General features: G+C 42.8%; 16 protein-coding genes across 19 annotated transcripts in view; 8 read left to right on the forward strand and 8 right to left on the reverse strand.

The window, feature by feature from the left end:
* The first annotated feature begins 49,433 nt into the window (after positions 1-49,433).
* LOC121605024 (pre-B-cell leukemia transcription factor 1) lies at positions 49,434-106,876 on the forward strand. Of its 2 annotated transcripts, XM_041934746.1 has the most exons (9): positions 49,434-49,819; positions 50,688-50,761; positions 92,089-92,333; positions 93,870-94,060; positions 97,104-97,239; positions 98,637-98,796; positions 100,750-100,862; positions 101,769-101,858; positions 104,025-106,876. In XM_041934746.1, the coding sequence occupies exons 1-9, from the start codon at positions 49,632-49,634 to the stop codon at positions 104,115-104,117; spliced, it is 1,290 nt and encodes a 429-aa protein (XP_041790680.1). In that variant the 5' UTR covers positions 49,434-49,631; the 3' UTR covers positions 104,118-106,876. The 2 variants fall into 2 exon arrangements, with proteins under 2 accessions (XP_041790680.1, XP_041790679.1); XM_041934745.1 differs by lacking the exon at positions 100,750-100,862.
* A 7,211-nt stretch (positions 106,877-114,087) lies between these two features.
* med8 (mediator complex subunit 8) lies at positions 114,088-116,993 on the reverse strand. Of its 2 annotated transcripts, none has more exons than XM_041935846.1 (7): positions 116,927-116,993; positions 116,515-116,636; positions 115,887-116,031; positions 115,658-115,798; positions 115,403-115,490; positions 115,079-115,318; positions 114,088-114,509 (listed from the first exon to the last, which is right to left on the reverse strand). In XM_041935846.1, exons 1-7 carry the CDS (start codon positions 116,930-116,932, stop codon positions 114,439-114,441), a joined length of 813 nt encoding a protein of 270 aa, XP_041791780.1. In that variant the 5' UTR covers positions 116,933-116,993; the 3' UTR covers positions 114,088-114,438. The 2 variants fall into 2 exon arrangements, with proteins under 2 accessions (XP_041791780.1, XP_041791779.1); XM_041935845.1 differs by having other exon boundaries at positions 115,058-115,318.
* Positions 116,994-117,723: 730 nt separating this feature from the next.
* Positions 117,724-122,278, reverse strand: aldh9a1a.1 (aldehyde dehydrogenase 9 family, member A1a, tandem duplicate 1). Its single transcript, XM_041935408.1, has 12 exons — positions 122,194-122,278; positions 121,839-122,016; positions 121,221-121,366; positions 120,732-120,861; positions 120,511-120,645; positions 120,176-120,372; positions 119,537-119,677; positions 119,262-119,450; positions 118,975-119,062; positions 118,703-118,844; positions 118,310-118,422; positions 117,724-118,215 (listed from the first exon to the last, which is right to left on the reverse strand). The coding sequence occupies exons 2-12, from the start codon at positions 121,978-121,980 to the stop codon at positions 118,121-118,123; spliced, it is 1,518 nt and encodes a 505-aa protein (XP_041791342.1). The 5' UTR covers positions 121,981-122,016; positions 122,194-122,278; the 3' UTR covers positions 117,724-118,120.
* Positions 122,279-123,101: 823 nt separating this feature from the next.
* Positions 123,102-126,394, reverse strand: tmco1 (transmembrane and coiled-coil domains 1). The gene is made up of 7 exons (XM_041935435.1): positions 126,199-126,394; positions 125,680-125,757; positions 125,538-125,597; positions 125,360-125,406; positions 125,150-125,217; positions 124,771-124,915; positions 123,102-123,570 (listed from the first exon to the last, which is right to left on the reverse strand). Exons 1-7 carry the CDS (start codon positions 126,266-126,268, stop codon positions 123,472-123,474), a joined length of 567 nt encoding a protein of 188 aa, XP_041791369.1. The 5' UTR covers positions 126,269-126,394; the 3' UTR covers positions 123,102-123,471.
* A 724-nt stretch (positions 126,395-127,118) lies between these two features.
* Positions 127,119-131,563, forward strand: uck2a (uridine-cytidine kinase 2a). Its single transcript, XM_041935847.1, has 7 exons — positions 127,119-127,223; positions 128,609-128,768; positions 128,944-129,040; positions 129,578-129,720; positions 130,095-130,192; positions 130,299-130,347; positions 131,427-131,563. Exons 1-7 carry the CDS (start codon positions 127,119-127,121, stop codon positions 131,561-131,563), a joined length of 789 nt encoding a protein of 262 aa, XP_041791781.1.
* Positions 131,564-132,342: 779 nt separating this feature from the next.
* Positions 132,343-135,293, reverse strand: aatf (apoptosis antagonizing transcription factor). The gene has a single exon (XM_041935647.1). It carries the CDS (start codon positions 135,250-135,252, stop codon positions 133,612-133,614), a length of 1,641 nt encoding a protein of 546 aa, XP_041791581.1. The 5' UTR covers positions 135,253-135,293; the 3' UTR covers positions 132,343-133,611.
* A 292-nt stretch (positions 135,294-135,585) lies between these two features.
* magoh (mago homolog, exon junction complex subunit) lies at positions 135,586-137,611 on the forward strand. Its single transcript, XM_041934905.1, has 5 exons — positions 135,586-135,757; positions 136,112-136,170; positions 136,783-136,893; positions 137,217-137,299; positions 137,391-137,611. Exons 1-5 carry the CDS (start codon positions 135,667-135,669, stop codon positions 137,488-137,490), a joined length of 444 nt encoding a protein of 147 aa, XP_041790839.1. The 5' UTR covers positions 135,586-135,666; the 3' UTR covers positions 137,491-137,611.
* A 196-nt stretch (positions 137,612-137,807) lies between these two features.
* Positions 137,808-142,132, reverse strand: cpt2 (carnitine palmitoyltransferase 2). Its single transcript, XM_041934903.1, has 5 exons — positions 141,596-142,132; positions 141,221-141,301; positions 141,005-141,111; positions 139,611-140,918; positions 137,808-138,813 (listed from the first exon to the last, which is right to left on the reverse strand). The coding sequence occupies exons 1-5, from the start codon at positions 141,775-141,777 to the stop codon at positions 138,485-138,487; spliced, it is 2,007 nt and encodes a 668-aa protein (XP_041790837.1). The 5' UTR covers positions 141,778-142,132; the 3' UTR covers positions 137,808-138,484.
* A 2,106-nt stretch (positions 142,133-144,238) lies between these two features.
* Positions 144,239-151,258, forward strand: scp2b (sterol carrier protein 2b). Its single transcript, XM_041935715.1, has 5 exons — positions 144,239-144,366; positions 145,122-145,212; positions 146,997-147,126; positions 147,306-147,385; positions 150,564-151,258. Exons 1-5 carry the CDS (start codon positions 144,344-144,346, stop codon positions 150,657-150,659), a joined length of 420 nt encoding a protein of 139 aa, XP_041791649.1. The 5' UTR covers positions 144,239-144,343; the 3' UTR covers positions 150,660-151,258.
* A 4,999-nt stretch (positions 151,259-156,257) lies between these two features.
* podn (podocan) lies at positions 156,258-171,935 on the forward strand. Its single transcript, XM_041935160.1, has 12 exons — positions 156,258-156,378; positions 157,532-157,618; positions 161,030-161,311; positions 161,435-161,528; positions 162,765-162,829; positions 165,326-165,435; positions 165,516-165,672; positions 165,788-165,903; positions 166,115-166,328; positions 166,487-166,930; positions 168,190-168,338; positions 170,254-171,935. The coding sequence occupies exons 3-12, from the start codon at positions 161,048-161,050 to the stop codon at positions 170,396-170,398; spliced, it is 1,758 nt and encodes a 585-aa protein (XP_041791094.1). The 5' UTR covers positions 156,258-156,378; positions 157,532-157,618; positions 161,030-161,047; the 3' UTR covers positions 170,399-171,935.
* A 2,596-nt stretch (positions 171,936-174,531) lies between these two features.
* Positions 174,532-202,977, reverse strand: slc1a7b (solute carrier family 1 member 7b). The gene is made up of 11 exons (XM_041934941.1): positions 202,689-202,977; positions 191,485-191,564; positions 187,572-187,787; positions 181,294-181,336; positions 180,963-181,194; positions 180,762-180,861; positions 180,373-180,606; positions 179,403-179,597; positions 176,534-176,668; positions 176,260-176,359; positions 174,532-174,792 (listed from the first exon to the last, which is right to left on the reverse strand). Exons 1-11 carry the CDS (start codon positions 202,827-202,829, stop codon positions 174,532-174,534), a joined length of 1,737 nt encoding a protein of 578 aa, XP_041790875.1. The 5' UTR covers positions 202,830-202,977.
* Positions 202,978-226,394: 23,417 nt separating this feature from the next.
* On the forward strand, positions 226,395-231,417 carry LOC121605991 (protein shisa-like-2A). The gene is made up of 3 exons (XM_041936141.1): positions 226,395-226,603; positions 228,692-228,828; positions 231,182-231,417. The coding sequence occupies exons 1-3, from the start codon at positions 226,422-226,424 to the stop codon at positions 231,367-231,369; spliced, it is 507 nt and encodes a 168-aa protein (XP_041792075.1). The 5' UTR covers positions 226,395-226,421; the 3' UTR covers positions 231,370-231,417.
* Positions 231,418-258,650: 27,233 nt separating this feature from the next.
* LOC121605716 (phospholipase A2 inhibitor and Ly6/PLAUR domain-containing protein-like) lies at positions 258,651-261,923 on the forward strand. Its single transcript, XM_041935760.1, has 5 exons — positions 258,651-258,752; positions 259,080-259,175; positions 259,283-259,450; positions 260,567-260,686; positions 260,806-261,923. Exons 1-5 carry the CDS (start codon positions 258,707-258,709, stop codon positions 261,021-261,023), a joined length of 648 nt encoding a protein of 215 aa, XP_041791694.1. The 5' UTR covers positions 258,651-258,706; the 3' UTR covers positions 261,024-261,923.
* A 937-nt stretch (positions 261,924-262,860) lies between these two features.
* On the reverse strand, positions 262,861-267,276 carry LOC121605391 (interferon-induced protein with tetratricopeptide repeats 1-like). The gene is made up of 2 exons (XM_041935283.1): positions 267,263-267,276; positions 262,861-264,157 (listed from the first exon to the last, which is right to left on the reverse strand). Exons 1-2 carry the CDS (start codon positions 267,271-267,273, stop codon positions 262,861-262,863), a joined length of 1,308 nt encoding a protein of 435 aa, XP_041791217.1. The 5' UTR covers positions 267,274-267,276.
* Positions 265,999-280,623, forward strand: pomgnt1 (protein O-linked mannose N-acetylglucosaminyltransferase 1 (beta 1,2-)). The gene is made up of 22 exons (XM_041935282.1): positions 265,999-266,091; positions 266,298-266,541; positions 267,221-267,323; positions 267,847-267,962; positions 269,062-269,127; positions 269,417-269,530; positions 269,639-269,756; positions 270,219-270,317; positions 270,457-270,584; positions 270,962-271,032; positions 271,541-271,616; positions 271,896-271,979; positions 272,204-272,245; positions 272,406-272,464; positions 273,399-273,471; positions 274,342-274,470; positions 274,896-275,021; positions 275,119-275,183; positions 275,297-275,341; positions 275,444-275,579; positions 275,838-275,947; positions 277,370-280,623. Exons 2-22 carry the CDS (start codon positions 266,422-266,424, stop codon positions 277,449-277,451), a joined length of 1,962 nt encoding a protein of 653 aa, XP_041791216.1. The 5' UTR covers positions 265,999-266,091; positions 266,298-266,421; the 3' UTR covers positions 277,452-280,623.
* A 3,504-nt stretch (positions 280,624-284,127) lies between these two features.
* LOC121605935 (tetraspanin-1) overlaps positions 284,128-286,759 on the reverse strand; it is a 16,928-nt gene continuing 14,296 nt past the window's right edge. For both annotated transcript variants that reach the window (XM_041936066.1, XM_041936064.1), the window contains 3 exons: positions 285,434-285,577; positions 284,593-284,676; positions 284,128-284,351 (listed from right to left, as the gene is read on the reverse strand). In XM_041936066.1, the coding sequence (XP_041792000.1) occupies positions 284,292-284,351; positions 284,593-284,676; positions 285,434-285,577 (288 nt within the window). In that variant the 3' untranslated portion in view covers positions 284,128-284,291. The remainder of the gene's footprint in view (positions 284,352-284,592; positions 284,677-285,433; positions 285,578-286,759) is intronic.

Below are 286,759 nucleotides of genomic sequence, written 5' to 3' on the forward strand. Positions count from 1 at the left end.
GAATATGCCACTGGATTACAGTAGCCATGCTGATATAATTAAAGATTTTATGCTGTCAAATCTCCTCTTTTCAGTTTGTATCCGAGGCTACTGTATTTGACAGCGAGCGTGGACGAAAATGTTTTAATGAGATGACAAAGACGGTTTGTGTAGGACGAGTGTGACTTCCTCAAAAACTTAAAAAAGAATAAGATTTGGATGTGCTCTAGAAACGCAGCAATCCTGATGGTGTAAACAGAGACTGAAGCTGGAGCCGTCCTGCCGAGTTGGTGGCTGCTGCTAAAATTCAGCCTATTTGGGGCGAATCATTGCAGCTGCCCTAAGTCGTGCCTCAGCCCGTCTGAAATCTGTTCTGACGCAGGGAACAAAAGCGGTTTCGGGGACTTCCTCCTCCTCCAGATGTTGAACTTGATTCGAAAAGAAAAGGTGATTTTGAGGGGGCTGGGAAAAAAGGGGGGAGGGAGCACGACGGCAGCTGCTGTAGGAAAGGGAGCGTTACAGTGCAACGCTGAAAGGTGAGAGAAAAACACAAAAACATTGGAGGGCGGCGGCGTTGGCGAGGTCTGCGCTGTGTTTGTCAGATGTTGTTGTGGTTGATGGATTCTTGTTTTTCTCTCGCTGCGTCCTCACGTGCAGGCCAGCCCACTCAAACCATCATCAGGAGAGATCGCTGCTTATTGTCTGATGTTGAAATACCAGCTTGTTGATGAATTAATAGGTGATTAAAAAGAAAAAAAATATTTCTATTCAATTCATTCTTACACTCTTCCACACCTGCCCCCCTCACCTGCGGCGTCCCTCAAGGATCAATTTTAGGTCCTTGTTTTTTTCCATTTACATGCCGCCACTGGACCACACACTTCACAAACAGGACATTAAGTTTCACGTATATGCTGATGATACACAACTGTGCAACTTCCTTGAAGTGTGCTCACAACTTGGCTGTTTATTTGACAACCATCTATCCAGGATGGTTCAGGCACCATTCTTTCAGCTGTGGACACGATTTTAGACCATTTCTAAACAGTTGCAGAGCTCGAGAAGTTGGAGAGTCTTCAATTTTAACTTTCTTTAACTGTTTTTAACCTGATCTGTTTTTTAAACTTTTAAATGATCATCATTGTTTTACTGTTTCTTCTTTTTTTTCTTCTTGCTTCAGGTCTGCTCTGTTAGCTCCCCTTCATTTATTTGAGACCTATAAACTCTAAATTTGTGACAAACCTACAACGGTATTAGTGCATAAATATATTATAATGTAACTGGAGATTTACTGTAACATCCCTATTTTACTACAATTAATGATTTCATGACAAGTTTGATGTGAATATTATTTTGTCAGATATCAGTTTGCCAAAGGCGCAAATATTCTGAAAGTGTAAAGTGCCAAAAAATGAACACAGTTTGAGAAGCAGAGTGTCCTATATATATCTCATATAGTTTAATTAAATGACATCCAGTGATTGAAAAAGATATAGTTTCAATTAAGGAGCTTTAATTGAAAAAGGTCATTTCAAAAACTAAATGTTCTATTAGAAATTCAATTACCTCGCTCAGAAAAGGAATATAATATAATTCTTCATAATGGACTCTGGAATGTAATAAGTCGGCCAATTAACTATTTTTTATTTGATTTAGGTAGATTTTATGATCTTTGTTCACAATATCAATTACATGGAGAGCTTTGTGTAGGCAATGTTCATAATGGCTGCAAATGGCAGAGGAGGAAAGAACCCTTGACTAATTAATGCATCCCTAACCAGCTTTCAATTATAACACAAATCATGCACTAACACACATCTAGGTCAGGATTCTCAGCCTTTGTTCAACATTTTTTCAACAGAAAACTTGTCTTTTGCCAAACGAAAGCTGGCGTTTATGTAGAAATAGAAACACTAGAACAAAATGTATTAGAAGTTATAAGGCTGCATGTGTGCTGGTGCTGCGTTGAGTTGGTTTTCAGGGGTTGCAGCGCTGCTTTCAGGCATCGTCAGGTGAAGCTTTGCTCCGTCTGGCTGCTCGTACACTTCTGACAGATATCAATCAATCCGACAGATGAGGTCAGCTGTTTTAATTTGCTCACGCTGCGTCCTGGGAAATGAATATTCAGCACTTTGATGATAAAGCTTCGCTGTTTATGCACACTGAAGACATTAATTTGCTGCCACTGTTACTTTTTTCTCCTCAGCACATTTGCTGCAACATTCTGTACAGGCGAAGCTGAGAAATGTTTTAAAAGGCAGAAAATGTGGAAGCTTTGTGATGTCCTCAGAATGATCCTGGGATGGTCTGCTCTTCTTCAGGAATGCTCTGTTTCAGACTCTTCAGCCCTCATGAATACGTCACATTCAGGAAGATAAAATCTGAAAACTGCTAATCGCTAATACGAAAACTAACTTATGACACCAATAACCTGCACATGTAATGTTACAGACCAACAAATGGCCAGAAATACCTGAGTACATACAGAAGACATTTGCTGAAACTATCAAATAGTTTGTCACTGCGGTGGAATGGAACTAAGTACATTTACTCAAGTAAATATACTACTTTATATTTCTACTCCACTGTTTTTTAAAATTCAAACAAATATCTTGTACTTTTCATTTAACAGCTATAGTTACTGGCTACTTTTCAGAATAAATGAATTAAATTTTTTATTATTGTCTCATGCACACAACCAGGCCCATCCTGCATGGGTTTACAAGACACCACACAGTCATCTAAAACTGCACCAGTTAAATTTAGCACATAACTCAACTTTAACTGACAATGCATATGTGACAGTAATCCAAAAACGTAATATATGAAATAGTCAGAAGTCCCCTCAGAGCACCTCCAAGGTGCTGTTCATGTTTTTAATTATTCAGATGTCTTATATTGTTTCTATTAAGTTCAAATTATTTCCCAACTCTGAGGTCTAAATGCAGTATCTATTGAGGGCATCATGACCTCAGTGTTCTCGGTGCTATCTACAGCCACTTTCCTGCATGAGTACTTTTACTTTTGATATATTTAGCTTATAATTACTTTGATTTAAGCAAAGTAAATGATCAGCTTCCACCACAGGTTTGACGTGACAAAAAGCCATTTTCACCGTTAGAAAACAGCCGTCCTTTGTGACTGAGCTGGTAAATGTGACATACGAGCGATTAGCAGGATTTGTTTCAAGGCAACAGCTTTTTAACGCAATTAATCACAAGGATGACAGATAAAAATATTTCAAAATCTTAGAATTTGATCAGAAACTCATTTCTCATTTGACCTTGTGCCTCCTCAGTTCAATCTTCACTAAAACCAGCCACTTGCACAAAGTTATTTAACAGTAACCTGCTCGATTATAATCAGACTATGAACTGACCAGTCGATGGCGGAAAATTAATCTCCAACTATTTTGATAATCAGTTTAGTTGAAGTAATTTTTGTTGCTAAAATGTAAAATAAAATGCTCATTCCAGCTTCTGAAGTGTAAAGATTTACTGCTCTCCTCTGTTTTTATGATTATAAATTCTGGGTTTCGGGCTGTTGGCTGACAAAAACCAGTAACTTGCAGACATCACTTGGACTCTGGGAAATGGTGATCACCAGTTTTCACTTTTTTCTGACATTTTTTGGACTTGACAATTAGTCAGTTAATCAATAAAAGAACTGTCAGAAAGCATCACTTTCACTCTGTTTGCTGGAGGTGAAACTACAGTATAGTAGCTTCAGAGCCAAAAGATGGCAACATCAGTTGTTTTCCAGCAGGGGGCAATATTAACCAGGGAGGAAGGGGGCTCAGGGACTCTCCTACAAAACCAAAACAGTGGAATAAAATTTTATGTTGCATGATATCAATTAAACTGTATTCCAGCAACAGAGAGAGATAAACTATAATGTGGTGAGTTGAAAAATGGCAAAGCTATCCCTGATTCCAACATGCAAAAATGATGCACAGAGCACAATAAAGTGCCTCAGTGCTGAGGATCCACCTCAGACGTACGACTGCTGCTGCAGAGTGAAGAGAGCTTTAAATGATCAGATCTTCTCTGTGAGACGCACAAAGTAAACAAACACCTGCTTCACAGAAAAGAGGCACTTTGATAAACCACATAAACTCATTGATGCTGCACACAAACCAACTTTATTACACGTTTAGTCTCAAATCCCTGATGTGAACATTTGTGTTGTTTGAAAGACACACACACACAAGCAAGCACACACATGCGCACACACGCAGTGTAACACTACAAGATGCATAATTTCATCGCGCTTCCTGAGGCAACGAGGAGTGAGACTACCACATGAGCAGTGGATTATTATCACTGCATAATGCATTTTCACCTTCGTAGGTGCAGTGAAAGTGTCATGAAATTATTCAGAAGTATAACCAAAAACAGAGCAGGAATCCAAAATATGACCTGTGATGGAGATGAAGGGGCTGATGCAGCCTGTCAACACTGAAGAAACAGCATTTTACTCACATTTCTTATTGTTCTGGTCTTTACTTTCGCTTCGGATATACCTGCCTTTTGGAAAGTAACTAACTCTATTTACTCAAGTACTGTGCTGTGCTGTGCTATTTTGTGCTGTTTTATACTTCAACTACACTACATTTCAGAGGGAAATATTGCAGTTTTTTATTTGAGATCTACTCTTATGTATAAAATATGATGCATTTTTTTGGGAGGAAAATGCACAACACTATATTAGCTAAGTTTAGCTCCAGTTTTATCAGCTACAAATTAAAATGATGCATATTAATGCATTAATAATAATAATAATACAATAATAGCTCATATATATAGCAAACGACTCATCTGAAAGGGAGTATTCTGCATACAGAGTATGAGTATGCTTGAATACTTCATATTTAAATTGTGGTAATGCTGCTTTTACTTATGTAAAGGATGAGTGTACTTGCTTCTTACCTATTCAGAGTGATAATTTGATAAAGTGCTAAATACAAATATGAAAAAAATTATAAAACACCAATTGGACAACATGTTCAAAAATGATTAATGAAATGAGGGAATGCTAACAATTAATGGTAAAACTGGCCGTTTTACTCGAAGTGTGTATTTTATTGTTTCTTCTTTGTTCAGCCTCTGTGTCTCAGCCGGCCACGAGGCGTCTATCAGAGTTAAGTTGTGGAGGGAGATTAAGCTCCTGTGTGTGTGTGTGTGTGTGTGTGTGTGTGTGTGTGTGTGTGTGTGTGTGTGAGTGAAGGGTTGGGGCGGCAGCTGGCCGGGCTTTTTTTTTCAGTGCACCCGCCTTGGGGAGCCCCCACTCCAGCTGTGATTGATGCGCTCCTGTTGCTGACCGTGCAGAGGCCAGAGCACAGGGACCCGCTGAGGCTGATGTTTATTTGTGGTCAGAAACCGCCTCGGTCAGGGGGCCCTGGTCGTCAAACATCTTAATCCTCACAAACACAGCTCTGGGTCTGATTTTCTCCACTGAAAGGACACATCAAGTTCTCTTCTTGCTGTCGACTGGAGCACACGGAGCTAAATCTCTGCTAACTGTAGCCTCAGCTGTTGTTTTTCAGCATTAGGTGAAATGGGAAATATCTCTAAGACTTGTAATAAGGCTCAGAACATTAGTACAATATTCTTGGTATTTGTAGTTTGGAAAAGGAAATAGTCTGTATTTAATATTCCCTTCACAAGAGAAAAGATCTGTTTTGAGAAACCTTGTGTGTTTTTCTCTGACACGGCCAAATATAGCAGTAGACAGTGGAGTCTAAACACTCAGGACTTATGTTTCTGTGGGAGAGTGGGAGAGTGCCAAATACACTCATGTCTCTTTGATCACAGTGGACGCTGGGGTCTCGGCGCTGAATGAAGAATGCTTTTTGTATGTGACATTCTGGAGCACTTAAAGGAAATGATCGGTCAAAGTGCAATCAACAGGCGAAGCCAGAGCTTCATAACTCCCCGCGGGGCCATCGAGGTAAAACCAGCAGGTCCCAGTTCAGCGGGGGAGTCGAGCTCCGAGGCTTGTTTTTCTTCAAGTCAAGTTGTGTTCAGGCGGACTGAAGAGTCTTTACAAATACTGGTGTGTTAGCACAGAGCTGCTACGTCGTGTAATTATTCAGCTGATAGCAGAGGCTCGAAATGCAAATCGTATTATCTCAAATAATGAGATGACAGACATTGTTATAGTTACTCTAAACACACAGCTTGTTGGTCTTTAAGCTAATAATAAAAACAAATAATTTAGAATAATATATAGAAATAAATACAAAAAGTAAGTAAGTGTTATGTAGATGTACTTAAAGTATCAAAAGTAAAAGTACTCTTAATACAGAAAAATGCCCTTGTGAGTGTTTGATTAATATTACTGCTGCATTAATGTGTAAGCAGCATTTTACTGCTGTAGCCGGCCGACCCGGTGCTCATTTTAAATATTTTATACACTGTTGAGTCGTTTAATCCATAACAGCGTGCCATATTTTATAAGATCATCATATGTTTTATAATTTTAATATGTGAAGAAACTGGTTAATAAAGCCGTCAAATAAATGTAGTGACGTAGAAATATGAAGCATCAGAAAATGAAAATACTCAAGTGCAGGTAGCTCAAATATGTACTTCAGTCTACTCAGGTAAATGTAATGTTACATTCAAACACTGCAGATTCAATTTGTTCAGTTAATTATATGTACAATCTATGACCATCTTATGATATGAGATGTATTGTTAGAGATTAAAGTACCAGCAGTACAGCTACAGCGTTTAAATGCTTCATATACTTTAAGGCACCAGTAATAATTAAATAATAATTGGAGTATTTCTACTCTCCACCACTGCTTTATGTATGTGGGTCTCCTGGTTGCACATCTGCATGAGTGTTTGTCTTTAACGAGACCTGCCTGACAGCCCCTCGCTCATTCCACATTACACTGCAGGTTAACGGTTGACTTTTAAAATTAACGACCCCTAAAGATATACAAGCTCCAGAGGTTAAAGGCACGATGTATAATTTCATGTCTTCATTACTGTTGGCCCCAATTTTCAATCTAATCTGGCAGCAAAGAGAAAAACCTTTTTTTTTCTGTTTGTTCGTTTGTGGTATCGTGCAGCACAGAGATGATAATTATTGTGCACGTTTTGTGGTTGAAAGCTGAGAGAAGCATCAGCTCGCTTCTTGCCTCTGATTCCCACAACTGTTATCTACATTGAGTGAACCCTTTGGAAATAAGGGGTCGGTGTGATGGCTAAAATAAATGCAAAGTGATTTCAGCAGTGTTTTATTGATTGAGATCACACCGAGCCTCAATGCTGCACGGAGACAACAGATGCTATACATCCTTCCAGGTTCAAATTAAGCTTCCTCCACTTGGCATGCCAGAGTGTGACAGTGATGCCCTCGCTACACTGTCTAAAACATTCAGTGGATTACCAGGAATAATAAAACCAGCACCCTGCACTTTAAACTGGATGTGCCTATCTGATGCAAGGGGGGAGATTGATCTCCCATAATGCTTTGTCTTGATGAGACAATGAAAAATGGCCCTAGCCGGCGACATGTCAATATCAGGGCTGGAGATGCACCGACGGCCCTAGGTTCTTATTTAATCCGGTTTTCTTTAAGATGATAGCTCTTGTTACATTTTCACTGCCTGTCTGTCAGCTTGACATCGCAATATTCCCCCTCTCCTCACTTTCCTGCTCGGTTTCATTTATTTTAAAACGCCATTTCACACACGGCTGACTTTAACAAGGCATTATACAGCGCTGAGGGAAGGTCTGGGAGATAGAATTGTGACAGATACAACGTTTTTTATGGTGAAAAGACAGAATATTGTAAACAGCAGAGTGTATAAATGTGGCAGAGTTCACAGAGGGAAGCTATTCATGTATGTATAGATGTCATTCAGCCTCCTCTTCCTCGTGGAAATGATGTCCGCTGTCAATACCCCATTTTTTTTCTCCTTTAGGGTTCGTAAGCAACAGCTGCAGTTGTTCAGGCTTCATTCATTAAAATGCAAACATTATAATTCAGACATCAATGATTACCAACTATTGATTATGTGCCATTTAGCTACATGGTGTTATGGGAAAAACATAAACTATGTCACACAGGCAAATACATGCAAATAGACAATTTCACCAGCAAATACTCTATGACATGCAGTATTTTTTTTCCTGCCAAAATGCCGCCCATCCTCAAGAAACACACTGAGAATAGGTGCAAACATGCAATACTCAAAGTATTTTATATTGTATGTGCCATTAAAACAGTTGACCCGGCTAAGACTAAGAGGCAAAACACATAATATTAATGTTAGTAAATAATATCATGGCAATAATGCAGCCGGTCATAACAGATTTTTTCATGAAATCCTCAGGAAGAAGCTCCTCCTAACAGTATTTCTCCCTGCCTGGTCTGGATGTAACCACTATGGCGTTTTACTGTGAGAGTGCAGTGACAGTAGGGGTGTAGTTGCTCCCTGCACCCTCCACGATGCAGCTGCGGGTGAAACATGCCGTGGCTGACATATCAGTGATGTTTATTAAGAGACGAGTCTATCAGGTCTCATAAGCCAGTTCTCGCAGGCGGCAGATCTTTTGTTTCTTCCGGAGGGTGTCATCAATCTTGCGTGGCTGCGCTCTCCTGAGCGCTTGATGGGAGATCACGGATTCCTCCCTCCCATTGCAGTGGGTTCAGTAGTGGAGGCAGGTAGAGAGCACACACACACATTCACACACAGTGAAGCCTACATGCTCTGCAGAGCACCTCCATTCTGGGATGGAAAACACTGAGGGAGGCTCCATTGTAGACCTGACACTGTAATTCTCTCTGTGCTGCTAAGGGGAATAACCTTGCCAATAACAAACGCTAAAAAAAATTGCAGTACTTCCGTGTTTGTTTTGATACACCGTGAGGACGTTGCTTTCAATATCAGCTCTTACATATTCAAGAGGCATTCAGTATATGTTTCATTTTCAGTGCTGTAACCGATACTGGAGGTTTCATACTTAATATATGACTTTCATTTCTTTGGCTGCTGTCTATCTGCAGGATTTTCCTTCCTTACGAGACTCCTAGAATTTTTTTTTTTTATAGCTGCCAGTTTCGGCATCTTCAACTGATCTTGATCCCTCAAGACTTGTCAAAATGAGTAATAACTGTAGGAGCTTTATTAGGTCTTGCTGAAATGTCGTAGTGCTAGTGACACTGTTGTAGTGGCCTTAACAACTCAGCGTCTAAGACAATGTTTAAAATGCAGCACCAATGATGTTGAACATGCTGGACTGTCCTTATTAAGAAACTAAAGGAGGACAATACTGTTTCAACATTCATGCTCAACCTTTGAAGCTTTACTCAATAACATCCATTTAGTAGCTGAACTGGAGCTTTTGACCACTTGGCATGTTCTTCATCAGCAGATGTTTTCCCAGCTGTCGACTTAACTTCCTCTTTGGTGTAAGTTTAGTTTAAGTTTATAATTTCCTTGACAGCTGGGCAAACTCCACCTGCTGATGAAGATCATGGGATAAATGAGAGGTGAGATTTAACGAACCAGCTTAATGGAGATTTTATCAAGCTGTTTTCGAATTTAAAAAAAAATGTGAATTGAAAACAAAGCTTCAAACAGGAAGAATCACTCTCTACAACCTTGACAATGTCCACATGTACAACCTATCAATGATTGCAGAGATCTGGAAGAAACATAAACTACAAGTATGAAAGACATGAGCTCACTATGTAAAGTAAAAAATAACCTCTGTAATGCTGTGCCGCTCAAATGAGCTGTCACCTGACATTTTGTCACAAGTGTGCACAAGTGTAGTTTGTGATTTGAACGTATATCAGTCATACTTTGCCTCCTGTTTTAAAAGAAAAGTACTTAAACTGGGACACGCTGCACGACTGAGGAATGAGGTGAAAAATGATTTACTGATAAAGGTTTCGGTGCAGACTCGCACTGCACCTGCAGCCCTCCTGATCCGGTGCTGGATCAGATCCTGACATCTGTAACGTTTTTTGAACCAATCCTAAAGAACTGCATCTTAATTAGAACATTAGCAGCTCCAATAATTATCAGTGGTTTTATATATTTAAGAAATCAAGTCTAACAGCTCTTTTGCAGAAATCAACAGAATGAAGCCGAAAGCAGAGAACTTAATATGTGATAATATATAAATGTGACATACTATTCTGAGAATATTACACAAATGGGAATTGAGCTACAGCACATTAATAGGTGCACAGAATATGTTAAAATAAGAAATATAATGTTTAAGTGCTAGTAAAATAGAGGTACATCCAACTAAGGTAAGTACCCATTGAAATGTTTTTATGGTGTGGCCCTGCAGCGAGTGTCTCTTGGCTGTAATATGAAATTGATATACTTGGCATGTAGAGACTTGGATAAAAAGTGCCCTCTGCACCAGCTAAAACCAAATGAAAGTAGATAACAGCATCGACTCGGAGCCTTCTGCAGTGTCATAACTTGTATGTAAATCTCTGTGGCCGGGATCGTAGACCTTCATTAAGTGCGCTTTAGTAGATTTATGAAGTGATCTGTGCAGAAGTCGTTTGTAGACGCTGTTCGCTTTAGACCTGGACATGATGAATATACTCCAGTTGGCGCTGGCTGGACTGCTGAATCTGAAATTGGTGCTGTCCAGAGAACGCGGCTTGTTTCCAGAGCTGGATGGAGCACTCCTGTTTATTCTCTGACTCTACCGTGTTGACCTTTAACAAAATATGCCACCACTCTTGCAAAGGGCATTCATTCCTTTAAGTATTTTTTGCCATTATGGTTCTTTTACAGTCTCTGCTGCTACAACATGGTTACCTTTGTCAGAATATTAACTGTGTAACATTAAGCAGCTCTTAGTGCTCCAGTTCTTACTACAAATGGTATTCAAACCACATAGAAAGGTTAGCGTGTTTGCCCAGATTCCTCATCCTCTCCCAATAGTAATGAATTGAAGGGATCATTTCATACTAATTGCTTTTTCAGGATGATAATCCAAGCAATAAACTGCAAGGAGGCGTTGCTCGTCTGCAGGGAAATACGCCCAAATGAAATAAACACCCGTTTGCTTTTGATTCGAATCTGTTCAGCCTCAGAACAGAAGACACGCCGGCGCCTGGACAGAGGGAAGGCGAGCAAGTTTGAATCAATATTTCCTATTAGAGACGCTGATGCTTAAACCAACAATGACCCGTGCTGAATGAGGTCCAAAGCATTGTGAGTTCAGGTGTGTAGAGTAATTGAATTCTCTGTTGAAAAGGCTCCTCTGATTAAACTGAAGAATAAAAGGAAAATGCAATCAAAGAGACGGTTGCTTGGGACAAAGACTTACCTTCAAAGTTTGTCATCTAAGTTATTTTGATTAATGTGAGACTCGGTTCCTCCAGCGCAGCTATGAGAGGAACATATTGGAACATATTATTTTTGCAGGCATGGCCGTTTGTGACTTTTTCTATACTCAACCATTCTTTTTATTTTTTGGAAGTTTTTTCCTGAAGTGTATTTTGCACAGTATGCATGCATGCACGGTGCTCTTGTTCATGTGTGTTTATAGCTACCAGGTGGTGTATTGTGTTAATAGACGGATAAAAATCAGCGAGGAAATGGCCCTCCCAGCGCTGACCCTTCCACCACCCCGGCTCTATCTGTCAAGCTGTCCTCCCTCTGACTTTTCACCCTCTGATCCCCATCTCCTGCTTTGGAGTAAGAGAAAACAGACCAGCGCTCCCAGAGCACTTTGAAAGCCAGTTAAGAATTCTGCAGAAATGCCTTGAAACGCAGGCCCACTTTGGTTAACAGTGGTCAGGAAAACCCAATAATATTCTCATTCACAAGCATTTTAGAGCAAACTGAAATATCCAATAAGCTGTATGGTGCATTGGAATAAAAGTGGTTTTGGATTAAAGAATCAAAATGCTCCTCACTTTTTGTGACAGGAAATATTCACTGTAGTAATACTGCAGCTATGGTGTATATTTTTCCATCTTTCAAAATAAGGCAAACGCATGGAGATGTTTGTGGAGAATGTGTGGAAAATTCAAGCGTCTTGGGTGGGTGTTTCCCACAGCAGTGACTGACTGACATTTGAGAGCTGGCGTTGCTGGGGGACACGCTGTCAAGCACCATGCTGCGGAGTGGAGAGCGTCACAGTCCTGTAGAGCCCACAAACGTTAATACAAGACATTGTCCCCCTTTTTAAAGAAGCACACATAGTGTTGGTTAGCGTTGCTAATTTAGGCTCACTGCAAGCTAGTTAGCAATCTGAGCTAAAAAATTTCCACTTGGAAAGAGGGAGCTGGTTGAGATGATGGCAGCTGACCTGTAACCTCAGCATTTCATACATACATCCGGTGATTCGGATGAACTTCCTCTGTGACCGTTGTAATTGGTATGAGATTACTAAATTGATATTATTACTAATTTAGTGCCCTCCCACACAGATATTGCACAGCTCAAATTAGTACTTGGTGAGTTTCCATCCACTTAATGTCAGTAATCATTTGCATTTTCAATTTGTGCAAAAAACCCTGGATGGAAATGATGATAATTAACAAAAAAAAAAGATAAAATATACCAAAACAGTTCTTACATTGGAGCGAAGTGGAAACGTTGGCGTATCAATGAAATGAAAATGCGGCAAACTTTAATGGAAACAGACTCAGTGAATAAATGATGTGCATGAATCATGTAACTTAAACATCCACTGAAGCTTTGGCCAAACTGATGAAAAATGTTGGCAGATGAAAACATCAGATCTGTGTGAAAAGTGATGAAGAGGGTGGAAACTTCCTCAAAAGAATACATGAAACAATGAAATGCTACATTTACATTTGTTTTTCCATCATTAGAGGTTTGACTGGCACTTAAACACGTCATTTCGGTGCACCCTCTTGTTCTATGGTGGTATTTTGGCACCTGACTGCAGCCTTAGCACCACCTACTGGTGATCTCAATGAAATCATTATAATATTTGCATAATAGTAGTGGATAGAAACAAATAAATTGCATGAATTTTCATTATCTTTTCTTGATTTTCTGAAAATTTGAAGATTTGCGCTGCATCTGGATGTTAACCTGACTGCTGCCAGCTGGAAGCAAGAATTCCCGCCTGCTGGAGAACACTTACATGGTGGAGCTGCACAGCAGAAAAATGAATAAAACTAATTTCAGCTTGACTTTAGATGCACTGCACTGTTGGAATTGGACTCTGAGGAATAAATACCCAACAGTATGTAGCATGCAGTTGTTATTCATCTGGTGCATGATGTGTTGGTAAAATCTGATTTGATCCTGGCTGTATATTTTCGGTAATCTCTCCCTATGTCCTCAGCTCCTTGGATATCTCTGTATCAGTTGTAGATAAAATTTGCTGTGATAAAATGCTGTGCAGGAAAAAAGTAAGAATTGGCTGCTGTGCTGATTGCTTTCTCCTGCCTGAGTGTCAGATAGTGGTCAGCAAGAAACTCTTTAGTGTGCTTCATCCCGTCTCCACCTGCCCATTGCTGTCCGTCTGTCTGCAGCTGCTCATTCTGTTGGCCTGGCAGAGCAGAGAGGAGAGGAGCAGGACTGAATGGATGTCTTGAAGGGTGAGGGAGACCTCTCTTTTTAAACTCCCATCTGATAGGACAGGAACAAAGGAGCCAATCGCGGTTCTGCTGAAGTCGGTATATTGGAGACACATACATTACAAGGTTAGCAGGCGAGAGAAAGTGAAGGTGAGAAACAGAGGAATCAGACAGGTTGCCTTGTAACCCTTTCTGGCGATTTTGCTTCTGTAGTCCCTGTAAACTCAAACTGAAAGGCAGTTTTGATTATTTTCTTCCTCTCAGCTTCTGCTCCTGGTGAAGCAATGACAGCGATTAACAACTTGGAGTCTCTTTGCCCTGATGAAAGACTACTGACGTCTTCATTCATGGCCTCACAGTTTCTTTTTGTGATATTGTTAGTTCATGTCTGACCTTGTCTGTTCCATGTTACAGACGGTTGCCTCTGGTGGCTCATGGGGAATACTGTGGGAGTGTCTGAGATACAGGTGAAGCAACTGTTACAGCAGTACTTATTTAAATCTTCTTCTTAATATCACAACCAACCTCTTATTAAGAGAAATACATCAGTTCATCATATATGTTTAAGCGTGTTTGTGTCTGTGTCTGTGTCTGTGTGTGTGTATACATACAAATATACACACATACACACATATATTTGCACGTTTATACTGTGTAGTTAGATAGATGGATAGATACTCTTTTTAAATCTTAAAAATCAATAGTGCTTTTGGCTTGTGAATCAGGATTTGTATTATGTGAATACCTTAATAGCTCCTGACTTCCATTCCATGTCTGTGGCCAAGTTAATACTGAATTTGTAAATCTAATTAAGAAATGTCTATAATTGCATAATTTAGGTTTAAAAAAAAGTCTCAGTAATTTTTGAAACAGCTACACACTGTAGTGTTTAGTGTCTTTACTGTAAGAGGAGTAAATTTCATTTTTTGAGCACTATTTTCAGAGGTGGATTAATACACATTTGATGCTTTAGTGTGTATTTATGAAAGCAGGACAGTGTATGTGGGATTGATTAGAAATAAACAACAGTGCCCACGTTCGTCATAATAGAGGAACATGTCACCCAGTACAACAATGTGGCTCAATGCTGTGTTTTTAATAATTTTCTGACTACAATAGAGCTCCATGGAACAGAGGAAGATAATATATCAGGCTTTGAACACACAGAGATCACTTCTTAGCCAGATTAATTCTTCATTTGGTATTTTAACTGGATTTGTTGATAATAAGATGAATAAATATAGAATATCACCTGATTTATTCCAGAATTCAATGAGCAGCCAAAGTCTAGAAATCAAGAAATGCAGACGGTGAAACAGGAATAATATGCTGCTTTTAATTTACAGCTCATTGTAATTTCCTATAGACGCAGTGAACACTGTACAGTATATTATTAAATGTATTGCTTAAGGGTTATTCATAGTAAGGGTGAAATTGTTTTAATATGCATTTTTACTACTGTGAGCAGCACAAATAAAATTTCATTGACCTTCATTTTACTGGGATGGAGAAAAACATTTCACACACAGGTGGCGCGAGGGAGCGGGTTCAGGTTGCTGTAGCAACCCGTTGGCTAGCCACAGCAACCCAGCAAAGAAATGTATGTGGTAGTGGCAGTTATTTAGATTTTTTTTATTTCAATGTGTGGATGTTACTGACGGTTCATAATTTCAGAAATGAGTGAACAAATGAATAAAGAAATAAATTATCGGATTAAAAACACGAAGAAAACACAGGTGACCTGATTCGACCAATGGGCATAGCGCGCGTTGAACTTTTGACCTTACGTCCACTTCCTGTTAGCCGAGGCGCGATTTTTTGATGACGCGTTCGTGGCGAAGTGGATATGGCGGACTAACGGATCGGATTTTAATATATTAACGTTCACTTGTGGAAACTCAGGCAAAACCTGGAATCTATGGTGATGGAGAACTTAACAGGCCCCCTACACCGCTAGTTTTCACGGACCAAGACCAAAAGAGAAACAGGGACACCACCGCTAGCTCTTCGGAGTTCCTGTCCCATATGAGGACGTATGAAGATGCATTCACAGACTTGTCAAACTTCACCTCAGTTAGCTGTGTGCCCAGGTTTTTGTTGTTTGCGTCGTTTTGAAAGACTACTTGCGGAACAGCAGGGAGGGAACCAGGGCCCTGGACGGCGACACTGCTGATGCCTTCGCACTCAAGCACAGCAACAGGCGCAATGTTTTATAATAAAGACATTAAATGGTGAGTGCATGAGTTTAGTTTTTCCCTTCTGTTACCTGTTATGAATTTAACGCAACCGGTGGTTGGGTCACAAACTCCGCACTTCTTGTATGAGTCTATGAATGCTGTTGAGTCGTTAGTGGGGGCGTTGGTGACATTAGTTTGCGATGATCATTGTGTTAGATTTTAGATTCAGGGGTGTTATTGTAGACAGGCTTGTGTATCTTGGCTTTGGCTTTCACGTGAAACCACATTGTAACTGCCGCGGAGTGTGTACGTACGTGCGCGCGCGTTTTGCGGGTGCCGGTGTTCCGGTTTAAGTGGTGTTTGAATGATATCCCCGTGCATTAGCCGCACGTGTCATAGGCGGGCTTTTAAGGATCCCTTGTCCTCTAAACCAGGAAATAAACATTACGATTACTTCGCTGCTCTTGCACAATAATATGAAACAGACATTTCAATAGAAACACGTTGCTTGTACATTAATGTTGGTGTGAAAAAAACATACGAATGTCATTATGAAAATATAATTTGCTGTCTGGTCACATCTAAACAACAAGACTTTAACCAGTGACTGTATTTCTAAGTGCTTTACAATGACAGCTGGACTTGCTCGAGGTCCAGACACGCTGAGCTTCAGCTGATGTCCTCCCAAATATGCCACAGAGACACTGAAGAAAGAGTGGAGTCGCATTGGTAAACGCATCACAGCTGTCAAACATGTATATGAGTGAATTGTGGTACATTGCAGCCACACAATAGAAAGCTTTAGAATATTTTGTACAAACACTGCCTTACTTGCCACTTTGCATCCCGAGACCCACCAAAATCAAACACAGACAACCTGCAACACCGTTTCTATTGAAATGTTTCAGAAGACACATTAGACAAACTATTGAGCCAGAGCAGCTAAGTAATCCAAATGTTTATTTCCTGGTTTAGTGGACAAGGGATCCTCATAAGCTCCGCCTATGACACACCTGGCGAATGCGTGGGAGTATCACCAGTTAATTCAGCTACCACTCAAACTGGAACACTGGTTATATGGTGACAGGGTGAAAATGAAATGAAGCTGTGGAGAAATTAAACTAAAAAGTCCAGCAACCGCACCGGCAAGAGAAAATCTCTATATATATCAAAGTCTGGGTAAATAAAACCATAACTATCTGCATGGACATGCCACAAGAGCTACATTAGAAAATGTTTTTATTTTTTTTTTTTTGGTGGCCTGACCCTTTAATCACCACATATATTTTTTAATTAGTTGTGGTATAAATGTACAGTCTCAGTAGCATTAGTAATGATAATAGCTGGCTACTATATGCAATGTAGAAATGGTAGTACTGTCTTTTTTCGATACAGCTGTAACATTTTAAAATTGTAGTTTCAACATATATAAAAATGCATCTGAGTCTCCAGCACATTGTCATGACTGAATCCTTCAACAGACAGTCGGCCGGCGTTCACTCCCAGCCTCATCCGCGCTGCCTCTGAGAGGAAATATTAGGCCGAAGCATCTCAGGCGTGATGTGCCTATTAGATTATTCCAGAGACCAAACAACAGAGCTGGGAGAGGAGGCAGCGGAGAGGGTGGCAGACTGGGAGCAAAGCCTCTCTGAGCGCTGGCAATCAGGTGGTATTAGGCTCTACCAGTTAGAGGCATCAGTGAGGCAGACACAGCTCGGTGTTAGCCGTACATGTGTACATACTCTCAGCCATCATCCCAGACACAATAATGGAAAACCAGATACCTTATCAAGCTCAGCTGTCAGGCTTGAGGCCGAGCCGGAGAGATTAAGTGTGGGATATGTGTGACGGTGCGATGCATGTGGTCGGGAGTTGGGGTGGGAGGAAGCGTATGTGCATGTGAGTGAGGGGATAGAGGGGTTACTTGTAACTTCCTGAGGTTTGGTTGCAGAAGAGTCCCAACTGTATTATGTCGGCTTTGTTACGGAGACAGTGCTGCATGGTTTTGTTCTCTTTATCCTACTGGGAGATCCTTAGAGTGTTTCTTGATTGACGCTGGAGATCCACCCACTCTGGGTTGCTAATGAGAAAAGCCCCGAGGACACAGAAATTCAGCAGACATTACTCCCTGACCTTTGTGAGGTTTGTTGGGGACGCCGCGGCAAGGCGTTCATGCAGCCGCGGCGTCGTACGCGTGTCAGGCTCCTCGGGGCTCCGCTCGGGGACGGGGAGTAACACTAGGGAGCCTCGTTATGTGCGCAACATCAAAACGAATCAGGCTCCGTCCGCCACCCCTCATCTCAGGCCCCCACTGCGGGCTGCGGGGTGAGTGTGTGGAGGTAATGAGACCATGGTGCTCCTCGGCCCCCACCGCCACCTCCACTACGAGACACTAACAACTACTGGTGCCCCGGGGATGTCCGTGAGATAGGCAGTGAGAAAAAGAAAGAGTGAAATGTGGGGAAAAAAAAAAGAGTGTGAGGGAGAAAGAGAGAGACCAAGCAGTCCACCTAACCAGCTGAAGTGGAAGTTATCCTTATGAAGTAAGTGTGTGTGTGTGTGTGTGTGTGTGTGTGTGTGTGTGTGTGTGTGTGTGTGTGTGTGACTCATGCACTGCCAGGGGTTTTCAGAGGTCTTGTAGGAGCTGTGCCAAGTTGTGTGGAAGTTTCTCTTGTTGCCAACAGGCGCTGAGCAGTCAAGCCTTCTCCCTACAGTCACACAGAAAGCTTTTATGAATCTTTGTTAATTATTAATTCATGTGCACATTTAATCATTGACTTTACTCTATTTTTGCTTTGATCTATTGGAATTGTAAACATCCTCTTGAATGCCATCGGCTTTGTCACGTCAATGTCTGCAACAGACGTGTAGCTTATTGGAACACAGGCCCAGAAAGACAATCAGCACAGAAACCTCCAAAAACCTCAAGCCCCAAGTCTGGCCTAGTCCAGAACAGACAATGCATGTTTGTGCCAGTAACAGGCTTGATTACTTCAAGGCTTTTCTCTCTGGTCTAATCAAGACAGCCTTGGATAACCTGCAGATCAGCCAAAATGCAGCAGCTTGTTTGCCAACCAAGACCAGAAAGAGAACATCACATTACTGCAGAGTATCCTCAGTTGGCGGACTGGCAGCAGTACATGCTTTGAAGACAGACTGTTGTTTGTTTTATGTAGGATGAAGGACACGTTTTAAGGTCTGTGTCTGTACTGTGCCTGTTTAGTTTATGTTCATATGGAAATTACACAATTACAGTTTTCCAAATTGTAAATATTAATAATTGAGCAGAAATTACACGTATGACCCAGTTTTTCTGAAATTTTCAACATGCCTAACTCAGCTTAGCCAGAGCCATTTCTTGAGGCATTAACTGCATCCTTCATGCTTTTTAAATCATGTTGACCAAAACCCTGCATTATGTTCATTTTACATCTAATGTCACTGATTTTAAAAGTCTCACTTTGGTTTGTGAAGATCATGGTTTTGCTTAAAACAGCTGTTTTTGAGGTTTGGGTTAAAAAACACACATCGTGGTCATGCTTAAGAAAAGCCAACGCTGACTGTCAGGTTCCCGTCTTAAAGTCTGATGTTTTGTTGTCCCATCCATCTGCTCCCTATGTGAAGTTTATCACTGTATAAACATGTCACCTGACTTCCTCTTTCGCTCCCGTCACAGCCACGATAACTTTGTCACTGGATCATAAACGTTTGGATTTGGACATTTTTGGACTGAACCGGCTGATGCTGTCGTTCTTTTTGGGAGGACAGTTTTGACAAACTCTGCTTATCATATAACTGTAGCTCGTCCACTGAGTGAGCAAATAACACTGGCAGTCACTATCTTTAGTTGCTCAATAACATGAGTCACAACTGTGGGAACCTTTTCTGTTGCTAACTGCCATCCCACATGAAGTGAATGCAGTGTTGGCATTCACATAATTAAAAGGTTGGTTCACCCAAGTTGCAAAAAAACAGATTTTCTCACTGCACCATGCAGTTTGGGTGTTTTCGGATATCTGTCTCTGAAATTTCTACCTAAACCCCCGAAAACCCAGAAATGGTGCCATAGTTACTCTGCATAATGCAAAGAGGCTCCAGAACTGTTGGCAGCAAATTCATGTGCTAATTAGTGATGTGAAGTGAAGCCTTCAGGTGAACGATGGGAGTCATTTTATTTTATTTTTTTTTATTTTTGTAAATTAATACAAGACATAAGTAGTAATGGGATGATCTTTTCGCCACACTTCTCAGCCATGCACACGCTATGCACTGGCTGAACGTTGCGTTGCTGTGCATGGGCCACCAATCACATGTGACGATAGACAGAGATCATACCATCACGTTCAGAGCAGGCAGGGGGGCTGATGGCCTACAGTTCTGAGCGACTGTAGCTGCCCTGTGTTGTTTTCTCTTCGATTTACCCATTTCATTTAGCATGTTTAAAACTGGCCCGACACTCTAGGCCAATCAGCTTGCTAAGCCAAGCATGGTGGTACTTTTTGATGTTGTGCCGGCCCTCAAGCACGTAATTGTGCATGTCTAGCCGTGAGGCACTAGACAAACGATAAACAGAGAGGAAGAACGGCAGAAAACAGGGTGAGTCCACGCATGCAAAATCAAATTATATTGGTTTGCATTTGATCCAAATCCTACCCTATCATTATCCTAGTGACTATTTCTCAGATAAACCTTGTAACCCTCCTAAAAAAGAAGATCTGGCGGATTATGGCTCCGTTCTCAGAAAGGAACAGAGCCATAAGATCTGGCTCCCTTCAAAGAGCCGTAATTACAACCACTAGTGCCAATCAGGCTATTACTGTGAAGGTCATAAAGTTTGATTTGTTTGGATCCCTTTTTTCTTCTTCTTCCTTATTGTTGCTCTTTTCAGAGAGCAAAAGCCAGTCTCGCCCGTGGTGAGTAAGTCTTGGCAAACTGTACAACTGGAGCTTTTATTTGTGTCATAATTAATGGGCAACTGTCTGAGAGGCAGAGATGGCACTGAAAGGCATCTTTTGGAAAATCTTCCCACACATGGTATGTCATGTGTTTTCGTAGGATACGCCTCTGCTCATCTGACAAGTCATTAGAGATACAAACAGTCTAATGCGATTTATTTATACAGCAGCATTCAGGCTGTATCGTTTTAGTGTATTCATTACCGTCAAATGGCCCTCTGTCTACCGGACATTGTGTGTTATGACTATCACGTGAGAGGAAGACACACGCTGTCCAAAACACACAAGCTGTCGGGCTAGTAGACATTGCCTTTTTGCAAACCTTTCTGAATATATTCAGCAACTTGAAACAATGCATTTTTGAATTTTGAGTAAGTTTTAGAGTAATTTGCGATGTTTTGTTGTACTCTCAGTACACCTTCTTTACAGCAGACATTTGACAATTCATAACAGAGGAACCACAGGTGTACTAGTAACATTAATAATGAGGGAATTCAATTCAGATTTACCCATTTCATGGCCCTGGTATTGTGCATGGCTTGGCAGTATTGTTTACTGGGGCGACTAAACAGAACCATCATTAATATTATTAGCAACACCTGTGCCTTACCTGGTGAGACAAATTGAAATGTCTGCCTGGAAAAATGTCTATTTCATCAGCCTGTTCAGTTGGTTTCCACTATTCTTGCTTGAGCTGTAATTTTGAGGTCTTCCCAAGCACAGCTCCATAAGATTCACCTTAAGCCAGCAAATTCATCATTGATAATAAACGTTCACATGTGAATCGGTTGTGGGACACATGCAGAAGCAGTGGTGAGTGTCTGACCTGAGGCAGTGCTGTTTGACTGACCTGAATCTGGCCTCTGGTAAACACATCTCGCTGAGCTGTGAAACAATAACCTGCATCCTTCAGAAGTTTATTCTAGGTCTATTGTTCAGTTTGCATAGCGGCAGTTTCATCATAGCCTCTGAACGGAGCTCTTGTCGCCATAAGCAGTGGGGACAGTGACAGCTCTTTATTGCTGTACTGTGGGACATAAGAGGTCACCACAGTTCTCACATTTCCACTTCTGTATGTTGAAGTGCTGAAATAAAATCAGCCACGAAACTACCACTGAAACGTAAGGTGATAGAAAGTGTTAAACTTATAGCATATATGTGACCAGTCTGTAAATGAAGTCCAAGTCACCTTCAGCCAAACATTATTGTTGAGACACTGGTGGGCTCAAGTGGAATAAAACCACAATGTTGCCAAGCAACAAAGTTTGATGCACCAATCAGATTTTAAGGTGGGTTTTACAGGCACAAGTCAAGCTAGGCTGTAATAAAGCTGTCTAGTCAAAGTCTGTTTTTCACCCCCAGTGGAAATAACCGTTGTGGTGATGGCACCCACACCATTTAATTACTTATTTCATACTGATTCAAATATAAAAAAAATGCTGTCACGTTCACATATTCATAGCCACTATATCTGTTTCTTATGGGGAAGGATACATTAAAATTTCACTAAAATGCATCACAAAAAAGGACAATTCCACTCCAAGTGTTTGCTTCTGTGCAGATTCAAACATCCTGAGTCATGTTTTCTATCCATCCGATTCTTGTATATGTTGTATACAATAATACAGACATACACTAATAATGCCTAATGCAGTTTTTTGAACCTGAAAGGGTTAACGACTGTTACTTTGAGTTCGGTCACTCTTTTTCAACCTGGTAGATTTTGGCTGTTCTCTAATTTCAGCACAAATTAAACTGGTGAACAGGAGGAAGTGTCTCCAGCAGCATGTGGCACAGCAGCTCAAGCTGTTAGCAGCTGAACAGGCGCAGCTGAGGAGCAGTCTCCCCGGGTCTCAGGGGGCTACTGCAGCAGTCTGTCTGTCCTTACCTATTTCACTTCTTCTCTGCTCTCTTTGGGGACTTCTCCTGTTAGCGTAGTGTTTGCTGTAAGAGACGCGTCTGCCTTTCCATCTGTGCCCAGTTTGAGAGTGAGCTAAACTGCAGTCAATGTCACACAAGAAGTTGCTGAATTATTAAGAGTTCCAGATTTGCTGTGCACTGCACATCTTTGATCCATCTGTTGGAGGAGTATTCATATATGGCAAAGTGTACCTGCTGCAGTTGCTGGCAATCTGTCGCGGATCAAAATTTGATGGTTCATACGTTTGTTGTCACCAGAAAGAAGTTTGGCTCTCATGGTGTTTGACTCCATGTTAACCAGCTAGTTGTGCTCCCATTTTCACCGTTCCATGATGGCATTGTAGGTAAAATCCTCCTTAACTCTGAATATTTTAAAGTAAGCCACCTGAAAGACCATTATCCCACCTTAGCCAGCACTTATTAAGAATTTGTTTCCTGGAGGAGAAAGAGATAATAAGACAGAAGAGAGGGAAGCAGAAGAGTAAAAATAGCATCCTACTAACACCTTCCTAATCATCTGGCCCATTTCCTCAAGGTGATATGGTATCAAGGTCTGTGCTATATGTCCCTCACTGAGAGCAAAGGGACATTGTATCACCTCTGGTTTAATCATTATGGCTTTAATCAACAGATTTTTGTTAAGTGAACAGCATAGTGCAGTACAGGAGATGGACTGTCTGTTATAAGGCTGAAAATGTTAGCATGAAAAATCCTTCATATTATACTGGCTGCTATTTCTGTCAATTGCTTTTTTTTCAGATAATAAGAGACCAGTCATATGTCATAAAAACTGTACTGGAAACAAAAACATTTCATACAATTAATCGATTAAATAATTATGTCAATGGAACAACCACGACCGTATTACAACAAGCAATTCTTGGTCATCTGTTATAAATTAAACTGCATGGGAACATTTTTTTTATCTCTGTTCTATTTTGGATCACAGATTTCCTCGACTTGAACACTGAAGTCCTTTTTTGTCTTTGGGATGAATATATGTGACAGAGTAATTGCAACTCAGGTCTACTTACAAGTTGTCTCATGAGATCCAGGTGAAAGCTCAGGAAAAAGCTAACAAGCTGACCTTTATATTTTGTCAGCAGACGTAACGACAAATCTCCTGGTCCAACCCTATTTATATATTGCTAATTTGCAACAACGAATACATTTTGAAAGAAACAACAACACTTTTTTTCAATCAACAGCGCGGAAATGTTTTTAATCAAAACAAAGCCATAAAATGTACAGACTGAATGTGTATGCAAAATGTGAAAACCTTTTCTTGGCTGTTTGAAACACGAGACAGGACGTGTTTTCTCTCGTAGCATTTGACTGATTGTCGCCTAAGCCGAAACATACATGGAGCCCAGGACACACACCTCGGTCTGCGGCGTCAGAGTCTTGTACTTTGTCTGTTCACCCCGACCACCTCCCTTAAACTTGGTTGCAGAGTCCCTCCCTCACTGGAAGGCTTTGATGGTGAGCTTAGTGATTATATTTTCCATCAAAACACAACTGGTGAAACAAATTAGTAGCATATAAATGCAATTTCTGGAAGACAGGACTGTCCCATGATATACAGCGTAAAACACAATGGATAAACCCTTTAAACAGGGTGTGTTAGTAGCCAAATGGTTACGGTGTCTGTCGCATAACCACATTGTCCCTGGTTAGTTTCCAGCCAGTGGCCATTGGTGCATATCTAAGCCCTCTCTTAATTATCCTTTATCACACACTTCTGTTTTGCAGTTTTCCTGCCCTCCTCTGCTCCTCACTGTTTATTTGTGCACAATAAAAGGACGTGGACATCCTTTGCATACAGAGACATATTTGGCTTCACTGTAATCCCGCTTCACAAAAACATCAATATCATTTGTTATCAGGACAAAAAGAATTGAGATAATTATTCCTGTAGCTCTACTATTGCCAGTTCTGTTGTGGTCTTTGTGCTTTAGTGTTTTGCGGTCGGTGCTTTTCAGCATGGAGGCTCTTCACTGTGTTCTGTGGCAGACTTTGTACTTGACATTTCCATGATTCATGCCTGGTGTGATGGCTGGCCTGGAGGCTCACAGAACCTTTACTGAGACAGAACCAGGCTGCGTTTTTCTTTTTTTTTTTTTGCATGGCCAGAGAGCATTGTCAAACCATGGTATACTGTGTGCATGCAGATAATACTGTGACCATACTTAAATATCTGGATTTGGATACTTATCAATGTTTATAACATGATTTGTTTTCATCCAGCGTGTAAACCATATTATTTACTTTAATTTCTAGCTTTATTCTGGCGTGCTGTTGCTGTTGCAGTTGGAGTTCAGCACATACAGTTCATAGTGAACTTTTTTCTTTCCAGAACTTGTGTTCAGAGTGCTACTCACTACTTTTGAGAAACCCACACAGCGTATGCTCTCTTTTCATGTTTTAGAGAAATCATGAAGTCAGCTCCGCATGCATATGTTTCAGCGCTTTGGGGAAATGATAGTGGCTATGAATAACAAATAGATGTGAGTCAGTGCAGTTGAAAAGCCTTGGCTTTGTTGCCGTTATTAAAGCCGTGGTAGCTGGAGAAATGGATCCAAAGTATGCTGTTGATCTTTCTGCGAACAGATATCAAAGCCTGGACAGCAAACGAGTGGTAAGTACTGGGGGACAGGGGTGATCCCTGGAGCAAACTGAGGGTAAAGATGAAGGGATGTGGAGGAGATGAAAGAGGGAGAAGAGAGAGAGAGAGAGAGGCAGCGAGAAAACTGAGGAATAGAGGGAGAGAGTGCCTTCGTGCCTTTGTGTGTCTGTATACCAGTGTCTGCTGGAGGAAGGACTTCAAAGACCCGGCAGAGCAAAGGCTGCTTCGCTTTTTCACGTTTTTTTTTCACCAAAGCTCCTCTCGCTGTGGATCCCCCTCCTCTCCTTTCTGATTATTCATCTGTCTCTCCTCAAAGGCAGCCAGGCCTATTGGATTCTGTAGGGCACTACTGACATGAATATTTCTGCTGCATCAGAGACATTGGCTGTCGTTGCCTCACAGTGCTTCAACTGTAATTGAGCGCGTGATCCCTGAAGCTTCCCGCAAAGTTTATTGACTGCGATATTGGCTGCATTATGGACTGCAATGCTGCTGTGAGATATGGCTATTAAAAGTGGAGCCTCAGTGCTAAAAATGTTTTTTTTTTTGTTGTTGTTGTTGGAAGTATTGTATTTTCGCACAGGTTTTACCAAATCACAGTCATTTGTGAAAAAATGAGAAGGAGTTCTTATCAATAAGTCAATGAGCAAACATAGGGTTTGAGCCACTGTGATGAAGACCCCTTTTAGACATTATGGGCCAGATTTACTTTTGCTGCATTGTCTACATGAAATATCTCTCTCCTCAGTGCACATGCATTTATCCCACGAATAGCAAATAACTTTTTACTTTGTGTGCATTTGGCTGCATTCACCTCAGTGTTAGCATCCATATCAACATCATCTCCACCTGCACCTGCACCAACGGCCTCCCTCTCCCTACTCAAGAGATTACTATTGTTTTTTTTGGCTGGTGAATGAAGCAAATCTACCAGCCACCTGAATATTTTACAAGCATTTGGCTTGTGGGTGGTGCTAATTTTGTGCCCTACCAAATTGTGATTTATTTTCTGAGCTTAGTGATATAATAGAAATTCCACCTCTGAACAGTATGAGCTTTCCGTCACTGGCAGAATGCCTCTGGAGGGCTGTACCAGGATCAGTCCAGGAGCTGACTGCCTAATGAGCTGCTGCCTTAAATCCACCGCTGAATTCACACAGATTGTAGCTGCAAAATCAATGAAAACTGCAGCGCATTGTTGCCCATTTGTGCGGCACCATTTCCTTAGTAAATCTGGCCTTAAATGTCCCATCATTAAAACCTCTCTGTGCCTCGTTGTCCCTGTGAAATCAAGGCTAGGATCAATGCTGTTAGGCTTCTCATTTTAATGTTTTACAAGCTGTATCAACATTTATTTTGTAGCTTACGCTAGCCTGGCTCAAGCATTACATATAAGGCATATATATTATTTAAACCATTTTCTTTCATATTCAGCTTTTAACAAACAAGTGTTCATTGGAAGTATCTCTATGTTCAGTCAGTACAAAGATACTTCCTGAAAAGGAGATGAAAAACAAGCTAGAACAGGTGACATCCCAGCCTGAATAACAGGACAGAATGCGTTTAAAGTTTTTAGGGGCTTACAGCCCTGCTGTGGGTGTTGACATGCCTTTTTCCAAGTGTGTCAGTCTTCAACTATGTGACTGATTTACTCTCCCCAGTCATGGAGAGAGTCTTTCAGATGGCATAATGCTGATCATGTTGCTCTTTGAAGAAGAAGAAGCTTCCCCGGAGGTACAGATGGCTACGCGCCTTCTCAGATTGTGTTAGGGGAGACGAGGGGCGGCGGGGTGGAGTGTGTTGTCGTCGTCGTGGTTCGCATAGAGGGAAGGGGGGTTTACTTTTTGGGGAATTTGAGAAAATCAAAGCTTTGTTTGTGCTTAGAGGCATAGGTGAGTGGGTACAACTGTGCCTGCTGCTGTCATATAAGGATAGGCTGTCAGGGCTCTGATGGAGCTCATGGTTGTCTAATTTTGACTGGTTCTCCTTTGCGACACACTCAAGAAGTATTTGTGTCTCCTTGTCTCAAAGCTTGGTGTAATTTTTTATGTCTCCTTACTCGAGAGTCAAAAGGGTCCACAAACCAGAAAAGTCACAATGTAAGTGGGACTTGAAAGGGTGTCGTAACCAATTAACTTTCCAAAATGTTGAATTCATGTGTATGGGCGTTCAAAGTATCTTTATTTGGCACGCTTGGTGCATTTTGGGCGGAATTCTAAAGAAAGACGCAGTTCGATTTTATGGAATTATCAGTTATTTTCAAATGATTTCATGGCTGGAGCATTGGCTTAACAATGCTCGTTTAGTAATACGCTTGCGTCAAAAGTCAGGTTGTGCAGCAACAGTCACGCTTCCTACAGCTTCTGTCAGCCCTCCCAAGATGCAAAGCGCAGACGATATATCAGGGTGCCTCTCGGGTGTCTCAGTACTGCCCTTGTTCAAACAGTCTGACAGATAGATCTTCACCCATAAGTTTTTAGAGCACTCAAAGGACTTGATTGACTTGTGAGTGCAGTATATTGGCCCTATGAATTTACTTTAAGACACCGGTTGTCAAGGTGAAACACTTACAGCTCATCACGTCGTACACGCTCAGATTGTTATTATATTGCAAACCCAAGAAGATGGGGCTCATCACTGCGGTGGATCAACAAAGAGGACGGACCATATACCATGAGTGCACAGTTGTTAACATTTAGAGGGGGTGAAATACTTACGAGCATATAAAATTTGATTGCACCCTTTAGAGAACTTAGCAGCAAGTGTAAAGTTTGCACTCTGTGGGATCAATGGCCCCCTTTTTCTATTGTACACTATATCTCAATATCCGTCTGGTACTTCTCTCTGGTGGGTTGTAGATCTGAGTTCATGTTGAAGTAATAGCTCCCTCTCTCAGAAATACTGTCTTTTGATGCTGCATGCTTTAGATCCACTGTGTATTTATTATGGTGAGGATGCTGTAAAACATATATTCTGGGAGCAGGGAAGACCTCTTCTTTGTTTCTAATATCAGTTCAAGGCAAAACCTTAATATCAGTGTGTGAAATAACCATAATTCCCTCTCATTGTCTATAAAGTGATATCTATCGTTTTTATGGCATGTACGTGCCACAGGCGTGAAGTACATCATTGCAGGATTGACAGATGTGGCCCTGGGGCTTTGTAAAGCACACTACCACGTACCCAGCCTGGGTTTGCCCGATTCCACACTGTGTGTACATGTTTCCTTCCCATGTCGGGCTTGTAAAGTTTTTATTTGGGAAGGTATGACTGTAATTAGGAGTGAACACAAAGGCAGTTTGAGAAGGGGGGCGACGTGTTAATGGGTTGATGTGTGAAGAGCTAATCACCACTCGGCCGTTAACCACACGCCGGCACCACTGGGCTCATTCCAGGGGTTAACTAAACTGAGCCGTGACACATGGCTGGGCTTTATGGGGTCCAAGCAGTGAGAGGAGGCCCACGGATGACGCTAAAGAGCCCATAATAATGACAGCAATTACCACAATCCGCTTAAACAAATGGGAGCGCGCAGAAACCTCATCATACTCTGATCAGATTGGCCCTAATGAGATAAAGATGCCAATTAATCCTGTGTTAATTGCTGTGGCGCGTTCTCAGAAAACACTGAAATATGCACATGCAAATGCAAGACAGGGCCTGCTGTGCCGTCCAGGATCCAAACTGCTAAATGTTGAGAGCATATTTACATAATGATTATGATGATGATGGTCGTGTGGATAATGATGATGATGATGATGATGATGATGCAGATGAGTATTCATATCTGGGCTGTATTTGCTGTAGATTTTGAATGATGACCTTCCCTAACTGATCACTAGCTGTTCTTGCTCTAATCTGAGTGTCTCAGAGCGATGAGCTATCACAAGACAGAGACATGCCCAAAGTCAGACTGACATGTGCATTAAGGTAATGTTTGGTGAGTGATGCCGCCTTCTAATGATTCAGAATGCCGGGTCGGGTAACCTCTCTCAACACTGTGTCTGAACCCCAAAGTGCTGAGATGACACTGTACAGTTGGTGACCTCATTATCGCTATTACTGCAGTCAGGAAATTTATAACATACATGTCTGTGATGACAAATTCTATAAATCATTGCATTACCTCCTGCTCAGAAGTCCTTTGCTGTAACATTCTCCTCAGCGCTGATGCCACCACGATCCATTTTCTTTCATGTTCTCTAATTGCCGTCCTCATAGTTTTGCTCTTTTTCTTGCCTGTGTTGACGTGCCGTAATAGTCAGTCCATCCAAAGTGGCTGCGTTGTCGCTTCTGCCATTATACGGGCCATTTTCATTTCATCTGCAGAGGTCCTGGCTCCTCACCACAGTGACAGCATCCCCCTAAATCATCCTCATGTGTAATTGCTCCCTACTTACCCAAATGGCTATGGCCTTCTCTATTTGCCTAAGAGCATTTACTCAGGCTTCTCAGGAATTCATGCTCCTGGTTCAAACCTTTTTGACTAGTCCTCTATGCCGAACTCAGTGTCAGTTGCTTCATTACCATCATTCATTGCAATGTCAACCTTAATGTGCTGTTTTGCATATTGTGACTGTTGAGGGAAAACCTTGAAATTTTCATGTTTTACCCTGAGGGATTACAAGGTCCTCAATGGGTAAGATGTTTCTTCACTGATGCGTTTATGGAGTCTTTCCGATAACCACCAAAACTATAATCCTTTATGGAAAGCTATGGTTTATTACAACTTTTGGTTTCATGTTTACAGCTACAGCAATCAGTTCACTTTACATGAAACAGTTCTCACCAGAGTAATTGCTGAGGTCTCGGAACACAACATCACTAAAAATAATTCCAGCGTGGCAACAAGCACAAGCTATAATGTCGCTAATAATGCATTACTGCACAGGAAAACCGTGAGCTGTAATGGATGTTTACAATGGACAGGTTTTACATTCCATGTAGCTTAATCTTTGAGATACATTTGACATACCTGTGGAATTGTTTTCAGCCTGGCAGTTCCTATTTTTAGTGATGTCTCCAAAATCCAAGCTGTTGTGTACTTCTCCTTATTATACTATGATGTTACTTAGGTTAGGTCAGTCCTTGATAATTTTGTGACCCCTCTGGTGGTAGCAACAGCAAATACATTTTAGTAGTGCTGGTCCCAGAGCTCTGTTTAAAATGACTTGTGTGTTAAACCCTGGGGGCAGCAAATACACATTGAGTGGATACTCTGTTCGAAATGCCACAGAACAAAAACAGAAACTTCTAGATTTTTCAGCACACCCAAAGAAAACCATTGGATCGAAGGATTCATAATCTCTGTTTTTAATTAAAAAAAAGGCGGAAGAACAACATCCTCTAACGATCAAATATCTTCTCCCACATGCAGTAAATGCACGTATGCATCAGCATCAGTCCTTCACATCACGTCCAGTATGTGCATGCATCACTTCATGTGGATACTTTGAGTGTTGCCATCCAAATTAATCCCTCATGGCAAAGGTGGACAGCAAGATAGAGAGGAAGTCCTCCAAACTAAAAGAAAAAATGCTTTAATTTTACATCAGCTCATAAGTGTTTTGTGATCTGACATCTGCATTGATTTCAAGAAGTGTTACCAATCATTAGCTGGGTTTCCATCAAATGTATCGCAAATTTTACTCAAATTTTTAGAAGATCACCAAAAGTAAACCTGAATGAATGCTTGTTTGCTCTTATGCGATTATTAGGAGTTAGTTTATTTGGATAAGCAGTAGGTGGCACCAATTGTCCAATCAGAAAACCATTAAACCATTGCAAAAGAAGAGGGTGCAGCAAGATGATGCATTCAAAAGAGCGCCGGCCAAACCTGAAATGGTGATTGGTCACATGACTTAAATGTTTGACGTCAGAACTTATTCAAAGACGATGTTTCTCCCATTAAGGGCGTTAAGGCTTTTTGAAAGGACCACTTCACGTGAGTGTCTTTTCTAATGGGATATTTTAAAATGTGCCTATAAATATGTTCATGGAAACATGGCTGCTGTTACAAAATGATCCATATGAATGTTTTCTTATGCTGCTGTAGTCGAGGCTTGGTTTCAAGCACGTCCACACTCACGGAGCGATTGGTCAGGTGTTTAAGATCTAAACCTCTCTCTCAAGCTCTTATATTCTGTTTTTCGCACAATTAGTTCTGTCACTTTCTGTGTGTACAACCAAGTGCAACAAAATCAATGTCTTCAAGGAAAAATTGTCCAAAAGTAAGTGCCACTTGATGATAGGGTCTCTCTATTCTCAGTGACTACAGGCTTTTCAACCCGCTTTCGAGTGCGGCCATTTAGAAGAGCTAGAAACATTTTTACCTAACTTGTTCATTTTGAGTATGCTGATCCCTCCCTTAGGCTCATACTACTTCCAGTAATTCTCATGGCCTGTTGTCCTTTTTCCTGGGAGTGCAGTAGCACAGGTAACAACAGAATGCCAACAATACACTGAATGGCTATTGCTGAGAAAATGCCAACGATAAATATTATCAAAGATCGGATTTTCTGTAGTGAAAATCATAAGGATTATAACTTGAAATTAACTGACACTTCCTGTCAAGTTGACATTTTGGAGATTTTCGGATGACAGCTGTGACATTTGTCTTGCATTTGTATTTATTCATTAGATAAAAGGTGACGCGAGGGACGAGACAAAGATGGCCCTAACACACGCACACACACACACACACAAACACAGCAGCTGGCAGATTGTGGCTATCCCATTACAATGATAATAGCTATGTCCATTGTGATGTCCCACTTTTTAATTTTGATTTCGGGAGGTGAGTGAAGTCATTATGTTGCAGCCCTGGCTGGGTCTTATGAACAATCCAATGCCCTGGAGACTTTCTCCTCTACACACAAACAAACAGCCACACATGGACAATAGACAAGCACACACATTCATCCACTCTAACACACACACGCACACATCACACCGAGTCAGTCCCTTTCCCCCCAGTGATTTGCCCTGCCATTAGGCCCACGGGTTCCAGAGGGCTGCTGAGCGAATGGGGTGTCCCAGACCCACACAGCGTCAGAAACACATCACTTAACCCTAACGCTCTTGCTCGCCTTCGCTCGGCATGAAAAGCCAAAAGCCTTTTCCAGTTAGGCCCTGCCTGTCTTGCCTCTATCGATTTTGTGACAATGGGAAAGTCCAGCGTCAAATCAAGTAGCAAATCATTGAGAGAAAGTTTCAATTAGGTTTTTTTTTTTTCCCTTTCCTTTCTTGAAATTAAAGGCTACAGCGGATTCTGCTCTGTCCTCCTCTGCCCTGTCCTGTCACGGGTAATGGGCTGATGGCAGAGGCTACACAGGAAGAAGAAGAGGTAACAAGCCCACAGGCCAAAACCTCGCGGAAAACATGCTTGAATAGCTCTGGTGTTCGAAACCGTTCACAGCAATCAGAACATTCATCAGTGAAGCATGTAGCCAACAGTAATTTGCACAGAATCATAATTAGAGACCAGCTCAGTGTAATCTGTCACAAGCGAAAGAACCTGAAAATAAAACCAGTGTGAATTCATGGCAATGCTTATGAAGGAACAATCCAAGTAAAATATAGCTAGTGAAGATAGGATGTGGCTGCGATTCTGAATCTATTTGTGCACACACAGTTGCATTTGATTATTTGTCATCCTCACATGTAACGGCGCATAATGAGGAGTGTGGGTTCAGCAGTGATTGGATTAGTTGAGGTTCCACGTCTTTTGACTTCTACGTACTTCTAATGGAGATGGAACTGGCTCTAAAGTGATTACTGTCTTATTTAATCATTTCAGGAAAAATTTGTTCTAATCAACTCTGCGAGTGTGCAGCCAGATGTTTGGAGTTTCTATAATTGAGTTATTTCAGTCAGACAAACAGAGACGTGTTTGGTCTAATTAGACTCCGTTGTCAGGGAAATCAAAAATTCTTCAAGCGGGAGCTGAATGCTTTTAATACGCCATTGAGTGATGTATCATTTTTAGAATTAATTTCTGATGCAATAAAAACTTGTCTGATCTTTGGATGTTCCTGTTCATCAAGAGCTGTCAGTTATTTCTGTCATAATTCTCTCAGAACAAACTGTTTAGAAAGTACATTGTTTGTCTGTGTTTGATCTTCCCAGAGCAATCAGGCGGTCACAGATATTTATAGCACTCTTCCTCAATCTTGGATGGAATTAATATTCGTACAAATGAATGGGCTCTCTGCTTCTGTCAGCGCATGTTGGGATGGAGATGATTTGTGTTGTTGTGATGTTAAAGCGTATCTGAGCATCTTATGGCGTTCTCTCAGTTTATCCGTCCATACTGTAAGTACAAAGCTTTGAAGGGAAACCATCTTTATTTGGATTGGAATAACGAGCTGATTTTCTTCCTGGCAGCTCTTAGACTGTGTGACTTCATTACCCCCGTCAGGCCCGCCAAGCACATTGGCTAATTACTCAGTCAGTCCAGCATTGGCAGGTAGTTGCACACATATTGATCAAAGTGCTTAAGGCTGGACTCTCAAGCAGAAATTAATCAGGCATTATTTTTGCTGAGGGAAAATATTAAATCTCAAACTGTTCCATGTTTGATGTGATGTGGATGATGTGGTGTTTTCAAAGCATTTTTTTTTTTTTTTTTTTTACTGGATTAATGCCCGAACATAAGATGACATCAGGGAATATGAATCACTGTGCAATGACGAGGAGACATGCAGGGTAGAGGAGTCGCTCTAATCACAGTCCAGTCAGGAAGTCAAAGGCTGCATTCAGAGCCGCCTACTACAAACTAACAACCAACGCAGTTTGCAGAATGTACCACATACTGCATACTGTTTCTCATAGCAGTATGCAGTGTGATGCTGTTCAGTTTATTTATTTTTCAGTATGCCAGGCCAGGCTTAGCTGGTTTGCGTTTTTGGAAAGGTAATGGCAAACGATCACTAATGTACAGCATCCCCTTTAATTTCTCAAAAAAAAAAAGAGAGAGAAATTATAAATGTGGATTTTCAGGAGTTTTCAGGATGAACACTTACCTGAGAGATGTGTGACAGATTCAGCAGCGTTTTGTCACATTACTTCACTGGAAATGTAATGCGAGCTGGAACTTGCCCTCCCCGTATTTCTGTTGCTTTGGAAGCCGAACATTATCCTTGTTCAAACTGGGCGCCTTTTCATAAAATTTGTTAACTGGGTTGCTAGCTACCTCCACAGCCCCTTATGTAGCTTCTTAACTCGTTAACGTTGCAGCACTGTTTGATTTCGTCATTAATTTTCGTAAAACTGCCTATTTTCAAAATCCACTCAGTTGACTTCTCGCCTCAAAAGCTGTCAGAAGTGAATTTAGTGATGAAATAACAATGCTACATTTTGGCCAAGTGAGTACATACTGTTAATATAATAGGCAGTTTCGAATACAGCTTTCTGGAAATCTACTAACTGGGTCTGAAATCACCACAAACCTCTGCCACTGATAATACAATCGAGCTCATGCATATTTGGGCCACTGAAAACGGACCAAAATTATATTGGGATTTTAACACAATAATTCATCTTAAAAAATTTAACACAGTGTGTCTTCCTTCGTCCTGCCAGACAGATGCACTGTGGGTGAAAAAGGCCTGAGGGGTCAGACTGTGACCACTCTTCAAACCTGATTAAATCTCCTCAAACCCCAAACGAGGGTTGAGGCTTTTGCTATGGCATGATGCTGATTAGGTCTTAGGTCTAGGTCTAAGCATCAATGAAGACAATCTCTAAAATTTCTGCCATTGTTGTGATTTGCCCAGTCTGTTCATGTGTTAGATCACACCACTATGCATTGCGTCACATTTTGTGGATGCAAAAATATCAGTTATGCAAAGCCTGATTTATGAATGTCCACAATCTCAGTTTACTGCTCACTGTAGTAAATGACTGAATGTTTATTATGAAGGAATTGGTGATGGAGTAAGCAAGGGATCAATTTGGGACACAGACTAAGCGCTGCATGTGTATAAATGCTTTAAGACACTACGGACCAGTATATTGCTCAAGTGCTTCTTTGTTCTGACTATCAATACAAGTGCTGAAACTATTCATTTATTGATATTTCCAAAAGCTTCAGGAAGCGGATTAGAGTTGGCAACAGCAGCAGCCAGTATTAAATCAAATTTCAGGAAAAACTGGTGATCTTTGCAATTTTCCTCACATCAAGAAGCAAGTGTACTATTATAAAGTTGGATGTAATGCCCCATAAAAACACACAAGATGTAACTTAAAGGCTGAAACCTGTTTTTTTTTTTTTTTTTTTTTTCAGCTCGAGTCAGAAGTTCACTAATATGGCAGTTTGCTCAAATGTTCAATCTTTTAATCTTTAGGGAACTGTTTTGTTTAACGTGTACTCACATTTCATGTGTGCAGTTTTTAGTGTGTGCCATAATTTGTAGGCTATATGCATCTGTCCTGATAAACAGGATGATGCGTTTTAGTGTGTAAGTTTGGTTGGTGTCGGGGTTAAGATGAAGGTATGTGCTCTGTAGCCCTGAGGATTTATCTGAGGTCATTTATGTAGCTTGGTGGGCTGCCAAGAAGCCTGGATTGAAAGGTACGTCAGCAGCGTGATTAACGGATAATGACAGGCCCGGGTGTCGATATGTTCTGCACTCAGATTTGTAGTGTGAGCATTATCACAGGCTCAGGCCCAGTATATCATCCAAAGGGAGTCAGGAGAGAAGTGTGGTGGGAGAGCAGTACAACTATCCTCAGGAAGGGGGAAAAAAAATGAAGAGGGAAGAATCGAGGCTCCCCCGGTGCCGCGTGGAACTTATTTCTCATTTTCCTGCACCGACAGTAAATACCTGGCTTTCGCGCCCGTGCTCCTGACCTGAACCTGTGACCTGCCCTTGGTCTCTGATGATACTCCCATGGTCCCTCGCTCAAGGCTGCCGAGCAGGCGGCACGGCCGGATCCAGGCCTTGTAATTCACAGGCTTCTAGATCGCCTGCCACAGTGTATTGATTTTTGTTTCCCCAATCTCCAGGAGAGAAGCAAAGAAAAGATTAAAAACACTGTCAGTTTGAAGTTGAATAAGAATCCTGCACAGGGGAGATACCTTGGAGAGCAAGGGGTCACAGCTGAGATATGTATATCTCTTTATAGGTTTAACCCTTCCTTGGCCTGTAATCCAATTATCAGCACAGAGAAACAGCACAGGGCCAAGAATGTTGAACATAATTATTATTTTGATATCTACATTTGATCGTAACTAAGGGATATAGCAGCCATTCATGTTTTGTAATACTAGAGCAGGCTGTGGGTCACATTGCAAATATAATCTAATCTGTGATTTAATATTCTAATAAGAGTTTCTCTAACTTCCTAAAAATTCTCATGTCACCAGTAATAATGGTTGTCATGTGAATTTGAGATCTGTTTAAAGGAGCATGGAGGGAGCTTAGAATGAAAAGAATATGTTTAAAAGAGCTCTGTAACGTGTCAGCATGTCAAGTGACTCCAGTGTTAACAAACTGGTAATGGACTGTGCTGGTACCAATAACACTGGTGTCCAATGGTTTTTAATGTACCCTTTACAGTAATAAATTACATTTTGAGGAAAAAAAACAGGAAATTTCAGTTTACATGTTGCTATTTTTAAGTGTAATGTTGAAATATATTAAATCTTTTTTTTATTTTAACAACGACTCAAATGATTTTATGTAATGTGTAAAGGATCATTATAGCGACAAACCTACAAAGAGCTCTTAGAGAGTGAAGACTGGACTAACTGACGGGATATCATGAGACGGAATATAAATAACATGCCACTTTAAAGACATTTTGTGTGTCTCGTTTATGCATTTTATGTTTTTGTGTGTCATTGCAATGGCACATTTCATGAGTGTAAGACGTGCAGGAATGGATGAAATCGACTTTGTCAGGTGACCCTTTTCATCATTTCATCAATAATAAACACATGGGTAATGTCAGGTTTATACATCAGAACTCCCTGGTTAGGTTTTATGAAATCATGGCTTGGTTAATATAAGTATATTAATTACGCAAGTTCAGTGACATACGTAAGATAATTTACTTAACTTGTGTGACCTAAGTTAATTTACGTAATGGACTTAACTTACGTGTTATGTAACATATGATAGCTCACGTCACGTATGGAAAGTAAGTTAACTTACATTAACATACGTAAGTGGAAATAAGTCAGCGCTGATACAAACAGCAGTGTCCTGGGTGAAAGTCCTCCTCAACCTCTCCTCTATGTGGCTTTTGGTGACACCAGGCTGGACTAATATTCATTAGGTGACCAGAAATATGGCTCCACATGAAAACTAATGTTACTATGAGTCTGCTGGATGTGTAAGTAAGCACTGATTTGCTGAAACGTTCGCCGTATCACCTTTAAAGGGTGATAATTATTTGAGCGTGAGCAGTTTTTTTCTCACCTATGCAACATAGCTCAAGTTAGGCCTTTTCTGTGGTTGATGCAGAGACCCTGATTCACGCGTTTTCTCATCCAGATCTGTTTATTGTAACTTTCTGTTGTTGCTGGTACTAAAATGGTTCAGAATGCTGCAGCTAGACTCTTAACTAATACTAGAAAATCTGACTTTATTACGCCAATTTTGGCTTCCCTTCACTGGCTCCCTATCAATTACAAATTTATAAATGGCCACTTCACATCTGTCTGATCTCCTTAAACCTTATTTTGCATCCCATGCTCTCTGCTCTCAGAATACAGGACTCCTCTCTGTGTTGAAAAGAAGTCAGCTGGCTGCAGGGCCTTTTCCTATCATGCCTCCCTCCTTCTTGCTGATATCAGACAGTCTGACTCCTCTGAGGTCTTTAAAAACTGAAGGACTCACCTTCATTTTCAGTTAGCTGCTTATTTTTGATCACCTTCAACCTCCTATCGTCATTTCCCCGACAGGTCAGTCTCAGTCTCAGTAACTTAGTATTTATAGTCTTCCTCTTTTTCTATTTTCTCCTGTTTTTTCATCTTTTCACTCAGGCTTCTCTCTGCTGGACCATCGGCACTTCTCTCTGCTCCAGCTGTTGGTGCCTCATTCCAGACGTTTGGATCTGGATCTTCGTCCTCCAGGAGATCTGATGTCACTGTGTGGTCACAGGTGAGTACCTGGGTGTGGTGGGAGGTGAAGCAGACTTTAAACTGTCATCGATAAGGGGTCATTGAAACAACTCTTTTCAGTGTGGTGTTTAAGCAGAACTTTATAGAAGTGATTTCAGGACAGTTTAATCACTGAATGTGCTTGTGGCTGTGCTTTAGCTCTAAATCTTGGATTCATGTGATGATATAGAAATCTTCTAAATGTGCCATGCCATTTCCAATGATTTGGAATATACATAATCTGACTGTATACCTCAGCCCTGGGATATATTTTTCTTAATCTAAATCTACGGTAGCCTTCAATAGAAGGTTACATTAATCAAACAGGCTCATAAAACAGCATCATTATATTTATCCGATGCATAGTGCCAGCAGAGAGGTGGCCAAGTCTGAGTAAAAGCTTGAGGAGGCCCCTGAAGAGACACCCATGCCTGTGTATACTTCCACCTTTCTGTATTACAACAAAATAAGGCATTGTCATGGAAGCTGGTCTCCTCAGTCATCCTCCAGCCTCAGCGTTCACACCTGATCAGCCTGTCAGTCAGTTTGTAATATTATGTATTATCATCAGTAAGTACTCTTTTTTTATCCCGCCCATGTGTTTTACATTCCCAGCACTGTGTGTGTGTGTGTGTGTGTTTGTGTAGCTGGCATTTTGATCATGGCAGTCAGGCCCTATTCATCTCTGTGGTGTTGAAAAGGCTCCTTATTGGCACTGACCCTACACGAAATATTGTCTTATCAGCTGAGCATGAGTTGCCATAAGGCATTAGGGCTGGCACATTTCTCCTGCTCCCCTCCCTAACAATCCCCATCCACTGGAAAGAGATCACAAATACAGCGCTGTCACTGCCTGTCCGCTCTGTTTACTTGATTTCTATCCATCTATGGTCAAAACAAGGATGTCAAATCAAGTCGGGCTCTATGGATGTCTCTTAAACAGTACTGTAGTTTTTACATTATTGAACATTTTTAAGGAGGGATGCTTTCCCGTCTTTACAGATATAATTTAAACAGGCTTAAATGTATGTACACCCTGAGTTTTACAGTAACCGCAGACCTACTGTACTCAGGACAATGCAAATACAGGTGATAACTAATAAAAGATGACAGAAGACATAAGAAAACAAATTGGAGGGTGACAATTTCCTCAGATGCTGTCACCCAAGGCTCAAATGGCAGGCACTGTGTTCTATTATTTATTGAGTTAGTTGATGAAATGTCATCTTTGATGATGTGATGTTCACAGGGAAGGCTGTCGTCTAAGAAGTTTAACTGACACGTGTCGCCGTTGCCTTGCCAAAAACATGTACTCTTCTTTAAATATTGAAGGCCTACATAAGGAGGAACATGGACTCCTTTGTGCCGCCTGTCATTATTACACACACGGCGGCTGATGTAAATTAATTGGCTGGATAGCACTCTTTTTTTTGTATGCTGATTAAAGGAAATGGGATACCTTTCAGAAATGGCTGCTGTGTAGATTTTCCCAGAAACACACTGACATTGAACAAATCACGATGCTGCTTTACTGCATTATTTTCAGCAGCAAAAGCTTATAGATCAGTTGAAAAAATATCGTTTTGGTTGGTGTTTTTGACTAAATCATGAACATTTAATATTAAAATTTGTAGAAAATGTTACAAAAATAGGCAGCAGAAGAGAGCCGAAGGCAACTGCCAGGATGTGCAGCAGCATAAGAATTCCACAATATACAGAGTATGATATTGTATTTTATGTTATTCATAGGAATTTGCCTTCAGGCAACTTCGTGAGCTTAAAGTCTTGCACAATATGCCAGGCCTCCTCAAAGGGCATATTAGTGTTTGCTGTTGCATATTAATTTAGCATCCAGAATGACTGACTGGATACAGCCCACCATGCTCCTTTATGCCTTCTTCTCTCGCCCTGGAGGGGTAATATTGCAGGATTATGAGTCCTGTGTGTTATATTTATACATCCCCTTCTTTCCACTCCTTTTTATCTCAAGCAATTATGTCTCTCACCCCATCAATCTGTCACTCAACATCTACTTATACCCGCCACACTGTTTTGCCAGGAGACTCGTGTGTTCATTCACTGCTAAACACTTGACTTTTTGATCATTTACTTTCCTGCGTGGCACACATGATCAGCTGGGCTTGAATAGAGAAGTGTTGTACACGAGTTCAGATAATATCTTCTTCTTCTTTTGGCTGCTCCCTGTATGGGTCGACACAGCGAGTTATCTGTTTCGCTGGCAAACCGAGCCCCGCCCAGCCCGGAATGGAGATCTGATGATTCGCATATTTGATTTTGCATAGCCCGGGTGCTGCTCTGCATGCTGGGCTCAGTGTCTTGCCCAAGGACGCGTCAACATGTGGACAGGAGAAGGTGGGAATCAAACCACCAACCCTGTGATCAATAGATGGCCCGCGGTACCACCTGAACCACAGCCACCCCTCAGAAATCACATTGTGCAGTAAAGAAACACGTTTCCTTTGTTGCTATTAGCCAAAAGCTACATTCAGCGTTTACATCATGCACAGCGGGCTCACTGAAAAGTTATTTTTTGCCATGTTGACGTGTCTCCATATGGCTGTACAGGTGTGAGGGGAGAATATGTGAGGAATCTATCACTACCGTACCACAGCGGTGCTAGTTATTTTTGTTTGTCCCATCCTCTTTGGTAGAACACGGGGGGCTCAGGGAGCGCGCTGAGCGGAAAATGTGCGAGCGGAGGATCAATGGAAAAATGCATAAAATGTGCATGTGCATAAAAGAAGACAAACCGCAAACAAAAACACACACACCTTCACATCATAAAGACACACACACACACACACATGCAAACATTATAAATACACAGCATAAGCCCAGGTGGATTTGGTGCAAGCTGTTTTCACTGGCAGCAACCTCCCCCTCCCCAGTCCCCCCGTCCCCATCCCGGCCCTGTTCAGCAAAGCTGTCACAGCGGCAGCACTCATAATGAAGGGTAAAATATTTTATTCAGATTTATTAATTTGAAAATGAAGCATGCCTGTCGACAGAGGGACAGTTCTTCTCAATCTGTCAGCGCGGAGCCACTCGGCGCTGACACCAGGATTCATTTGTCTTGTCGGCTCTGACAGTCGGATTCTCCCAGTGCTCTACGGAGAGGGATCGCCCAGGGATTTTTTGAGCTGGATAAAACACATTCCGACAAGGAACAGCCTCTTTATTAATGCAAATTAGGCCAGAAAAATTCCAGCAACAGCTACTTGGCTCCAGAGCCCTGGCTTCCATTCTCTGTTATTTTTTTTGGGGGGGTGTTAATAAAAGCAGCCTCGGAGTGTTTGTGAGAATAGGGCCTGCAGGAGGACCTGTCACACCACAGCTGTGACACTCTCCACACACATGGGACCGAGACCAAATTTTGGAGCCTTTCCTGCACTTTTAGGTGTAATACTCCACTCCAGGTAAAATACCTCAAAATCCACTTTTATAAAACATTCCAGCACCGGAAGATTAAAATCCTAAAATGCCTTTATATTCATACACTGAAGCATTAATTAGGGTTAAGATATAGTTAAGTAAGTCCTCTGCCCTCTATTTTTCTTTGCATTCACATGTATGGATTTTTTTCTCTGCTGTGTCTCCGTGTGTCTTTTTAGACCAGAGGCCAAGAGACTCACGAACTGTGGCTGACTTGTGCTTGCCTGGATGAGTGCAGGCGAGTTGTTGTTTTATTTCGCCGAGAGTCCTTTGACATTTATCTCTCTTCACCTGCTCCGTGATGGTGATTCCGAGTGACAGGGTCTCCTCTCTCTCTCCCTTCTCTGTCTTTCTGTCTGTCCTTTCCCCCCTTTCTCCCTCGCTGTTTCCATCTCTCCTCCTCCTGTTCCATCCCCCTCTAAGCCTTTCGTTCTTTCTCCTCCAAACCTCGCTGCAGCTTCGGATGTGTGCGTCCCATCCCTGGCCACTGTTGGCACTGCACAAACTGAATTGAACTTGGTGTGCTGTGAGACCTTTGGAAAGGAAATGCTGTCAGTCAGGGACATTTGATGGGCGACAGCACAAGATGGGACAGTGAGGGTGAAGACGTGCATGCTGGGGTTGCTCCCTGATAATGTTTAAAATGAGACAGCCTTTCCAATCCCTACATTACTTACATGGATGAGATAAGGAAGGAGTGCACGCTGCCACTGTAGCTCTACTGTAGCGCTCAGATTAGTTAATTGCTTATCCTCTGGAACAAGGTGGAGGTTGTATTTCACTCAAGCAGACAGGAGGCATCACTTATTCAGAGTCCTCCTACTGTCAATACACCGTAACATAGACCGGCTTCTCTCTGGCCTCCTGCAGTGTGGGTTTACTCTTGCTGGAAGATGGATGTAGCCCATATGTAACCACCACAGACTGTAGCTATTTCTGAGAGGCTCCATTGTGGCGCACGCTGCTGCAAACATTGGAATAAAATGTCGGCAGGAGAGGTGGCTGTTTCAATTTGTTTTTACCCTGTGTATTGACCAGCTCTTATGGGAAAATTCCCCTTAATTGCAAAGGCTTCAATACTTGACCTCACCATCAGTTCATTAACCCAGCAATAAAAGAAGCCCTCATTCTGCCGGAACTGCACCCGGTCTGCCCATTTGAAAACCATCTCACTTCCACAACCCCGTTTCCCCCCAGAGTAAACGCCTGTGCTAGCCACCCACTTTATCAATTGCCTTCATAATTTTAAAAGCCTTTTTTATGTTGTTGTTTTTCTCTCATATAGTAAATGGAGCCATAATTTAATATTTTAATGCATGTTAATGTGTTGTTTAACCTTCTAGCAACAATCAGGCGTCTCTAAAAGGTTAACCTTGAACGTGAGCCAGTGCAGACAGCAGCACAATAACGCGTCAATCTTTGAAAAACATCTCTGTCTAATGGATTAGTGGTTGATTGCACAGCCCCATCTCGAGGTAGATGCCGTATATATTGGATAGGCATTAAAACGAGCATTTCTCAATTTTCTCGCTGCCGGCCCTCAGGGTCAATGGATCGCTGGGGCAACAAAACGCTGAGTCAACGCTTGCCTCTTAATTTATCTTGGGGTTTGATTATAGCTTCATTTAAGTCTCCAGCAGCCCACCAGCACAAACATTAAACAGGTTGGATTTAAAAGAAAGGAGGGGGTCTCTTCAAAGTTCAGTTAAGAGATCTTTTCCCTTTTTGTAACACCTCACTGCTTCGAGTATAAGGTATTGTGAAAACATGCCAGACCTGAGCTGACATAAGAGGCAAACAATATCGTGAGATATATGACAGGTAGCTAAAAAAAAAAGATGTCTTAAATGAATGAGAGAAAGGGCATGCTGTGGGTTACTGGTGTGTGAAGGGTAAGTGGACTGTCAGTAACCTTTATGTGATGGGTTGACACTGTATCTATCACATTAAGGATTGGTCAGGTGTGGAAAGCACTGACCAGGCGCAGACCAATGTTTTGCTCTAAAAAGAGGAATTCTCTATCAGTTTTTCCATGTGATCTGAGACAGTTCATTTTAAATGTGATTCTAATTATACCGTCTGAGGCAGTTTAAGGCCTTTATGTAGTCCGACCTGTAGTCCCGTGTCAGATGCGAAGGGTGGTGTCTGGGTAGGACGTGCAGCAGTTGATATCAGTACTACATGTGTACAGACATATCTGCAATATCAATGAAAGAGTGGAAATCTATATACAGGCATGCAGAAAAGAGTATGAAGAAGCTACACTTAAAAATGAATGTGTCCTGGATGCAAATTCCTAGTCCTACCATGGCGAAGGGATGGTCTGCCCTACTCTGCCTCTGATTGGCTCACCGTGATATTCTCACCCTACCCCTAACCAATCATCACTGCTCATGCCTAAACTTAACCAACCCAACCAACGAAGGCTACTAGTACTAACCAATCAGAGGCAGAGTAGTGATCCCTTCACCATAGAAGAATTCCTGGATCATGACCAGGTTAAATTTATGCCTGACTAGGATGAGTAACTGTAATGTAATCACCAAATTTGAAATTGTAGTCCCTTACTCTACTCGTCACTGAATACAAGTAATCACATTACTGTAACACATATTAAATAACACATACAGGATACTGTTTGTTTATCTGCTGGTTGTGTCCCAGGTTTCCACAGTTTATCCACCTGTCCTCAGATCTGTCTGTATCCTTGTTCTGTAAGATGCATGTGAGATGCCTGTGATACACTGCTGTGACAGTGGTTGAGCAATGGGCTTGTCTTGTTCTGGGGCCCCTGCTGAAGCACAGTTCCCCTTTGTTCTGTGATGTATTGATCCATTCAGACCTCCTCCCAAATGTACTCCACTGGTGCTCACTCTGCTCAAACCAGCTTGTGCCGTGGATCGTCGTGTAGTGCTCGCCTCCGAAAAAACCCAACCTTCAAAGACTCTGTTGTCCACTCAGCTGAGATGACTTAGTGAGCATTTAAAAACAGGTTTTTTTTTAAACGCTGTCCAATATAAAACCTTTTTGCTTTCCATCACATCATCTGTATCCTTAAAAGGCTTAATTGTTTATACCGAAGAATGACTTCAGCCAGATCAATTGATTGATTCTTCTGTGTCTCCACAGGAATGCATCATACTCTAATATAAAAAAAAAACCTTAAGGGACTGTCAGGGGAGGCCTAATTTTTGCATCTCAATGTCTTCACGCTTTATATTCTGACATATAAAGAAACCATCTACTAAAGCAGCTACTGTCGCTCATTGCCAGGTCACTTAAGTATAATCTCTCTGCAGCCATGGTGACTCATTGACAGTGTTGAACGCAGTCAAATGATTTTCTCATTTAAATAAAAACGCAGGTAATTCTGTAGCTACACAGTCCTCCAGCTCTTCATCATTCACTGCTGTACATATACATGCAGTGTTGTGTGTTAGAAAACAGAGCGGACATGGAGCTACCATGCATTCGTCTCTCAGTCCAAACGTATTAGAATCAAAGAGAGGGTTATGTGTATGAATCCGTTCCATTAGTGCTGCCTCCACACAAGCCAGAAGCCGTGCAGGATGAAAGGGAGGATTTATCTTCACGACCTCATCACATGGTGTGACCCGGGGCCTGGCGTAGAGAGGTCTTTCTCTCAGGTGCCATGGAAACCAGCCCACCTCTGGCTGCTTGTCCTGTCCTCCAGCCGCCCTCTGTGCTTTTCCTGTGTGGATATCAGGCCTGTTGAATGTCTTAGTTTTCAAACAGATTATTCCAAAGCTGTGAGAAGTCTTCTGCCGGGTTTTAGCTCTTCTTCTGATCTCAAATTGAATGGATCTTAAGAAACTGCTAGTGCACAGAGCCACTACTAATTTACACAAGCAACACATTTGCAGACCTTGTGACGGCTCTCTGTCTCGACTCTCAAATACAAAATTTAATTCGGTGAAGCCACAGAATGTTTGGCTCTTCTCTTTTATAGCCTCTGTGTCTAAATCATAAAGGGTAAAACCACAAGCCGAATATGGAGGACCAAATGTGACTTAGTGGCTAAATTGAGTTAATAAATAGTTGCCTGTGGATGTGACTCTGTGTATAATACCCCACATACACTTAGCCACTCAACTTGACTTACCCGTAATTTCCACCAGGCACATAACGTGTGCGCTATCGCTGCCATTCTAGTCAATGAGCGCACTACCACCACCAAATATTAAACATGCCAAATGTAAATGCAACTAACTCTAAACCTGGGCAGCACTGCAAGTCTGGCTCTCTGAAGGCTAGCAATTTCCTTTTGGTCATAGTCCATTCATGCTCGGATCTGTGTTTGTTGCAAGAAAGTTATTGTCATTGTTGTAACTTAACTGTTAAAGTTCATCACCACTTCCTGACTGGAGTCGAGCTGAACCTGATTTGCATGTGGTCCTGGAAAATCAAGACAGATACAGTAAAATAGCTAATGGAAATGTGGCAAAGTGTAAAGAAAGCTTTTGTCCAGATATAAGACACTTAAAATGGCAGGTGTAAATGGGGCCCGCACACCCTGTCATAGACTGGCAACTGGTCCACGGTGGACCTGACCTCTTGCCCTCTGCATCCTCCGATAACCTCCAGGCCCCTGACAAACCTTGAAAGCACAGGTTGTTAAGAAAATGGAACCGACAAATATAAAGAAATAAATCTATTGATAGATTAATTATATATTTTTTTAAAGAAACAAAAAAAAAATCCATCTTTCAGAAAGATTAATTTCTGAAGGATTATCCTGTGACGTAGTTCAGCCAGTAATAGATTTGGGACAACCCATCGAAAGGTTTGACTGCACATCCACACTTTAATTAAAATAAATCCTAAAACAGAGACAACAGATTATATAATGTTATCTTAATACATAAATTACACCAGTGATTTATTAGTTTTTCTTTGTTTATTCATTTAATAAGGACACTTTGTTTTAGCTTTGTTTTTATGTATGTAGTTTATTTCTAGTCAAGTTTTGTCAGCTACACAGCAGCCCCGGTGGATCTACAGCGGAGGTGTGAGGGCCAAAACTGCTGTTCTGTCCCACACCTGGGCGTTATATTTGCCACTGCTGTTAGACTCTGCCTTTGTTACTTTTAATAACTGTGACAGTATCACAGAATCGCACTAGTGTGCATGGTACCCTGGCATGGGAAATTCATGCATTCAGCATCGCGCTCCTCAATGTATCGCTTATCATTTCTGCTGCAAATTAAACATTTTACAGGACGTCTGTGAGCATTTCCTGTCTTCTCACTGCTGAGTGGCTGATCGTACATAATCCTGACAATGAATGGATGAAGATCAGCGCTGTGATTTGTTTGCCTTGCTATGTATCCAGAAAGTATCAGCATATATTTAGATTCCTAAATGCCCTGCTAACGTAGCTTAGCAGATGTTGGGGAGTCATATGGATGTTGGTGTAACAGAGACCCCCTCAGGTATTCTCATTATTCTACTACAGAGCAGATGGCAGGGAAACTTACCACACTTACCATTATCCATCATACATATTCTGCTCCCAATTTACATAGCCAGTGCATCACAGGAGCTCCTACAGGGAGAGTACCTAGCTCCAGGATTGCACTGCAGCTCCACCTGAGGCTTGGGAAGACAGTCTGAGATGTCACTGCCACTTCACCTCAAAGTCAAATATGCTAATAGTTGTACAGAGGAATTCCAATGGGTGTACCCCAGTTGTATGTTTTGAATCGCGAGGAACTAAAATCTGCAGCTTGTTGATTTTTAAATAGTTTAATATCAATCAGGAAATGTTTTACTATGAAACTGCTTTAATACGATGGTAAAATAGCTACTTTTGTTGTAGTCTGGAGTGGTTGCAAATACAGCCTGTCACTCATCAGAGTTTCAGAATTTATGCATTTACATGTGCTGGCATTTCAGCAATATGCTGCAAAATGTATGAGCCTTTCAACCTCAACTTAGGAAGCTCAGTTTGTCATTTAAAGAAAACCTGTTTTCTCAATCAGTTTGATAGAGAGTCCCCGCTTTGTTTGTTCTGATGCATGTGCACAACCACACGGGTGATTCTAGCCAGTAGTTTTACGTTCTTTCACCGATTTACTGGAAATGCATCGATGCACTGACAAACGCGGGGAAGAAGAAAGCTTGTAACAAATGAACATGGTCGCTTGCCAGAAGCTTCAGCCATTGTTAAGTGAATGGAGGTTAAAGGTTAGAACGCCCCCGGAGCAGCGCTACATCTTCTTACGCTCACGTTGGACTGACGCTACAGCGACTCACTGGCGCCTCATTAGGTACAAAGTGGTGTTAAGGGATTAAGGGCTAGCTGGTTAGCATACTAGCATCAGCAGTTATCTCTGCAACACAATACATAGACGTCTTTCAAAACTGTTATTTCGGCTCATTCTGTTGATAATTGAGTTTATTTTTTAAACTAAAATTCTTGGATATAGCTCAGTTAAGCTACTCATAATAAACTACTGTGGCTTAGCATTTACATACGTTTCGTATTATGTGTGTCACACATGTATACATCCCGGCTGACTATTTGCACGGCACTGTTCATACTTTAGTTCCACACTGAAGCCTTTTTTTTGCCCCTCCTCCTCCTCCTCCTCCTCCTCCTCCTCCACCTCCTCTCTTCCCTCTGAATGGCTCTCAGTGGTGGAGGGGAGCAGTGGCAGTGAGGCAGCGCTGGGCCTGAAGGGCACTTTTCAGCCTGGCCAGACATACTCGGGCCTTGCTGCTTGGCTGCGTAACATGGGTCACCGCCTTACATTAGGAGGACCCTGCCAAAGTCAGCCAAGCGGAGCTCCGCAACATACCTGAAAATGAATGAACAAAGTCGATGTTGCACTGCCTACTGCAACCAAAAGAGCGTGTTCTGTTTATAGCAGCGTGTGATATGAAAATGAAATAAATTAAAGGTGTTTTTCATAAGGTGTCTCATCAGTGGATGGATTTTTCCAGCCATAAATCTCCACTCACATTATCTGTCTAATAATTATATTAAATGAAAGGGCTGGCCAGTAGTTTTGATTAGTGTGCCTTCCATCTTGGCACCGCCTGGAGATGAAATGGTCTCCTGTGCAGCCAGTGGGGCTCATACTGAGGTCAGAGGGGGGGACTAAAGCAGACCACTTGTGTCAGCCGCTGTTATTTATTTGGAGTTCAGGCTGTGTTGCCACTCGGCACCGTCTCCCCGCACGTAAGGCGGCAGCCACATCTCCCAGCTTCTCCTCTCCATCCCACCTTTACAGTCCAATGATCGACGTTTCATGAGAGGCACCTCAAGGTGGGGCTAAATGGTCTTATATTCCCAATCATGTCGCGTAGGCGGAGTCTGTGACTCTCACGCTCTTTGCTGCTGCCTGCCCAGCCTGTACTGTACATGACAAAAGCAGGAGGATGGAGTGAGTGAAATAAATCCACACTTCTTATTTCTCACAGACACTTTTTTTTTGCAATTTGGCAGGAAGAGGGGGTTTTGGATCACTGCGCCACATTATAAGAAAACGTGTCCTAGTTCATGTTAGTAGTAGAAACCAGCAGCCTATCTCTTCTTGCGCACACGCTACTCCAGTGAAGGCAGCAGCAGCAGTTCAGATCAGATTTCACATTCAGCTCCGACCAGCTGGGAGAGAGACAGCCAGAGAGCAGGAGGACTCGTATCTCCGCTTTCCCCTCCGATCCCCCTCTCCGTGCGCCAGAAAAAGCCCCTGCGAGGAGACACCGAGTGCGCAGCGCAAATACCAAAGCACCACCGGGATTTTTTTCCCCCCTCCTATTTTTTCTTTTATGTATTTTTGCAGGATTTCAGCAGCGAGAGCGCAACAGAGAATTAAATAGAGAGAGAAGAAGAGATGGACGAGCAGCCGAGGTTGATGCACTCTCACACGGGGGTAGGCATGGCAGGGCACCCCGGCCTGCCGCAGCATATGCAGGAAGGCACCGGAGGAACGGACGGCGACGGAAGAAAACAGGACATTGGAGACATTTTACAGCAAATTATGACCATCACGGATCAAAGTCTGGACGAAGCCCAAGCCAGGTAAAGATATGCTCCGAACAGCCTCCTCTTCCTCTGTCAGGAGGCGGCGGCGGCAAACTAGAGAGAGAATTAAAACCGGGGGGAATGAAAAATGGAAAAAATAGTGCGTTTAAATTTGTGGATTTACAGTCCGGTGCGCTGTAGATGGAAGTATAATTGTCAGGGTTTTGCAGGTCAGACAGAAACAGTGGGACACAACGATGGCACGCCTGCAAAAAGCCGCGCGCCTCAGAGAAAATAAAAGTGTATGAATGTGGTGTTTATTACTGTGACCTGCCAACGTGTCGCCCACTGACAGCGATTTTAAAGCACTTTACACCTTCACACAGGCGAGGTGCATTCAAGAGACCCAACAAACACAGCGGACATTTGATTTTCTAAAAATGAAACGTAATTACTGAGGAGCAGCTCAGGCTGTCTCTGAAGTGGCTCCCAGCTTGTTTACTGCGCGCTGAGCGGATGCAACTTTCCGAACAATCCAGGATTTCATCCGTGTTGTGTAATCCACGTTAAATTCAGTGATGCTGCAAGTGACAAAAGTTATGCATGTAAAATGTTTTATTGGTGTAGATGATCAGAAATAAACAACTTATATATGAATTGTGTATTTTTATAATGACAGCACATTGGATAAAGCTAAATAAAATGTTAATCTGAATGTAGGTTGGTGGATTTAGGTGGCAGCTGAAGCTAGAGCACATGCACATGTCTAATTCAGCTGTTTAAAAATTGCATTGCATTTAGCTTAAAAAATCTCAGTAAAAATGATAACAGTCAGCCGTGCAGTGCAGTCGTTTAGAGGCTGAGTAAGTTTTAGATGTAATATATTTTTCTGTGGTTTGCTTATTGAGCCACTTTTCTGTTTCAGGAAACACGCTCTGAACTGTCACAGAATGAAGCCAGCTCTTTTCAATGTCTTGTGTGAAATCAAAGAAAAAACAGGTACGTTCAAGTTAATTCTGCACTCGACCGAGAGAGCCTGAACACCGATGCTCTGTTGCTGTCTCCACACTGTCTGCAGGAAACACTCAGGCTATCTTAAAGCAGGTTAAATGAACCCAAAGCTGCTCACTGTATTTTTCACTAATGGAGCATGAAGCTAAGCAAAAATCCACAGAGGCACAGCACCAGCTCTGTGTGGGCTATTTTATCATCAAAGGGTAATTTGCTATTCACACTCTAAGTCACAACCTGATGCTGGATTTTCAGTCACAACACAATTCACCATATAAATTTCACTGACATGTAAGACATGTGTTTCCTCCTGTAGCTATAAAGTCTGTGCGTTTTAACTATTTCACAATAGGAACTGTGGACAATTACCTCGAGCGGTCCTTATCAATTATTGTGTCAAAATATGAATGAGGCTTTTTGATGCTATTGTGGAATAATAGAGAGTATTGAGCAAAATTGTCACAAGCACGTTGATGTCTCCCCTTGTGAGTTAACTGTCAAGTCTGGTGAATACGTCTCTTTCTATTCTGTATTGTGTCTCTCTATTAAAGCGGTTGTGAGAGAGCATGTCAGCAGAATAATTGCTGGGAAGAGAAATAACGTAACATAGGAGGCGTAAGTCATGTTTCCAAATCATTTTCCTCGTGACATTTTTGAAATTGGCACAGATAGAACTCAGTGCACTTCAGACTGATAGCGTGCATCTCATCTTTTATTTTCCTGTCTTTAGACTGATGTGCTGGAGGACTCCTCAAAACTTGTTCTGATGAGATATTGAGCATGCCGGTTTTCTGCGAGTTTTCTGCGAGCTTCACACTCATTAGTGCATGAAATCAAATGGAATGGATGGAGGATGAGGAGGGTATTGTTCTCCTTGCACCCAAAGTTGCACTTGCTCATACTTGACCTTTGCTGCGGCGTCGACTGGTGCTGCTCTTATTGTTTCTCGTGTGTGATTCCACCTTCGGCTGGCGCTTTCAGCGATGTTTTCATTGAGGTTTCCATTGAAGTTCACCTCGCCGCCTACCCTCCAGCCCCGCAGTTTATCTTGAATCGGCCACTGCCTCAGGAGAGAGCAGGGGGCCGTTTGAAGCCTGCTGGCTCGCTCTTCTTTTGTGTTGTCTTGGTAGGTTTTTTGGAGGGGGAGTGACACAGTTATGCATAGTGTTTTACTCCCTGGCGCTCCTCGGAGTTCATCCAAAGTTCGGCTCTGCTGAGAGTACAAAGTAACTTGGACCTCTTCCTGCCTGCACACCCATTCTTTTCTCTTTGAGCTGGCAACCTATAAATACAAGGTGCAGCTAATAGAGCTTCACACAGGAGATCTGCTGCCTGTCTTGTTTTCTAGACTCCAGTTGGCTTTGTTGCAAGTTTTAGTGAGAAACATTTCACATTTGCTACTGTTCAAAGTGTTTCTCTAATTTCGGTGTAATTTTAAGACTGATCGTTTTCACGTCACTTTAAATTTACGCACACACGTGGGGAGTTAATTAAGCATGTTTGTTCGCGTGTTGCCACGGTACAGAAAGCATCATCACAGTTTGGAGTAATGTGCTTTAAACGCGCTTTCACCTTCGTCAGCCTCAACACCTCAGCAGTGCTGCAGGCTTTAGTGTTAATAAAACATGGAGTGTTAAAAAGATCCATTTCCTGTCGAGAAAATATTTTTACTTTTCACGTTGTAAGAAAAGTCATGGTATGCATGTTATGTTTTACTCTTCCTTCATTGGCTCCACTCATCAGACAGAACATGGGCTCATTATTAATAATTTTTAATGATATTTCACTCTCCTGGTGAGCTCAGGATGTGGTGAACTTCACTTCCACTGGAGACACCGTCCAGATTTTCACTTTCTGAGTATTATTTTGCTCTCTGGAAAACCTGCCAGTTCTGCACTGAATATCAGTATTAATGGACTTCACATCTAAAATGTGTAGAAAAAGCTGCAGCTTGTTGCTTCCTCCTGCGAGAGGTCTCCTGTTGAAAGGGTTAAAAAAATGTTTGTGATTTATTTAATTTTTTATTCAGGTTTTCTTAATTTATAGAAATTAATTTACAGTTGTGATGATCAGCGGCTGTTTTGCTTTTCTAATGTTGAGCAGTTGGTAGTATGATGCTTGTTTTGAAGTGGGTATTCACTCTGTTAGTGAAATAAGTCAGGTTTTCTGTCTCTATTCTGACTTTTCATTAAAGGCTGAAAATGAAAGAATAAATGATGCCTCTTGGTTTGAAGGGTTTACACATAATTATTAATTTTGACAGATTGTAAACAATATTAGATGTAATTTACTTTCACAAAAAGCTTGGTTTTAATTTTGTGTTATTGTCATTCTTTCAGTATTTTAGTGATGAAACTGATGTCAGTCAGGAAACAAACCTGAAACGACTCTCGGCCGGACTTTCCCAGTTCCACCTTTAAATATTTCGGAGTGTGTGTAAACCGGCCGACAGCTTTAGCTGCTCGTCAGAGCTGCAGCCGAGCCGCTGTAACTTTGTCCCGAGTGTCTGAGCGCACTGACAGTGTGTATCCACAGAGATGCTGTTTGCTTGTGTATATTTTCCATCCCTGGCTGTCCCCGGAGCAGCTGACAGCACCTGCAGGACACAATGCCAGTGTTGATCTAGGACCTGAACTTGTGACCTACTCTGTGTATTTTTACTGGGATGAAGTGAAGGATGGCCAACAGAAATATTGTACAGTATAAACAAGCACAATGGTTCAGCAACACCCGGGAGGAAAGGACAAGGAAGGAACACTTTATTTAAACCAATTCCTCTTTTTTTTTCCCTTTTTTTGACAGACATGGGCTTCGTTTTTTTTACCAAGTTTCATTCCAGGAATATTTGGGTTGTCTTTTTTACTTCAAAGGAATGCTGTTTTTCAGACGCTGTGCACAATTCTGTGTGCGCGTGGCATTGTGCATTCCTCAGAAGAGACCAAGCATAGAACATATGAAGCATTTTACTTTGCTTTTTATTACTCGGTGTGTCTAATGTGGAGCAAAGGTAAAAACAGTAGGTCTTGTCTGTGTCAGTGTTGGTCCTAGCAACGGCGGGAGTGCTCTGTTATGAGAGGTTCTCACAGGCTCTCCAAAAATATATCCAAACAATTTGACTCCACTGCTATTGGCCCATGAAACTTCATCCTTCCACTAACTGGATTTAAGTTAGCAGGCTGGTAAAGATGGGGGCATCATATAATAAGACACAACTTATCGAACTCTTCACACTCTGCATGTAATCCACCTCTTCAAGCAAAAACACTGCTGTTTTTTAAGGTGGACGTTTTTCTCTCCGCCATCAGTTTTTTATGATGGATGAAAAGGCCTCTTTAGATAAGCAAATGCTTGACAAACTGATTTGGAAAATGAGCCGCCTTGACCTCTGTAAACACTTCACCAGCATCATAAATCTCCAGCAGTGTCAAACAAAACCACTCCTTGACTGAGCTGCTCAGTAAATGTGCTGCTCTGACTCGCTGTTTAATTTTTTCTTCTCAACCTCAACAAAAGGCCAGCCTTCTTGTGGCCCGTGTTTGTGTAGTATTAGGTTTCAAGCCTAGGGGATCCTCCATTTATAAAAATGACTAGCCGAGTGATGTAATGTTATTTTTTGAAGGGTGAAAATAGGGTGTTTTACAGAGGGCGGCCGAGGAGTGTTTGACAGGATGAAATGAGCCAGAGGTCTGATTATGGAAGGTGGATGGAAGCCTACACTACATTGACTTGTCAGTCCATTCAGACACTTGGCATCTGCCTATTTGTATTACAGAGGCTGAACTGAGCTCAGCGCTGCACGTCACTGTGCGAACACTTTGAGGCAGCCTTCATGGTGATCAGGTAAAATCAGATCAGATCAGATGTAAAACAATCCGGTGTGGTGCTGAAACAATTAGTCAGTCACAATTAGACAGAAAATGAATTGGCAACAATTTGGGTAAGTGATTAATCACTGAAGTCAATTATGAAGCAAAAATAAACATTCAGTGATTTCAGCTTCTCCAATCTGAGGATTTACTGCCTCGCTCTGTTTTACATCAGTGTAAATGGAAATTAAACGGTTAGTTGGACAGAACTAGTGCTACAACAGTTTTATTTTCTCATTTTCTTGTTATCGATCTGCTAGTTATTTTCTCCATCAGCCAGTTCATTGTTTGGTCTATAAAACACTAGAAAACAGTGAGGACAAAATCCTGGACCCCAAAGTAACGTCATCAGATGTCCTGTTTGTCCGCCAACAGACAAAATATTCAATTAAAAAAATTCAGAATATTTAATTCATTGTACTGTAAGACCAAGAAAAGCAACAATTCTCACATTTGAGGACATAGAATTTTTTTATTGACTCAAACTAGCTACTGATTAATTTTCGAGTAATTGACTAATCAATTGCTTCACTAATTGTTGCAGCTCAAGACGAAATGAGACATTTGAAGGCATCACCTCAGCCTCTGGAGACTTATGATTGGTATTTTCAGACCAAGCGACTGATCAGCTAATCAGAAAAATTACTGACAACTTAATTAATATTGAAAATAAACTTAGTAACTGCTGCAACCATAATTTTAATAATCCGTGAATCATTTTCTTGATTAATTGATTGGTTCATCTATGAAGTCTCCAGATGTAAGAATTTCTTTAAAGGTGACATCTTCAGATTGTTTCTTCTGTCTGAACCGTTAGTCGCAGCCCTAACGAGACCACACAGAACAAAAGTCATTTGTTTAGGATTTCCAGGTTAGCTAACGGCTGCGTCCCAGACTGACGTTACTATCAAACACCCGCCTTCAGGAGTGTCTGTTGTGGTTTTCCGGGCTTGTCGGGACTCATTGTAAAGCAGCAGGTAGTAAACGCCTACGTTAGCTACGAGGCAGCGTAGATGTCTGCTCTGATAGCGAGCGTCGTGTCACGGGGCTGCGCCTCCCCTCTCGTGCCTTCTCTCGGCGGACGGTGAGACGACTCTGATTCGTGCAGCTTTTGTCTCCCCTCTTATCCTTCCTCCTCCGTGCTGATGCAGCAGCATTTGGGGGGGGGGGGGGGGGGGGGGATGCTGAGCTCGCCACCACAGCTGTTTCCCCAATCTCTCAGCTTAATCATCCACTGAGAGAGAGGAAGAGCTGAAGTCTAATTCTGCTCCGAGGATGTCGACAACTGTGGAAAAATGTGTTCTGATTAACTAGCATAAGGCACGAACCGACTTTTTACTGTATTTGATGCAGAATCATAATCACAGACTCATCTGTGACTGACAGCATTGTAAATGGTGTCTTAATACCATTACAGTATAGAACAATGTGGTTACATTATACATTATGCAAATTGTCACTCGCCTAATTGATACATGTTAATCATATTAAGGAGCTTAATTATAGGAATCTTACTGTGCTGCGATTTGTTAATTAACACTGACATCACATGTAGAAGGAAAGTGATCTATTTTTTTCCAGGCGAAGTTTCTCTAGCATGATCGTCTGCTCTCATCCTTGAAGACAGAGAGGCACCAGCACTGTATTGTTTTTATATTTCTAGCTGATATATTTTCTGAATTTCCCGAACTGATGAATGTTTTTCTTCCTGGTTTCTGAAGGCCACTGGAATGCAGTTTGTAGAGAAATTACATTTAGCTCCGAGCAGCCCTGCCAGTGTGGAGATTACAGAATGAGGGCGAGATCCAAGTAGACTTGTAAAAGAGCGCGAGCCTCAATCTTTTACCTGAATGTCGACTCCTGTGCTCAACGCATTGCTTAAATATCACCGTTCTGCCATTTACCTCATTCAGGGCTCTCTGTGCAATCTCAGTCCCTGCAGGTTTGGTCTGCTTTTTTTTTTTTTTTTTTTTTAACACACCGGCCTCCTTAATATGTTACGAATTTAATCAAGTCTGCAAATTTGTTATGCACGTTAAATTGAACATGCAATGGCACATTTGAATGTGGTTGCCATACCAACCCCCCAGGAGTTCATTTTCCATAATGTAGTGTTTGGAATCTCATTTCCTCCACTTTCCCCTGCTGCTGCTTGCAGACGCCACCTCCAGGCTCCCACTGTATGTTCAGTGTGAAAGAGGCTCTGCTGCCACAGCTTTCAAACACTGGAGAGAGGGAGAAAGAAAGGAGAGCGGGAGAGAGAGGCCTCTCTCCACGTAGTGGAAATGACACAAATTAATATACACTACTTAAACCAGACCAAGATTAATGGTTCCCTTTCGCTGCAGCTTAGTCCCACTGTCAGTTGCCGGGTGCTCGTTGGACAAAATCAACACTAATCAACATTTATTCCACTTTTGCCCTGGGCTCTCAGGAGTCTGGCAGGACTGCGTGGCCCCCCCCTCCCTCCCCTCCCAGCAATCCACCCCTCCCTTCGTCCGTCTCGCTACGCTTTTCACCTCTCATCCAGCTCCTCCATACATCACCCTCCTCACACCGCTCGGCTCCTCGGAGGAGAGTGCGCCCCCTCCTATCAGGCCACATTAGAGTCATGATAGATTTTCTCTTTTCATTTGCATCTGATATTTAACACAGCAAAGCAGTTGCTCTGTCACTTTACAGTACAGCTTCTGTGTGTGTGTGTGTTTCTGAAGCAGTCAATTCAGTCAGTAATCTTATCTGCACTCAGTCGCCACTGCGTTAGGAGAAACAGGATATGCATTCACTGGTGTGTGTGTGTGGCTCAGGTAGTGTATTTATACAACACTTAATTTCTGGAAAGTTGCATTTTAAAATACTCACTGCTGGGAAGCTGAACTCCAGGGTCCAGTCGCGAGACCTCAAGTTATCACCGGTGTTTTCTAAAGAACTTCATGTTTTTTAATGCTGAAAGTAGACAGTGTTCAACCCCAGTTCAAACCGGTGCTGTGGAATATTCTCTTGATTTCCGTGACTGGCAGCAGTGGCGTCCACAGATCTGCTGACTCTTCTGTCACCGGCAGGCCCCCTCACTGAGCAACATTAAACATGCGGCGAAGGCTTATTATTGGACGAGCTAATGCAGCCGCTCTTCCTCTGCTGATACTCATTTCTTTGTCGGTCCATCTGCTGCGATAAAAGCACGTTCAGAGGGACAATTATTAAGAAATATGCGTAAAATTGAACGGTGTCTTTATCCTAACTGTAAGTGTACAGTAAATGCAGTTTACAGTATTCATGACTGAGTCCTGTCAGCTGTGAACGTGTTCAGAGAACATCAGTATTTCATTCTGTTTCTGGGACTTTGATCTGTGTTAGTTGTTATTCGCTGTGGTTGGTTTCTCACAACCAAAACAGACGTTTTTAACATTTTGTCATTTACGATTTATTTTTGTGCTGATAAACAAAGACTTCATTAAGTCAAATGGAGGGGATAACTATGATGCAAGCAGAATCAATTTGTCAAAAAAAAAAGGCATATTTTCTGGTGTTTTTCCACCATCACAACACAAAGCACAGTAGCAGAATTATTTTGGCTCCACCACAGTGAATTCCTTAAATGAGTGGACCCGCTCATGCAGAGCCACTGTGAACAAACAGAACAACATCGATTCTACTTTGTTCAAATACATATGAATGAATTATGTTTTTATTTAAATCTGTTCAAAATCTTTATTTTTTGATGTCTGATGTTCATCCCTTCTTTTCTGATATAAAATGAAAGCATCATGAATTCTCCAATTTAGCTTTACTTACTTTCAGATTTTCATTCTTCCAGCTATTACCCTCTTGTTCCTGTTACGGTACTGGATCTATTCCCAGCATGCACTGGTTGGAAGCCAGGAAACCACCCTGAACTGGACAACAATCCATCACAGCAGTTCAGATTTTGTGCACATTCAGTAATCTCAGGTGAAATCCCTCCTGTCTCAGATTTAGAGATTGCGTGTAGCTTTATTCCCCTGTGAAGATGAAGAAGAATTGTGCAAACAGCTGATGCCTCTTTTCCTACTTTGCCAAGATATGCAGCGCGGTGTTGTCCATCTTGTAGCATTGCATGGCCAGCGGCATTGTCATGGCACCAACTGGCCTCATTGAAGTGACACCGAGTGCTTTGTCAGCTTTGTGTCTCAGGTGCCAACCTGCGCTTCCCAAAATAAACTGTCATGCAATGTGGCAGGACAGAAAAATGTAGGAGCATGTTGGGGCCCTGCGCCCCCCTGAAAGGAAACAAATGTTCCATAGCAGAAATGCATTGTGGTTTTGGACGCCTTCCCGGCACTGACACCAGCGGCACGGTGGGAAACTTAAAGCGTGGAGTGTGATTGTCTGCAGCATCAGCAGGGGTCACAGCAGGTGGGATCACAGACGTAAAAGTTGGAGTTTCTCTTCATTGACATTAGCCTTTGTTTTTTTTGTCTTTTTTTTTAACGTGGACCTGTTCGATTTTGACAGCTCTTTGTTATTTGCAGTCATCCTCCTCCAGAAATAGCTTATGCTTACTGTAGTTAGCTCCTCTTCCTGTTTTATAAATGGTCTGTCATTTTCTCTCCACGGTGCAACATTGCAGCAGGAGAGTAAACGGAGGATGTGCACTTGGTCGAAGTCACTTTCAGGCTGATGTCAGGAAGTTGGAAAGGGTGAGCGTGTAGAAAGTCACACGCAGAGATTCCTTACGGAGCTCCAGACCGTAGCCACTGGCCGAATCTGCCCTGTTGGATTTGGCACCGAGCGTGTGATTCCTGTTAGATCTTGGTGTGCCCTGCGTGCTCTACGGCTGCCATGACATTTTTATGACTAGTGGACTGAGGTAAAGGTGGGAGTCACAAAGGCTTGAAATGGAAGTTCAGTCCTCACCTCCATAATGAGGAACCAGCAGCTAATCATGCAGACAAAGGGAAGGATTCTGTAGCCTGACAGCGAGAGAGGTATAATGATGTTTCACCAAACACGGGCTGCAGAGCTGGATAGGTTGTGATTTGAACAGTGTGATCGTCGGGGAGGGTGAAACGGACCCATCGCTGCTATTCAAGAGGGTCGCTGGTCAACCCAAGCAGGAGAATGAACGATACTGTTAAAACTGTACATCCACCAACTGCCACAAAATAATGTTAAAGTGAAACGAGACCTGAGTATACTTGACAAATGTCATTTATCTGGTGTGACCATGTACCATGTTGCAGCATAACTAAATAAATGTTGATACAGCTGATGTTATTATAGGAATAGGAAGCTAACTGTGTGATTCTGTTCCTGGTTGTTTGCGGGAAATTGGGCGCAGGAAGGTTGTAATGATGGGACATTTTATATTTTAATCGCTGTCACAACGGCGCGCTCTGGATCGAACCCTTAAGATGCAGATGTTGAAGATAAGCAATTTTAACACATTACCTCTTTTACCATTTTCTGACACTTTATAGACTAAACCATTAATGAATGGATACAAAAAAGATGATCGGGAGATTAATTAGGAATGAAAACAATGATTATTTGCAGTTCTAAAAGCCAGCTGGCTGCCCTGTCATGGCTCTTCCTGCTGATAAATCCACATCGCTGCTGCCTCTGCTGTAAAGAGATTGTGTTGATAAGTTAATATTCCGACAACAGAGACGAGATAAAGAGGTTTTAGGAGTTTGGAGGATAGCATAACCTTGATAAAACGCTCATCTCAGTGACATTGATTTTCACCATCCATCTTCATCTGATATGAAGTATGCAAATGGTGGCATCGGCTGGGAGTGGAGTACAGTGCTGTTAAATGGGCCATTTCAAATGTTCTTTGTACTATGCTGACTTCCAAAAAATTCACCGTCAGCCAGCTCGCCACGTGCTGAAGTCTTTTCGGAGGCGTTTTTCCACCTTCATCATGTATCTCCTTCCATTTCTCCCACTTCGCTTCCCCCTTTTTTTCTTCCCTTTCCCGTCGTTTCCTCTCCCCTCTCCTCGCACGCCATACAAATTAGGTATGTACTGACGGTGTCAAAATGGCTACTCATGAAATATTAACGACTTGTAGAGGATTTTACGTTGCTACATTTCTCTTCATTTTTAACTATGTCAGCACAGGCGGTGGAACATTTATTTGAGTGAGTTCAGGAAAGCTATTACTCCAGCAGCTTTTCCATGTGTTAGGTGGTATCCATCAACGCTCTTTTCATGTGCGTGTAGTCTGCTTCGCCATTTCCTTTATTCCAGTGTTTATTTGCCACGTCCTGGTTACATGATCTCGGGATCCTGGATGCAACGAGGTGTTTATTGCCTTATGAAGCCGGTAATTATCCCTTTATGAGTAAGATAAGACCAAATACTTTGCATCAAACAACATATGGATAGTTGTTAAAATGCCTGCATGGAAGGTAAAACCTGAACCGACAGAGATAAACCATGAGTCCAATTATAAGCTGCCGAGGATTCAGGTGTTCCTGAACATAGATGAGAATCTGTAGGTGTGAGAGGCATCATTTTTTTTTTTCTCATTTGTCCTTTTAATCTCAACAATGCACCGCTGGTCTCCAAATGCATTCAGCTGACTGGGCGGGGATGGCCTCTCTCTTTCTGCCTTTTTTGTTGGATGGCCCCTATAAAGATGGAGCTGTCAATCATCTGCAGGCTTCCTGAGTCCTGCGAGGCGGCATCACTTCTCAGCGAGGGACTGGAACAATGACTTTTGTTGTCACACAAGTGCATTTCTGTTGAGCATTCTGTGGACAGTGTGCTACCCTTTAATTAAATTCATTCTTTCGTTCTGAAAGAAGCTGAAGGGAGGCACACAGATGGTTGTCCAAATAATTGAACTGATTGAATATAGTGATGTAGAGACAGGCCGTTTAGATCCTGTGATTTGGGTTAAATGCTTTTTTTAAAGGATAATTCCAGTTTATTACAAGTTGGGTCATATTTTCATAGATTTTTCCTTCGTTTCTGTCTGTTATGGTAATATTGTGCTCACTAAAGTAACTGCTGAGATCTGGGATCATTGCTGCATCGCTTCCACAAAGCCTGAGGGGGCAGGAATCACAACCAGACAACAGACAACCGTACAGCTTTATAAACATGCTAGATGTTTTGCACACAAACGGTTTCAGTAATAATCCATTATTGCACAGTAGGTCAAAGTGTAAGCAGTTTAAACTTTAATGGATGTTTACTAAATAACGGACAGTAGCATCCGATCATACAGCAAAAAACCCCACAAAGCACACAACAAAAACAACTTACACTTGTAACTTTCACGTGAACAGATTACCAGATCAGAGTGGGTGATTTAGATAAAATTCTCCAAATCAAATCAAATCTCAGATGTTGCCATCTGTTGAGGACTTCATTAAAATGAAGGAATCTGAGATGAGAACGTGAATCTTTGACGAGGGGTCACAAGTACGTATGGCTGGACTGTAATGGGCCAAAAGAGGTTGAGAAGCAGTGGTCTGATACATCCAGAGAGAGTAACGGTGTATCTACAACCTTCTAAAAGGGTATAAATCTCAGAAGATGTAGGTGTAAAATATTCCCTCCGTGATTGCTTTGTTGCTGTAAGAAATAAATGGAGGAAAATTAGTTGATGAGGTGTATCCTCCTCTCTTATCATATGTAGCCGGGGCTTGCTCTCCTCTTGACTAATGATGATGTGTGGCACAGGTAGCTGTCAGCAAGGCATGATTAATTAAAAGGGAAACTAGGCCAATTTGTCATATTGTTCTAACTGTGGTCAGAGAGCAAGGCGAGTTATACCGCCAATGCCTCCACACCCTCCACTCCACCTAGACGTCCATAATGTGCAGGTTCTGCAGCTGTTTGTGAGAGGTCTCATCAGCTCAGGGGGAGGTTTTATCAGTGTCTCTCTGCTCAGACTGTCTCAACACAGACCTGATAACAATTTGAGGTCAGAAATGTAAGCGTGCCGGGCGAGTTTGACACAATGAACAGATCCAGCACAGAGCAGAACACTCTGTCTGCTGAGTTTGGGAAGCGTGGAGCTTTTCGCCACAAACATACAGTTAAAGCTGCGTTTGATTTCCTGTGTTTGTGTTTCGGAGGTCCATCCATGCAACAGTGATTAGCATTGTTGGGAAGCCAGTGGCTCACAGCGTAGCTTTCAGTGCACACAGGCTGAGGCTTCTCAGCTGCCAGCTGTGGGTCTCACTGCAGGCCCAGTGAAGAGAGCACAAGTCTTGTTTGTGTTGGACTGCAGTGTTGCTCCCAGCGTGCAGCCTGGCCCTTGTCAGCGGCCCTGTCATATCTGTCTCGGGCCCGTCCCGACAGCCAACCCGGACTCCCACGTCACAAAGGCGGGCTCGTCCTGGGAGAGACAGGTGTCAGCCACCCCCCTCCTCACGCTCGTCCAGGCAGATGCCTGCTGCGACGGAGCCACATATTTGAAGCTGAGCAACATGGAAAGAAGGGTCATCTCTGCCACCCATTCACAGTCGCCATATCGCAACAGACTCCATCAGCGTGTGAGAGCGCTCATGTCAGATATGGAGCATCCACCAGAGGAGACTGTCCCAGTCCAAGAGCATTACACACTGGGGCTGCGTCCTGACTGACTGACACACTGACTGACAGCTTTATTGTGTCCTTTGAGGAACGGGGATGAAAGGCTCTCATGAAGAGGCCTTACAAACACAGACCATACTCAGTCGTGCTCAGGAGGAATTACTCGTTCCTTTGTATGCATTGTTGTTTCTTTGTATAGAGTCCACGTCTTTTAGCTGACAACACTCTTTCTCTAATTGTACAAAAGCAGCCATGGAGGAATCTGACATGTTATATTCTGACTACAAAGCTTCAGCCTGAGGACACGGGAATCAGGAATTTCATGAGGAATTCTTATTAGCTTGCTAGCTTCTTTTCCAGAGACCTTCCACTGAAAATTGTCCGGCTGTTGTTAGATAGATAGATAGATTAAAGCAGTATAATGATGCTACAGTTGCTACAGTTTCCATATGGGTGGGGACACAAGTGCCGAGCCAAGCTAGGGTTTGAGAAACCAAGTGTAAAATGGATCCAATGACAACACAGCCTCAAATATGTCCATATATCATTGTGTAAACCCTTTTTATTGAGCAGCTGCACTGCTAACAAAGCATCTCGGTTACATACAGCGCTTCTCCTGAAGCTGCTTCACAATGAAGTCTCCCAGTGGTTTGCCTGCAGAAAGCCTTAAGCCCATAGACTGTATCAAACCTGGATGTAGTCTCTGTGACGTCACCCACAGGTTTCTGAGGAGCCATTGTGAAGCTCGGTGACGGTGACTCCAGCCAGCGCCATCTTGGGATTGTCTGACTCCAGCAAACTCCAGGCTAATCCAAAAATGGGCAAAGAGGTGATGCGTAGTTGGAGGTCAGTCAGGCTGAATGAAGCTGAAGCCTAGCATCTAGCTGTCAATCAAAGCAGCCATGTTCACAATTATGCATAACTTAGAGTAATATAACCTCAACAAGTAAGTTAGATAAAGATTCAGCCTGCTGTATATTTGTCATGAACAGGGGGAATTAGCAAAAGAGACCAAAAATCGTTTTTTTTGTACCAGGCTGTGAACATGTTTATTTAAGGTGGGTATTTTAACACGGGGGTCTGTGGGGATTGGCTAGTTTTTGGCTTAATTTTTCAGCTGTGTACTTTCAAGTCTTTGGAACTTTTGCTAAACAGCATCTACGGTGGCTGCATGTGACAACCACGGGATCAGTGAAACATTAACGGTATCCCAGAGAGAAGAGTCGCTCAGTTAGCGACCTCATGCAGTGATGCCAGTTCAAAAGCAATACCTGTCTAATGTTTGCTAGCATCAGGAATCGGTCATGCCAGACCAAGTAAGACTGTAGCAGCCAAGCACCTAAATGAAGTTTTATTGTTGAACAATTCCATTTTTATTTGTAAGAGGAAGAGAACAAAGCAGAGAACAAAAGTTTGTTGTTAGGATACGGGGCACTGATCACCGCTTTTAAACCTGGCTTTGAATTTTTTAACCTTGAGTCACTCATGTTCTTTTTTGTTGTAACTTCACTTTACAAACGGTGCATATATGGAGAGACAAAGAGCGAGAACGACACAGAGATGGAGGCTAGAGTTCTATGATTTTACAGGTGAACTTGTCCATGTTTTGCGGCTCTTCTACCTTCTAATATGTGATACGACATTTTTATTCAAAGAAGCTACGTGAAATGGTGAAATCCAAATGATTAACGCCCCCTTTTCTCTCCCTCGTACCTGTGTCTTCATACTCTGTGGCTAGCATCCCTACTTCCTCTCTGTGTGTTATTTTTGTAGTCATCTAAATTGATCCGCGGTGAAGCCAGACAAAGATTGCTGTATATTTAATGTCTTTCAGCAGCCACATTAAGAGTGCAGTCTGTATGGAGGGGGGGGTCTGCTGTGACATTAATAATTTAATTGCAGTCGTGTATCTGAATGCTGCAGGAGCGCCAAGTGATGGATATTTTTAATGATATGAAGAGTGAAGCCTAGAAAGATCAATGCCAGCACACACACACACACACAGATAGTGTCTGTCAGTGTGAATCTAAGGGCCTAGTGAGGATGATTGTGCTCCCACACTAATATTGTTTTGGTCCATAACCCGTCTGGTCTGATCTTACGGGCTGAAGGTCTCCGGCCCGAATGACTCTGTCCCCTTTGCTGGTGCTGTCAGAACTGACAGTCCTCATGTTTATTTCATTTTGCGTCTGGGCTGTCTCGTTTCCCTATCCTCCAATGTCATTAACGCTCCGAGCCAGGACCCTGCAGTGGCGCGCCTAATGAATTCCTCTGCGGCTCCTCGCTCCCCACCTAGTTACCCCAGCTCAAGGTGTCAAATTAAAACAGCCTGGGAAAAAAGAGAGGAAAGCGCTCATGTTTGTATGTGTGTATGTTTGTTTGGTTGCATGTGTGGCCCTCTGTTGCATTATTGAATTTGTTCAGCACGGCAATTTGTTTAAAGAGGTTTTGAGAGTATTGCTTTTGGCCCTGATCATCAAGAACAAATGAGCAAAATGAACTTTTAACCTTTCAATTAGAAAATGAGGCAACAACAAAAGACAAAAGCACCTCTCTGCTGTGGAAATGAGTTTGATCTCGTAATACAAGAGCTGTTTCTGATGCCGACGTGCTGCTTTAACCTTCCTTTTGGTCTGTGATCGGCGTGATCATCATGCATTACTTGATGAAGAATTGTTGCTTTTAACATTTGGGATCTCTGGGATAATTTGGGGAATGAAATTAACAGCAGCGAGGATGCCTGGGTGACTGCTAATTGTGCTTATTTAGTTGTCATTGTGATAAGCGTAACGAGGCCAGACGTGTTATTGAGCTGTGAGGCTGCAGTGGGAAAGCAGATTTCTTACATGCACCCCACATTAATGGAGCCTTTATGATGAGCTTTTATCCTTCTGGAAGATGTAGTTTGAATAATTTTTTTATTGATCTGAATCTGATCATTTTAAAAACAAGTATAGCGAGCACGTGTTTGGTAGACTAGCCGTCGGTGGGTTTAACCAATATTTCTGTCCTACTTTATGACTATGTAAGGTGAATATTGAGGTTAAGCGAGGCCAGTGCAATGTTATTCAGTGTGTGTCCATTTCCCAGTGGAGACCCCTCAGAAGTGACCACAGAGCTGCTGCTGCTGCTGAGTGTCAGAGAAGCAGGCCTTCCTGTGTGGCTCTCTCTCTTTTTCTGACAGCACTGGAAGATGGAAAATGGTGTCAATCAATTCATCAGAGCAACACGGGTGGCTGTGCAGAGAGGAGAGCTGGGGGCGTGGTAATGGCAGCATGCAGGAGGAGCGCAGCACATGATTATGGCTCCCTGCTGCAACTATTTCCCCTCACCGCTGTAGCTGATGCTGCAGTGCCTTAATGGACTTTTGTAGCTGTGCGCCCGTCGGTCCACAGCTACAAAAGATTCCTGCGGAGCGTCCTTAGCGGACCACAGTGGCAGTCAGTTGTTTTGCAGGGGTGTCTGAAGGGCCTCAATCCCAGCATCTAGGTATGTCTCTGCCATGTTTTTGGACCACCTTGGCACTCAAAGTCCACGGCTTGTTAGACTAAAAGATTGTGCCGTGTTAATTAAAGATGTGTAAATATGCTTGAATGGGCCGCATCTTCGCATTAGGAGAGATTTGCGGAATCTGCGCTGTAATATATTTTAATTAAGGATTAATTAAAAAATAATGGGGGTTTTATTTTGCCTGGCAGACTGGGTTTGGACATGATTCTGGCGTCTGCTGTGAGCTCATCAGTGGAATATTGAGCACCTCGCCTGCTTCTCAGGAGCACAGAGAGACTCTCAAGGTCTCCTTAAACAAAAGCTCTGCCCTCACCTCTTTGAAAAAAAAGAAAGAAAACAGACATTTACTGTGGGAGGGAGTGGCCAATGCGTTGGCTTAATTAAATTTTTTTCCACCCCCCCTCATCCTCGCCATCACCCATCCTCTTCTCTCTTTTTCGGCTGGCAGAGCAGCAGAGTGGCTCTGAGACACGGAACACTAGTTGTGCTGGCAATTATGTTAATGGGATGCTATTAGGCCATGATTCCGTATGAGCGATCGGGGAGAAGAAGAGCCCCGGCGGCAGAAAATGATAACGGAGCGTGCGCCTCGTTGATACCGCTCCAGCAGGATCATTTGCATAATGAACCCTCCCCACTAACGAGGGGTGTGGCCTCGACACTGAGCTACTTAGAAAGCTCAGGAGTCGCAGCGTGAGGCGAGCCGACAGTGAAAGCACAATGTGACAAAAAGATTCATGGACTTCACTAGTCGTTGCGAAGCCATTTTGGCACGAATGTAACTGTAGCATGCAAATTCCTCAGTTGGTTCCTTCGCAAACTCAGTTTACAGGCTCTGCTCTGTGTTTCCTGGTACAGAGAGACATGACAATGCAATTTCTTTGTAGTGCACTCTTGAAGAATGAATGAGGAAATCTCCATATTGCTGGCTCTTTGGTCTAATTTAGTCATGTGTCTTGGACTGACTAAAATCAAAGGTGTTTTGTTGCTTCTTCGTGGTGTTGGCACATATAGCACGCTGTTATTTCTGGCTGCTACATTCTAAAATGTCTTCGGCTTCCATAAATAGTTACAAATCAAATATTCATTATGCTGCCATTGTCAATTTATTCATTTTTAACTTTCAACCTTTCTGTTCAGAGTCAGAGATATTTTGCATTCCATGTAGAGCACACACACACACACACGCACACGTACAGACACAGTGTAGAGTTTTTGGCTGTATGATTCACTAAGCATTAAGAAGGAAACTACCTTGGGGCACCGAAGCCCTGTGGATTCCCTCAGCAGCTAAAATAAAACAAGCTGAGCAGGGATTGCTCCACTTCATTCACGCTGCTACATTTGCAGAACATACTGCATCCATGGTAGCCTTTTTTTGCCTTATTTATCCAGCTGAGGTTATGCACTGATGCTATTGATCCCAATCCTAACAATTTCTTATTAATTTGCTCGCACGGTGCGGCTTCTTCATTTACGCCTCGCTCCTGTCTCTGGATGTCTTGATGTATTATTTGTGTGTCCACACAGCGTGCGTATTTTCCTGCAGCGCAGCCTGTCGTCTTTAGACACAGCCTCAGGATTTGATCAGAATGATCTCGGGGCCCAGGGGAAGACATTAAACACCCAGAATGCCCCTCAGGCTGCTTTCCCCTCCTCTCTTTCTCAACCTTTCATTCTCCCTTAATGAGAAGTCCTCCTAATTATTTCAGTGGCTGGAGCGTGGGGACACAGCCGGAGTTAGATCCCCTGCGCTCGGACGTGACTGCTATGCTGATGAAGGCAGGGGATCAATAATTTAGGCTCTAGCCTTAATGGCGGGGTGAGGAGAAAGCGATACATCTGAGTCAGAGATTACATTTTAAAGGCACAGCCAGAGCTGCAGCCGGAGTTAACTAGAAGCCCCTGAATGTGTTCGCTGTAAACAGCTGACACATTTATGTTTACTGGAATTCTTAGCGCTCTTCCTCTAAAGCTAAGTCTGTGTCTAAGTGCTTGTTTACCTAGCTTTGTACATCCCGCATTCAATTATTGCAGTCTGCAGAGTCACTCTGAAAACGTTACGCTTGCCAAATGATTTGCATTTGAAGTACATGGGGATATAATTGATTTAGAGGCATGAATATTGATAGTATCTTATCAGCTTGGTGCCCATCCCTCAAACCGCTCTGTGGAGAATAATGGTCCTCTGAGCATTTTTCTGGTCATCTTGCTTTAGCGGATGCACACATAATCTTTAAGTGTATAGAGCCTTGGCTCCATGAAGCCCTTCCATCTCCCTCTGGGGAGGCATCCATGCATCTTTTAAGGACTCTTCACATCAAGAAGGCCTGAGCAGAGTACCCTGCAGTCTCTCCCTCAATTATTAAAGCTGGGATTTTGATGCTCTGTTTTAACTTAGCCTTGGAAGAGGAGAGCAGAGAAGGCAGCCACATGCAGAGGACAGTAGCCTCGCCAAGCCTCACATCTCTCCCCTGAAGGAAGAGAAAGATGGTGACAATTTTCTATGGCAATTTATTAGAAGAGTCTTTTTTTTTAAATGGAAACTTGGAGGAGGTCTTGAAACATTCATATGGATTTCATATTGCAGACATTCCCTCTTCAAACAGAATGATTCACTGTGGGTTGCATTACAGTTTTCCAGCGATGCATACACTGTCACTGTGTGATAGAAAAAAGGGCTGCATCCAATTATAACAGGGGACACATTTGCTCACAATGTTTCCTTTGATTGATGTGTGAGGGCTGCGGTCGGAGCTCTAACGAAGTCCAAATGGCTCGGATTGAAACGTTACTTATTGACTCAGCCTGACAAACAATAGCATCAACAACAGACATCAGTGTCCTTGGCGCAGAAGTGGGAGAAATGAGTGATGAATCAACTAAACACGAGACAGGATCTCACGTTATTCTCATCATCACTTGTAATGTACGAAAATGTAGTTATTGTGTACAGGCTCAGGGTACAGAATCCCACTTGGCCTTGATTTGATGTCATTGTTTATTTTTTCATTTAAGTGCCAAGGAAGTCATGCAGACTCCACAAATTGTTTGGCTGATGGCAGTGGCGCTCCATATAAACTCCATCCATTGTCTCTGTGAATTGCAGCTGCCTTTAACTCTGATTAAATATTGATATCCATGTAAACACTCGTGCCATATTGAGTAGTTTATTCAGAGTCACAGTCTCCCTCCGCAGCGTGGAATGAGCTGCTGCTCGCTTGAGAAATAGGCCCATTGTTTCTGGGCGCACTGTTGATTTATGGTGACAAAATAAAGTGTTCTGACACCGAGCTGAAATTAAGGCCTGACCGATTTCCAACTAAGGTGTTGATGAATCTGAATAAATCCTTCTGCGAGTGCGAGCTAACACGTATGTCCTCCGTTCACGACACACATGAAGCTGCTGTGAACAGCGACGGCTGTCGCAGTAATTTAATATTGTCTTCCACGGGCATAAATATTCTCTGGTTGAGAAAAGGCAGAGGATTAGTACTGCCTAATTGATAATTGACAAGATTTATTCAGCATCCACAATCAATCAAGACAACACTCTATAAAGTGGTTTGTTACATGAAAGCCAGTCGTGTCTTTGATTATTTGATTTGCACAAGTGCAGGCCAAAGTGTGTTCCACATGCGTGTGAATAGAGCTCTGGAGGATATGTTCATTCATTTGTTTTCCTTCACTTATACTCAGCTCAGAGGTAAATATGGGTTCTGTTTTTCATTTAATGCTTTAATACAAACACCATCAATCAAACAGTGAGTTATTCACAATTATTATGCAGAGAGTCTTTTTTTTTTTTTAAACAGTCTTGTGTGAGAGACAGACAGACGGACATAAATCGCGGTAATGCAACCACTCAAAACATGATTCTTCCTCTTTTCACACACTTAGCAACAGCTGAGCTTGTGTTGCAGTAAGTGTGGAGCTAACGTTAGCTCTGGCAATGAGAGACAACACTGAAAGCCACATCCAAGCTGCTGCTCTGTTTATTGAGCTGGCTTCAAATGAGGCTGAACAGACAGTTTCCCTGACTGTCCCTCAACATCTAGCCTGCGGGTCTACAATAGATGCTTAGCCACATTAGCTGCAGAACATACTAATGCAAAATTTAGCAAGCTAACGTAAAGCAAAGTAGACAGTAAAGCAGCAAAAAGATGTCAAAACTCTACAGGTTCAAGTCGGTATCAATCCATCTTTGAGCTTTTGTATTAACCCTCAAAGCACTCTGAAGTAAAATGATTAGTGCAAACATAACGATTTAGCTGTTAGCCTGAGAGTTTTCCTCTTTGTTGTGGAGACATTTCCGTCAAGTTAATCCACTGCTTCATCACTGGTGGGATAGATGTAGACTTTTGTGTTGGTTCATGCAGCCAACAACAGAGTAGTTTGCGTGTCTTGCTCGTAACGAAAATAATAGTTACTGGATGAAACTCCAGTTCCATGCCTATGTGCATAGCCCTCTACCTGCATGTTATCACAGCTACAGTAAACCACAATAATTTTGTTATGCTAAAATGGTAATGAAAGTATTGCAGAATCCATGTTGTGGCAGAACGTGACACCAGTGATGGCGCCACCCCTAGCTGACAATAGCAAAGTAGAAGCAATTAGCAATAATTAATGATTGAGGAGTTCTGATGAGATAAGTGCGGTAGGAAGGTACAGTGTATTTACCAGTTTGTCACCCGGCCTGTATTAGCAGCTGGCCTTTGTTTGTTTCTTGCTATAATTTGAGAATTTACCTTTACTCCACTATCAGACAAATTGAGAGAGAATCTGGGGACATCCTGGGTTGCTTCTGCAGATTAGCTTGAGGCACAGTGGAGCTCGGTGCCTCCTGCGTCTTTTATCCGACACTGCAATAGTTGCCACATACTGAGATTATTCTACTGCGAAGGGAGACATTTTCTTTCCTTCTCTCTTTCTGTTTTTCTCTGTTTGTCTTTTCTCTGAATAATAGATCTCCTGCCAGCAGAGTTTCTTTTTTACTCCTTGATGTTTGCCTGATATCTCAGGGTCAACTCAACAACCATGCGAAAGAGAAACATTATAGACTCCTACTGTGAGACTGTACAAGTGCATATGTGCATACAGTATACCATGAGCCGTGTCTAAAATGCCATGCTCTTGGGAGGGGGAAGCTATCCACATATAAGAAATGAATGAGGTAATGTGCTGGGAGGTAATGGCTTTATGCAACATACTGGAACAGAGAAGCTCATTAGGAGACTGGAGCCTTAACCCCAGTGCTGCTTGCCTTTACTCCCTTTGTCATAGCAGACTGGTGGAAGCCAGGGAATTTAGTGCTGGAGGGGGGGAATCCATTTTGGGAGGTGGAATTCAATACTGGGAGTCTTTGCACAGAGGCACAGGTGAGTTACTTTATGTATGAAATGGCCTGTCTCCAAGCAGCAAACCAGCCGTGTCGCTTCCACTGGCAACGAAGCACAATCAATAGGAAAGCACTCAGTATTAATACAATGTAAGTGACCTATATTTCATGTTAAATGTGTAGAAAAGTCGAAGGCAGTAGTGATTCAAATCTAAATCCTGAAAACAAGTCCTCATGAGGGCTAGGTATTGAACCTTAATACTTTAAAGGCACCGACCAAAATGTGTCCATCGCATCGAGTACTGATAGCCTTGAATGTGCACATCTGCACAGTTAAGAAGCTGACTTTAGGGAGTCTTTGTCATTTTTGCTTTAAAAATAAGCCATTTATTGATTATCAGAAAAAATAGAAATGATGTTTCTGTCTAATCAGTAATGCATTCATTGTTTGTTGATTTTACTTGGATTTAATGTTTAGGTCTTTTTAAAAAGGGAATTCAGTCTCACAGTTGAATCCTTAATGCTACTTGAATTGAAGTTGTTTTGCACTGGAACCATATCTGCACTGATAGTGCAAAGTTTCAATGTAAACTTCACATCCTATGTATTTTATCCTCATTTAAAAGGGAGTAAATTTACCTCCAACTCAGACTGTGTACCACACTTTGTTTTTAGCAGCAACTGAATTGTGCCGACACAAACGAGCAAAGAATAGTCATCGCCTCGTCATTCGGAACCAAATTCCCAGACCTCAGGAATAAATCTCATGAGTGACAGTGAACCAGTAAACATGCAGCATGCTTGTAAGATCTAACGTTAAGAATGTCGCCTGCATGTCTACACAGATACTCAGTAAGCTTTGTAATGCTTGTTAGCTAGCCAGTGCTGCTAACCTGTGCCTGCTCGCCGATGAGTCCGTTCAGCCCATCGTCACACCGGGAAAGAAGCCCGGCGCATCCTCTCCTCGCCACCAGGGGATGGATAACCTGGAGCCGAGCAGGAGAAACGTGGTGTTGCTAACAGACGGTCAGGTAAAAGGAGAGAAACACACCTGAAGGTTGACACAGTGATGGTTGTCAGACCCCGGCTAGCTGCCCTTTAACACAGAGAAAGTAAGAGGTCTCACTCTGACACTATTTCCATAAACAGTCTTTCCCTTCTTGTTATTGCTGCCCTCTGCAGTTTGTTATTTATGTTCCTTTTGAGAGTTATTTATATTTCTTTATGTAGTCCAGTGTGCAGATATTCCATCAGTTTCTTCATTTTAGTCCAGTTATCTAGGTTGAGTAAAATGCCCAGAAAATAAACAGTTTCTCCAGCTGCTCCGAGGTCTTTGAACAGCTTCTGCCTTAGAAGAGAGTAATTGGACCATAATGTGTGATGTTATTTTCTTTTTGTTGAAATGTATTTTTGTAAAACTGGTATCAAGAAGAACTGGTATCTGTCAGGATACCAGTAATGGTACATAGAACATTTTTGAAGGATGCCCACAAAGCGATATTCTCTCGGTTTTGATGAGGATTTTGTTGTACAGGGAGTGTAGTGTTTGGTTGGTAGTTGCACACAGCACGGACAGAAAATCCACGGATGGGCTTTGTGCCATCTACAGTGTTATCACACATCAGTGGACAGCACATCAGCTGACTGAAGTGTGCTGCAGTGTGTGCACACTCAGTGATGGTGTCAGCATTATAACTCAGTGAATAACATGCTTCGATCATGTTTGCTTTGTATGATTGAGACGTAGTCGGGGGTTTGTCTCTCTGCAGTGGCAGGATCTGTTTGGCAGGCAGGCAGGCAGGCATCACCAGGTTTCTGGCCCGCGTGGAGGCTGACTTTCCGGTCTATTTCCAGCGCTGCGTGTTCATTCTAGGTGACTGGGGGGACTGTGTGTCATTAAAGGCCCGTCCTCTGCCTCTACCCAAGTGTGAAATGCTGCGCCTTGGAGATGCTGGTCTGCTTTTGTTTGTTCGACCAGTTTGTCGCAACTCGGAAATCCTGGGCAGAAGGTTAGTGCTGCTTTTAGAGGTCAAGAACACGGTGCGTTGTTTGAATTCAACATTTCTTGTGGGTTTGTTTATCCTTTTCTTACACAAGCATCAACCTGAGACTATATGCATATTATATATCTTTATAGATTTTTGCTTATTTCCACTGGAGTTCTTTTTTTAGACACATCCCAAACTCAATATATTTATATATATATTGATTAGATTAATTCAGGCCGATCAGGCTTATTGAAAGACTTCATTGCATAGTATACAGTTTTCTCATTTACTGTCAGAAAAGACAAATTAGCCTGCTGGGACAAATCACCATAACAATAAAGTCGGCCAATTATCCCCTTGTTGACAGTTTCCAAACCATTTTATAGTTGATTCAAAGATATAAAACTTTATTGGATAAAAAGATAAGGGACAGAGCACAGTATGGTTTTGCTGGCTCTGGTTTATACTATCTATATTATAGGTCCTTCATGACATTTAAAACTTTATTGGACAGGACTTCGAAATCTGGGGGCAGTATATAAAATGAGGAATTTATTAGACTTTGTGGCCTTTTGTGTAGGCTGTGTTTGAAATATCGTGTGGAGAGACAGATGAGCTCAGTCTGTGTGGTTTTAATGCTGCAGTCAGTCGGTAATGATGTGCAGTAAAGAGCAGGTAACAGATGCTGAAATAAGGGGAGAATGATATATCAATATTTAGCATAACAGATGTGATGTGACATTTTATAATGCCAATAATCCCCTGCTGACCCTGTAAAACAGTAACATCTGAGTGATTAGTAAATCTGACAATACGATGGTCCAAAACTGCCTCGTAGATGTTTGTGTTTTCACTTCATCGGATACACGGGATATGATTTTTATTTTCAGGGTCGTCCTCTGATAATGCACTGAGATGAGGTGTACATTTCCTGCACTGAGAGTGATATGTTCTGGACGCGGTTCAGGGAAGGCTATAAAAGCCCCGCGTTAATCCAGAGACTTTTTTTTTTCCTGAGGCAGGTGCACATCCTCAGCCACGAGAGCAGAATTTAAAAGGAGCCGGGGAGGTAGGCTCTGCGGGGAAACCAAAGTAGGAAGTCAATAAGGCCTGAATCTTTTATGAAGGCAGAGGTATTCAGATCACAGCTCTGCTGACAGAAAGAGCAGCCTGCTGCTTATATGAGGAGACAGAGAGTAGTAGAGGGTCTAAATCTCTCCCTGATTTACCTCAATCCTCATTAACGCAGGAGCTGCTGCTCGTTACGGCTCGTGCCTCACGGAGGAAGAGGTGAACGCACACTGTATTTTTCTCACACTGTGATGGAATACGAGAAACAGTGTCATAATAATAACCAGCGAGTTTAGCTTTCGGTAGTGTTTTGGTTGGTTGGATGTCATGAAGTCTGGTTTATTACAGCTACCTTGATAGTTTTGGATAATTTCTGTTAGCCACTGTCATTATCAAATAAACTGCTGTAACTGTGTGGTCTGTAACCTAAAAAAATCTTAAAAATGCTCGTCACAGTTTCCTAAAGGCCAAGGTGACACATCCTCACTTCCTGTTTTGTCAGAGCCTTTATGCTTTCTGGATCAAACGTTAATATAAAATGTGCGTGGAATCCACAGAGAGTTATCACCTGACTCTACCGTTCCCTTCAGCTCTGTGGAGCGTTTTAGTATCTTTCAGCTGAAAACATTTAGCATTGAACAGCTAAAGTGTCAAGACATTTTCCTTAGGAGTAGGTGGAGACCAAAACAGAGCTAGAAGGAGAGTCAACATTGGACTGAGATGCATCAGGTGGATGCGAACAAAATCACCATATGGACTTTATAAGACGATAATATGTCAAAGCTGTGTTTGCAGCTTATTCTACTGCGAAAAAATCAATTAATGCAGGCTCAACCTCAACCTCCATTAAAACTAATCGGAACAAAAAGATGAGGTAGTCTTCAGCCTAAGCTGTAACACTGAAATATAAATTAAATCAAGCTTGAATTGTAATATGTAACATATGTACACCAGTCCTTTCAGCACAGTTCCTGCAGGGCTGAAGTCTCAGTTCACCCTCCATCATCTCTGTCCGCTGTGCTCAGACCTTCGCTGAGTGTGTTTGAGTGTGTGTTTTGTGCTGAAAGACAGAGCGTCTGAGTGGCTCTTGTTTACTAAGAAGCATCCGGAGAAGTTTAAGTTTGTTATTGATTACGGGGACAGAGTGCATCAGAGGACTGATGTTTCGTGAAGCATCAGCTGAAGAATGGCCTGTGTTGTGTTGAGAACTGAAAATAGCCCATCAGCGCCTAATCAAATTAATGCATACTTACTGCTGCCAAGATCTAATTAAGCATGCCGGCGAAATGCACAAAGACACCAAATGACATCAGATGAAAAGGGAAAATATTAATTTGAGTGGGAAACAAATATCCAGCAGGGCTTTAATAGATTCCTGGAAATGTAACGTTGACGCTGCCGTGCTCATTCGTGCCATCGCCTGAGCGCGCAGGAAGGAGCAGGTGCAGCATTGCAGAAAGGTCGAGGTTGGTCTTTGTGAATGTTGGCCAGCTACACCGGGGCTGGGACATGTCCACAATAACAGACCTTTTTTATGTCCTTTTTCTCTCCCAGCGATGCTCCGCTGGCTCTCATTGCAATTAAAACCAAGTGTCCATCAGAGGCTATCTCTGCTCTGTGTGGCCCATATGTTTGGGTGCTGATAGAGCGTGGATTACTCTGTTTGGGACACAGATAACAGGCTGTTTATAACCTTGGCAGAGTCTGGGGCCTAATCTGGCAGGAGCATATTTCCCCTTGCTCCCCGATAAAGGCCTGTTAGCAGCTTTATCACACGGGCAGATAGAAGTCGAGCCAGAGCGAGACGAGCGCAGCACTGAGCCCAATCTGGCACCACACACACGGTTCTGCTGCTTTATTTTTAGAAGCCTTGTCACCCCCCCCAAACACACACACACACACACACACACACACTCACACACACACACACACACACACATTTACACGAACACAAGCCTCACTCCTTGTCAGAAAGAGCAATTAATTTCTACATCTGCCTTCTTGGGCAACACAAGGACCAACAAACAAATTAGAAGGACAATGTCCTCATTCATCATCATAGCATTTGGAGTTGCATTATGCCTGTGCGTGAGAAAAGAAACACGAGCAGGGAGATGGAGGCCATTCTCTTATACACGTCATTATGTTTGCTTGTAGTTTGTTATATATAATGTAGAACCTAAAGGTAATTAGCCTGAGCTGGAAAACAGTGTACCCAAGCTGTTTCTGTGTTTCGATGAGCTATTCTTTTACACACACGTTTATATATAATCCACCAAATGAATGTGCATCTCAGTTCAAATAAAAGGAAGGTTTTATAGCTGTTTTCCTGCCTATACCTCTAAGTCGCTCTGGGATACGTGTGAGCCTGCTCTGCTATTTTCTGTATCCCCATCTTGATGGCTCTGCGTAGGCACAATTAGAGAGAGCACTCCTTTCACAGCCAGAGAAAATTGTCATCCTCTGTAAATTGCTTTTGCTGCAGCTTAAAGAAGATCTCTTGTTACCCTCTCATTCAGTCTTTCTCGCGGCCCGCTCTCCCCCTCTTTCAGGAAAATTGCTTTCTCGCAATCAACAGATTGCTTGCTGCACTTAGGGGTAAATACAGGTAGACTAGAGCATTAGCATAACATTATTCAGACAAGTGTCAACCTCTAGGCAGTTACCGCTGCATCTAAGCTCAGTGTGAGGTGAAATGAAGTGCTACAGAGTTGGAAGAGCCGCCGCTGCTGCTGCTGAGATTTTCAGAGAGGAGCTTGAATTGGCCAAAAGTGCGAGAGTAAGAAAAGATGATGTACTTCAACATTTCTGCACTTAAAGGAAAAAAAAAAGTCATCTTAAAGGAATTCAAGCATGGAAATGTGACAGCCATCTAGCTTCAAGGTGACTTCACGTGTACAGTTTACTCCCTTTCAGGCTGCTGGAGGAGTTAGATCCTGGACTCTCTGGAGGTCTGCAGCATGTAGGTCAGACCGGCCTCATCATCCAACTGCAAAACATGCAGGATCGGCTGGATGTGAAACCGCTTTATTGGTGCGGTGGTGATATGTGGTCTGGTGACACGAGACTGAAAACAGAGCTTGATGTTGGATCTGTCCTGCTACGGAAAAATGTTAATGCTTTTTCACTCGCGTCAGTAGCTCAAATTAACCTCACAAGCATGAGTCTAATTAAGTTTCCTCATTGAAGCTTAGCACCACTCCCCTCCTCTGCGTATGATTTGATACCCTCTGTCCTCGGGGATGGGCTGTGGTGAGCAGCAGGCGCGATCTTTCACCGGGGGAGACACTCTCTATCCTCCTCCATTACTCCACCCTTTTCTCTCTTCTTCCTTGATTGACAACAGGGGTTCCTCCTGACCTACATTTGCATCTGCTCCCTGACCCAAATAGGACCCACGTAATGAGCCGCTCGGCCATTTTTTTGAATCCTTAGCAGGAACTTGTGTGGTTGTCATCCTGGCTACAGGGGGGTGTTTAGCTGTGCTGCGCTAGCAGTGTCCCCGGGGCTTTGTGTCTGGAGCTGCAGGGCTGCACAAAGACACTGTCCCATCCAGACGCCTGCCTGCACGGCCACCCGGGCCATTCTAGGTCATCTGATTACTCTTCACGGTGATTACTAATCAGCGACTTGTGTTAATGTGCTGTATCACAGAGGCACAGAGGCGAAATCATCAGACAGATTTCAATCTTATTTGTCAGGCGCTATGTCATCAGTCCTCCTGAAGTGTCGTCCCAAATATGGCAATGGAGCCAAAATCCATTCAGAGTCCTCGCCGTGCAGAGCTTTAATATAATCTGACTGTGCAATGAGGCTGTTATTGTTTCCTCCCAAACACCAGGAACAGTCGGCCCTGGCAGCAGCTTGTACACAAATAGAGAGAGAGATCCCCCGGGATCCCACTGTGGATTCCACGAGCGAGCGTGAAAGCCGTTTGGTACTCTCAAGACATGTAGCTCATGTTAGTGCAGCAGCCATCACAGCGAAAACCTGTCTGATAAACAACCATCACTCCGGAAATACGAGCGGCTTCCTGATAAAGATGCTTTGTCAAAAAATCGAGAGGAGATGGTTCAGTTAGGCGACACATTAAAGTGTGTTCAGAGAACAAATCGCCCTGCTTCTGTTCTCTTCCAACACTGTCAGATCATATATGTGAGCTTTAACAAAGCTTCACAGTGTTGGACATGTTGCTGATGTTGTAACGGTCTTATTGAATACATCACAGTAATGCATGCACACTCATCATACATAGACATGCCGGGGAGATTGAATTTTGCTCCAGCAGAAATATAAATTTAGACTCAGAGGAACAACTCTGGAACTTGTTTCCTGCTTTCATTTCCTGTCTCTTTACTGTGGGATTTTCTCTTATCAGCAAGTGTGATATTATGTGAATAATCTCATTTTCCTGCAGCTTTCTGCTGCTTTCATAATGACAATTTCCCATATTTCTGATTTTGATGAAACACTGTAACACGCCGTAAGTGTTACAGTTGAGCAAGATAAAAAACGTCCCTTTTGAGTGAGAAGGGAATGAGACATATTCACCTAGAAATTGCCATTCTTTTCATTCATTTCACTCCTGTTTTAGTCCGCCTCATTTCAGATAATATTGCTCCCATCTGTGCTGAACAATCAGAAAGGAAACCTTTTCCAGCGGCTGCATTAGATGGCCTTTCATTTTCCTTGGGCCTGCAATCATAATGACATAATGTGCTGCACGAGCCTCTGCAGGGCTCCTCTTTCTATCTCTTACTGTGGATTCATTCTCAAGCAGCTTCACTGTTCCTGATATGTAAAATACCAAATCCTATTATTTCTCCGGCTAAATAACACCGCTCCCACAGGCGTTGTGTGATGTTTTAATGAGAGCCCCGATTCCCGATGCTCAACGCTGTCTTCTCCTCTGCATTTCCTTAAACTGCCAAGTAAGAGCCCCATTAATAATTCAGCTCATTAAAGTGTGTAATTAATCTGGAGCTGTGTAACAGGGAGAGACTGGGGTGCAGGGAGAAAACTCTCCAGGGGGCACAAGAGAAACATTGGGCTAAGAGAAACAGCACACCCGCTGTGATGGAACCAGTTCCCCGGCACACAACCAGTCCGCCTGCATCATTTATCTGGCAGGAAAAAGCTACAGAGAGGCGCCGCCGCCGCTGCCGCTGCTGCACACCAGACGTCTTCAGGCAACTCAGCCAATCAACAATGCAGCGCGGGTACACACAGGGCGGTGCGTGTGTGCGTGTGTGTGTGTGTGTGTCCTTGTGAATGTTGGGAATCTGCTCTGGTGTCTGTTTACTGTAGATGTTGAAGGTCAGTTTCTGGCTTTCTTGGAAGGCTGTTTTTTAATGTATGCATCAAAATGTAAGTGTTCACAAATCACTCATTTATTCACAGACCTCATCTTATCATTGTTATATTATATTGTCAGTCATAGTCAAGGTATTACATTTTTATAGACATGTTTCATGGTGAAATTGTAATGCATTGATTTATTATTAGACTCAAACACAAATAAGGAATAAAGACATGCAGTAGTCAATTATAGCACATTAAATCATCAGAATAGATAGAAATTAACTCCACTATTAGTTGCTACCATGATGCTTTCTGCTTAACTGTCAATTTTCCTGTATGTTGGTTCTCTCACACACTCAATTACCACATTACCCCAACAGCAAGGAAACAGTGAATGTCGTATATAAAACATGTTGTTTAGATTAGTTTTGTACTCAGTGATCCACAACACACAGCAGGTTTCTGTAATTTGTTCAGAATGTTCAGGTAAACAAGGTCATGCTGACATTTGATTGGCTGAAGGTTAGAAACCATCACCCGTATCATCTTATGAAGACGTCCCTCAAAATATGTTTTTTAAATAGACACATTCGGACTCGCGTCTGGATATCTGATCAGTCTTACACCAGCTCGTCTGTTTTAGAGCTGAGAGATAAACTGGCAAGGGTGATATATTGTGCGATATTAGCTTGTCACATATATATCGGTATCGTAGTCCAATAAATGACACGACATTGCTGTAAGAGATGCTAAAGATATGTTTGAGGTCATTTAGAAACCGTGTCTCCATTACAGTTTGTAAAATGTCCTGCCCGGCTCACGTCTCGGTTACAATTATAAAAAAACAAACCTCATTTAAAATGCTTATTAAAATGCTTCGTGTCAGAAATCCAGTTTATTACAGCATTGTGTTAAGACTTCTCTCTGATTGTAACCAGGGACTGAATTGGCCAATAGGATGTGTAGTTGCATAAATAATAAATTTTATGCTCTTTTGGACATTCTTTGCACAACTATAAAAGGTTTTTGATGCTCTGAAGGTCTTCAGAGGGTACCAGCTGAATTAACACACCACTTTAAGGTCCAGTGTGCAGGATTTAGTGGCATCCAAATTAAAAAATTTCCATTGTGAAACTGAGCTATCCTTCACAAGGCAATATTATTTTTAGACTCTTTATATATAATGTTCATGTATATAGTTGATTTTGTTTTGTATCCTTTTTATTGTCTATTTGTTCTTTTGCTACATCTCCCTTTTATTCCTAAATTTCCCCCGAGTGGGAACAATAAAAATTTATCTCATCTTAACGACACGACGGGTATTCAGACCCTTTCCGAGTGTACAGGAGGTCCTGAAACTCATGGAAAACCTGAAGGTGCTCTGTAGAGCCAGTGTTTGGTTTGTCCCTTCTCGGCTACTGTAGAAACATGGTGCTGCAACACGGTGCACACAAGCTAACAAAAACACCCAGATTCTTATTTTCAGGCGATTCTCCACTAATGAAAACATAGCTATGAATATGATCATTGTTTTCATATTCTGCCAAATGATCTGCCTCACACGCTGGTCCTTCATCAACACAAAGCCCAAACAAAGCAGTTGAGATGTGCTGTTTGCTTTCAGATGTTCAGGTAGACCTCAGTAAACAGTGGTGTTCACACTCAGCATGCCTGCTGCCACTCTCGAGCCCTCAGCTGCTCCAGATGTGGCTTAATTTACTGCGACTTGGCTAATCATGGTGATTAAGGATTAATTACTGTTAATCACTTCTACATAAACTGGTTGGCAGTAGGAGAGCGGCTCTGTGAAAAATGCCACACAAGTGTGTGTAGTCAGTTAGATGGAATGGGACAGAGCTGGAGGCTGCCAGGCTTCCCAGTCGGCCGTTTGTGTGGGTTTATGCTGTAGCTTTTTCACTCATGAGCACACCAGTCGGAGGAAGTTAACCTCTGATAATTCTCTGCATCAGTTAATACTGGTCAACTAATACAAGGCCAGTTTGCACTGAAGCTGTGTGCTGATTGGTTGAGTTTCAGCTCACCTGAAAAGGAGTCATCCTGAACATATTTTCTTGCTGACAGGGGAGACATTGTCAATATTCGACACAGCGGTTGCTCGTGGTCAGCCGAGGCTGAACAGACACCGCTGGGCTGTGTGACCGTCCTGCTGCAGCAGATAAGAATGTGAAGGAGCATAACCACTGCGAGTTCCATTAACACAGACTGACAAGGGAATCACAGGGACATCAGGGGGTCCGGGATGAGGCTGACAACAAAGCCGCTGCACTGTGCCCGTACACCCCCCCCCCCCCCCCCCCCCCCCCCCCCCCCCACCCTGCACAAGCTGAGGGTGGCAGTGTGGTCACCTTCCCTCCTTGGCCTGGTTTCACACTGACATGCTCGTCTGCTCTCCTGAAGGAATGGCTTTAATAAGGTAGAGCAGATCAAGGCGACTGTTAATGACATGGCAGGCCCAGTCAACACAATGCCCGAGGCCATGCATGGCCCTGGTCTGGTGCATGCTGCCGGACGCTCGCTATCTCATGTGGGACACACAGGACACTTGTCTGGATGCTCTTTAACTGCTACCCATCCTTTATGTGGGCTGAGAAGCTGCACAGTGGAATGAACCCAACGCGACTTCACTGAGGGATGGACTAGTTTTACGTCTTATCTTATCACGTGCAGTAAAAACGGAAACATCTCACCTGGTTTCAATAAGCTTGGGTAGATGGCGCCTTCAGAATCAAAGAGTGGAGACTGACCACAGGGATGACATTACTTATGTAGTATCTTTCAGAAAGCCAATTAGAAAGCAAAAGAGAGGAATTCCTTTTTACTAATTTTAGTTCAATTCTGCCTCATATGGACAACAGTCTGCACCGGATTCTTTAGATCCCATGAACAGAGAGTTGGTTGTGTTGAAGAGCGTCCCCAAACCCTCAGTTAAATGTATTTTTCATAGAATATGTTAGAGATGCGTTCCTGCTACAATTGAGAACAGTGATATTATGCAGAAGCCAACAGACCTTCTCCTTTGTATCGCACTGAGCTTCGTCCACAGCCCGAGCAGAGAGCCTATCAGAGAGCAGAACAGTGTTCATGCTGCTGTTACATCATCAGCCAGCCAAAGATCATGATGGCCAATAAGATCGGACACTCACTCTGACATTGACAGCTGCTGCTGGGTCCTTCAACAGTAATGTTCACCACACGGCAGATACATTCATAATGTGGCTGGAATTTAAATCTCAGCCTGACCACATGGCATTTCATGTCTAGTTTTATTATTATAAGCTTCTCACTGTTTTTTGTCCTTAATCAGTCCAAAAAAACATATGGCTTAAAGAGGCCACTATGTCAAACATGATGATGGTAGGCTGGTCCTGGTCCAGTGGTTCCCAAAGCTGCATGAGAATAAATCTGAGGGGTCTCAAGATAATTAAAAACAAAATGATTTCAACTCAAGGTCGAGCATTTTCTGAATCTGCGTTCTCCATCAGCGGCTGGAGGCTGAGGAAGACCCGGAGATGCACCTGAAAGCTGAAGAAAAAGCTGCTAAGTGGACCTTGAGTTAACATTATTTTATCAAGATCAAGAATGAGCAGTAGCATTTCTGCTACACTACTTTTAAGTACTTATTTTTTGCGATCTTCGCTTTGAACGATTGGATAATTTCTCCTCTAGAAACCGAAAAATGAAATCTGAGGACGGAAAATCACTCTTCAGTCAAACGTCTCGCAGCTCGCATGTAGCCTGTGACGAGACGTGGCGAGAATGTATTGATTTTAAAGGCTCACTTACTAAAAAGGTCGATTAAGTCTTGTGCAGTCAAAAAAAAAAATGTTTGCACTCTTTATGGCTCTGCAGACGTGAACAGAACAAAGCAGAGAGGGACGCCTGAGGCCGATGGCGTCTTAACTTCATCCTGAACACAGTGAGATTTGGTCAAGCATACTGTTCTTTCATTGAAACAAGTGTGAATGATAACTATTAAAAAGCGTTTTTCATGCAAGTTCCAATAGGAAGCGAATGTCCATCGCACCACGTCGCTCCGATTGGCCCCGAGGCCTTGGTGGACCTAATTGTAATTACCTTCATTAGCGGTATCTGCCGATGACAGCAGTGTGTGTGATCAGTGTTTCTCAACAAAGGCTATGCCGCTTCTTTCTCCTCTGAACTGGTGGCTACAAAGCGGAGGGGCCACATCGAGGAGGAGGAGGAGGAGGAGGCAGGCAGAGCACTTTAATGTGAAGGCTGTCAGCTCCACTCCCCTTGGCTTTCACCCTCTGAAGAGCACGAGGCCTTATCGGTTTAATTGACTCTTTATCTTTTTGCTAATTTCCCCTTTAGTGCAATAGCTCCCGTTCTACCTTTTGATATGTCATTTTACATTGGCTTTTGTAGGACTTGCAGGAAGTGGCTTTATAAATTACCATATTTCATAAAAAGGCAGATTTCTTTTTAACCACGCTGGTACGGAGCTCACTTGCTTCTTAATTGTCATTAACCTCTCAGATGTTTGTCTGTTAACCTTTTTCCCTTAAAATGAATGAGTGCAGTGAAATTATTGTATTTTGTACACATTCCCAAAGCTCTTTGTGTGCACATCCAGTGAGTGAGGTATAATTTCATATTGCTGGCAGGAGTTTAAAGTCTTGAGTCTTTACAAAGGCAAACAGAGGGGACTTAAGGGGAGCAGGATTTAACAGTTTGATGCCTGTCGTCTTCCTCCTGGTGTATGTTGGTTCTCTTTCCATTCCAGTACACTTGCGACTGTATAATGAATTATGCCGATGTTGAATTAGCATGTAGCTGTCGCTTCGGCGCTGGTGCCTGCCTCGTGACAGGACCACCGTAGCACAGGCTGGCGTCGAGAGAGGGGGCTTCTACTGTGATTTATTAACTGCTGAAGCCACAATGAAGTGTGCCCACTGAAGCACCAATGCAAACAAATAGGGCCAGGGCTGTCACTGTAAATTCAAGCAGACAGGGCAACCGCAGCCCGACCAGAAAGGGTTAATTATGCAAAAGCATTTTTGGCTTTCAAGTCAAGTTTTTAAGGATGGACTGATTAGTCAAGACAAGGTTACATCACAACTCTATGTTGTACTGCATGCTGATCTCTGTCTTTTAGCCCTGTGCTGATTTTATTTGATAACTACAAACTGTATTAATCAGCAGTGATTTCTTATGCATAATAATACACATGAAAACAGCAATTATATACACAGTTTAGATGCACTTGAATTTTAAGTGTGAATTTACAGCTTTATTGTTGTATATTTCCAAACCTACATAAAACTATATGTCTAAAATTAGTAACTATTTATACAATTAGAAAAAAAAATGCAGCAAAGCCAACTCTGATTACAGCTGCTGGTGATGATGATGCTTTTTTTTCTCATGTAACAGGAATGGCTTCAGTAATGGTGTTATATCAAATGATGTTTGCTAATTTAAAAATGGTAATATGCCAGATACTCTTTCAGTTTTGTAAATATCTTTGATAAATACAGAATATTGCTAACGAATGTGGCTTATTCCAAATGAATGCTAATGTCATTTGACACTGCACTTTCCAGACACTTTGTGTATGTGCCTCCTTGTTTTTTCCTCTGATGAGGATTGAGTCTCATGGGTGCAATTTTCCAAAAACTGAAGTATGAACAAATACCAGCTGACACACAGTCAACCTGCATCCTGAACAATGCTGCAGCTTTGACGTGGTTCTGTTCATCTGTGGCGCCGCCGCTGCCTCACTGAACGACAGGCGACGTTACCGTTGGATGTCAGCGAACAGTCTTACCATTAGCCACGTTTTTCCGCCTGTGTAGTCGAATCCCTAATGCATCCTCACGTTAGTTTTCAGGTTTTTTGGTGTCGTGATTATCTGAGAACAGCTTATACGCTGTGAAGTTTGACGTCAGACTGAAAATTCAGTTTTTGTCCACAGCCCCGTGGACGAGCTAGCCTACCAGCGGGCCTACTTTCTTTGTTTTTAGCCGTCATGGCGGTTTCTGCTAATACGAACACAGGAAACATCGTCTGTCTCAGTCGCTGGAGGATTTCTGGACAGCAAACGTTTGTATTTACTGAATTAGTTTTGGTGGCATCGCTCAGCAACAGAGCAGACGAACTGAAACATCACAGGTTGTGACTTGAAAGCCTCGTGCCCTTCACCTTTCTAATCAAAGTGCTCTTAGAAATGTCAGGCCAGGCGGTTGTTGATCTGCCTGGACACGCTGTCACCTGACCGGCATTGCGTGTCACTTTTGGCCGACCCCCCCCTCCTCCTCCCTCGTGCTGCTACCCGTGATGTAACGCCGCGGATCACATTTCAGCATCTGGGTGCAGAACAGAGGGCCTCCAAAGGTGTCTGCCAGTTTGAACTGAGGCGCCCAATCTCTGTCAGAGGCCTTTATGTCTGACCGTCCATCTCGCTAACTGTGACAGAACAGCCCAACATCATTAATTAAACATCAGGCTTTCCCACAATCACCCGATCGCCATGACAGGCTGCCATGCCAACAGTCCCCGTCGACATGCCTTCGAAATCTAGAAGGGGATTACATATGGTAATGGTTTTTGACAGCCTGCCATTTGCCTCTGTTAATCTGATAGGATAAGATATCTGGACTGCAGAGCATGGTGTGTTGTAACTCTTTGAGTCTGATATTGTTATGCCATGAAAAAACTGAATCATTTTGAAGATGCAAGCAGTGTCCTGGAAGAAATCTTAATCCCCTGACAAGCTTTTGATAGGACCCCAAATATTGTCACTGACTCAAAAAGTGTATTTTTAGACCTGGATCTTGTTTGTATTTGCTGTCAATTTTAATATGTCTCACATTCATGGACTCCTGTCATGTAGGGCGAGATGATGTGACAATCTATAACGGACCTGTGTCCTTCCCCGGTGATAACATTTCTCCCAAGAAGCTAGTTATGATGCTCGCCTCAGGCTGCCAACCCACTTTTGTTTTGCCACGGTTCATTCCCCTTCAGAGAGAAGACAGAGTTTATTCTCTGGTCTTCGTTCAGTTGAGACTCGCCCCAAACGCGGAGCCGCTCTGAAATGATGCATCTCTGTTGCTAGTAGTTCAATTAATATTTTAATACCCACACCCATCTTCATGTGAGGCTGCGAGCCAATCTTCTGGAATGACTAATATATGGGCAACAGAGAACGCTACACATGTGCCGGCTGAAAACAAGCAATGAGGGGGGAGAAGAAGTGGGTTTAGGCAAGCTGCTTTCCCCCCAAATGGGGACGTAAATCATCTCCGAGCATGATATTCCGAGCTTATCCTAAAAGACCAAAAGCTTTTTCCCTCGGCTGTGTGAAAATTAAATGAATATTTCCAGATAAACAAGCAGACGGTTAAACATCCACCTCTCGAAAAGCAAACTGCCCTGGGCTTTTCTTTTTTTTTAAAATATCGATTTGATTTGTAAAAGGCCAGACGCTGCAGGGTTAAATAAATGTCGTGCTCTCACGTTCCAGTTTGCTTTTCTTGGCCTCTCAGTCGGTGACATTTTGTCTCGCTGTGTGTACGCAGAGCAGCGAGGCCAGCGACCAGTGCACACCCATGCTGACCCAGTCCATCCTTGCAGAGTTTCCCTCCATCTTTGCACCACAATCATGCATTCTGCGTGCTATTAGCAGATTCATCAGCAACCAGAGCCGATGTAAGAGTCCCATGTTTTTATTCGTATTAGTGCACAAAATAAAGCGAGGCAGTAAAGCCTGGTGCGCGCCTCCTTGTGAGAATTGCTTGTCAACAACAGCAGGGAGGAATAAGGCTTCGTCTGACAACAAGCCATCTTTGAAACGCCTCCAAGAGGGAAATGGCATCCATTAGAGACATACAGAAAATGTGTGTTGACTGTGGGGGAGGGGGGTCCGAATCACACACACACACATACACACAGATAATTGTTTATCCCTGGGAGAACCTTGAATGTTTGTCTGCGGGTGGCTAAGTAAGTTCAGCAGCACTATTGGACAGGGAGTGCCCAGCAGACCCAAGGCTCGAAAAACATTAGGATGAATCAATTAGGCCGCCATTAGCCAATGAAGTGGCCCTCACTGAGTCGTGTAATTATGACCCACAGCAAAGCCAATTTTATGGAGGCACATTATCCCTTTCTTTTCTTTATTAATTTTATTTGTTTGAGATAATCCCTCCATGGTTTTAATTATGTGCTTTAGGTTCAGGGTGGAATAAATAAATCATCATTTGCTTCCATCACTTCCGAACACCGCAGGTCTCCGGAAGCTACCCATCGCAAAGACGAGAGGCTGCCGCCGCTACGTCTGTCATCGTCGTGAGGATCACACCGATTAGTCGCGTAGATTAAAAATGAACGCCGTCGCATCCTTTCTGCAGAATCCACATTAACCCCACTCGGAGCAGGTTCCCATCAGATTGTATGATAAGAGGCGGCAGGAAGAGCTCATATTATAGGCAGCAGCTACTTAGCTTGTTCCCAGCTCAGAGGACACTGTGTAAGTGTGACAATGTGCTGTCAATGAGGGATGACAGTACACAGCCAACATGGCGTAATGCATTGTTCCTTCCTGGGTCCCTCCTGACAGATGCTCTCCAAGACAGCTGGATCAGCAGCAAGAGCGGAGCTGGGATCCGGGCCGCGTACGAGCAGAGCATGTGATGTGTGGCTGATTAGCGAGGGTGTACACGTGTCAACAAGCATGGCCCGGGGATCGCGTCGGAGTTTGTGTTAATTATCAGTTTACCTATTTATTTTCAGCCTAATGCCGGCTTTACCTGGCCCTGTCGAATGCAGTCGTTTGCTTTCCATTTGTCCGTGACCTTTCTCATTCCATCTTTCTAAAAAACAAAAAGTCAGCCTACTGTTTTTTTTTTTTCGCTTCGCCTTCCAAGAGATCTCCTAAGAAATGACCTTCTCTGCAGCAGCCGCTCTTATAAGACCGGAGTTGGAGGTGCTTCAAGCCAACTAAAATAAACACTTCATGAATGTTAAGCTGGAACTTGGCAGACGTGAATTGAATCTTTTCTGTGGACGGGGGGAGTTTTTATGTTCCATTTTCATTTGACAGTCTAGACGTTTTATGACTTGGGGAAGAAACCTGGCCTCGGTCGTTCAGTAGAAACATCTGAGAAGAGCTTCCTCCCTTACATTTTTGTGCTGGTGCTCTTTGAGTTGTGCTTTTACTTAGCATTTCGTGACACTTTTTGCCCCCACCCATGTATTCATGTTCCAGGGTCAGGTGAGTTGTCCAAAGCAATAGGCCGGATTTAGAAAAGAGACATCCTGTGAATCCTCTAAACCTCATTTTCTCACCCTTGAAACACTAAAAGTAGCTTCTTATTGTGCGCTTTCATCAAAATAGTCGGTTTTCTTTCTTCTTCTCTGAGTACAAACTGCCACGAGCTCTTTTCCAACTGAAAATGACTTCCAGAAAGCGCAGCTCATTTTCCTCCGCGGGATATTGTGGTGTGCTCTTGCTTTAACACCCACTTTAGTCTGGTATTTATGAGGTGGTAACTATAGAGAGAAACTGCCTCTCCGTGCTCGTGAGCGGTGGGGGCCTCTGCTGATGTACGTTAACTAAAGCAGACAGGCGGGTTTAGAGTTTCTGATGGAGCAGGTTTTATCGGGTCATAACGCGGCTGCAGTCGCGGAGGTAAGACGGGTGTGAAGCCATCCGAGAGTTTCCCCTCTAAGCCCGTCCATACATTACAGGAGTGATGAAGGAGTCTGGGTAATGAGACAGGATGTTTGTACAGTCCTGCCATCCCAAGAGACCCCCTTCCACCCTCCTCCTCCTCCTCCAGCACTCCTCCCACACTCAATCTACCTCCCGCTGAGCCTGTGGCCTGAACCCCTGACCTCTTCCACTCGCCAACAGTTGCCATATTTGCATTTCCAGTCCACTTAAAGGCAGACGGGGGTGACCGAGGGAGCCCCCTCCTCTTCCTCTGCTAGTACAGCAGGCCTCATTCTCATCCCAGTGACCCCCTGCCCAGGCCTACCAACCCGGACAGCAGTCTGGGGTTAATGCACCAAGCACTCCCATTGTCTCTGAATTAATGAAGTGCTCCCTGCCTGTCCCTTCTCATTCAGTGACAACGAAGCAAATGACGAATGGTAACGTTTTAAATGACTATCGACACACGCGGGGCATAAAGTCACAGAGTCGTAGCTCGTGTTAGCGCCGCGGCCGCGGCCCTGCGACGATAACGCCGGCTGCCGTCGATGCGCTTTCGATGTCCACTCTGGGATCAATTTGGATCCGAGCAGCACCGCCCTCCGCTACTGGAGAAGGTGTTTTATATTGAAATGGATGGCTCTCAGATGGAGGAGGAAGAGTCAGAGCCTGGGAGTGTTTTCACCTCAGAAAATGGAAGGTGGGACTTTAATCCTTTAAAGAATGGCGAGGGAGACCTCTAGTGGAAGGCAGAGGCGCTCATCCAGATTATTGTAGAAGAATCTGGAGATTAACGTTTACTGTGCAGCGCCACAATTTACATCGTTTCATGTCACTGAATATTAATCTCGCTGTGCTGTTTCAGGTGTGAGTCCAGCTCATGACCTTTCTCTGTCCATGTAGTGTCACATGATGCAGAATGAATCAACATGTACATTTATTTTACACAAAGTACCAAAAATACTGTACTTTGTGTCCACTCTTTGACTGAAGTTGGACTTTTCCACTATTTTTTTTTATTCAGTTTTATTTTTAAATTTATATTTCCAACAGAGGTTCCAGAACAAATAATAAAAATCTATTAATTCATCTTTTCTTTCCCAAATATTGTTTATTATCTTGTTTTTTCAAGACGAAGAGAACACATTAAATCCAAAGGTGCAACTCATGATTATTTTTATTATTTATTGTTTTTATGAATTTATTATTTGCTTTGTTTATAAAATCTCCTAAAATAGTTCTGTCCAAAACCCAAAGATGTTCAGTTCACAACAAAACGAACAGAGAAAAGCAGCAAATCTTCATAGCTGAGAAGCTGTAGCTGGGAAACGTTTGCCACCTCTCTTAAAAAATGTATATTAATGATTCATTGATTGTCAAAATAGCTGCCAATTGTTTATTTTGTAGATCAAATCATTGATTAATCAGCTAATTGTTTCATCTCTAATTAAATCAGCCGTCCGGTTAATAAGAGAGGGTGGATGACTGAGCCTGATGCTGTGGATAATGAATTAAAGATAGAAAACACAGCTGGGCAGAAATAGAACTGTGTTGAGCTGAATGAATAAACTTCTTCCCACTCATCATCATCAAACCTGCGGTCCAGATCAGCCTCCGAGTCCTCTGAGCTGTGAGAGCTGCTGAAATGGTGTGAAGCTGCATCTCTGGACGATTTTATGGAAACTGAAAATTTGTCCTGAATTCCCCTTTTAATGTCAGAGCTTCGTCTTTAAACACGAGATAATCAGTTTCAGTGTCTGAAGTGGTGCTTTGGTATTTAGTCATCTCTGTTGCAGAGGCAGACGATTCGTCCACACACGTTTCACTAACAGTCCCTGTGCTACGACAGACTGCATCACTCACACTGAGCTGGTGGATGTGAGGGTGCAGCTCGGCGGCGGCGGCCGTGCAGCTCAGGCTCTGCAGCTGACAGCTTGTTACGGTGCATCACGCCGCTGTAGGTGTGACCTTTACGGCTGACCTCTGACCCCCTCCTGTCATTGCAGTGCTGAGTATCCGCGGCGCCCAGGAGGAGGAGCCCCCGGATCCCCAGCTCATGCGGCTGGACAACATGCTGCTGGCCGAGGGCGTGTCCGGTCCGGAGAAAGGCGGCGGCTCGGCGGCGGCGGCTGCGGCTGCGGCGGCCTCGGGAGGCGCCGGGGCGGACAACTCCGCAGAGCACTCCGACTACAGGGCCAAGCTGTCCCAGATCAGACAGATCTACCACACAGAGCTGGAGAAGTACGAACAGGTGAGAGCTGCACACCTGAACACCAGGCGTGTCATTTTGATCAGCTGACAGGAAGCACTGACTCTTACACTGTGACGGCGAAAATATTTATTTTCCCTGTGAGACTGTGTGCCTGGCTGGGATCTTACAACTGTGAAAATAATACTAATACTGAGAGTACTGAGAGTGTAGGTTATATTTTCATCTTAAACACTGATTACTGAGGGTTATTTCACCATATCAGACTTCTTCTGTAATTAAAGCAGTCAGACAGGAAGTGTCCCTCCTCAATATAAAATAACAGCAACAAACTCCAACAATAATGGGCTCAAGGAAGTTGGCGGACAGCATTAAAGAAAGATGATCAGAATTGATGCATTAGAGGCTGAGACATCCAGACTTTCAAGGTTTTTTTTCAGTTTTTAACGCCGGCTTCCTGCTAAAATGTGTTTTCCAAGCTCAAGCCGAGATAACCTTTGTGACCTCGCCAGGGTCTAAGGCTGCGACTGACCGTTGCTCCCATTAGAGATGAATCTTTTTTGCATATAAGATGCAAGAAAATAATGAAAAATGCTGATCACAGTTTCCCAGAAGGTGACGTCCTCAAAAATAAAAGTTATTCAGTGTGCAGGAATATAAAAGAGAGAAAAGCTGCAAAGGTGAGTCTGGAAACAACAAATGTTTGTCATAGATAGTAAACAAGACATTTGATGAGGTCACCCTCTGACACAACCAAAAGATGGACATGAAGGTCAATTAATGCTTGTGTTAACATACAGTAGACTTCACGGACTGAGCTTTTCTGTTTAATACCAACTTTCCTTCTTCACTGCGCGTGGATCAGCCTTAAATCAAAGGGTTTCCTCAATATGCATCGCCGTCAGTAAGAATTCACTTTCGATTGTGTTGTCACCCCAGAATAGTCCAGCATATGCAGCGTGTTGTGCGTCTCTGTGTCTATTCCAAGCGCAGTGTTGAAAGTCTGTTGGAGGGGGGGGTGATTTCCTCTCATTGCCTTGATAACCGATGCATTCATGACAATAGCATCCCTTTCAGATGAATGTGAGCAAGACAGATGAACACGCAGATAGACAGACACAGACAAAGCCTGACACGGCTAAATCCAGAGAGAGATCGACAGCAGGAGAAGAAATAAAGAAGGGGAGACAGTAAGAGACACGGAGTCGGAGTGTAATATCGTGGCAGATTCACGCCTGGTGTCACACGGGGGGATGAATAAAACGTCGTGGCATGTTCGTCTCTCAGGGTGGCTATGCTGTGAAAGTGTGCGTCTGAGAAGGGAGCATCTGTCATTGGTTCCTCTCAACACACTGCCATCACCACTTCTGTTAAATATGAAATATATCAGCGCTTATATTCCCCCTCGGCTCCGCGAGGAAGCTTGGCCCAGAACCACGCGAAGCAAAGCGCCGGATTTTAGACTTCTTTCATCTGTGAATTTTAAATGCTGTACGTCACCGTGTGTGCGTTATCGGCCTCGGGGGAGGCGTGTTTGCATGTGTTTTCTTCACTCCTGGGTGTGTGTCCTCCTCACAGGCGTGTAACGAGTTCACCACCCACGTGATGAACCTGTTGCGGGAGCAGTCACGCACGCGGCCAATTTCGCCCAAAGAGATCGAGCGCATGGTGAACATCATCCACCGCAAGTTCAGCTCCATCCAGATGCAGCTCAAACAGAGCACCTGCGAGGCCGTCATGATCCTGCGCTCCCGCTTCCTCGATGCCAGGTGTGTGTCCTTGTACACAGTACGTGTGTGTGTGTGTGTGTGTGTGTGTGTGTGTGTGTGTGTGTGTAAAGCGTGCACACCACGCTCCATGCTGCAAATAACACTGCAAATCATCATGTGCTTCCCTCTCAGCCTGATATCCATATGAATGGCTCATGTAGGAGGCCTATCATGCTACAAACATGCTGTAACATATGCTATTTTGCTGCTTACCACACACACAGGGCTGGTTTGCATCTATAGATGCCATTTGGACCAGCAGACCCAGCAACACTGGCCAATAAGAGTTTCCTGCGTGTTCCATAACGCTAACTGTTTCCCTTTTTTAATGTAATCGCTTGTTCCTTTTGATGCGTGCTCCGGATTTGCATACATTTTTCCAAGGATAAATGTCGCTCAAAGTCTGAGTTGGAGGCATAACATTTAAATGAGGCATGCGCTCCCTTACAAAGCTCCCTATCTATTCTCTTGCAAATGATTGTGGTGGTGCAGCAGCGAGGGGAAGGGAGAGGAAGAGGAAAGCTTTCACTGGTTGAGAGGCACTGCCACGCTCGGCTCCGCTGATTAATCTACTGGCTGCTGGAGCCCATGCTGTGCTCATTTACATATTCTCAAGCAGGCTTTTGGAGTGCGGGACAGAGATTTTAGCACAAATCTCCTCACCGGTGGATACATGCATAGAGATTTCACAGGGTTCCCCTCCAGCTTATGTAAAGCCCCCTTCAGATGTGGCACATGCACGCATGACCTGATGGTGCAGGAGATAGAGGGTCAGTCACCTCGTGGGCATCGGCGCACGATGTCTGCCAGCTTTAAGGTGGTGTGTGGGGGGGCTTTCGCAGGGTTGTGTGTATGTTAGTATTTGATCTATGTAGACGCATTTTAAGACATCCAGGTTGTAACTGTTAAAAGGGTTTATTAAAATCTCTGGAGTTAGCATTTGATGTTTGATCAATCCGGCCTCGTTTCTGTGACGCTGTGTATTTTTAGCATGCTGAGATTTGATTCGGATTATCTGTGTGTTTTATATTAGACGCACTTATTCTGAATCCTTGAGGTCAAACTTTGAGAGAACATTTTCAATACGACTACAGGAGCAGAGTTTCGGTACTGACACCAGAACAGTAGCTTTTTGATACCTGCTTTAAGGCTACTCTAATTATGTTTATGTCATTAATGGATTCAATCAATTAAATTATTATTGTTAAAGGTTTGATATTTACCCACAGAGAATTCACCTGACTCCTCAGATGTGCACAGCTTTTTAGCACCTTTCAGCCCATTTTTTGGTTGTACAGGCTATCACTTAGCAGGTAGCAGCTAGCCAGAAAACACAGTGAAGCATTTAGCAGCTACATACCCCGATGTTTCCCGATGGAGTTGGAGGAGTGAATGCTAGCTTGCATTAAGTTGCCTAAAACTTGATTTCAACTGAACGCTAATGTTGTTTTATGTCTGCATGTCATGTTTGCCACAACGTCATCGTTCACCACTGGTGTTTACAGCTTGTTGTGCTGCCCCCAGGTGGCCCAAAAATGCAGTTTTAAAGAATAGAAACAATATAAAGGAATATTAACTCTTTTCTAATTTAGCAAAAGAGGCCAAACATCTTAGCATAACCACAAGGCCTAAAACCAGCTGTATAATTAGCTAAATTGTTCATTATCAACGATGAAAGAATGAGTAAGAAAGATTATGAATCTGACCAAACATTTGACGCCAACCTAAGACACCTGACCTTTCAGTACGGACACATTTTATTCAGTACTATAAACGTATGAAGTATATTAAGGTATCATGGTTTGATACTCTATTCTAATTGGCACATATTGCTATTAAACCTGACTAAACTCAGACTCTGAATTGTTTTGACTTTTCCACAGCTAACAGTGTATTTTGAGTAGATTATTATGGCCTTCTATGTGCTGTTATTGCTGCTGCTAATTCCTTTTCCAGTCGCTCATGAACAGAGCTGTAGTGAAGCAGTTCTGGGCCAAATTGTTCTCTAGAGTCCTGACAAAGTGTCTCGAAGCAAAACTGCAGCTAAATTGAAAGTTTCTACTGTGGCAGAGGTTTTCACAAGGCAAGTAATGTTCATCCAGAGCAACACCAGGGAGACCTGCAGAGACCACATAACATGAAGACCAAGATACTATCAAGCTGACATCGTGAATACTAAGCCAGAGTTATTAGAAACAGAGTTTAGATGATTGGTTTTAGTGGTTTGCAACAACAAGAATTTAAATGTTTAAAACAGCCAAACTACCAAAATGTCATTTTTGGAGCCTGGATTAAAGCTGCAGCAGGAAACAGCTGAACCTCTCGCCATGGCAACCAACATAATGAGCCCAAAGTGCAGCCACGACGCATTCATACGCATGTTTTGTACTATTTGCTGTTGTAGGCAAAGGAGTAACTGGAAATTTATCACAATTTGTAGGATTTTTTGCAGGTTTTTCCACCACTGAACAGCGCTACATGGAGGGTGGAGACAGGTCTAGCTGTGTAAGACCATGCTTTCACCATCTGAAGGGACGTGCATCTGCATTTATAGAGCAGCCAATAGGAACACGTTCTCTGTAACGACTGTGACTGGCCAAAGTCTCCCATTACCACCTAAAAAAAATCCATGATGAGGTGCAGAAGTCTAGTTCTCTCTCAGACCACTCGAGTATGAATCTGCTGAAAGGTGATTATGGGATTTTTGCCCGATGTCGGTAAAAATAAACTGCTGACTGCAGCTTTAAAGCCACAAAGATGAATCAAACTTTGTGGATCAATCAAACTTTAGTGTTGCAATCTTAGAGGACACGACTATGTTGATGCAAAAGGGAATAAAATGTGTTCTGGAGTCAGTGACTTACACAGAATCAGTTACAGCCTGGGTAGAAACAAGCTGCGCTTTAATCTGCAAAGGCACATTTTCATCACTTCTGTTTTTGACACTGTTGGACAGCAGTGCACACAGATACCCACTCCGTGCTGTTATTAGTGACGCGAACCGGATCTGTTCCTCTTTTCACTTTCGATGCTCTTTTTGCAGACGGAAAAGACGAAACTTCAACAAGCAGGCAACAGAGATCCTGAACGAGTACTTCTACTCACACCTCAGTAACCCTTACCCCAGCGAGGAGGCTAAAGAAGAGCTGGCAAAGAAGTGCGCCATCACAGTTGCCCAGGTACACCGCAGATCAACGCCACCCCACCCCACCTGTAGGAAAGCCACTGTACACAGAGCAGAGAGACAGAGATGGTTTCTAATGTGAAGCAGCTGTGAGCGTCTTGGCAAGTAACCGAACAATAAGTTTTTGACTGTCATGAGTACAGACAGCTCCTCTAATCTTTTAGCAGTACCTTTCATTGAGACAACAAAGGACTCAAAGTATAAATATGCCATGTCATAAGTTTGTTGTCTTGTAATTCAAACCAGACAAAGCTATTTTTGACCAATGACTGTTTGTTTCTATTGAAGTAACACAAGCTGGAGACAGCAGTGCTGTCACACTTCTTCGTATAGTCGAATAAGTTTTCTTAAAATGCACAAAATGTACAAAAATCCAGAGTTGGTGAAAGTATTTCTGTGACGTGTGACACAAAAATGAACACAGTGGATCTAAATTTAACCACCTGTTCTGATAATTGATCATTAAAAAAGATGATTCTTTCATTTTCTTTGTTTCATATTTTCACACAAAGTCAAAAAAAATGACAACAGTATTAACTGATTAATAAAAACATCAATAGGTTAATTCATTTGGAAAAATAATAATCGGCCCAACAGTATATGGACGTAATTAGCAAGACCGTTAGCGTCTGAAATTAGCACTGCAGTAATTCGAGGCATGTGCAGAGCGGAGATGATTCGTTATAAATCTTAAAGTAACGTGAGACGTTTGTGCCGATGCTGCTGACGAGCAAAGAGACTCAAATATTTAGGCGCCTTGTTTTTTCTTTGCTTTCTAGCGCTCAAGTTGTTTCAATTCTGTGAGAATTGATAATAAGGAAAGCAATGACAACGCCAAGGTAAACAGCAGTTTGTGTTTTGAATCCATCATTTGGGAATGGATTGTTTTCTCAATTGGTTTCATTAATTTATACCGAGTGATTTGAGGATGCATCTGGACCTGATTGTGGGAGCTGCTCAGCGGCTGAATGATTTGTAGAGTTTCCGTTTCTTGGCCATAATAAAGGAGAATGTTTACCTACTCTGTGTATTGGAAACTTTGCAGGATTGATTTGGTTTTCATTTTAATGTTGTTTATCATTAGCGCTGGGATTACCCCCCTGGCTTCATCTGGGAGTCCATTAGCAGTAATGGGTGTTAGCGGATGTTGACTGATTGGTGCTTGCGTGAGTTCTGATGATAGCTGCAGTCACGGTGACATAATGAGACTGTTATTGGCAATCATTCCATTCTGGCACTAATGCGGATTCACAGCACCAGTCGACGTAGCCCCTACCTCTGACAGAGGCTCTCTGCAGGGTTACACGTGCCGTGAAGTCCTGCCCCGATGTCTCTGAATGCTTGCCCTCGAATGTGGAGAATTAAACTACGTTCTCTTGTTTGTCTGCTCAGGTTTCCAACTGGTTTGGGAATAAAAGAATCAGATACAAGAAAAACATTGGTAAGTTCCAAGAAGAAGCCAACATGTACGCTGCGAGAACTGCCGTGAATGCGGCTAATGCATCCTCACATGGAAGCCAAGCAAATTCACCCTCAACTCCAAACTCTGCAGGTGAGACAGGAAGTCCCTGGCTCTGCTCAGCTATTAGACGTGTACCTCCTCTCTGTGCATTACTCCAACTAAGCAGCAGTTACAGTCTGAGGCTATTTCAATGCTGGTGCTGGTGGTTTCGTAGGGGAATGAAAGGGTTAGGGCTCATAAAAAGGCGGTTCTTGTACGAGGAACATGTCTATCACCTGGTAATGCACCATTACTACAACTATTTTGAACAGGTCAAACGGTTCCCCTTGACAAGTACAGCTACCACTCTAGAGCAAAGCTATGTCAGTGATTAGCCAACCTGAGCCCCATGCCAAGTCTCCCTATGCTTACTGTCCTTTTGTCTTCATCTCAATTAATCATGTTCTTCATGTATGACTGTTTAACTCATCATGTTCTGCTGGACTGACATTCAAAGGATACGTCCGGTGATATTCTGTGCTTCTTTCTTATTGTCAACAAATCACATAAAAAAGACAAACCCAATGCTGAATTGACTCCAGTAACAAATAAAACCTGATAGATCCTCTTCCTCTGTGCCATAGAGCTCCACTGTTGTCCAGAAACGATTAAAAGCTCATCAGCGAGCCTCACTGATGCTCTGGCTGACACGTTGCCTCGTTACAGAGAACATGGCCACTGATGTTTGCATTGAGTCAACATCACATACGGACATACGGAGCAGGGAGGTCAAAGCACTGAAAGATAAAATAAGTTATTACTAATTTTGATCTTTTTATGAGACTTGTTGACGATTTAAAAACGGAGAATAATGCTAGCCTTATCCTGTGAAGCTGCGGTTCGTTATTTCTAGAAATCTGTGTGTTTGCCATTTCACCAGGAGTCAGAATGGGAAACATGTTTAGCACAGCATAGAACAAGTAATGGGAAGCAGATGCAAACAACTTGCTAGCTCCTTAAAAAGTGAAAAAATATGCACTCAAACCACTGCAAAGCTGATTTATTTATATGTTGTAGTTGTACAAACCTGATTCCAAAAAAGTCTGGACGCTGTGAAACATAAATAAAAGCAGAATCAGTCATTAACTAACTGAGTTACCTGACATCAGTTTCCTGAAGTGTTCCTGAGGCCAGGTATTAATCTCCTTTGTCCAATCATGTGTTCACAAAGTGTTGAACCTCGCTCCATCCTCGCTGTGAACCACTGAGCCTTTCAATCATGATACTATCACCTGTTGCCAATCAACCTGTTTACCTGTGGAACGATCCAAACAGGTGTTTTTGGAGCGTTCCACATCTTTCCCAGTCTTCAGTCGCTGCTGTTTGAAACATGTCGCTGCATCAAATTCAGAATAAGCAGATATTTACAAAAATCAAACATTAAATATATTATCTTTGAGTAAATTATCACATTCTGGTTTATTCATGTTTTGCACAGCGTCCTAACTGCTTTGTGGTCATCGAATAAATTCAGAAGTCCTGCAGGTTTTGTTGGAAGGTGCCTTTGGTCACATTCGACAGAGCTAGGCTAGCAGTTAGCTCTGTTAGCCAGCTCTGTTAGCTTCCCTCTGCATCTAGTGCTTGTCCTAAGCTCGGCCAAACGCTACTTGTGTATTTAACTGAAATGAAATGATGCTGATAACGTGACCTTGGGTTGGACAGCAGGGAGGGACATTTAGGCTGCTTTTCTCTTCATTTTTCCTGGTTGTAGCTTAGCCCTGATTAACCCTTTAAGAGCACTAACTTACTTGCTTATTTCTCTGTTTGGAGGTTAAAACTCCTGCCTGACTCAAACGCCTCTTGTGTCGGGTTCCAGCTGTACCTCCTCTGTCCTCATGTGTGCATTAGTTTCCTCTTGGCTCTGTTCTTCTCACCCAGAGCCGGTCTGGCTGCTAGCTAACCCCTGCATGGTGCCCCTCCAGGCTGCTGCCTGGACCGGCCTACTTGCTTAGCCCGCTTGCTCTCTGTCTCTCTGTGATTCGACTGCTCCCTCTCTCCTTTCAGGTTCTGCTGGCTCTTTTAACATGTCAAACTCCGGGGACTTGTTCATGAGCGTGCAGTCTCTCAATGGGGACTCGTACCAGGGGGCTCAGGTGGGAGCCAACGTGCAGTCACAGGTAGGGCCGCGAGCAGTGCAGCAGATAATACAGAGGCAGGCCCACCTCACTTCCCAGCAGACCTCACAGCAGACATGTTCACTTGTCATGCACAGGTGTAACTATTAGCATTAATTGGAATAATGTCGTATTTAAGTAACATCATAACTCTTCAATCAGCATTAACACATTAATCCATCTAATTCAAGCTGTTTACTGAATTTGCTGTGACTGTGAGGCTAACAATAGCGGTAGCCATCTTGGAACAGTGCTGCCAGTTCAGGATAATTGAGGTTTTCTTTTTTCCCATTCTGACAACAGCATCGCACGAATACAACATTAGCGTTTGCTTGATTTCGCCTTTGACCGACACATTTGCTTGACGAGTGAATTTTACTTCGTTATGCGAACCTAAACATTGCAAGCCTTGTTAGCATGAAAGCACCGCTGTTTGTTTATTGTTCCCACATGAAACAGCTTCATTTTCACTATATATTTTCACCCCAGCACCCAACCCCACCCCCCCCTGCAGGACTGCTTCGTCCCTCAAAGGGAGCTAAACCACCAGTTTGAAAACCACAAGCTTACTTGGACCTAAATGGAACAGAGCCGTCATTAATGTTATTAGTCATATCTGTGCTTCTCCTGTTGTGACAAGTCAAGATGTCTGTCTGCTCTGCAGGCTCCGCTGTGGAGCGTCTTCACAGTCTCAAGGGCAGACGATTCATCACAGTGTGCTCGCCACCTGAATAGTTTTTGTTTCAGCGAGCGAAAAGCAAAGGTTGTAGCTAAGTTTCCTCTTTGTGTGATTGGACCTTGGATATGCTGCAGCAGTGTTCTCTTGTCGTCTCTCTTGTCTTCTTGTCTCCTGCGCTTCTCTCGTGTCGACTCTGACCTTGCTTTGTTTGTTCTTTCTGAATGTTTCAGGTGGATACCCTTCGCCATGTTATCAGTCAGACAGGCGGATACAGTGAAGGACTCACAGCCAACCAGATGTACAGTCCGCAGGGCATCAATGTAAGGATTCTTTTTTTCTTTCTCTCCCTACCAATTATTTCAAAGCCATAGGGCTCAGAATGCCACTTAGCAGGACTTGTCTCTGCTCCACGGTCACCTAGTTGATTGCTCCTGTATCGCTCGCGCCATGGGCAGCGTGCTGCCCGGCGTACGCGGGCGCGGGGCCGGCCTCGCACACGCCGAGCCGCCGTCTGAGCCTGTCATGTTGGATCAGGTCCGGAGCAGCACCTGCAGCCACGTACGACCAGGTGACGCCTCCTGCGCCGGGCTTCAAATCCCTCTGACCACCTGACCCGTGATTAGCCGCCCAGAGGCCAGAAGCTCCCATTAAAGCCTCCCAGAAGACAACGCCGCCGCCCCCGCTAAAAATAAAACCTCGCGCCGCCTGAAACAGCTCCTCATGTGCCACGGGGGTGCGTTCTCCTCGTGTTTGTCTTATTTTGCAGCAGAGTTCGGGGATAGAAGTGGGGGTTGTGGAGGAGGGAGGGGTGGGGTTGGGGGTTTGCTCGCTGGCGGCTGCAAACAGTAGGGAAATTCACAGCGACAAGCCGTGTCGTAAAGGGGAAAATCGATAAGACAGACACAAGGAGAGCAGAGTGTGGACTTGGGACAGCAATCCAAGCGCATTGCTCAGATCATGTTCCTGCCACACTAATGGCCCTGACAGCGAGCCGCGCTGAGAGGACGAGGACGGTCACAGCCGCGGCTGGGTTCCTCCGCTGTCGTCGTCGTGCCTCAGTGGCCATATGATAATCAGATGAAATGTCTCCCGCATAAAAACATGTATGTGTATTCAAATCGGCTTCGCGGCCGCTCCGAGCGCATCCCGCAGCCAGCTGTGCTAACCCTGAGAGGCCGCTAACGTATTCAGGCCCTGTTCTTTCTCAGTCCTTTGACCTCACGGATGCGGTTCTCCTTGGACGCCTGCTTGCTCTACCACATCTTACACTGCCACAATATGCTGTGTTATTCACTTTTATACCCTGTAAAGAAGCCCTGCAATGCATAATGTAAGAGCAGGATCTCCGTCTGCCAGCCTGTTTGCCTGTGATTTATGTAGCCGAGGCTCGTAAGTCTGGACTTCTGGCTCTTCACTGGCTTCTCAGTTGTGTTTGATATATTTTTCCAAATTGTGGTGTTTTCTGTCACACTCGTTAGTCTTGTAATGTTTCACGCTGCATTGTCGTCAGGCCTTCCTGACCTTTAGTTTTAGGTCCCGGCATTCAGAGCAGAGGAGCTTCAGAGGGATTATTCTGCAGAAATGCTGCATTTTAAACATTTTTTTTCTTTTCTTTTTTGTTTTAAAATGAAAAATCAATCAAAAACCAGCTTTACATCAGAAATTATGTCACGTATGTGTTGTTTTACATGTGCACCCTGTTTCCCAGACGTCTGAGGACAGATTTTCTGAATGAAGACTGGCGCAAATGATGAGAGTTGAAGGAAACATCCCATCTGAAACAGTCGGTTGGATAATGGCCGAGCGGACACATAATGCGTGCTGTGGATGATTACAGCCGTTATTACAGTTTAGAAACGGGCGGAGCGTCACCAAAGTCGGACGTTCTCCAGTCTGACCCTCCACTGCTGACACGCCATAAACAACTGTGGGCTGTGAAATGAAAGGCTGTCGAGGAGCGTTCCCAGCTTCTCTGATGCCTTTACATTTACTATTAATATCCGAAAAGCTTTAGTGGGCCTGTCTGTGCTCGTGGAACGGCCCTCTGTGCCTCGTATTGTATGTTAATTCCCGCTGTCAGCATCATAATTAGTGCACGTGAGGTTGATTCTGCTTGTTTTGTTTGAGGTGTTTTCGTACAATTTACATACATGATTCAGATCATTTAAAACGACAGCGACGGGCGTTTATTTCGAGATGAAATCTGGCGCGGCTTGACTTTTCTGTATGAATTTGAGTGTCGAGCGCGTGATGAGGACTGGAGTTCACTCCGTTTCTGCTCAGTTGAAATTTTTCCGTCTTATTCTGAAATTGGAATTTTTATCTTTTTCCTCCAATCCGGGAAGCGGTTTGGCTTCAGGCTGCAGCGCTCGCAGCGTCCCAGCATTCCACACTGTATTCACTCACCGCCTCGCCCCCGGGACGTCCGTTCGCCGCACCTCGCTGTGTCTGACGCCGCTGACTGTCCCTCTCTTCTTTCCTCTCAGGCAAACGGCGGCTGGCAGGACGCTCCGACCCCCTCGTCAGTGACTTCACCCACAGAAGGACCCGGAAGCGTTCACTCTGACACCTCCAACTGATCCTCCTCCGTCCTCTGCGTCCCCACTTCCTCCACCGCCGCCGCCGCACCCCTGGCCATATCTCCCAAAACTCAAACCCATCTGGACTGGACGTGACATGACGGACTGTACGCGGTCGCACGGTTGGGGTCTGGGACGACATTTTCACCGTTATGGACAAATCTTTCACTTTTCCCGTCTGGACCACGGCAGCACCGTTAGCAGCCTGCGTAGGGGACTCACATCCACACTTCACAGTTTGTACAGTTTCCACTTGATGTCCATGTTGCCTCTTTGTATTTCTCTTTACAACATATTATATCCTCACAGTAGGCACACAGTTAGCAGCATCATGCCCCTCGTCTTGTAAATTGAAATTCTTTCACGCTACCTCTATTCGAAACAACAACAGAGAAAACGACATTTCAGACGCTTCGGTTTTACAAATTTTTATAATTATTGGACTTTTTTTCTGTACGCCGCACCATGCCCCGTCATTACGCCTCTGTCTTTATCACTGTGTTCACACATTTTGCTCATCTATAGTGCCAAAGTTCAACCCTGGAGGTGAATTTTGATAATGTTACATTACACGTTTTTATGTCTTTACATGTTTCATGCCATACTTTGTGAAGTATTATTATGTTAGTCCAGTCATATTAGTCAGGTAATATCCAAGTATTCAGCCTCGATTTATATAGTTTGTACTCAGAACTTCTACAACAGACAAGGACATGCAAGGCATTTTATATTTTATTGCCAGAGTCGTAGGTTTTCTGCTCCAACGCAGTACGATAATGCAAAGAATTCACCATTTTCACGCAAGCAATTAACAAAGTGAGCGCCGGACTTCTGTCATGCACGCTGGCCGCATCCACAATATTCAAAGAAAAATTGACCCGAAACTCTAAATCGATGTCAACATCAGCAGCAATTACGGCACGTCAATATGTATTAAAGCACAAAAACACCTAACGATCGAACTCAAAGGGCGACATTTGTAAATGTCGGAGAGAAAAGAGTAGAGAGGAAACTTAAAGATTTAACTATAGAAGTCATATATGGAAGAAAGAGAGAGTACATACAGTACATTAACAGACATCATCAGTGTGCATCCGTGAGATCGACATCAACCAAATACTGCTGGTAACCAAACCCACAACAGAAATTATCGCTCTGGTTTTAAGGCGCCGTGTCGTTGGGATCGAACACTTCACGTGTCTTCATTAATGGGGTTAGATTTGTGTCCAGATCCTGAGACACGACGGGACATTTTGAGCACAGATTTCTGTGTTTGCTCGAATTAAATGATTCTCAAGGTGATCAGAATTCCTCCACGTGTTTTACAACTCGGTGTCCTCAGAATATCCCGTCGCACGCTCGGGACCGAGACGGAAACATGGCGCCGTGAGCGCTCAGCGCCGAGGACGCTCGTCCCGTCACGCCCGCTCTCTGATCACATTAGTGAGAATATCTAAAAAGGAAACTGCAGCGTTCGTGTTTTCACCATTCAAGAGTCCATTCACGTTTTGATTCGTTTTAAAGCGACACTGATCCATCAATGCAAACCAATCCAAAATGTGAAATGAGATTTGTTGTGTGTACAGTAAAGTATGTGGTCTGACATGTATACATGGTTACAGTAGTCCTCATGAGATATCAGCATTTACATACTTTGATACCAAAAAAAATGGCAGAATTTTTATCCTGGACGTTGGGATCAGCTTTATCGACGCTTTCTTTTTCCTCTTTTCGTAGGATTTTATTATCTACGGTACTAGTGAGCATCTCATCGTGCGCTAGTGCTCTGTATTCAAAGCCAAAAAATGCAGTTGGAATACAGTCGTGTTTATAGAAATCAAAGTGGAAACAAATACCCTGATGGCACACAAATCCAGATAATGTTTGGATATATTTTTATGTCTCCATTTTGTGAATATCTCATTTTTTTGTTGTTGTTTTCATTTGATATGATTTTGCTTTGCAGGACTTTCTTTTTTTATGCTACCATTATATGTGAACTAGCCCAAGAATGCTCTATATACAGTATGTAGATATGCACCTTTACTCTTTTTTGCATCTTTGAGTTTGGACAGTAGCCGTTCTCACGCAGCCCGATGGATTTGGATTTTATTTTGTACTCAGACCGCCGAAACAAGCCCAGATGGCTGCTGTCCGAATGAAGGTGACGTGAAAAGTTAGCGTTAACATCGCCCTCTAGCATTGTGTCAGGCTTAACCGAACCCTTCCAGAAAACAAAATTCAACCCCCGAGATCCCAACCGGTCACAATCCAGCCTGAAACCCGCAGGTCTTTTCCAGCAGATGAGTCAGTTTGTATTTATTGCACACGTACGAAGCCGTGGACGTTTCAGAGCTGCGGTCCGGAGGTCGACCCCGGCACCATTCCGCCAAACAAACTGGTTTGGATGGCGGCTCGTCCTCGACTCGCCTGCTCAGCATTACCGTCGAGGGGCCGAGCGCCGCTGAAGTGATGCACAGAACCTGCCTCAGTCGTGTCTTCTGAAGTCATTGGAGTGAACTGACAGCACCGGCCATGCAAGGCGAACACGAGGATTGTTTTTGCACCCCTCAAACGAAGGCTTAACTCTACTTTTCACATTGCCTGTCAAATATTATCGAAGCTTCATGTAATGATGCTTTTTAGTTTTTGAATATAAAAGGAAAAGAGACATGAAAAGAAAAATGAACAATTTGTAAAACATAAAATGTTTTATTTGTTGCATGTCTTTTTGTTCTTCAATAAAATAACGTACTGCAGTGTTTTGAATGTTAACTTCTTTTTTATAAGGATTTCAGAGTGAAATCGTGGAGCCTTTTTCTTGACAGGTTTTAACTTTTAAGATCTCTGCGTATGTAAAAAGGTATCAAATGGAAAACTATTGTCTTTTTAATTCCAATTCAAAACCTGTTTTCTGTGGAGAAAAATAGCTGAAAGGTGTAGGTTTTATGGTCTCTTAATTTGTACTGGCAATGCGTATCCCAAATAAATAGTTTCTTTTGTTGCATAAACCGCAGTTTTGTCATTTTTCATGTCAGACTTGTTTCTGCGTGGTTTCTCCTCCAGACTTCTGTAACAGGGTCAGGGTCAGGAGTCACTGTAGGATACAAGTTTACACGTTGTGGACTTGTCAGTCCGACACCTCTGGATAACATCGCACGTCTCACTTCCAACGATTCTGCAGCACGCAGGCATTTTATCACCGCCAACGCAACGCCGGAGCTCGGCCGAGCTACCGAGGGTGTGAAGGGGACATTTTCACAGTTTCTGAAGTGAGTGAAAGCTGTGTGCTCCCGGCAGACAGACGCCACCCCCTCCTCCTCCCGCCTCCCTCTTTCTTCCCCACACCCGGCGCTCCCTCCCAGGCATAGTTAATGTGCGTTCCCTGAAAGAGGCGGAATCCACACTTATCTCTCTCCTCCAGATAAACCAGACGGGAAGTCTGATTCGGCTCCTCCGATTTCTGTCCCTGGGTGAGAGAAAGCAGGAGGAAGGGGCTGAAACGTTAACTTGTGGATTAGGAAGAGGTTCCCAGGAGCGTCCAAAACCAGAGAGCGTGACAGAGACTGTGGGAGTGACATATGCAAACATGATCAAGTGTAATTACATGGAGAAGCCTCCTTGTTTCTATCAAAGGGCTCCTTTTAGCCACTGTTTGAGGAATGAAAGGCAAGAAGTGCTGGACGTGTTTAATTTATTCATGTGCTCCTGCAAACCAAAAGCCATTGTGAGGCTGATTCAGTCATTACACGGTGAAAAGGTGTAAATCCCATTCTGAGTGAGATCAGTGCGCGTTCTTTACAATTTCTGATTCCTTTAACAAACGCTGCATAACATGCTGCACCGTGACCGACGCCGTGTGGCTTTTCAACGAGGCCGCGCTGATCATGATCCACGTTACACAGCGAACAGATGCAGATCCAATCACAGGCATCAGGACTTTCTGAGGTCTTTTACCCATTAACAAAAAGCTCAGCTGAAACACGTGAAGGGTAATCAATGAGATTTAACCCTTTAAAAACCACAATGTTATCTGTCACCTGCAGGCCAGACTTGAGAGCTTGGTATAGTTCAAACTCCTAAATATCAGTTTTGGAAGAAATGCGGGCAGATGTTAATGTTCAGATCCAAACCGTCCCCGGAAATCACTGATCTGATGATTTGCAAGTCAAAACCTGGCTTGCCGTCTCGGTTTGAAGCGGGCGGCTTCAGCTGGTTGAAGGATGGGTGTTTTTTAAAATATTGTGGATCTGTGTTTCTGTGAGTGTTTAATTATGTGTTTAGAAGAAGTTTTTTTTTTTTTTTAATGAAGCTGAAACAACAGCTGGAAACCTTTCAGCCACACTGACGTGCACCAAGTTCACATAACATTTGACTCGTCGCAGCAGGAACTGCTCAGACGTGAGAGATAACATGAATGACGGCTGGATTCAGCTGCTTCGGTCCGAGGGTCCGGGTTTTATCCTTGCTGGTTCACTGCTGGTCCAGCAGGGCCATCGCTGCCCCTGAGGACATGAAGAGGAGTTTACATGTTACCCCTGTGGTTTATTCTGATGCATTACACACAATAAATATCTTAAAATGTTATTGTTTCAGGTAAGAAATAAATAAGTTCATACATATTAAAATTATCTAATAAATGTATGAATAAGTTTAATTTGGTGTATCATCATCCACTGGAATGCTATGCTAATGCTAACAGAAGGCTTCATTTGTACTTGTACTTTGCTATAAATATAATGGAACAGTGAAATGAACAATCAATAATAACAGTAATAATAATCAAACAGTCGAAGTTGCCTTCTGGTCAGAAACGTCTTTGATTGGAAAGTTTGGGGGAATCCTCTGATGATGTAAAATCGTGACCACCGCCGTGTGTCATCCACGTATTGATTATCAGGAAGTGATTTCAGAGGTAACCTCTCTCATTGGGTGCCTTCCCGTCACAGTCTGGACATCATTTTCTTCACGGTCGTAATCTTTCCTGATTTACCTCACACCTTCACCCCCCCCCACCCCACCCCTCCGTTCACAAAACCACAATATAGGTTCAAATGGCCGACCTTTAGATGGCGCTGCCTGACAGAGAGGCTCCGTATCAAAATCCAGTTTTAACACAGAGACAAAGTGAGGCTGAAACTTCCAGGCTCTGTTTCAGAGATCAGAAAACCTCATTCAGAATCCCAGAATTTAAGGTGGAACTGATACCAGATAAACAGCGACGTGTGTCATCAATAACTCAGACAATCATTCAAAGGAGAAACCTCATAAGAAAGGAAATAACCAGGTCAAATGTAGTTTTTAGCTTCTCTTCAGAAACACTTTTCAACCAAAGTGTTGGATTCACGTTTCAGTGCTCATTATGGTGTAGTCCTCCGTTAAATCTGAGCCTCTTAAACACGTTAAACACACTGATAATAACTCAAACTGCAGCCCCGAAGCTCAATCTGACTCATCAGTGTGTCATGTGACTTCATGTTTTAATACAGCAGTTTTTAATATTTTTAATTATTCAGTATTTATGTTCTTATCTGCCTTTAACAAACACCATTTCCCACAAGCCCCCGGCCTTCACGGGCTTTATAAAATGGGCAGTAAACGTACAGTTGATGGGAGCCCCCCACTCAGTCTCCCCCTGGTGCGTTGCGGCTGCTGTGGTGCCGTTAAAAACGGCCGTTCATGTTTTCTGCTGGAGCGGACATCAAACGTCTCACACACACTGATGTGAGAGAAGAAAAAGCTCATCTTTCCTTGTCTTTCCTCGTCGGTTTCTTACATCTGAACCTTCTCATCGGTGGAGTTTCATATCAATCATCCTCAACCAGACCACAGTGCATGTGGCACGTACAGCAGGGCCCAGGGCTCACATTATATCAATGACAATAACAAGGCTCATAAAAAGGCTGGCCTCATACACGCTGCATAATGTGCGTCAGTTATGTCAACGCCTGCCAGCGCGACACACACACACACACACACACACACTCCAAGGCTGCACACATGTGCCTGAGGGAAGGGCTACTGAAGCAGACGATGAAGGTCTGAGGTCTGAGGGCACGACATAATGGAGAGGCTTTGTCTCAAGGAAACCTTCTGCATTAATCAGATGAAACACGCGGATCCCAAAATGACTGCAAAGAAGAAGGTTCTGCAGCAATAGGGTCAAGTAATTAACGATTGTGGGGATGTTCCAGTCAGCGTTGCAGATTTCAGATTTGGAAGCAGTTCAGTTTGGCAAAGACTCCGCCGCTGGAAAGCTTCAGTCTCGTACCGCCGATGCCACCCACAGATCTCTAATGAATTCCTCTGATCCCAACTTTCATAAAGAAGACATTTGGAAAAGATTTCACAGATCAGTGTGCGTCATCGAAGCCTTTCAAGTTACTTCAACCGTGGAATATTTGAATCAGAATCTGCAGTAGATTTGAGCGTTTGGGGTGTGGGAGTTTAAGGCTGTTAACTGTTTCTTTATATTTGCCTAAAGCTTCCATAATGAGCAGATATGGACCTTATCATGTCCTTCAATTACAGAGGAACAAGCCTTTAAAACCGTGCCAGGAGACGCTCTTATTAAACAAACCAGAAAGTTATCTCTGCAAAACATGAATCAAAGACGAGACAAACAAAAAGCCATTTCGCGCCGATGATTGAGGACGTTCAGATGCTCTGCTGTTGCAATAATTATCGCACCCACCTCCAGCAACAACAGTGGGATCATTCACGTCGACTCTCACGCGGCTGCGAGCTAATTTGTTTTGAGTTTCGTGTTTCCGTAAATGTTTCCCTGCGTTTCTGGACGTGAAGTCATTCGACACATTCGGTCACTGCAGCGTGTCGCTTTAGAGGGAAATCCTGTCTTTTCGTAAGATAGCAATGCTGATTATGTTGTCAGGATGGATTTACGTCAGGTGGAAAAACTGCCCAGTTCCCCCTGCTCTGTGTACTCTGCTATGTACTGTATATTGTAATTTAGGAGGCAGCTGTCATATTGAGTTTTCCCATTATCCTGAATGTACAGCGAGGCTCAGACTCAGCCTGGATGAGCTGTGGGTGTGACTAGACCATCTCCCTGTCACACACACACACACACACACGATTTATGAATTCAAATTAAAATCCAAATTACTAGTGAAAACAAGGCGGTTTAAGAAACCTGTTTTCACACATCGGGCCTGTTGTCGTGCCAACAGTGAAACACTGCTGACCCCTCATGGTCCGGGCGCCTGCAGGGGGGGTCTTTCTCAGGCGGGCAGCACTGAGCATGCAGACAGGGAAGCTGATCAGGGGGTGTGAAGACAGACATAAAACCTGAACACATGTAGATACAGCAGCTATGAGCTAACAGGCTCAGAACATGTGGTCTCTAATAGCCTCGGCCTACTAAATAATGAATGAATTAAACTAATTCACTATCCTTTCATTAAATACATGTAAACACACGATTTTAAGGAATCATGTCAAATTATTGATATTCCACTAGAATGAGGCCTCATTCAATCACTGAGATGATGAGAAAGCGGTGAATTTAGCTTCTCATCTCATCAGCTAGCCTGGACTAGCACGAGTGCATTCACTGTGTTTGCTTTCTGAGCTGTAACAGAGTTAATTCATGCTGTTTTCTCCTCTATCTATTAGAAACTCGGTGGTATAATCATTTGCATGGAAAGCTGAAAGTCAGACTGTGCAGGCCTACATGTTGCAGGCGAGTTGCTGTGTTTTGCCTCTCAACATGCTAGTTTTATGACAAGAAGTTCATTAATATTCTAATTGCATGATGCGGGAGACCTAACAGAGGCTCAGACGAGGCTGTGACAGCAGCGATGGTGTGACGTTACTGTGTGTGATCTACAGGAAGCGCAATTTAAATCACTGCCCGCTTCTCCGAGGAACAGGTGAAGCACGTGCTTTTTCACCTTCACTTCTTAATCAACGATCGGTAAAGCGGGAACTCTGAAGACGTGAAAGATGGCGATTTATTTAACACAATTTCAGTGATAATAATCACATTCACATTAATCTGAAGCCACTGACGTACATTTATAGACACAAACAGATGCTGTTTCACTATCAGATTTGATCACATAAAAACATAAAAGTTCATTCGAGGCCTCAGAAAACAACAACATGCAGGACTTTCAGCCAGGAGGCTGAAGTTTGTGTTCCAGGTAGATTTTTTTCTTATTCTGTTGACTAATAGTTTGACTTCTCTTCTTTATTATTTTCAGTTTATTTTTTATTAATTTTTTATGGCAGTTTGGTTCATTGAGGTAACAGGAAAAGGTCACAGTGGGTTAAAATAGACCTTTTCACAATTTTAAAGCACATGGTAAAAAGGTTCACTTTTATTTTTATTTTTCCTGAGTTGTAAACTATGACATCACAACAACGTGATTGGTCCTTTTTCATGATCACTTCAGGTACAACACCAAGCTCCAAAACACCAGGCTCAGCTTCCACAGGTGTTACTGATGACATTAATGACGGCTCTGCTCTGTTCAGGGGTCCCAGTTAGCTTTGACTTGAAAAAATGCAAGCGGCCTGAAACTGAAGCAGCTAAATGGAATCCAGCCGTCACTCATTTTATTCACACCTGTGCTTTTCCCTCTGTGAAGATGTCTAATATTTAAACTGCACCATGACTAAAAGAAATGCACAAACCGTGGCAGCTTTAAACTCAGTCACACCCAGAATGCACCATTCATTTCTATATGTTACAGCCACAGCTACCATTACTGTATATTGTTTGTTTTGAACGGAAACATTAACATGTCAATGAAATGTCAGTTATTCGTCTAATAAAAGAGTCAAATAATTCGGAAAACATCGTCAGAGTGTCGTCACGTGAGCTGAAGAATCACTAAATTACATCTGGTCGTTTTTAGAGGCCGTTTACAGCGAAACACCTCCTTCACACTCTGAATGTCAGCTAATAAAGCCACGATAGTTTTTCTATATTCTCATTTAGAAATGCGGGAGCAGCCAGTTCCCATTCATTTCAATATGTTGTGAAAATCAACTTGAAAGCAGCATCAGAGCTGCTTGATGTCATTATGATTATCATGATTATTATATTACCTCAACAAAGCAGTGCAGCGGAACAAATCCAGGTATGATCACTCTGATGGGCTGCAGTCGAGCCTCCAAGCTTATTTTTGGTGTATTGAAATTAATGGAAACAACTGACTGCCTGTAAAGTTAGAAAATCACTCCTGCTCTTTGAAAATGGTCAAATGTACATCAAACACACAGTGTGTTAGTAGCAGTAATAATCTGAGGTTTGCAGGATGTTGCCTGTTAGCTCTTTGTTTATAATTTCGAGCTCATTGTGGACCAAAGTGTGACCTTGTGCAGCTTTGAGCTGTCTCAGCAGAGCGTCCGCGAGCCGCGGCTGACGCAGCGAGACGTCCGCCTGTTGGGGGACAGAGGGTGTATGTAGGTCAGCCACGGGCCTGCATGCTGTGACAGCAGCAGGGCCACTGTGCTGTGCAGCCGGACGCGGATTGGAGTGGACAGAGAGGGCCGGCGTGGAGAGAGGCCCCCCGCGCACGTCACCACCGATACTTCCTCATTTGCCCCCTTAAACACTTTGACATTATCAGGCCACACAGAGCAACGTCCACCCTCATTACTCTCACCTTTGGAAATGCAGCGAAATGGGCAAAGAGAAGAAGAAACCGGCAGAAATACTGAGGCCGACGGTTCATGGTGCATGTCGGACATGTTGGGATGGTCATTTGGTGACTTCTGTCCCGTCAGAGTCATGACACGAGTGACGTTCAATTACAGCAGCTTCCTGTTCTGACAGGAGAACTGTGCGACCACATGACTGCAAGAAATTCACCCATTCCATCAGGACAGCTTACATTTAGATTTAAAGAAGAGTTCAAAAAATAAGTTTGAAAATGTGAAGACAAATTGAATCTTCATTACATTTAACGGCAAATAAAAACACATTTATTACACGACGAAATCGTCCTCTCAACACATCTTTTATTGAAAAAGTCAGAGCGCACTTCAAAATACAAGCCGTTACAGTCCCAGAAATGATGACATACTGCCACCTAGTGGCTCAAACACAGAGGCTCAGATTTTGTATAAAAAATAAAAATATGTAACCTGATGATTCAATATTTATGTTTGAGATCATTTAAATTAATGTCAGTGAAACAGCTGTAGAGGAGCAGAGTACAGACTTCACAGAAGCTGCCCAATTCCACGAAAATAATAAAGGTTGGAAGGATGTTTTGTGTTTGCCGCCGCTGCTGTCGGTGAATCTCTGATGTGTAACAAATGTCTGATGAGGAAATAAGACAGAAGCGGCTCATCGGTTGTAAGGATGCATTGAACCGGACGCGGATTTGATGTTTGTCTTGATGCTGCTTGGCATTTTTCCTGAGAAAGAAAAACATGGAGAGAAAAATATCACTAAATATGCATAAATAAAGATTATCTGAGCTGCTCAGGAACAGAACAGGAATCAGCTACTAACAACAGAGTATTAGCAGCAACAAGCTCAAGTACAATATGTGAGTGACATGTGAAGAAAAGTTCAGGGTGGGATCTAACTGTATCTAACAGAAGAACAGGAGGTCGTACTTGACATCAATGCTCGGTTACAATGTGTGACGTGTCTAAATCTGCAGAGCTCAGCACATATAAAGAGTCACTTTGTTTGTGCACACAACTTAGTGAAGAGCTCCTTGAAATAATTGGTGATGAAGACGAGGGTGACCAGAAAGCAGAGGTCAAGTCAGACAGCAGCATCATCACTTTATACAGGAAGTCACATAAACACGGACCCTAACCCTAACTGATCCAACAATCATATTCTTCCTCTGCTCGGCTGTTACTCAGTCTCCAATAACTGTAGTTTAAAAGATGTGAAAAGGTTGAAGTATGTAGTGAGTGATGAGGTAATGATAATGAGGTGAAATACTAACCCAGCTCTCCAGGTCTCCTACCTGGCTGCCCTTGCTGCTGTGGAGCCACAGGTCCTCCCATACCTGCCTGCTGGCCCGAACCACCGCCAATGGTGACCTGCTGTAAGGTTGGACCTCCACTCATCATGGGCCCTTGTCCTGGGTGTCCAGGGGCAACCGGACCTGGAGGCCTACATTTGGAAAGCCCCTTTCCAAACGCGACGGCTCCGACCAAAGCGTTTGTGTCGGCAGGGTTGAAAGACGGTTTGTTCTGCCGTATTGCTGGAAAAAGAAAAACTCGTAAGAGTCGAGATGTTTAAATGTAGAGATCGGTTTGAGATAAATCACCTGGACGGTGCAGCGTACCTGCGCTCTCTGCATCCCTGTCGTCACGAGGATTGTTCAGCTTCTCTAGCAGATTGGAACACAGTTTGTTCAACGTCTGGATCTGTTTCTGTTGATAAAAGTATAAACAAGGGGGTTGAACAAACGCAAATATTCTACAGCTTGATGAAACGGAAGGTAAACGACTACTTTACATCTCAGCACTGCAAAACTGCTGAATACTTTTGTGTACGAGTAAGAGAGCAATGCACTCTGTCTGGCCTATAATTAACCGACCTGCGCCACCTCTGGGCCGATTCGTGCTGCCTCTGCACTCAGCTGTTTCTCCTGCTCCTCCACCTCCGGATCGGGCTTGGTCCGCAGGTAGTCTGGCACGATCTCATGGCTGAACACTGGGACACGCTGCTCTGTGAGTTTCTGTGGAACAAGCAGAGAAAGTTAATGGTTAATGCTTAAAAAATGCCTCCGAGGAGCAGATGTGTCGGTCAGCAGCTCTGATACTCACTGCTAAATCCTCGTCTCGGTCTGGAGACAGAAGCAGCGGTATTATAACCTGGTTGCGAAAGGACGGCGTCTTCTCGTTCTTGAGTAGTTTATTGATAGTGTTCAGCTGACCAGACAGGAGAGCGAAGTTGTCCAAAACAGAAGGCCTGAAGGACACAAACACACGTCACAGCGACTGAGAGGAAAAAACACAAAGAACATCTTTGAAGCTCTGATCCGAACATCTGCTGTCACACATGTGAAGCTGCTTCACCTCATTGTTTGACTGTTCATGTCAGTGCCAACATATTCATTTGGTAATAAAGTTAAACAATCTGTAAAGCTGACAGATGTGGAGGACGCACCTCCAACACCCTCCATCATAAAGACGGATGTAAAACCCACACTAGACTCAGATGTTGTTTCTTTAATTTAACACAAGTCAGTTTTTACTTGACAATTTGAGGACACAGACTAGACATCTGTCACCCAGAGACAGGTGACCCACAGAATGTAAAAATGGCTCTTTAGCACTGTTAGCTATGATGCTATAACAACAAACTGACCGTGTTTAAGGGACGATTATTCAAATACGGCAAGACATGAACTCTATTACTCTTTAGCTTACCATTACTCTTTGTTTTACTCACCATGTCAATCTTTCGTATTCGTTTTCCAGCTTATAAATAAAACTGTGAAGAGCGTTTTTGACGTGTGCTACCCGAGAAATGAGAGACTCCACCGACGCCTCTAACTGCTTCTCTTCACGTTGCTGTAAGACACAAAAGAAAAAAAACTCTGTCTGATAAACAAAAATTCACCCAAAACAAGGTCGGCACATCAACTTTACATTCACTATTATATCAACCGAGCAAGCTAAACGCTGGTTAGCTGTTAGCGTTAGCTACTTTAGCAAGCTGACGTTAGCTACTGCTAGCCCGACAAAATAAGGAGACCGGAAGCACCGTGTAGATATAAGTGCAAAGTTAATGAAAATACCAGTGGATGATCGAACAAAGTTAAAACTGTACAGTAAATACATGGGCTTTAAAATAACAATACCTGCATTGTTGAACTGCAAGCTAGCTAACGATGGAAAACCAAATCAGTCAAGACAGAAGCACTTCCGGTTCACATCGTCAAAATAAAAGCATGTCCGAACTCGTTAAGAAATCCGTGCTCTATTGTTTTGTTTTGTTTTTTTAAATATACTACATGGTAATATACAAATAGTTAGAAAATGCAATCAAAACAATAAACTCACTATATAAAATGACGCATATGCGCATCAATCGTCTGTTGACAGTATTGACAGCTTGCAGGAAATAGTTGGCCTTGACAAAAGTACAGCAAAACAGGATTCATTGCCAAAATCATGCCCAATATCAGCTGATATCAGGATCAATATTGATGAATATTTTCATTTGAAGAACACAGATGTTTAAATAAATTATTCCAGAATAAATGAATAAATGCTGAGCATGACCACTGATTCAACATTTGAGAAAAAAAAACTATTTGTGCTTATGTTTGGTGATTGCAGATGCGTGGAAACAGTGTGTGAATAGTGATAAATACTAATATATCAGTGCAGGTACTTACACTTCATTGTTTATAAAATAAATCAGGACCAGTAAGAACTGCTGTTAAGCAATACTTGGCTTCACTGCATGTTCACTATCAGTTATTGACAGAAGTGAATATGAAGATGGCCAGCTATTGTTTGCATAATATAAATCAGTGAATATTATACATGGTTACTACTTATGTGTTTGTCAAATGCTTGTTGTCAAATAAGTAATAATTAATATCTAGAATGCCCCGCCCATCACTCGCTTTCATTAAGAAGCAACAAGAAACCAGAAACTAAAGCACTTTATTTCAATAGAAAGGTGTTAGCTGTCAACAGTAAAGCTTTCAGTACAAAAATCTGACACCAAACTGTGTTAGTTATTTTCTTCTAATGCTGATTCACAGTTCACTCACTGAATCTCTAATTAAGAGACACACACACACACAAACAAAATGTAATAAGCAGGGTTTGTAATGATGTACTTGCTCAAGTGGGTTCACTTGTTGGGTAAAGAAAGTGTAGAGTTGTGAGCAGGTGAGAAGCTGACTGCCTCTCAGAGTGCGCAGGTGTGACGCAGACACAGTGCAGAGAATAGAGAGCTAACTGTACTCAGGTCTGGTAGCGAGCAGGCGACTGAAGGGAGACGTCTGTTCACAGTTCACAGCCGTGTTAACTTGGCGAGTTTAGAAGAGGCTGTCGACGTCGCCCATTTCCACAACCACCGTCTTCAGCTGGGAGTAGTACTCGATTGTCACCTGGCCGTTCTCTCTGCCAAAGCCTGGTGAAGCACAGCAGAGATCACGTAAACGCTCTGTGGCATTTACAGTGACAAAAGTGGTAAATCTGAGCATTTTAACAGTAAAACATCCCACCTGAGTTCTTGTATCCTCCAAACGGCACTTCCACAGGGCTGATGTTGTAGTTGTTGATGAAGCAGTTCCCTGCCTCCAGGTTTGCAGCCACACGATGGGCTCGAGAAATGTCCCTGCAGGCACATTTCAGGATTTGAGCACAAAAGAAGTCACACTTGTTCACACAGTTAAAATACATCCGTCCTCCAGCTGAAGAGATTACTACTGCACAATGAATTCCACTTTGTCATTGCTGATTTGTTATTGGCTGCTTTGTGGAAACCCTGAACGCAGCCAATGGAATGCAGTAACCTCATTATCTTCAAGAGCGAGCCGTCAGCAGTGTGAATCAGCGGCTGCGACAGCCTGCTGAGTGATGAAAGACTCGAGTGTGTTTGTGTGTCCTCTGCTGACCTGGTGAAGACTCCAGAGGCCAATCCAAAGGTGGTGTTGTTGGCCCTCTGGACCGCCTCTTCCTCTGTGTCGAAAGGCAGCACAGACATGACTGGGCCGAAGATCTCCTCCTTCACGCAGGTCATGTCATCTCTGCAGTTATCTGTGCCGGGAGAAAGGACTGGATTAACACGTGGCGCAGACAGTCTATAGATAAAGTGATGGAACATCCACAGCAGCTGGAGTGGGTGCACATGAGTGCTACAAAAAATAAAGACACTGTAGAGACTTACCAAGCACACAGGGTGACATAAAGTAGCCCGCTTTCAATTTGGGGTCACTGGGGACAAAAGGCTCTCCTCCACAAAGCACTCTGGCTCCCTGGAAACAGACATATTCATCAAACGATTATGAGAACCACTAATATTTCATGTAACTGCTTTGAGGTGCGGTGAAAGTACCGCAGGCGCGATCACAGCTGATTAATTCTCAGATAAATGCGTCTCCACAGCTGCTCAATTCTCCTGCAGGGACCATTAAAGCTTCCTCTCATCTGATGATTCAACGGTTAGAAACACACCTGCTTCTTGGCCTGGTTGACAAATCCCAACACTTTCTCCAGTTGCGGTTTGCTGATCAACGCTCCCATTCGGGTGCCCTCCAGCAGAGGGTCACCCACGGGGATGGCCTTCGTCCTCTTCACCACCTCTTCCAAGAACTGGGGCAGGATCTCTTTTTGCACATAAACTCTGGTCCCGTTGCAGCAAACCTTTACGACGCAAAGACAAATTTGAGCCTGTCAGAGCTCACAAAGTACACGCTGGGTCATCAGCATAAACGATGCGACCGTCTCACCTGTCCCTGTGTCAGGAAGTTGGCCATGAGCGCTCCCCTCACGGCGTTCTCCAAGTCACAGTCTTTGAAGATAAGGAGGGGGGATTTCCCTCCGAGCTCCAGAGTCACCTGTTTCACGCCCTTTGCAGACATTTCCATGACCTGAGAGCAACGAGAGCACACAGTACAAAAAAAAGCCGTTCAAGAAAGTGTTTCACATGTTTTAAAAGATCGCTTAATAATACTGCCATACATTTTCAAGCACCACCATTTTTTATACTCTGAATGGGTCTTTCCTACTTTGCAGACCTCCAACTGGTTTCCATCCATCAATTCACATATCATGCATCATCAACAGCAGCATCAACTGTTGGATTACTTTGTGCAAACTTTTCAAATTAAGCTAATCTCACATCTGCATCAGCACACAATGACAAAGGAGCTGTAATGAAAGCAGTCATGATGAAAGCTGGCTCACTCTGCAACTTTAACGTCTTTCCAAGTTGACTTAAACATGCAAAAACACTGACATGATCTTTAAAGAGGATGATCTTGTTCAGGGGTCAGTTGGGATGTTGTGATGGTCGTCTGGGCTTCTACATCACTCTTGTTTTCTCAGTTAAGATTTCTGACATTAAATTATTGTACTGGACTTTGTACCTTTTTGCCTGTTGGCACACTGCCGGTGAAAGAGACCTTGGCAACCATCGGGTGATGGCAGAGCAAAGTGCCGGTCTCTGCTCCACCCTGCACCACACAGAAGAGCCCGTCGGGGGCCCCCGCCTCTTTGTAAATCTCAGCCAGGATGACGGCAGTCACAGGAGTCATTGGAGAGGGCTTAAACACCATCGCATTCCCTAAACGCAACCGCGTAACACTGCAAGTTACAGTCTGCACAGCCGATTATGAGTGAAGAGACACACGACTGCTGGACAAACAGGCAGAAAGATAATATTATTATAATAATGTGGAAATAAACACTGTTAAAAACCCACCACACGCCAGAGCAGGGGCAGACTTGCAGGTGGCGATCTGGAAGGGGTAATTCCATGCACCGATCCCCACGCACACACCGAGGGCCTCCCTCCTGGTGTAAGCAAACGCTCCGCCGGGAAGCTGGATGTGCTGGCCTTCGACGGGCGAAACACAGCACAACTTTAAAACACGCTTTAACGTCACGCTGTGCTGACAGCAGCAAACGTGTTGGTGCACTCACCTGCGAGCGTACCGGCCAGGCCAGCGTAGTACTCAATGCACTGCCAGGCCGAATCAATATCCGCCAGCGCTTCAGTGATGGACTTGCCGTTGTTGATGACTTCCAGCTTTGCAAGCTTCTCCTTTCTTTCCTGTTTTTTAGTGGAATAACAGAAAAAAGGTTGCAGTCGTAAAACTTTGCCAGATGCATTTAAAATGACGCTCTGTGGTCGTTATATGTGTAAATCTTTCAGATTATGCAATGACAGTGACAGATTGAGGTTAAAATCCTCACCCGCATGACATAAAAGAGGCAACACAGACACACAAAAGGTTTATTTTGTGCAAATGTAGGCCAGCAGTGGAGGGAGGGGGCATGTTTGTGCTTTTAATGAGTAACCAGTGTCTTACTGCAACGGTCAGCTCCAATCTATGTTGTGCAACACTGAAATGAGCCTGGCCAGTCCTCAGTTATGCAGACGGTCCTGACACAACGGCTCCACCATCTCACCCTGATGATGCGGGCGGCCTCCAGCATCACCCGAGCCCTCTCCATGCCTGCCATCTTGCTCCACGTCAGGTAGGCGCTGTGGGCGCTCTGCATGGCCTCGTCCACCTCCTCAGAGCCGCAGGGAAACATCTGGCACAGGACTCGGCCTGCAGGAGCGAGAGCGACGGGTTACAGAGCGGCTCAACACAAAACTCATCAGTTATTACTGTTCAGGTTGATGAAAGTATCGATACTTCAAAAAAAGAAAAAATGTCCTATTTAGTGTGAAGGGCTTGTTTCTTTTTGCCCTGTTTTATTAATAGAAGATTTCATCAGAAGTTTAATTACTACTTTAAAGACTACTATCACATCAGTTTAACAAATGTAACAGGAAAACGTTTTAAAATCTTCCCTTTAACTTTCACTTAACTTAAAAATACCGAAATTGAGCCATCCACCAAAGAGGAAGAAATAAGGTGGAGTTTCAGTTACATAACAGCGCGTCCTCATGACCCCGCTGCACAGACGCACCCCTAACCCACAAACCTTTGGACGGGGCTTTAACGTCTCCATGTCTTCACTAAGAGTTCAGAAATGAAGCTTTAACTGATGAACCAGACTTCAGTTTGCAGTATTTACCAGTCGCAGGTTCAAACACGGGCTCTGCGTTTAGCTCCTGTCTGGGTTTCACTCGCTTCCCTCCCCAGAAATTCAGGTGATCTGAGACCACCACGGTCCCTGTGGAGGCTGCGGGCATGGCGTCGAGAAGAGACTGGGCCATAGTGACACAGAAGTCCAGCAAAGTGCCTGAAACTGGCTGTGGAGAAAAATATTTCAGATCACACGTGAAATCGCTGCAGGCTGTGACCGTTAACTTCGCACCAACAGCTAAGCTAGCACTTAGCGTTAGCTAAGATAGCACTTAGCCTTAGCTACGCAGCTCTTTTTTTAAAGCATTTACTAAATTAACAGAGAGAAACAGCTGCTAACTTACAGTTGATGCGTCTGCAGACGGACTGGATAAACTCTGAACACCAGGTCACATATGAAGAATAACTCACGCCCCCATTAGCAAGCAGGACACGCCTCGTTCATCCTACAGCTCCGCCGGCCGCGGCTCATTTCCGTTGTCCGTCTCCTCCGAGAGACTTTAACACATGAGAAGTGGGTTCGACGTGTTTTTTCACTTTATTCTCAAAGTAAATGGCTCACGTGTGACAGAAAGACCTGATACAAACAACAATTAATTATCTATACATTCATTTTCTGAACTCTGTTCAGGGTTAGAGGCTGCAGTATGAGGAGGCCATTCAGAGGTTTACTACGTGTTCGGCTCTTCTCTTCACTCGATTCAACAATACTAAAATACGTTTTTTTAATTGTTGCTAAGAGTCAGACCGAGAAGAACAAAGACAAAATGTTTACATTCGTTCAAATGATTGTTTAGGATTTCACTTCCCGTGGTTTAAAAAAAAAAATATTTGAAAAATTGTGGATTATCAGAGTTCGATCAGTCTGTGAACGTCTCATCACAAAACACCACCAACAATGGTGGGATGTAACGAAGTACTTTTACCAAAGGACTGTTTTCAGTGAAGTTTTGAGGTACTTCTTTTGTGCAAATATAGTACAGTTAGTACAAGATACTTTGCAGTCATACTTTACAAAATATCCTCAACTATTATGATGTATTTTTATAGATTAAACCACCAAGTAGCCAGTAGTTACCAGCTGCAACATTAGTGATTCTTCTATATTAATGAATCAATGATTATAATACAATAATATTGTATATATTATTCTGAAACAGGCCATTTTGTAAGAGTACTTTCATCTTTGGGAATATTTTAATTATATGTACTTTTACTAAGTTTTCAATGAAAATGAAAAACACAACTTAAGTGTAATCATAAAACTTTATTAATATTTAAGAAAGGAGGATACATAGAATAATACTGACAAATGGATCAGATGTTACTGTGCCAATTAATCATTAAAATCCCCAAACAATAAATGGCATGTTCTGAATACAAGGTAGACATTTGTATCCTTTGGTAATCAGTGTAATTAAGAACAACTTCTCCTCCTCTAATTTCTAAGTGAGACAATCAAAGTTAAATAAACAAAACATGAATGAGAGGTCAAACAGTTTAGCTGCAACAGAGAATTCGTTTGCTCCAGCACTGCAGAGGCAGCTGCGTCTGTTCTCCGACGAGGCAGCCATGACTGCAGAATCGCAGCGCGGGAGCGGCACGCCGAATCTGTCTGACCATTAGGAAAACTTCGCTGCTTGGGGTGGAGGTCCCAGGAAGCCTCCGGCCTGTTTCGTTGCAGCTCTGGAGGGCGCGAGGCCGAGCATCTTCTGAATGTTCTGGAGAAAAGACAAAACACACTGTTTCTTTTCTGGCCAAAGTTCACATGATGAAGGTTAATATAAAGTGAACTACAGCAGAGCAGGTTTATCAACCCAAACTTTAAGCAACGGCTGTTTATTATCTGTAACTACAAATCAATGTTTTCACTGTGCTGAGAATTTAATTTGACGTTCGTTATTATTCTTATTGTACCCAAATGTCAAGAGAAGACAAAACCAACAACCAACTGCTAACACATAGTGTGTGCGTGTACCCACGGGCTGATATATCTTCTTCTTCTTCTTCACACCACTGCAATGGCTGACATTCTCCTTTGTTATGATGGACATGGGAATTTTGGTTTACATTGAGTCAGTCTCACTCACACTATTGTGCTGCAGTAGGTTCTCACTAGAACACCAAATGTGTATTAATCCACAGGTGAAAATAGTCCCACCCCCAGTGTTTCCTAAAAGCTGCAGGACCCAGCTGTTTTAATTACTTGCTCCTCAAACAAAGAAAGAAACGATATATTTGTTTTAAAGATTCCCATGTTGACGTAAGAAAAATGAATTACATCAGCTTTGTTCTTTTGAGGATGCAAGAAATATGATATCTTTATGATGTCCAATACAATGTAATTTCCTAAAGCACATATTATATATATTAAAGGGAGTTTGATACGGTTTAAGATTCTCAAATAGAGATTAGCAGTGTCACTTTTCAATCTCAATCAGTCTTTTTCACTGGTGGTGCGATTATTAATTATTTCATGCATTGATTTCTCCAAAGTACGGGCCTAAAATCAACAGTTAGACTAGAAGCCTGTGAGGCTCCTGATGCATCATTACACATCAGAAAAAGCATTTGCTGGCTATGACAAGCTTGAAAAGATAGCAACTTTGAGTGGCAACAAATGCTTCGCCTGAGGGTGGTGCCAGAGAGAGAACAACATGTTGCTACCTAAAACAAATCAGATCACTCATTTAATATAAAATACTGATATAATACATTTGATTATTGAGCTTAATGGCTGCATTTCAACATATCTGCATGTTTAGTATGTTAACATACTGACTATTAGCATGCTTGCAAGCTAGCATGCCAACAAGCTGTGTTGCTGCTCAGAAGCTGCTGACTTCAACCCATGAAGTCCACAGCTGTCCAGTGAAACACTTAAAGCCGCCCTGAGTGTAAAGTCGCGGTGTCGAGGATACCTGTCTGATGGACATGGTGCACAGGATGTAAAGGAAGATAAAGGAGCAGTCGGTGTAATCCTCGCCCAGCAGGTTGCGGTGGGACAGTCCCTGGATGTAGGACAGCGGTACAAACGGCAATTTGGCCACGACTCTTCCATCAAAGCTGAACAAAATGAAAGGGGACAGTGGTGAGAAGTCGAGGGCTTGTTTACAGCAGTGAAATGAAGAAGTGACAAGAGACAGACCAGGCCACAAATAAGATTTGATTGTTTTCTTAATGTACTTTTGTCAAACACAAACCAAAAACTCTTGAGCTCTCAGTGACCAACACGGCCTTAAAGGCATCACCACTAGTTTGATTTCTAAATCAAAAGGCGAAAATGTTACATCAGCTTACATGGAGTTGAACATGCCCATCAAGGCTGTAAAGCAGAAGCCTATTGCAAACATGGACTTCATGCGCACCTACAAACAAACACACATAAGGTTAAAATACAAATTAGATGTGAAAAACAGTTAATATATTATTTCATATGAGAATATAGTGATGGATTTAGCTCGTCTAAGCTTAACGTTACATATTCAATGAAAACAAACTGCGTCTCACCATGGACAAGTCTCTGTTGTTGTTCTTCAGTTTCTCTTCTTGTCTTTCTGTAATATATTCACAAGCACAGATCACTTACGAGAGAGGAAAAGGGCTGTCGAGGTTTTGTCTCTTCAGTTTATCAATTTTTGCTTAAACACAACTTCTTACTTTGTCAGTTTGTTTACTGGCGTCTTACCAATTTTCTTCTTCTGCTGACGTCCTGCAGATTCTGTGATGGTTTCCTTTTTCTTCTCCACTAAAATCAAACAAATAACAGACAATTCATTAAATGGTCCAAATAAAAACAATTAAGTATGAGGTTCACATGAGTCACTTACGTTTTTTGCTTTGCTTTTCCACTTCAGCCTTTAGCCTCTTGTATTTTTCAGTCCGATACACTAAAACCCAGGTAATCCCTGAGGAGAAAATATGCAGAGGAGGTTAATAATAATAATAATAATAATAATAATAATAATAATAATAATTTCAATTACCCCTTAATTAGGATGGGTCAAATACAAAGGAATTGGGTCCCAAAAGGAGTGAATAAAGCATAATTTAAGCATTTCAACAGGACCCTTATCAGACTCTTATCGTGAAAATCTTACCGGAAGTTATATTACTCGCTCTGTCTGATACTTTGGTCAAGCATTAGCACGGTTAGCTAATTTCGCTGGCTACCTATCAGAAGGCTGGTCCTCAAATTAACAGTTAATCAATATTACAGTATTATTATGACAATGTTTTCCGGCAATGTGACACAGAATGGTGTAAAAATATAAATCAAAGAGTTTCCTGGACGGTAGTAAGATGCTTCCCCTCTGAAACAGCCTGTCGAAAAATCACATTTCACTCACCTTCGGCTAACAGCGCCGTACAAACGGAGATGAACACGATCAGAATCGTGTCTGCGAACATGGTGCTCATGTTGGTGGTGTCCCGTTTACCGACCGCAGAGTGAACAAGTATATTTTCTGTTAGAGATTATAACCAGAACACATTACACGGATCAGCTCCAGCTCCGTTGAGCTATGTCAGCATTAGCCCGAAGACACACACACATACGTCAAAGTACTTCCGGTTCAGCGACCCCAGCAGACGAGGTGAACGTGAAATAAATACACCACCACTGTTTTATAGTAGCAATAATTATTATTTTATCATCGACACTGGCTCATGTAGGTGTTAATTAATTTTATTCCCTTCTATCACTGCTCTGTTTTTTCTATTCATTTAATTTTTTTTTTACACTGGATTGTGTGGTGGGGGCTATTGGATTACATTAAGTTGGAAGGTGTTTCTATTTTTATCCTCCTTATAGGAAATAAATGAGGGCTGAAATCTAAAAAATATGTCAATTTGTTAGAACAACAATAACAAAGCTGATTTGCTCGGTATTTATCAGTATTTAGTTGTATGAAATTTACAGCTTGTCCTGATTTAAATAAGTTTATCTCACATGTGTTAATGTCGACAAACAATGAAAAAAGGCGAATGGAGGCTTGAGTTCAGCTCATATCTTGGTTTATATCCGAAAAAAAGTTTAAATAAAACTTTGAAAAATACAGTTACTATTGATCACTATTAGCACACGGCTGAAACAGCAGCCTACAGTCTGTTTAGTTTAACAGTAACTGAGTCATATTTTAAATGGAACTTACTCACCTCTGATTTCATCATCATCATCATTACCATCATCATCATCAAATGGGAGGAGCGCACGAGGAGCGCAGGCACCCCCGTGTGTCAGAGGGCCGCATCGCGCTGCAGATGAAGCATGACAGGCGACAGCGAGACAAAGGCAGGTGACCAAGCCGAAAATGAGAGCTCTACCCGGGAGCCTTTCCTCATTGGTGTGGCTGGAGGGACAGCCAGCGGCAAGGTTGGCATTTCTATCACAGCAGAGGTTTTTATTTGCTGGTGTGCGGGAGGTGTTGGTTGTGTCGGACTCTGTGTGAACCGACACGGATGAATTTCTAACATTTCTTCTGAGCAGATTTACACACGACGCGCATGTTTTTTTTTCTTCTTCTGGAAAAGAATCGTTTGTTATTCAGCATGTTTCTGTCGGATCAATCAGACTGATCGATTGGGTTGCTTGATCAGCAGTGAGCGTAGTGCAGGCCGCCCTGAGCTGCATGCCAAAACAGGATAACGTTCTTTTTTAAAATAGGCTTTCTTTGGAGGTTAATGATAAAACATATTTGTGTGATATGGAAATCAGCCTTAAGGACTCTCATATATCACTGTTCTGTTTTTTACTGTTTTCAACTGAAGGGGATCTAAAGGCTGGCAGGTGAGATTCCAGTTAATTAGCATCAGCTGCAGAGTCTGCAGGTACAAACTCATGAAAATCAAAAAACAACTTATAGACCTTCAAAGCTCAATAAACCCCTCAAATTTAGCAGAACCAAGCAGAAACGTGGCTGCTATATGCAGCTGTGATGCTGTCTGCAGCACGTTTATTTCTGAATATAAAACATCCAGATGTGTGCATATTTTGTGACACTGATGTCACCGCCGTCTCTGCCTGTGTGTCTCAAGCTCCCTCATGATTTTCAATTCACAGACTGCCTCATCGGCATTATAACGAGGTCCTCAGTGCCACGAGAGGCCAAATATCTGCATTATCATCCTCTATTCTGCACCCAGCAGTGTGCAGTGTGTCAGTGCTTTTCAGAGGAATTGTTTCGTCTTCTAATGATCAGACGCATTAGCTTTAGGCAAAATCAAAGTCTTTATTTATTCTTCTTAATGTGCGACAGATTTGGTTAATGAAATGTCAGAGAGGCAGTGAAGCAGCTCAGTCCTGCCTCCAGGCTGCAGCGTGTGACATTTGGAACAGGGTAAACCTGGAAGGCAGTTAAATCTACTCCTTCACACTATAGTGGAGGTTGATTTTTACAGGTGATTAAACAACAGAATTCAGGTTGTGGTTCAGCAGGCAGTTGTTTGTGGGTTTGACTTCCTGTTTGTCCCATAGGAGTAACTGCTCGCAGAACCACCTGTTCTCCCACGTGCTATGTGAACAGGGAGTCTTTAGTGAGTGGGCCTGGTTCAGATGTGATATCAAGAGTCCACGTTTGCAGCTTTTAAATCGATGCTGATTTCTAATTCCGGATCAGACTATGTTTCTGGTCCACAAATACACCAGTAAACTAAAAGTAAAGTGTGAGTTAGAGGTTATATGTTGGTTTAGTTTGCACAGACAGCCACTCGGGCTGGTACGGTATCATGCTGCTAGTTTTGTTCTTCTTGTGTGGCCAGTCGTCGGTGTGCAGCAAGATCATGGAGCTGCTGGGGCAGAACGAGATCGACCACCACCAGCGGCAAGTGGCCATCCTCAGCCAGGACTGCTTCTACAGGGTCCTCACCCCAGAGCAGAAGGCCAAGGCGCTCAAGGGCCAGTTCAACTTCGACCACCCAGGTATGTGAGCCAGCTCCGGCTGTCCAGCTGGGAAGCCTCGGCCTTGTTGATTCAGAGGCGATTCCAGCAGTACATCTGTGAGCGATTCAGGGTCTTGGTGTGTGGTTTGCTTGATGATGTTTCTTTGTGCGAGAGAAATGATGTGAACTGCTTTGTGCTCTTTCCTTCTGTGTAGATGCGTTTGACAACGACCTCATAATCGCAACTCTGTGGGACATCAAGGAGGGGAAAACGGTTCACATCCCTGTTTATGACTTTGTCTCCCATTCCAGGTGAAGGAGTCTTATCGAGTCCATAGACAGTTTTATTCTCACGTGTCCAGTGCATCATAATGCAGCAGTAGCATGAATTTAAAAGCAGATATCATGACCTTTGTGTTGGGTTAATTACTCTCCATTTTATCAAATCAATTTTCATAACATGCTCAAATAGCTGCTGAAACTGCAGCTGAAACCCCACAGTAAGCTTTGGAAAATGGTCATCAGTCATACAAAGTAAATAGGTTGAAACATGTGGAAACACTGGTATGTTAAGATGTTTTTTTCACTGGAACAATGAAAAAACACTGAAAGATTTTCATTGTAGATTCAAGTGAAATTGTGCAACTCTTGAAAGAAGAAATGACAGAAGTTCAATTCGCTGGTAACACAACACATCACTGTTCAGTTTAAAGCACTCTGGGTTAGCAAAAGTTAGCAAATAGCTATATATATATATATATATATATATATATAGTCATTGCTGTACATGTGACATTAGTCAGTTTGCTGGCTACCTATCAACATTTAATGTGTTTTGTTGTGTGGCAGGAAAGAGGAGACCGTGACGGTGTACCCAGCCGATGTGGTGCTGTTCGAAGGCATCCTGATGTTTTATTCTCAGGAGATCCGAGACCTTTTCCAGATGAAGCTGTTCGTGGACACCGATGCAGATACGCGTCTGTCCCGACGAGGTGAGACATACAGGCACGGCCGGACAAATCCAGTTTGAGTTTGATGCGACTAAATATGAAGCTACGGCCGGCGGGTGGTTAGCTTAGCATAGCACATAGATTGATAGCAGGGGCAAACTGTTATAAAATCCAATTGCCGAAACCTCTTTAAGTCACAAATGAACACGACACAAATCTTTATTTAATCTGTATAGAAAACTTTAAGAGCAACGCATTGTGGTTTGTTGTATTTGCTGAGATATTTCTCGGCCACCTGCAGTAAACTTGCAACTTTGATTCAACAAACTGGCGGCAGCTTCATACTTTGCAGGATCATTCTTCTCGCCTACGTGAGATGTTGCTCAGCACGTTTTCCTGGTCTCATTCTCCCGCAGTGCTGCGTGATATAAGTGAACGTGGACGGGACTTGGAAAGCGTTCTGGCGCAGTACATTACTTTCGTCAAGCCTGCGTTTGAGGAGTTTTGTCTGCCGGTAAGTGCGATTCCTCATGCAACACTGCTCGGCTCGGTTTGCACGGCCGTGCCCCTGAGCGCTGACTCACGGTCAAACCTTTGTGCTTTTCATTGACGCTATTTAGACGAAGAAATACGCTGATGTGATCATTCCGAGAGGAGCTGACAACCTTGGTGAGTACTTGTGCTTTTGTATCCTGGAGGTTCTTAAAGAACGTCAGAGATGATTGTCAAGGAATGGAAACCAAATGTTGGAGACAGTGAACAGTGCTATCACAGAGGACGCAGCTGTGTTTATTGTTGACCTCGGAGCTGCTCTCTCTAAACTAAGGAAGCAGCCTCCTCCTGCTGGGAGGACTAAACAGTTTTGTCTGTCGATTTGAGAAAAGACCTTTAAACTATTCAAAACAAACTGCAAAAGAACGACCACGCCGCAGACCCGTGAGTGTCTCGAAGCGGGATTCTCACCCTGACCTCGCCCCAGTTTGAGCCTCCTGTGTGTTTCCATTTCATCTGAGTCATAAGGCTGAACATCCAGCTTTCCAAAAAACAAACACCCAGCAAGCTTTGAGCAAAGTTAGGAGTCTACAGCCAGAGGTTTTGGGCTAAATGCTAACACTGGCATGCTAACATGCTCACAGTGACGATGCTAGCCAAGTTTACCATGCTCATCATGCTATTTTAGCATGTTAGCATGCTAACATTTGCTAATTCTTACAAGAAACAAAGTGCAGCTGAATCAATCGAGTAGCTGAGACCAAAGAGGTGGACCAACACACCTACGCTGCCCCTCCTAGAGCCATGACATTAGCATGTTCTGGAGGATTCATTGGTTGACTTTTATCCTGTTTTGTCAGGGTGTGACTGTATTTTAGATGCAGTGTTGCTCTTTTTGTACAACACAAGCAAAATATTATTGCATTATACTGTGGTGGAAATAGGCCACACTTTACAAATTGAGAAAGAAATATGTTATTTCCTTTGACCATCTTTGTTGGATTAGAAAAGGAAGTGCAGCTCAAACATCTCTGTCGTGCAGCGGCTGCAATTTCTTCAGCCAGGTATTTAGAGGAGATTCTGGAAATACCTTCACAACAGCTGGAGGTTTTGTTAAATAATCCAACATTACTGGCTGTTTATTTTTTGGAACATCTGCAGTGATGCTGAGCTTTGTGACTCGAACGTAAAGGTAACACCTGAGAAACAAACTGGGGCTGAGCCGGACCATGCAACCTCTTTGTCTGTCTGCACAGTGGCGATAAACCTCATCGTTCAACACATCCAGGATATTCTGACCGGAGGTCTGACCAAGCGGCTGAACGGCTGGTTTCATGGTTACGGAACAACGAAGAAGCAGCCCAACATGGAGTCCAGCAGTCGGCCTCACTGAGCGCAGCACTCCCCTGAGGAGAGGATGGAGGGTTCACCTGTTTGTGCCGTATGTGCTCGACACCATGGCTAACGAGGCAGGAGTGATGGCGAGGAGGTCAAAAGGCCTCCTGCTGATCTGATTCTGCTGGACTCAGGAAGCGAAGAAGCGAAAGCAGCTGTCTTCAGTTACGTTTGTCTCTTTTGCTTGTGTGCTGTATGAGATTGAAGGGGGAGGGATGCAAAGGGGCTCATTTGTAATTTCATTTAAAACTGCTGCTTGCCTTTCCCACAGCACTGAAACAGAGCCGTTACACTTGACAGCCTTTAACTGCACAATAAATGCAGCGTAGCAACATGCTGTTTAATGGCAGGGCCTTCTCACCACAGTTAAAGGTAAACCGTCTGACCTGACTCACATCCTTTATCCATGCAACTCCACATCTTTTTTCAAACTCTCTGTAAAGCATATTTTCACTTACAGGCTCCGCTCTATGGACGGAGATTTCTCATGTCTGTCGCGTCGCTCCATGCTGCACTTGCTTTGTCTTGTCTAATTCTAACAAATCAGTTATTAGTAAAATTAAAACAACCGATTCCCACCTCGAATTCTCTGATGTATGACATCATCACCAAAGATCATTTTCTGTACTGTCTCCGTGGACTAACTGTGTAAAAACCGATTTATTTTCATGTGACACTGACACGACTGTGACTCATTTCAACATGTAGGTAAGAGAAAGGGCGATTAGTTATGTTATGGAATTACCACAAAGTATTTTCTTTGACTTGAATGCACACGTATGCAAGTTTCATTTAAAGCAAGTGAACACACACACTGAAAATGGTGTCAATAAATGCATTGAGCTGTAACACGTCATGAAGTAAGAGATGCCCGATGTAAACGTGCTCTGTAAATGTTGTTTCATGGAGTTTTCTTCCTGTATACATTTTTCTTATGATAAAGTTCTCAGGTACTCTTTGTTTGCTTGAGTTGACACATTTGTTACTTGCATTTGATTTAAAAATGAATATGAATTTTTGGTTAAGTCTGGATTTAATCGATGCTCAATGTTCTGTTTTACTCATAACTGTACGTTTTATTAGAAACATGCTGCTTGGTGAAACACTGTGGATACCCTGAAAATGTTGCTTTTCAGTTACAAATACTCGTTGAGGGATCCGGTGGAGGAACCTGAACATTACCTCAGTCCTGCACCCTGCAATGCATGTAAAATCTCAAGTCTACAGCTGTGTCCCAAAATCCAAACTAATTCTAAACAGGACTTTGGTTTGTAGTGTGTTCGCACTGGAAAAGTGAGAAAATAAAGCAGTAGCATACAGCCAGTATGCATACTAAAGAAAAAACCTTGATTTTTATTTTCTTTTATGTGCTACTGATGGACATTAGTCTCCCACAATGCACTAAGGAAATGAAGGTGCTGCTTACGGCTGGAAAAAAACATGCAGATAACGAAACAGTGATGAAACATATTCTGCCGACTCACTGTGAAGTTTAATTAGGAGGCACGTTCCTAAATTATAGTTTGACGTCTGATGCTGAAAGTGCTGTCATTCTCTGTTAGCAGAAAGCAAAGTATGTTTATTTCTGCTGCAGAAACAGTTCTACAAAGATTAGTGAACTGTATACAGCTGCTGTTTTCTATGGAATTGGGACACAGCATATATTTTGGGACTTTTTACTATTTTAAAAAAGGCCTAACCATTTGAAGTAGAAACTTGACAAAGGAATAAATGATACTTGCATTGTTTTCTTTAAAGTCCAAACAACAGTCACTGTGCTCTTTGTTTCAGTGGAAACACTCACGTTACATATTTTAATTACAAACTGGTCAGTAGACAAAAACACATTCTGAAACTGCTGCTCAGTACAAAGGTTTTCATTCAGAACTGCAGGGGCCCTGCGAGTCCACATCCTGTAGAACCAGAGCACCAGAAGTGTCGGCCCACTCTGAGGAGAAGGTCCGGTCTCCGTCTCATTGCTGGACATGTGGAAAACAGGCACTATGTTGTTTATGCGCTTGCATCTGCTCCACGCGAGTGCCTCCATCACATCACTCTGCCTGAGGTGTTCTGTCCAAAGAGGCTGCGATACAGTTCGCTGCGAGCCTCGTCGCTCATTGAGCTGTGATCAATAGGAGCCATGAAGTTGACCAGCTTGCTGTGGATGTGGAATCTGACTTTCCGCCCCTTGCTGGCTTTGGTGTCCACCTTCTTCTTGATTTTGCTGCGTAACTTCTGGATGGCCAGCCACTGCTTGCCCATAGCCACCTGATCGTTGGGGTCCGCAGCACTCGTCTTGCGCTCAATCAGCTCTCTTAGCAGCTGATGGTAGAAATCATCGTCGTCAAATATGTCCTCGTCCAGATCCTTCAGATGCGTGTTTGCTTTCAGCTGCTGTTCCGCCTCGTCGCCCTCTGTAAAGGCGGTCTCAGAGCTGAGAGCAGCAGCCTCTTTTTTCCCCAGGACCCTGTATTCTGAGCGTCGGGTTTGGGTGCGACGCACCAGCCTGTCGTTGTCCATCAGCACCTGCTCCACCTGGGTCAGTATGTTCCTGTCGAACGCCCCGAAACCCTTACTGCTTTTGCCCACAGTCAGTCTGGTTTTGTCATGCCACTTCTGCAACGTGGCGTTTCTGTAAGGCTGGAAAGCCGCGAAACGTTTGGCCATGAAGTCCGGGTACTCTGCCATCTCCAGTTTTCGTTTAGGTGCGCCACCCTCCCGCACTGACCCCTCTTCACCCTCGTCACTGTTTAACTCCTCGTCTTCCCCCGTCTCCCCCAGAGCGATGGCCCTGGTGTCTGCAGTCTGGTACAGCAGCTGATCGTGCAGCTCCAGCAGGGATCTCTGAAGAGCCTTCAGGGCTTTGTGGGTGTTCTTCAGCTGCCCCGCGAGCTCTGCTCCACCCCTCCTCTTGAACTCTGGGAGCGTCTGCGGCTGTGGAAGCTGGTTGGCCGTCACCAGGGCTTTCTGGATTTTGATTCGACCCTCGAGCAGCTGGTCCCACAGGGTCAGCTGGTTCCTCACAGCGTTCCCTTTCTCGACCTCCTCGTCTACTTTCTCTTGAGAAAACGTGCGGACGGTTCCCTCATCCTCGGCGTCTTCATCGGCGTCATCAGAGCCGTCATCTTCATCGCTGCCTTCGGTCTCCTCACCACTGTCATCATCATCCTCACTCACTCCCAGGTCATCCATGCCCTCTGTCAGTTTGTGGAAGTCCACTCGCTGAGGAAAGGTCATGTTGGAGGCCTTAGTCTTAGATGCCAATTTGGCATCTAGCTGTGCATCACTGTCCAACAACTCCTCCTCATCTTCATCTTCTAAAGAATTTTCATCATCATCTGCCTCTTCATCCCCCACTGAATCATCTTCTTCATCTTCCTCTTCTATGCTGCCCTCCTCCTCCTCCTCCTCGTCATCATCCTCAGCAGATCCCTCAATATCCATCAGCAGCTGTTTACGAGAGATTGTTTTCCCCACGTACCGTCTGTCCGTCTCTGACAGCAGTGTTGAGTTGTGCTTCCGCAGCCTGCTGGAGGCGACCCCATCTTCGTCGTCGTCCTCGTTCTCGTTGAACCCGTCTATCACTCTGGCTTTGGTGGCTTCGTCATCATCATCGTCCTCCGGATCAGCAAATTTAGGCAAAGGATTCAACAAATCTTCGAGCTCCTGAGAGAACGAGCCTGCCATGGCTGAACGTTTACAACCACACGTGCGCTCTATAACCTGGACGGTTCCGTTGAGCGGAAAGTGATGACGTTAATAAAACGCGACGATTCAGTTGTTAAGAAACCCTGGGTAACGTCTTTCAGGCTGAATATTATATATCCTTTTGCAAAAAGCGCATCAATGAGAAACTTGGGCTCTAAAATATATGAATTAAAAAATATATGAATTCATTGTATGCATAGCATGACCACAGTACAGTACAGTACAGCAAAGCACAGCACAGCCCCCGTCACACCTGGAAGACCAACTTCGGGGCAGGATGTCCAACGGTGTGACCCTTTGCGCATGCGTACGTGGGTTGCGAGGCTCCAGGCTGCTCTTGCTAAGTTTTGTTCCGCAGCCTTCACCAGAAAGAGCACTTTCTGGAGAGTAAAGATGTCAACAAGTGACTTCTATTTGAGATATTATGTTGGGCACAAGGGGAAGTTTGGACATGAGTTCCTGGAATTTGAATTCAGACCAGACGGTAGGTTCAGTTTGGCGGTAAAGCAGATGGGTTAGCTTTCCTGCGTTTAAGCTAACGTTTCTAGCCACCCGGCAGTAGCTAACTGCTAGGCCGCAGCGGACATAAAATGAGTTGCTAGCGCCAAATCGTCTCTTTGTTTTCCAATGTATTATACGTGTTAGAAACTTATTTCTACGCTGAGGTAATACTGCGAAATACATTTATTATAAATATATCAATGTTTGAAATAATAATCAATGAGCGTTTAAGCGCCATGCGGCCTGTAGGGACGGTAACAAACTCATTTAACTTTGGTTTTGTTGAAAGTGACCCGTTGTTTCACATTTGTGCTTCACGTTGAATATTTTTTTGCAGGTAAACTGAGGTACGCAAACAACAGCAACTACAAGAATGACGTCATGATCAGGAAAGAGGTAACTTGTGCTTAAAACACGTTATTATTGAAGTAACGTTACTCCTGAACCGGATCACTGGCAGGCCATGCTGTTTGGGATTCTTGGGTAATTTTGGTACGATTTCAGGTTTATTGTTACTATAAAATGGCACTATTGTTAGCACAGGCCCAACATTTCTGTCTAAATTCCAAGATATCAACAACGTGACCAGGGCTTTTGGCTTTTACCCACAGTGCCAGTGCTCACCTGCAGTATTGTATAATTATAGTAATAATAATAATAATAATATACACACAAAGTAATTACTGGTCTTTTTTACGCATATTTTTACTGCATGTTAGTTTACTATATTATCTTTATTTTATTATCTTCCTTATTATCTTGTTTCTAACACAGGGTTGCAATGCAAATTTTGATTACATGTTATGGTCAATGACATTAAAGGCAATCTTGAATCTTTATAGTGATGGTCAACCAAGTATAGATTCATTGTCAGTAACATTAGAGTCAAATTTTGATATTGAGATGTACCTATTCTCACATCACATCTGCATTTAAAAAATGTTTGGCACTGCTCTACACATCTGCAGAATTTAACCTGGTTCATCTGTCCTCTGTGTACCAACTCAGGCATATGTACACAAAAGTGTGATGGAGGAGCTGAAGAGGATTATTGATGACAGTGAGATCACCAAGGAAGACGATGCACTGTGGCCGCCTCCTGACAGAGTTGGCAGACAGGTTTGTTATGACTCCAACCACTGACAATAACCACATTTTTTTTTTTTTTTTTTTTTTTGCATGTTAACCCATTTTCCATTATTAGAATAACTTTTTGCTCTGGGAGTGTGTTGTGTTTGTTGTTCTAGAAATGGTGACTCCATAGGTCATTTTCGACCCATTAATATTTTTCCCCATTGTTGGTCACATGAATAGGGAGTGACACGGCACAGATTTTGATGTCAACAAAGGCACTGCAGTAAACCACCACTGCATTGATGAATTTGACTGAAAATGTTCTTGAAGGCTGAAGAATAACTTGACTGTTGTCCTAATTTTCACAGGAACTGGAGATCGTCATTGGAGACGAGCACATTTCATTCACAACTTCCAAAATTGGCTCCTTGATTGACGTCAACCAGTCAAAGTAAGTACTGTATCCAGAAGTTGGGAAGGCAGACAATGTGTATTTGTCACTGACAGAAACCTTTAACTTTTAAAACTGCGTGGTGTTTCAGGGACCCTGAAGGTCTTCGCGTGTTCTACTACCTGGTGCAAGATCTGAAATGTCTCGTCTTCAGTCTCATTGGTCTTCACTTCAAGATCAAGCCTATCTAAATGTGGATTTTTCTTGTTTTAATTGCTTTAGCTCATGTTTCTGTTGTTGAACTACCGCATTTGTACATTTGCTTTTGGTGGAACCGTTTTTTATTTTAAATAAAGGATGAGAAAAACTGTTTGTTACTTGTATAAACTTACAACGATCCTTTGCTGGTAACAGCACTAAGGGATAACTTTCTATACCAACTGTGTATTCTATGCTCTAGATTATATTGTAGTGTATAATGTAGAAATACCATTTTTTATCAAATAGCAGTTTTAAATGGGAAGATGTTCCTGCATGAACATTTAGGAAATAATGGAGCAAATGCAATTAAATTAAGTTTTATTTCAAAATACATTCAACCACATCAATAAGGCTGTAAATGACAGTTATTACAGTGACAGTCAACAAATGATCTGTTAAATTCACATATTGATAAGGCACAGAATCTGACTTCGTATTCCAATTTGTATTGCAGAGAAGTTCAATACCTGTAAAGCCCTACTGCATATGCACTCGCAATCTCAGCTGTCGCTGTATTACGTAGCCCCACAGCTAAACACACGGCTAACACTTAACATTAGGCATCGGTCCACTAATGTTAGAATGGACATGGCTGTAACATTCAGTCACAAGCTTGAGAGACTGATTTCTTGGAAAGCCGGTGGACTGAATCAGATTAAATAGGGAGCTAGCTATTTTTTCCATTATCTGATATTCAATGTGGGTTTCATGGTCTAATAAATGTTATGATTTATTTCCAGTCCAGCTGATTTTATACCAAACTGCTTCAAACAATATATTCCAAACCCAAATTCCTAACCACTAAAAATTATTAGATTTAAGCACTGAGATTCTCCATGTTTCTTTTGAGGTGCTTAAAAAACATTGTTCATCTCACTTTTTTCATGTTTGCCCAGATGAGTTAATTAACAGTTTGGGAGCTGAGAATGCCCTTTTCTTGCTGCCTTTTTTCCTCTTTGGTGATGACAGACAGACATTTGTTTCTTAGCTGATTGGCTTCCCTTCCAGGACAGTGAAAATGTCTTCTAAAGACTTGTGGACACACTGCAGGAATTCGTGGACGTTGCGAGCCGGATAGCTCGACACATTGCAGCCGATCCAGTCGTCGTGGACGCCGTAGCCGACACCAAACCCATCAGGCACCACTGGGGCAAAGCCACCGAGGCTCACGGCTGGACTCGTGAGGGTGCTGGTGGAGAGGATGTTGTGGTTGATGGCAGCATAAGCTGGGTCTGTGTACAGGCTGTGCAGGGCCTGGCCCTTTGAACTGGCCAGGTATCGCAGGGCAAACAGGTGACGGTCAAAACCTTGGCCTGGTGAGAGAAACAAAAGATGTGGTAAGTACAACAAATCGCAAGGTGTGTGTGTGTGTGTTTGAGGCCAGTTCTGTCAGAAATCACTGTGATTCATTTACAGAACCTTTGATGACACACAAGACGTTCATTATCTTTCTATATTCTTAAGCTATATTGTTATATTCATAAAGTTATCAAATTCACCTGTGCATACAAGATCAATATATTGTGTGCACAAGATAAAAAATGCAAATCCCAAAATTATATATACATACATACAAACATGATAAACACTCAGTAGTTTGTTCTATAATGAGCAAGAGGTGTAGTGTGGCATGGGCTGAAAAGCACTGCATTGTGGGATTTTAGAAACAAATGCACAAGCTTTTTTGGTTCCATCTTTAAATGTCACAGAATGCAGTTTTCACATTTGTGCAACTAAATGGTGACTGCATGTGATACAATCATCCCAGTTGTAAGTTGATAAATAGTGGTATAATTTGGGAATTCTGGACAGTTAGAGGTTTTATGTCCCAGATATTTGTCTCAGAGTTGAATCGTAAGCTCTGATTTCAGCCTCTGCCGTCAGATTGTGCTGTGGATATGTCAAAGACAGTTACTGTGAGGCTACGTTACCAAAGCACTTTGTAAAATTACAAGCAGGGAAGGGATATCTTACAGTGTTATGACTGCACTTAAAAAAAAATACAAGTAGAAACAGTCTCCAAAAATAAATCTGTCAAACATTATTTTGAATATTTCATTGGATCACAAATTGGATTAACTTAACACATGCCAAAATGTCTTATACACACCCATAGCTGCTTCCTTGGTGAGCTGCCCATGATACTTAGAGCATTCATTGAGCATCGCCTTCAGCTGCTCCACGCTGTGTTGGCCTGGCTGGCAAACAAAGGCGTGTGAACATTGTTTTGTGTGCATGGTGGCTGGCCGGATGGTCTCTGTGCGGCCATGCTTGAACGCTGCAGTGCTACAGGACTCATACGTTGCTACGGTCTGTCCATACTGCCTCAGGAAGCCCATCTGAAAAGCCAGCTGGGCAATAGCATCTGGACTCAACTTGCTCTTCTTTAACTGTTCTTTCCCGCCTCTCCTGAACTCCATGGCATCAATGGTGAGTTTTGATACAGCTGAATCGAAGTTCTCCTTGGCTTTTTTGATGCCATTCTCCAGCTCGTCGTCCAACTTGAACTGCAGCCTGCGCACAGCAGAGTCTGAATCCACAGCAGCAGCAGCAGCAGAGCCCGGGTGTACCAGCGGCTGCTCTGTTGTGTCTTTGAAAATCTCATTCTGGAAGCGGAGCACGGCTACGCCATCACCCCAGGAGTGCTCAAAATTGATGGCTGCCTGTCCGTCTTTGGTCAGAATGACGCTGAAGGACTTGTCGTACCACCGGTTGCAGCCGTCGCCGTGCAGCATGTTGTGGGAGATGTGAATATGGTCCCTCATGTCTTCATCGTCCAGACAGAGACAGAAAAGGGCGCTGTCAACAACTTGTAAAACCTCTGCATTTCCGGCAGCGACCAGCTTGTCCCTCAGCCCGGCCCACACGTCCCTGTTCTCACTGGTCAGAACCCCGAGAGGAAAGGCAGCTACTGGCGTCGGGTCAGTCAAAATGTACTTCAAGTGGGACTGGATCTCTGCAGGCTTCACCAAATTCCCATCCCTGTCCACAATGTCAAACACATACATGTGGCCTTTCCTCATAACTAGGAGATGTCGGCCTTTCTCATCAGTGAAGAGTTCATCCCGCCCACGCTTCGGAATCCGAGAGGAGTTGAAGAGGCGAAAGTACTGAGACATGTCCAGGGGGTAAGCATTCACCATGTAAGCTCCATACCACGACAGTGAGGACGGGACCCAGCGGATGAACCTTTTGAAGCTGTCTGTGTCACTCTTTGCCGGGTTGAGGTGGAAAACCTCAGGCTCCAGTAGCCCGGCTCGCAGCGTTTTCATGAAGCGCACTGCTGAACACACGATATTGGTTGCCCGCACCAGCTGGTCATTGTACTCTGTCTTAAGGTCGGGGTTGAAAGACATGAAGGGGTTGAAGTTCAGCACCACAGAGTCGCGTGCAGAAAGATACATGTCAAACCACGGTCCTGAAAGAAACAGAGTAATTCAGCCATGTTCATTAGTGTTTGTATGCATTCATTCAGACTGGTAATCATCAGACTGGCAAATTCACCTGAGATGTAGCTCGTGTGCTTATTGTTTTTGTCCTGAGCTTCAAGTTCCTCGTGCAGTTGTTTCCCCACACCATTCTGGAAATCCCGTGCAAGTTTCTCTGTTGTTCTAAGAATACAGAACAAAGATTGTTGTAGGTAAGGTTTAAATAGTAAGTATAGTACCAGTAAGTATCAAATAATGAAATGAAAAGGTTTATTTACTTGTGAAAACTTACCCAAACTGGTTATCATCCAGGAGAGGCTTCTGGGCAGCTAAATACCTCCGGATGGTGTCCTCCAGTTTTGGTATGGGTAGTCTAAAGGATTTTTAAAAAGGAGTCATTAAAGATAAAGGTTTGCTTCTCCACAGTCCAGACATCACGCCCCCTAGTGGTCATCGAGCTAAAATCAACTGTGCACTTTCACCCACATTCATCTGAAAGCTTACTGGGTCACCTTCTTTAACTTACAACACTTTAACTACATCCACCTGACATTTCCAAGGTAGTTTCCATTCACATGAGACCAAAGTTATGGTAAATTAAAGCACTAACACTAAAAGAACTGACTGTGGTCATGCACAATGCCTTAAAAAACCTTTAGCTCCTTACCTGGGTAAACTCTTCTGGTAATGCATCGATGGTACAACACTTTGGTGCAAATACTCGCCGGAAGACCCTTTTTTGCTGCTGTAGTTTCGCTTATCGATGCCCAGAGCAGCAGCTCTGAAATGAATTAGGTTTCCAGATTTCCTCAGAGAGGCTAAGCATTGCATTGAAAGCAGATGAGCCATCGTGCAAGCAAGCGAACCGAAAGCCTAAACTGAATACTGGAGTGTTATTGACGTGGAGCTCACAAGTTCAGGCTGATTGAAGAAAAGCAAAATCTACAGACACATCCGCGTCACAGCCGCCCCTCTAAATGAATACGATAGCTAGCTAACGTTAGCGACTAGCATTAGCTGACAAATTGCCTTAGGTGACCTGCGTGTTTCCGAATACGTTTGACACGTATACGTGCGTGTAGCAAAAGCAAATGTGTGTCTCGCATGTAAAATTCACACCGACTTGTTGCAAAAACAGTCACGTTTTACGTTAGAGCAAAAACACACATATAAAAATTGACTTGACAACAGGAAGTGCAACCGGCTAAACTTGTCACGTGACTTGAACGACTTCTTCCGTAGTTAGCCGAGCAGGTGTTCGGTGTGATGTGTCCAGAGCAGCGAAGAAGACAGTAAGATGAGACTGGCGCAGTATTTTCATCTTTAATGTGAATGAAATATTTGTCTGCTTAATACAGACTTCAAGAATAAAAAGGTCACTTAAACTCTTACAGTTGTTATTTTATTTTTTTGCTGTTATTTTTTTTGCTCCGTTGTTGCTTATTTGCACCCTGTTCTTGTTCTTCCTATTGTTCGTATTAGCACCCTCATTGTTCCTGTTTTGCATCTTATTGTTCCTATTGTTCTTATTTGCACATCCATTTGCTGTTTGCCCCCCTGTGTGTTCTGAAGAGCTTCTGTATGAGTGAATTTCTCCATTTTGAGATCAATAAAGTCTAATCTAATCTAATAAAACATGCGTCCTGTTTTCACGGCCACAAGGCTCAACTCCAATATTACAACTACATCAAATTAAGATAAAGAAAATTCATAGCAAATCAACGAATAAATCAATTAAAATAACAAACTGAAATAAAACCACAACTACTGCCCAGCAAATACATCGGCCAGGTTCATATATTTTATTGTTGTTATTTTATGACAGACATTTTAATATTAGTGTATATAAGAAAGCGCAGTACATAAATCCCAAAGAAGTGTTGAATGTAATTTATAAACAGTGTGCCATTATGGGTTGTTAATTGTTCCGACCGTAAAATAGCCCACATGTTGGTATGTATATTATAATTCAGTATATTGCTTACAATTTGAGTGATTTTTAGCTGAAATATTGGTTTATATTTGTTTATGAAACATGTATATGGGCTGATAAACTGTTCTCCGATTTTTCTAAATCTCAAATATTGATATACGTGTTTGCCTCAAATATTCAGTGTCTGTCAGTCTATACAATTTTAAGCATTCGTGGCTCGAACCAGAGTCTAACACCAGTGTAAGTGTTACCATCACTATATGGATGAAACTAATGTCTTTTATCACATGTGAAACGTTTCCCTGTGTCATCGTTGTAAGAGCAGGTTATATCTCCACAGGTATGACTGGTCTCTCTGTTGAGTTTATTTTCATGTAATAATCAAACACTTATTTGAGTTCGGGCTCTATCCTGTTGGTCATTCAGTGCTAACAAGACAAATCTCAAACATACAGTCAAAGTGCTTCATTTCCAGCTTGTTATTAAGTGGTCGTCTAACCAGCAGAGTGCAGTGTTTTCCTGATTAGTGGCTGCTCTGGCCTTTACCAAGCTGCAGCTCTGAACTGAAAGCCCACACATCGACTGCATCGCCTGGCCTCCCATGGCTTGGCAAGCGTTGAGCCAATCATTTGTGAAGCGTGAGAGATGCGTAAGATGCAGTGTAATTTGCTGTGCTGTCCTCTTTACTCGGCCTTTTCTACCTCATTTAAAATGATTCTGCAGAACATTGTAGGAACATTGTGATAATCATTTACAGTTGTGTGTTTTTTTGTGCTAGTATTTTGACTGTAATGCAAGATGTGTGTGATGGGACATGCTTGGGTCAGACCTGCTTTTGCAAAATGTAAACCATGAACAGCCCAGCAAACCTTCTGTTGCAGCACTCTCTAAAAGGCAGATAACACAGTAACTCCCCCACACCCCCAGTGGGTAATTATTATGCATGGGAAGTACAAACAAAAATGCTTGCTATAATTCACGATTTGGCTGTGAAATGAGCAACGAAATTAAATAAGCACTTTGTCTTTAAGGATCGTAAGTGTGTTTTTGCAAGTTTTAGATTTTTCCACCGGAAAGGTGGAGAACACAATACATTCAAACACGTAAAACACAGCAGCGTGGCCGGCGGGCTGTGTACACTATGTAAAATAAGTAAGTTGGAGTGAATGGGCTTTAACGTACAGAACAAAAGCAGCCAAGTTCGTTGAAAACCCTTTAAACTGAAGACTAAGAGGTCACTTTAATAGTACATAATACAATGTATTAGGAATATTGTCAAGTAATCTAGATATACAATTAGAGCCGTGTACGATTCACTCTCGGTTCTCTGACATCGACACGTCGAGTCTGAAGATCCCGGAAAAAAGGAAGAAACCAGGAAGTGCAACGATAGTTAGCAAACAGCAGGCAGAGCACAGGCTGTGACAGTGTGTCTGCTAAAGCGTTGTGAGGCTCTGTTTGTTCACCATACGCTGTAATAAAATGCCTGAATTACAGACACCAAGGTAAGAATACTAAGCATTGTACTGTAAGTTATAACTGTGACACGTTAAGTGACATATTTCTGAATGATTAATTGAGGTCACCCCCGGTTAACATCACAACACGTTAGTTACGAAATGTCAAACTGCTACGTTAATCACAATCTATACATTACTCCAAGGCTTCGGCTAGCGCGCTAACCCTCCGTTAATTCTAACATAATCAACTCATAATAATGTTGTACATTCCGTGAAACTGAGAATAACTGTACAGTATTGAAAAGCAGACGTTACCGCGATCCTCCACAGCTTTTTGTGCACTAAGTTACCGGCACAGTCGGTGTCTTACCAGCTTCCCCTCGGCTAGCGGACAGGTGCTTGAATATCATGACATCCTGGATTTAGCTTCACTGGCTGACTGAACTGAATTGGCTGTTTTGGTGATCAGATATACAGACTGTGAAAGAGGCAGTGAAGGTGTCAGATGAGAAGGCCACAGTCTTTAAGAACCTGAAGCCATTTGTTTAAGGGATAATTGAGTGAGCTTTTGTGTTGTTGTCGCCTCAGAGTTCATGACTCGTGTGGTGTTCACATTATAATATGAAACTAACAAACACTGAGCTTCAGTGGAGAGATTCACACAAAAGAATAAATGTGCATCTATACAAGAATATACAGTTAAGTATCATTTGAATTGTCAGGGATTGTGTTGTCTTTGGAAACACTGTGCTGGGGTTTTATCCATTTTTCATTGCAAACCTTACTGTTTCATTCTCAAGGTTTCAAGCTGTGAACACCAGTGCTAGTGACAGCCTGGAGGGGTTCAAGGCCCACGCTGTGTTCCAGGAAATCAACAAGAAGCTGCAGGAGGTGATTGCATGACTTACGATGTGTGCATTCTCTGGGACTCAATTCATTTCTTTTGTAGTACATATTTCAGAGAGGACATATGAACCTATCCAGTCATAGAGAGTGTTTGTAGGTCTGTGCTGGTCCGCTATGCGAGCCACATGGTGGCACATGTGGATCACATCCTAAGCTTTCATTTTCTAACACAAAAATAATTTTAAGCTTATGTTGACTCATCAAACAAATGGTTTCCTCCAGACCTCCGTGTTTTAAAGCAGCTACCTTTGTGTGACCTCAATCATACCAGATTCATCTCAAGCTCGCCGGCGTGCTGTCTATGTAATGAATGGGATTTGTCATCAATGAGAAAATGGCATCGGGAGAGACATGGTTTAGTGTAATAGATTTAAAAATGTAGATGCAGAGCTTGTCTTTGGGAAGAGAGTCTGTTGTCCCACTTTTGTGTCCCCATATTAGTTAAATGTGGAGAGGGAAGTGGATTTTTATCTTTCTATTTAGATCTCAATTTTTTAGGCAGATTTGGGGTCATATTCACTACCTTTTTTTGTAATTTGATGTATATTCAGCAGCAGTGTGATCTCCATAAACACTCATTTGTGTATGACATAAGAAGAGTACGTTAAAGAAGCCCGAGGGAGAACATGTTGCCTCTGGAGTCTGCAGATTTGAAGATGCTCTGTCTGATGTCTTGCAAACAGAGCTTTTGTTTATATTCAGAGTTTCTCAGCGAAACAAACCGCGTGAATCCTGGAGGTCTGACAAATGTGTTGAATGCTTTTCCTTCCTCATTAATCATTTGCAAAGCGCGGAACCACTGACAAAAACATTGCTCCATCGTGTCTTTTTGTCAAGTTAAAACATTTATCTTTGCCTTCATGCTCGCACTATTACTTTGGGATATGCGTAAGACTAAAAATATCTGCAGATGTATAATTCTGATGGAAATTAAGAAATGCATTATACAAATCTAAGTACCTGAAATGCATTAAAGGTCCAGTGTCTAGGATTTAGTGGCATCTAGCGTTGAGGTTGCAGATTGCAACAAATTGAACACCTCTCACCCCACCCTCACCTACAGTGGCTGCTAAAAAGGTAAAATGCGCTCCTTAGAGTCAGTGTTTGGTTTGTCCGTTCTGGGCTGCTGTAGAAACATGGCTGTGCGACATGGAGGAGGACCCGCTCCCTCTGTAGATATAAAGGGGTCATTATAACGTAACAAAAACAAGACCTTTCTTAGTTTCAGGTGATTTCAGGTGAACATAAATAATAATATTACATTAGATTTCCGCTAAAAGATCCCCCCTAAATCCCACATACTGAACCTTTAACCATTAGGACCCAATTAGTGCATTTTCAAGTGTCTTCAATGGTAATCAGGGATTAAAATTCATAAATGTGTTCAAACAAACAGTCTGAGGTGTGGCTGATTCACTGACTAAACATTATATCGCCTGTGTACAAAACGTAACATATTCTTCACAATTGGGGTCAGACAAATAGTGAAATATCCATAAATAGTTTTATACCAGGCTCAGAATAACCCATCAGATATTACTGTGTGGGTTATTAAAGCGCTCTTGAAGAAGTGTGTTGCTCACATGTGAAAGGATGGTATTTCTGAGTATCTTAGTAACTTATCCTGGGAAAAAAAGAAATATATGGCATGCCTAGATTAGACATGCAGTGACTATGCTGTGAAAATATAGGAAGTGAAAGCTTAATTCAGATATAATATAGAGGCTGTGGAGTTTACTGTGCGTGAAATCTGTGTGTACTTTGAACAGGAAGGGGAGCAGTTTGTGAAAAAGATCGGGGGGGTGTTTGCCTTCAAAGTAAAGGATGGCCCAAATGGACAGGAGGCAACATGGTTTGTGGATGTGAAGAACGGCAACGGCTGCGTTCACAATGACACAGGTAAGGAAGCTCAGCTGCCTGGAGAACAGCATCTGCCCTCTGGTATGACAGCAAACACCTGTAATGACATGTAATCATGTTAATATTCAACTATGGGTGGAAATGCAGTTTAAAGTTCAAGGCCTGCGCAGCCTGTGTTCCTATTTTTAAGTGTTGCTCCCGTGTCTCTCGCCCTGCAGCTAAGAAAGCAGATTGCACCATTTCCATGTCAGACACAGACTTGTTGGCCTTGATGACGGGGAAGATGAACCCACAGACCGTGAGTATTCAGTCTCGGTGGGGCTTGAGTGGACTCCCTCGCATGTTGTAGTCATAATGATTGTGGTTCAGAGAAGGCCCAAGTATGTGCCATTTACCTTTGTCCTCTCAAGTCAAAAGAGTATTTAAATTGCACCTGTCTTACCCTGAATGTCCACGGATGTCCACTGATTGCACAACCCAAGTGTTTTGCCTGCGGCTCACATGAAGCTCTTCGCTCCTCTCTGTTATCATTACGCACCAGATCTATTTTTGCCAGAGCAGCTTGTGTCTCTGAAACATGAAATTCACTCATGAGTGATGGCAGTATGTAAATGCCAATATTTAACTGAAGTTAATATTGATGCATTTTGTTCATTATCGATTTTCTTTAAGGATTTTTGTTGTGAAATATGTACGCTGGAACAGTTTTTGGTCGCTGTAATTACTCTTCTTCGACACACTGGCCTTGAAGAGATCACATCCTAAAGCGATTCCAGTGTAAGTGATGGAGAACAAAATTCACACTTTAACGTTCAGCCAAAACTAATACGAGGTTTCAACAGCGTGAGTCTGTCAAATATAAGTGTGTATCTCTCAAAGTTACAGGCTTCTTAATGTTTCTCTCTGTGTTTCCCTGCTGGAGGTTTCAGAGTAGCCAGCACTGTTCATCGTTGACTTGTCATTCATCTGTGGTTTTAGCACGGTTCATTAATAACACAGTGGCAGTGCATCTACAGCAGGTATGCAGCTGGGGGCGCTGTGGGTAGTGAGGTGACCTCACGTTGTTATTCTAAGTGTCTGGCAACATTATGGAAAGGATTCCTACAAAGATAGCTTACTTAAATATGCCAAGCTTCAACAGATTTTCCTGGTGAAAACAGAGACGCTGCTTCCAGTCAGCATTGATGAAGCGACAGGTAGCTCTGATGTAGCTTTCATTTGTGAGGGCTAGCTCATCTGCCCTGGGTAGCACGATTTTTAGCTTATCCTTCCTCTCCTCAAAGTGTTTTTCACTGTGTTGCTGAGCAGCTGTGGAAGGACAGTAACATAATGAGGGAATTTTGTACTAAAAAACTTTGGCACTAAACTTTGGGAGGTACCCTCTTGATTTGTCTGCATCAGACAGCTTTAGCCTCATGTTAGCTGATGCTAATGTGTTTGTCAGGGTTGTGGGCCAGCATCTTTGCAGGTGTCCTGGACTGAACTGTAGCTGGACGGAGGAGTGAATAATATATTTCTCATAATTGGAGAGAAGATGTGTTGAAGAAAAAACATCAAGAATGATTTTGAGCGTTTATGAAAACAAAAAAAGCACAAGAAATACACAAAGTGAAACGCCAGCCTGCTGCTAATAGTACATCTTAAAAAAACATATACAAGATGGAACGAGTCACAGCCGGATCCGGTGGACATCCAGGGTCACAACAGGTTGCACAAACCCGAACAAAACAAACCCAGTGGAATCAATGAACACTGAACCTGGTGCACTTTACATTAGTGTATTATTTCGACTCCTGCATAAAATTTCTGTGTGAACTTAAAAACAGTTTGACATTGAAACCATTTTCATTTTACTGTGTATATATCAGGTTTAGGCCTTTACTAACGTACCTGTTGTTGTACTCTCCAGTGCGTTTATAGTGTAATAATAATAGTGTGGAGACTTGTTGAGTTGTGTAGTGGCATGTGCTCCTGATCCAGCTTTTTCCTCCAGTTCATGTCCCCCCGCCTCAGTCTTTGTCCTGTCCAGAGGTTCTCCTAAAGAGCGGAACAGATGTGCTTGCCAGTTGGATGTTGAACTAACATGATATTTTGTTAGCGCCTGGGTGAAACTAAGAGGAAACACTGTGCTGCCTCATTATTTGCTGATTGTGCCAATTTACTGCCTCCAGACTAGAGGCCATAAAGTTGTTGCTGCGCAGGGTGAAAACATAACACGGTTTCCCTGCATGGAGCCCAAACAGCAGAGAAACATGACAATTAAATGACTGAGATTTATTTCATGCCTGATGTAACATAAAATGTGATCTGTGTGTAAGGACAGAACGAAAGGCAGATGTTTCAGCCTCTCTCAGCGTCAGCTATTCTCACATATTACCATGAGCACACACACACACTGTAGTTTAGATTTAATCAATTTCACATACACCATCCTGCTGCCCCAAATACCCAGGAGAGCACCAAACGTGGATTAATCCGCTGCTGAAAATAGTCCCCAACAAATTCACCGTTCAACTCCTGTTTCAGCAACGTTTGTTAAAAACTACAGTGACCAGCTGTTCTAGGAAATCATTCTGCCTATTTAGAAAATACACTGCGTATTTGTGACAGTTGTTGACAGATGTTTCCCCTCAGCAGGAACCAGTTAAGATCCTCACCTTTTCTTGAGAAACAAGTCTAAAATATACTTGGCACTGGTAAATACAATGATTTTTAACGGAGTGAAACTTCAAATTGTATTTAGTTTTGACATCAGTGATGCTGAAACAAACCTCCAGTCCTCTTTTTGCTGTATTTGCACAGACACGATTGAATTAAGCCGTTCTTATCTTTAAAGTTAATTAAAAATTCCCTCTTGTTTTTCATGCGGTGTGCAGAAATCTTTTCCATCTCTGAGTTAAAAGCAGCGAATCACGAGGCCCTCCAAGGTCATTTGCGCTGCAAGAGTGAGTGCTGTGACGACGCACCTCTCCGCCATCGGTCCGTGACCATTTACACTGATTACATGTATTAAGAGTCCAGAGAAAAGCTGTCACTGCACCGTGTTTGTGTCATGAAGGGTTTTTCCGCTGCTTTATCCCTCATCTTTTATATCTCTGGACTTGACTGGGTTGAGTTTTGCATGATGTTTTTAATACCAAGGCACAATTGATCCTTCTGAGAACAGAGACTTACTATTGTAAGAATACCTGCTCATGAGTGGTCAAATTATTACCTCCAGATCTCATTTACTTTTTCACTCCAGTCCACAAACATCCATTTCTCTAACTCTGCCCCCCCCCCCCGTGTCTGTGTGCCATGCAGTTTCCTGACATTTTATAAGCTGTTGTTGCCGTTGCCCCACTTTCCCTGGGTTGAGTTAATCTCTCACGGTAACTCTTAAAACCAGCAGCGTGTAGTTCTCTCCAACACCGACCGAACTGTACTTCAGATTCAAAACTGTCCGGCTGACGTTTTTCACCCTCTCTGATCCACAGGCGTTTTTCCAGGGCAAGCTGAAGATCACGGGGAACATGGGGCTGGCCATGAAGCTTCAGAGCCTGCAGCTGCAGCCGGGCAAAGCCAAGCTGTAGATGAGACGTCGGAGCTAGCTGTAACTGCACCTCTGAACGCCGAATAGAGTAAATCACGAAGAATTTAACAGCAGGTCTGGTTTCAGAGAAGTGTTAGACGTCTGTAAACCTTCTCATCACAGGACTGAACCACTTTTCCTACTAACGACCTCACTACCGACCAGGGGATTAGTCATCAGCCCTGCCAATCTAACTGGAGAGCGCGAATAGATGGACAGATCATTAATTCTCTAATCAAGTCCCTCTCACGATAATACTGTCGGTACACTAAAGTAGAGACAGGTGCTCCCTACTAATTCAGTTTATATCCAGTTTTCAATAACCTCTCAAAGCCTGTTGTCAGTGAAATCTTTCTGTGAGTGTACGTGTGTGGAAATGTTTAGTAGAGCAGATTGTTGTCATTTTCCACAATCACGGACACAACAGTCTAAGTGCCTCCTTGTCTCAGACTTGCAGTTTGCTCTAAGGTTTTTAGCCAAACACGTAGAAATGTTTTTCACTGTGGCCGCCCGATGTTTGAACTGAAAGGGTTGTAATTTTCCTCAGTGCTATCCTTACTGTATGAAGATTTCTGCTAAATAAACTTGTCTTTGCTGCGGCGTCCATCGAGGTGGTCTTGACTTGGCTCTGTTTTTCTTGAGCGGTAATTATATTTAGCACACACCCTTAACTAATTCCACTGACTTAATGTTTCTAATCATTTTGAAGACATAAGCAAAAAAAAAAAAGCCAGAACAGTTTATCTGTGAAATGGCACATAAAACTAGACGTAACAACATGCCAGTGCTGTTTATTTTTCTCAAGAGGAAGGCTCCTTGACTTTTATAGTAATGCGAGTTTATGGATGTTAAAATGGAAATATTGGCCAGATGTCCTAACATAAGCTTCAGTGTTTATTCAGTGTGAAGGGCAGACATTAAACTCACATGTCCACACTCCTCCAGGCTCCACAAGATATTAACACACACAAATGACTCCTGCACAATTTAGGGGCTCCGCTTGAGGTTATATAAGTGTGACCTTCCACAATAACAGCCTTCTGTTCAGACACGACAGCGCTCGGATGTCTCTGTCAAGCTGTCTGGGCGTATGTTCCCCTTTTGGAGGACCTCGCACTTTTCCAGCGCTGCAGCGACCTGATTCCAGACTGCCACGCTGTAGTTTTTCCTTTGTAAATGGAGGAGCATGGCTAAAAGACAAATCTGTTAACTAGCTTTGACCCAGATTCCACTGCAGCTTTGGCTTGGCACTCGTAGTTTTCTGGGTCTTACTCTGTAGTCGCTGTGGAGTTATTTCATTGGCCACTAACGACTGCTTTTATGTATGCGAGAGATTTCACAAGTTTAACATGTTATTCATTCTGCTTTACATCAGACCTTCATTCAAAACATGCCTCACAGGTAGAAAGATCTCATAAATGCCCCGTCCTAATGTGTGAAATGCAGGAGTGCTGAATTTAAGAACTTGTTTTTCCTCAGTCATGTTGAAGTTTTTTCCCCAAAAACGAGTCCTTAAAGGGGGGAATCCAGCAGTTTCACACATGACGTTCATACAACAATGTGGCCCTGGAGCTTGGTGACTGATGATGTCATAATGATGTAATCAGTAGCTTAGTTTGGCCTTGGAGACGACAAGTTAGAACAGAAAGCAGGTCGTGCAAACTGGGAATTTTAAAGATTTAGGTGTTTAGTAGGAAGGGAGGGTCCAGCAGAAGATGCATCACGGCCAGCTCTGTTAGGGGGATGGCCCCTCGACCCGGCGGAGGCGGTGGGAGAAAGCATCCCTGATGGAGAACATGTCCCAGCCCGTGCAGGAGCACTCGGCAGCTCCGTCAGTGACAGGCTGCTTCCCCCGCGGTGTGTGAAGGAGAGACGCTGCAGCAGTCAGACTACAATCAGCGCTGACCACACACACACACACACACACACACACAAACGAAGCCACTCGAACAACATCAGTGCTTCCTATGTGCAATAATATGCAACTCAACCACTGCCTTGTTTTTCTTACTATTACACGATCACCTTTGCTGCTGTAACACTGCAGATTTCCCGCAGAAGGATTAATAAAGGATCATCTTAACTTATTATGGAAAGTGTAGGATCCAGTGTTTTTTGGAGCTGGTTGCCTCACCACTAACTCCTACACAGTGGACCTTTAAGGCCTTAAGATATCTTCATGGTGTCTCTGCTTGCGCCATCACCATGACCCTGACCTGCATGAAATGTTGGGTCGGGTCATCTCTGTCTTGGAAAAAGAAACGAGGTTTGTTTGGAACAAGCAGAAAATGAACTGGGTAGTTTGGAGGATGACCACTGGATGCAGCAAAGCAGGAACAAACTGGATCTCCCAACAAACGTATATTAGACAAACCTATAGTCTGCATGCTGTGAATGCTGAACGATGTAATAAACGTCACACTCAGCAGGGTCGGAGTCACAATGACGATCAATGCAGCAGCTGAGAAGCTTCATAGGGCACTTTTTAAATTACAAACACAATGTGGGTGGAACTTGAAGTCTTGTTCGTGGTTTTTACATAAGACGAGAGCTGCCCTTCAGAGAGCAGCACTCAGGGGAAAGTAGTTCGAGTAAAAGATGAAAAGTATTAGTTTATAAAAATACAGACAGCTGTGTGGAAAGAAGGCAGTCAATACCCCAGCTGTGACTTATGGACACTGTTAACAAAGCTTTTTTCATGCTGGGGCTGTTTGACTCTGTGCTTTAACACAGGCAGCAAGTTTTCTCCTAAAAAATCAACATCAGAGGCCACAAGATTCCCCCGATGTTCATAACAGCTCACATGATCTCTGCTATTCCGTGCAGCGTCCCAGAGAACAACACGAAACATAAGAACCTGCAACCTGTTCACAACAGTTGTAAAACGAATATGCTGGAAGGGCCGCTGCCTTGAGAAAGCTGTCTGAACATGTTCCACAGTGGAAACTTATTAAAAACATGTAACAGTGACCGGAGCCCCTCTGAGGCAAGAACAGCCTGCCAAAAAATATGATGAGTAATAACGAGAGCACGGATCGGAGTGTTTTTTCCCATTTCAGGAGAGGATTCAAGGCTACAAACCGAGGTCTGTCTCTCCCTCTCAGCCTGAAAACAGAAGTTCAGCAGGCATGTGATTAGTAAGTACAACTCCCAGAGCCCCATCAGACTCGCCAACCGCAACGGACCCAGTATCGTCCACCCCAGTCCAAGCGTTCATCACTGTCTTCATTCTTGTCTGCACTCGGTGGAAGCGCTTCCAGCACAAGTACGCAGCTCTAAGAGGAAGATTTATATTCTACAAAGAACAGCAAGAGGCCACTTCCAGAAGATTCGCTGTGATTGCTCAGTACTGAGCCCAGATGCACTAAATAAGAACGGTTTAAATTTAAAAAACTTGATAGATCAGCAGTGAAGGAGCAGATTGTGTAAATACCCCTGAGGGGATGGCAGTGAATCACACACTTTGTATTTGTACACTGTGAGAAAAAAGGCAACTTTCACATCCCCGTCTCTAATGCAGAGAGCATCCAGAGGTTTCTGTTAAATTAATACATCATTTTTTACTTTTTTTGAACTGAAGCAAATGAACACTTTCAGCATTTCAGCATGATTATTAGGCTAAATTATTGTGTAGCCTTTTCCTGGAAACATCGGAACCATTAACACTTCAATACCAGCTGCTTTCTAGGAAATGATCAGAAACAATTATGTGGGAAAATAAGGGAGCCATCAAAACAAACTGTTGCCGTTATTCTACGTCAAATCAAAATCGTCTGTTAAACTTTACAGAAAATACATAGCAGTACATTAAGGCTGCTTTTTAAAACCTCGGACCAACAGTGAAATAGGCTGTGTAAATTTAAATTTTAAGCCTTTTAGGCTTATTATTTTACCCACAGAAACTTCCAACTACCTACAAAATGCAGATAGTGCTCTCTGCCTTTGGATGGTCTTCACAGAACATGAGGGGGAAACGTGGTAGCCTCGCCCGTCTGCAAGCTGAGTTTGTTGTTTTCTCTTTTGTGATCGGATTCAGCTGCTGTCTTGTGCAGTTATGTGTATTAACAAATTTTTTAAACAGTTTAAGTGTAAAGCTAAGGCTAGCTTTGGTTAGCTCGGCTTTCACGTGATATAGCACTGTTGCTTTAACGTTAGCTGCGTAGTTAGCAGAGTGCAGGAGTTCAAGTTCATTTAGAAGTTATTGCAAATTTGACATGTTGTTTTCAAGGAATCACATATTACAGCCAGCGGTTAGCTTAGCGTAGCTGAAAGACTGGAGATGGGAGGAGACAGCTGGCCTGTTGAGGTTGCTAGGCAACCAGTGGAGACTTCAGGATGATAACAGCACAAACTCCAACTTGGTTTGTGCTCGGTACAGATTAAAGAAACAAGATGCAGCATGTTCATATGGGAGCTTACGCGATTCTGGTAGCCAAGTTTGTTAACTTTGGACTGAGTCAGGCTGCCTGTTTCCAGTCTTCATGCTAAGCTAAGCTAACTGTCTCCCGACTAGCTACATTTTTAGTGTACAGACATAAAAGTGGTATTGATCCTCATATATGACTGCCTGGTAAACAGTAAAGAAGCGTATTTCCAAAAAATGTGGACATGGTACAGACATAAGAAAGTCATATTGAGTCAACAGCTTTAGCTCACACATTCTGGCTTTGTAGAGCAGCGTGGATGTCCTTTGTGCTTATTGCAAATCTTTCCACACTAAAAAACCAACATCAACTGTGGAGAAGAGATGGCTTTCATATGCAGATTGTTGAAATAGTTTTAATCAGAAGCAGAAGGTCAGAGGTGAAATGTGTAAGTAAAAAAAAATAAAATGAAGCAGACAAAAACAAATATTTTTCTTGTGAAGCTTGGTGCTGCATCGCCGCAGAACTCCTGCACATGTAAATCTGAGGTTCGGTGAACTGTGCTGATGCATCATAATGGTAGCAGATGTTCACACACTGTGTCTAGAGGGAGGTGGGCTTGTTGAAAAAGAGGCCTAATCTAGAAAGACGTGGAACATTAGATCATATCCTGTCGCCCTTTCTGGTCGGCTACTCTTCCTCTTTTTAATTTATTACTGGCATATTTAGGACAACTCATCTGTCCTTTCCCCAAATGAAAGCTATTGCAGAACGGGTTAACAGGCACAGATTGCTTTTTTCAGCTTGATCACATACTTTATCGCTAATCTCCTGCATATCAGTGGTTTTTAGGATTAAGTGGAGAACAATATATGTTTTTAGTAGCTTTCTCCAGGATATACCCACCATGTGCTTTTGAAGTGATCATGCCCCTCATCCTGAGTCTATGAATGTAATCTCACTTGAAACATGCGGCTTTGGAAAGTTTTTTGTTGAATCCAGAGGAAAATGGACCAAACACCATCAAAACCAGTATTCACAACACCAACTTATAACAGTAAAAGTGGAAAGACCTGCTACACCGAGGGGAACAAAATCAAATCTTGGGAAAAAAAATATGTGAAAAAAGGAAAGAATTTGTGTTCTTGGCTCCCATTCAGGGCCGAGCTGTGTCTCTTACTCACTCCCTTCCCTTTCCCTTTCTTTCTTTCTCTTAACTTTCCCTCTCCCACTCCCGCGCTCTCACATCTGGAGGGTATCTGGTGTGACTGTGTGACTCCTCGCCTGCTATGGGACAGCCTGTGTTGGGACTGGACGTCAGACTTCAGTGCGTTTCAGCAAACGTTGGTCGAAGAGGTAAAGTAGCAGACCGGAGTGTTGCTTTAGCTGACTTTACTGCTGCATGTTTTATGGCTGGCTGTTATGTTATATGGAGATTAAACTGAGCTTTAAGTGCCAGCGCCATTCATCCACGCATGACAATTCTGGCATGTGTTCTTTAGACGGTCCAGGCTGCTGAGAAGTGAAAGCCTTCGAAACCTCAGCTCGGCCGAGAAAGAGTGAAAGGGCATGAAAACAAGATGAAGAGTTTAAAAATGCTCAGCATCTCTCCTAATAAAGACTATTCTCACTTCAAGCCTTTGAATTATAGGGTAACATGAAAGTGCTGCTGACTTTAAACGCCTCTCTGACCCCCGGATGGTATGATGTTTTTGTTCTAGTCAGGGTCAGCACCATACAGTAAGTGCAGGAAAGTGCACCGGCTTTTATTTTTCATTTGCTGTGGGAGTACGCATGCTGCTGTGTGGATTTTCTGTGTGTGCACTCCTGTGTGTGTGTGTTTGCCACAGTCGGTCTTCTGATGGATGGCTTTCAGATTTCAGTTTGCCGTGAGACCTGCCTCCAGTGTCCATTTGGAATATTTCCATCAACACTGGTGGACTTGATTAGAGAGCTTTTTCCTGGCTTTACCAAAACACTAACCTCACACAAACACTGCTGTCCTTGTGCTGGTCAGACAATTGCAAGAGGCTAAATTCATAAGACAAGATAATCCTTTACTGATCCCCCTGAGGGGATATTTGGCTGCTACAGCAGCACAAAGACAGACAGGATACAAATAAATAGTGAAACTTAAAAAAAATAAAAAAGAAACTATACAAGAACAATTAAAAACAAACTCAAATTACAGGCAATAGTAATACACATACAGTACCCACAACTAGTGTAGTGTAGTACTAATGCAATACCATCTCAAGCAAAGCGACATGGTGGTGTGATTAATGGCAGCAAGTCAGGAAAATGTTGTATATGTAAGGGCAATATACAGTCAGATATAACAGTGTATACTCCAGTATACCAGTATTATATAGTATCATTGTGTAATTATGTTATCTGTATTAACATTAAGATGTTGTGTAGCACATTTTGCAATGAACAGTGTGACACATTATATATATGTAGATGGTGTTTTTATGGGTGATGCTTGTGTTCTTTATTTTCCCATCAGCCCTTGCACCTTGCAGTTGGTGAGGACTGAAGCTTCAGACTCAGCAGAGAGGCGACACAGAGCCGGCTGCCTTTTGTTGTTGTCCTGGTGCGTAAACAATGCAAACCTCCATCACTTCAATACATTTTCAGACGTAACGATACAAAAATGGCCTGCAGTGGTAGACCGACAAGATCTGGATTGTAACAATGCAGGGTGTAATCACACTGTACATCGTGGGAAGCAGATACACGTGTATTTAGCGTGAAGCATATTATGCATATGCGACAGGGGTTTGAGGGTACTGTTATCGTATCAGGCTGGCCCCCCCTTGATGGCGCCCCTGTTCTGGACCGAAGTGGTGAAGATCTTGAGACGCGCTGCTTAGCATGGCTAAAGGGGCTGGGGCTTGGATAGTGTCATGGTAATTTAATGTGTTATCTATACCCGCTAAATGAAAGCATGACTCGATAATCAGTGTCTGAGAAATAGAATATTCTAGCACCTGTCCTCGCCTGTACGCCGCACATAATAGACCCTTTTCACCGCAGACACTTTCACTTGTCATTGAAGGAAAAGCACAGGTGTTATTAATAACATTATCAATGGCTCTGCTCATTTCAAGAGTCCCATTGAGCCATGAAAGTGTGACAGAGAGCCAACAGGATTTATACAAAGACCCTGAAAATGAAGCCGCTAAATGGAGTTCAACCAGCACTGATTTTATTATTTACACCTGTGCTTCTACTGCTGTGACCTGTCAAAACGTATTTCATGAAAAAGGCCTATAGAGTGACAGTCAGCCACTCGAGCTTTGTATCAATCAGACACATCAGTACAGGATATTTTCACTATTTTTATGACCCCAGTTAATAGCCTGCTTTCATTTTACTGACATGACGATGAAATATTTCATTACATTTCTGAAACTACTTCAGTTTTTAATGAATTATAATTCCCTGCCTTTATTCTGAATACCATATATGTATCACAGAAAACCTTGCTCCACATTTTCCCCTGAAGTACAATCCATGCACACAGATATCCATACTAGTATTTCACCCCCGGTGGTCTCTGTATCCTCCAGAGCCGCAGAGGATCTAATACAGCTGTTTTCGCAGACAGAGCAGATCTCTCTGGGACTCATAAATTGATTTTGACATGCAAAATCGATGCAGTTCCCCTTTAAAGTAACCATATACAGCTTTTTGCTTTGAAGCAGGGTTTGTTTTCTCACTCTCCAGTCTGTCATTCAGGATCGGTCTCCCGCCACAACAGTTGCCGGTCGTCATGATGAGCTTTGAGGCTGAGCTAGCTGCTGTACTTAAAGCCAACAGGTGGTGAACACAGGAAATATACAATAAAAAAGCAACATATTCAGTTCTGTTTTAGGAAAATGCCTTCCCGCTGCTCGCAGAATGTCCTTTGTCTCCGCTTGCTGCTGGTGTTTTGAATCGAAGCTGAGAACTAAATTGAGATTTTAAACGTGAGCTGGGAGGAAAAAGTGTGATTTTTCAGATAATAAAGTCGACGTGCTTTCAGCCACGTCAGCTGCGGAGCTTCAGCGACATAGCTAGAGTTGACTTCCTGACCTGGATTTGATCCTTGATGAAACTCTCAATCACTTGAGCCTTGATAGAAGTTGCACTTGAAGTGCAAGTTGGGTTTAGCTAGACCGCAGCTACTTGGTCAGATGCTAGACCTGGTTGCTTCATCGAAAGCACTGCTGTGAAACCAAATGTGTGCTAAAGATCTGTAGTAAGGTGCACCCTGCAGGGACCACGGGGAGGAACACGCCATAATAGCCTTGCACGTTCACTCGTAACATACAGCTTTCTGATTTCCACTTCAGTGAACTGTGTTACTAACTGCTGAGAAAAGAATCTAGACATATAATTGTTGATTAACACAAAAAAAACACAAATCTTACTGTCACTTCTTTTTCCCCACATTAAATGTGGGAATGTCAGTCGGTCGACATTAGCCATTACCTCAGAGAGCTGCTAGCATGGCTCATGTCTTCTTTCTGTAACTTATGGCCTCAGGTGACTCAACAGGTGACCTTCTTGCAGGTGCTGGACTTTTTTGTGTAGTAACCTTTAATGCACCGACCTCATCAGTTTGTCAGTAACCCTCTTTCTGGCATTAAACATGAATTGAGGGAGGTGTGACATGTAACACTAGTTACATTACATTACATTAGTCTGACACTTGAGAAATTCATCATTTCATACATAAAAACCCACATGTAGTAGTAGTAGTATAACTTTATTTCAATCACGTAAACAACAATAAAAATAAAAATAAAAGCATACATGTATACATGCATACATACATAGCAATACATACATAGTACCTATATAAATAATAACAATCATAAGGAATCATAAGGAAATAAGTGCACATTGAAAAAAAAAACAAAAAAACAAAAACAAAAATAAAAAATAATCCAGAAAACAGTAACATCTCATAAGCAACATAGTTTACATGAGCGAAAGGGAGTAGGAAGAAGTATAGATTTATCTAATCCTACCCCTATAATCTTAACTATTAATATGTTCTAATTAATTTCAGTACTAATAATTTAATAATAACAATAATGAATATAATAATTAATTTTCATAACACTATGTATCATTTCCTGCCACATTTTAATTCAAATAGCAAGCAAACACCTTGTGTAAATTATTCAATGTGCCTCTGGAGAATCATTTCTTTATGTCTTTTTTTAAACAGAATTATACTCGAACTGTTTTTGATTTCAGTGCTCAAATTATTCCACATGTGAAAATGTGTTGCCCCTGTAAGATCATACATGGTAACTGATTTGAAGTTGTACAAATAACAGGTGATCTGTAGCAATCTGCCCACATACACACACGTTACATCATCTTAAAGCGGCTATAATCAACATTTTTACATGAACAGTGGATCACATGACGGCTCGCCTATGAAAGGTGTCGGTTTTAGTGACAAACGTGCAGAGACTCTGTAGTTGCAGAGTTGCTGTTTTACGGCCCACAGCTCTGCAGCTTTGGTTCACTCTCTCTTTCATCAGCATCGTTTTTAGCCGCGAAGGCAGCTGTTCGGTGAAAAAACTCTAAAAACCCAAAGTACACTTCCTGCTCAGCAACAACAGCCTGGTGAACTGGAACATTTAGCAGCAAAAGAGACTGGTGTTTTTTCTCAGAAGTTGGGGGAGACCAAAACTGAGGAAAGAAAGGGGCTGAATATTGGTGCAGAAACACAGTGTTTTATATATAAATGACAGGCAGCACGCTGTAGGAGCTGTGGAGCAGTGCAAAACGGTGACTGACATGATCCCACTCCCACCACAGACTCCATCAGTGGTGCATGGTCCATCTCCCTGATCCAACACAGTAGTTATTTATTATAGTCTTAACCACATACTACTGCTTCACTGGCCAAAGAGCTGCAGACTCTAGTTTTTACAGGTCCTGTTTCCTCGAACAAAATACTCATGTTTTTAACTTTACTATCCGTGTGCTTGTGCAACAGGGGAGCTCAGCAGTGGACATGACCTTTCCCAAGCATTCCATCCTGCAGGCCCTGAGTGTGCTGCTCTTGGCCTGGGTGTTGGTGCAGAGCCAAGCAACTCTGGAACCAGAGGAAGAGGAGGAGGAAGAGACAAACATCACAACGATGGGGACGAAATCTGAGCCGATCGAATGTCCACCGGAGTGCAGCTGTACAGCAGAGGGGGCAGTGGACTGCGCTGGAGTCGACCTCATCGAGTTCCCCGCCGGGCTGTCGGACAAAACCCGCCAGCTCTCTCTGCAGGTCTCTCACACAACTGCAAACAGCATAGACATTAACAGAAACACATATATGCATTTTGTACTTCTGCTACCAGTGCATAACTGTCCTCTGTATTTACTGTCTGTGTTTGGTCCCTGATGCCAGAATAACAAAATCGAGGAGATAACAGTGGAGCACATTTCCCATCTGCATCAGCTTGAGACTCTCAACCTTCAGAACAACTGGCTTACCACAGATGGTAAACACTGTAAAACAATCTAAACTCCCAGCAGGAACCAGATTACATCGATGTCTGCGAGGTTGTTTTTGTTGAATCCTAGCTCGTCATGCTCAGCTGTAGGTCTGCGGTGAATCGCTCTTTAACTGTGTTGGAAGCTTTGACTGTCGGGTCAATTTGGAGCAATTTTAGATTGTTAAGCGGTTATTCTGCCTCCGTGATGGTTTTTAAAGGAGCCTTGTTGTTCGTTGTGTGTCAGAATTGAGTTTTACCTATTTTTATACAAGCAAAATCGTTTATGTGTTCGAGCAAATGCTTTGTTTTGCTTCCTGTCATCTGTTTATTGATTCAGCTGGTCCTATGACAGCCAGGTTTATCCTTCTGGCTAACAGCACTGCCAAGATGCACAGATAACTTTAATGAATCGTGATATTTTATAGATAATAGATAAAATAGATGTAGAAAATGTTTGTCTTTCTGGCCGCTGCTGGCTGATGTCTCTGAAGCTCTGACTGAAGTTTCTCAAATCACTGTGAATTAAGCATTTTGCTGAAATGGTAGCTCTAATAGACCTGCCATAAAGGTGCTACTTATCAATCATTAAAGTCTTGAGAGTAGAAATGTATTGTTAATTTATGAAAATGTTACCTCAGAGTCCAGAACAGGTGGCTAGGTCCACTTCTTTTAGTCACTGCACCCCGCCAGAAGAATCATCAATGTCACTGATGGCGGCCAGAAGTGATGTGTTGTACATTAACTTATGGCTGCGTAAGCCACAAACTTAATAATGATGCAAACAATGGTTATATAGACCTGGTTTTTGTCCTGAACTGAACAAAATGGTTAAAATCAGTGAAGAGAACTATCCCAAGTCACTGACAACAAAGCACTGAGCTAAAATTAATTAAATAACTTAATTAGCAAAGTGATTCGTAACCGCCACCTCTGCATAGGAAGCGTGGTGGGCTTTTCAAGCTTGTAGTGTCCTTTAGCTTATATCAAGTCAGACAGATATTACAGGGTAATATCACTCCAGTAATTCCATTCGACAGCTCAGTCTAAATCAGTCTAAACTTTGTTTATATGTTGCGCAGTCCTGTGATAAAGAAACAGCCTCCAGTGCCTGAAATCACAACTAATTTTCTTGAAATTTCCTGATAGAATTTGAGATTGCTTCCATATGTAGCATTTGTTTGATGAAAAGTCACACTGTGTGCTTGTTTATTGGCTTGTGATGGTGTGTTCTTCTCTTTATAGGCCTTGAAGATGAAGGTTTTGAGATGCTTGAACAGCTGGCTTATTTATACTTGGCAAATAACAAGGTGAGTCACACACATCGACTCTATAAAAGAGGTGGACGGAGCCTCTGGATCTGAAGGCAATGTGCCTTAAGTTTGCATTATTTCTAATGGCCACCAGGGGGCGACTCCACTGGTTGCTAAAAGAAGTCAGATCATATAGTAGTCTATGAGAAACTGACCATACTTCTGGCCACCTAGGATAGAGCCATGACACTGAGCACATTTAAATAGCTGTGAGCTTGTTTTTGGGTGTTTCTAAGTGTTGTACAAATGTCAAATCTTCACAGACTATTTTGGTGTTGACCATGCTTTCATCTTCAAACTTTGACCCTTTTACAGCGTGGTTTCAGTTTTGGTTTGCTCAGTTGTACTAAAAGTCCAGATCTTTGAATCCACCCGCTCCAACGAGTTGACTGGTTTGTTTGACATGAAACAGAGGTTTGTCAGCGAAAACGATGATCGATCCAATGAACGCCACAGGAGACTCATGATTAGCCAATCAGTACCATAGGCTAGACTGGTGCTGTTCTCAAGCATAGCCAAGCTGTGTGCCAGAACCAAGGAGGATAATGACAACAGTGGTGACTGCTAAAGATGAGAGAGGCCCTGCTATCGAGGCTGTCACACCCGTTAGCATTTTCTATGCTAACGGTATGTGGGCCCGCTGGACTGGTAACCCGTGTTAACCACAGACTGTGGGGGTGTTACCTCATGTGTTAATGCAATGATAGCTGTTCAGTGAAAGCCTGGTAAAAAGGTCAATTTAACCAACGTTCAGGTAATGACATTTGTTTTGTGTTTCTGGCGAATTTTTAAAGCACCTCCACCCCCCGCTCCTCTCTGGCTCCACCTTTGTGTTCGGATATGGTCACTCGTGGCTCCACGAAACCAGACGAACTCGAACTCGAACCGAATGCGTGATGTTACTCCTTTTATTCAGACTGTGGTCATACAGCTCCAATATACTGACGTGATTCAAGTTTGTCTTTTTGTGTCCACGTCACATTAATTTCTCTCCATTCTATTCTATTGTGATGCGTTGACATGCCAGCTGGCAGAGAGGGGTGGCAGTCTTCTCTCATACACTCTGTATGAGCTTATGCTTGTAATCACTTCCAGTATGGCTGTGCCAGCTGGTCAGAGCTAAAATGTTACTGACCCTTTTGGACACAGAGATTTGTTTGTGCCTTCACAGGGATGAATCGGCAAACGGGATACAGGAAGAATAGGGGATTTTTAAGTGCTCACTAAGCCTCAAAGACACCCATGCTGCTTTAATCCATAAACCATGTTATAAAGGAGAGAGCTCTAAATGAACATCTAATCTCACCAGTGCGTCTCGGCTTTCTATATTCTCTCTGTCTATTCTCTGCTATTTTGTACAATGAAGCGTTTGTTCTGGTGGGAGCAACAAATGTTGGAAAAGCCTGCTTTTATTCAGGGGTGCACTGCAAACCATGCCACATTGCTGCTTTATAGCAAATTGAATAGTGCTTCTTTGGAGAGGACAGTCCTGCTTTATCAAAGCAAAGATTTGAAACCACAAAATAGTTTGTCATTGCTTTCAAAACAACCCAACTAGCCAACCAAATGCAGAAAATGGTTCAGTGTAGGCAAGCAAAACTAAGTTTGTGGTCATGGTTAAAAACAACCCTGCAACTCTACCAGCTCTATAAGGTTATGGATGAGCTAGATGCTAATAATATACCAATAACATTAGCATGCTAACATGTTCACAATGACAATTATACTGTACATGCTGATGCTTAATGGTATAATGTTTACCATGGTCACCATTTCACTTTCCTGCACTAGCATGCTAACATTTGCTATTTAGCACTAAACACAAAGTACAGCTGAGGACGGAAATGTTGTTAAATTTGTTGTAATTTTGTCAAAATATTTTACAAATTCAAAGTTTTACTGGATAAAGGCACTAGATGAAAAGTCAGATAATCACTCAAGTCATTAGTGTACTGTACATTGTCAGGGAACCATTAATGCCAGTTAAGATTTAGTATAGCAGTAGTAGTAATAGTAGCGAGTAGACGTGTAGTCATTTATCCTGTTGTTTCACGTGACAATTGAAGTAATAAACACTGACCTACAAGTGGGACCAGATGCAAAGTCAGAATATCGCCAAAGGCTTTAGGATACATCAGCTGGGAACCAGGAACTCACAAAATATTTAGAAGTTTACAGAATTTCACAGCGTCTGATATTGGTTGGGAGAATTCACTCAGGAGCTGCTGCTAGCGTGTCTACATGGTCTGGTTCAAACTCAGTGGAAGATGGTTGTCATGTTAAAAGAAACCCTGGCTGGTGGTAGGAGGCAGGGTGCAAACTGTGGACTCTTCCTAAAGAGTTTTTGTGACTCAATGTCACCGTACCTCCGCCTTTGCCTTGAGAGAGCATTCATTGTTTGCTCATCGTATCTCATTTTCATGACATTTCTGTGCCAGCGGAATCAAAGTTTAATAACACTCTTCTGTCCTGCTTCTCTTCTTGTTCTTGCAGCTCACCTCAGCACCAAAAGTCTTACCACCCTCTTTGGTTAGTGCTGATTTTGCTGCTAATCACCTTACAAGGATCTACCCATATACATTTGGCTACAAACCAAAACTGAAGTAAGAACGTGTGTGTTTGTGCAAATTTACCCCAACTTCCTGGAATTATGTCCATTTACACATTGCAATGTCCCTTCCAGGTCTGTGTATCTCCACAACAACAAGCTGACTGATGCAGGACTTCCTGATCATATTTTCAATGGTTCTGACAGCCTGGAGATCATCACCATGTCGAGCAACTTCCTGCGGGTTGTCCCCAGGAATCTGCCCTCCACCCTTTACCGTCTTCATCTTAAGGTCCAGCACCTGTTTAGTTTGCATTTAGATGTTAGGTGGATGATAGACCTCTTTTCTCTTCTCAATCATTAACATATTAATAATGATAACATAAGGACTGCTGCTGTTGTTACAGAGCAACAAACTGGAGAAAATCCCAGCGGGGGCCTTTGATAACTTGCCAAACCTCAGAGAGCTGTATCTCCAGAACAACCTCCTCACGAATGAGGGCATGGACAACGAGACTTTCAGGTGGAAAAAAAACTTCACTCACAAACCCCCAGGGGTTAACATAACAAAAGTGTAAAAAAGAAAAGCGCTCATTATAATTGCACTGATTTGTTTTTAAATGTGTACCAAACAAGAGCGTCCACTCGACCAAGACTGGTTGCAGCTTCAGAGAGAAAACACACAGTACAGCATCAAAGAACTGACTTGTTGACTTCCTCTTCTCCCCTGGCAGCCAACTGAGCAGCCTGGAGTGTCTGGACTTGTCAAATAACAACCTGAGCGTCGTCCCTAAGGGTATGCCTCGTAGTCTAGTGCTGCTCCATCTGGAGAAGAACTCCATCCGCAGCATCCCCGGAGACGCTCTTACGTCTGTCCGAAACCTGGAGTACCTGCTCCTCCACAATAACAAGCTCCGCTCACGTTCCATCCACCCGGCTGCCTTCCAGGTACATTTCCATTTCATTTCTTATTCTTTTGTATCTTTCAGGATGACTGTGACTTTTCATTTCATATTTTCAATCGTAAGAACAGACTGGAGGAGATGATATGCAGAACATCAGACATAACAAATGATCACCCTTTGAATCTTTTGCATTTCCATTAGGGCTTGAAGAAGCTGCACACTCTCCACATGTACAACAACTTGCTGGAGCGGGTTCCCAGGGGTTTGCCTCGCAGAGCCAAGACCTTAATGTTACTCCACAACATGATTTCCGAAATTGGCCGCAACGACCTGGCCTTGCTGTACACCCTTACTGAGCTCAACCTCAGCTACAACAAGCTGACCAGCTCCAGGATGCACCGCGAGGCCTTCAGGAAGCTGCGTGTGCTGGAAACCCTGGATCTGTCGGGGAACAGCCTTCACTCGCTGCCCATGGGTCTCCCTCGCAGCCTGCAGGTGCTTGAAATCAAGAACAACCAGCTGAACACCATACCGGACGGTGCACTGACGGGCATGCAGAAGCTACGAAAGCTCATCCTGAGCGACAACCAGATGAAGCTGAATTCAGTCTACCAGGGAGCCTGGATGGAACTCAGTGCACTCACAGTAAGTGAGCTGTGGGAGGAAGAAACAGATCAGATGTTACTACAAGATAACAAGATTCCACTGCAGGAATGAAATATTACTTTTAAGATTCTTGTGAGGTTTTGGTATGAAGTTCTTCCTTGCACTTGCGCTGTCTTTTACAAACTGGGCACTCTCAGAGGTATTCCATTAAAAGGGCAAAAGGACCATAAACAATAAAGGCAGTGGTGCTGATATTAAACCATTCACACATTGTCTACATTGTACCTGAATGAGGGAGTGACGAGTGGTTAGGGCTCAGCTGCAGAGCAGAGATAGGGGAGTGCGAGCAGTGCCAGGGTCTTAACTGGCACAGGTGTTACCTGTTGATGGATTGCACTCCCTTTTATGCAGCAGCATATCAGACCTGGAATCCCACACACACTGGACCGAGAGAAGCACGGCTGTCCTCTTTTAGGAGATGTTTGTACTTTTAGTTTGTGCTATTCCAGAGATGGGATCAGACACCCGCTGGACCTATCGGGCACAGTTTATGTTATGGAAGCGTGTGCGTGTGTATGTGCCAGAGAGAACCCTAAGTACCACCAGCCCTGACAGAAGATACAACACCAACTGAGAATCCAGGGAACTGCTGAAAAACCATCTCCAGTGCATGCATTTCTGTTTGCTTTGTTATATGCATTGTGATCCTTATTCTTTAGTCTTATAATCTAAATGCTGCCTCCAACTGAAAGTCGAGTCAGGTTGAAGTGTGAATATATGGGTTTGCAGTGCTAAGCAATCATAGCAATTAGCAGCTGCTGTAAGCCCTGAGGGGAAAACATCTCAGCCACAGAGCACTTAACAGAGATTGTGACACTGTTTAAGGTTGTAATGCCTCAGTTTCAACCACTGGCTGTTAGTTTGGTACCATATAAAAGATGAGTAGGCGGGAGAAGGCGAGCTCGTTTGTTAATGTGACTCAGGGAACGAGGCTATGACTATTTCATCGTAACAGCAGATTCCAATGCAGTGAATTCTGAACTCTCAGTAGAAGACATGTGTTTTTTGCCAGCTTGAGTGCATCACCTCTTGAGTTGCGCACAAATTTAGTTCCAGGAACTCGTACCCAAAGTGTACGGGGGGGCAGAACCATGACAGTGGCTACACTTTGGATTTGTTAGGTTCCTGCAGTGGAAGAGGGATATTAGTTACACGTATGGAGTATATCTCTCATTGAACATTTGGCACACAAACGTTTCATTATGTTCATTATTCATTCTGGCATCTTGTCGCTTCAGACACTCGACCTGTCTGGAAACCAGCTGTCACACGTCCCTTCTGACCTGCCCGAGTCTCTGGAATACCTTTACCTGCAAAGTAACCGCATCTCCAGTGTTCCCGCATCAGCATTCGAAGGCACTCCAAACATCAAAGGCATCTTCCTTCGGTAAGGGACACGCAATCCATTTCTGACAAACCAGGAGATTGTAGTTATCTGACTCATTTTACTGGTCATTGTCAGTCTTTCCAACACTCCTCTCATCCTCCACAACTGTTTGCACAAACTGTTTTACTTCTGTAGCTGCACATCACATGCAGGAGGGGATAAGCCCCAAACTGACACTCTTCACCTTCCTCAGGGCTTTGTGGAAATCTGGTTGGTGGCTCCTTACATAAGTTTCTTTTCCATTTGGATTGATCTCCACTCAGGAAATGATTATGCAGGCGACTGAAGAATGACTGTGAGGAAATTGTTGCTTTTGTTTATGCTGCGATGCATGAGCAGCTGCAGTCGGGTAGACGTACGTCAGTGTTCAGCTCCTCTTTTTTAAAACATATTTTTACAATTTAGGCACAATGAAGAGGTTTGGATTCCTGCACGTCTTACTCTTATAAAACTATCTGAGTAAAGCTCACATTCACACTGCCTGAAATCACAATATCTGGAAAAAAAAAGCCTGTTGAATACAAGAAAGTAATGTCAGACTCTGTGGACTGCATTCAGAAACTCTAAACTAAAGGAATTCTAAAGGAATAGTTTGACTTTTTGGGAAATGTGCTTACTCTCCTGGGCGGTATGTGAAGCTACTGCCAGCAGCAATTTATGTTATGCTTAGCACAAAGACTGGAAATGGGGTAACAGCTAGCCTGGCTTTGTTCAAAGGTAACAAAATAGGCCTCCCAGCACCTCTAAAACCTGTGAAATCCACGCATGCCAGACTATTTCTTGGCGAGGCATAGACTCAGCTAGCCTGCTGCTGGCGTTAGCATCATAATTACCTTTTATTAATAAATACGTGACTAAGTGTGTTCCAAAAAAATCAAACTCTTATTTTGAGTTTTGTAACAGAATGAATGAGTATAAACCAGACATCATGATGTTGAAATGCTAGTTTTAAACTCTCAAACCCTACTTTTCCCTTTTCACAACATAGTTTAACTTGCAAATTAACGTCTCAGTGTTTTGAGAATAAGGTCTTACTTCATAAAAGTGAACCTTCTGATAAAGTTTTAGAAAAATATCCTCAGTGTTCTGGTCTGCTACTGATCTGAACTGAATTGACTATGATTTGGAAAAGTCCAGCTGAGCTTCATTTTGCAGAGTACTGCAGTGTCATATCTCGTCTCTCCATCTCCTCTAACTTGTGCGCATTCAGCAAATATTCCACTTTGGTTTGTTCTGCAGGCTAACGCTGCAAGCACTGCGGCTGAAAGCAGCAGCCACACAGCAGACTAAAGAGGTTTCAGTGCTTTCAAGGCTTTTGTTCTGTTTGGTTTTCAGTCTGACCCGCTTTATGGCTCGTGTTTCTGGGCCTTGACCCCTTCCAGGCTGTTGTGCTCTTCATGTTGTTCATGTCAGCCGCTGCCGCTTTTTTTTTTCCACCAAAATCCCCCTACAGATGGGAGCCTTTGTCCTGAGCCAATTTAGAGCTGCTGGAATGCTTGCGTCAGTGGGGGGAGTGGAAGGAGGATTTATATGTGTGTTAATAACTGCATGTGTGTTGCATGTTGGCTAGTAGTTTAAATTCATGGGCAGCATGTGCAAGTATTTTCACTGATAAGAGATAAGAGCAGGAGATTCCAGGTGATTCAGAAGTGCTTTGATGTAAAGAGTAAAACACCTGTGATGGTTTGATCCACTCTGAATGTGCAGCGCTGCAACAAACGGGTCCCACTATCTTGATCCCTGATTGGAGGGAAGCTGTCAGATGCCTGATGTCAGATCACCTGCTGTCTGTTAACCATCTCTACATGTTAGGATCTTTGCTTTCTGAACCCTCAGTCATCATAAAGGCAATTTGATCAACCGTCAAGTGAGGAAAAACACCTCACAAACTCGCCTCTCTTCTTTTCCTTTGAAGGTTTAACCGCCTGTCTGTGGACTCTGTGGACGAGAGCTCCTTCGCACACCTGTCCAACTTGCAAGTGCTGGACATCAGCACAGGAAGCACCAACCTCCCCTTTATGGAGGGTGATAAAACGATGGAGGAGGAGCAGGAAACATAAGACACGCACAATTAAACTGACATTGGACTGCATTGTGTCAAGGACTGAAAGAGCTCTCAAATGGGAATGAACCTGTGAATGCCTCTTCTCAGGTCCATTATTGTATTGTGCTGAGCGACAGAGTTACATATTTCTGGTGCAGGATACCGGATGTTTCTTTAGTTTCCATTTTTTGGGCTGGTTAGTATTACACATCTTTATATCGGAGCTTTTTTTTTTTTTGACAGTTGACATCTATCATCCTTGTGCTTTGTTGTAAAACCTGCTCTCACAAAAGTTGGTGTGAATTTTCCCATGTAAAAAAACCCAAACACATGAAGCAGCGTGAAAAAGGACAGATGTTCACAGTCTGTGCGACTTTCTCTGCTTTGCGTTGTCTCGTTAATGGCTGCCTCGACTCCCTGGCTCAAAAAAGTGATTTTACTACAAATACTGTGAAACAATTTGTGCTTTAACACCAAGGGTGGCGAGAAAAGCAGTCTCCACTGAAGCCAATGAAGCCTGAATAATCTCAAACTGTTGAATAAAACACTGCAACAAGTAATCTCAAACAGGGCTGCAGCTCAGTGTCGTTACCGATTTATCGTTTATTTTTGGAAATAATCGATTGAACTCTTAAAATGTCAAAATGACAAATGCTCATCGCCTGAAGTGGTTCTTCTGATTGGTTATTCTGTCAGATCAACAATCCAAAAACCTCATGCATTCAATTTATAATGATACAGAAAACAAGAGAAAAATCTCATACTTGAGAGGCTTTAAAGTTCCAATCCTTAAAATGTGCATTATATCAACATATAACAGCGTTTGATTGATTACAAATTAAGTAAAAAACAATGTGTAAATGTACTGAACATGATGCACATATTTCACTCGTAGCAGAATTAGCATTTGATCAGATTTTACGCCATGATTTTGTTGTGCTATTTGTTCCTCTCAGAGCGTGTACGCTGCCCCTAGTGGTCAACACGTGCCATTTCAAACAGAACTGTTGGACGTGTGATTAAATCTCTGCTGCTACCACCAGTAACCACATTTCAAGGATTGTAATTTAAGCCAGTATTAGTTCAGTTGATACATTATTTCAATTCTTAATCCTAATCAAAATGTTAGCTTTCCTTTCAAACGACTGACTGAATTGAGAGCACTCTTTCAGGAAGGTGTTGGAAAGTGACAGCTACCCAGCCAGTGAGGTACTGGCATGACAGCAATAATCTTAGAGAGTAGTATCATACCCACAGTGTGAACTATCAGCATTTTTCTGTTATTATTTCACCATGTGCTTGTGAATGAAATATTCCAAACATAAAACAATTTCAGCATATCTGAAGCTTCAATCCATGCTGCTGCTGCTGCTGCTGCTTCAGTCCGTTCATGTTTTATAAAAAAGATAGCGAATATTTTTATATGACGTTAAAAATACTCATCCTATTACACTCACTATATTGCTATGAATACAGTGTCACTTTCACATACAGCAGTATAGTATTGTCACATATACAGTCATTGAACACAGCAATAAATTATTTGAAAAGGCTGAAGAAGACTGTGCGTTTCACCTGAACATCTGATCAATATTTCAGCAGGTTCTCCCACACGGGGCCGTGTCGCTGCCAATATGAAGCAAGTGCAGAGAGGCTATTACATCCACCATCATAAAGCCAGATACTTAAGAAAGAAAAAAACACATCTCAGAATTCAATCTGTTATCTTCCGGTGGGAAAAATGTTGGCAACCTGTTGCACATCAGAACCATTTTTTTCAGTGAAAGCTTGTATCTGAGAAGAGTAAATTGCAGCTTTTGTGTGGATAAATTGAGATGTAGCCCTGCCATAAAGAAATAGCACATGTGAGCTCTCGTGTTCAAACGTCCAGTCTGTCTTAACCTAATGCTCACATGCTATAACAATTCCTCCTGATCATTCTGACCATGAAGCAGATCCTTTGCCGGCGTGACCTCACTGAAATGGTGAGTTCAGACAGAACACATGCACACACACACACACACACACACACACTCAGTGGGAGCATACATTGCTAGCAAGCTACAGCATCCATCAGTACAGTTGGCACTCAGCTGCTTGAGGTGAATAATCAGAGGGCCTACAAACAGTCAAATCCATGCAAACAGCGTTAGCTTTCCGTTCTGTCTCAACAGACCTTAACAAATAAGGGATAAAGCCAGTACAGTCCTTCCTTCAGCCGCGATAAGGCTTCCTGAAATTAGGCCAAAACTAATTTGAGGCTTCGCCTAATCAAGTAGATATTTTCCAAATGAACAAAACTCTGTCCTTTTGTGTGGGAAATTTAAGAGCATCTGAAGGAAAATGAGACCAACAGCCAGACTTTCTGGGAGATTTTGCCCACAGTCCTTGTCTAAGGATTCTCTCACAAACACACATGCAGAGGTGGAGTGTGCTGTTAACTAGCTAGAGCTATTGTGTGGTAGTGTGGTGCAAAACTGGTCAAACTCATGTGAATGAATGAGTCCAAAACTTCTCAGTCTGTGGCTGTGGGCTGGGTCTGAGCATTCGTACCAGCACACATCCTGCTCCAGAGAAACACAAGGAGGGAACTTTGTACTGAAACACTGCAGTGTTAGCTATGATTTGGCTACTCAGACCGCTGAAGCCTCTTATACATCGGACCAAAGAGGACTGTAAGGAAAACCACTCCCTGTACTGCACTAAAGTTGCCATCCACCATTTTATTTGAGTGTCAGGTGGAAAAAATAATGTCCGTGCCATGTACAGCATTTTCAACTCCACTATGCAATGCTTTGCACTTCACAGAGGCAGGTATGATTGTACTGTGACCATGGATACTGTGTATTTATAGACCTGGATATAGTGCGGCCACTCAGCCTTGCTGCCAATTCGTTCCTGTCCAGAAAATCTATGGAGAAACACGAATATACATGTGAAGTGGACCGAACAACGTGGAAACCAACCTGGAGGCAAGAAACCTTTCTGGATTACGCAATCAGTGAGCAATTTTATTCCAGTGATTGGCGGCCATTGTTGAGGCTGGTATCCAGTTGTTATAATTCATCCATGACTGCGGCACTGTACCTGCCAGCGATGGTGCACAGTAGTGATGATGATGACTCACGACTGTCTAAAATGTCAATGTTCTGACCACTGCAGAGAAAACTGTTCTATCAGATGAATGAGCAGCGAATGCATGAACAAAAGAGCAGATTTCACTTCACTTCATGGCCAGGACAAGAGGAATGATCACAGTCAGCAGTAACTCTTTCCTCACACACATCAAGACAGACCTGAAAAGATCCAAGCCTCACCTTTACCTGGATGGCTAATGCAGTAGAAAAGCTCCAAAGTTGTTTGAATCTTGTTTGATATATTGCAAATAATAGCAAAAACTCCACTCAGCCAACTAAAAAGGACCACATGGCTCATGCTGAAGTACCAGTGGTTGGTTTTAGGCCATTGGAGTGCCAAACCATACAAATCTCTATTTTCCCATGTACTAAATTTAGAACCGCAATGGAAGGTAAAGGTCTGATCTTCTTCTTCAGTGCCCTCTTCTCTGTCATCGCCGTCGGCCTAGCACCACCAGCTATGTTAAGGCAAAATTAAACAAATTAGGGCATTTCAATTTTCCCCCTCATCGTTCAGCTCAAACCAGACGCTTGCGATCCTGCTCGCCTCTTATATGACACAAACAACTGGTTGCTCGTAGTATAAAATATAACAAACACTTGTCTTATTAACATGTTTCACACAGACAAAAAAAGTTAATAAATCATAAAAAATGTAGATATCAAATAGAGATTAGTGTACCGATGCAGGTACTCACACCTGCACTCAGAGTGGGAGTTTCGGTGCGAGCTCACGCTGCAGGTCCACGTGAAGGACCAGTTTTCTGAATAAATCATACTGCTGTCCTTTTGTCCAGTCTCACAGACAGCATTTCACTGCCATAATGACCATGAACCAGCAGATTCCCCACTAAGAGGCTTTCCTCTTAGCCTTCAGGACATCTGGAGCGTTGCCCCCATAACAAGTTGAGAGATGAAGATGGGCCGGGCCGTGCTGTCCTCCCACCTGCACAGGTGTCCGGGTTCTGACCAGCAGCCCATCAAATACAACCTATCACACTCCAGGAGGAGGCTATACGTTGGTCTCAAGGCCGTTCATGTCAATGGTGCAGTGTTCTTTGCTCTTCTTCAGGTGCCTCGGGGGAATCGGAGGCTTCTTCCTCTCTGCCGGCGGCCGGACGCCCTCCTCCAGCTGCATCAGCCGGGCCACGTCGGAAGGGATGAGCTCGTGTTTGACTCCTGAAGAAGGGGGCCGGTAGTTGCCGTTGTTGTTGTGACAGTTCATCAGAGGCGGGGTGTTTATCGCGGGTTTGGTCTCGCAGATCAAAGGCACCTTGGGGAAGACAAGCAGGAAATGGAATAAAGAAATGTGTGTCAGGAAGGAAATGGACGGCTGAAAAGGATGTGTGACCGAGTGTTAACACGCCCTGATACCTAAACGACAGAACTTCTATGACCTCTGGAGAGGAGCAGCGACAGACTTACCGACAAACACATGATTAATGTTGTGAGACGTCCCAGTTCCGTAGATTTAGGAAAAGATCATTATGTCATGGAAGTTCACTTATGTGAAGTTACAGTAACTTACATTATGTGAAAGAAGTAACTGAGAGTTAAATTAGAGGATAACTTTGGTTTTTTACAACCTGGACCTTATTTGTAGCATTAAATACGACCATTTACTCACCCAGACAACTTTGGTGGCATTTGGAGTCGTTTTGAAGAAATTAGCCCCAGAGGAGCGGCGCGTATATCCGTATAATGCGAGTACTCGGGGCATCCATGCGCAGCCTTTATATTGTGTTCTGATATGCTGGTGCTATTCCCCTCTGAGCCGGCGGTCGGCTAGTTTAGCTGTAGTTTGGCACAGCTATGGTTATTGCGTATTCGTAGCCGACCGCCGCAGAGTTAGCCGTGTTGTGGCTGGCTGCTTCGGAAATGACATCATCCACGTCAGAGGTAGTTGCCTAGAGACGCTGGATGTTGATAAGATGCCACCACAGACTCAGAGGGGAATAGCACCAGCATATCAGAACAAAATATTGGAATATGAACGAGTTTCGCCGCAGATTATGCGTTATATAGAGGCTGCACATTGATGCTCCGAGTACTCGCATTATACCGATATACGCGCCGCTCCTCTGGGGCTAATTTCTTCAAAACGACTCCAAACCACCAAAGTTGTCTGGGTGAGTAAATGGTCGTATTTAATGCTACAAATAAGGTCCAGGTTGTAAAAAACGAAAGTTATCCTTCAAGTCAACGCTGACTTTTGGTCTCACATGGGACACAGACTCTGGTCTCCTGGGTGAGGGTTTGGATTTTTCTCCATGCAGACTATGTCACTCTTTAGCTACGTCACCTGACTTCCTCCTTTGCTCCCGTCATAATTACTACGGCCACTAGAGGTCGTGCCTAACAATAAACAAAAATGTCAGACGTGATAAACCTGCTAGCACTGAGGGCTGGCACAGTTTGCCATTTCCTCATAATCAAAAACTTAACATTCTCCCTTTCTAAATGTCGTCTATTTCGGAGTCTTATTTGGTGTGCTATGAATAAAACCGAATTAAAGAGAAGCTCTGACATTTAAAGAAACTGGTTTTCAGTTTCAGGAAGCTCTATTGACAGCACCAACCTTTGATCGTAACAGCTCGATCGTTCACAACCAGCTCTACAGTTCACTTTTAGTGACAAATCTAAGCTCCTCTGTCCCATTCGTGCACATTTCCTAGTTAGTTTTGTCGCTTTATGCAGAGAAAACAACTCTTTCAAGACTGAAGCCAAAGTCAAAACTCACCCCATCTCCCTCTTTCATGAAGTCTTTCCTGCAAATGTGTGCCATGATGCCTGTGGCCAAAGCATCCCCCATTACATTCACCATAGTGCGGAATCTGTCCCTGTGGAAGAGGAGGACATTTGAGAGGAATACGAGTGAGTTAAACTGAAACCTGAAATATTTCTGGGCCTTGAATCTTGATGAATAAGATGGAGCTCATGTGTTTTTGCTTGATATGATTAGTTTGGATCTGTTAGACTCAAAGAAAGTGGAAGTGAACACACAGGCTACTCACAATGCCCAATCTACCGCGATGATCAGAGTGATGTCATCAGTCGGCAACCCAACGGATGTTAGCACGATCACCATGGTGACCAGTCCGGCTTGAGGTATCCCTGCTGCTCCGATACTGGCTGCAGTGGCTGTGATGCTGGAGAATAAAGACGTGGGTATGATTACAGAGAGTGACCTGATGTGTATGTGAGGTGAGAACTGAAGAAAAACAGATGTTCCTGTGGGATGTCAGAAGAGTCCAATACACAACCAAAGTCCTTGTTTTTTCCCATTAAAGTTACGTTTCCACTCTGCTTTTCCAGGTGCAATCTTCTATCCATCTATTTCACTCTCTCATGGTTCTCCAACCACATATTTTCTGTGCTAGAAATTTACTGACTCCTCAGTGTCTTTAAATTTTGCCAAGAAATTTGCATATGCAAATATTATCCCAGAGTTAAAGACACTTCTGACTTAGCTGCCTCGGGTGCTGCTATCAGAGACTGCTCTGGCAAACCAGTCCAGTATTTTAGAAATTATGCAGAAAGTGGATGATTTGTGACCCATCACAGATCTGCAGCTATCTTTTTCTGTTTTGCTAACATACATTTTTGCAGAGTTAACAGGTCTCAGGATCAACACCTCCGAAACTCAGGTGAACCCAACACCTCCAGCAACACATCTGAATACAGGGGAAGCTCTTGAATCTGTGTAGAACTTATTTAGTAAACATCTGGAGATCCAAGCAGGTCCATCCATATAACAGTTACTTTAAGTCCATCCTGTACACTGAATGCTGGAAGGAGACCTAAGCTGATGTTAACGAACGAATGAGACGCTCCACAACGGATGCCTGACGAGGTTTTCTGGCTTTTTCTGGCCTGACAGGATCACAACCTTGGAGTTATACAGCAAAACTAAAAGCAAGAACCCAACCACCGAAATAAGACAGAGGCGACTGCGCTAGCTGGGCCTCACGCTTTGAATAAATCATATCGCATCCCGAAGGTTGCACACAGTTGCCATCTGCAGACGCTGTAAAAAGAAATACATTTAAAAACATGAGCATTGTCTGATATAAATGCTCTTGTTTGACCAGAGAGTTTCACCGTCGTTGCCTCATTTTTCTACGGCTAAAAAGAATAATTTATATTACAGCCACATATAAGAGTCTACCATTAGCGGCCTTAAGAGGAAATTCCTACAACATAATCCACATTTTGGTCTTTTTTTGGTGCTGCGTGTCAACTTCTTTTTGGTCTCGAGCGTAATTTGAATGGACGGCAGAAGCAGGTAGATTGTTTAGTTAAACACTTATTATGATAATTTGAAGGAGAATTGAGCACACACACACACACACACACACACACACACGCACACACACACACACACACACGCACACACACACACACACACTAGATTCGATTAATGAAGCATCTTCTTTCCGTTTTGTTTTGCTGGAATCAAAATGATGAGCCTGGCCTCATGAGTCTAATATTTGTTCACAACAGAATAAACTAATACCGTCTCCATAGCAACCATCTGACTACATTCTGATTAGAAGCATCTTCTCTGATGTTAGAAATGAGACGAGTGTAACAGTAGAGGCTGTGTGCACAGTGAACTACATTACATGTACATCTGAGGATGGGATGATCCCAGCACTCATCGCAACACACAACACGATGGTAAGAGGTGGTGTGTGTGTGTGTGTGTCAGTGGGGGGGTTGGGGTCAGAGGTCCAGCAGTGGCGTGACAGGGATATGGTGGTTTATCGAGGCCATGTGGCTTTTTTCAGAGAGATAAGCGGATAGTTTCGATCTACAGTTGTTGTATGGAATTATATGGAAAGACTTTCAGCGGCAGATATGAGGTTGACAACTGTGGGACGAAACACAAACTTGCTTCCTTTGTTTTGATGATGATGACGAGGTGATACCCAAACTCTGATGTCAGCAAAGATTTGTTCTTGAATGCAGCAGACATGTCAGAATATGCTCGTCTAGCATTCACGAGGAGCTTCACAGATTCACTCTGCTGTAGTGTTTTAGCTAAAATATCGACATTTTCTCCTCATGTGTGTCGTGGTTGCGTCTGCTGGGAAGATCAGAGACACTGGATCTAAATTCAAGATTCATCCTGCAATTTACCAGAATGTGTCTAATTCTGCACACGGCGAAAGCATCACTGTTTGTTTAACACTTCAAGCTCAATGCTTTCCACTGTTTGACTCGTGTGGATGGAAACGCACATTCATTTAAATTTTCTTTTGCAAATTTTGTGGAAAGTCCGTTAAAATTTGCCCTTTGTGTGGATGTAAACCTGACATACGACAGCGGGTTTCAGCCAGCTTTAAACAGGGGTGTTTTAACAGGTATGTTTGTACGCTTGGTACAAACCAGTTCATTTGAAGCAAACTGAACGGTTAAATCAGAGGCTTCCTCCACTACAACACTGAATCCTCGGCTCTTTGTGGACGTTTTCCAGCTACAACATACTGGCCTGAAATACTCAAACTGTGGGTTCAGCTACTCATCAATGACCTTCGATGTGTTTACTGTGATTTCTATGATTGCTTGAAGAAATGTGGGACCTTGTTAGAGACTGTTGGTCCTGCTGCACCTGATTGGAGGCTGAAGCTCAGCCTTGTCGGATGTGGAACAGCTCAAAAAGGGTTGATTGATGCTCATGTAACAGTGGGTGCTGCATCTGTACTGCAACGAATCAGGTCACAATATCACACAAAACACAAAAAACTAAAGTGGAAACACACACACATATATATTTCTGCAATTCAGTGTGAAGGATTTATTGTTGTTAACATCACTGCTTCAAAATCCCAATAATAATGAGCTTAAAAGCACAGATGGTGGATAGGAGGGTCCACTGACCTGATGGTGATGATCTGGCCAAAGTCCAGCTCGTAATTATTAACTTGTGCGATGAATATTGCCGCCACAGCCTCATAGAGAGCGGTGCCGTCCATATTGATGGTGGCGCCCACAGGGAGCACAAAACGGATGATGCGGCGGTCGATGTGGTTGTTCTCTAAGAGGCACTTGAAGGTTATAGGCAATGTGGCAGAGCTGAGGAAGACAGAACAAGACAGAGAGCTGAGAGCACTCCGAGCCGAGGGCAGACAAGAGACGGCGAAAGAAACAGCTGAAACTCTCATGAACGAGACATTCGGCCTTTCAGTCACACAGCAGAGGGCTGTAACGCTGAAGGCTGAAGAGGAAGAGTGTGTGTCCAGCGCCACGAGCTGAACACACACCCCTTTCTCCAGTCTGCCACGAGAACAACAACTGATTTCACACGTGAAGATTCAAACGTTTAATGGCGCTTGGCAAAGTTTCTGCACTGTGCACAGCTTTGCATTGCTGAGGAGAGTTTTCCAAAGCGCAGTGCTGTGTTCGCGGCTTTCCCCCCGTCCAGGCAGTCACTGCTTTTCATTCATTTCCGCATGTGTTGAAAATTAAACCAGTCTGAAATCTGCCACAGTGGATATAATGTTTGCGCATGTGAACGAGCTAAAACACGTAAAAACACTGTCACTGCCGTCTAAACTGAGCTGCATCCCACACGATCAAAAACATGTGCATGCACACACACACACACACACACACACACACACACAGTCCAATTGAACGTGTGGAATGCCCCTTTACATTCCCATCTCTACCCACACACACACACACACACACACACCAGATGTTTTCTCAGCATCCCTTCGTTCCAGTAAAAGAAAAGAAAAGGATGAAAGGACGGGAAAACCCACTTACCAATCTTTTCACAACACATCAATATCAACAGAAAACAAGTGAAACGACGGGTTGATCACCCTGCGGTCGCTTCCTTTACCTGGAGGAGGTTGCCAGGGCGATGAGCAGGGCTTGCAGGATTCCCCGTATGTAAACGATGGGGCTCTTTTTGGTGATGAAGAAGTACATGGCAGGCAGGATGAACAAGCCGTGCAACACCAGGCCGAACACCACAGTGACGGCGTAGAAACCCAGCTTTTTTCCCATCGCTGACGGATCGCTCATCTCCAGGATCTTACCGGCCACCAGGAACACGATGCCAAAAGGGAAGTACCTGGCAGGACGAGGAGAAGCTCGAAGTCAGCGACAGTGGCAGTCAGCCTCGATGATTAGTGCTTTATTGATCACTTTGATCTAGTTTCAGCGTGTTATTCACTGACAGCTGATGTCTGCGGCCTCTGTTTAAGTTTATTTTAAGAAAATCATTACCATATAACAATGGCAACAATTCTTAGGACGGCCTCGTTCAGGCTCTGGCAGAAGTTCACCAAGGCGCTGCCGTTTGGCCCCATCCTTCCCAGCATAATACCTGTGGAAATATACAACACAGTGTTTAACATGACGCCATTCAAAGATCAATTCTCCTTCAGGTGGAAAAATCACATCACGATCCAGAGAAGAAGTCTTTACCCATAGTGGCAGAAAAAATAACAATCCCAAGGACATTCATTCCATCGCTCGTTCCTTCTCGAGTGCGTATGAGCACATCCGGAGGTGGCGTCAGATCAAGGGCAAAGTTCTGGATGTCAGTTCCATTGTCGTCCTGGATGCCGTAGATGAGCGCTCGCCGCGTGGTGGACTCCGATTGGGCCTGACTCACCGTTGGTTTGGGCTTCACAATGTACTCGCTACTCGTTCGATACTGTTGCCAGGGAAGAGAAATAGAAGCAGAAAAAGACCTGAATTAAGAGTCCTAAAAAAGATGAGCCTTTGTGTTTGAAAGTGCTGTCAAAGGTGTTACCTGCTGAAATGTGGCCTGGACCAGGTTAGACGGGAACATGTTGCTGCAAGGCAAAGGTACACACCTGTTAAAACACTCCGCTGTGTGGATGAACAGCAAGCAAGCAACTAGATACAGTGAGCTTTTAGGGGTAAAAATACATTTTCCCATCAGTTTGGTGTTAGTATACTGGACGTCTTATTTGTCTCCACAGTACCTCACTTTTTCATATAATGAGATCCTTCTTCATCACAAAGCTGAGGAGACTCAGATGTTTTTGAGGTTCTTGCTTTGCTCTAAATACAACAGCAATGATTCACAGTCAGCAGGCTTCAAATATAACATCCCAGTGTTTTGGACAGGCTAAGCTAATACGGAGCAGAGGACACACTGTCACCTCTCTGCAGGAGAGATACCTTTATCCAAAAAAACAGAATGAAAACAAGCAACAACAACAAAATGAGATTATTCTGCTGTGGCTCCAGGGTAAAAAAAAAAAATCTCCTTTTCTGTAATACGATGCAACCCGGTGACATTTACCCTCCAAACTAAATCACACTGAAATAAACTGCATGCTTGCTGCAGTTGTGCAAGAGAGAACTTGGACGTGGCTTTACCTCCCATCATGTTCCTCGTTATCTAGAATAATACCTTCTAACTATTTTATGACTTTCTTTAATTTAGGAAAAACACGACAGCAGGGTTCATTTTCAGTGAAATTTGGTTTATTTAACTGCTCTATCCAAATACCTTCACTTGCCCAACCTATATTAGAACTTTTATTCCACACAACTATGGAGCAGTTTTCCAACAACTCGTCCCACCAGGCACCCCGCCGTGTGGAGAAGGGGCATGTAAAAAAATACGACAAGCTACATGAGGTCTGACAATAATGGCTCAGTAATGACTCTATTAAAATGATCAACTGCACAGCTGTACAAAATTGCACACAAAGGTGCGATAACTCACAAATGAAATATGGATCCCTTACAGAAAACGCTCAGGAAAACCCAACATTTCTAACTGAACAGCCTAAAAAAGTTTGTTTTTTTTACTGAAATGGAGGCTTTGTAACTTTTGAAGGAAGAAAGAGGCCAAACACATTCTTCCTCTTACAAATTAAAAGTTAAAGTTATAAGCAATAAAATGCCCCTCTACACAGATCAGTACACTCAGTGCTTTTGCTTTTTTTGATCTGGTGCCTGAGTTACTGCACAGTACATAGAACAGAAATACAACAGATCCCTAAAATAGAAGCACACAGAAAGTGCAGTAACTGTAATCTTAATTAGATCTTAATCAGCAGATTTCCTGAAACTAGACTGAAGCCCTCGTTGTCTTGTACTGACTCACTCGGATCCTTGTTAAAGATAAAACTATGACTAACTATGAAAACATCAGGAGAACAGAACAGCTCGACCTCTAATGTGATGCAGGCAATCTTTGCAATCTTTATACCAAAGGCAGTTTCATGTGCACTCAGTGACTTTTATTATTAGGATCCAAGACTTCACTGATGTCGCGCTGAAGCAGCTCTCAGTATGAACCAGCTGGCCGGCTGAGCTGGCTGTCCATGGTGACATGTCCTCTGTCCCGCAGACCCTCTGATCTTGAAAAGCTGCCATCATGGCCAATGAGATTTAATGTTAGTGTTTCACTTCACGCAGTGTTTTCCAGACTCACAGTACAGACGGACCTGAGATGAAAGCCGAGTGTTCTGGAGGCTGCACAAAGCGCAACAGATGTAGATTTTTCACAAAGCCCAAACCAGGACTTGTTTTAATTTGCCGTGCCAGGACAAATAAGAACTCATATAACTTCTGGTGAATTGTGATTTTTCAAGCTCCAACTTTGGATGAACGACCTGTTAAAGTTGTATTAACTAACAAAGATCCTCACTGCTACCTTGTCAGATTAAAGCCAGACTGTGAACACATAATTGCATATCCTGCCACTTCTGTAATGTTTTATCAGCTTCTTGCCACGATGTGATGCCCAAAATCCTGGAGTGTAGACCTGGTGAGACAGGATGCAAAATCTGCTACACCCAAAGAGGTGAAAGGACGTCAAGTTCGTTACCTATGCTGAAGCTTACGACCCCCTGAACCTGTACAAATCTAAAGTGGACACCTGCAGCCACAGGAAGGTAACTGACACGCCTACAACCAAATTGGTTTGCTAAGCAAGCTAGCTGTGCTAACATCCAGACCACTGTTTGCAAGACAGCAATTAGCTTTTATGCTTTAAGTGTTTGTTTCACCCCTTCAGGACAAACACAGGCTGCACTTTCTTTACTACTAGACTCTGTTATGTAACTTTCAACCTCAGGCCACGGTCATTGGGTATGGTCACTGAATACATGCTATGCTGCCTAGCAGCCGTACACACACACACACACCGCTCAGAATATTGATTGGACAGTTTTACCAATCGAGGTCAATAATTCCCAGTACGGTAGTAGTGACGACTGACTGGATGAAACGGTGTTAAGTTGTTTTTTCGTTAGCTGTCCCTCGTGGTCTCAACTGTGGTGCGTCCACACGCATTTCCGTCATAGGCTCAGTGATGTGAAGATGAACACATCATAATACAGTTAACGCACACTGCAGCTTATTGTGTATTTTGCAATCTCACATATTGTTTTTTTCTTTGCACTATAATTTCCTTTTCATATTGAAGGGGGGGGGGTGAATAGTGCTGAACTGTCTTTGTTTAAATGAATAATAGTGCTCAATGCTCTGTTTATATACTATCATTCTTATTTGTCATCTTATTTTAAACAGTTAATCTTATAGAATCAAGGCGTTTTTTTCTCTTTTCTCTTTTTCTCGCTTTCTCCCTTTTTGATACTTCAGTTCATAATGTGAAATACCTCCAGTCCTATTGTTTGTTCAGTAGATCCTGCACGCTGGACCTTTGGCCCTGACGCTGTGTTCCTACAGGGACTGTAGAGGAAAAGACTGCTCACAACCTTTGTACTACACAAACAGAAAAGATGCTGTTAAAGTCGAGACAGGTTTTCTCTGAGAGCAGGAAAAATTGATCCAGTGTCACCAGTTGAGGCATTCAGCTGCCAGGAGTGTAATTTCAGAGATCAGCACAGGCCCAGGTACAACAAAATGTGATCCAAAAATCATTAATCGGCAGTTTGAACAGTTATTACTCCTCCCTTTACTCCTCTGAAGCTCCAGCTGATACTTCCCTTATGCAGTCTTTCCTAGATAAACTAAAATCCCAAGCCTTAGTCCAGATCAACAAATCCCTGATGACAGCCCAGTATCTGCTGACAAGATCACTGAAGCAGTCAAATCAACGCAAAGAGGGGGGGACGGGCCAGGACCTGATGGGCCCCCCATTGCATTTTATGCAGCATTTACCTCAAAACTTAGCCCCATTTTCTTGAAACAAGTGGACAAGCGTATCGCTACGTTCATTTGGAGTAAATCTAACCCATGTTGAAAGGCCAAAGCCAGAAGGTGGACAAGGTCCGCTCAATTTTATGCATTATTAATGTGCAGCAAACACATTCAGCAGGCCTGCAGACCAGCCTCCCAACTTCTTCTGTATTAACGGGTAAGGGGGGTCATGATTATAAAATTTTATAAAATAATTTGCCATGCTTTCACGATAGAGAGATCTTCTGTCTCGTGACATTTAAACTGATTGTCAGGTCGAAGGAGGTCAAAAACAAAAGGCGCTGTAAACTAACAGACCAACACAAGATGGCACACGGACAAGTTAGCAAAATTAAAGCATTTAAGAGCTGCACGGTTCCCTCGGCAGCTGGTGGAGACTACAGCAGAGCTGGAGGAAGGGTTAGCGTTGGCCTTACATTCATCATGTGGTGAGGAACACACCTCGAAATGAATGCTAATGTTGTTCCTCGTCCGCTGGACGTGCATGCACTTTTGAACCAGCGTGAGTTTATATCGACTGCATTCTTCAGCTCACCTGCGGATCCATTCAGCCTGCATACACAAGCTCTGTGCTGTCTGATTAATGTCCTGGACTGCAAGCACACCGCACGACTCCACCAACAGTGTGAAGTAAAATCCTTGGATTCAACCACCAAACAAATACTCACAGAGGCACAAAGCATGGCAGGTGACTGTTAATAGTCCTGTTTACTGATACTGGGTCTGAGAAACTCAGTAGCATCTCCTATTAAAGAAGATTAAATGTTTTTTAGTCAACAATGAAGTCATCCCAGAATGCGGGAACTGAAGAGCTTAAGACAAACAATGTTTTTAATCCTGTCTCGGGATTTGTGGCAAATCCACACATTCTGAAAAAAAAGAGAGGACGCTTTGAGGATGACGTCTGCTTTAAAAGGTGTTATTATTTCCTAGGAATTGATTTTACGTGAACACGGGGAGGAGAGGTGGACAGCAGACACTCAGCTCGGCCGAATAAGCCAGAACACCACGGTCATAAAGCAGTAAGTGCAGTCACAAAGCATGCTCTGCATCTAGAAAGCAGTCAGCCGTTAATCAACAGCTGATATTAATCTTGTTCCATCATGTACAAAGCAGAAGGCACAGAAAAGCTTGAGATGGGGGCACTCAAGGAATATTTTATTCCAACAACAAAATGCAGAAGCACTACGGCTACTGTGCCATCTGGAATCTTAAGAGGTTCGTTTCATACTATACATACTATGCATACTAAATGCAGAGCTGTGGTCACAATGGCAGCAGAAGTATCGCCATGGGAACATGCTGCGCATACACTAGCCGTATGCACTTTTTCTGTATTGGTGTTTTTTTATATTGCATACAACATGCTGGATGTGCTGCAAATAGAGTCATTGAGGCCCACTGAGAAGAAATCTGAAGATACAACCAAAATGTTCTCCAGCTGCTCCCTGAACCCTGATTTTGCCTCTCAGAAATCATTCAATTTGTTCCATTTATTATGACCGAGGAGGCAAACCTCATACCTCATTCCCCTCATACATAGAAGTTGTAGAAAAATTATCACTGAACTTATTTGTTTATTTGTCGGAGTTTTGGGTGAAAATATTGAGGCTGATCGAGCCCAATCGTACAACGTCCCTGAAGGGGACTCATGTGAAGTTCAGTCCAGACGTCATGAGGAGCAGTCCAGGACATGACCCGACCCAAACAGTCGGGTCATGTCCTTTGTGGCTCTGTAGGAAACTGGCTGAGGTCAGACAAAATAACCCTGATGATGTCACCAGTTATTGATCACTGACTTTTAACAGGAAATCAGCATTATGAACAGAGCTTGAAAGACATGGCCAATCAGCAGGCAGCGAGGCTTTAATGAATGATGCCGCTGAGTCGTGAAGCACCCTGCACTGAAGGGTACCCTCAGATCCTCCCCAGCCCTCGTTTGGACGGAAAAGCTGACACCCTGCTCACATACACATTAATTCTACATCTGAGCTGCTTTTAAAACACACTTATTAATATCTCAGAGGGTAGAGCGGTCGTCCACCTATCAGAGGGTTGGTGGTTCGATCCCTGGCCTTGGCAGTCTACATGTCGAAGTATCCTTGAGCAAGATACTGAACCCTAAGTTGCTCTTGATGCTGTGCGCCAATGTGTGAATGTATTAATGCTCGTAATGAGCAGGTTAACGGGTGCGAATGGGTGAATGTAGGCTTGTGTTGTAAAGCTCTTTGAGTGGTCGAAAGACTAGAAAAGCTTTATATATACAGTCCATTTACCAATATTCTTATTTTTTTCTTATTGTATTACAACTTTATCCTTAAAGTATTACATTTTTTTTCACATAAGCATATTATAAATTTGAATCTCTATTATTATCGTGTGACCTAATAAAAACTGTCTATAAATACTGCATGTTGTGTATTTCTGCAGTATACGTTATGTACTGTATTTATGGTCAATGGATTGTATTTATATGGCGCTTTTCTAGTCTGACGACAACTCAAAGTGCTTTTATAACATGAGCCTGCATTCACCCATTCACACAATAGTAGCTAGGCCAATTGCTAATCGGTACAGGCAGGCGTCACAGTGCTGAACCCACTCAAGCACCTTGGACAAAAGGATGAACGCGTCGCAGCTGACCTTTTGTACGCGACATCTGAAGATTTCCTGATGGAACATGGCAGATGCGGACATCTAATGCAGCCACATGTAGGTGCCAAGAGATTTCCTTAAAGCCACATAACTGAACAGCGTGTGCTCCACTTTTACTCTTTGAGCCTGCAGATGTGGCACACACTGTAATTGCCATCATTTGCATGTCGCTCAGGTATTATAAAATCTAAACTATGAATCAGCAGATGGATGCTACAGCAGTCTTACCGGATGAGGTCCAGCAGAGCATCAGCAGAACTCATGATGGGCTTGCCGCTGTCCTCAGAGTCCTCTTTCTGGGCTGCGCCGCCTGGGTGAATGATGGAGACCATGATGATCCCCACTATCACAGCCACAAAGGTGGTCCACAGGTAATAAGACACTGTGATCAGACCGAGCCGACTGGAACACTTGGCGTCGAGGGCTGCCAGTCCTGACATCAAGCTGGAGGAGAAACATTGGAGTTAAGTGTCAAAGCAACCCACAATGTCAGCTTTTCAGCAGCTTGGTTGAATGAAGCCAGTGCATTTAGCAATGAGGCTAAAACCTTGGGCAATATTCTAAGGCTATACAGGAGGATGTAATCCTTCAATCTAGCTGAAAACTTCAGACATGAAACTTCAGAAAACAGCCACAGTATAATTGCTCCTCTGGAAATTTTGACGTATTTTCACAGCCGCTGGAGTTTGCCCACTTTTCATCTAGTTATAGATGTTCGATGACCTCAGACCTTGCGATGAGAGTTGATTTGCCACCTTTTGTTTCAAAGGCCGAGAATGACCCCTACATCTTCATCTACATGACAACTGAGCAGCCTTCACCTGCTGAGGAAGATCATGTGATACGGTCCAAAGCTCCAGAAACACTACTACATGGTGAGATGGTTTCTCAACTGCTGTTTCCCAAAACTGGAGTTAAAACCTCAGCTGGACATTCCGGGTTAATACAGTGTTGTTTTTTAACATCAGCAGGACAGCGTCGCTTGTCCGTTAGTTTCAATCACTGCTGGAAAGAAACCAGTTTTATGATGTGACAACGATGGTTAAGGTTTGGTTAGACACAAAAACAAATTGGCTTGTTTTAGGGAAACATCATGGTTTGGGTTAAAATAACTACTTTGTGGTTAGAATAACTACTTTGTGGTAAAAATAACTACTTTGTGGTAAAAATAACTACTTTGTGAAAGTTAGGGGAACTTTGTTGTCATGGTTGCAATGATGAACGTGGTTAAGCCAAGGGAAATCATGGTCATGCTTTTAAAAAAAGCTCCAATCTTGACTCGTTTCAGCGCTGTGCAGCAGTCTGGCTGCACATATCATCATTCTGCATACAGGAAAAAAGAGAAGCTCTTTGTATGTCTTTAAACCAATCACAAGGATGCAGCGATGGTGCCCTTGTAAAATAGGATTAGGGAACTTGTTTTGGTGGAACATTTGCACGTAGGGAGGCAAACCGTGGCATTAATATGGCTAAATCCCTGTTAGCGACAGGTTTGGTTTGCAGATGTACTTGTCGACGTCGCCACCTTCAGGAGGAATGAACGTTTGACTTTTCAACTCCAGCATCATTTAACATAACACTGTGTTGATGAAAAAAACCTACCGTTCTGCACAACCGCATTATTTATTTTTAAAATTTGCTAATATCCATTATATCCGTGAAAATATGCTGAGGATTACACAGTTTTTTACTCTGCTTATGCATTTCTAAGCGTTGTATATTTTCTACTGTGCAATGGTACAAGAGACTGTATGTAATGTGCAATTTAAAAAAAATCTATTGAGAAACATATATATGATTTTGCATCCTTTTTACTGTGTATTTGTTATTTTTCAACTCTCTGTGCCAACTGCCTGTGGAGCTACTGATGTAGGTGATCAATAACACACGTGTGTGCGTCGACTATTCAACACCAACTTGCTCAGCCGACACTGATAATTTCCTCTTGCTACAGGCCGATAACACGTTAGCTTGATGTTATGAAATGTCCATTTTGTCACTCATTCATCAGCTTGTTCCGTGTTTCCCACTCTGTGTCTGCCGTTATATTGAACATTCAGTTCACCTTTCAGACAGACACACAGCATCCTTCATCAGACTGCTGTGAATGTCCAGTTCTCTGCAGAGCTGAGACTGCATACAAAGTTCAAAATGGGAACTTGATTCTCTAAACAAAGATGTGCCTACACATTTTAAAGCACAGTCTCTTTCTTTAGGGCACTGCTTTGTGGGCACTGAAGACGGCTGTTCATGTTGCACATGTTGCACAGAGGCAATTCACAGGTCTAAACTGCTGCTGCTGCTGCTGCTGCTGCTTCCAATCCATCCATTAATCCATATAATTTATTCACACCGCATGAAACGAGTTGGAGATGAAGTAGAATGTTTCGGGAAGGAATAAACTCACGCCGGAATGTTTAATTTGGACATCAATAACCAGAAACCACCAGAGGATCCACATAATCACAGCCAAGCTGGCCTCACATCATGGTCAGCGGTGTTTGTTGAATTTCTCTTGTGAATGTAGGATCAATGCTTAATCCCCCACTGCTTTCATTCAGGGACAGAATGTAACACACACACACACACACACACACACACACAGTGATGGAGACAGTAGATACTTAAAGCAGATGTGCTGATGAATGAGAATATCCAACACAACATACACAGTCGTTGTGTGTGAACAAGTCTGTTTCACATCAATCTGTTTTTCCCCTTTAACCTGCGTGCAAGCTCACAGGGGAACAGACAGAGATAAAAACTAGAGCACACAGATCATCAAGACTTCCTTTTTCTAATGTGCAAATGAAATTCCCAGTAGCAAATCTGATGAAGATAGTTTCACATCAGAGTATCAGATAATTTGCACTTAAATCCTGCGATCACTGAGCCAAAGCTGCCCAGTTTTACTAAGTAAGTTACTGCAAGAAATGTTTTTTTTCCCATTTATAGTCGCTATATGCACTATTTTTCAAGCAATTTGAGATAACAGAATGCCCCAAAATCTGTTTTTAATAATATATGCATGTTCAGAATTTCATTGGCTATTGAAGTGTCAGACATCTGCAATATCGGTTGTGACTGGCTCAGCCTTCACACAGGAGAAGAGGAAGAAGATCAACTTAGACTGTCTGTGGCTTCTCTGGTTGGTAGGATTCATATAGCAGATCGTGATTGGTCAAATGATGGTGATTATTATCATCTTTTGGACTAAATTTTTTATGGCAGTGGATCATCTGGACCTATGTTGATGTCACCAGACTGTTTTTGTCGAAGTGTTATCAATCTGTGGATCATTGAGAGACATAATTGTTGAGTTTCGTAAATTTTGCGTGAATTAATAAAAAGTTGTTTGCCTGCTGTTGGTGTTTATTGTGCCTCCTGTTGTGATTGCAGCTCGAAATGGTTTGCATCAATCGAGTCATGTGAATCTTAGCTTTCTAACGGTGCACAGCATGGGTATAAACGTAAAGTAGCGTTTGTGTCAATAGACATGAAGAACGATTAACAATAATAAATTCTCTGACGGCCCGCGGATGGGCTAGCTAACCTTAGCCAGTGATCCATACTTGTCTCGTCGCCTCAACGTCTCACTGTTACGAATGTTCCAGCTGCAGATTCATAAGCCTGAAACATCAGTCTGTGGTTCACCGGCTGCTGATGATCCTGAACCACTTTCTGTGGCTGGTGACTGAGGCTGATTCGTCACAAAAAATGTCCTAACTGTTCATTAATTGTCCATTAACTGGCTAGCTAGCAGGTTAATTGACTACCTGATGCGTTTTTAGCAATCTGCTTTAGATCTGCATAGACTGACCCCATTGTGTGCCACAAACTTGTTTAATTTAGTGACAAAAAGGGAATTCTTACCCTTTAAATAAACATTTTTCTGATACAAATCACAACATGGAAATTAACATTCAAATGTCTGTTTTATTGCGTGACATCTTCTTCTTTGTTTGATTTAGATTTCTCATTATATCTTCTAATTCCACTCCACTCTGCTGTGAACCTGCAGTGTATTAATAGACATAAATACAGTATCATAACTCACACGTGACGAAAAACTCCTAATGTGTTAAGTCAAAGGGTGAATGGGTTCAAGCTAAGAGGGCTATAATGAGAAAGATGTCAGTACCTGGAGACAACGAGTGGGAGAATCAACATCTTCAACATCCTCATCAGCAGCTCTCCAGGAAACTGGAAGTACTTCACTTCCTATCAGGAAGAGAGAAGGAATAATGGTCACGGGTTATTTGAGGAAGACCATTAGATAGCCAGCAAAAAGGAACTTGATTTTATTTTAAAAAATAAATAACAAAGAGGGACGAGGCATCGTCAAGCTGTCTGGAGCACTGTGGGAGCTGAAAATGAGCAGCATGACTGCAACAGCATGAAGAGACGTTCATAATGAAAAGCATTCACGTCCAAGGAGGTCAACGGAGAACTGGACAATGTTCCTTGATCTTCTGTCCATTATACTGACATGCTTTTTAGTTATTTGTTAGATTTGCCTTGTGAATGTAAGAATCAGTGCTTCAAAGAGCTCCACTGCAGCCCAGCAAGGAAATTTGGTACAAAAAGAGGAGTAACTTTGGAAGATACAGGCTCCATTAAATCTTTTAATCCTCTACTGTTTTCACTCAGCGTACCGTAGACACATACGCTGAGTTTCAAAGCAGAGGCAATGATTAATTGTTCAACGGCTTGTTGTTCCAGTAACTTTTCTGCTTAATTTCAGTTCGGTTTTGATGTTTGTTCCTGAACAAAAGTCAGACCAAAGCTGGATTTATAGTCCTAGCTGTGTTTAAAGATTACTATGAAGTTATGTGCAGAAGTTTTGCTGCTAATGTGCACACCCTAAAAATTTAACAACATATTGAGGCAGTGGTGGGTATGAAGATAACACTTGGAGACCAGAAGAACTGTGATTGGCCAGTCAAGACTGCTTGAGTCCTCTGATGCTGGTCAACATTGTTGACTGTGAAGACTGAAGCTGGAGGAAGGCTCAGTTACGCTAACATACAGTGTTCAGTATTTTGCAGAAGACTAGAATCAGCAAGCTGAAAAAGAAGAAGAAGCTGAATGCATGCAAAGTGTGATACAGTTACCTAGAGAACTTCACAGTGTGTAGTTCAATGTCACTCAACTCCTGTGCAGCCTCACTATGTTAAACAGAGGCTGTTCATCAGGATGCTTCTGTCAGTTTCACTTGAGGGAATTAAGTAGCTTGCTGGCTAATTTGAAGTCCACCCATCCAAAGTTAGACTGAAAGTTGTCTTTCAGTTCAGTTCGTGCAAAGTGTTGAGATGAGGTAACCCTATATTTTATTTGCAAGACTTGATCGTAGCGGAGGCAGGTAACATTTAAATATAAATATCATTTGACCCTGAGTTTGCTTTCTTCTCTGAGACAGATGAAGAGGAAAAGAGTCCGACCACAAAAGCTCAGCTTTGGGACCGGAAGAGTTACGAGGAGACTGAGGGCAAAGGAAAGAGAGTAGGTGATGGGCACGAGTGTCCTTAATGACACCTTAAACTATTAATTAAAAGGTCAGAGAGCTGAATATTACAGTATTCACTGTACATAAACTTCAGTGCCATGCATGTGCTATCAAACTGTGGAAAGATATATTTAGGCAACGTGTGTGGAGCAGTCTGGCTTGTGTGAAACTGGTTGAACTGGCGTGGGCGTCCTATGAGGAAACAGTATTGCAGTATTGCATGGTTCACACTCCAGCTTTTGGCCTCCAGCTGTTGACCCCTTTGTGTTTTCCAGAGGAAAAATATGTGTTTCATCTCATTCAGACTCGTAGTTAGTCGACGATATGAGGAAGTATGATACACATTAAATCACTCTGTCCTGCTTCTGTTTTTCATGCTGTATGTAAAGTATGTGGTTGAGTTGCTCACTTCCCACTTTGAGACACTCCTGAAGCAAGACAACAAGACCCTGTTATTTCTTCCAGTCGCAGTCCTCTATCACTCGATAGGCTGTGTGAGTTGTGTAGATGGAAGCAGAGTTTTTTGACGAGAGCTTGCTCTTTGCTCTTACCAAAGAAGAAGCTTCTAGACAAAAGCAATAAATTATCACAGGTGAAACTCCAGAGGAATGTTTCCAAGGCCGAAGGGGTTTGGGTGACAGTTTGGCCGAGGTCTGCAGCTCTCACGGGGGTTTTTGTGTATTTGTGTCATGTCCACTGGGTTTACACTGGCCTCCATCCAGAGCAGCAGCGGACAGCTGTTCTCTATCAGCTCCGCTGTTCCATCACCTGCTGCCAGACTTCATATCTCCACTCTGTCAAAATGAACTTGGCGTGTGAAAAAGCTTCTTTCCTCTCAGTGCATCTCTGTGGTCACAGTGTGGTTCAGCTTACAGATACATGTCAACAGTTCATGGGGAGAAGGAGATTAGGTTGAGTAATACAGGCTTGTTGTGTCTGCCTGTTGATGAGGACTGAGACACAGGTGTTATAACATCCTCCTCAACAATCACTGGAAATTAGAGAAGGTCCAAAAGGAAAATCATTTCTTTACCACGTTGAAATACGTGATTCAGGTGTTATTTTGGTATTTTCAGTGGCAGAAATGGGGATTCAAAAGGGTGAACGTGATTCTTGAATACGTAAGCGATGGACAGGAGGACAGAGAGACTTTCTGTATGATCATTCTTTGGTTTCTTTGTTCACACCAGCTGCACTTTTGTGTTCTTGTGACCTTGAAAATTATTTAGTGGCAGAATGGGCACAAATTAGACTCATTGTGCAGCACTGGTGCACTGTGATTGAACATGTAATTCACAGAATTCACAGAGCACTGACGTGCATCAGTTGTCTTCATCCTCACTGATGTTTGTGACTGTTTGGCCTTTCTGTGGCTGCGGCGGAATCAGCCCACCATCAGCAGTCTCACCACCCAACCCTGTCTCTCAGAAAATACCTTCATGTAACTAATTTGCAACTGCAAATCCCTCCTGACACCCGATGCCACTCACATTATCAGCTCTCTCATTAACATTTTTATGGTTATGCTTTGTTCATACACAATCCAGCTTGACCATCTTCTGAGCAGCTTCTTTGTGGTACAAGAACTTATCATTTCCTTCATTTTAGCAATGATGGTAACGGTAAGTTGCATTATTACGCATTACTCATATCAGTCATTGTGAAAGAGGTCACTCGTACATAAACTTACAGAAAATTAGCATTTCTATAATTTATCTCTCAGCTGGAGTTTTATTGGGTTTTACAGCTGTAACTGTTGTAGTTCACTCTCACTGCTCTCATGGCGCCAGTTTTGCCCCTGGCGTGCATCAAAAAAGCTCTAAAAACCCACCCTGCACTTCCTGCTAAGCAGACAAATGTGGTTAGCAACAAGCTGGTGAACAGAAGGAAGAGGCAGACCAAAAACAGCTTAAATAGAGGGAATATTGACAAAAGATATCAGTTTCAGGTTTAAGCACACTGGCAAATCATCTTAGCAGAGCTGCTCGTGGCTGAAAGCAGACGTGTCAATAGTACCAGTAGAGATCAGACAGAACTGTGTGGGCGTATACATATGTGCTGAAGAGTATGGAAGAAGCGCTGAGGTGACAGGAATTTGACATAATACATAAAACATAATAAGCCCTATTATTAAGAAATGGAAAAACATGTCTCAGCATTTTCTAGAACTGATTCCGGAGAGCTGCAAGCCTGGAACATCAGTGAGTGTAAAGCAGAGCAGAGGAGCCACGTTGAGGCCTTTAACCCCTTTAACGCCTATTGTCACGAATTCGCATCAAACCGCTTTAATCCACATTGCAGCCGAATCGCGCATGCATTCCTCTGATGCCGGTTTGTGCATAATCAACACTTACCTAGGAACCTTTTGCAAGCACTGGTTTCTCGTCGGACCGTTGAAAGTGAAAACTACATCCGTTGTGTTGTTACAATGTAATGGTTGTAAGCCAATTTTGTGGCTTTTTTGATGCACATTTATTCAAGATTCAAGAGTCTTTATTGTCATTGCGCATGTCAATGAAATTTTCATTGCAACCCCCATGTTAGGAACAGATAGTATGAAAGATAATCAGATTAGAAAGAATAAAATTAAGATAACTACAATAAAATAAAATAAACCAACATGCAATAAAAATATTCGTAAAAGCAATTAAAAATATACCAGAATGAAAATATACTAAGGCAATAAAATATACGAAACAATAAACAATAAAATATGGAAGTGAAATGTGCCAACAGAATAACATATACAAGCAGAATAAAATATACGCAGTGAAATGTACCGACAGAATAAAATATACCAGTGGAAATAAAAATAAAATATACCAGTGGGTAATGTGCCAATATACTAAAATAAAATAGAATTTAGTTAAGTATATGTGTGTACCTAAAAGTTAAGTACACAGAAAAATTTATGAATTTTGAATTATTATTATTATTTTTATTAACGCCTGTTGTCGCTAATTTGCATCATACCTAAATTTATATCTATTGTATGTGCTACAAAAAAAATGAACAAACTCCTCTTAATTTAGGATCAATTTGAAAGCCAAAACACAAAGAATTAATTTCTTAATATAATTCTAAATAAATTCAGGTGTCAAGGGGTTAAAGGTCTGTCTCATAGAATTAAATGACAATAAACTCTGAGCACAAACTACAAATCGTGTAAACAGCTGCTTTTCTGCTCCACAAACTGAACATGTGGCAACGGGAGGAACTGCTCACGCTATGGGCGAGGCCTGGCAGAGGGCTAATGGGACAGGTTACTGTACATGTGACACCTGCAGCAACGAGAAGACTTGTAACGACAATAACTGGAGCCAGATTCAGACAAAATGCTGAAGAGCAACTGCTACAGTGCAGCTTCACAGATCAACTCATAAGAGGAAACTGATGTTGTAACAGGTCAGTGACCCGAAGCAAACAGTAAACTGACTCTGCTCTGGCTTTAAAAAAAGAAAACACAGTCAGCTTGTCCACTCCAAAGTCCAAACAATTCAACTGTAAACCCATCAGCGGCAGTGTTAGACGCTCAGTGCAAGGTGACGTAGTATAAGCAGCAGAAAATTACTTAGAGGGGTGGAGGTCGGGGGTACATACCTAGAGAGGCCTGACAAAGCGTTGGTATTTGATGCAATGCTGGCAAAGAAGCCGCTTGTATGAGGACATTACCCACCAAAGGAAGCACATTTTAAGCAACACATGCTCAAAGAAGAGCCTGTCGAGAAAAGATTACTTTCATATATTCTTACATTGCCTTTGTAGTTCTGTAGCAAGAGGCCATAAAGTCTTTCTAGTCTCTTGTTAGTCACAAGTCAGTCTCAAGCCTATGTAGTCCCAAGTCAAGACCAAAAAGTCTTTAATCAAGTGTAAGTTCTAACTCCTCCATCTGTTTTTTTGTCAGATCTTTATATCTAAATGTGATCACTTTGAGCTGCAACTGTACTGATTATTCTGACATTCTGACAGCTACCTTATACCTTATTATTATAAAAGCTTGTTTAAATAAGACTTCTGCACATACAGCAGGAAACCTTTGTCATTAACTACGACTGAGGTGGGATGAGCAAGAGGCAATGGCTGCTGCTCATTACAGCCATACACAAGTTGTGTATTGTACAGAGCTGGTGGGAGTGAGAGTGAGGTTAGGGATGTCAGGGGAGATGGGAGGACGGTGGATTGAGGGGTTGCAGGGCGAGGCGGGTGCATAATGACAGCTAAAGAGCTTTTCTGTTGGGCATTAAGCAGAGAGAGCTTAGTTTGCTGTATAAGAGCAGGATCAGCACTCACATACAGCCAGCAGAGAAGGTTTGTCTCTGCTCTGCTCATCTTGCACTCATGTGCATGTATTTGCCTGCGTGTGTGTGTGTGCGTGTGTGTGTGTTGTTCGTGGTACATTGGACAGTTGCAGCTGTAGTTGGAGGTAGCAGGTTTTAGCAGCCAAGTGTGACACAAAATGAAGCATCACAGGTACAAAACAAACAGCTTTTACTCCAGACATGAATTATCAGTCTTCAGAAATATAAACGTTTAAAGGAAAATAAAAAAAATAAGAATTATAAGCGATCAATCTCGTCCTTTAATAATCTCTGGTGCATCTTGGGTTGGTATGATCATTAGCTTATGGTTACTCTTCTCCACACTGTGTTTTGTCTGTCTCCCTCATCCCATAATCGTCACTCTGGTCACAGCGGTCAGTGTTGCGTAGTTTAGTAAAAGGTTGGTTTGGCTTTCATCCGAGCGCATAAACAGAAAGAGGCTGACATTTTCTTCTCTCTGCTGATTCAACACATCAGACGGATCAGGAAGCTTCTTTTACGAGTTATTGTAGAAACATTACATTTCGCTCATATATTCAGCTGAACAGATAATGAATGGTGAATGCTATGCTAATGCGTATCAGTAGCATAGCTGTAGAACTGACAAGCTTATTGACATCATCCTCCATCAGATACTGGTCATGTCAGACCCTGTTGGACTGAGGCAGTGCAACCCCTGAATGTGCTGAATTGAGCAGTGGTGCCTTTTATCACTTTTAAATGACATTTTTCATTATTTCTCCTTTCAGATGCTACAGTCTGCTTTAAAAACTTTGGCTGTTGTCGGCGGTAAGACAGTGGTAGGCGAGCTTAAATCAGACCACTAATACTGACGCGGCTGCTTATGTAATGCGGGTTATAAATCTCTGACAGACTTCATACTTCTCATGCAGCACCACGAAGAGAGATGGATGTTTCAGCTTTTCAGTTACATTTCTGGTTGGTTTCAGGTGTGCAGAGTAATCACACAGCTGCAGCAGATGTTTTCAGTCCATTTTCCATTCTACAACTTGTAATTTGAATTTATTTGAAACGGTTTAACAACATGATGGCTCTCCAACACCACGGCGGAGCAAACCATGGAGACTTTTTCCTTGCTGGGGCTTAACTGTTTGGTGGGGGTTATGGAGTATGTAGCAAATGTATGAATAAGGCTGGAGGCAGATGTGTGGCAAAAAGTCAGTTTCAAGTACCACAAACACTGTTTTTACTTCTGATTTAAATATACTGCTTAGAAACAATAATTCAATTGAAAATGAATGATAATATTGAGCATTCTGATAGTGGTCCAAGAGCAAACAGAAGGCAGAAAATAACTACGAAAACTAAAAGCAGAATAACAGAAATGACACAGGAAAGCGAAAAAGGTGCATCAAGGTCATTGTCCTCCCTGTGGCTGCTGGACACCGACAGTGCTGACAGAGGTGAGGGCATCTGCTCTCAACCTGCTCTTCTAACTCTCTCCTGCCTCCACTTCTTTGTTCTCAGAATGTTCTTATTCTTCTTGACGAGGCTGCTCGATCGACAACCGATTCACTTTCACTTTCATCACAGTGTGATTGAGCAGGTGAATTAGACAGCGTTTTGTGTGTCAGTCGTCAGGTAATGTCCTGGTGCAGCTACGGTGGAGTTATTGTAATATTTGCTCTCCTGCAGGAGCATCTAGCTCCACTCTGACGCTGCTTTTTGGAGCAAACTGCATCTGCTGATGAAAACTGTGACCTGAGGTCACACACGGATCACAGTGTCATGAGTGCATTTTGCAGGAAAAAGTGCTGATAACAGTGAGAGGAACTTTGATTTCTGCTCATGTAGCTCTTTTCTAGTCTTACCAACCACAAAGTGCTTTACAACACACACCAGAATTCACTCCTTCACACACTGGTGCCTGAGGCTACCATACAGGGTGCTCATCAGCCCTGATAACCACTCACACACACTCACAAACTGCTAGCACGGCATCAGGAGCAATTTGGGCTTCAGTATCTTGCCCAAGGACACTTTGCCGTGTCGGCTGCAGGGGCCTTTCTGTTAAGATGAATTCATTTAGACAATTACTGAGGGTTGCAGGTCTTTCTTTTCTTTCTTCTCACAGAAATTCAGGGATGCAGCCTCTGTCAGTTACGCCCCAAAGCTCTGGCACCTATAGATGTCCATGAATAATAGAAAACAGATAAAGCAGCTCACTACAGACTCTTAAAAGAAAGCTAAAAACATATTCTTCATGTTAGCCTTCAATTAGCTATGACCTTCCTGATACATTTAGCTTTATTTTATTGCTACTATTCAGTGGGACCTGAACTTTCTATCCCTGCTTTAATGTTCATTCTTCATTCTTTTATGTGAAGCATTTGCTGCACGTGGTTTCTTTTTGTTGTAAAGCACTTTGAGATGTCTCAGCTGTATGAAATGTGCTGTACAAATAAAATGTATGACTATTACTCTTTGGTCTCAGTTCACGATAATAATAAGTTACTCCACAGGTCAAAGCGGGGTAAATACGTTTCTTTGTACACCAGAGGAATAAAGGTTCAAGCTCCCCTAAAACAAATGTTCCTGATCGATGTCTGTGAGCTGATCTTATGTCTTATGAATGTTAACAACATTTTCTTCAGGACTAATGAGAATATAGATTCAAGGTGCCGCCGCCACTGCGTGCAAATCATGCAACAAGGCCCTCAGTAACGCCGTCTCACACCTGCACACACCTGGCTTGCCTTGTTTTAACGAGGACAGCTTAAACAAAGCCTCAGTAAAAACATCCTCCAAGAAAACAGAGTGAACTCCGGCTTTGTTTGTTACTCCCATCGAAAAGCATACAGAAAACATCCTCCTGCAAACAGCCCAGAATACTTTTTGACAGCTCCAAAACGTTGTTATTTAAAAGCATCCCACAAAAATAATCTTCAGCGCTGAAGCTTTTAGAGCAGCTGCAGTGGAGGCCGTGCTGCTTTGCTAATGCCTGCCTGTCTCATTCAGCCGATGTTCAGATGACCAGTTTACAGACACCACGCTGCACAAGCAAGCCTGTTCTGGTTGCTGAAGGACAAAATGAATGTCAGGTTCTATGGGAACAATCTTACATCGTGCTGTTTGGGTTTTCTTCTCCAGGATTAGAAATGTTGTTTTCTACATTGTGGGAAACAGATGATCTGACAGGTTTGTGACGAAGTTTCTGCAAAAACAGTTTTTTTTAGCCGATTTTACATGTGGTTCTGTGATTCAGGAAGGCTTGAGAGGGCGACACGTATATCTAACTGTCTGCCTGTTGCTTAGAAAGGAGGAGGAGCTACCAAGATGAGAGAATAAACAAATAAGTGAGGTAAGGTTTTAAACCTTTTCACGCCTAATAAACATATTACTGAAACAGAACATCAGAAACTAAAGTCAGACTTTATGGCAGAGCTGCTGTGTTGGACTGCAGGTGTACCTTATAAAGTGGCCACAGAGTGAATCTAACATGGTCAATGACTTGACTTTGTGTGATTTCACTCTGCCACAGCCTGCTGTCCTCTGTCAGTGTGGAGGCAGCCTGTGGGCCTCCTCACCGCTCAGCCAGCCACGGCTCCACTGAGGACTCTTAACGGGCATCAGCAGTAAAACCGGGATGGTTTTATCTCGACTACACACCTGTAAGGCTTCTGGTCTGCATCTTGTGGCACTAGTGAGGATGTTTACATAATTTCCATGTTTCTAAATGAATGTTTGGGTTAATCCCTTCACATTCTACGACTGCACTATGTGACTTCTCCTCAGAAACAAGTCACGTTACCTTATCTTAACAAAAGCAAGGCAGGTGCACGCATGCACACACACACACACACACACACACACAGAGATCACACACACCTCCCTCAGGGGGATCTGAGCCTCTCCAAACTGTCTGACAACACAAAGGTCTGCACCTCCTGTGCACCTCGCCATGCGTCACCCTGGCACTCTTGTTTGATGTACAATTACAGAAAGCATTTGTTCGATTGGATTATAATCCCCTATTGTGAGAGTGAAGGAGCCGCGGGCTATTTTTAGGCCTATTTGAGGATATGACAGAGCTTTAGTCAGAGGGGTGATGGGAAAGAAAAGGCTGCTTTTTGTTTATGGGGCCCCTCCATAAAGCGGCTTGGTGAGGTTTACAGTAATGTGCTGAAGCTGTGACGTGTACTAACGCGCGTGCACACACACACACACACACACACAAACACGCACACACACACACACACACACAAACTTCACATCATTGCATTAAACACTAATTGGAGCCAATTTCAGCTTCTGTGTTCATATTCAGCTCATCAGATGAAACAACTTGATCAGTTTTGCTGATACGTCAGATTTTTGTAAATTATTAATAATGTTGAAAATGTTTCTACTCTGAACCATCTTGGCGTTTTTGCATGTTATAAAAAAATATTTCACGTGCAGCTTTTCACAGTTTATCCTATTTATTTATTTCTAAAGTTTATCTGAAGTTCACTTAAAGAGCTGCAGTGGAGGGAAAGTAACACAAAGAGGGACTTTTGTAGTAAAATCACTGTAACTTTACAAGCTACTCACTTGATTTGTCAGACTGCTGAGGGCAGTATAGTTGGGCATAGTTTCGTGCAGAACGAGGACAATGGACCATGTCTCTCCGTTGTGTTTTGTGCTCCTCACTCCATTTTCACTGAAGTGCGTGAGGAAGGGATCTCTTAATGGCCAGTATGCACAAGAGGAAACACTGTTTGACAGCACAGTGCGAGCTTGTGATGACTGGCCGAGCAGCAGGTTGCTGCTTTTGACGGGTTTAACTGGTTTTTAACAAATCACACATACTGCTGTACTGTTTTACAGAAGTCTCATCAGAAATATGAACTTAAAGTATCAAAAGCAGAAGTACGCATTCAGACATGATCAAATGAAAACTGAAGCATCATTGTTAGAGCCACATTTTACCAGATGGAGCCAGTTTGAGCTACTTTTTATACAGTTAGCTCGTTTAGTCCAGTGGTTCCCAACCTAGGGGTTGGGCCCCTCCAAAGGGTCACGAGATAAATCTGATGGGTCCTTAGATAGTAAATGCGGCAGGAAGGAAGAGAAAAGCAAATTCTGCAACACAAATTTACATTAATTTAATGAAACCGTGTTTTCAGGGGTCTGAAACATGACAGGGAGCCCCGACAAGACACAACTGATTGGGAACCACCTGGTTGAAATTTTAACAACCGTTCATATGTTTTACGTCCGATCCTAATTTAAAAAGTCGGAGCTACAGCTGTCAAAGAAATGCAGTGAAGGAGCATGAAGTGGGAAAGTAAACAGGATAGATGAAATCTAACAAAAGAGCAAAAACATGTGAATAAATCATGACCAAAAGCCACAGCACTGATACGTGGCCTCGTATCAGTGTGGAAAATGCAGTAAAGCAGGAGAAGCACTGAGGAGGGTGACGCTCCATCGATGCTACAGGAAAAAGGCTCTGTGCCAAACCCCGTCTCTGCCTACATGACGTCACACTGGATCAGAGGGAGGAGACAGACTGACCTGCTCTGTGAGGCGCCGCGTCCTCAGAAAGAACCCCAAAAGACACCCGATGACCACAGCCAGCACCGACATGATGAGGAGCCCATTCTGTTTGCAGACGTTCTTCACCCGCACCCACACTGCATCCAAAGCCACGGCCATCGCGAGTCACCTGTCCTGCGTCCTACCAGCAACCCATAAATGTACCCAACCCAAAGCCTCAAATCCAGGTGAGAGGGTGAAACCCGAAGCAAAAAGCAGTGGATGAAGAAAAACTCCAGGACTGATGGGACGCTCTGTGAAATATCCAATCCTCCGTGATGTTTTAAAGCACCTCTGGGCTCAGCATCCCTCTCGTCCTCTCGCTGCGGCAATCTGCACTAAGATAAGAAGATCCTCTCACTTTCCAGGCATCCCCTCCCACCCTGCTCCACCCATCAGTGGCCCTGTGTGTGCTGACCCGCCACCAGGGGGATGGAACAGCTGGCAACCATGTCCCTGAGGGTTAACATCACCAATCCTGTTAGTGCGCTACTGGACTAAACAGGTCTGAGGCAGGATTAGAGATCCATGACCAATCTGACAAAGGTTTGCACTGTGGACTGAGTTCACCGACCCTCTGGACCGAACGTAACAATGTCTAAAAGTTCATAATGGTTTGTGAACGGCTTTTTCAAGCGCAAACACCTAATGTTGTTGATGTAAAACCGGTTTATCCATCAGTGAGCTGCATTATCCAGCAAGATGGCATCCAGTGTACCCATGAGGGACAAAACAATTAGCACACCTCACTGATGCTAATGAGCTCGACTCATGCTGCCATGCCGCCGTCGTACACACAGTTGTGTTGATATGCTGCACGGTGCAGCATTTTGCTTTGACCTCCTCCAGACTTGATGGTGTCTCACACTAGTCTTTGCAATGGTTCCTCAGCTACGAAGGTTGCAGACGTGTGGGGGGGAAGAAGAGGAAGAAAGCTGTGGTAAAGGCAGGTTTAACCGCGTTAAATGTGTTTGCGCTCTGGTTGAAGTAATTTTTCACCTTTAAGGCTAAAGAGGGCGAGGCTCGGTAGCTGGAGTGGAGCAGTGTGTCCGACAGCAGCAGGCAGCTGTTTCCAGTGGAAGAGCTCCAGTGTGCACACACCAAACATCAGATTGACAAGGTTAGCTGCAAAAGAGACAGATATTTCCCTAAAAGATGGTGAATATTGTACATACGTTTGTCATTTGTTATAATTCCAATCAAATGCTAATGTTAAATGCATTGCTCATTGAATCCTGCACAGCAACACATGACGCACTCTGTGTTAAACACATGTCGAAAGAGAAAATGAGACATCCGGGTTTAACGTGCAGCCAGCTTCTGCTTCAGGGGTATTTACTGACCATCAACAGCTGGTCCCAGTTCACACACACAACAAGAACTCTGAACGAAACCAGTTGATCCTTTAATGTGGGCTTACCAGTGGCTAACATTAGCCGTTCAGCTAAGAGTTTGGAGTTATCAGGCGTCACCTTTCGCGTCTTCAAACGCCTCACATCACCTGCAGCGGCCGAGCCAAGCGAGGATGTGCTGAACACAACGAGTCAAAACTGCTGACAAAAGGACAGACAGCTAACAAGCTGCAAAATGTCACAGAGTGATGTAGCAGTGCAATGCTAAACCTGGGACTTCAGGGAAATATTAAGAAGTCCGAATCGATGCAACAGAGCCAGAGATATCCTGCCCTTTAGTCCCGACTACAGGTCAGGCTCTGAAAACACTGGATCCCTCATTTCCCATAATGCAGCTCCATAGCATGTCCTTATTAGAGCTCCACTGCCTGGAAAATGCACATATCTTTTTAACTCCACGTCCTCAGTTTGTAACTGATGTGACTTTCTGTGTAGACGAAGCTGCTCCCACAGAAAACAGCTGTTATCAAAAATCTTAAGTAGAACATAAAAATCATAATGCAAGATTAATATAGAGGAGAACATTCATTATAAAAAACACAGAGAAAGTGAATAAACATATCAATCAATTACATAACTGTGAATATTAGCATTATTATCTCAGCCATTATTAGAATAAAAATTATTGCAGTACATTTATTATCATGGTCATTTAAAGCATTGGAGGGGGCCAATCACTTGGTAAAAATAGGTCAGTGCTGTTTTCACTCTACTCATCTAATCAGAGGCTGTTAGACCTTAAATACCAAACTAATGCATTTAACTGTGTGAGGGCAAAGAGAAGCAGCACTGATTGGTCCTCTGGGCTCTTTTTTGAGCCCAACGTGAGACAGTTCGCTGCAGCTCATTTACTCTAATCCTGAGGGTGACAGCTGTGATTTGGCTGCTTAACCTCTCCTTAATGAAAATAACTTTGAGATGATTAAGGACAAAGAGAAAACTGTGTTGTTTAAATGCACCCGATGCAGGCCAAAGCCCGTTCACTCCATTCAGACGACTTCTGGCACGCCGGACAAATTGTCGGCCATCATCCAAACTTCAGTATTTGAAATGATTTCCTCATGCAAGAACACAATGTTTTTGTTTTCTATATGCATCTATAACACAGCCCTCTGTGAAGAGGCAGAAAATTAAACGTTAATATAAAAGTAGAAAAACTTTGTCGAATCCTTGTCTGATTTCCTGCAGATGGATGGAAATCTGAAGAGTCTTATTTTCGTCCTCACTTGCATCATGGCTCATTATTCGAATTCCAAACACAATGTCAAGCTCGGAAAGCATGATGAAGATGATGGAAGTGAAGATGTCTGACAGAGAGGAAGGCCGAGGACAAAACATGCCTTTCCATCCCTCTCTGTGCCTCTTAGAGATAAAGCTGTCTGATGCTGATTTGTTCCTCTCTGCACCGTCTGAAGATGTTTTTTTTAATCTTGATGAATAAATGAAATGAGAAAGTCCTCAGTTTCACAGATCAGCCCCTTCTCATCACTGTTGCTCTGTCTGTTAAAGTAATTTCACTCTTTTGTGGAAAATAAAAACACTTCAGACAAAAATGATCCTTCCAAGCAGAGTATTTTTTCATGTGAATGTCTTATTTGTTTATATAGCCTGAGGGAGTCTTTAAGTTTTCATCGTCATTGTGTGTAATTTTGAAAGAATGGGTCATTGATTGCAGACAGAAGAAGACAAAGGCATGCTTCTCATTTCTGTCGGCTGAAATGATCGTCATCGTCTCCGGCTGTCTCGTAATAAAGCTCACTTTAGCTCATTCTGTGGGTTGAAAACACCGACTTCACCTGAATTTTTCACATTTCCAGCTGCATTTTAACAGGAAAAACTGTGAAAGAGTCTTTTGTAAATATGCTCTTTGTGGCTGCATGCATGATATCGTGCCAGGCAGACCGGCTGGTCACCACCTCAGCAGCTGATGATCCGTGTAGGAGACACAGAATGATGGAGCAGTGTTGTTAATGCATTGCAGCACAGAACGAGTTAGTTCTGCTGTTCTGTAGGACGGATGAGGCAGAAACATGTAGATTTAGTGCACCACTGTTTGTATTGTCAGCATTTCGGATGAGGGCTAATCAATATGTAGCACTAACTCCGCTACTGTTGGTTGTGGTTGAAGGAGTGTGAACTTCCCCGAATCCAACAAAATGCAGAACAGAGCCACTAATCCTAAACTCTGATAGGACCGGCTTCCACACAGCTGCTTATATTGTGTCCCATAAGCTCCTTCCAAAAGGTGTTTTCCACTCGCAGGACCACCAGCCTCTTCAGAGAGACCATCTGAGTCCAGGAAATGAGGGACAAAAGCTCTAAATTCAATAATAAAGGTTCATCTCCAGAGACTTTTGAAAGGTTATACGTTATTCTTTAAGCTCACTCGTGTTTATTGTACGTATCTCAAATGAATATGTTCTGGCTGAGATGATGGTGAAGTGTGTGCAAAATGCAAAAATGCTTCAATGTAAAGGACCAGAGCCACTAATGCATGCTGGGCAGAGCAGATAAAAGGCCAGTTATCATCTCACAGTCATCAGACTTAATAAGCATGTCATATCCATTAAGCCTTCTCTGTACGAGCACCCTCAGCCAGCTGCTCCTCAAGGTCAAAATATTTCAAAAGAGAAATGGTTAGATAAACAGAAAAATAAGACAGAAAAAAGGATCCAAAAGAACAACTAGAACAGAGCGTACGCATGTCAAGAAGGAACGCCGAGAAATCCAGCGGACTCAAAAATAAAAACTCATTTACAAAATAAGTAGAACTCAAGCTCTCTGCAGTCACCACCAAGTCTATTTCCAGTGTTCAGCCTTAGCTATAGATTTGTTAATTATTGTCTCGTTTGGAGGGAAATTGCCAGCAGCTAATCTCTGCTGTTTGCATTGTTCTGGAGGAAAAGCTATTAATTCAGTCCGTTTTGTTTCCTGTTGACGCTGTGAGCTGCGACTCTGACGTCCTGTGGAGAGCGTTTTTATCACCTTAACGTTGTGTGACTGTTTATCCAGAAAGCGCTGCAGCTGTGTCCAATGAGGATAAGTAACTGTGTCCAATAACGATCTGAATTTAAGGGATCGCCGTCCTCTGCTGCGTGACATGGAAGTGGCGTGCACGAGGTCTTTACAGTTCAGATGGATTTCATTCAGTAATGTATGTATAAATGCCTTTTGAGAATAGCCGGGGGATTAGCACAAATGCATCTGACCGGACCTTCGTTTATCTGTACAGTAGCTGTTTGTCTTCTGGAGTCCTGGTTGTCACATGAGATCCATGACAATTTCTCCTGCGTGTTGACACAGCTGTCGTCAGGCTTGTGGTCTGTGGCAGGATGCAGTGGTGCTGAGCCCACAGGCAGCATCGTCACAGTCAATATCAGCACCTATTTCTGCAATTCCAACGTTTTCAACGTTTTCATTCCAACAATTTGGGAAATGTGCATGTTCACTTTCCTGCCAAGAGTTAGATGAGAGGACTGATTCCTCTCTCCAAGTTTGGCGATGTAGGAACTGCTCGAATGGCAAGCTAACGGCTAGCACACTTTCCAACAACAGCTCCAGTGTTGTCAGTTTAGGGACTTTCTCGCTAGATTTGCCAACTTTTAAGACCCCTTTAGCAAATTTTTCTTTTCTTTAAGAGTTTAGTAACAAATCTCGTGATTCTTTCTGCAGACTTTAAGTAAGGGATAATGCCCGACGAGGTGTCCATTATCAGAAATGAATGGACGACGCGGAGGCGTGAACCGTCCGACGAGTTTCCTATCGTTTTTATTGCAAGAAATAGCCTCTCTCTGATCATTAAATGGGTATCAAGCAAGTCAGGATTATGTGCTAGGCTGACGTATTCAACGCCATCCTCGTCTGCTCACGGTTCCCCTCCCTGCCACGCCGAGCCAAACACAGCTGTATGTCACACCACACCTTTCTGACGAGGCCGAGGGGCGTCTCGGGAGACAGCGCAGATGAATATCTGATTATCTCAAGGACCGACTCAGGATACGAGGATGGTGGAAGCTGGTGTCGTTCCCACTCTTTCTGTAACGCTTCAGTATCGCCTTAAAAACAGCATTACTGCCCTTGAACACAGTGTCGCTAATGATGTTGACGTTTCTTAAGCGTCGATTAATGCCGGCGCTCAAACTCCTAAAACTGGCAACACTGTATTCTCCTCCTTCCTTAGTCGACTGGACAGATGCATAAAACAGTCGCAAAATGTCATTGAGAGTAGTGGCAGTGAGCTCTCAAAGTTGATGTCCATGTTAACGTATGTTCTGAGTTTCTGTTGCCACGGTTACCAACTAGCGTTTGAGCCAGCGCAATAATTTAGAGCCATCAGGCTATTTGACACTTCTTTTATAGGTGTCCTATAACACTTTTTAATGGACACCCTGCAGCCAATCGGAATTGAGTATTCACCCAGACCATGGTATAACTGAAAGTATTAAGTAACTGGCAGTATTCCTCAGTGAATATGCTCTCATGTTGCTGTGGCTCTCTATGCGTGTGTTCAGCCAACCAATCCCTGATTCCCATTTGCTTTTCTGGAGAGTTTACAAGAGTGAGTTTATTCTAGGATCTGGATCCTTCTAGATCTGTCTAGATCTATTCATGATGCCTCAGTTCCACAGTCTATACAGCCTTCATAAAAAGCTCCTGAAATTAATTAAAGTAAACTTGTGAATTCAAGTGTCAGAGTTTACCAGAGTTGAATTAATTTTGCCTCATTGAGCGAATCCACTGATCACTGGGTGACCAGACCTTCATGATGTGGTTAGCCTAGCTTAGCATAAAGACTGGAAACAAAGCTCCCGTATCGACATGTCATATCTGGTTTGTTCAATCCCAAAAGTGAAAATGAAAGTTTCTTTTCTGTGAGCCGTGCTGTAAGCTGCACATTGTGACTGGTGTGCAGCTGCAGTGACTTCCTGAAGTCTCGCTGCTGGTTGCCTGCAGCTACAGCTTCAGTCACTTTAGATTTATTTGTCTGTATGAATTAAACAAACAGCTGCATCATGTTACTGAGTCATCCTTAGAGGTGTTGGTCGGTGTATTTTTGACATTTGGATAGATCCCAGGTTGTATAGTAGGCCAGCTGTTTCCCCCTGCTCCCAGTCTTTATGCTAACCAGAGTCTGTGAAACCCCCAGCTGTAGCTCTGTAGTTAACACACAGTCTTAAGAGTAGCATCACTTTTCTCATCTCACTCTTGGCGAGGAAGCATGTAGCATATCTCCCAAAATCTAAACTAAGGCAGCTTCCAGTGGAGTCTGAGCTGTTTTCCAGCCATGGCCCCGCTGTGTGTTTGCTGCACAGATTTGACTTTATTTATTTATTTCAGCCAGAGAGGAGTTTTAATCTTTCGTTTGCCCAAAGCTCGAGTGATTCAGGTCACTTTGTCCTTCACAGTCTGTCCTCAGGATGAGACCATGTGTGCAGCAGTCAGGTCACAAAGATTCGGTTTGTCAATTCGTCCCACTCTTTTTTCTTTTTCTGTTTTTTTTTTGTTTGTTTGTTTTGGCTGTGCATCCCTCCCATTGCGGCTCGGTCGGACCTGCATTGAGGGACTTCTGTGCAAACACTCACACCCCCCCAGTGACACACTCCCTGCTTTCATTCTTTGGCGTTACATATGGAAGAATCATGAATGGAGGCGAGTGCGGTGGCGTGTTTGCGAGAGCCTCGGGAGAGCTGCATATGTGTGAGTAAAGTATGTGCTCGTGCTGCGATCACATGTTTTGCCAGACTCCATGGTCACTAATCCCTCTCTTTTGCCAATATTTCCACTCTATCTGGTTTCATCAGGCCGGGATTACACAGGATTAGACAACCTCCCAGAAGCTGACATGCATTCATTCATTAAAAACCCAAATGCAGATGCTCACACATCTCCAATTCAGCCAAAATCCACCAATTAGGCTTTAGAGCAAGAACATATATGATCACATGTTAGAATGCTTTTAATGCATTTATTTACATCTATCTCAGTCGTACAGGATTGTTTTTTGCCAAGACTGTGGTCTTGTGTGCTCTGTGATTATGTAATACGGTGGTACGACAGCATCAGGGTGGGAGTGGTATTGAGGATGTAGTTTAGCAACCTTAGCCTGCCCTTTACCTCGATGCAGCAGGCAATCAGCGTGCAGAGCGTGATCCGCCGACTGCCTGCTCCTGTGTGCACATAGACGAAGGTGAGGCTGAGGAGCAAACCTGTTCAGAAAGAACACAGCCAGATCTACAGAGGAGCATTTTTAAAACACACACACGCCACAATACAATCATGCCAAGTTCAATTTTCTGAAGGGGAGACCAGATGACACAGATGCTGAACAACACTGTAAAGCTGCACCCTGATCTCACAGGAAGTTCATGCCTATTATGGAATATAAAGAAATATATTTTGATGTGTTTAACTTCCCCAGCTGGGGATTAATAAAGTTGATCTTATCTTATATAGACTATATATGAGGACAGTGAACTGATGCAACCTGGACTCAGCGAGGTTGTTTTCTGTTTCCTCACAAAGCTGGGCTCTCATTGTGCTCTGCTGGGGCTCATTAAGCATCTGCCTGGGACAGATGTCATTTCAAGCAAGCTGCACACTCAATGATTGACAGGTCCGTCCTTCAATCAGACATCAGCAGAGCACTGACTGACGGCTGGATCATTGCACCACTCACTAGGCTGAGATTGGCCTTTCTTTTTTTCTCATTTACAAACAAGAGAAAATGTTTGGAAGACCTGTTTTGATATCAGAATATGCAATTTTATCTTAAATCCATGTTTTTATCCAGTCAATTGTCATATAGTGAAACTGGATTGAGTGTGCAGCTTGGTAGCTGGTCTATGAGGCTTTACTGTGAACGTTACATGTGCTTTAAGCTAAAGCTAAACACGCACTGCTTCTGAGGCTGATGGGAAAATTCACAATTATGCAGATATTAAGCCATAAACTGAAAGAATGGGAAAATTTTGACCTGATGGTGGCGCCATTTGGACGGTTAAAGAGTCACTAAAGTTGATTCAAGTCATCCTGATGAGAACATGAATGTCAAATTTCATGGCAATCCCAACAAGAGCAGTCGAGATTTGTCTCAAAGCCACAAATGTCAACCTCGTGGTGACAATGTGTGCTGTTATCTCCATATTTGAAAGATGTGACAGCCTTGTTTTCACGCCTGGATCATCATCTTAACATACATCACATACATAATTCATATCAGCTGTTTTTAATGGGTTGTCCAACTAAACTGAAGCTTTTGGAACATTTTGCTGTTTTTTTTTTTTGTTTCCTCTCGTTAAACCATTAACTATCACAGTGAAATGACAACATCAGCACTTTGCTTGTCAGGCTGACCTGGCAGCAGTTAAGTCACGGTGGCTGAGCAGAGAGAAAACAGCTTTTACACCTTTTCAGTCAACAATGTGCCTCAGTGGAAGTGAACGCACACGACAGATTGGTAGATAGCGAGTAACAACGATCCTCCCGCTCCTGAAGTTGGACGGCTGCAGGAACGGCCTCAGTATCAGTGCTGAGCTGGACTTTCTGTTTGTTAGCACAACAGCACAAGGCCAAGTTACGCTGATGCTGTACCTGAATAACCACACGGCACAGCACAGCCCAGATCTTTGTTAGTGTTATTTATTTGTTTATGCATTCTTTTCTCTTGTGTCTACGTCTTCATGCTTGTCTTTATGTAACTTTTGTCCACAATATATGTGTGCAAGTATATGCCATCAATGAAATAGCATTCTTATAACGGGGTGGGAAAAATAATAAAATAGCAAGAAGAAAAACCTGAAGTGGATCAGTTTATTAGCATGTCTTTGTCCAATCAGAGGGATGAGCTTGCATCTCTAGCCTCTTGTGTCCTCTTAAAAAATAAGGGTTATTCTTATTGGACATTATTAGGGACACGGGGCAACGTCCCGAGTCACTGGCTCCTACAGCTATGAAATAGCTGCAGGAGCCAGTGACTCGAGGCGTAGCCCCGAGTCACTTATTACTATCCCGCGCGTTTCTTCTTCTTCTTATTATTATTATTAGGGACACGGGGCAACGTCCCGAGTCACTGGCTCCTACAGCTATGAAATAGCTGCAGGAGCCAGTGACTCGGGGCGTAGCCCCGAGTCACTTATTACTATCCCGCGCGTTTCTTCTTCTTCTTCTTCTTATTAGGGACACGGGGCACGCTCCGAGGCACTGGCTCCTGCAGCTCTGCTGCAGGAGCCAGTGACTCGGGGCGTAGCCCCGAGTCACTTATTACTATCCCGCGTGTTTCTTCTTATTATTATTATTTTTCATCATCCTCCAAATTTTTGTCCCTGAACTCGCCCCGCAGCTTTGAGAAAACCCTTGCAAATTATATATCAAAACGTGCGGTTTGATCAGGATCGGTGTGCTATTACTTTTCTCAAATTTATCGCAGTTTTTCGCGTCGTAAGACGCGAAAAACTGCGATAAATTTCCCATAAGAATGAATGGGACGGGCGAAAAAAAAAAGATGGAAATTGGAGTTTTTCAAACGTCTGTAGCTCAGGCATACATTCACCGAGAGACTTCATTTGAACTTTAAAACGTAGATAATTTTGTCGGCTCCAAATGACCCTCGGCACATTTTGATATCTCTTACGGTTTTCGAACTATGACCATCGAAGGCCGACGTAAGACGCGAACAACTGCGAAGACTTTCCCATAAGAAATGAATGGGGAAATTTCCTCAAATTTCAGCCTTTTTCAATTGTCCGCAGCTCGGCCATACTTTGTCCTAGAGACTTCATTCAAAGTTTAAAACGTAGATAAATTTGTCAGCTCAAAATTAATACCGGCACATTTTTTGATATCTCTTACGGTTTTCGAGCTATGACCATCTGAAGACCATCAAGTTTCTCACAAAAATGCTCAGAATCTCTCCCTCTACAGTGGGTGATGTCATAAGTTAGAGTGAGACAGCCGGTGAAAAATCGCCTGAAATGTGTTTCTAAAATTGCCGTAAAATACAAACGGTGAATAGGAGACACATAATTTTGGGATCTTTTGTAGACAAACTTGTCCTCTTTCGTGTGATGTCCTCGAAAAAGCCGAGAGACTTACTGAATTTAAATAGTGAGACGTTTTGTGCAGCCAGCGCCCTCCTGTTCTCCCATTAAGTCCCATGTTAAAATTCAGAGCTGTTTTGTGAGCAAAGCAGAAATGCCTCCTGTCTTTAGATCGCCATAAAACGAAAAGTTGTTGTGTCAGGAATAAAACGAGATGATGGTCGGACTCAGGAAGTTCTCGGGAGTCCGATGATCTATAGTACACTCTGATACGAGGTACGGTTCTCTCACCAGAGGATTTAGTTCAGGAGGTTCGCCGAACCCAAATCTCACTGCATACAATACAAACTCCTGTTCTCTGAGTGGCAGAGTCTTTTTAAGTCGACCATTTTGTCATTTTTCTAAAGAATATCTGGACATAAAACACACGTACATCTGGCCCAGACTTGTCCGCATCTCACAGTGTAATCGGTTTTTTGATAGCAGCTACGGTTTTGACACAATCGCAAGTTGTTCGGAAGAAACCGACAGCGAAAAAGCCGCTTTTCAAGGGAAGAGTTTAACAGGTGCAACTGTCATTTACACACACACCGGTCAATAACCCACGCACACACATCTGCAGGACAACAAGCCTGAGAATGATTATCTTAACGAGCTCAGTCAAAACAAGGGCATTGTTTGAAAACAATCTCCATCCAACAAACAGTTAAACTCAGCTTCACCAAGCGCTTTGCCAAAAAGGTTGAGACAGTAGTCACACAAACACACACACAAGCAGGGCTAACCAACAGCTAAAAAGTGATTAAAAACAAGCACGTCAAAACTGAACAGGAACAGGTAAAAAGTGGGAGAGGTAGAGAGGTAATTATCAGCAGGTGGGGCAGAAGTTACACACGCACACAAACAAACACACACACACACACACATTCAGACACACATATACCAGACACATCTCCATGTAGGAGCTGGTTGGGCTGCTTGTGTAGTTCAAGCAGACACACACACACAAACAGACGAAGACACACACATACGCAGTCACACACAACGACAGATACATAAACACACACACACAGACAAATGCATAATGAAAACCCCATCCCCCCGCCCCCTTGTTAACGCCGTTAGCTCTGTTAGCTCTGTTAGCACAGTTAGCTCTGTTAGCGCTAGCGCCGTTAGCTATATTCGCACCTTTAGCTGTTAGCTCAGTTAGTGTTAGCTCTGTTAGCTCCGTTAGCATTAGCTCCATTCATGTTTATTGATTCAGTTCATTAATTCATGTTAACAGAGACATGAAGCAGAGGAGAGAAGCAGACACAGACAGCTGAGGTGATCAACAGAGACAGACAAGGAGAAAGCCACAGAAACACAGCTGAGAGCAATTCATTAATCAGGGACTGACTACCTCTGATATCTGCCGTTTTCTCAATTTGCAGCCTTTTTCAATTGTCCGCTGCTTCGCCATAGTTTCTCCTAGAGACTTCATTCAAACTTTAAAACGTAGATAATTTTGTCGGCTCAAAATGACCCTCGGCACATTTTGATATCTCTTACGGTTTTCGAGCGATGACCATCGAAGGCCGACGTAAGACGCAAACAACTGCGATAAATTTCCCATAAGAAATGAATGGGGAAATTTCCTCAAATTTCAGCCTTTTTCAATTGTCCGCTGCTCGGCCATACTTTGTCCTAGAGACTTCATTCAAACTTTAAAACGTAGATAATTTTGTCGGCTCCAACGCACCCCGTGTCCCTTTCAAAATTTCCCAGGGGGAATTTTCTAGTTATTATTTTTCATCTTCCTCCAAGTTTTCGTCCTCAAACTCGCCCCGCAGCTTTGAGAAAACCCTCGCAAATTATATATCAAAACGTGCGTATTGTTCGGGATCGGTGTGCTATTACTTTTCTCAAATTTATCGCAGTTTTTCGCGTCGTAAGACGCGAAAAACTGCGATAAATTTCCCATAAGAAATGAATGGGACGGGCGAAAAAAACAAGATTGAAATTGGAGTTTTTCAAACATCTGTAGCTCAGGCATACATTCACCGAGAGACTTCATTTCAACTTTAAAATGTAGACCCAAGTCTGGTCTATTGGTGTGTTCATCCACATTTTGATTGGTCCTATAGTTTTTGATCAGTCACTGTTCAATGACAGTGATCGTTTGGCGGGAAATTTTGAGATTATAATGGGTGTGTATTGCGCGGAATGTTCGTGCTAGAGTGCGTGCTAGAGTGGCACAGAGTCTAAAAACGATCTGAAAATCTTCTCTTTTTCTCGTCGCTACGGCCACAAATTACACTCTACACGCATAATTTTGGGCTCATTTTGTAGACAAACTTGTCCTCTTTCGTGTGATGTCCTCGAAAAAGCCGAGAGACTTACTGAATTTAAATAGTGAGACGTTTTGTGCAGCCAGCGCCCTCCTGTTCTCCCATTAAGTCCCATGTTAAAATTCAGAGCTGTTTTGTGAGCAAAGCAGAAATGCCTCCTGTCTTTAGATCGCCATAAAACGAAAAGTTGTTGTGTCAGGAATAAAACGAGGAGATGGCCGGACTCAGGAAGTTCTCGGGAGTCCGATGATCTATAGTACACTCTGATACGAGGTACGGTTCTCTCACCAGAGGATTTAGTTCAGGAGGTTCGCCGAACCCAAATCTCACTGCATACAATACAAACTCCTGTTCTCTGAGTCGCAGAGTCTTTTTAAGTCGACCATTTTGTCATTTTTCTAAAGAATATCTGGACATAAAACACACGTACATCTGGCCCAGACTTGTCCGCATCTCACAGTGTAATCGGTTTTTTGATAGCAGCTACGGTTTTGACACAATCGCAAGTTGTTCGGAAGAAACCGACAGCGAAAAAGCCGCTTTTCAAGGGAGGAGTTTAACAGGTGCAACTGTCATTTACACACACACCGGTCAATAACCCACGCACACACATCTGCAGGACAACAAGCCTGAGAATGATTATCTTAACGAGCTCAGTCAAAACAAGGGCATTGTTTGAAAACAATCTCCATCCAACAAACAGTTAAACTCAGCTTCAGAAAGCAGTTTCGCAAAAAGGTTGAGACAGTAGTCACACAAACACACACACAAAAAGGGCTAACCAACAGCTAAAAAGTGATTAAAAACAGCACGTCAAAACTGAACAGGAACAGGTAAACAGTGGGAGAGGTGCAGAGGTAATTATCAGCAGGTGGGGCAGAAGTTACACAGGCACACACGCACGCACACACACACACACACACACACACATTCAGACACACATATACCATACACATCTCCATGTAGGAGCAGGTTGGGCTGCTTGTGTAGTTCAAGCAGACACACACACACAAACAGACGAAGACACACACATACGCAGTCACACACAATGACAGATACATAAACACACACACACAGACAAATGCATAATGAAAACCCCATCCCCCCGCCCCCTTGTTAACGCCGTTAGCTCTGTTAGCTCTGTTAGCACCGTTAGCTCTGTTAGCGCTAGCGCCGTTAGCTATATTCGCACCTTTAGCTGTTAGCTCAGTTAGTGTTAGCTCTGTTAGCTCCGTTAGCATTAGCTCCATTCATGTTTATTGATTCAGTTCATTAATTCATGTTAACAGAGACATGAAGCAGAGGAGAGAAGCAGACACAGACAGCTGAGGTGATCAACAGAGACAGACAAGGAGAAAGCCACAGAAACACAGCTGAGAGCAATTCATTAATCAGGGACTGACTACCTCTGATATCTGCCGTTTTCTCAATTTGCAGCCTTTTTCAATTGTCCGCTGCTTCGCCATAGTTTCTCCTAGAGACTTCATTCAAACTTTAAAACGTAGATAATTTTGTCGGCTCAAAATGACCCTCGGCACATTTTGATATCTCTTACGGTTTTCGAGCTATGACCATCGAAGGCCGACGTAAGACGCAAACAACTGCGATAAATTTCCCATAAGAAATGAATGGGGAAATTTCCTCAAATTTCAGCCTTTTTCAATTGTCCGCTGCTCGGCCATACTTTGTCCTAGAGACTTCATTCAAACTTTAAAACGTAGATAATTTTGTCGGCTCGAACACACCCCGTGTCCCTTTCAAAATTTCCCAGAGGGAATTTTCTAGTTACACATTATTCTTCAATGTGTTAGTTCTTCTCCAGCACTGCTATTTACTCCAGAACTGTGTCAATTACAACAACAACAGTATATAATGCACTTAAAATTCCATCCACTTCAGCTAACTACAACATTAAAATGCTGCTTACACATACCCTTAATGCATCAATGAATCTAGTAAATAATAATAATAATAATATCACACTCACAGGGGCCTTTTATCAGCAGAACAAAACTTTTCTTTTGATACCTAAGGTATATTTTGCTAATAATATCCTAGTTTTTATCAAACGTTACTCAAACAGGAGGAAATGGTGCATTTGCTGGGGACTATTTTCAGCTGCGGATTAATCCACATTTAGTGCTGTAGTGAGTATTTGTGGCAGCAGCACCATGTATTGAGTCAAAATAAGATAAGATAAGATAAGATAAGATAAGATAAAACTTTATTAATACCCAGCCGGGGAAATTTGGGTATTACAGCAGCAGGTAATAACAGCTGGAAAGAAAAATAGCAACAGAGATAGAGAAATTCAAACAACAAAATACAAAATAAAAGTTGACTATATATATGTACATATTATACGAGCGACTATATGAAAGAAAAAATATGTAGAAAGATATATAAAAAATGTGCTTTGCCGCAATTACTGTGGAAAAATAGCCATAAAAATATACTGCCAGAAATTAACAGATTTTTAGATGAATTGCACATGATAATACTGAGAATACTGCTGCCACAAAAGTACAAAATGTATGCTACCTTCAGATTAATAATAAAACATGTTCATAGTGTGTGTTAATACTACTGCACAGAAGAAGAAAACATAAAAAAACAGTAGAAAAATATGTAATGTTGCACAAAATGTAAAGGATATGAGCGTATGATCGAAGGTCGAAGCAGATGGCCGCCCACCCAGAGCCTGGTTCTGCTCGAGGTTTCTGCCTCCTAAAAGGAAGCTTTTCCTCGCCACTGTCGCCACGGGAATTGTTGGGTTTCTGTAGATAAAAAGTTTGGTCTGTACCTGCTCTATATGTAAAGTGTCCTGAGAGAACTTTGGTTGTGATTTGGTGCTATATGAATGAAATTGAATTGAATTGAATTGAATTGAATTGAATGATGGCATAAATGACAAAAAAACAACAGATTATTTGGGAAACAACATCAACACAGTCTTATGTTAAAGGATAACTTTTGTTTTTTACAACCTGGACTTTATTTGTAGCATTAAATACGCCCATTTACTCACCCAGACAACTTTGGTGGCATTTGAAGTCGTTTTGAAGAAATTAGCCCCAGCGGAGCGGTGCGTATATCCCTATAATGCGAGTTATCGGGGCACCCGTGCGCAGCCTCTATATAACACATAATCTGCGGCGAAACTCGTTCATATTCCAATATTTTGTTCTGATATGCTGGTGCTATTCCCCTCTGAGCCGGCGGTGGCATGTTATCAACATCCGACGTCTCTAGACAACTACCTCTGACGTGGATGACGTCATTTTCGAGCGCCACGCGCTGCGAGCAACCAGCCACAACACGGCTAACTCTGCGGCGGTCGGCTAGTTTAGCTGTAGTTTGCGACTGTTATTTTTCACAAAATGGATGAATATTTTTCCGACTCTGAGGTGGTGGACGATGACTTTGTTTACGATGGACGTCCTTACCGTTTTGAGCCAGAGTACACGGACGAGGAGGCAGAGAGAGGAACAGCTGGTCAAACAACAACAAACGGCTGCGCGTCCACGAGTAGACGGTAACTGGTGGTGTTCTTGTGGACAATGTTCATCGATGACAACAGAGGAGGAATGCCTCTGTTGCTCAGAGTGGGACTTGCGGCCAGGAGATACGCGTCTGGATGTGTCAATAAATGTCTGTGTCACAACACTGGAGGATTTCTGCGCAATGATAAACTTCTGGCAAACAAAACCAAGGCAAATAAACAACCTATACATGTGTGTAAGCTACTTACTCAATCGAAAGTTGCCCATTTGGTCCTGCAGGCTTTGGCTGGGTCTTCCAGTTCACTTTAGCCGTGTTGTGGCTGGCTGCTCGCAGCGCGTGGCGCTCGAAAATGACGTCATCCACGTCAGAAGTAGTTGTCTAGAGACACTGGATGTTGATAACATGCCACCACGGGCTCAGAGGGGAATAGCACCAGCATATCATAACAAAATATTGGAATATGAACGAGTTTCGCTGCAGATTATGCGTTTATAGAGGCTAAGCACGGGTGCCCCGATAACTTGCATTATACGGATATACGCGCCGGTCCTCTGGGGCTAATTTCTTCAAAACGACTCCAAATGCCACCAAAGTTGTCGGGGTGTCCAAATGGTCGTAATTAATGCTACAAATAAAGTCCAGGTTGTAAAAAACGAAAGTTATCCTTTAAGAAATTTTTGAAGACAAATGGAGCTCTAAGGCACAGAGTAATAAAATATATCAGGCTTTGATACACACAGACTTAGTACATCCTTATACATAGTAAAATTAATTTGTTGTTGGTTTTTCATGGGATTTGTTGACAAATATGATTGCAGATTATATAATATAATTAGTTTTATTCAGAAACATATGATTCACATCCTCTAAAAAGAAAACATCTTTTGTCACGGACTAGGAGAATGCCAGATATTTCAGTCATTTGACAGTGTCAGCTGGTATTTGTACTGCTAAGATCAGAGTAAATGAAGTCTATTTTACAGATGGAAATATTCTTCATTTCATTCTTTCCTAAAATAAACATCTTGACATCCAGGTTCAACTCAAGGTTAGATACGTATGCTTGTATTAACCACAACAACAAAAGGAGCGAGGACAACATGTCCAATGAAATATTGTGTGGCAGCAGAAGAAAGAGGAGATAAAGAGAAAGATACAGTAAGTATGAGTGTTGCCCATGATGATGAAGGAATGATGCAGGCTCTGAGCCTACATGTAGTCAGACGCAGCACATCATGCGACCGGTGATGAAGTTATCCTCTGCCATCTTTATCAGGGATGATTTCTTAAACACCAAAACGCAGAATCAAGCAGCTGCATCCCTCCATCCCCTCTGATGCTGTCAAAGCCAGATCAGTGATGTAGAAATGTGGCCTTTTAGGTTTGGTGCCCCCATCAGGCGGAGCAGTGTTACTGCTGAAATACAACGCTGCATGTAAACGAAACAAGACCACAATGTAAAAATAAAAAAGTCCGGGATTTGAAGTTTCACTAAATTAAAAGTACAAAAGTATATCGGCCACTGTAAATGTATGTTTATACGTTTTTCTAGTGAATTAATGTGCAGTAAAATGATGTTTTAGTTCATAGATGTAGTATTGAGCTCCCATATCTTCACAAAAGTCATTTCTGTTCCTGAAAACTGTGGACTTCATGTCATGTGACTTTTTTATTATTATTTTTGGGGGCTTTTTGCCTTTATTGGATCGTGACAGCCAAAGAGAGACAGGTGTGCTCTACCAGGTGAGCTCCACACCTTGTGGCTATTGTGCAGCTTCAGGGGAAAAAGTGATAATATGAGAAACTCTCACATGACCAGTGCACAGCGCTGCGGCAGGATCAGGAAACCTGAATCCCTTATGTGATGAAATAAAGATTTTTTTTTCCATGCATCACCTCTTCTCTGCCATTGCTTGTAAAATCATCTACATTTCAAATTAAAGTAATAATTTCCATTAAGTAAAAATGCCTGCTTGTTCTGTAAGTAGCAAAGATTAAAGCACTCATTATGCAGAATGTGAGTGTAAAATCATTATGAATATTATATTTTCCGACCAATATCACTGATGTATGAACGTGTAAGCAGCATTTTATTTTCCTGGCTGGTCGAGGTCGAGCTGATTTTAACGTCTTTATGTACTTTTGGACTGAATCTGTATCAGTGCATCATGTTTTTTAAGCTCATTGTAAGTTCTGAATGTACTGTAATTTGTTAATACGCAGAGTAACGAACTATAGCTGTTAAATAGATGAATAGTAGAGTGAAAAGTGCAATACTGAACCTTGAAAATGGAGCAGGATTATAAAACAGCAGCTGCTGTAAACAAACTGTAAACAGCACTTTAATGGACATCCTGCTTTTTAAAAAACAGATTCTGGTATTTTGTCCTCATATATCTTTTATGACCAGAGAAACCTGGACAAGCCTTTACTCTTGTTTTAAGAAACCTCCATATGACACCAGGACTGTCCTGAAACCAGGACTCTGTGGCACGTAAACACCTGATCCAGGTTTCTGAATAATCTGTCTTGGTGCAGACCATAATGGCCGAGATTGTGAGAAACGAGAAGAGAAACTGTCACGTGACGACCGAGATGTCTTAACTTTGACTCCAAAATACCGGATCCCACATTTCCTGTGATGTAGTTTGATAGATTTCTCGTTCGACCCTCCATGTTTGCGAATGCTGAAGTCCTTCAGGCGGCCCCGGTTTGTGAAGCAGCCTCTCTGCTATAAATTTAACCAAATAACCCAGGCGACATCTTTGGTGCTATTTTCTCTGGCTTTATAAACGTTCTGCAGAGCCACAGAAGACACTGGAGGACTGTTTTCACAGGCTGAGGTGTTTCACCTTAATGATGATTGTTCCTCCGTCCACCCAAGGAAGACACACGCAGCAAAATCAACACTGCTTTGCGTTCCTCCATTGTTGTTTTCACAGCGTGACCTTTGTCAGAACCGGCTAGCTGCTCCGCGCTGAGGATGATGCAAATCTAAATGCAGCTCAGTCATGTGACATTTGATATATCACGCCTGGGTTATTACATTCAAGTTAGTCGTTTTGACCTTCAATATCTGCTCCCTCGTTTAGCATGATTGTATTAACACTGCAGCACGTGGTGACTCAGATATCACCTGAGCCTGACTCAGAATGGACTGAAAGAAACCTCATGCACGGTCTGGATATTCAGACGTCACATTGAGGCAGAAGCTGGTTTGTTTCTGCGTCGGCTTACTGTTGAGGGAATGGTACATGCTGTCCGACATGGAGTTGGTCAGTATCACGCTGTCACCGTGTTGTTCTTGTGTTCCTCCTCCTTAGATAGTTAATAAATCCTTCCTGCCTCCTGGATCCTGCCTCTTCATTACTACAGACGGCAGCAGGTTTTCACCCACTGATAAGTACGCCATGTGGTCCAGTTTGCTGTAAATTACCCCTCGAAGACGACCTACGTCCTCTTTTATTGAGCGCACCAGTGAGTGTACATACGTGTTTTAAGAGTATCCTGTAACATGTTTGATTCAGCACCTCCTCCTCAGTAAGGCCTCATCTTGGTCCTAACTAAATTATAATATGCAGTCTCTGTTTTTCTAAACCAGGATGTTGTGTCTCACACCTCATCCAGGTGTGCTGGGATGTCCTCAATACAGGTACCATCATTTAATTAAATTTATTTTTTAAACACAAAGTCAACATATACAAAAAGCTGAAATTCAGCAGCACGTTAGCTGACTAAAGCTTACTGTTTTTTTTAGTTGTCATGGAAATATTGATGTTGAAATTTCCATTTTTCTGATCTCTGGAATACTTCAATGTCGGCTTAAAAGTGGAGACTGAAAGTCGATCGATGACTGGTCAGCTGGTCAGGAGGACTGGTAACTCTGGAGTTATGGACAAGGACGCTGCACAAAGTCTTGTCCATCATAAATACTGTAACTGATTCTTCTGCTCTTAATCTCTCCTGTCCTGTTTTTCTTCAGCAACTCAGACCCTGAAGACAATCACCAGAACTGTATACACTCAGTGTAAATTATTTATTTATTCAACATACACTTCATTTTGTTCAATATTCAAGGTTGTTTTTGCACCTTACTCTCCAATTATCTAGCAATATGTACTTGACATCGCACTAATGAATATCACAGTGTATTATTACTGGACAGCATATTTTCAGTTCATATTAGAGTTAATGTTACAGTCCTATCTTCAGTCTGTTTTTTTTTTTTAAATCATATTGTATTTAAGATTTTGTTTAGTCCACTTTTCGTTATGTGTCGAGGAGGAACGTGGGTTGGAGCCCCAATGCAGACCAAACAAAAGGCAAACCTGGTGCAATTCAATAAATTTAACTAATGTGTCAAACAAACAAAGAGTTTGAGGTCAATGTCAAGGAAAGAAATCCAAAGAAACACAGAACAGAGTCTATAAATCTAACGAAAGTAACCAGAACCCAAAACACTGACAAAGGTAAAGCTCACAGGAGGAATGATGGAAACACAGAGACTTAAATACACTGGGAGGGACTGACGAGGCACAGGTGAAAACAAACGGGGGACAGGTGACACCAATCGAACAATCACAATGGTGGGAGGTCACAGGAAGTAAAGCAAAACATGACACATGAGGTAAACTTTCAACATAAAACAGGAAACACTTAAAAGCATGACAACTCTAGTTCCTGTAATTTAATCAGGCTTTTTATTTGCTCCCTTTCTGCCTCCTTTGTTCTTTCTGATCCGTGTATGTGGATTAATATGTTTGGGGGGCCCAGTGCAAAGATTTGCTGTTGGACCCCTGTTGTCTCTAAAGGTGGATAGCAGTATGTTAAAGTGTTACACCGAACCATTGATGGCTAAGTGCTTCCACAAAAATGTACCAAGCCTATACGTCAGGCTGTGATGCCGCGTGACGACCACAGGGACTGTGATTGGTCAGCTGAGTCAAGTATAAATCCAGCTTAAGACCCCGTCATGTAGCAACAGTGACGTATAAATGGCAGCCAGGACTTGATAAACCACATAAATGCAGCATTTGAGTACAATATAAAAAGAAGATTACACAACAATGTGATGATATTGTGTTTTATAGTAATCAAAGTACCAAAGAGCAGCTGATGCACTCATCAATGAGTTTGGACTGTTGATTTCATGCTCAGTACAAAGAAACTGCTCACAGTCGTTGAATATGAATGACAGCTCGCTGAATCAATGCTTCATGATTTAAACATTTCAGGATTTATTGAATCGCGCCATTGTTAAGGCTGATCACTTTTAATGGGTTCATTAATCGCTGATTCACTTCGCATGTCGACAAGTAAACAAGTGTTACCTGGTACAGGTGTGTGTGTAGCTTTACAGAATGAAATGAACATGTGACACCGTCAGTGTGAACACACACAGTGCCTGCAGGGCTGGATTCATCGTCAGTGACACAGACCGGTGTGGACTGCGACAAGAAACATCGGATTATTATTATCAGTTGCACAGAAAACAAGGAATTAATCAGGAGAGGTAGAAGAATCAGAAAAAACCTATAAAGACAATATGACATATACAATAAATGTTTAAAACCTTAAGGCACGATGATGATTGAGGGCATGTTGCAGTTCATCTCATCTAAAATGTGCATTTTGCCTCAAGGGTCTGCCAACATGAGTGCATGCGTAAAGGATGTCTGAGGCTAATTAGTTACCTGATCGTGTACTATTTTGTTATGAGAGAAGAGATGTGAGGAAGTTAACAGCAGAGCTTTACAGATGAATAACACGAGATGGTCATTTCTCCTTCTCTGTATTTGTGTAACTGCGAGTTTTTCTCTTCGATTCCTGACATCCATCTCATCCCACCCGACACTTCACCGTTTGCACCATCAGAAATGGATTTTTCTTCGTTTAAGAGTGTTTGATTCTATAAGGACCGAGACTGTTTGGTTTCTGTGTGTTTTGCGTGGTGAAACTAAATTCCTCTTGAAGTCGAGGTCGTCACCTAGACGACGGTGACCTCACTGTCACCGTCGTCAAGGTCACATCCTCACTATCATCCTGAAAAGATTCTGCTGTATTAGTTTCAATCTGCCACTGTGGACCATAAAATGTCCCCATGCTGAGTCTTTGATTACCAGCGAAAAGAAGCACTGACCAGGGTCATGATCATCATTTGTCACCTGCCACAAAAGCTTCATTGAGACAGTCAGAAGGCTCAGAGTTTTCTGAAAAATAAATGGTATTTTTTGTGAAGGCAGAAAGAGACAAAGCTTCCTCTGAGCAGCAGTTTAAAGAAGAATGAATGAAATCAGTCAGTCATTGGTAAAAGAAGCTCAGAGAGTCAGTAACAGGTAGGAATCAGCAGCTGTGCTGGATTACCAGCTGAACTGGACCGACCAATCACAGCTGACACCTGTAGCCAGTCAGTGTAGCCAGTGAGCAGGCTGCAGAGGCACCGCAGTGGTGCAATACTGATCTCAGGTCACTTCTCCTCTGTGTGAGGACGGTTATTTCAGAGAGTGAGGAGACATCGAGTTTATAGAAGCCGCAATCATCAAAATTCAGTTTGGTGTCTGAACACACCTACACCTGAATACATCTATTTGATTTATTTTTGTATCTGTCATTGAGCACGGCAGCAGCCGACTGTAACCGCATCAAAGAAGGTGCTGAGACATAAAACATGTATTTAAACCATCATCAACATTCTGCCTCTGCACAGGTTTCTGCAGGTATTTCGAACATGATGGTGTCATGGTTGGACCATCAGCTGCTCGCTCCACCTCTTTGGTCCAGGTTGAAGTATCTGTCACATGCGTTGCCATGAGATTCTGTCATATTCATGGTCCCCAGATGATGATTTTGATGATTTGTTTCTCTGTGGGTAAAACTTTATTGATACAACATCTTTCCAAACCAGGTTACAGTTCCAAAAAAAAAAAAAAAAAAAAAAAAAAATGGTGATGAGAGCATTTGAGTAAATACATGCAGCTCACACGAGCAGAAACGGTTTAAGACATGAGAACAAAGCAGAGTGAGGAAGCGGCAGCGGACTCATCACTTTGGGGATCCTCTGACTTTTCATCCAGCGCCATCATCAGGTCAAAACTGTCATTTGGCTCATTTGTTTCGTGTTTTCTGCACCCACCCGAACACATCAGATCCTCCCCAGCTTCATCAGCTTCATGTGAGTCATCAGCATGTGAACGTGTCACGGCAAAATAACTGGATTCCTATTTACAGACAGAAGTCATGCAGAGAGAGAGAGAGGGAGGGAGAGAGAGAGAGAGGGATGGGTGGAGGTGCAGTGAGTCTCTGCAGCTCCACAGTCTCTCTCTTTGACGGCCATGTGAAGTTGCAGCAGCGGGAAAAGGGCGGTGTGAGAGCGGCTTTTGATGTGCGCCACACCGCATCCGGCTGTCCGTGTGCGGACAGTGTGCGTCGGACATGAGCTCGGACTGCGAAAGTTACTACAGCAAAGAAAACGTGTTCGTGGAGGGCTTCACGTGTCCGAAGGCGGACAGTGACACCACGGCACTTTTCTGCTGCGGGTTCAGTGACCTGAAGTACTGCTGTGATGACCCCAACAGCTTCTTTCCCTACGAGTATGGATACATGTGGTGGTTGAGGTAAGGCTGCCGTCTGGATTCGTGTCAGAGACGCGCGCTGGAGGCCAAACGTCCCCGTAAACTTGTGCAGCATCCTGTGCGCGGTGCGCATCATCAGGCGACATCTCTCCTGCAGCAAACACGAGTTCCGCAAAATTGACTTTTTAGGATTTCTTTTATATACGCAACATATAAATGCGTGTAAAAACACGCATTTATATGTTGAAAAGCTCATAATCAGCTGCTGATATCATGTTGCGTTCAGAAACCAACCTGTTGATGGCATTTTGCAGCCTGTCCCTGTTTGGCTCTAATCAGGTTTAAGTGGGAGAGCGACTAATTAGAGCTTTAGATTTGGAAAACACGAATGGCCTTCAAAAATTGATCTTGAATCAGTTAGTGTGGAGTTCAGGAAGGAATTTTAATGGCGCATTGCCTTTTAGGTAAAGTTTTAGTTGCAGACCTGTGTGGTGTGATGCAGAATAAAATCGGACTTTCTGCAAACATATAAGGAATGGAGTAATTTATTAATGCATCTTAAACTCAACTTTAAGTTTCCACGCACACACACACACACACACACACACACACACACACACACACTGCAAGGACCAGTAGTGTCAACACTGAATCTCAGTCAGTGAATGAGAAGTGAAATCAGCAGCCTGTGTGCAGCATATATCCGCCATTCTGCATCATCATGTGTTTATTATGTGTAATAAGATGCCTATTGTCACATGCATATTTATTATGTATTATTAGTTTGTTTGCTGAATAAATGTACATAGACTGGGACCATGCAAAGGAGATTGTACAGCTGTATCAGAGTCACATGTTCCTGACAGATTGCCAGATTTTATAGTTGGAATCAATGTACCTGCATGATCTGTCACCAACTAGCTGTGCCATAGTATTTTATAAAATAAATATTCATCTCTCTCACATGCAAAGGAGAGTAGAGCCACAGATGTTGCCTGTCCAACACATTAATTAAATGCACTGAAAAATTCTTCAAATTTCCAAAACATCACTAAACTTGTTCTTTTTTTTTTTAAGTGTAGTGTATCATGACAGGTAGAACCAGACAGTGGGCAGCGGAGGAGAACTGGAAGAAAAAAATAAAGAAAATGTCATATTCCTTGCAGGAACCGTGGACAGAATATGACAAGAAAGGTCATGAGTCAAGGTGGCCTGCATCATTAGCACCACTGAGAACAAGACGACAAAGAGTCTGCAGCCACAGATGCTCTGTGAGGCTCCGGCATAGTGCTGCTTTGAGCCACATGTTAACGTTAACATGCTTACAATGATGATGCTAACATGCTAATGTTTAGCAACCGTAATGTTTACCATGTTCACATTAAGTTTAACGTGTTAGCATGGTAGCATTCGCTAATTAGCCTGACTGAACATTGTAATTTGTCAGGTCATTGTATTTGCAGGTATTTGGTCATGAACCTAAGAATTTGACAAATGAAATATTTGACCTGATGATGGCGCTAGATGAAACGTCAAAGGATCACCAATGTTATTACAATTCATCCTGAGGGGAACATAAGGGTAATCCATCCAATAGTTGTCGTGACCAGTGGGGTTCATCCTCTGGGCATCATGAATGCTGCTTCAGAAAGTAGCAGCTAATTCATGAACATGTCATGTTATTTTGGTCTGAATCAAAGTGGTGGACTGAAGGTGGTCTGCACTGCTAGCGCCGCTGCCAAAAGTATGACAGAAGAAGCAGCAAAATAGATTTTTCAAAACAAAAAAATGCAAAGTGATGCTTTCAGCCAAAGGAATTTGACAATTTGTGAAACTTGCTTTTTGTTTACTGTGTGTGAAGTTTTTATGAGGAGTAATGTGCTTCTTAGCTACACTACAGATTTGCCTCTTGGCTAACTTGGCACATCCCTCTTTAATAAACCAGCAAATAAAATAAGCAATTAAGTGAGTCATGACATGACAATTAACCAGAATTTCCTTTAATAAAAAGAAAAGCAGTATTTATCAGTTCAGCCGGATGCATCGTTATGCATCTACTGTATGTTCTTTCCATCACGTGGTGTGCTGAGAGCTGATACTCCTGCTGTGTCTGTGCTTCCTGTTTTACAGTCTTGGAGCTCTTGTGGGTCTCTCCGTAGCAGCCGTGGTTCTTCTCGCCTTCATTATCACTCTCTGCGTCCTCTGCTATCTGTTCATCACCACTAAACCCAGAGGTCTGGACAACGGGCTGCCGCTGCGGGCGCCAGGTACCGACTGCAGATCAGTCTCCGTGCAGGGGGCGTTCTGCTAAAACATCGATAAAATACACAGTATTATTCAGGAGCAGCCTCCTGCCACTCATTAACTGCTCATCCAAAGGTTCTGCAGGAGAGAAAGAGGCAGACTTTGCGATCTTGTTATTTTCTAATTTAAAACTCCTCTCCTGCATTCAGCACTCTTCACGTCGTTTATGATTCATGTCTTTTTGTTTACTTCCACAAAAATGACGACTATTGAATGAGCACAAAGCAAATTCAGGCTGCAGTCAACCAGCAAGATGTGATTTGAAAGCATGAAAAGTTTTATTCATAAGCACAAAATCATATTTGATTGCAGGTTTCATGTTTTCATCATCACTTTCTTTCAGATCCAGATTCGAGGTGAGAGAACAGATATAACTGAACGGGCCAGGTCCATGTCTGTCTGTCCACCTGTCCACAGATACAGCAGCAGACAGTGGAGTTAATGGACCACCCTGGGAATGATGTTAGAGGAAGTGTACCAGGCAGTGTTGGAGAGTATAGTTACATCTACTTACATTAAAAAAAAAAAAAAATTTTAATCTTTTACAGTTGCTGAGAAAATATGTAATTAAATGACAGTTAGTACTTAAAGTGTTGGTGTTCACAAAGGGTTTTCAGCCAAATCTGTTCTTTAATATAGAATCTAACATTCATTCTGTTGCTTTATAGCATGGGATGGAGCTGTCTGTAGGTCTAGACAGGCTCCATTTATTGGACATTATGTGTAATCAGTGTTCGGCTGTAAGGTTGAAACTGCCTGGTTTGAGATAAGATAAGATAAAACTTTATTAATCCTATGCCGGGGAAATTAGATCGTTACAGACAGCAAAGGATAAAAGAAAGACTTAGAAAGATAAAAAAGACAATAAAAAAAGAATACAGAATAGCAAGTAAAAATCAACTCTATATATGTACATTATATACAAGAGTATAAGAGTATAATAATACTGTTGCCATGAAAAATGCTTTTGACATATTGAATTGCACGAGTCAGATAATTGCACACGAGTCAGATAATTGCACATGAGTGAGATAATTGCACCTGAGTGAGATAATTGGATAATAAATACAGTGTTTGTACTATTGCACAGTAGAAAAAATCTACAGCAGAGTAAAAAATATGTAATATGCAGAAGATGTAATGAAAGCAAATCACAAGTCTCAGCAGCTGTACATCCATCCATGATCGACCGAGACGAGTGAAGAAACAAAAAAAGCATAAAAACACACTGAAACAAAGAAAATCGGTCGGAGCTGCTGTATCCAGCTGCCTCTCCTGTCATTTATGTGTTTATTGCTTTTCAGCTTTATTGCCTAGTTTAAAACTTTTGTTAGAAAAGTAAGCAAAAAGTATAAGTACCCTTCACATTTGCACGTGATCCCTCACATGAACTGCAAATCTTCAAATAAACTGAGAAAAGGGACAACAGGGACGGATTCTTTGACTGTTTTTTCGGCTGTGCGAGATGAGACGGTGTCATTTTAACCGTCAGTCTCTGGGTCGTCTTAGCCGCTAATTATTGGAGGAGGTGACGTGGCTCCATTCCACACTCCACTGGAAACTGCTTTAAAGGATAACTTTGGTTTTTTACAACCTGGACCTTATTTGTAGCATTAAATACGACCATTTACTCACCCAGACAACTTTGGTGGCATTTGGAGTCGTTTTGAAGAAATTAGCCCCAGAGGAGCGGCGCGTATATCCGTATAATGCGAGTACTCGGGGCATCCATGCGCAGCCTCTATATAACGCATAATCTGCGGCGAAACTCGTTCATATTCCAATATTTCTTATGATATGCTGGTGCTATTCCCCTCTGAGCCCGTGGTGGCATGTTATCAACATCAGGCGTCTCTAGGCAACTACCTCTGACGTGGATGATGTCATTACCGAACGCCGGGCGCTACGAGCAGCCAGCCACAACACGGCTGACTCTGCGGCGGTCGGCTACGAATACGCAATAACGAACCATAGCTGTGCCAAACTACAGCTAAACTAGCCGACCGCCGGCTCAGAGGGGAATAGCACCAGCATATCAGAACAAAATATTGGAATATGAACGAGTTTCTGCAGATTATGCGTTATATAGAGGCTGCGCATGGATGCCCCGAGTACTCGCATTATACGGATACACGCGCCGCTCCTCTGGGGCTAATTTCTTCAAAACGACTCCAAATGCCACCAAAGTTGTCTGGGGGAGTAAATGGTCGTATTTAATGCTACAAATAAGGTCCAGGTTATAAAAAACGAAAGTTATCCTTTAAGGCTGCAGCAGTATTATGCAGAAAGACTGAACATGCACTTTGCTCCTTCCAGGCTCCACATCGAGTCCACAAGGACCGGGTCCGAGTCATACCGGCGTCCCTGCTGGCCCTCAAGGCCTCAGGAAACACTTCCTGAGGGGCAAGCTGGACTGTGACAACCAGCCCCCGGACCCTGATCGCCTTTTCCAGCGTTGCTTCATGGCTACTGTGACGTCTATCAACGTGGAGGGTCCTGCATAGACGGGGACTATTTGACCTGCTCCAAGCCTCTGCAAGCTTTCTTATTATTAGAGTACAGGTTGGGCTGAACATGTTCATCTTTGCTCGACTCAGTAGAAAACAAAAGCTGGCCTGCTCGTGAAATCCTCAGAGGAAAACTCAGCGTTTAAAGATTCAAATGTATTCAAGATGAGTGTTGATCTGAGCGGCTCGACAGTTCGCATTTATTAGCTTTAGTTTGGGGAGTCATGCAAAGGATTTGTTGTTGTATGCATGTGTGCAGCGTGTCAGTCGGACTGAATCAAAGCAGCACAGCAGCGCTTTTGCTCCTGAACACACAGAACAAAACTGTCGTCTCCAATTTCCATTATTTAGCCTGATGCGTCGGTGCAACAAGGCGGTACGATTTTGGGCTTGGAGGAAAGCTGACAAAACAAAACAGCACAGTTTTGGGCTGTGATTGAGGACACAGTCTTGGAAAATGATGCTTGCTGACTGCAAAACCAGGAGAATTGAATGCAGGTCGTTACAAATCCATGGTTTTAATTGGATAGGCGAGATGAGCCGAGTTATTATGAATGCATTAGAGCTCGTTCCTTAAAGTCCAGAGGTTGTCGGCACCGCTTGGTCGTGCATTTCTTTAAAAGATTCCAAAATGTTTTTCTTAAAATGAGACCCTCTGAGAAATAATCTCAAAACGCTTCCTGCATGATGATCAACCACTCACTCAGAAAGGCAAAAAACAAAACTGTCTCGCCTCGCCTGAGTCTGAGGGCGCTGAATTTACCCCCATGTTCTGTGTTTGATTGATGTGTGCCTCTTCAGGTTTCTCCTTATTTAAGCAGCAGCTGCTTCTCAATCTGCTGTCACAAAGCAGCACAGAGGTCAGCGATGGCACCTGAATTCTGCGTTTTTGTGATAAAAACAGTGTTTTAGGTGTTAATTGAAAAAACTGAACGGTATGTTAATGCACTCAAGAAAGCAGCTAAACTTCTCCCACACTGCGTGCCGCCAGCTTGCACACAGCGAACGCTTAACTCGACATGAAGGAGCTCGAGGCTGGGGGATTGTAGGCTCTAGCGTTTTTGGAGCTAGGCCCAAGCTTTGCCTTGATTTAATCTGCGTCTCGCTGCCGCTTGCTTGAGCAGTACTGACCTCACATGTCCACTGCATGCAGCTGCGTCGCGTTCCCGTCGTGTCGCACCTCCGTCTCGTTTCAAATGTCCTCTGGAAGTGTTTCATCTTCAGGCAGCCTGTCCGACAGCTGTTGCGTCATTACAGCATAGCTGCCAAATATATCAACATCTGTTTGATTCTGAGGACATTTAGTGCAGACACTCGTGGTCCCCAGAGGACCAATCCTGACAGTGTTGGCGATCCTCTGACTTGTCCTCTAGCGCCACCATGAGGTCTGCATTTAGCATTTAGCACAGACGTTCATGCTGCCCCTCAGGATGACAGGATGAATTGCAAACACTGTTAACTGCTTATCTTTTCATGTAGCGCCATCATCTGGTCAAAATTTCAACTTCTTTGGTTAATGCCCAAAACAGCTGCACTACTGACATTCCCATCAGCCCCAGCTGCACTTAGTGTTTAGTGCTAATTAGCAAAAGTTAGCTTGATAACATGCTAAGCTAAGACGGTGAACATGATAAACATTTTACACTCTTGGCGTCAACATGTTAAGGCCGTTGTTGTGAACACATTAGCATGCTATTAGCATTTAGCTGAAGCACTGGCTAGCATGGCTGTATACTCTCGCTGCCTTCAAACAGAACTCCTCGTTGTTCTCGTAATTTTTTTTTGCTTATTTCAAAGAAATAGTGACTTGTTCCTCAGACACAATCGAAAATTAAAACTAATAAAACAAATGTATTAACCGGCCATCTGCGTCAGCAAACGCATCACAACTCATGAGCTCGGAGCTTTCAGAAAATTTCTGGAACGCCACATGAGGGCGGCGTTCATATGGACACAAGCCCATTTAAAGGCAGCATCTTCGTCTTGTTTCTAAATGTGCGCAGCTCATTTGTGATCAGTACGAGAACAGACACTTTGTGGATGTACTTCACTCATTTTAACTACTGTAGGTATGTCCTGTTACCTTTGTTTCGTGTCTGTATTTCCTGAATATCACCAGAAGAAGAGCTGATTTATGGCGTAAAGTGACATAAAGAAGAAAAAAGAGGTTTTCCTGTATTTACATAAACAGCCAGTAGCTAATATTTAATTCAACTGACATGTATGTATATACATTCAGCCGTGGATTTCAGGCTACACAGGTGTGAGCTACTCCAACAATAATAGTGATGAAAAGAAAACAAAGCAGCAAAAAGAGTTGTACATGCTCAGCATGCCCAGTGTTCAGCAGGCTGAACACTGGGGGGCCTCTAAAGAGCAAAGCCATCCAAATTTGTTGATGTGAATTGAGTGGGAACAATTACACGAAGGTAAAATTGTGGGAAACATTTGTCTCATGCATTCATGGGTCCTGCGTTAAATGTGAAAGTTGTATAATCTGGATGCATCTCAAACCCAGCTGTCAGTTTGCGTTTAGCTGTAAATTCTCACGTTGTGCCACGACAGCTCAGATCACTGTGAAAATATTCATGTCATGTCGATCTCTGGTTGTGAATACGTGTGTGAGATCATGAGGGACCTCTTTAGCAAGATATGTGGCAGCTCAAGTGCCTCTTACTGATAAATGTGTATTTTACAAAGTTATTAAAGTTATGAATGTTATTATTTACCCCAACGACTCTTTCATTCCTTGTTCGGTTCATAAAAATTTTATTTTCAAGGTAATCCACCACTGACGGAAGAAAGACTGTGTTTTGATCCGATTTACACTGTAAAACTAGTGAAATTTAACCTTATTTAAACCTGCAAAAGCTGATTATTTGGACGATTTGGGAGCAGTGGAAACAAGCTGCAGACAGCACTGACGTATCACCTTTAATGTGACGTGTCCGCAGTGTGGTGACAGTTGCTTGTTTACCACCTGCTGAAAATGAGAGTGAACCAAACGTCAGTCCACACTGACTCTGAGACACGTGCGTCATCATGGGACCCTCGAGTCTTTTTATGCTTTCAGACTTCGTTTCGTTCCTTTGTGCTTGCATGCTGAGAGAGATCGTCTCCACAGACTGTTCAGAGTCTAGTCTGTACAGCTTTAAGCAGCAGGCCAGCCACTTCAGTGTGTACACTAATATGATCTAATGTGATTAAATGCAACAGCTCTGCCCTAAATTCAGAGGCAGACTATCAGAAACACCAGCCGGTACAACCTCAACAGTAAACATGAAGTGGAATTACTACCTTTCTGACAGTGTCACACATAAACCTAAAATTTCATGGCAGTGCTGTTATATTTGATCCCATTATTGTTCGAGTGTACCTAACAAAGTGGCTGGCGAGTGCATGTCTCATCTGATGAAACTGCATCCACTTGATTGGAGAGCTGGACTGTGCGTCCCTGTAATCAGGTTCCTCATCCCAGGAAATGAGATGGGCATCTTGACATTGGGACCAATCTCACAAAGGGGACCACACACTACTTCACATACATTCGAAGACACCGGAAAGAGTCAGTCACATGGGGGGAGCAGCAGCTGAGGCCGTAACACCCCTCCCCTGAATGCAAGATAGACCAACAGTCGCTGTTTTTATCCCGACCTCAGCAAAGCCTACATGCTGATTGTGAGAGGGGACAGTTTTTGGTTACATACTTCCCCCTGGTTGGGTTAATCCAACAGAGCTGGAGTCATTTTCCCTCCAGCTATGTCATTGAAAGACAGTATCTCTGACTGGCAATGCAGGGAGAAATGATTAGTTGTGACTGTACCTGCATGTGATTATCTGTCCTGTGGATGTAAGGCACGCAGGTGCTACAGACCACATTTCAGGAGCGATTACGCTCATGTCTCGCTTTTAATGTGGGCTCCCAGTTAGCCTGAACTAGACTGAACAGAAGAGACAGTTGCTAGGCGTAGTTTTAGTTATTTGACCTCTTCTCACCATTTCTTTTTTTTCATGCTACAGGATTTTTAGCCGGCTAACAAGCTCCGCAGGAAAGGTGACAACAGCCAGCAGGAGCTTTTCAGGGTGGATGAGGGCGGATGCCATCGCCCTAGTAGCAGAGAGAGTGCAGGAGCAGAGGGGTTGTTTTCAGTCTAGTCTGTCTGACTCATTGATCCTTTATCTGACTGAGGTTTGTGCAGGTTAGACTCCATGAACCCGACCACGGCTCTTAAATAACAGCGGCGTAACTGGAGCTGTCCGAGGTGCTGAGGGAGCAGACGCCTTCTCTCTCCTGTCAGCATTCTCTTAACTATTTACTATAAATCTATTCTATATTATATTGTAGCCTATGAGCCTCCTTCAAGATCAAAGTGACAAGCAGCAACACAGAAGAGTGAGAGGATCATAGCGACACACTGCTGTCTGCAGTATTGCTATAATGAACTATGATCATTCAGGAGCATCTGTGCTGCTGAAAATACAGACCAGACCACCTCTGTAACCAAACAGGGTTCAGGCTGTCCTCCCTGTTCAAAATGAACAAATCACTGACTGACAGTCCCATTTAACAGTTGACTCTGCTGGTTAGAAGCAACAAAACTATTAGAAATGCTCAACAAATCTGAAACGGCAGCAATTCATATGCATGAAACCAGAGTAATCTTCTGTTTTGTAAGTTACTGGCAAATGTTACTTCTTCAGACCTGGAAAATTGACTAAAAAATAAAAAGGATCCCTTTTTGCTGACCTGGTTTTAACCCAGAGATTGTGGAGATGGTGTTACATGTTAGGGGTTTTAACAGACTCTAATGCCAAGCTCAGACAGAGGAGACAGGAGCAAGTAGAATTAATGTTCAGCAAACAACAGAGTTCAATTGTGCAAAATCAAAGCAGAGTCTTCAGGGAGAGCAGACAGACAGGGTCTAGACGAGGTCTGCAGGTGGGGCACAAAACACAGGAATGGGCCACAAGCAGAGACTTGACAGACTGAGCACATAGAGCATTGAAGGCTGGTAGGCAGACGATTTGACATCGCTGGGTGATTTTCTGGGGCTTATATACTGTGTAGACACGTGGCTCTTGATCAATTCATTGAGGACACCTGTGCTCAATCAGAGAGGAGGTTAGCCCGACTCGTCGGCCACGGCCCGGAGTGATGCCACTCAACTCAGACAGACAGGTGAGACACCGACAAGAGGAAGGGAAAACATAGGAGCACAAAGTTTGCACCAATGACTTCATTTCTAACTCGCTACTGTTCACATGCTTTTTCTCTGTAGAAGCCTGATCTATTGGAACAGTTATATCATGGATAGATAGACACACACTCAAAGGGTGGGAACACAAGGGCATGCAAAATAAGAACAAGAACAACTTTCAAGTAATGAACAACTTTCAAGTAAAGAGGCAAAAATACAATACAAAATACCAATATAACAGAAAATAGCGAGATAAAAATATAGAACTAAGCTATGCAGGATAAACATCTGGCAGTTAAATATGGGCACAGTAGTGCAGTTTCATCATGTGAGAATAACAAAGTCCACGTCTTGACATGGATACTTAAACGCAACGCAGCGCAGGTTTCATTTGTGAAAAGGCTTGTAGACCTGCTTCCCAAAAAACTCCATCATAAGCACCTTCATCCTGGAGGAAAGCAACACATAGTGTTCGAACCTACACCTCTCAATGATCCTTGAACTACGACGACACCATTAAGATGCAAAAACTACGGCAACACACTGCTGCAGGCAACAACAGAGCAACAGATTCCCCACGTTTAAATGCAGATGGTTTCAGGTAGAGGTGGAAAGGGAACCAAGAAGAAGATACGTAAGAAGGTACATTCACCTTTTGCACTCGACTTTTCTGCAAACAAACACGAAAGCTCTTTATGGGTTAGCTCATAATTTATGAAGTGAAGTTAAAAAAGCTAAAAACCTGCAGGAAGGATATGATGACGCACTTGGGAGTGACCCTGTAGGCATACATACAGACTTAACTACTATTAAAAAAACAGAGGCAGAGAAAGAAAACATGTAGACAGGATTTACAGTATGAAAAAAACAAAAACACTTGTGACCTGAGAGTATTTCCTCCTCCATCATCCTAACACAGGCAAAATTGTGCAGATAATAAATAGGAAATAAAGTAAATCTGGCACAGGTAAGTTATCAGAACTCACCTGTCTGCTTGCTCCATTTCTGCATCGTTGAATCCCCCAGTGCGCTGTCCCCCAGAAACTACTGAGCAGACACCAAAAAGAAAGTCTGTCATTATTTTAAATTATTTGCATTTTTCATATTTTATGGATTTAACTGATTTAGTAAAATGAACGTTTTCCATCATTACATTAAATGTTTTCAAATACAAATATAGTGAATCCAAAATTGTGTCACGTCTCAATCTCATTTGAAATGTGTGTTTCAGAGGTGGACCATCTTTACAACATAGCTGCCACTATTCTGAGTGATGCTAGTGGCATGTGTGGCTCTGGGAATGTGAGTCCGTCAGTTTGGTCCAGACTGAATTTGGATTGACTGCCATGAAATCTGGCACAGATATTCATGATCTCCGCAGGATGAGTCCTACTGACTCTCAGAATGAATTGCAATCACTTTACTGACCTCAACTTTTCCTCTTAAATGAGATATTTTATTTTGTCCATTACTTTGGGAGCTGCAGCTGTGCTTTGTGTTTAGTGTTAATTAATATAGTTACAGGTACGGAGGTAACTCAGTCCAGCCTCGTGAAATACACAAACTCTAAGTACAAACAGCTGTGCTTCTCTCACTCTAGTGGGTGTGAGCCCAGGTCTGGCATGCTTCTGCATAAAAGAGTGCAATTACTGAACAGGTAACACCTGTGCTAGTCGAGAGCCTGGCACTGCTCCCACGAGCCACTCCTACATCTCTCCCCTGCAGCTACTCCATCCTCTGAACCGGATCTGCAACACTCTTTCAGGCCAGGTCTGTCCGAGGGCTGACCAGGTCTGCAAAGTTGTGAATGAACCACTGATAGAACCGCCTCACCTCCTTTTGGACTGAGGCCTTGGGCAGGCTGTAATTGTTCACAACCCGTTCATACACACATACACACATACAGTAACATAAAACTTCTCCTGGTTCTCTGGAGAGCATCGAGTCCAGTCTCTTACTACACAAACACAAAGTACAAATATCTCAGAAAGGAGGACAGCCGTGCGTCTCTTGTTCCAGTGTGAGTGCAGGTCTGCCATAAAAACAGAGCGAGGAAGAAGACAGCTCTGTTTCTCTTTTATAAAACACACTTAATGTTGCGTTGTGAATTTTGCTGTGATGCCAGTGGAGACATAAAGTGTGGCAGAAGTACGACCAACCACTTGACATGAGGAAAACAAAAAAATCTGATTACTTTCAAACCCCCAAAAAAGTGGTCAAGTGTATTTTTTTCATTTTTTTTCCTTTAATTATTTGACTGCTGACTGTAATGTGAATAACCATCTTTAATGATTTATTTATATTATTATATGACATATTCACATTTGGTATATTTTGAAATAGTGTTGGCTACCAGTGGTCTCTTTAATGAGACATCATCTTTATGTGGACTTGCCACCATGCAGTAAATAGTTTGTACCAGGAGAGGGCACTGTAGTTGTCTCAGGTTGTAAGAACTGTCCCACATACTGTCTGACTGTGGAGAGAAGAGTCCAAAAAGTCACCAGACGACACTTCATATATGGAACAAATATGAAAGCATGAAAGCATGAAAGCATGTTTGGTTTTTGACATGAGGATAGTTTTATTCTCCCAATGAGTCTTAAATTAATTTCAAACAGTAGTTTTATATTTGTACCATTTGCAGCAAAACAAAATAAATAATATTACAATATTCAATCCAGTTGAAACACACAAAGAGTGAAAACCCCAGCAAATATGTAAATTAAAGCTGTGAAAAAAGTACATACATAGTTTGTTTTTATGACATTGCTGCTGAGTCGTCCCACCTCAGCTTCACCCAGACTCCATCCCCTTTTCCCCTAAAGGTGGTCTAGCCTCTGTAACTGCCAGAGATGGCAGTGAGACGTAAACCCAGGTCCAGGTTCAAAAGGTCCTGTCAGAGTCCTCCTGGTGGCTTCAAAGGTGTTTCCTCCATTTCTGTCTGTGTTCTAACACAACGTGAAGAGAAAGAGCCCGAGCAGCAGATGGATCATAGCCAGTCTGACACAGCAGGCGTCACTGGCAGCTGTTGTGGAGTTAGCAGTTGTAGCTGTCGAGGCAGCAGTTGTGGTTGCCAAGGAATCGGTTGTTGTTGTCGGGGGAGCGGTTGTCGTTGTCGGGGGAGCGGTTGTTGTTGTCGGGGGAGCGGTTGTCGTTGTCGGGGCAGCGGTTGTTGTTGTCGGGGGAGCGGTTGTCGTTGTCGGGGGAGCGGTTGTCGTTGTCGGGGGAGCGGTTGTTGTTGTCGGGGGAGAGGTTGTCGTTGTCGGGGGAGCGGTTGTTGTTGTCGGGGGAGCGGTTGTCGTTGTCGGGGCAGCGGTTGTAGTTGTGGGTATGGGGGTTGTTGTCATTGTGAGAGAATTACACAAACCTGTCTCACAGCAGGATGGTTCACCGCTGATGTCACCAACACTTTCTAGGAAAGGGAGGCTGCCCAGGCTGGCAGCAGCTGCGCACAAGTTTGTAGATGCACAGCCAAAGGCTGGAGCAGTGGTGGAGCCGCTCGTCACTGCAGACAAAAATCATTGTTTTACTGTACGAAGTATAATGTTGCTAGTTATCTAATTACACTTGATTGACATAAGTGACACCTCAAAGTACTCAGAAAATTGTACTGTAAATAAGATCAGTACTTAAGTAAATGGAGCTGATTTTGCAGATCTCACATGTAGTAATTTGTCTGAAATACTTTGATGTAATAAATCATATCTGGACACAGTGTGTATCATAAATACTCACAACTGGCTTTTAAGCAGCGGTCCTCCTCTCCCTTACACTGTACTATAGTGGTGCATTCAGGGGTGTTGCATGAGTAACACTGTAGGCTGTTTGCTGTCTGAGCCCCAGGGACTGAAACAGAAAACCACAGCATCATTTATTTGTGGCAGAGAGAAGTTTAAAGAGTTAGAAAATGAAACGAGAACATGTCAGAAGAAATCAATGGCGTGCACTGGGGGGGGGTGGGGGTTGGGGGTTGGGGGTTGGGAACTAAAGTGCCCTCTTGGACGCCAAAACGTGCGCTAAAGTGCCCTTTTGGACGCCAAAACGCGGGCTAAAGTGCCCCCTGGGAGCCAAAACGCGTGCTAAAGTGCCCTCTTCAGTGGCTATATGTGCCCTTTTTTTCCTTTTCGCCCCTGCCCTTCAAAAAGTCTGTGCACGCCACTGCAGAAGATGGCAGGATGTAAGCTACTCATCCGTCTGTACTTACAGGGTAGAGTCTCTCCGTTGCAGTCGTCCGTGTTGCAGCACTGAGCAGATGCGACTGCACCCGAGTTCCCCAAGTTGACTGAAAATGTGTGCGCTCCTGCAGACGGACACAGGGAGGACGATGCACACGCCTTGAGGATTTGCTGTGCTGTAGTTCCAGCTGTGGTGGCTGTTAAATCAAAGTGCAGACTGTTAATGTTGGCAGAAAGAACACGTTGTTGACTAAAAATAGATGACATGATGAAGTGACTACCTTCAATGGCAGCTGTTATACACATGGTCTCTGAAGAACATGGAATCAGCGCTGTGCGTGAACACTCGTCATTTACGCATGTTTGACACTGAAGTACTGCATCTGTGACGGGGAGAAAACAGCCAATGAATGATGATGATCAATGATCACAGACTTTTGATGGTCTGTACAGGCTGAAAACCCTTCTTCTTCTTCTTCTTCTTCTTCTTCTTCTTGATTTGGTTAATTGAAATAATACTAGTTGTAAAATTTCAATTGATTTCTAAAACAGTTTTTTGTGAAATGAGAAACTCTCTCGTACCTGCAGAAAGTCTGATGTGAGAATAAGAGGAGCTACCTGTGCTGGAGAGAGCCCAGATGAGAGTGAGAGGAAGGATCAGCTTCATCGTGATGAACAGGTAAACGGTGTGGATTAGTTCTCCTGGATGGTGATACTACACCTGGTCAGCACCACGGTCCTTTATATACTGCACAGGTGTGGAATAAATGTACGACAGATGCACACGTAAAAACCTCAGGGATTGGGTGTGTTCCCATTTTCAGGGTGACTATTCAGACATTCATCTCCTCTTTTGTTAGAATCATCACGTCAACACACCTTCCCACACCCTCTTTTAATTTCTCTTACGTTTACTTGTGCAGGAATGTGAATAAATAAAAGTGTACGATATAAATACTTTTAATTTCCATGTTGAAGTCAGTATTATTTCTTTTTCTGTGTCTTTGATAATCTTGATACCCTTTTTTTTCTGAAGAGATTTTACAGATGCTTTGGTCACGTGACTCATTTTTTCTCGTTAGTATTTCCAGACACTAAACGAACGATGGGGGCTCACAGTTCCAGGAAATCACAGCCACCACTGAAGTGACTGATTAAATGAAAAATAGTCCAGAGGTTCCAGTGAAGAGAGTCTTGACAGGATGTCTGGGAAGATGCCTTTGTGTGTGTCGGTTTGCATGTGGTCCTGTTTGTGTTTGTGTGGTTTCAGAAAGGAGGACAAATAATAATCTAATTCAAAAGAATAAACAATAACTTGCTTTACAGGATTCACTGCCATGTACAGCATCAGCACAAAGCTGCATGCAATACGTTTTGGTTAAAAATAGGAATGCAGCCAATGCAAACAGCAGGTTATGTCGTATAATTACGCACAGGCTCTGCACAGGTGAACGTCAGCATTTAAAAGACTGACCCGCCCTTAATTGGGCTCAATTAACAAGAATGGCAGCAGTGGACATGAAAGGAGCAAGAATCCTCATCCCAAAAAAGGAATGTGCCTGAGACTGTATTAACCTGTGACGCTCAATACTTACAGTTCAATGGGAGCACACAACAGCAAAGACAAAGGCGGGTCAGCTGATGAGAAATGCTCATCAACCCCAGACAATGGCGGTGAGGAGAGAATGAGTGAGCATGTCTGAGAGGAGGGAAAGCAGGATTCAATCAGAATATTTAGAAATGTCTGAGAGGACATGTACATATAAATAACCATCAATAAAAAACAATAAGAAATATGTAAAAGTGTTGACTATGTGTATTACGCTACAATTAATAGCAAATGTCTTTTTAGAAGAATGTCTGTTGTTCAACATTCTACACGAACAAGAATATAATACTACAATACTACTGCTGTTAATACTATAACAACAATAACGATACTAAAAATAGGAATTTTAACACAGTAACAAAATATATATCTTTATATTAGTAGTAATAATTTGTAAGGGATAATGTATAGTGAGCCGGTTGGAGAAATAAACCTTACTACTAAAGCATTCAATAAAGTGACAGAAAATAGTGATTAAAACATATTTTGTTGAAAATGAGCCTACTCTTGTCTGTCACCGCTCTCACTGCACAGCGGCTCTGAAAGTAAACACGTACGTTGCCTAGCAACCGCCTCTCACTATGCGCAGGCTGGCAGGCAGGAAAACTTATTTCTTTACAGATATTCAAAGACGTCATGTCAAATTATTATTACATTATTGCTCCGTTTGTTCTTATTTGCACCTTTATTGTTCTTCTTCTTCCTATTGCTCTTATTTGCACCCTTATTATTCTTATTTTGCACCTTATTGTTCCTATTGTTCTTATTTGCACTTCCATTTGTTGTTTGCATGTGTTCTGAAGGGCTTCTGTAAGAGTGAATTTCTCCATTGTGAGATTAATAAAGTCTTATCTAATTCAATCTAATGTTGAGAAGTGACGGGATTTACCAGACCTGAGAGAGATGTAGCTGGTGACAGAGTTTGGTTTACCACTTTTGTTTTGTGCTGATGGTTAAAAGTCCCGCAGCAGCTGATCTCTGCGTTCAGCGTCATACATTAAAACATCTGTTTCCCGGTTTGTCTCCGCCGAGCAGTCTTTAGCACGCTGATCGCTCATGCTGTGTTTTTCTTGGTGGATCAGCAGTTGTTGAGGCAGGTTGAACTTCCTGAGCTGATATGATGGCATCCTCAACTCCAAGTCTGGGCTGGTAGGTGAACTGGAGGGGGTCCAACAGTGGCTTGACCATGTGTCGAAGCTGCTCTGGGATGAGTCTCTCCAGGGTCTTCATTATGTGGGAGGTCCATGCCACCTCAAGTTTTGTGACTTTTGATTGTTTTTGCTAAGTGGCAGGAATGATCATGTCATCATGTTAGACATTGTTCGGTCGGGTCGGTCTGGGGAGCCGACTCCTGACTCGGGGAGGATGTTGGTGGGCCAGCACCACTGGACCTCCTGACTGACTTCCATGAGCCTCATGATCAAACTGTCCAAACTGCCTGCCCAGGCACCTGAGGAGCCCCTTGTGGGTTCGGAGCGGCACCTTTGGCAGCCCAAACCTTCAGAGGAGAGGAAACAAACGAAGGGTTAGTGTGGGGACAAGGGAGGGGGGCAAACTGGGGAGCCAGAGTGATGCATTGACAGGGGTATGGACCTTCTGTGGGGTGCTGGGGTTGCGTGGGTGGCTCCTCCAGTGCCTGTGCTCGATGACCGCCTTCGCCATTATACTTCCAGAACATAAACCTTCTTCTTGTTCTAGTCCAGTCTCTTTACACAGAAGTACAAACATCTCAGAAAGGAGGACAGCGCTGCAGCTGAGCCCCAACCACACCTCACTACCACAAACATATATTAGCATGCTAACAAGCTAAACTCATATGGTGAACATGGCAAATATTATACAGTACCTGCTAAACATCAGCCTATTAGCACGCTCAATGGGCTGCTGTGCCCAAGTACAGTAATACACAGCTGCTAGCATTGGTGCAGATTTTTAATGGTAGAAGACCCCCAGGTTGCTAAAACTCCCACAACAATATTTAGGGCTTTACTCCAGTTTCCTCACTGGTGGCGCCACCCACTGGGGGAATGTCTGACTTTAATACTCAGGCACATTCACAGATGATGAAAACTGAAAACAGAAAGAAAACTGAATGAACCTGAGGAGTGAGATGAAGCCATGACAGCGCTGAAGCTGGGTGACTTTATTGTGGGCTATACTGGATGTGATCATGCCTTTGTCGCTGGCTCCAGGAAGTTGGCTTTATTCATCGTTGTTTATCTTCTGTTACACTGTTCTGAAACGCTTTATTTGCATTTTTACCCTACACAAAGTGTTGTCACTGAATAACCAAATAACTTTTATGCTATTTTTTATGCATATTCTGCAGAATTATAAGACAAACAGATAACCTGAAAGGTTCAGATCTCCATATTACTAATTGTTGCAAAAGGTTGCAGCCCAAAAAGACCATGACCAAAGCAAAAGAAGAAGAAAATCTCTGCAGATAAATACGTTGGCAGCACACTTTTCTAGTGGGTCAAAAGTGTTGATTGAGAGGGACTGCTTTTGTGTAAGTCTGTACATTGTTTTCAGGAAAATCCTCCTAGTATACTTTTAAATGTCTTACATTTAATTTGAAAAACCCTGCAGAAACCCTGTACACTAAGTGTAGCTGTAAATAATGATAACGGTGTAGATCGCAGCACGATTAACACCACACTAAGTTTATCTTATGTGGACTTGCCACCATGCAGTAAATAGTTTGTACCAGGAGAGGGCACTGTAGTTGTCTCAGGTTGTAAGAACTGTCCCACATACTGTCTGACTGTGGAGAGAAGAGTCCAAAAAGTCACCAGACGACACTTCAAGTATGGAACAAAGTCATGAAAGCATGTTTGGTTTTTGATATGAGGATAGTTTTATTATAACAGTAGTTTTATATTTGTACCGTTTACAGCAAAACAAAATAAATAATATTACAATATTCAATCCAGTTGAAACACATAAAGAGTGAAAACCCCAGCAAATATGTAAATTAAAGCTGTGAAAAAAGTACATACATAGTTTGTTTTTATGACATTGCTGCTGAGTTGTTCCACCTCAGCTTCACCCAGACTCCATCCCCTTTTCCCCTAAAGGTGGTCTAGCCTCTGTAACTGCCAGAGATGGCAGTGAGACGTAAACCCAGGTCCAGGTTCAAAAGGTCCTGTCAGAGTCCTCCTGGTGGCTTCAAAGGTGTTTCCTCCATTTCTGTCTGTGTTCTAACACAACGTAAAGAGAAAGAGCCCGAGCAGCAGATGGATCATAGCCAGTCTGACACAGCAGGCGTCACTGGCAGCTGTTGTGGAGTTAGCAGTTGTAGCTGTCGAGGCTGCGGTTGTTGTTGTCGGGGGAGCAGTTGTTGTTGTCGGGGGAGCGGTTGTCGTTGTCGGGGGAGAGGTTGTTGTTGTCGGGGGAGAGGTTGTCGTTGTCGGGGGAGCGGTTGTTGTTGTCGGGGCAGCGGTTGTAGTTGTGGGTATGGGGGTTGTTGTCATTGTGAGAGAATTACACAAACCTGTCTCACAGCAGGATGGTTCACCACTGATGTCACCAACACTTTCTAGGAAAGGGAGGCTGCCCAGGCTGGCAGCAGCTGCGCACAAGTTTGTAGATGCACAGCCAAAGGCTGGAGCAGTGGTGGAGCCGCTCGTCACTGCAGACAAAAATCATTGTTTTACTGTACGAAGTATAATGTTGCTAGTTATCTAATTACACTTGATTGACATAAGTGACACCTCAAAGTACTCAGAAAATTGTACTGTAAATAAGATCAGTACTTGAGTAAATGGAGCTGATTTTGCAGATCTCACATGTAGTAATTTGTCTGAAATACTTTGATGTAATAAATCACATCTGGACACAAAGTGTGTATCATAAATACTCACAACTGGCTTTTAAGCAGCGGTCCTCCTCTCCCTTACACTGTACTATAGTGGTGCATTCAGGGGTGTTGCATGAGTAACACTGTAGGCTGTTTGCTGTCTGAGCCCCAGGGACTGAAACAGAAAACCACAGCATCATTTATTTGTGGCAGAGAGAAGTTTAAAGAGTTAGAAAATGAAACGAGAACATGTCAGAAGAAATCAATGGCGTGCACTGGGGGGGGGTGGGGGTTGGGGGTTGAGAACTAAAGTGCCCTCTTGGACGCCAAAACGTGCGCTAAAGTGCCCTTTTGGACGCCAAAACGCGGGCTAAAGTGCCCCCTGGGAGCCAAAACGCGTGCTAAAGTGCCCTCTTCAGTGGCTATATGTGCCCTTTTTTTCCTTTTCGCCCCTGCCCTTCAAAAAGTCTGTGCACGCCACTGCAGAAGATGGCAGGATGTAAGCTACTCATCCGTCTGTACTTACAGGGTAGAGTCTCTCCGTTGCAGTCGTCCGTGTCGCAGCACTGAGCAGATGCGACTGCACCCGAATTCCCCAAGTTGACTGAAAATGTGTGCGCTCCTGCAGACGGACACAGGGAGGACGATGCACACGCCTTGAGGATTTGCTGTGCTGTAGTTCCAGCTGTGGTGGCTGTTAAATCAAAGTGCAGACTGTTAATGTTGGCAGAAAGAACACGTTGTTGACTGAAAATAGATGACATGATGAAGTGACTACCTTCAATGGCAGCTGTTATACACATGGTCTCTGAAGAACATGGAATCAGCGCTGTGCGTGAACACTCGTCATTTACGCATGTTTGACACTGAAGTACTGCATCTGTGACGGGGAGAAAACAGCCAATGAATGATGATGATCAATGATCACAGACTTTTGATGGTCTGTACAGGCTGAAAACCCTTCTTCAATTCTTCTTCTTCTTGATTTGGTTAATTAAAATAAACTGTCTGCTGATACTAGTTGTAAGTTGAAAGTCTGATGTGAGAATAAGAGGAGCTACCTGTGCTGGAGAGAGCCCAGATGAGAGTGAGAGGAAGGATCAGCTTCATCATGATGAACAGGTAAACGGTGTGGATTAGTTCTCCTGGATGGTGATACTACACCTGGTCAGCACCACGGTCCTTTATATACTGCACAGGTGTGGAATAAATGTACGACAGATGCACACATAAAAACCTCAGGGATTGGGTGTGTTCCCATTTTAGCAGAGTGACTATTCAGACATTCATCTCCTCTTTTGTTAGAATCATCACGTCAACACACCTTCCCACACCCTCTTTTAATTTCTCTTATGTTTACTTGTGCAGGGACGTAAACTAAATCAGAAAGTGTTCGATATAAATACTTTTAATTGCTACACTGAAGTCAGTATTATTTCTTTTTTTTCTTTACCCTCTTCTCTTTGAACAGAATTTGCAGATCTTTTGTTAATGTGATTAATTCTTCTCGTTCTCCACTTCTTATTTCCTAACAAAGTATATTTTGATGCCAGGCGCTGCATGCGTGTCTACATCTTGATAAAAGTCAGTGGACTGTGTGAACACAGAACAATAGAGAGAAGTCCAGTTCAGCCAGAAGAGACACAAGAATGAAGTCAAGACAGTTGTTTATCTAGCAGATGATACGTGACACTCGAGTCTTATCAGAAAGTGTTTGGCACTTAGACTCCACGGGGAGATTGTGCAGCTGTAAGTGAGAGGGCTGATGGGCTGACAGTGAAGCTGTGACGCCGTGTCACTGGACAGATGTGAGCAGCTGATGAGAAAAAAGATGATATGAGATAAGATAAGATAACATTTTATTGATCCCACACTGGGGAAGAATAAAAATGAGAGGTAGAAAATGATCAAACAGGCAATGAAAAGGATAGAAATAAAATCAACTGTATGTAAGGAGTATAAAAAATAATATTCCCTTGTGACAAATGGCTCAGTTTCACTGGAAAAATTTGACTTACACATGAATAAGATATGAATAATGAAAAACAGTGTCCTTGTACTATTGCATGATGAAAAATATATATCACATCAATGACACATCATCATCAATGACAACCCCAGACAGCAGAGTGAGCATGCCTGAGGGTGGTATGAGAAATAAACTGATGAAGGCTGATATGTTTAGTAAATATATATTTTGTCAATAAAGCAATTAATTTTGTTCAGAGCGTATGAAAAAAGAATCCGATCTGTTTGACACTGCCCGGCGTCACTCGTGAGTTTGGGACTTTTGGAAAGCACAGCGGTTCCATCGTCATTCAGAAGTCGTTTGTTGTTGTATTTCATGCTTCAGTGAACCCGTGATGAAAGAAATACAAGGTCAGAGCTCCCTCGACGCACATCCAGCGATCATGTCATCGTGTTGGATGTCGTTCTCACAGGGAGGAAGCAGTCTGACGGGCATGCCCTCGCTCATACCTTATTATTACATGTATGCATGTGCGTCTTGTTTTCCTGGAATGTTGTGAAACTGGCAACCCGTCTGTACTCTCCATTCAGTGATGGTGTGAACTACGTGTCCTGTGCTGTGTGTCACTCGCAGTTAAATCTGGAACTATTTATTTACGTCTTGCACTGAACTGCAGCTGCACTGTAATTTTCATTGTTCTGTTAATTGATGCCTTTATGTCTTATGTAGCTTTGAGTGTCCTTGTTGGTGAAACATGCTGTGCAACTAATTTTTTCTGTCAACAACTGTCAGTACACAACATAAATGAGGTTGATGGAGTTCAACCCTGACCAATATCACAATAATACTACAGTATGAAATGTGTACTATGTGAAGAAATACGTGCTTTGGGAGGTGATGGCGTTACAAGAGAAGCACCGCCAGCTGTTACCTGAGTGATGTTAATGTGAGCTGCCGTGAAGCGTCACAAAATAAAAGGAGAGTATGTCGGAGGTTGGCAGGAGATCAATGTTCTTCATTGACGTGGGCGTGGTATGAATGAGATGTGTATCCGTCTGCACTCAGAGTGGAGGTCACGAGCTGCAGACAGTCAAAGTGCTGTTTGTCAATGACCTATAACTAATACATGTAGGCTGACATCTGCTTACACAGCACTTCTAATAATGCAATAAGATGTTTGATCACATCACAATAATCTGATAATGTAAAGCATTATGCATAATGAGTACTTTCACCTTTGATATTTAAACATATTTCAACGATAATCTCGTACTTGATGCAGTTGTTGTAACCAGAACCCCCAGTACTCCGTTACAATATAACTACATAGACACTGATCTGATGTGTTTTTAAAAGGAGGCTCAAGACTCACCTTTTTGGTTTGGCCTTTAACTGATCTCTTTTAAACTTTGAATTCTTCTATTATGCTATTTTTACTTCTTATATTTCTTATGACTTGTTCTTAGTTATGCACTTTATCAGTATTACATCTTAAAATCTTATTACTTTTATTTATTACTTACTATTTATTAGTTATTTATTTGTCTATTTTTCCTCTACATTTTTAACTTTCTTAAAGCTTCTAATTTTTGTGCATTATACCTGCTTTTATCTTTAATTTATTTGGTTATTTATCTATTTATTTATTTTTTCTTTAGTCTTTTAATTCCTAGCTTCAGTGTTTCCTCATGTGTGGGCCTCCACACTGGGGTGTATGCCCAGTCTGCCCACGGGGGCCGTTGCTTGGAGGCCGCCGTGGGCCCGAGGGACTTGGGTGGCTCTGCATTAAGTGCAGAGTCTGCCCCTGTCCATCGGCGTCTGGGTGGTCTCTGTGGTGGCGCTCCCGGTGGCCGCAGGCTGTGGCGCTTCCCGGTGTGGATGGCTCCCACAGGTGTTTCCTCACATGGTTCCTCAGTGCCCTGCCATGTCTCAGCACTGTGTGTGTATGTGTGTGTATATGTGTGTGTGTGTTTTGTGAGTGTTTGTGTGAGCGCATGTGTGTATATCTGGAAGTGGGATATTGTCTGTCATATTATGCTTTTATTCTCTCTGTTGTTGTATTCTTTTATCTTGTGAAGCACTTTGTGTTGCATTTTAAATGGATGAAAAGTGCTATATAAATAAAGTTTGATTTGATTTGATTTGATCTCACTGCAGTATATGTGGCTGTGAATCGTACTTCAAGTTACACATCATGATGTTTTGGATGTTTTCTTGAAGAAATTGTCTCTAACTCTTTGTATTTTAATGGAAATCCCTGCGCTCAGGACAGCGAACACACCTGGTGGAGATCTGCTCTCTTCTTTTTATCATTCCAGACTCATTTTAGGTCTGTTTTTCCAGGCCGGGGGTGTTAAAGTTGAACTCAGGGCTTTGACTGCTCACGGCTGCACAGTCACTCATGGTTTAGTCTCTTGAAGGTGAAAGGAAGCCGCACTTTGATTGTTGTTGTTGGCGGTGTTGTGTAGGTGACACCACAATGCTCCACCTGCTATTGTTGAACTGACGTCACTGCTGCTCTATATCATTACCTCAATCAAAGGTCATTTAAAATCAGACACATGTTGTTCATTAAGTGTGTTTCTCTCTCTCTCTCTCTCTCTCACACACACACACACACACACACACACACACCTCTAGTTATGTGTGTCATTCTTTTGGCTCGTTGATTATCAGTGTTGTGCAAGGTACTGAAAATGAATAATTACGTACAGTTACTAGTTCCTTCTCTGAAAAGTAATTCAATTAATCTACCATTGACTGATTATAAAAGTAACTAGTTACAAGGGAGTTAATTTTAACACAAGATACTTGTGCTCAAAAAGAGGATTCATTCTCAGTGAAGAACCTTGGAGCCCTAATCTGCCTCTATACCTGCCAAAGAGCAGTGATTCCTAACACGTCTCTGGGGGTCATCAGGTGGAAACCTCCCTTCAACGTTTTTTCGCCTACTTAGTCCCACGACACCTCCAGGAGGCTAGGCGGTGAACTCCGGCGTCCCAGAGTCACCCCCCCTAGTGCCAACTCACACTGCTCCTACACAATCCAAACAGCACTGCCACGGTCAACTGACCCAGGCCTGATTAGGAGATGCTCCAGGTAGTGGCCAGTACCGATGCTACCATTTAGCTAATGCTAATGCTAATGCTAACCACAAGAAGAAGAAGACAATACAGTTCCGATGCAACCATTTAGCTAATGCCAATGCTAATGCTAAATGCTAACCGCTACCTGCTAAGAGGAACAGAAGAAGACAATAAAGCTAGATTCACCTATACTGTTAATGTTAACTGCTAGATGCCAATGCTAACTGCTAAGATACTACCATACTACCACCGCTTTAGCTATTGTTAGCTGCTACAATGCTACCACAGGCCTAGATGCCACATGTAACTGCTAATTGCCGCACTACCATCATCTACCCCTGCCTCTCATCAACTGCACCAATAAAAGCGGGATGGGAATACAAACCCTTGTTCGGGTAGGGGGTAGAAAGTTTAGGGGGTGCTGAAGGTAAGGAAAGCAGCTTTTACATTACTTTTAAATATCTGCTTGAATTCTCATACTTCGGTGCGTCTGTGACAGTATGCAGCCTCATGATATCACTGACATCATCCTCAGTCATGAGGATGGTAAGTACAGCTGCTTTGAGATGCTTCCCAAAACAACCCTGACATCCAATAATCTGGACAAATTATATTTAACAAGTTATCCTTGAATGGTTTTAAAAAAAAGAATCTCACCTCGCCTCTGGTGAGTTAATTTTAACACAAGATACTTGTGCTCAAAAAGAGGATTCATTCTCAGTGAAGAACCTTGGAGCCCTAATCTGCGTCTATACCTGCCAAAGAGCAGTGATTCCTAACACGTCTCTGGGGGTCATCAGGTGGAAACCTCCCTTCAACAGTGTTTCGCCTACTTAGTCCCACTACACCTCCAGGAGGTTAGGCGGTGAACTCCGGCGTCCCAGAGTCACCCCCCCTAGTGCCAGTTCACACTGCTCCTACACAATCCAAACAGCACCGCCACGTTCAACTGACCCAGAGATGCTACAGGTAGTGGCCAGTACCGATGCTACCATTTAACTATTGCTAATGCTAATGCTAACCGCTAGGAAGAACAGAAGAAGACAATACAGTTCCGATGCTACCATTTAGCTAATGTTACGTGCTAACCGCTACCTGCTAAGAGGAACAGAAGAAGACAATAAAGCTAGATTCACCTATACTGTTAATGTTAACTGCTAGCTACCAATACTAACTGCTAAGAAACTATCATACTACCACCGCTTTAGCTATTGTTAGCTGCTACAATGCTACCACAGGCCTAGATGCCACATGTAACTGCCGATTGCCAAACTACCATCATCTACCCCTGCCTCTCACCAACTGCACCAAGAAAAAGCGGGGTGGGAATACAAACCCTGGTTCGGGTAGGGGATAGAAAATAAAGAGGTAGAGTCAAAAGATGAAAGTAGGGATTGGATACAGACCCTTGTTCGGGTAGGGGGTGGAAGATTTAGAAGGTGCTGAAGGTGGAGGCCTAAACCACAGACTAGATTTAACAGCCTCTTCTAACATTTCCTTCAAGAAGCAAACAAAACAGGAAAACAACCAAAAAGATCAAAAAACAAGCCAACTCTGTATCTTACCACGCAAACACACCTGAACAGGCCGCATGGTCCCAAAGAGAGACTCTTTGGGACCATGCCCCCCCCCCCACCCCCCCACTGTCCCTATTACTAAAGGAATCAATAAAAGTTAACTTAATGGCGGACACATCTGAAGAAGTGCTTTCAGCCTCAACAGAAGAATTTAAACACAGATACCTTCAGACGCCTTTCAGTCTTCATGTGTGGATGTGCAATGCTTGGCACAAGGTGTGCTGAAGAAATACTCTTCAGCTGCTTTATCTCTCACCAGTGACCCACAACCTTCCCAGCCCTCAAACCAGTGACCAACGAAACCCGACCCCCGGGACAGCTTTCAAGAACACATACAAACACATGTCTGATGTGAACATGGTGCTGACCTTCATCTTGCCAAGAGACAACTGCTCCACCCAGCATAGTAGACAGAGCAAAAACAAAAAAATCCTTATCTTGTATATATTCTCCTTTTTAAATCATATCAGACTGTTGTTCAGAAAAAATGAAACATTCAACACAACAAGGTGACACCTCATCCCAATCTGACTACAGTCTACAGTCGCTGTTTCTCTTTTAAATAGGAGGTCTGTCCTATTTTAATGTGGTCTTAACTTGCTTACTTATTTATTTACTTATGTATTTATCATTGTTTTACTGTCCCTTGGATCATGCTCTTATGTTTTCTTAGCATGCTCTTAACAGGTCTTACATTGGCATTTTTAGTGATATTTAATGACTTTTATTTATTTAATTTATTTATTTTAGTCTTTTAACCATGATCAGTGAGCTGCTGGGAGTACCTGTCAGTGTCTGCTGTTAATCTGTCTTCCGTATGTGTCCTGTGTTTCTAAATGTTGTGTGTAATGTTTGAGATGCCCTCTCCAGACTGCAAAACAAATCGACCTACGGGTATCAATAAAGTTACCTTGACCTTGACCTTGTCTTACTCAGCCTAAAGTTTAATCTTATATGGAAAGGAACAATGTAAATAGTGGGATATTACAAAAGCCCCACAGACTACTTGACCACTAGAGTATTAGATCAAGTACAGAGTAGAATTACTGAGTAGCAGAAAATGGAAATACTTCAGTACAAGGTATCTGCAGGTTTTCAAAAGTCCTTAAAAGCACCGAATTCAGGTTCATCAAACAGGCATCAGTATCAGATGTCCCCACTGGTTTTGCATCATATCTTCAGGCCAGAATGATCATGAAACAGGTATTAAATTGAATTCTATTTGGAAAGGGAGCCTTAAATCCAACTTGCAGAAAACTTGAAAGTGTAGCTGTGAACAGAGCAATAATGTAACAGTACAATGCAGCAACATTAACACCACAACGTGCTGACCTTTGATAATAAAGGCCTAATGTTGCTTTGTGGATTTTGCTGTGCGATGAAGTGTGGCAGAAGAACGACCACCAACTTCACACGAGGAAAACACAAAAATCACATTCAGGTCACTTTCAAAGTAAGAAATAAAAAAAAAAAAAAAGAAAAACTACATTGTTTCCCCGCTTTCAAATCCAAACTGAAAACTCATCTGTTCCAGACTGCCTTCTCTCTATAACTCCACTTCTCCTTGTAGCTTGTTTTTACTTGTTGGGTTTTAATTATTGTGCTCGTATTTATCTTGTGTTATTTGTGTTTTTTTTTTATTGTGCTTGTATTTATCCTGTGTTATTTGTGTTTTTACCCGCTCTGTAAAGTGTCCTTGAGTGTTCTGAAAGGTGCTTCTAAATAAAATGTATTATTATTATTATTTTTGTTTTTTCCTGTTATTTTCCTGCTTCATTTGGCCGCTGACTAATATGTGCTGAACCTTCTATTCATGATTTGTTTTTACATCTAGATACTTTGTGTTAGTAAAGTTAGTATTTCTTTAAGTAGTACTGGCTATCAGTGGTATCCTGAATGAGGCGTCATCTCTACCAGGAGAGGGCGCTGTAGGACCTTTTGTCCTGCTGACAGATACTGAGTAACTGTCCAGATAAGAAACTGAAAGGTCACCAGAAGTCATAGGAGCATGTTTTTGTTTTTAATATGAGGATAGTTTTTCCTCTCCCACTGAGTCTTAAATTAATTTCAGACATGAGTTTTGTTTTTTTTTAAAGGATTATTATACTTGTACAATTTACAGCAAAACAAGTCAATGAACCACGATGAAGCAGCTGAAGGAGATGATGGATCAGGATACTGCTGCTATCAGAGAGAGCTGAGATGAAGATGATGTAGTGGAACCGGAGCGTCTTTGGGGGGGTCTCCGTCCTCTCCCTCACCTTAAATCAAATTGCCAAAGACACGGAAAGTAGGCGCCTGATGTGTGCAGGTTAAACGAAGCCCAAAAACGATACCAATGAGGCTGATGACACTGTCACTCCTGCATTTGATAAACGTATCCTGTCTGTGATGAGTTCGGCTTTTCATTCACTCTTTAAATCTTTGTTTGAGGATGTGATGAGGCCTTTAGCATTTGCACTGAACATCCTCTTCCTCAGCTCCAATTATCGTGCTGCTGCCAACATTCAGGCATGACTGGGTGGAAGGTGGAAGGTGAGGAGAGACGCCTGCTGCACCGAGTGAAGCTTTGATCTATCCCACAAGGAAGGCAGTGCAGCATCATTCCTCAGACTGGACAGAAACACACCAGAAAAAGTGGAGTTGATGCTTACGTGGATGCACCAACCACAGTTCGGTTTGCTGAGTTCGTGCTGCTGGCCGAGCTCAAAAAGCTGTCTATGAAGTACAACACTGCACTCCAGTGGAGGCTCTGCAGCATTCAGATTTACACGCAGGAGAAAATGACTCGCAGCTGCATGAGAACAACAGAGAATGACTTCCTTTAATTTTAATTGTTTGTTTACTCACTGCTTACTTTACTTTTAGTTCATTTCTCTTTAGATGTTCAAAATGTGTTGGAGCAATGTTGCTCTTTAAGCAGATGAGGCTTTCGATCTTGGTGCTTGACATCTTCTGGACTTTGATGTTCACAGTAATTGCAGCTCAGAATATTCTCCTGGAGTTTTTAGATGCACGGCCTGGTCTCCTTCCCCATTAGTGCTTCCCTAAACTGTGTGCGATCAGCTTGTGGTTGCAGTGATGCTGGAGGTGGAGCTTGTACAAGCTTACTTGGAATCATGTGAATCTATTGTATGTTTTTGAACTGATGCATAATTTGGTTCATGTTGGCTACATAAACTTCCCATCGCTTCTACAGTACACCTTTACTTCTTTTTCCACTTTCAGCACAATACAACTCATTGTTTGAGTGCTGCCACACATACTCACATTGATTTTTTTTGGTTTGTTTCAAAAATTATTTCTGCAGCACATCATTTAAAAAACTGAAATGAACGTGAACTAGTATATTTTAATTTGCGTGACTTGTCTGCATGCGAAGTGTGAACTTGTGCATCCTCTTTAATCAGTGCAGCTGTGCCTCCTGTGGCGCTTTCCTGTGCTTCCTGTTTTTTCAATCTGAAATGAAGAAACACGCGATCGTGCATCTCGTGCTTCTCAGCAGGTTAATCTTGTTTTACCAGTTGTACCAAACCTGTTGAAGCAACTTCTGTGTTTTCACCATATCAAGTTCCGGCAACAGCAACTACTGTGGTGTCAGATTGGGTGTGGTCGGTGTATTGTTTGGACCAATATCAGCAGGCCTGGGGATGCAGTAAAAATGTCAGGGTACAAACTGTTACAGGACACACACAATTTGATCCTTAGGTTTTAGATGTGTGCACATACGTAGTTTTTAACTACAAGAAAGTCTGCATTGTCTAGGTCGATTTGTTAAATCATAATTGGTGCACAAAACTTTGTGACATCACCTTTTTTCCAACAGAGCGTGTAGTAAAAAACTGCTTGAGAAAGTGTTTTTAGGGCCTTTAAGTTCAACTTCATTTTGATGTCCCAACAATTTTATCCTGATGATTTTTGTGGGGACTTTTTGAGGCTCTCGGGATGTTTTGCATATTGGAAAACCCTTCAAGGCAAATTTGTGAATTATGGCTATTTGTTAGAGTGTAATTAAAACAGTATAATGCTTTGATAAGTGGTCAGTGTGATGCAATGAATGAAAACATCAAATGTCTTATTTAGATCCTTACCACAGTTTTCTACATCTGCATGTAATCAGAGAGATGAATGTATGGATTTCACGTTTGAGAAGGTGGTTAAAACATTCCTAAAGTTGTACTGATGGCACGTTTGTGTGTGTGTGTGAGTGGGGAGGTTCAGGTGGAAACATGATCAACATCATCAAAAACTGTTAGAAGTTAATAGAAGTTGTTTGCCTCCACACTTTTGCCTGCTTTCATTTGGTTTCTGGAGCAGAACGACGCCTGAATGAGCAGCTCGTTTGTTTTATCTGCGGCCTCAAGAGCAGGAAAAACTTTCAGTTCAGCTGAAAACTCGCTCCTCATCACATAACAGTCACATCCAACAAGCTCTGATTTTCTGTTTATACTTTTTTCTCCTAATTTCATGTACACTACCACAGTAAGTACTTTCCTCCATCTCGTCCGTTGCCGCTTTCACTTCCTGCCCTCCATCTGAGTTTAACGTCACGTGACTGCCAACAACCTATATTATTATGTATATATTTTTTTACTGCTTGCTATTTTGATATTTCTTTATATATAGCTTGTTCTTTTTAGTCCTATTTCACAAATTTTCACTTTTTTCACTGTGTATGCTTACAGTCACGGTACACTTTATTTTCTACACACTGCCGTAGATATTCTTTTTTGTGCAATACTTTTTCATTAGTTTACTATTTTGCTATTTTATTATTATGTATATAATCTTTTTACTGCTCGCTATTTTGATATTTTGTTATGTATAGTTAGTTTTTTATAGTCTTATTTCACAATTTTTCACTTATTTCACTGTGTGTAATGCTGCTGCTGCACTGCAATTTCCCAGCTTGGGATAAATTGGGATAAATAATCTATCTATAGACGAGCTCTGTGGCTCTGCGTGAATATCTGTAGCGCGGGTGAATTTCAGACTGTTTCTTGCTCGTTGCCAGCGGCTGTAAACTGCTGGACAGTCACTGTCAGGACAGATTGAACCTCTTTTCCTGGCGAGTAACACTGGATGCTGCATTTTCTGGATTCATGAATATTCTGTGGGCCAGATGCGGCGTGCAGGATGTAAATTGATGAAATGGGCTGGGTGTGTCCCTCAGCCCGTTCTCCTTTCTCTTTGGCAGTTCATGAGCGTAAAGGTTGATTGAGGCTATTCTGTGTGCATGGTTCCGCTTGGTTTGAGGAAAGCTTTTGAGAGTATTCTGCATGGTTGTCAATGTTACAGTTTATGTTGTTTGGTCAGCTGAGGACATCACATGTGGGGTCCTCCAAGGCTCAGTATAAGGGCGTCTCATATTTCTTCCACATGGTTAAAAATAATTGGCCAGCTGTAAAATGCTGGTATCTGGGAAAGACTCTGAAATTGAGATCACGCTGTCTATTAAAAGGTCTTGCAGACTGGATTGATCAGCTCGGTGCAACATCTTTTTACTGATGGAAAAGAAACGAGAAACTTTAACACATTTGAGTCTGGTGTAACAAAATCGCCCCAGGAGTAGACTCAATTCTCCATAAATGCTTAAAATGGATCATTGAGGATCCTTTTAAGTTAGATTTTTCTTTAATTTTTAGTTATGTCTTCTTTGCATGTGTTTAAAATGGTCTTTTGTCTGTCTTTTCTCTCAGAAATTCTGAACATAATCCAGGCAGTGATTAGGAAGGAGGAAGAGATAAATGTCACGAAACAAACCCAAACCTTTCAACCCTTTTCAAAGGAGTCAAAGGATGCAGTTCCTGTTTTTTTTTTTCATATATGTAAATTATGATCCTCTTTTTCAGCACAGGTTCACTCTTTAGATCGTAGCACCACGGTGAAACCAGCAGTCTGCACATTTACTCATCATGATGAAGCAGCTTCTGTCTCTCGTCTGGATGCTCTGCAGCACAGGTAGCTCTACGCACTGCTAATTCAGGGTTTCTGCAGGCATTAGGAATTTAATGCTAATTAGACTTGAATTAATTTGAAGGAAAAATCAGGTAATCAGGAAAGATGAAGTAGCACGGAGGTAGAGAGGGTTTAATGAGTCATCTGCGATTATTTAAACTTCATTTGAAACATGAGCCTCAGATTTTACTTGAAGACTTAAATAGTTAAACTGATTCATTTACTGAGTGATGTCACATATTGGCAGATTAATTTCTTTAATCTTTAATTTATTTTCTAATTTTGTCATTTCTATACATATGTTTGAATTTATTTTTTCCTTCATTGCAGCTGATGCTCTTCGGTGCCTGCATGAAATAAACAACACTCTAGTCCTACTGCCGTGTGGCTCTGATGATGACATGTGTGCAACGGCTGTCCTGCAAGGTATAAAACAAACATGTTGCTTCAAGTCAGTTAACTTCGTTTCAGATGAAATTCCTGCTGTATTGGTCTGTGTGTGTGTTTTTTAACATTAAACAAATTGTGCTTAGCTAGCGTACATGGCTATCACTACGGGCCGAGCCTCGTCAGGACCTGCGTGCCATCTGCTTACTGCACTGACCGCGAGCAGATCGTTTCATACACTTATGCTGTTTGGAGGGAGGCCGTGTCTATTCAGTGCTGCAACACTGACGGCTGCAACAGTCAGAATGTAACCTGTGAGTATTTCTTAATGATATTTGAATTATTTATGGATCCGCAGGACACAATGAACGCTCAGGAACCTGTTGATGATATTATACGTGATATTATATGTGATGCAGCTTCTGCACCGGCAGCTGTCCCACAGTTCATATCACACAGTGACACACGATTCATGTGAGGAGGTGCGTTCAGTAGATACTGAATGTTACCAGAATGTTTGGTCAAGCCAAGCAGAACAAGTCATAATGAGGATGTTACTATTATAAATGTTCTGCAGAGGGAACGTTAAGTTTACTGTCACTTTTTCGAATGCACACAGGGATAGAAATCATTAAAACCAATAAAATACATAAAAATCTGTTTAAAGAACTGGAAACTAGATAAAAGACAATAATCAGTAAGGTATCTGGTGAAGTCCATCACCACATCCTGCCAACCTGGATGTCTGAATCCATCCTGCTACATGACTGACTGATGATTGATGACCACTCTGTAATCCTCATTCTCTGTCAATGACTATATCCACTAACTGCACAAGGAGACAGAGAGGGGTTTTTAATGGGGTTTTAGCTTCTGTGCGAGTGAAGAAAATCATTTTATGATCACTTAAAGCCATTTCCAGGACATCTGACTTGCAGATCAAACACCAACAATAGTCCAAAATAGACAAGCTGAGGCTGAACTATATGTATCTGTCAAATGCAACTAACTACAACTTCGACTGCAAAAAAAAGCTGTATAAAACAGTCATTTCCAATCAAACTGAGTTTCCTGACAGCAGTTTCCTGAAGTGTTTCTCATTAATTCTGTTTCTGATTAATCTTCTTTATCCAATCACGTGTTGACAAAGTTTTGAACCTCGCTCCATCCTCGCTGTGAACCACTGAGCCTTACCTGTGGAATGATCCAAACAGGTGTTTTTGGAGCTTTGGGGAACTTCTTGCAGCTGCATGCACGCTGCTTCAGCCTGTAGAAAAACCCACAACCTGACAGACGGGCAGTGCTGAGTTATTGTTGCTAAACTGGATAAACTGTTTTTGGGAAAGGAAGTTCGGAACCGGTCGATTGTGTACTGCGCTCTTATTGTGTACTGCTGCCAACCCTCATACATGTCGCCTGATCTTTTTCAGACCCTGATTTACATACAGAAAACGATCTGATGTGTTATACCTGCAATGATGTTTTCAGCCCTATCTGTAACATGTCAGTGCGGTGTGTGGGATACCAGGACCGCTGCATGAGTGGACACGGTGAGCGCTCAGGCTGCATGTCGATCAGACTGTCATGTCTTCCTTTTGGGACTGTTTTGTTTTATTTTTCATCGGATTAAAGCACTCCTCTAGTAAAGCTGCGACTTTGTCATCCACAGTGACGAACGGTGTGTGGAGCTTTCCGGTCCGCGCCTGCGTGTCTGCGGACGGCTGTGAAGCCATGGCTCGGCTGACAGCCCATCATGCTTTGAGGGCCAATACTAACGTGACCAGTGAAACAACATGTTGCGATACCAGCTTCTGTAACTCGGCCGGGACCCTCAAACTGAGTGTGGTTCCTCTGCTGCTTGGTCTCATTGGCCGTGTTGTCTATTAGAGCCAAGACCAGAGTGGAACAGAGCTGGGGGGTAAACTGTGATTCAGAGCAGGACCACGAAAGTCGCAGACATCGGCCTTATCCTCACTCACTTCTCAAAAAGAGCAATTTTAAGCACAACATCTGCACCCCAACAAAAAAAAACAACTATGCTCTTAGTTGGCCAGTTCATTAGGTACACCTCAATAATGCCGTCTGATCCAACAGTCCTGCAGGGACTCCTGCCAGATGTTCACTACTGTTGACGTGTTGATTCGACCGCATGATCGTGACAGTTTGTGGTGCTGTTGAGCTGTACTGTGCCGACAGGTGTTTCCTTTATTTAGCCTGCCCTCACTAATGGAAACACCTGTCAACAAACAATTCAGCACCACAAACTGCAGCCACCGAAATGATCATTCAGTCAAATCAACACAAAGCCTGAACAGTTTAACCTTCATGAATGCATTACACTGCATTTGTTTTAGCTAGGTGTATCTAATGAACTGGCAACTGAGTGGATATGTTGTTGTGACATTTATTCCAGACGTGGCCTGAGCAGCTAAAACCTGTTACTGAGTGAGAAACTAATTTTCTATAATCTGTCCGTATGTTTTCTGCTGCCCCCTTAAAAACCAGCACACCCAGTTGTTCTCCAGTAAGGTCTGTTCCTCTTTTACCTTTGTTCTCCACCTTCGCTTACAACACCGCATGATGACAGTTAATGCTACAGTCATCTCATTTACACTGAAGTCACATTTCAGGAAGTAGTTGTGAAAGTGATCATCTTATCATATTTCTGCTGTAACTGATTTATTAACGTAAATGAATGTTTGCTCATATTGTTTTTACTTTGATGTTCAAACTATGCTAACAAAACTTTTAAGATCTTTGAGAATAAAATGTCCCTGGATCATCTGCTGTTCTTGACTTCTGTGGTGTTTTGTGATGTTTGCTGGTGATTTTGCTTCATTGAACCAGTGTTAGAGAAGGCCAGAGGGCCCGGCCCCAGAGGGCCCGGCCCGGCCAGCCAACAAGGAGGAACTAAGCCGGAGACTGAGCTGCTGAACTTTTATTCATTGAGGTGTTTGTTGGTATAATGAATAATCTGTTGGTCTCGAGAGGCGGGATGTGCAGCTGAAAACAGCTGGAACTGTTAAACTCTGACAGCTTTAATGCCTCTCCGGGCTGTAGCTTTGCTTTAAACAGGAAGTTGTACTTTGCTTTTATAAGATCATGCCTGTATGCTCTGTATAACCAGCGCATTGATGTGTTGCTTGGTGTTTGACCACACGCAGTTTGTTCTAGAAGACTTGCCTTTGACAGGAGGAGTAATTCTGAAAAGTTTTCTTATTTAGAGAATTTTGACTTTTTCTTTAGTCTTTTTCACACTTTTAGATTCTTAAATGCAAGAATGTTTGTTTGCTGTCTTTGTTCTTTTTATTTTGTGGGCTTTTTATGTTTTTACTCTTCAGTAAATAAAACAGAGTACAACCCCCAGTCCAAAAAAGTGAGACACAGAGAAACTTGCTAATCCTTTCTGACGTATACTCAATTTGATGCAGTACGGAGACAAATATTTAATGCCCGATCTCCTGATGTAAATTTCTTTTTCAAGTGGAACCTGGACAAGACGGCAGCACAAGAACATTATTACAACAAAGAGCATAAACACACTCAGACAGCTGTCATACACAACAAAAGAGTGCAGGAAAATGCAGTGAAGGTGCATTTTCCAAGACTCTGACATGCAGGATGGTCTGCAGTTTCATATTTTCAGGAGAACAATTTATAACTATTAATCAATCATTAATTACTCTGGATAATCTGGATCTGTAGATGTTTCCTCTTTAGCCTCTTAGTCTTGCAGGTTTGCCAGAAACGTCTCAATTTCTCCACACATTCGGTTTCTGTTTCTGTCTTTAATCCTCTCCAGAATTCTGATGCTACTCTCACGATAGAAAGAGTTTATCGGTATCTCTGCTGCTCTCATGTGATATTCTATTGACTTGTAGCTCTCCTTTTGAATGTAATTTACATATTTTGCATAGTAGTTGTAAAGCATCTGCAGCCCTTCAGGATCCAGATCACTCTCTAGCAGTTCCTCGTATATCTGGTCACCTTCAGCTTGGTGATCCGACTGTCCGTATATGCTTGCAAGGGCTATTTTTCTTTTAAGTGAAGAACGTGGGTAGAGGGAGATCACTTCTTTACAGAGCATGATTGCTCTGTTGACCATGCTGTGCTCCAGGGGATTGTCCCTGTGCAGAAACATCCTCATCTTGTAGCAGATTGCGGCACACCTCTTCAGATAACGTTCATCTGGATGTCTCTCCAGCACCTCCTCTGCCAAATCAATAGCCTCATCCATAGAGACATAGATTCTGTACAGCCTGAGTAATGGTTTGAGTCCGCTGTAGCTGCTGACGGGCTTTCTCAAAACCCTTCTGGCTAACGCACGTGCTTCATCTTGCACTTTTTGTCCTTTCTTAGCGCACGCCTCAAGGTAGAGAGCAGCAAGGTACAAGTTCTCTGGATCGTGTTCCTTGGCGATTTTCATTTTCTCCAAGACGCCATCCTCCAGCTCTTTGTTATGTCGGTTAGAAGCTCTGACTAACCCAATGACGTGGCTGGTGTGCCACTCCACCATGTCCGGCTGCATCCTGATGGCTCTCCGGAAGCAATCTGCAGCCAGCAGCTGTTTGTCCCCGCTGAACTTCATCAGGGTCCAGGCTTTTTCGGCGTAGATCTCCGGATGGGGCTCGTCCTGGAATGGAGACGGGTATTCATTCATCAGGGCGTCGACCTTTGACAGGTAAGCCTGACTCTCTCGTTGTTCTCCCAGGTGGTGGTGCAGCCAAGCCAGGTTCCCGTAGTTCACCACTAACCAGGGACCCTCATCTGAGACGGTGTTTCTCATCTGGCGGAAGGCCTCTGCAGCCCTGCTGAAGAAACGCCAGGCATCATCTGTGAACCCCAGCTGGCAGTGAATGTACCCCTGCAGGTTGTAAATGTGACCCAGCCAGCTGTATCCTTCCTCAGTGCCAATGTCCTCCAGCTTGTCCCTGACACGGAACAGTTTGGACCTGCTGGGGTCCAGATCCCAGGTGAAGTGACACTGCAGGGCCTCCAGTTTGGCCTCCTGGGTCGACTGACTATGAGCAGCACTGATTAGGTATGAGTAAGTAAGAGAAAGACGATGGAAAAGGTGGAATAAGGCAATAATGTGGGGTATAAAAGTAAGAAGACAGAAGAAAGTACCAAAGGAATCAGGGAAGAAACAAAATAATCTTTAATGTTTAACATATGAACGATGTTACTGAATACAAATATGACATGAAGAAGCCGACACTCACCTCATCATCCAGCTGTTGGTTTTCTGAATATGCATCTCTGGTTCCTGCTCTTTATGTACGCTGTCGCTTTTAGGTGCGGCACCATAAATTCAGTAATGTTCAACTTCTGCGGCCTTGTAAATGATCTCATCTTGAGTGCTGGATTTGGACTCAGTGGACTTTCTTTTCCCACTAATAGAAACCTGTCTGTGAAACTGAAAAAGCACGAGAAGTAATGACTCCACAGATCTGCATGGAGCTCAGATTATCTAGATTTTTCATTTTTTGAACAAATCCCAAGTCAATTCCAAGTCCTAGACTAGACTAGTTTTTTTTAGTCCTACAAAAGTAACACACCCTTCCCCAAAATTTATTCCCATTTAAAAATTCCAAACAAGGGGACAATTGGTAAATTTACTTGTTTTTTTTCATTATATTTGTTGCTCTCAAATAAACTTTATAACACTTAAAACCAAACTGATCAGCTGTGTCAACTGTGACACACTCATCTGTAAATGTTGTGCTGAATGTTTTGAGCACTCTTGTCGGTGTGTTGTTACGTCTGAATGTGAAAAATCTGAGGTTTCCTCTGTTTGCTGTCTGCACTGGCTCATGTCATTCAAAGTCTGTCTAGAGTCTGGAAAATAAAAGATCAATTCACTGCACGCTATTTTTTACAACAAAATTCTTTTTGCATGAGAAGGATGATGGATATCGAGTCATTCCAAATCAAAAGGCAAAAAGGCTGAAGTCTGAGTGAAATAGAGAGTCATAGGTGTTAGGGTCAAAGTCAAATTCAGTTTAGTCAAGTCTAAAGTCAAGAGTCTGACTTGAGTCTGTGTCATACAACCTGAGTCCATGCTTCTCTTTCTCTGTATAAAAACTGCACTGCGTCAACAGCTTTTCCCAGCCACATCAATGGGACCTCCATAGAAATGACTGTAGAATTTTTCAATGGAAAAAGACAGGGAATTCCATTTCCCATATAAGCTATTTGCATATTTATTTCCTACATAATACAGCTGCAAAGTGCATATTTAGGCTGTGGTAGTGAGCGTTAAAATGACTGAAGTCATTCAAATATATTTAACAGCAGACTTGTTCTGCCATAAGGAAACATAATTTGCATTACAGGTTTCTTTTGATGGAGTCATGTGCCACGTCCGTAGCCCTACAGCGTTAAGCCTACCACTTATTGTTATCATATTGTGCTTTATTTGTTAATTATGATCTTTATTGATAATAAAGTATGCCTGGTCATTAATTTTCTTTCAAGGGTAATGAATTGAGGGAGTGGTGGTGGTTTGGCTTTAAACAAGCGAGGAGAGACGTCATTTCTGGCCAAGTGGAACATTTGGGAAATAAGATGAAAAAGATATTCACACTCTTGGAGGACTCTCTGTAGTTAAACGACCTTGTGGGGTTTTTTAAAGATCGCCGGTCATTTACCTTTCAAGAAGCAAATATTCACCTCTGTAACTCGTATAATGATAACAGCTCTCTCAAAAAAATGAATGATGACTGAGGTAATTTCTTATTTGCTCTGTTAGGTTCAGTAACGAGCCTAACAGCGTTGATGCTACAAAAAACCGCAGAAGAAGAACATGGAGGTGGAATCTTTTAAGAGAAGAAGAAACTCGGTGACGTAATTTGTCGTGCGACAGCGACACCGTGCATGTAGCATGTAGCATGTTGCAGCAGTTACAAGCGACTTTGCGGGATTTTGCTAATCGCTGCGAAATTAAAGCGACAATGTGAGTTTTACTGACGACTGTGTGAGGAGTCATGTTGCTATCTCAACAGAAAAAAGACAACTGGAGTGTGTGAAAGTGCGGCGCAGTGAGCTACAAGTACACAGTCACTTCGCTGGTGTAAAAACAGTCAGCTAGCTACCGTTAGCCGAAGTTGGTGATTAGCTAACTTTATTTCTGACCCGTGTCGTGCTTTGTTTGTTTTTCAGATGACGATGTGACAGCCAGCCGTGTCTCGGTGCTGTTGTGGAGCAGTGCATGTCCCAGCGGCAGGAGGTGGAGGAGGGCAGGCGGAGGGTCTGAGCTCTGTGTCGGCGGCTGTCGGTCTCCGGGATGGAGACCTGGACCCCCAATCCCCGAGCCAAGCCTTTCATCCCCCGCCAACAAAGAAGCTTGTACCTCACCTGGAAATACAAACTGACCAACAAGAGGACGATTCGTCGGTTCTGTCAGGTGAGTCAAGTCACTGTTGATGGTTTGTGTTGCTGCAGCAGCAGCAGCAGCACAGGAAGGTCCCATTGACCGACTGTCTGCAGGACATCCTGCGCTTTCATGCAAATATATTAAAAACACAGCACTAAGGTAGTTTTTTCTTCTTTCCCACGTGGTTTTGGATTCACTAAACCATTTTAGCATCTTTAACATTTCAGCTGCCCAAAATTGAAGCTCCACTCTGTAACTGTTTTTTTGTCTTTTCAAAGTATAAGTTACAGCAAACATCACTGCTTCCAGACTCATTCATGTTTTCATCTTTGTTTTCAGCCTTTGTTCAGTCATGTGTTGGGGAAGGTTTTAATAACTATAACCTGAAGTCCCAAGCAACTACACGTAAGACAGCTAATCTTGCCATGTCATGGACACCTCTGTAGCTTTCCTTTTAATGTCTCTGGTCGTGATGGGACGTTTTCACAATGTTAGAAATTAATGAGCCAGACGGTTGTCATTGTAAGAGGTGAATGCTTTCACATTCTGTGATGGACATGTACAGTTGGAGCTCCATACAGACATACAGCGCCCAACATTAACCTCCATGTCCAACAGAACTAGGAAATCCTGACGAGGAAAAAAATAAGGTCAGATTAGGTTTAACACAGTGTTTTTTTTTTGTTTTTTTTTTGTCCTGCTTCCACAGGCTGGCGCTGTGCTGTTTCTGCTGATAACTGTAATCGTCAACATCAAACTCATCTTGGACACGAGAAGAGTAGCTAATGAAGATGCAGCAGCTCAAGAATATGGTGAGAAATGTGTCCAGAAGAAAGGTGGTTACTGTGTCTTTGTGTGGCCAAGTCATCAGCTTTTCACCTCGAAGTTTAACCTCCTTAAACAGACAAATATTCACATGGTGCTTTTGATAAAAGACGTTGTTGGCCAGTAGTGTATAGACCTGAGAAATAACATCTCATCCCTCAACGTTTGGTATGTCCATAAGGCTTGTGGCAGATTTCTCTCTAACAATTGGCATTCCAATAAGACGTGAAAGAAATATTACTGTAGTATTACTTCAGGTAGGCAAGGTTTTTACAATCAAATTAGCCTTCCCTAAATCTGTAACCACTTAAACTCATGATTACCTTATTTTCCCCTTAGGGTAAGTAATACATTTAGTTTCTTTTAGCTGGTCCAAACTCTTTGGAAACTTGGAATGTGTTTTCTAGAAGTTTGAACAATGATTTGTCTCAATATGAGATGTAGTCGAACTGTGTGTGGGCCAGACAGATAAAAACGGTTTTAACAAAGTATAAATCTGACCTTTCATAGAGGACGCAATACCCAACATGGAGACACCACGCAGGCCGTCTAATCGACGCAAGGTCCTGGACATTGAGGTGTACTCCAGCCGCTCCAAGGTCTACGTGGCAGTGGACGGCACCACGGTGAGTTCAACCGGTTGATTGACTGAATGACTGGCGTCCGATTAAAGGATAGCTTTCGTTTTTTACAACCTGGATCTTATTTGTAACATTAAATACGACCATTTACTCACCCAGACAACTTTGGTGGCATTTGGAGTCGTTTTGAAGAAATTAGCCCCAGAGGAGCGGCGCGTATATCCGTATAATGCGAGTACTCGGGGCATCCATGCGCAGCCTCTATATAACGCATAATCTGCAGAAACTCGTTCATATTCCAATATTTTGTTATGATATGCTGGTGCTATTCCCCTCTGAGCCCGAGCTCACATTATACGGATATACGCGCCGCTCCTCTGGGGCTAATTTCTTCAAAACGACTCCAAATGCCATCAAAGTTGTCTGGGTGAGTAAACGGGCGTATTTAATGCTACGAATAAGGTCCAGGTTGTAAAAAACGAAAGTTATCCTTTAAATCAATAATTCTGGTTTAATTCGCATTGGGTCATTTTTTGTCATTTCTAATTTAAATTGGTATTAATGAAGAGATCTGGGAATGCAGCAGTGTTGCTAAAGGAAGTCTGATGAGGCGAGTTGGAAGCAAACCTCCAGGTTAACCAGACTTGTGTTTTAAACATCTGTCTCAGTTTACAGGCAAACATTCAGCTTCAACTTGGATAGTTAGACGGCAGTGTTTCCCACAGATTTTAATCCTGCTTAATTCTCCACACACCCACCCTGAAGCGAGAGGGTGCATCAAACCCGAGTACAGTAAAAAGACAAAACAAGCTACACAAAGAAGTTCAGACAGTTCTAAACGTATGTATGAAGTAGCAGGTTTATACACTGATCAGCCACAACATTAACACCCCTGACATGTTACAACACAATGCTGTGATTGGATTTTAGACCATCCACCTAAACACCACAGCAGACCAAGTGCACCCCCTCATGGCTGCGGCATTCCCTGGTGGCAGTGCTGAGTGACGTACTCACCCCAAATCTCACATGGTTTGAAAGATTTATGTAACTGTAACTGTGGTTTCGCTTCCTGGAACTTTGTACCAGAGATAATTTGTAAAATTGTAAATTGTAAAATGCACATCTTTCTTATTTCCTGCAGGTGTTGGAGGATGACATGCGGGAGCAGGGCAGAGGCATCCATGTGATAGTTCTCAACCAGGCAACTGTAAGTATTTAAATTTGTAAATGTTAACAAGTGACTTCCTTCATTTCAGATTTGTAGCTTTTATCTGTTTGTAATATTTGTTGAGACGTCTTTCATCCGTTGTTTGGCTGGAAATCTTTATATTTGTGGTAATGAAAGTGTCTCACAGTCTCATTCTAATAAACAGAATTTCTTCTGTAGTGGAAGAAAATTAAACACACAGAGCCAAAAGCAGTGATTTTTTTTTTTTTTAATTAATTGGGGTCAAATCAGAAAGGTCAGATAAATTGTGTGTGTGTCTGTGTCTCAGGGTCATGTGATGGCCAAGAGGATATTTGACACCTACTCTCCTCATGAGGATGAAGCGATGATCCTCTTCCTCAACATGGTGACCCGGGGTCGAGTCCTCATCTTCACCATAAAGGTCAGTCGCTGCCGCTGTCTCAGTGATGGATTGCACATGAGATATTCATGTTACATTCATGCATCATACAGACAAATTATAGTGGGGGAACGTGTGTTTGTGCTGCAGGACGAGGGCACGTTCCACCTGAAGGATGCTGCGAAGAACCTGCTGAAGAGCCTGGGCAGCCAGGTGTCTCTCAACCTCAGCTGGAGAGACATGTGGACTCTGGTGGTGAAGAAAGGAGGTAGAGGAACAAACCTTCACTTTTAGATAGATGTGATTTGCTGATGTTTCGAGATCTCCAACTTCTGCCTCCACTATAAAACAATGGAGGTTTGTTTGTGTGCAGCTTGCTTTTTTCACTCATGCTTCCTACTGTTGCGCTCTCCCTTTTGCTGCTGTAACACTGCAAACTTCCCTGATTAATAAAGGATGATCTCCTGACGAAGGACAGACAGATTGTTGTTGTGATAAAGTTGTACAATCAGTGTTCACAGTGTTCTGTTGTCTGACAAGCCTCAAAAATAAGTCTGTTACTCAAACTAACATTTTTGGATCAAGTGATAGCAGCACACTTGCACCAGTGCAGCCCTTTATGTGTTTGTAATGTTTTATACTTGAAGTTTCATCAACTTGCTTCACTTGTATGAGTTTACCTGTTTCGACCTGCTGGCTTTATGTGTTTGTGTGTGTTTTGGGGTTACAGGTCAGGTGTATGGAGAGAAGCACTCAAAGTCTCCAGCTCTGTCCACCTGGGGAGACCCAGTGCTGCTGAAGACTGAGGTGCAGCTCACCGCCTCTGAAGGTAAGATGCAGCACAAGTATCCTCGGACCAGTGTCAAATATGTCTAACTGCCGAAGTCAGGGCTACACCTGCCCGCCTGCTAGCGCCGGAAGATTTCTTATGATGTCTAACAGCCTGAATGTGGCGGTCCGTCCTGCAGAGGCAGAGTGCCACTGGGCAGACACTGAGCTGAACAGGAGGAGGAAGATCTTCTGCAGCAAAGTGGAAGGATACGGCAGCATCTGCAGCTGCAAAGACCCAGCGCCCATCGAGTTCAACCCTGACCCTGTAAGACCCTCAGCAGGACCCTTCACTTTCACTGCTTGGCCATTTTTCAGTCCGGTCGTTTTAGCCGGAACTAAAACTAGAGAGTTAGGCCTGACATGTTTTTGAGTCTTAATTTAATCTTAATTTATTCATATGGCCACTTTACTGTTTCAAGACCGTGAACCTTTAACATCCTTTGAACAAACCAGTTAGTTTGGTGGAGTCTCTTACTGTTTGACAGAGCTAGGTTTATGCTAAGCTAAGCTGACCAGCTGCTGACAGTAGCTTCATATTTACCGAACAGATACATCTTATTATCTTAAATAAAACTCAGCTTGAGGACATCACAGCGTGAACCTGACAGTGAGTTTGGTTTTCTCACTGTTCTCTTCCTCCAGCTGCCCATCAATAATGTCTTCAGTGTCCCAGTGGCCGTCATCGCAGGGAACAGACCCAACTATCTTTACAGGTAAGATCTGAACACCAATGGCACAACTGATCTGAAGGGTTCTAAAGCTCAGTTCTCTGTTTCCAACCACACACAGCAGGAACAATGGAGCTCTTTAATTTTCACTTTGCATCTATAAGAATATTTGCACTTATTTGTTGGTATTTCATAGATAAACTCCATTTCAGCATTTTAGTTTTGCCCTTAAACAAATGAAGATAAATGTGGCGCACAGACAGTAAGTATTCCTCGCTGCTTTACTTGACATTTGAAATTGATTGTACAGAAAATAACTGCAGTTTATAAACAGAGTGACTGCTGTAATGAGCTGCTATTGTGAAAGCAGGATGAAAAAAGATGGCCGCCCCTCCCCTACAAATATATTTGTTCTTAATGTGACGGGATTTTACAATGTCGCTGTTCACCTTTTGCTAAAGTGAAACAAATTGCAGTCATACGCTGATGCAGTTTCCCTCATTTGTCTCGTGCGCCTGAGAGATGATCACAACCGTTTGTCATCTGTCTCCAGGATGCTGAGGTCACTTCTTTCAGCTCATGGCGTCAACCCGCAGATGATCACAGTCTTCATCGATGGATATTATGAGGTACCAGGTTTTTAGTTTAGTCTTTTGTCATTTCCATCCGGTGTAGGTGGTGGTCAGTGCTGCACTTACGCTAACGTTATGCTAATATAGTATATCTGAAAACCTCTATCTATCAATATGATCACAAGAGGTGGGATCACTTCAGGCAGTGGGACCTCTCTCAGTCTCTGCTGATCAGGTTCCACAGTAAAACCCTGGAAGGTATCAGAGTGTTGCTGCTGTTTGCTGCACTACTGGTGACTTGATAAACAACTGTTTCTGTGTGTGCTTGTGACCCAGGAGCCCATGGATGTCGTAGAGCTGTTTGGACTGAAGGGGGTTCAACACACACCCATCAGCATCAAGAACGCCAGAGTGTCTCAGGTAAACGTCACTGAGCTCCTCTCTCGGATATCCTCAGGTTCAGAAGGGAGAGCCACCAGGACTCTTTGCTTCCACCGTGTGCATGACTCTGACTCTGAGCTGAGATGTTAGTTACTGAGTGTTTGGAGGTTCAGCCTTATTTCATGTCAGTAAAGTGGGACCTCCAGCAGCTCTGCTTCTGTTTCTATTGTGCAAACCAACCGTCTGTCTCTGCTCTGTCGCAGCACTACAAGGCGAGTCTGACTGCAACCTTCAACCTTCACCCAGTGAGTTCTTTGGGTTCCTTTTATCAAGACAAACGACAAAAGTCACTTGTTCACGTCACTGATTAGTGAGCTGTGTGTGCGTGTGTGTGTGTGCGTGCGTGTGTGGTTGGTTTAAGTGACTGCACTGACCCAGCATGTGTTATTCTTTGCTTCCTTCCAGGATTCCAACTTTGCCATCGTCCTAGAAGAAGACCTGGACATCTCCATCGACTTCTTCAGGTAAGTCCTCCAGAATGCACAACCACGACTAAAGATGAGTCATTATTGTATATGTGAGTGAAAAATCAGCAGATTCATTAATTAAAAAAAAACAAAAAACAAAAAAAATTGTTGCAACCTGAAAAGTTGTTTAACTTTGCTTCCCTTTATGTCATGTGTTCTCTTGATAATTGACAAGAATAAAATCTAAAATAAAGAGCAAGAAAATAAATTTATATTATTATTATTATATTTAAGTTTGCTTTGGCCTGGACGTCACAGTATGAACAGAGAGGGCCCATAAACTCTCCCAGCTGCCAGAATCACCACTAGGTGGCAGTAGATCCACAGAGATTCAGCTGCTGTTGGCAGCCTTCCTTTGTTGGACAGACCTGCCTTTGAACTGTATGTTTGCTGCTGTAAAAGCTCCAGCTTCCCTCCTGGGCTGATCGACCTGTTTGAAGCAGCGACTTCAAATAGTTTAGAAGCACTCGCTCGGTTTTAATGCCGGTTTGCTCTCAGTTAGAGATTTCTGAAAACCAAAGCGTGGCCTCCTGCTGATAAAAGCAGACCTGTTGTTTTTTGTTTGCTGCTCTAAACTCTTCAGACGATAGAAATGTGAAATTACTTTACCTTACTATCTAGGTTTGAAATTCATTTAAAGATTTATGATTTGTTCAGTTTTCTTTTGTCAGAATAAGTTTCTTCAGCCAACCCAGTGCTTCCCTCCAGAACACAAACTAGTTTACTGACTTTATACTGACCTGCAGGGTCCAGGTAAAGCTGACACAGAGGAAGCTTGGTCCCAGTGAAACAAGCTCTTCATGTTAGTCCACAGAATTACATTTTCAATAGTGTTTCCAACTGTCGTGTTGCTGAGTGCAGTGACATTAATACTGATGCAGCTGCTTTTAACTGCACTAATATTGTTGCTGCTTTGCTGTTTTTTTTGCAGTTTCCTGAGTCAGACCATCCACCTGTTGAATGAGGATGACAGCCTGTACTGTATCTCAGCTTGGAATGACCAGGTGACTTAAACTCATCCTCCACTCTGCTTGTGTCCATCTCATGTATCCGTCTCTTTGTCGTGACTTGTGAGATGCAGGTGAGTGTGCATGCATGTGTCTTTATCCAGGGACAGTTGCATGGCTGACGTCTGAATGTCTGGACCTCCCTGGTGGTTTTAGGATTGTTACGTGACCTTAACAATAGAACATGTGATGAGGTGATCTATCAGTTTTCTTTTAACCTGAGGGTGTAACATAACCACAAGGTCTGTTGTCTTGTTCTATCATCCCAAACATAAAACAGCTGAACACGTCCCCTGCTCTGGTTTCTCTCCTACACCATTTTTGCACCAAAGTTGGTGCAACTTTTTTTTACCTGCTTAAATAAGCCAGTTAACTCCTCTCCTATTACCGGCAGAGGAATTTGCCTTTTTTTCCTGGTGTGTCACATTCAACATCACGAACATGCTGGAAAACAGAACAGTAGGAAGCAGCATGGAGGCCAGTGACATTGACGTTCCCATAGACAAAAAAATTTATTTACATGCCAGCACCCAGAACTTGACTGCGTGTCATAGCATCACACCGGAAAAGGGGTGAAAATTAGCATGACTGGAGCTGATAAGTGCCTGTGATTACTGCAGAGTCATTTGACCATGTAATGAATGCTGTTGGTACCTTTCCCACTGGTGACAAAAGCCAGATGTTAGTGGGTGTTGGTGAGTTTTTTGTCTAGTGTGAAAGGAGTAGGAGTTGTATTTTCCACCTGTCCAGACGTCTCATTCTGTTCCCCTGGATGACCTGCAGGAAGAATTGATGCCTGCAGGAAAGTTTCTTGTGTTACTGACAGCTGCTGCTGCTGCTGCTGCTGCTCTTGCTCTTGTTGCACAGGGCTATGAGCACACCGCGGAGGACCCGGCCCTGCTGTACAGAGTGGAGAGCATGCCCGGCCTGGGCTGGGTGCTGAAGAAGAGCCTCTACAAGGATGAACTGGAGCCAAAGTGGCCGACACCTGAAAAGGTCCAGGATTTATCTCTTCTGTATCTAAACATTTTAACTCGTGCTTCTGGATATTTTCCTACAAGTTACAAGTTGTCCATATTTTACGTCCCTACTGACTGAAGCTAGTCCATCAGGATCATTCAGTCAGACCAAAACAGACCTGTAAGCAGAATAAATGTTAGACCTGTATTCAGGTTTAGGTCTATCATGTGTGCTACTGCAGATGCGAGCTGGGACAAACACTGTAGCATCCCTAGAGCTGATAGCTTGTTGGTCAAAAAGCGTTTGTCCTCATGAAAAGCTGTTTTGTGAGCTTTGGTGTTGAATGTTGGTCGTCTGGATTCATGGTGACTGTCGACTGTGATGGATTATGTATCTATTGCCGTAAAGTTTTCCATATCTGGAGGTTGATTTAAAGATGGCATGATTTGTGTGTCTTGTAGCTGTGGGATTGGGACATGTGGATGCGAATGCCGGAGCAGAGGAAAGGCCGAGAGTGCATCATCCCCGACGTGTCCCGCAGTTACCACTTCGGCATCATTGGCCTCAACATGAACGGATATTTCCACGTGAGATCTGACAGGAAATAAACTCCGTGTAGTAAAACCATGCGAGGCGGAGTCATTTCTGATCATGTTTTCTGCCTCTGTCCTCTCTGTCTCATAGGAGGTCTACTTCAAGAAGCACAAGTTCAACACTGTTCCCAACGTGCAGCTGAGGAGTGTTGACAGGTGTGTACACCCAGGTCACGTGATCTCTGCTGACTCACGTGCTGTTTTCGTATTGTGAGCTCTTGAACTGTGTGTGGAAACAGATTGACAGTCTTGGTATTTGCTCTTCACAGCTTAAAGAAGGATGCTTATGAAGTGGAGATCCAGAACCTGCTGAAGTGAGTGAGATTCAGGCGAGACGCTGCTGGAAATGATTTGGAATACATTAAGAGAAAGTTGAGAAAGATGTGGCAGAGTTTCTGATGTTTGTGTGGTTTCAGGGAAGCAGAGGTGCTGGACCACACTAAGAACCCGTGTGAGGACTCGTTCCTGCCGGACTCTGAGGGAAAGACCTACGTCATGTTCATCAAGATGGAGTCAGAGACGGACACGTCAACCTGGACAGAGCTCGCCAAGGTACTCGGAGCAGGAGCGTCGGTTGGTGGACTTTAACAAGTCCACGTCAGTGCTCGTGCATACCAATTAACCAATTAACCATCATCTCCTCCTTCGGACCATTTGACTGCATGTTTATCATGGTCGTGTTCGTCCATTTTTGTCTTTTATTGCCTCTTCAGTATTTTGTCGTTATCTTAACTTTTGTTAATGAAATGAACCTTCACCATGAGCAACGGGATCATTCAGATCATTCTTGTCTGTCTGTCGTCTGCTCAGTGCCTCCATGTTTGGGACCTGGATGTTCGGGGATACCACAGAGGCCTGTGGCGGCTCTTCAGAAAGAGGAATCATGTCCTGGTGGTGGCCGTGCCGATCTCCCCATACTCGTAAGTAAAGCTCGAATTTCACACGTCCAGCTCAGCAGACACCCAGTGTAGTGTAAACCGAAGGGTGTGTATGTGCTCTGTCCAGTTTGAAGCATATTATGGCCATAACACCTTTATACAGGTGCAATACCTCAGGAACATCTTGTAATTTCTCACAGCAGTTTGGCTCCAGGTGGGGTCCAGGATAACACCTGGCCTGCATTGTTTGCCTATTGAAACAGACACATTAGCTACAGTCCTGCTGTGCACTAAAAGTGTTTAAGCAATGGTCACAGCCTAATGTGTCACTGCTGGAGAGATGGTCTTTTCAAAAAACTGGGCTGACTGTATCACAGGAAGATGGAAAATCTTTTAAACTGATGCTACATGAGCAGAGAAAATGGAGAAAAGGGGCTGTGGTGCTCCCTTTTGCTCAAATGGTAGAAAACCTACAGAAACCTAAATAATAATAATAATACATTTTATTTGTTAAAAGCACCTTTCAGGACTCTCAAGGACACTTTACATCACAAGAAATATCAAACAACAACAATACGATAAAACACAGTAAAATTAAATAAAATAAACAAGTGATAAAACAAATTAGTGTAAAATCAGAGTGACCAGTTGACCTCATGTAGAAAAAGTGAGTCTGAACAAATGCACTGCACCACCACTGCAGTCTCCAACTGGTGGGCGACATGCGGCTGTTTTCAAACAAGAAACAACACGGCGGCTGCCTGGTCGTACATCTAAACTTAAAAGATGTGTCTGACTCCCGTATTCTTTGTGTCTGTGCAGGCGTGCATGCAAAAACTGTAATCTGCAGTTCAAACAGCAGCCAGCATTGTTCATTTGCATATTCTGCTCAGATTGCAATGACACCAATCTGATAAGAGATCAGTTTCCTTTGCAAGTGTGAAAGTTGCAACATGTGAAGCTTAATATTATGGTTCAGCATGCAGCCATAGCTGAAGCAGCTTCCATATTAATATGACTGTTACAAAATGTTCTAATAAAGCTGCTGTACAAGAAACAGGAGAACTCCTGAAGTCCTAATGTTGCTCTTAGCAGAGCCCCTCCTCATTTCATGGAGGACAGACCCTCGTTAACTCATTGCAGTTATTGCCACCTCATGCTTTTTAGTCCCACTGTTTGTCTGCTTAAATGACTGCAGCCTGAAACTCTGCAGAAGTTGTTCACGGCGTCTTTTGCCTCAGCTTCAGAGTGGATGTTTCTGTCTTCTGTTGCCTCAAATGTAGTTTATTTGCAGTCAAGCAGCAACAACAATTCTTGATTTTTGTCTTGAAACATCTTTTCAGTCCCCCTGTCCAGCAGCAAACACGACAAATATGTCACAGTCTTTCCTTCTCTCGTCTTTTCCCACTGCCTGTCCACTCTGTCTCTGTCCTCCGTCTGTCCGTCTCTGTGTTTCATGACCAGTGTGAAGAAACCCGTCAGTGTCACTCCCGTTCACTTAGAGCCTCCGCCCAAAGAAGAGGGAGCGCCAGTGGAGCAGGTGTAGACCTGATGTTACACACACACACTTCAACCAGCCCAGGCCTTAACTCTTCTTCTCTCCACCAACAACCACTAATAATCCAGCCTGGGACCCACGACTGCAGAACTGACGTTCCTACATGTTGAACTTGTGTCAGAGAGGATATCTGGGAAATGGAGTCCTAATGTTTGCCTTTTTTAAGCGAAAGAGGGATTAACACTACAAACTGCACTACTAAATCCGCCCACAGCTTGAGGAGGAACGGCGATGCTCAAACCAGTGACCGACAACCAAAACACTATATATCTCGCTATATGACTGTCAACAGCTGTCCTTTTCTGTTTCCGTGACAACAGCGGGCTGATCCGCGGCCTGCTGACTTTCAGTTCACGCTGTGACGGTACAAACACACACTCGCCGCGATCGAGCCCGTTTTAGTTAGTTGTTTTTTTAACTACTGAGTGCTTTTGTACATACGTCTTAACTTATCGCTATTTATTTTACATCTGTCAATCAAAACGGAGTTCAAAGGTTTGTTTGCATTTTTTAAAAAGATCCACTTTTATCAAGATAAATGCATTTTTTAACGTTTACAGATAATGAAATAATAATGTATATACATGCCTATATCTATTTTTTGATGAAAAATGTAAAGGGTCGGCATATTTTTCAGCATTAGGTCTTGAGTCTGAGTGAAAGCGTTGATAACAGCCCTGTGGGTTTTTACTATTATTGACTGCGTCAGTTGTGTCTGATCGGGTTTCATGAGAGGACGTCAATGGTGGCTCAAAAATGAGAAATATTCACAGATTTAGCAACGTATACTCCAATTAATAATAGCAAGAACTGAAACACTGAAATAGATTATGTGTCCTCTGATGGTACCACACAGTGAAGCTCTACACTGACAAGTACAAACAGGAAGTACTTTTCGATATATATATTACATATCTTTGAAGTTTCAAAATCCAACATTTTCGACTGAATATACAAGATGAAGAAAGGTGGCTCCTTTTGTTTCTTATGTTTTTTTCTTTTTCTTCAGGAAAAGTGTTGTTTTGGTGTCAGTATTGAAAATGTTCAAAGGATGCACAGCTCTAACATTTCCACTACAAAATAAAAGTGGAGAATTACAAAAATGTATTCATTACAAATGTAAATTTAATACAGTATATGATTTTAGTGCCCGTTTTGTTTTTTAATGCTGCTTTATTCTTACAAGAAAAAAGGCGCTGCTCATTTGGCTGTGCTGGCTGTCGGCTCACTGCAGCGTTAAGTTTACTGTATGTTCCTGAAAGCAGCGTATGTGTGAATCTGTGAAAGACTCAACAAACAGACGTGACTATGAAGGTCCATTATTTCAACATAAACTCAAATATCTTTCAAAATAATGATCAGTTCTCGTTTTCTTGACTTATTTTCATGAGATAAATGATGTTTCTGTGCTTCTCATTGAATGTTAAAACCAGTTTTCCAAGACAACAGTTAATTATCTCATTATCTGGAGATTAAATTATAATAATTAATTTGGTTAGCTGAGCATCTCCAGTGTTTTCTTTGCTGAATGCATCTTTTTTTCCGACAACAGCGCCAAAATCCTGGATGAATAATTTCCCACCACAGTTTATCAAAAATGGATTAACAGGCAGGATCAATAATGAAATCCAAACAGTTTCTAAACAGGCAACAAGCGGTTTATAACACTGTTAACGTAGCTGTAAGCAAGCTTAGTTAGTTTTTTTAGTGTTTATTTCTGACTGATGATGCTGGTGCTGTAATCTGATTGGTCCAGCTTCTGTCATGACTTCAGTTCCATCGCTCACGCAGGCAGTTGACCAGCTGTTGGCCGACATTGTTGGCTGTTACCACCTGTGATTGAACGTTAGTCCACACATACACGGGTTTTTTTTCACAACGCAGCTTTTTCAACCCTTTTTTTGGTCTTTCGTCCACACACAAACACAGTTTTAGGTCTCAGAGGAAAACTCGTTCCAGGGGGAAGACATTCAGAGTCTTTGGCTTGTGTCGTTATCTCCTTTGTTAACGTGAGGAGGTTTAGTGCGATGGAGGATGTGGTCAAAATAGTGTAGGTGCAGGACTTGTTTTTCATGTTTATGCATAAACTTACATTTACTCTTTCACCGTAATTGGGGAGCAGAGGCGTCAGAATGCGCCACAGAGATCACTGTATGTAATCCAACATAAACCAGTCTGGACTAGCATCAGCATCATTTGATGCTCTGTTTGCCATCACCTCATTTAGAGCCATCACAGAGAGACGGCTGACAATAGCTAGCCCCGCTCTTTTCTGTAATGCAGAACAAGCGCAGCACTGAATGTGCTGAATGTAATGGGAAATAGTGCTAATGTTAGCAAGCTAGGCTAACTGACATCCACCTTCTGAGTGGACACTGGTTAGCCTAGCTTAGCAGCGTGGTGGTCTTCTGGACTGATGAATGTTGTAAAGGGAACAACACGCTGTGGGTTTGTGTCCAAACAACATTTAAACATATTGAAAGAGTCTCTGCTTACAACTAGATTATAGTGTTATAAATATTCATCCGTTGTTAATTTACTATTTAGAGATTGTAATTGGGGATCATAGAAACCCTTTCAGTGCCCTCGGCCGCTGTGTCCTGAACATGTCAAGTGAACAGTGTTTTTTTTATGTGTCACAAAGGCTCATTGTCATCACTTGCTTCGCGCTGGCTTAAACACTGTACCGACTAACTGAATGAGTGTGCGTGAGTCGCGTTTCAGCGCAGCTCGATCAGTATTTGCGGACTCGTTTGGTTTTGATGTGTTTGAGTCGTGTGTTCAGAAAACGTCATATTTAATACCTGCGGTCAGACGGTGCTACAGCCGTGTCGTGACTGATTTAACGTCTGTTTGTGTGAAACCAAAATTTCAGTTTGGTTTAAAGAAAACGAAGAACTAGAATCTGCCCACCTTTTAAACTACTTCTTCATTTCACTCTAGTTTTTGTTCGTGTGCGTCTCTTTGTGGAAGCGAGATGGTCAAACTAAATCTCGTCTCCTCAGCAATAAGCTTGATTTTGTTTAATGCTATGAGAAAATACTGGAGGGTACGTAGTTTGACAACGAGGATGTGTGAACGTACTGTAAGTTTCTGATGCAGTTTGACATACGTATGAGTTCCTTTATCTTTTGTCATGGAAATAAATAAAGATGTTTTTCCTGAGGACTCATTGTGGTGCTCCTTTTTTCATTTTGAGGCCTCACCCTACCGCATGTTGTTGAAATAATTCATACCGAAGGATTTATTATTAGTGCATATTATTCATGGAATAAACTTGGAGCTATTGTTATTCTTAGCTCAGATTTTTGTGCTGGTGTAGCCTTGTGCTGACTGCAGATTTCCCAAGAGGGCTGCAAGCAAAGCAACGGTGAGAGGAAGCGTTTGCAGCGAGGGAAATGTATGCAAATCTGCGGCGCTCGGTGGGTTTCTGCAGCCGCTGCGGTCTGCCAAGGACGAATGTGGCTTCCTGCCCTTTCAGCTCTGACTTTCATAACCTGTGATGTAATAAAGCAGAAAAGCTTTGGCTCCGGGGCTCCTGTACATCGTCAGAGTCCAATTATTGGAAGAAGTTTTGGTTTTATTACACCTTGAATCTATAAAAGCTGATATTTGAGTTTTACAAATAACATATATCAATTTTTACTACTGTAAAATCTATATTATTTGGTATTGCACTGCAGACTTTTTTCATAATAGTTGCATCTAAAAGCATCAAAATCCACCAGTGTATTCACTTGGACATGCAAAGGATCCAACAGCACCCGCTCATGTAGTTCTCTCAGGATGAGCTGGTTTCAGCTGGTCTTGGCTTCATAAGCGAGTCTTACACATCTCTGAGCATTCGAATGACACAGCAGCTAAACATGTTCACAACTGTCCGACTGTTGGAGTCCCACCACACAGACTCTAATCCATATCCCAACTATGCATCATGATGTCATCCTGGTTGCCAAATTCTAAATTTAGACCAGGAAGTCTGCTACCATTGACTCTGAGTGTGGGGTTAATTTGTGGGCATTTAGCAGGCAGGAAGTGACTTTATGTATCACACTAAAAGAGCAACGTCACATCAAGCAACAGACATAAATCCAAACTGAATAATAACACAATCATATAAATGAATGATTGAAAGTAAACAGAAAATTCTGACAAGTGAATAAAAAGTTTGGTCTTATTTTCTTAGTTTTGATGTGGCGACAGTGCGCTGAGATCTGGGAACATGGAGACATGTCTGTAGGCCCACAGTCACGATCAGACGGTTGTAAACAAACCCACATGGACTCACTTCCTGCTTTACACCTGACCGATCACCTGACTGCTTGTGCTTCTTGACGTTGTTGTATTGACGCGTTCCCAGATTTCGCCGATGAACATGGCACCGTGTTATTATTACTGATGGAACCGGTGGACCGGACCGTGACCGCGAGGATCACGTTGAAATAAACAGGAATTAATCCGACTGTGAGCAGCTCAAGGTGCACGAACACCATCCATCCTCCCTCCGTCTCCTCGGCAGGGAGAGTTTATGAACGCTGTCGTGTGTGTCTGTGTTTATGAAACTGTCTGCTGGAAACATTTGCATCTGGTCTAATTGAGATGGATTTTCTGACTGAATAGAAAATAATAGACATTCTGTGTGTGTGTGTGTGTGTGTGTGTGTGTGTGTGTGTGTGTGTGTGTGTGTGTGTTATGACTAATTGATGGTCATGTAGCTTGTTTTTCCACATGGAGCATTTGTTAGATTGTCTGCACACACACACACACACACACGTCCGTCATCGCCAGCGTCAGCTCCAAGCCTGGTCATTTATGGCTGTCAGTCAGAAGTCGCTGGTTCGTATCTGCGTGTGTGCGCGTGTGTGTTTGCCGCCTTTTAAATGTCATTTTTGACCTATTGAGCATCCTGATGAGCCGAGCTCAGAGGCTGATGGCTGAGATGTAGATGGAATATTGATTTTGTGTGTGTGTGTGAGACAGCTGCGGGTTATTGTTAAACATGGAGCTCAGCAGCAATGAGATGATGACGGATTTAACTCTAAATACCTCGCAGTTCTATAATTGGATGGAAGAACGAATGCGGTTTGTCCTCTTGCTCGTTTGCTCCGTTTCAGCCCGCCGTATTGCCGTGACGCACATCAGTGTATGATCACAGCAGAATATGTGACACGGCGAGCGTTCTTTTGTCTTATTGCGTAATTAAACTCATAAAAAAAGAACAACAGTGGGAAAACATCAAACTAAATGGGCTAAAACAGAAAGGTGTCTGTGTGCACACGCAGATGTTCACATCAGTGGGACTTTCACAGGAACTCAGCTCCCATTATTGCTGTGATTTTATGTCTTTTTTTTATTATTATCTTTCCCTTCATACACACACACACGCACATTTATGCATGCATACCCCCCCGCCGACATATGAGACACATCCAGTTCATATGTTATTGTCATTGTTTGGGCGGCTGTGGCTCAGGAGGAACATTCAAGCAGCTTTAAGAGTGACGTGACTGGAAGTGTTAAGGATCTCCTCTCTGGAACCTGTGACGACATTATGACTCAAATCCTGTTTAACCTTTATTACATGGCAACAACACAACATCAGAAGAATTTTTCTCTTTTCTCTTCCTGCTGTTCTGTTCCTCTCTCTCTAAAAGAACTTTGAATGAGCTTTATTGCTATGACACCCTCTCTTCTGTCATACGGAAACAAAGCCTCCGGTCTGCTAAGAAGGCACTAATTTAGGAGCGATGGATAACCTGCTGCACTGCCTATCAATGCTCCGCCTCCTCTCTATTGATGGGCCTTTTGTTGGTTAATATTTGCTCAGCCTTGTGTCACAATTCAAGCAGTCTTCAAGGGCAGGAGATGGAGCGTTAATGAATAGTATGCACGACAAAATATGTGCTGAGCTCTGCTGTTTGTCTTCACGTGCACGGCCTGTCATATAAAGGAAACAGGCTTTAAATACTTGTTTTAAATTAAACAGTTCAATGCAGTCTTGTTGGCATTGAAAAAAAATGGCTAAATTGTGGATTGTAAGAGTATTATCATTCTAGAAGCAAGATTCCTGAACTTTGTTGTACCTCCTTCCACTTGGGTTGGTCTCCCTGTGGTAGCTTTGTGTTTCTTTGTGGTCATTTTGCTTTGTGTTTGTGTCCACTAGCTAAATGTAAGCGCAGTATTCACTAATGTAAGCACAGTATTCACTATACTATTACTATTATACTACTATTAGCTCTGATTTGGTCTCCACCTACTCCTTAGCTGCTAAATGCTGCAGGCTCTTCACCAGCTAGTCTCCAGCTGTGTTTGCTGCGTGGTGCCGGGCAGGTAGTGAAAGGTGGGTTTATTCCAGCAGCTGCTGGAAACACTGAGACTGAACCAGACAGGAAATGTGCAGCAAAATCACGCGAGCTACAACAAAAAGAGCAGCTTTCATAATAATAACTGTCATATATTTAAAGCTACACGCGACACCTTTCACAGTAAACAGTAATTTTGATCAAAGATAAAATATCTGGATAATCTCCAGATCCATAAAGGAAGAATTAAAGGAAGGATCAGGTCAAAGCCATCAGGACTCAGTCGATGCTGTTTGATGTATTTTATTTAATGTGAAATATTTACAAAAACTTTTCACTAAACATCAAAAACAATCGCTGGACGCTTTTCATCGTTGCATGACTTTATAGTAAAAGTGAGCGTCTCCCTGGAAAAAGAGGAACCAAAATACCAAACCATACCAAAAATATCCTAAAATGATAAAATGTTGAAAATGAAACCACGTGTGATCTGTGTGATCCCTGCCGCGTTGACCCTGAAGGAGTCTCAGCTGACTCTGTTGTCCAGGTGGCAGTACAGGTACATGGACACTATCATGGCGGCGATCTGAGGAAGTGACATCATTTTTACTAAAACCAGGCTGACTCTTTAGTTAAAAATTCTCCCTCGATGCTAACACTGTGTCCACATACAGATTTTCTTTTTCTTGGGCAACTGATGTCTGAATGAGCTTCATCATGGTTCAGTGTCCAAGATGTGTTAGGTTCAAATCCCCTCTTACCAACATGCATGATGGATGATCAGACTTTCACCGACACAGTCAAAGATAGTCTTCATGTTATTTTACCTCTAAGACTCCTATTCCTGCGGCGATGCCCCCCACGATGTTGGCGTGCTCTTTGAGGTTCTGCAGAATGTGTTCAAAACAGCCCTGAGGAGGAAAGTTTGTCTGAATGTAATCAATCCTTAAATAATGAACATGAATCACACGACAGACGGCAAGCGAAGGCACCAGTGGACAAAAATAATACTTTCACTGTCATAGAATATACACAGATTTCTATCCAATACTTAATATTTATACCAAATACCTGCAAAACTAATTAATGTTCAAATCATCCTCAGTGCGTTCTGTTAAGCTAATTATCTCTTGCTGATTAGCATTTAGCTCAAAGCCCTGTTGAGCCCTCGTACAGTCTCTCAGAGCCTCCTGATTGGCTGCAGACTCTCAGTCTTGTGCCTGCATTGATTACTGAAGCAAGAGGAACATTCAGTTTCCAGTTTATTAGGTACATGTGTGTCAAACTAAAGCTGTCTGATACAACTCTGACTCCCGGAAAGGCTCAGTGGTTCACAGCGAGGATGGAGCGAGGGTCAACACTTTGTGAACACGTGATTGGATGAAGGAGATTAATACCTGGACTCAGGGACACTTCAGGAAACTGATGTCAGGAAACAGTTTGATTCATTTTTACAGCTCTGTAATAAATGTTGCATTCATGAAGGTTACTATGTTCACTTTCAGGTGAAAATGGTTGCTGTGGAGCTTCTTTGCGTGCTGCTGTTGGAATGATTGCATTATGTTAGAAGAGACGTTAGTCCATCCCATTTCTACCAGTGAGGTTACGCTAAATAAACTTTCTTTTTTGCCTGTACTTTGTAAATGTTTCTTGAGTTTTCCACCTCACCTGCACAGCGCTCTGCTCTGCCTCGTCCGACCTACAGGGGGCGCTGTTGGTCCGGCAGCAGCTGGGCGGCAGACTGCCTCCGTTCTCCTTTTCGAACTCAGAGCCCACAAAGTCTGTGAAGTTGGTGAAACCGCAGCACTTCAGCTGGATGAGGGCGGAAAACACATCATCATCACACAGCAGGAAAACTCCGGCAAACAGTTTTTTCTGGATATTCATGTAGTTCTTATATAATATAATAATTCATCCCCACACACAAGCACACTCCTGCCAGGTAAAGTTTAATAAGAGCCTTGCTGCTGCGAGCATGAGTTCATGCTGTCAGTTCAGCTGCATTGTTGTGCATTTGCATTGAGAACAGATCAGTGTGTGCTGCGTTCACAGGTCGTCTGCATTCAAAGTATTCAGCCATTGAAAACTGTTCACAGTGAAGTTTGTGGGCGATCTCACGTCGCCATGACACTGTTTCGGGGCCACTGCCTCGCTCTGACTTCCATTCACTTAAAACCAACAAATCAAGCCAAAATGATCTGCTTGGCTGGATTCAATGACAGAAGGTCTGACATTGCCTGAAAGTTTTATTAGAATTTGCCAGTGCCAGCCTGCCCATTGTGAACCTGTCGCTAATGAGAATAAAAGTCCCGTCTTCAGCGAGTGATACTAGATAATAGATGGAAGCTCCCTGAGTTACCTTGGCTGAAGCCATTGTGTGCAGGTGAGCTGAGGCGAGCTAACGGACAAAGGCAGACACACATTCTGCTCAGCGAGCGCGGTCGAGCTTCTGTCGCGGCTTTTGTTTGATTTCAATGCAGAAATTTTAGCTTCGCGCTGAAGCCGCAGGCAGTTTGTGTGTTGTGTTTGATTGGTCGAGCTCAGTGAAGGACACAGCAGAGCAGTACATGTACAGAGAGTACATCGAGTTAGTTAAGTCAGGTAAGCTCTGTGTGTTTCAGCAATTCTACACATTTGTGTGTATTTACTGTGCTCACACTAACTTTAAGATGGGCTGGAAACGCCAGCATGCAGATGAAGGGTAGTGCTGGATTTGCCAAAACTCGGTTCACTCTGTTTAGTTTCTTGGTGTTTTTTTTCATTAATTGCAACTTTATTTTAAATGTGAGCCATGCCTCATGACAATAATGTAATAATTAATAGAAATGATGTAAAAGAAAGTAAGTTTGACTGCAATTTTCAAGATTTAAACTGATTTTCATAGCGAGGAAGCGTAAACAATGGCTGCAAGCAGGGGGAAACACATTTAAAACCTGGCTATGTGATTTGGAGAATGGTCAGCAGGATACATATGGTTCGTAAACAGTCCTAAAC

This window comes from Chelmon rostratus, chromosome 4 (assembly GCF_017976325.1).
Source record: "Chelmon rostratus isolate fCheRos1 chromosome 4, fCheRos1.pri, whole genome shotgun sequence".
Classification (NCBI taxonomy): domain Eukaryota; kingdom Metazoa; phylum Chordata; class Actinopteri; order Chaetodontiformes; family Chaetodontidae; genus Chelmon; species Chelmon rostratus.

Coding starts and splice junctions, on each gene's coding strand:
- aldh9a1a.1 (XM_041935408.1), bottom strand. CDS start 121,980: ATGGCCCAGTCTCTTCTCGACGCCATGCCCGCAGCCTCCACAGGGACC. Junction 120,373..120,510: donor TGCCCCTGCTCTGGCGTGTG/GTGGGTTTTTAA, acceptor GGTTGCGTTTAG/GGAATGCGATGGTGTTTAAG. Junction 119,451..119,536: donor ACTTCCTGACACAGGGACAG/GTGAGACGGTCG, acceptor TGCGTCGTAAAG/GTTTGCTGCAACGGGACCAG.
- LOC121605024 (XM_041934746.1), top strand. CDS start 49,632: ATGGACGAGCAGCCGAGGTTGATGCACTCTCACACGGGGGTAGGCATG. Junction 49,820..50,687: donor CTGGACGAAGCCCAAGCCAG/GTAAAGATATGC, acceptor TTTCTGTTTCAG/GAAACACGCTCTGAACTGTC. Junction 97,240..98,636: donor GCGCCATCACAGTTGCCCAG/GTACACCGCAGA, acceptor TTGTCTGCTCAG/GTTTCCAACTGGTTTGGGAA.
- scp2b (XM_041935715.1), top strand. CDS start 144,344: ATGCCTGAATTACAGACACCAAG. Junction 144,367..145,121: donor CCTGAATTACAGACACCAAG/GTAAGAATACTA, acceptor TTCATTCTCAAG/GTTTCAAGCTGTGAACACCA. Junction 147,127..147,305: donor CTGCGTTCACAATGACACAG/GTAAGGAAGCTC, acceptor CTCGCCCTGCAG/CTAAGAAAGCAGATTGCACC.
- pomgnt1 (XM_041935282.1), top strand. CDS start 266,422: ATGGAGACCTGGACCCCCAATCCCCGAGCCAAGCCTTTCATCCCCCGC. Junction 269,531..269,638: donor TCCTCATCTTCACCATAAAG/GTCAGTCGCTGC, acceptor TTTGTGCTGCAG/GACGAGGGCACGTTCCACCT. Junction 271,033..271,540: donor AGACCCAACTATCTTTACAG/GTAAGATCTGAA, acceptor ATCTGTCTCCAG/GATGCTGAGGTCACTTCTTT.
- podn (XM_041935160.1), top strand. CDS start 161,048: ATGACCTTTCCCAAGCATTCCATCCTGCAGGCCCTGAGTGTGCTGCTC. Junction 165,904..166,114: donor ATGGACAACGAGACTTTCAG/GTGGAAAAAAAA, acceptor CTCCCCTGGCAG/CCAACTGAGCAGCCTGGAGT. Junction 168,339..170,253: donor ATCAAAGGCATCTTCCTTCG/GTAAGGGACACG, acceptor TTTCCTTTGAAG/GTTTAACCGCCTGTCTGTGG.
- slc1a7b (XM_041934941.1), bottom strand. CDS start 202,829: ATGGCCGTGGCTTTGGATGCAGTGTGGGTGCGGGTGAAGAACGTCTGC. Junction 191,565..202,688: donor CGCGGCGCCTCACAGAGCAG/GTCAGTCTGTCT, acceptor TCTTCCTGATAG/GAAGTGAAGTACTTCCAGTT. Junction 174,793..176,259: donor TCATGAAAGAGGGAGATGGG/GTGAGTTTTGAC, acceptor GTCTTCCCCAAG/GTGCCTTTGATCTGCGAGAC.
- magoh (XM_041934905.1), top strand. CDS start 135,667: ATGTCAACAAGTGACTTCTATTTGAGATATTATGTTGGGCACAAGGGG. Junction 136,171..136,782: donor ACGTCATGATCAGGAAAGAG/GTAACTTGTGCT, acceptor GTACCAACTCAG/GCATATGTACACAAAAGTGT. Junction 137,300..137,390: donor ATTGACGTCAACCAGTCAAA/GTAAGTACTGTA, acceptor GTGGTGTTTCAG/GGACCCTGAAGGTCTTCGCG.
- aatf (XM_041935647.1), bottom strand. CDS start 135,252: ATGGCAGGCTCGTTCTCTCAGGAGCTCGAAGATTTGTTGAATCCTTTG.
- cpt2 (XM_041934903.1), bottom strand. CDS start 141,777: ATGGCTCATCTGCTTTCAATGCAATGCTTAGCCTCTCTGAGGAAATCT. Junction 140,919..141,004: donor GCACACGAGCTACATCTCAG/GTGAATTTGCCA, acceptor TGTTTCTTTCAG/GACCGTGGTTTGACATGTAT. Junction 138,814..139,610: donor CACCAAGGAAGCAGCTATGG/GTGTGTATAAGA, acceptor TTCTCTCACCAG/GCCAAGGTTTTGACCGTCAC.
- LOC121605716 (XM_041935760.1), top strand. CDS start 258,707: ATGATGAAGCAGCTTCTGTCTCTCGTCTGGATGCTCTGCAGCACAG. Junction 259,176..259,282: donor TGCAACGGCTGTCCTGCAAG/GTATAAAACAAA, acceptor AATTGTGCTTAG/CTAGCGTACATGGCTATCAC. Junction 260,687..260,805: donor CCGCTGCATGAGTGGACACG/GTGAGCGCTCAG, acceptor TGTCATCCACAG/TGACGAACGGTGTGTGGAGC.
- LOC121605991 (XM_041936141.1), top strand. CDS start 226,422: ATGAGCTCGGACTGCGAAAGTTACTACAGCAAAGAAAACGTGTTCGTG. Junction 226,604..228,691: donor GGATACATGTGGTGGTTGAG/GTAAGGCTGCCG, acceptor CCTGTTTTACAG/TCTTGGAGCTCTTGTGGGTC. Junction 228,829..231,181: donor GCTGCCGCTGCGGGCGCCAG/GTACCGACTGCA, acceptor TGCTCCTTCCAG/GCTCCACATCGAGTCCACAA.
- uck2a (XM_041935847.1), top strand. CDS start 127,119: ATGACAGGCGACAGCGAGACAAAGGCAGGTGACCAAGCCGAAAATGAG. Junction 129,721..130,094: donor TACGCGTCTGTCCCGACGAG/GTGAGACATACA, acceptor ATTCTCCCGCAG/TGCTGCGTGATATAAGTGAA. Junction 130,193..130,298: donor TTGAGGAGTTTTGTCTGCCG/GTAAGTGCGATT, acceptor GACGCTATTTAG/ACGAAGAAATACGCTGATGT.
- med8 (XM_041935845.1), bottom strand. Junction 115,799..115,886: donor ACCGAGACGAGGATTTAGCA/GTGAGTATCAGA, acceptor CTTGTTCCACAG/AAACTCACAGAGCAGCGTGT. Junction 114,510..115,057: donor TAGGAGACCTGGAGAGCTGG/GTTAGTATTTCA, acceptor TTTCTTTCTCAG/GAAAAATGCCAAGCAGCATC.
- tmco1 (XM_041935435.1), bottom strand. CDS start 126,268: ATGAGCACCATGTTCGCAGACACGATTCTGATCGTGTTCATCTCCGTT. Junction 125,218..125,359: donor ACAACAGAGACTTGTCCATG/GTGAGACGCAGT, acceptor GTTTGTTTGTAG/GTGCGCATGAAGTCCATGTT. Junction 123,571..124,770: donor GCACCATGTCCATCAGACAG/GTATCCTCGACA, acceptor TCTTTTCTCCAG/AACATTCAGAAGATGCTCGG.